Genomic DNA, 288,358 nt, shown 5'->3' with positions numbered 1-288,358 from the left:
GATCGGGCCTAAACTGACAGTCAGATATCCCCTGAGGAGTCCCGAATTGGAGAGAGTGCAGACTAGGCTGAGGGGACAACCCCATGCACGACTTGTTCATCGGGCCTCAAGTCATTATATATTTGTAATATTGGTTATTGTAATTGTCTTTTGTTTTCCTCACACAATGATATTTTTCCACTGATTTTTAGAGAGAGTGGAAGAGAGAGGGAATGACAGAGAGAAATATCGATGTGAGAGAAATACATTGATTGGTTACTTCCTTCACATGCTCCCAACCAGGGCACCGAGGTATGTGCCCTTGACAGGAATCGAACCTGGGACCCTTTGGTCTGCACGCCGATGTGCTACCCTCTGAGCAAACAGGCTAGGGCTTTGTAGTTGTCTTTTAAGTCATATAAGAAAATAGAGGTATTACAAAAAAAAAAAAAAAGCATTAATACTGATTTGTTTTATCCAGTTACCATTGATGGCATTTTTTTATTTCTCCAATTACAAGGCAGAGTTGGACAGAATAAATAAAAACTATAATCCAACCTAAGACTCTATACAAAAAAACTCACTTTAGATGCATATATACAAGTAGTTTGAAAGTAAAAGGAAGAAAAAGATATTCCAAACAAAGCTGGTGTAGCTATACTATTACAAGAACAAAAGCAAATTATATAATAAAACTAGTGGCCCAGTGCACAAATTCATGCACATTGAAAGGGAATTAATTAGAAGAAATATTTTGATATCACTATTTGCCCTTTCTCTATAATAGAAGTGTCAGAGATTAAAGAAAATTAGAAAAATGTATATGAAAGTAATATATAAATTTATTAATAAATAATAACAACTAGTCTGGGTCCTGGGTGCAGGTGATTGGGATTTCTGGCTGTCAGGCCACTGACAGCAAGCTGACCAATGGTCAATTCCACGAGGGATGGGGGTCCCACTGCCCTGCTGTCTGGGTCCTGGGTGCAGGTGAATGGGATTCCTTGCTGTCAGGCCGCTGACAGCAAGCTGACCAATGGCCAATTCCCTGAGGGCTGATTCTGCTGGGGGGCGAGGCCGGCCTGGGCTTGGGATGCCGGAGGTTTGTAGGCCAGCCATGCCCCTGAGCGGGGTGCGGGTCCCCACTGGGGCCATGGCGTTCTGGTCTCTGGACCTCCTGGTGACCAGTTGTTTGGTCATTCCGCATTATGGCATCATGGCCACAGGCCTTTTATTAGTATAGATATCAATTAATAAAAAATATAACAATTGTAAACATATATGCACCCAGTAGAGTCCAAAATATATGAGACAAAAACTGACAGAATTCAAGGAAGAAACAAGCAATTCAACAATAATAGTTGGAGGGTACAATACCCCATATTCACTACTGGATAGAATAGCTAAACAAAATACTAGCAGGAAATTGAAGATGGAAATAAATCTGTAGAGCAGGTAGACATAACAGATATATATGGAACACACCACTCAAAGACAGCAGAATTTAAATTTTTTTCTCATGTACCTATAGAACCTATTATAGGATAGACCATGTGTTAACCGATAAAACCTGACTCAATACATATAAAAATATTGAAATCATATAAAGTACCTTCTCTGACCTCACAGGAATACAACTACAAATCAATAACATAAGAAAATCTGAAAATCATAGAAATATGTGAAAATTAAACATTACACTATTAAACAACAAATGAACTATATAAATCATAAGAGAAATTAGAAAATATTTTAAGATAAATTAAAATAAAAAACAGGCATACTAATACTTATGAGATATTGCAAAAATATTACTTAGAGGAAGATATATACCTGTAAACACCAAGATTAAAAGGAAAAATTATCTCAATAATATAACCTTCCATTTTATGAAACTAGAAAAACAACAGAAAATGAAACTGGAAGCAAATAAACAAACAAACAAAAAAGAAATAATAAATATGAGATTAGGGATAAAGAAAATTGAGAATAGCAAAACACTAGATAGGATTAACAAAAACAAAAGTTAGCTGTTTGAAAAGATCAAAAGATCAACCATATTGACCTGCACTAGGTAGACTGACCAAGAGAAAATAACCAAATTACTGAAATCAGAAATGAAAGTGGAGACATTACTACAGACCTTAGGGAAACAAAAAAAGATTATAAAGAGGATACTATATCTTATTGTATGCCAATACTTAGATAACCTAGATAAAATGAAAAAAATTCCAGAAAGATAAAAATCTATAAAATATAACTCAAGAAAAAATATAAAATATGAATCTACACTAATAAAAGAGGAATATGCAAATTGACCATACCTATGCAATGCCAATCAGGAGTGAGTATTCAAATTAACCCAACAAAGATGGTGGGTCAATTTGCATAGACAGGCGTGGAGTGGCTGGGGGTGGGTGCGTGATGGCACCAAGTGGCTGGCGTCCCAGGGATAGGCATCCTTGGGAGCCAGGCTGCTCTGAGCCTGTAGGCCTGTGCATAGGCCTGGAGTGGCTGGGGTCCCAGAACGACCCCCTGGCCACTCCGGGCTTACATGTACAGCTGCGGAGCAGCTGGGGGCGGGGCGGGAACATCCCCGGGACCCAGGTGCTCTGAGCTGGCGCGCATGCAAGTGGCTAGGGGCAGAGTGGGAAGTCCCCCGCAGGGAGCAAGCAGACAGCAGGGCCCTGCTTGCCTCTGGCCGTGGCAGCGAGGGGCAAGCAGTCCTCTGCAGGGCCCCCACAGAGAGCAGACACCAGGGCCTGTGGTGGCATCAAGCAGGCAGGTCCACAGAGAGCAGAGAACCACAGGGAGCAGGCCTAAGCCATCAGTAGGACATCCCCTGAGGGCTCCCAGATTGGAGAGGGTGCAGGTCAGGCTGAGGGACACCCCCCCCCCCATGTACGAATTTCATGCACCGGGCCCCTAGTACTCCTATAATAAGTAAAGAGATTGAATTGCTAATTTTCATGGGAGTTAAAAGTTTTTATTTCTCTCAGATCTCACCTGCCCAGGCTTCCCCCTTCTCCCAGGTGCTTAGAGGAAGGCAAGGCTCAGATCTTAAGGAACTTTTCCAAAAGCACATGACTTTCTAGTGTTGAAACCAGGATTCTCACCCAGGTCATCTCATTCATGAGCCTTTGCTCTTGGCTAGGCCCATACTCATTTCCAGGGAAATAGTAGGAGAAAGGGCAGTGTCAGCATAATGGCACCTTTCCAAATTCCCTGCTACAGCAGGTGGCCACCCACAAAGTAAATAGAAAGCATTAAACAAAAGCAATCAGAAAGCTGCACCAGGTTTTGATAAGGAATCATGAGTTTCTAAGATGCCAGTTGGAAATTTGGAACTTGGTATCATAGCCTCAACATCTCCATCAGAATGGAGGGGATCACAAATCCTCTTGATAATGCATTCATTCACTCATTCATTCAACAGACATTAATGGAGGACTTACCATGTGCCAAAATATTTTCCAACAAAATAAAACAAAAATATTAATGGAGTTTATATTTCAAATGTTGAGAGACAGAAAATGAGCTAAATAAGTGAAATACATCAGGTCTTACATGGTGATAAGTACCTTGGAGAACAATAAAGCAGGTAAGAAGGAAAACATAGCAATTCAGATATAATAGTTCCTTTCCGCAGTTTGGAGAAATAAGGGTTACTCTTTTTGTTTGATATACCACACTTCTCAGAACTTGAGATAAAACACCCCAACAAAGTAAGTTAATTTTTGTTCTTCCTATCACTTATTTGTTTTATTTTCTTACAAATTATTAACTTTGCAAGGCATGATGTTGCAAGGGCTTGTCTCAGTCTGTACCTCCCTACCCCCATCCTATTGTAGCAGCTGTCTTTTCTATTTTCCCTCTATCTACTGCCCACAAAACAGGCTTGTTCTTTGATGATTGTGAGCTTATGTTAAGAAAAAATCCCTCTGATGTTGCTCCTTTTATTTTCTGCTTATCTCAGTGTCTAGTTTTTTTCCTCAAATAACTGGTCTAATATCACAAGTGTGAATTGGGGAGTCAGAAGAGCCTGAGTTTAATACTTTAGTTTTATAATTTATTGGCTCTGGACACTTTGGCAAATTACTTAATGTCTGAATGGTATTAAATAAATACAATGCTAGGGAAACAATCTCAAGTTGTTATCTAGATTGAGAGGTTGGCAGTATAAATCAATGAAAGTGTCTGAGGACTAGGGAAACAAAATGTCGGTATTTTGCTACACCAACACTTCTGATCATTCCTAGCTCAGTTTTCTAGTTTCCTGTTGGTTCTCTGAACCCTTAATATAATTCTAAAAATTCACTTTTGCTTAAATTTTACTGAGCTGTTTTGTTTTTCCTAACTTTTAAATAACTTCAGTAGAAAGATCATATATAATAAACCAATGATGTACATGGCTACTAGCATCAGAGCATGGGTTTAAACTTTCTGGGCCTCAGTTTCATTATTTGTAGAAAGGAGATAATAAAAATGGCATATACATTATAGTTATTGTGGTAAGTGCCCAATAAACCTTAGGTTTTACTATTATGTAATTGACTAAACTTCCTTAAATTAAATATTCCTACCCTTGGTCCTTCAATACCATGTTATACGGAAGAATCCCCTGTAACATATGCTGTTCCCAGACATGTGATTTTATTGTGTTGATTGGATAAGAGCTGAAGAAATGAAGGCCACTTAAAAGGTTAGCTAAAGAGAAAATAAACAAATGGGACTACATCAAAATAAAAAGCTTTTTTACAGCAAAAGAAACCATCAACAAAACAACAAGAAAGCCCACTGTATGGGAGAACATATTTGCAAATGCTATCACTGATAAAGGTTTAATCTCCAACATCTACAGGCAGCTTATACAACTTAATAAAAGGAAGATAAATGATCCAATAAAAAAAATGGGCAACGGACCTAAATAGAATCTTTTCAAAAGAAGACAGAAGGAAGGCCAAGAGACACATGAAAACATGCTCAAAGTCACTAATTATCCGAGAGATGAAAATCAAAACAACAATGAGGTACCATCTCACACCTGTCAGAATGGCTATCATCAACAAATCAACAAACGACAAGTGTTGGCGAGGATGTGGAGAAAAAGGAACCCTCGTTCACCGCTGGTGGGAATGAAGACTGGTGCAGCCACTGTGGAGAACAGTATGGAGTTTCCTCAAAAAACTGAAAATGAAACTCCCATTTGACCCAGTAATCCCACTCCTAGGAATATATCCTAAGAAACTGGGAACACCAATCAGAAAGGATATATGCACCCCTATATTCATAGCAGCACAATTTACAATAGCTAAGATCTGGAAACAGCCTAGGTGCCCATCAACTGATGACTGGATCAGAAAACTATGGTACATCTACACAATGGAATACTATGCTGCCATAAAAAAGAAGGAATTCTTACCATTTGCAGCAACCTGGATGGAATTAGAGAACATTATGCTGAGTGAAATAAGCCAGTCAATGAAAGAAAAATACCTCATGATCTCACTCATTTATGGATAATAAAGAACATTATAAACTGTTGAACAAAAAGATAGATACAGAGGCAGTAAAGCATCAAACAGTCTGTCAAATTACATCAGGAAGGTTAGGGAGAGGTGGGGGAGATAAGAGATCAACCGAAGGACTTGTATGCATGCATATAAGCATAACCAATGGACGCAAAACTCTGGGGGGTGAGGGCATGTATGGGAGTGGGGTGGGGGGGCAATGGTAATATATGTACACATATAATACCTTAATAAAAAAATAAAGTTAAAAAAAAAGTTTAGCTCAGTTTACATTGTATAGGGCCAGGAACTACTCCTAGGAAATGGTATTTTAAATTGGGTTTCAATAAATTTTTGTCTATCAGTCTGGAATCTTTTGAATGTAATAATGTGGTGTAACTGACCAGGGACAACAAGCTTTACTTTGTATTAATTTAAATAAATTATGTGTGTGTGGTATGAGGGAGGGTTCTCCCTTTGATCTGTTCTTGATAGCTTCTCCTGAAGCATTCTTTCTGCCCACTCTCTCAATATTTTCTTTTCTAGGCAATGGTTATCAATACTTTATCTGTTCTCATTTTACCATTGTTTTATGTAATCAAGTCTTCATCACCTAATCACATATAGTTAAATATTTGACCCAATAGCCCTATGGTTCATAACATTCCCACTGACCTGCCTCAGAGTTCTAAAGCATTTCCACAGTATTATTTAACTAGTGTGTACTTTAAAAACACTGAGGACCTTTAAACTCTCTCCATTAAGCACTTTGATTTTTGCATCTGATAGTAACAAGTTTTGCTCTAGACAGGGTTCAAAGGGCTCTTTCCCTGGTGCTAGGGCAGAACTACTTGAGAAAAATCTCTGCTTTTAATAAAGGTGACCAATTATTAGAGGAAATCTTTTCCTATTGCTTATCCTAATTTATGCTCCCAGAATTTACTAATTCTTTGGGAGCCTGGACTTATTACACCATGGATCATTCTTTCTAGGAATGCAAGACTTTTACTCCTCAAAATACTGTATCTGTAAGGAGAGGATTTGAAAGTCAATTAAATTTTTGACTTGCAGCCATACACACAAAGCATTTAACAGTAGTAGGTAGTGGATATTTTATTAATATTTTTCATTTTCTCAAACCAGGAACATGTGGTACTTTTATAATTATACATTTTTAGAAGTTATAGATCCTTCTAAAGCCATTTTATTAGGAAGATTCCTATATAATAAAAACCTAATATGCTAAGTGTTCCTCTTAAATTATAGCTGAAGGTAGGTAAACCTACAGCTTTAATTAGATTGTGTTAGTTTATGAATAACTCAATTCCAAAACTCTTGCAACACTTTTTTTTTTTCATTTGGGAAAATATTTGGGATTTATTGATGAAATTAATTATTGAATCACACAATTTCCTTTTATTTTTGAGACTCTTCCAGTTTGCAGCATGCCCTGCCAGTCCACAGTGTTGTCTATGATTTGGCTAATTTCTCCTTGTCTTGGCAAAACTTCTCCATCTATGGAAGTCCTACATCTTATTATCCTTTCCCTATATCAGCCATCTGCCCTCATCCATGGAAACTGCCATAGCACTCTGCTCACCAAAGAAGGGCTCATTGCTCTCTGTAATTTAGTACAGATAGTCTTTTTGTGACTTCCTTTGCTAGTTCCACAAAAGCAAAGATTTCCCCATTGTTCTAATATCCCAATGAGAAACAGAAGTTTCATTCTCTTAGAACAGTGGTCGGCAAACTCATTAGTCAACAGAGCCAAATATCAACAGTACAATGATTGAAATTTCTTTTGAGAGCCAAATTTTTTAAACTTAAACTTCTTCTAACGCCACTTCTTCAAAATAGACTTGCCCAGGCCGTGGTATTTTGTGGAAGCACCACACTCAAGGGGCCAAAGAGCTGCATGTGGCTCGCTAGCCGCAGTTTGCCGACCACTGTCTTAGAAAACCCCTCCCAACTTACTCTTTTATCATTTCACCTAAACTGCTCTCATAAAGGTATCCTCTATGTTGCTAAATCCTATTAAATTCTCAATATTCTCACTGACCTATCAATAGCATTTGACACAGTTGATTACACACTCTTTTTGATAAACATTTTACCTTGATTTCCAGGAAGTAATGTTCTCATTTTTTTCCAGCCTTATTGGAAAAAAAAATGCATCTTAACATTGTCACTCCTTGGGGTTCACTCCTTATCCCTCTTTTATATACATAATGACATCCTTGATTAAATTCAGTCTCATGGCTTTAAATATCATCCTTATGCTGAAAAAACCTAACTTTATATTTTTACTTCATCTCTGTCCCAAATATCAGATTTGTACGTCCAATTGCCTCCTTGATATCTCTGAATGTCTTTATACATCTCAACTCAATTTATCTAGAATGGAACTTAATCTTCTACCTAATACTAGGTCTAGCTAGAGACTTCCCCATATTAGGTAATAGAAATTCCATGTTTCAGTTGCACAGGACAAATTTGACCTCTTTTTGTTTTCACAGCCCACATGCAATCCACCAGCAAATTATTTGGTTTTCACTTCAAAATATAATCAGAATTCAATCATTTCTCATCACCTATACTTCTACTACTCTGGTCCAAACAGTTATTTTATCTTCCTGAGAGGTAGGGGAGGCAGGGGGAAGGTCAATGGGGGGGAAAAAGGAGACATATGAACTACTATTTTTAATATTTTAAACAATAAAATAAAATTTTAAAAAAAAGATTACACACCATGATTAAGTGGGATTCAGTTTTGGATTCAAGATTGTTATAATATTTGCAAATCAATAAACTTGATAGACCATATAAACAAAATGAAGAATAAAAATCAGAAAAAAACATTTGAGAAAATCCAGCACCAATTTATGAAAAAAAAACAACAACAACTCTCAGCAAAGAATGAATAGAGGGAACATCACATAATAAAGGCCATATGTGACAAACATACAGCTAACATAATACTCAATATGGGAAAACTAAAGCATGACCCTTAATATATGGAATTAGAAAGGGATGCCTGCTTTTACCACTCTTACTCAACCTAGTATTGGAAGTCTTATAAGACAATAAGACGATACAAATAAGACAATAAGAAGAATTCAAAGGTATATAAATTGGATAGGAAGAAATAAAATTATCATTATTTGCAGAAGACATGATACTGTATATAGTAGAGAATCCTAAAGATACTACCAAAAAATTACTAAAAGTGATTAAAAAAAATCAAAGTAGCAGGATACAAATAATCATCCAGAAATCCATCTAATTTTTATACAGCAATAGTGAACTATCAGAAAGGGAAACAAAGACAACAATGCAATTTACAATTATATCAAAAACAATTAAAATACCTAGGAATTATACCAAGGAGATAAAAGACCTGTACTAAGAAAATTAGAAGACACTGAAGAAAGAAACGGAAGAAGATACAAATAAAGTATATGTATATACTGTGCTTATGGATAAGAAGAATTAACATCATTATAATTTCCATACTACCCAAAGAAATTTATAGATTCAATGCCATTCCTTTAAAAATATCAATGGTGTATTTCATAGAAGTAGAACAAATAATCCAAAAATTTATATGGAACCAAAAAGAGCCTGAATAGCCACAGCAATCTTGGGAAAGTAGAACAAAGTTGGAAAAATCATACTACCTGATATCAAACTATCCTACAAGACCACACTAATCAAAACAGCATGGTGCTAGCATAAAAACAGACATATAGAGCAATGGAACAGAATAGAGAGCCCAGAAAAAAACCTACACCTTTACAGTCAATTAATATTTTACAAAGGAGGCAAAAACCTACAATGAAGTAAAGGCAGTCAATTCAATCAATGGTATTGGGAAAATTAGATAGATACATGCAAAAAAAAGTGGAACTAGACTCACTTCTTACACCATACACAAGAATAACCTCAAAATAGATTAAAATTAAATGTAAGACTCAAAACTATAAAAATCCTATAAAATATAGGAAGTACAATCTTGATATTTCTCATACAAATATTTTTTTCTGATATATCTCCTTGGGAAAGTGACACAGAAGTAAAAATAAGCATATGGGACTACAACAAACTAAAATATCTTTGCACATTAAAGGAAACTATCAACAAAATGAAAAGACCACTCACTGAATAGAAAAACGTACTAAGCAATGACACACCTGATAAGGGGTTAATATCCAAAATTTAGAACTCATACAATTAAACACTAAAAGAGCAAATAATCAAACTAAAACAGTGGGCAAAAGACCTGAATAGATACTTCTCAAAAGTGGGCATACAGATGACCAAAAATTATATGAAAAGGTGATCAATGGCACTAATAATCAGAGAAATGCAAATTAAAACCATAATTAGATATTACCTCACACCTGTGAGAATGGCTATGATCAATGAGTCCACAAATGACAAGTATGTCTGATGAGGATATGGTGGGAAGGGAAATCTCATGCACTGTTGGTTGAAATACAGATTGGTGAAGCCACTATGGAAAACAATATGGAGGTTTCTCAAAAAATGAAAAATGAAACTGCCTATGGCCCCACAAATCCACTTCTGGGTATATATCTGAAGAAACCAAAAACACTAATTCGAAAGAAAATATGCACTCCTACATATTATCCTTCAATGAATTGCAGTGTTATTTAAACTAGCTAAGCTATTGAAGCAACCCAAATAAATGAGTGGATAAAAAAGCCTTGGTTCATATATCATCCTATATAATACTAGTAAAAGGTTAATATGAAAATAGACCAAATGGCAGAACAACTGAACAACCAGTTGCTATAAAGTGTGCTGACCACCAGGGGGCACGTGTGGAATGTGGCAGGTGTTGGCAGCAGGCAGCAGAGCATGGAACATGGTGGGCATTGGCCGCCACAGGATGGTGGAGCAATTGAGCGGGGTTGCCAGACCAAGGCAGGGTGCCTGTTGCTGTCATCAGGGCAAACCTCTGGTGGTGACTGAAAATTCTTTGCACCCATGCACTGCAGTCCCGCCCAGTACTAGCACCTGCTGCTGGTGACAGAGCTGCCACTCGCACCCACTGCCGGAGCTGGTGCTGGCCTCAATCGCTTGGCACTGTTAGTGTGTGTGAGTGTCAGCTACCTGCCCCAATCACCCCTCAGGGCTTCTCCACCTCCCCCTGCTCCTGAGGGGTGATTGGGGCAGCAGCCACTGCTCACACCTGCTGACGGTGCCAGCCCCAATTCCTCTGTGCCATCAGCTGGTGCAAGCGAGGCCAGCGCCATCAGTGCATGGGAGCGGTGATGGCAGGAGTGGGGCTGCCTGCAGACAGGATCGGGGGCCATGGTGGGAGTGCAGAGAATGGGCCAAGACCCGCCACTGTGCCCACCACAGCCTAGCGGCATACAGTTCCTTTCAAGATGCACAAATTCGTTCACTGGGCCCCTAGTCTATACTAATAATAGCCTAGGTGGCCCTCACACCCTCACACGATGCCCTCATGTCATCACAATATGGCCACCCCCATGTCATCACAAGATGGCCACCCCCAAGTCATCACAAGATGGCTGCCACAAGATGGCCACCACAAGATGGCCGGCAGGGGAGGGCAGTTGGGGGCCATAAGGCTGGCAGGGGAGCAGTTAGGCGTCAATCAGGCTGGCAGGGGAACTGTTAGGGGTGATCAGGCTGGCAGGCAGGAGAGTGGTTAGAAGACAGCAGTCTTGGATTGTGAGAGGGATGTCTGACTGCCAGTTTAGATCACAGATTGGAGAGGGTGCAGGTCTGGCTGAGGGACAACCCACCCAGTACATGAATTTCATGCACTGGGCCTCTAGTATATATAGAAAATGGAATTTTACTTGACCATATAAAATACAAAAACTTACCATTTGTAAAAGCATGGATGTACCTAGATTGTGTTATGCTAAGTGAAATAAGGCAGTCAGACGAAGACAAATAGCATATAATTTCATGAATATGTGGAATCTAATAAATAAAATAATCAAACAAACAAAATAGAAACAGACTCATAGATGCAGAAAACAGACAGCTATCAGAGTGTTTGTGGGGCTGTAATGCTTTTTGTTGAAACAGGCACATGGCTTGCTCCCTCACGTCTTTCAAATACTTGCTCAAATATTAACTCTGAGAGATGTACCCTGACTGCCTTATTTAAAATTTCCAGCAATAATCCAGCACTCTCCCCTTTAGCTTTCATTATTATAAAAATAGTATTTCATCTTCTAAAATACTCTTCTTCCTCCCTCCCTCCCTCCCTTCCTCCCTCCCTCCCTCCCTCCCTCCCTCCCTCCCTTCCTCTCTTCTTCCTTCCTTCCTTCCTTCCTTCCTTCCTTCCTTCCTTCCTTCCTTCCTTCCTTCCTTCCATGCTGTTGCAAATGGTAAAACTTCCTTTCCTTTTTTTTATAGCGGTGTAGTATTCCATTGTGTAGATGTACCACTGTTTTTTAATCCATTAATCGACTGATGGGCACTTAGGCTGTTTTCAAATGTTAGCTATTGTAAATTATGCTGCTATGAACATAGGGGTGCATATATCCTTTCTGATTGGTGTTTCTGATTTCCTGGAATATAATCCTAGAAGTGGGATCACTGGGTCAAATGGGAGTTCCATTTTAACTTGTTAAGGAAACTCAATACTGTTTTCTACACTGGCTGTACTAGTCAGCATTCCCACCAGGAGGGTTCCTTTTTCTCCACATCATCACCAGCACTTGTCATTTGTTGATTGGTTGATGATAGTCATTCTGACAGGTGTGAGATGGTACCTCATTGTCATTTTGATTTGCATCTCTTGGCTGATTAATGACTTTGAACATGTTTTCATGTCTCTCGGTTTTCTGTATGTCCTCTTTCAAAAAGTGTCTATTTAGGTCTTTGCCCATTTTTTAATTTTTTTTTAATCTTCCTTTTGTTAAGTTATATGAGTTCCCTGTAAATTTTGGAGATTAAAACCTTTTCGGAGATAGTGTTGGTAAATATGTTCTCCCAGGCAGTGGGCTTTCTTGTTTTGTTGATAGTTTTTTTTGTTTGTTTGTTTGTTTTTGTTTTGTTTTTTGCTTTGCAGAAGCTTTTTATTTTGATGTAGTCTCATTTGTTTATTTTCTCCATAGTTTCCATTGCCCTAGGTGCTGTATCAGTAAAGCTACTGCTACGACATATGGCTGATATTTTGCTGCCTATTGAGTCTTCTAAGATTTTTATGGTTTCCCATCATACATTTAAGTCCTTCAGCCATTTTGATTTTATTTTTGTGTATGGTGTAAGTAGGTGATCTAGTTTCCTTTTTTTTTTTGCATGTATCTGACCAATTTTCCCAGCACCATTTATTGAAGAGACTGTCCTGACTCTATTGTATGCTCTTGCCTCCTACGTGAAATATTAATTGATCATAATGGCTTGGGTATATTTCTGGTTGCCTATTCTGTTCCATTGGTCTACATGTCTGTTCTTGTGCTAATACCAGGCAGTTTTGAGAACTGAGGCTTTGTAGTATAGCTTGATATCTGGTATTGTGATCCCTCCAACTTTGTTCTCCTTTCTCAGGATTGCTGTGGCTATTTGGGCTCTTTTTTTATTCCAGATGAATTTTTGGAGAGTTTGTTCTAGGACTGTGAAATATGTCATTGGTATTTTAATGGGGATTGCATTGTATCTGTAGATTGATTTGAGTAGTATGGACATTTTAATTATGTTGATTCTACCATTCCATGAACATGACATGTTCTTCCATTTGTTTATGTCTTCCTATATCTCTTCTTTCAATGTCCTATAGTTTTCTGAGTACAGTTCTTTTACGTCCTTAGTTAAGTTTATTCCTAGGTATCTTAATTTTTTTGGTGCAATGGTAAATGGGATTGGTTTTGTTTTTTCACTTCTCTTTCTGTGAGTTCATTATTGTTGTATAGAAAGCCATAGATTTCTGGGTGTTAATTTTTAATCATGCTACTTTGCTGCATTCATTTATTAAGTGTAGTAGTTTTTTGATGGAGCTTTTGGTATTTTCTACGTACAATAGCATGTCATCTGTGAATATTGACAGTTTTACTTCTTCTTTTCCCATTTGGATGCCTTTTATTTCTTCTTGTCTGATTGCTATGGCTAGCACTATATCGAACAGGAGTGGTGAAAGTGGGCACCCCTGTCTTGTTCCTGTTCTTAGGGGAAATGAGTTTAGTTTTTGCCTATTTAGTATGATGTTGGCTGTAGGTTTGTCATATAAGGCTTTTATAATGTTGAGGTTTGAGCCCTCTATTCTCACTTTGCTGAGAGTTTTTATCAAGAAAGTGTGTTGGATTTTGTCAAATGCTCTTTGTGCATCAATTGATATGATTATGCGATTTTTGTCTCTCAATTTATTTATGTGATGTATCACATTTATTGATTTGCAGATATTGTACCACTCTTGCATCCCCAGAATAAATCACACTTGGTCATGGTGTATGATCTTTCTAATGTAATGCTGGATCTGATTTGCTAGAATTTTGTTGCCAATTTTAGCATCTATATTTATCAAGGATATTGATCTGTAGTTCTCTTTGTGGTGTCTTTATCTGGTTTAGTAATTAGGGTAATGCTGGATTCATAGAAAGAGCTTAGAAATGTGCCTTCCTCTTGAATTTTTTTGGAATAGTCTAAAGAGGATAGGTTTTAGTTCTTTTTGGAATGTTTGGTAGAAGTGCCTTATAAATCCCTCTGGACCAGGACTTTTTTTTTTTTTTTTTTTTTTGGCCAGAAGATTTTTTATTACTGTTTCTATTTCTTCAGTAGTTATCAGCCTATTTAGGTTTTTTTTAATTCTTCCTGATTGAGTTTTGGAAGGTTGTATTTTTCTAAGAATGTGTCCATTTCATCTAGGTTGTCCAGTTTGTTGGAATAGAGTTGTTCATAGTATTTATTCATAATCCTTTGTTTTTCAGTGGGGTCAGTTGCTACATCACCTTTCCTTTATGATTTTATTTATTTAGGTCCTCTCTTTTTGCTTCTTAGTGAGCCTGGCTAAAAGATTATCAATCTTGTTTATCCTTTCAAAGAACCAGGTCTTGGTTTTATTGATCTTTTGTATTGTGTGTTGTTGTTTTTGTCTCTATGTCATTTATTTCCACCCTGATCTTTATTATTTCCTTTCTTCTGCTTACTCTGAGCTTTTCTTATTGCCCTCTTTCTACCTCTTTGAGATGGAGGTTTAGATAATTTATTACCTTTAATTTCTTGTTGTTGTTTTTTTAGGTTGGTCTGTAGCGTTATGAACTTCCCTCTCAGGACTGCTTTCACTGTGTCCCATTCATTTTGGATTGTTGTATTTCCATTGTCATTTGTTACCAGGATCCTTTTTATTTCTTCTTTGATCTCTTTGGTAACCCAATCATTGTTTAATAGCATGCTATTTAGCCTCCAAGTTTTTTATTTTTTTCTTTGTCTTTATTGTAGTTGATTTCTAATTTTATGCCATTGTGGACCTAGAAGATGCTTGATGTGATTTCTATGTACTTTAATTTGAAGAGATTTTGCCTGTGTCCCATTATGTGGTTTATTTTTTTAAATGTCCCATGTCCACTTGAGAAGAATGTATATTCTGTAGCTTTGAGGTGAAATGTTCTGAAGATGCCAATTAATTCCATCTGATCTAGTGAGTCATTTAGGATTGATGTTTCTTTGCTGATTTTTTGTTGTTGTTGTTTGGAGGGTTTTTGCAGTGGTGTCAATGGGGTATTAAAGTCTGCTACTGTGATGGTATTGCTGTTGATCTCTCCCTTGAAAACTTTCAGAAGTTTTTTTTTTTTATGTATTTGAGTGCTCTTGTATTTGGTGCATTGATGTTTACCAGAGTTATAATCCTCTTGTTGATTTTCTCCCTTTAGTATTATGAAGTGGCCTTCTTTATCTCTTGTTATAGCCTTCACCTTGAGGTCTAATTTGTCAGATGTAAGTATTGCTACCACAGCTTTTATTTTCATCTCCATTCACCTAAAAAAAAATTTTCCATCTCTTCAATATTAGTCAGTGTGAGTCCATTGTTCTGAGGTGGGTCTCTTGTAGATAGCCGATATATGGGCCATGTTTTGTTATCCATTCAGCTATCCTATGTCTTTTGATTGGAACATTTCATCTATTTATGTTTAAGATTATTTCTAGGTACTTGTTTGAAGCCATTTTTATTATTTATGCCTGTGTTCCTTATTCCCTTCCTATTTCTTCTTTCTACAGCATTCCCTTTAGCATTTCTTGCATTGCTGGTTTGGTGGTAATGAACGCCCTTAGTCCTTTTTTTCTGTGAAGCTCCTGATTTCACCCTCAATTTTGATTGGTAGCCCTGCTGGGTACAGTATTCTTGGATTCAGACCCTTGCTTTGCATTACTTTGTATATTTCATTCCATTCCCTTCTGGCCTGATGTGTTTCTGTTGAGAAATCAGTTGATAGTCTAATGGGCGTTCCCTTATAGGTAACTTTCTGTCTCTCTCTGGCAGCCTTTAAGATTCTGTCATTGGTATTTGCCAATTTAATTATGATGTCTCTTGGTGTCTGTCTTTTGGGGTTCATGTTGTTTGTGACTCTGTGAGCTTCTTGGGCTTGTGTGAGTTTTTTCTTCCCCAAATCAGGGAAGTTTTCTGTCATTATTTCTTCAAACAGGTTTTCTATTCTTTGCTCAGTTTCCTCTCCTTCTGGGACACCTATTATGTCGATGTTGTTTTGTTTTGCATTATCCCAAAGCTCCCTTAGGCGCTCCCCCTGCTTTCTAAGTTTGTTTTTTTTTTTTCCAGTTGAAGCTCTGCTTGGGTATTTTTTCCTACCTTGTCTTCTAGCTCACTGATGCGGCCCTCAGCTTCTTCCTATCTACTGTTGATGCTTTCAATTGTGTTCTTTATTGCAGCTATGTCGTTCTTCATTTTTTCTTGGTTCTTATTCATTTCCTCTTGATTCTTACACATGTTGTTGAATTCGTCTTCCATCTTTTTCAGTGGCCTTATGACAGTTGCTCTGCATTCTTTCTCTGACAAATTGCTTGCTTTCATTTCATTGCTTCCTTTTCTGGTGATTCCTCCTTTTCTTTCGTATGGGGTTGTTTCTTTGTCTCCCCATTTTTGCTTATCTCAGGGTGCCTGGTTATGTGGCTCACTCTTTACCACATTGACCAAATGGCATAAAATACAATGCCACATGATATGACACAGAGGGATCAAAACACAAATGTGTTCATGTCACCTATAACCCTAAATAAAGGTGACCATCAGAGAAAGAGAATTAGGGGTGCAAAAAGAGCACAAAAATATTATTGAGAAAAGGAAAAGGTAAAAGAAAAGAGAAAGAAGTAAAGGAAGGTGAAAATTTAAGTATATGGGGGGGAAAACTCCACAAAACCAACATATAAATCAAAAAATGCAAACAACAGACACCCAGAAAAATGGGGGGGGGATGAATCTGAAGAGGCATAGCTTATTTCCAGAAGGTAAGGTAAAGGAATTGAATGAATGGGAGAATGACCATGATTCAATATAGAGGAGATATATTGAATCCTGGTCATTCTCCCATTCATTCAATTCCTTTACCTTACCTTCTGGAAATAAGCTATGCCTCTTCAGAGAGAGAGAGAGAGAGAGAGAGAGAGAGAGAGAGAGAGAGAGAGAGAGAGAGAGAGAGAGAGGTAATACACAAATTTCCTGGGGTGTTGTAGCATCATGACCGCTTTGGAGGAAGCTGCGCATGCAGGTGAGTGGGAGGAGACTGTGTGGGAGGTGAGGCAAGGCACGAATGCCACGGTGGCTTGAGCAGGCCCAGGTCAGAGACAGATAGGGGGCCTGGCAGTGCTGGCTGCAGCGGCTTGAGCAGGCCTGGAGCAGAGACAGATGGGGGGCCTGCCAGCATCAGCCATGTCAGCTTGAGCAGGCCCGAAGCAGAGAGAGGGGAGCCTGCCAGCTGCCACATTCCAGCAGTCCCACCTCTGTGCATGAACTGCAGAGGAAACACCTTTTCTGACCCCTCATTGGCAAAGCTCCTGGTACACCACTTACAGTGTTCTTGGTAACTTGAGTAATAAGAATCCAAGAAGGTGATCTAGGGTTTTTTTCACCTCACTCCTGGAGGATAAAATGAAGGTCCACTGCTGGAGGAGCTAAGAAATGTCATATTCTGCCCTAGCCGTTTTGGCTCAGTGGATAGAGCCTTGGCCTGCAGACTGCAGAGTTCGTGTTCAATTCTGATCAAGGGCATGTACCTAGGTTGCAGGCTCCTCCCTGGCTGGGGCCCAGGTCAGCGCTCATGCAGGAGGCAACCAATCGCAGTGTCCCTCTCACATTGTTGTTTTTCTCTGTCTTTCCCTCTCTCTTCCACACTCTCTAAAAATCAATGGGAAAATATCCTCAGGTGACGATTAAAAAAAAGAAATAAATGTCATATCCTATGAAAAAGACATCTTTAAAATGCCTAAAGAAAGTTGTCATTTTTTCGTGGTGAAGGTACTGGAGTCCGTGTTGATGAAAACACCTTGGCAGCTCCAGTGGCCAGCAGTTGCAGCAGCAGAGGGGTGATGGGGGTGGGGTCTTCCCCTGATCAGCCTGGTGGCCTTCCACAGAGGAAGGCCAGACTGCAGCTTAGGCCTGTGAGAGGGGGCAGGCTAGGCTGAGGTACCCCTCCCTAGTGTACAAATTTTGTTCACTGGGCCTCTAGTCTATAATAATAAAAGCATAATATGCTAATTAGAATGGACATCCTTCCGGACAACCTTCCAGATGAAGCCAGGGCTGTGAGGGAAGCTTGGGGACTGGGTGCCGGAGGGAAGCCTGTGCCGGAAGCTGGGGGAAGTAAGGTCGAGACTCTCCCATGAATTTCATGCATTGGGCCTCTAGTGAGTGTATAAGAAGAAAAGTAAGAAACAAAATACTCAATAAAAAAGAAATAATTAATTAAAAATTATTTAAAAATACATATATATTAAAAATATAAATATATATGTAAGAAAAAAATGTTCCCATTTCTTTAATCTATCTATATATTCATCTATTTTTTAGAAAAGAGAAATGAGTAGAGAGCAGATAGGCCTGAGTTTGGTGAATGGAACTAATTAAGCTATTAGTAGAAGAATAGAGCAAGAGAAGAGAGGAAAAACAAAAGCATAAAATAAAAATAAAACAAACAATCAAAATGCAACAAGAAAAAAAATTGGCTAGAGAAGAAAAAGAGAAGGGTACATGGACTTGGAGCAGAGGAGAAGAAATTAGTTATATGAGTAAGCCAACAGAGACTACTATAAAAGTAATGCATCAATAAAGCAGATAAAGAAGATCAATTTTTAACAACAAGTAAAAAAAAGGAGAGTGAAAAACTAAAGCGGGAACATGAGAATAGAAGCAGGTTGAAAAAGAAGTGAGGAAGAAAAGGTTGGCAAAAAGGAAAAAAAATAGATAAAGTAAAATAATGATAAAGAAACAAACAAAAAAATAGAATGTAGAACATGAATCCAAAATAAATAAAAGGTTAAATCCTATATAATCCCATGTAATAAAGAGGTAATATGCAAATCTACCATCATGCAGTCACACAAGATGGCCATTCCCATGTGGTCACAAGATGGCTGCCACAAGATGGCCGGCAGGGGAGAGCAGTTAGGGGCAACCAGGCCAGCATGGGAGGGCAGTTGGGGGTGACTGGGCCTGCAGGGGAGGGAGGGCAGTTGGGGGGGACCAGGCCTGTAGGGGAGGGCAGTTAGGGGCAACCAGGTTGGCAGGGGAGGGCGGTTGGGGGTGATCAGGCCAGGAGGGGAGGGATGGCAGTTGGGGGGGACCAGGTTGGCAGGGGAGGGCAGTTAAAGGTGACCATGTTGGCAGGGGAGGGCAGTTGGGGGTGACCAGGTTGGCAGGGGAGGGCAGTTAAAGGTGACCATGTTGGCAGGGGAGGGCAGTTGGGGGTGACCAGGCCGTCAGGGAAGGGCAGTTGGGGGCTACCAGGCCTTCAGGGGAGGGCAGTTGTGGGCAACCAGGCCTGCAGGGGAGGGCAGTTGGGGGTGACCAGGCCTGCAGGAAAAGGCAGTTGGGGGCGACCAGGCCTGCAGGGGAGGTAGGGCAGTTGGGGGGGACCAGTTGGGCAGTTAAGGATGACCGAACTGGCAGAGGAGGGCAGTTGGGGGCAACCAGGCCTGCAGGTGATAGGATTTGGAGGGGAACAGGCCTGCAAGGGAGGGCAGTTGGGGGCGACCAGGCCTGCAGGGGAGGGCAGTTGGGGGAACCAGGCAAGCATGGGAGGGCAGTTGGGGGCCATCAGGCCAGCAGGGGAGGGAAGTTTGGGGCAACCAGGATTGTGAGAGGGATGTCCGACTGTGGGTTCAGGCCCAAACCGGCAGTCAGACAACCCCCAAAGAGTCCCAGATTGAAGAGGGTGCACGCTGGCCTGAGGCGCCCCCTCCACAGTGCATGAATTTTGTTCACTGGGCTTCTAGTAATAATAATAATAAATAACAGTAATAAATAATAAAAATAATAAAAAGAAAATAAAGAAAAAAATTTAATTTCTTAAGTAAAATATAAAATAAAAAAGTGAAATATTGAAGTGTTGTTCACTTCAGCTGACTTTTAATGTCCCATGGGGGCTGGTTTAAGACCCTCTCTCTACTGCTCTGTCTGTCATGTCTTAGTTTCCTGTTAGGAAGTCAGCACCATGTTGAAGTTTCCACCTCTCTTCCGTGTCAGACTCCACAACCTTCGTTTCAAGCAGGCGGGATCAATCTGCCACTTTGTTTTTCTGCCTGCTTTCAGTTGTTTTTACACAAGCATCTATTTCTGACACGGCTTCTAGGTGGTGGTATTGCTGTATTAGTTTCCTGGACCAAATGTCCCCTCAACGCATTCCCTGAGGGCTCCCTGGGGGTATTCAGAATCTTTGATTTCCTGCCAAGCTCAAGGCTGGGTGCCCCTGTGCTACTAGGAGGAGCCCAGTATTCAAGAGAAAAATGGCTGTTCAGGGTTGGAGGGAATGGACTGTTCCTGGTTGCCTCTCCCTGTTTTGCTCCCGAGCTTCCACAAAATCACCTTCTCCTGCACTGCAGTCTTGGTGAGTGTTTGTAATTGAAAGATCCTATGTATTGGGTTTAGTGAGTAAAAGCAAGGAAATTATAAAGACAGAGCAACCACACCATTGCGTGTCTCCCTGCCCCCTTGCCCCCGCACTGTGGGGACAGTGACAGTGCAGAATTTCAGCTTGCCTTTCTGGGTGCAGCCTCCCACAGCTGTGGACTAAGATCTAGAGTCCCTGGCTTCCAGCAGCCCTGTGGACCCCCTTCCACAGTCAAGTGTTATGTGTGTCCTTAAGGGACACGGACTTGGTGCAGCACAGTTTCCTTCCAACCCTCTAGTCCCCATTGAGCACATCTCTCTCCAGCCCAGTTCCCCGATCCTGCCATTCTCCAGGTGTCCCACATCCTTTATGGCCACAGATTATTTCACCAGCTGTGTTTAATTCGCCAATTCCAGGTGGATGTTATTTGATTCAGCTGTTTCTTCTGTCTGCTCTGTGAGAAGGCCCAGGATACCTCTACCTATTCGGCTGCCATGTTGTCTCCTCCTGGACAAACTTTTTAGGAGCCCGTGGCTGAAGAGGCTGGAGTCTTAGTGTTTGTGGGTTCACAGCCATGGCAGCAGGTCCCTGGCTGGTGTGGCTATAGGGTCCCAAGTGGTGTCCGAGGTCTCCCCGGGTGGAGGTGAGGCTGAGTTCCCAGTCACAGCTGCTCTCCCCTTCAAGATGGCTCTCTCTCTCTCTCTCTCTCTCTCTCTCTTTCTTTTTTCCTTCCTTCCTTCCTTCCTTCCTTCCTTCCTTCCTTCCTTCCTTCCTTCCTTTCTTTCTTTTTCCTTCCTTCCTTTCTTCCTTTGTATTGCTTTGTATTGTGATATCAAGGATCATGGGAGATAATTGAATGCATTAGGAAAAGTATAAAGTACTTCTTCCTTAGTATCCCTGGTCTCTACACACTACACATTAGCAGCACTCACCACACTTATTTATGAAAATGAAAATTGTTTCCAGAGGGTATTAAATATCCTTTGGGGTGCAAAATCTCCCCCAGTTATGAACCTCTACTCAAGACAATAGGTTTAAGGAACTAATAATTTAGCTCAGAAAGGGTGCAGAGAACAAATATAAATGCATGTATCTATACATCCTTCATTGAAAAGGACATCCTAGTATGCTGAAAATAAATTGCATAAAGGTCCCCAAAGTTTTCTGTTTGACAAAACGCTTAGAACATAAAGTAAACCATGATATTCTACTTATAATGAGCTCACAAACCCTCACCAAGATATGTGTGCATACACATATACACAGTGTTTGACGACTCTGATAATTTTTTTCTTATTTTGTTGTTCAGTTTCCTAGGGAAAAATACTTTCTACTAATAATTCACCTCTTATGAAATTGTAAAGAATTGTTTATATTTTTGAGAGATGTAGCATACTCCTAAGCATTTAGCCCACGTTTTCATGAATCCTTTCACTCCTCAGGAATAGTAAGAACTAAACAGATTTCTCTATTTAAAAAAGACAATAAGATATTGGAAAAATAATCAATAGAGTTATCACTTTAGAATATGAAACATGTAATAAAATTGTATTAAATATGGTATAGCCTTAAGGCATTTATTTCTTTCTAGTCTCCTGGTGTGTAAAGTTACATAAGTCAGCAATCAGAGATTTATAGTGGCATGACAAATGAAAGCAGGTAACTGAAATTTTAAATAAAAATACATGTTATAATTCTGAAATTATTGTACTTTCTACAATACTGCAATTGCTTTAAATAATTTGCTACAACGTGAAATAATAAAACTGAATGCCAGCTCTGTATCTCACTCCTAGACCTTCTAAATGACTTCATCCAGTCCTTCAACATTGCAGCTTCTAAATAATCACTTTGAGCAAGGGAGTGTAATTTTGGGACAAAAATAGACCTGAATTTTTGTCATTATTCTTGGAGGACTTCAAGAACATTAGTATATTTATTTTCACAAAATAACTGATCTCATGCCTCATATTTCTCATAATTGTGCCTATACCTCCACCTAGTGGCTAGTGTGGTTCATAAGAAAAGCAAGTTTAAGAGTCGTTTTCCTCCTAAATCTAGTAGGATTATAGATATTTTTGTTGTTGTTGTTGTTGTTGTTAATTCTCACCTAAGGATATTTTTTCCATTGATTTTTAGAGAGAGTGGAAGGGAGGGGGAGAGACAGAGAAAGAGAGGAACATCGTTGTGAAAGAGTCACATTGATTGATTGCCTCCTGCATGTGCCCTGACCTGACCGGGACCACGGATTGAGCCTGCAACTCTTTAGTCTGCAGGCCGAAGTTCTAACCACTGAACTTGGGCAATAGACAACATTTATATATTTTTATTTTATTACAACACTCACTTATAATAAAGTGCAGCAGAATTAAAATCTACATATGAAAGAGTTGTAGTTTCATCTAGTCTCAAGGAAAAATCATATTCCCCTTAACAGGTATTGCATTAGAGGCCTAAGCTCAAGTGTTCAAGTGAGGGGACTCTTTATCTCTCATGTACTTCCTGATTATACTCAAAAAGCAGCAATTAGAACAAGGTAGAAGAGTCAAGGGAAAAAGGACAGCTAGTAATAAGATAAAGTAGTTTTGTAGTGAGGTGGAGGATGGTGACATCCAGACATGCCATGAAGAGTTTATTAAAATATATATTTTTGAGGAAATAAGTTTTTAAAATATAATAATAGTACTGTATTTGTTTAAATAATTTAAAATTATTTCAATAATCTTTCATTATTTAAATAATACATGCACATTACAAATATTTTAGGAAATTATGTAGAATAAATAGAATAATATATAGTCTTTATGAAGATTATTACTTTTAACATTTTGATGTGTGTGTGTGGTATTTTTCTATGCACAAAATCTAGAGAACAAATAGTTTTTCCATCTCAAACTAAAACAGCAGTCAAAATTAAATTGAAGATTAATTTCAATTACAATTAAGGAACACACATCCATTATTAATTTGGTTAATTTTTATAATTGAAAATATAATATTGTAAGCATGACTAAAAATTCTGAGTACAAAAATATAGAAAATGAAAAACATATTTTACCTACTCAAATACTATTTTTCTTTTCTCAGAGGCAATATTTATTAATGTTAAAAGTTATTATGTGATATAACAGTATAAATAATTCTCAATTATACTATGTACATTTTTTAAAATATATTTTATTGATTTTTTTATAGAGAGGAAGGGAGAGGGATAGAGAGTTAGAAACATCGATGAGAGAGAAACATCGATCAGCTGCCTCCTGCACACCCCCTTACTGTGGATGTGCCTGCAACCAAGGTACATTCCCCCGACCGGAATCAAACCTGGGACCCTTCAGTCTGCAGGCTGACGCTCTATCCACTGAGCAACACCGGTTTGAGCACTATGTACATTTTTGCACCTTACATTATTCCTTTACTGAATCTGTGATTTTTTTTTATATCATCCCACATAGATATGCTTTATTTTTTGATGGAATATTTCCTACTGTATGGATTTACCATACTTTTAAAATCAATAGCTTACTGATGGAAATTCAATGATTTCTCCCTAGTCCAGTGCTTTAATACCACCAATCCTGCAACAAACGCCCTTGTGCACATACCTATATATGTGTGAGTACATCTGTGGTATATATTTCTAGAAGTAAAATGGCTGAATCAAAGGACATGTGTATGCTGAGAGCTATAGTCGATTTGTCTTGCAAAGAGATTACAATGATAGCACATACATGAGGCATAATATTAAAATATTTAACCTCTGCCAATATAACAGATAGAAAATGATATCTTTATTATCATTCTTATTTATTTCATTATGAGTGGGCCAAACATTTTAATAAGTTTATACACTATTCTTCTTTTTAAATTTATTTTATATTTTTATTGTCTAAAGTTTTACATATGTCTTGTTTTTCCCCAATTGACCCCCCCTCCCTAACCATTTCGATCCCAGGAATGCTACCACCGCCCCAGTGTCTGTGTCCATTGGTTATGCTAATATGCATGCATACAAATCCTTTGGTTGCTCTCTAACACCCTCTACCCTATCATTTGTCTCTGGATCTATTCTTGTTCATCAAATTATGTTGATCATTATATCCCACATATGAGTAATATCATGTGATATTTATCTTTCTCTGACTGGCTTATTTCGATTAATATAATGCTCTCCAGTTCCATCCATGCTGTTGCAAATGGTATAAGTTCCTTCTTTTTTATAGCAGCATAGTATTCCATTGTGTAGATATACCACAGTTTTTTAATCCACTCATTTACTGATGGGCATTTAGGCTATTTCCAAATCTTAGATATTGTAAATTGTGCTGCTATGAACATAGGGGTGCATATATCTTTTCTGATTAGTGTTTCTGGTTTCTTTGGATATAGTCCTAGAAATTGGATTACTGGGTCAAATAGGAGTTTCATTTTTAACTTTTTGAGGAAACTCAATACTGTCTTCCACAGTGGCTGCATCAGCCTGCATTTCCAACAGCAGTGCAGGAGGGTTCCGTTTTCCCCACATCCTCTCCAGCACTTGTCATTTGTTGATGATAGCCATTCTGACAGGTATGAGATGGTATCTCATTGTTGTTTTGATTTGCATCTCTTGGACAATTAGTGACTTTGAGCATGTTTTCATATGTCTCTGGACCTTCTGTATGTCCTCTTTTGAAAATATTCTATTTAGAACCTTTGCCCATTTTTTGATTGGATCATTTATCTTCCTTTTGTTAAGTTGTATGAATTCTTTGTAAATTTTGGAGATTAAACCCTTATCAGAAATATCATTGGCATTATGTTCTCCCATGCAGTGGGCTTTCTTGTTGTTCTGTTGTTTTCTTTTGCTGTGCAAAAACTTTTTATTTTGATGTAGTCCCATTTGTTTATTTTATCCTTAGTGTTCATTGCCCTAGGATCTGTGTCTGTAAAGCTATTGCTACGACATACGTCTGCTATTTTGCTGCTCATTGAGTACTAGAGGCCAGGTGCACGAAATTTGTGCACTGGGGAGGGTGTCCCTCAGCCCAGCTTGCACCCTCTCTAATATGGGACCCCTCGGGGGATGTCCAACTGCAGGTTTAGGCCTGATCCCTGTGGAATCGAGCCTAAACCTGCAGTTGGACATCCCTCTCACAATCCGGGACCACTGGCTCCTAACCACTCACCTACCTGCCTGATTGCCCCCTAAATGCTCCCTTGCTGGCCTGATTGCCCCCTAACTGGTCCTCTGCGGGCCTGATTGCCCCCAAATACCCTCCCCTGCTGGCCTGATCACCTCCAAGGCTTTTATTAGTATAGATATGACCCTGCACAGAAAATTTTACTAACCCTGCTTTACAATAAGGGCTTGACGATTGAATCATTAGGACCAGACACCAAGATTTCCTTTCTTTGAATAGTGGATGGAATACTTATCTTGTCTTTAAGTTGCCTGGAAATTAAAATGAGATAATGACTTAGAAAAGTATAAAAGCACCATATAAATACAACTGTCTTTTTAATGAAGTGGTAAAATGAAAAACACTTTTTATTCTCCCCTTCCTTCCTTTACAGCTTTTATTTAAACTTTGACATTTACAAAAATTTCACTCCAATTTTCATTTCTTTACATTCAACATTATTTTGTATTGGTTTCAGGTTTTATATTAGTTACAGAATAGTGGTTAGACAATCATATACTTTACGAAGGGTTCCCCGATATTTCTAGTACCCACCTGGCATCATACCATCATTACAACACTATTGACTATATTCCCTATTTAAGTGACAATGGGTTTACAGGTTCCTTTCAGTCTTTCTTTTGTGTTGCTCGTCCTTCCTTTTCTTTCTCACTTCTTCCCTCATTTTCTTTATATAGTATCTCAATTGGCCATCAAAGCTCAGTGAAGGCACTGGGACACGCTTAATCCATTTTACAGACCAGGAAACTGAGGCCAATTCCAGTTGGCTGTGGCACTTGACTCAGCACACAGGAAGCCCTCAGAGCCATGCTCTTTGTGCTTCCTAAGGGGCAGCGGCCCAGCAAACAGAACAAACCTTCCAGTCAGGCTTCCGAGCCTCTTTCTCAAGCACCTCTTCATTGCGGATGCTCCACATTCTTTCCTCTCCCCCCATTCTTTACTGTCCCCCCTTCTCCGAAGGCTTCCCACTCACTGCCTAGGCATGCTCTGCCATGGGGCAGGGTGTCACGAGATTGCTTTTGTGTCAAGGCAGGAGCAGGAGTCACTGCCTCTGAAGTGTGAAGGCCACCTGAGCATGGCCGGTTAGCACTGGGAGCTTCTCTGAATCACATCAGTCAGTCCAGTACCCTGCAGTGCAGCACCCCTCCACTGAGGTGGCACCACCCCTCAACCCCTGCCTCAGGGGTGAGGGTCCTTGACCCTCTGCCAGGAGTCCTTCCATGCCCCTTGATCCCTGGCTGGGCCCACCCACGTCTTGGGGGCACTGCAGAACCTCTGTCTCTCTGCAGATGAGGCAGATCCCTGCCCTAGGTCTCCGCAAAGCTATGAATCTGTGGCCAGAGGCCTGGTCTGGGTCTCAGCAACCACATGCCTGCAATGTTCCCAGGGACCCAGGGAGCGGCTGGGCGAGTCCCGCCTCCCCTCCCCGGGGTGCCGATCTCCCCAGGGACATCCGGGAGCCGCTGGGCGGGGCGGCCATGCCCCCTGGTTGCCAATCTCCCCAGGGACCCCCAGGAGAGGCTGTGTGGGCCAGGCCATGCCCCCCCAGGTTGCCAATCTCCCCAGGGTCCCCAGGGAGCGGCTGGGTGGCCCGGGCATGCCCCCCGTTTTGCCGATCTCCCCAGGGAACCCCAGGAGAGGCTGGATGGGCCCAGCCACGCCCCCCCAGGTTGACGATCTCTCCAGGGACCCGGGATCGGCTGGGCGGGCCCGACCATGCCCCCCCTGGTTGCTGATCTTCCCAGGGACATCCGGGAGCGGCTGGATGGGCCCAGCCACGCCCCCTGTGTTGCTGATCTCCCCAGGGACACCCGGGAGCCGCTGGGTGGGGCAGCCATGCCCCCCCCCGGGTTGCTGATCTCCCCAGGGACCCCCAGGAGAGGCTGAGCGGGCCTGGCCACGCCCCCCCCCAGGTTGCCAATCTCCCCAGGACCCCGGGGAGCAGCTGGGCAGCCCGGCCATGCCCCCCCAGGTTGACGATATCCCCAGGGACCCAGGAGCAGCTGGATGGGCCCGGCCATGCCCTCCCAGGTTGCCATTCTCCCCAGGGACCCCCAGGAGAGGCTGGATGGGCCTGGCCACGCCCACCCAGGTTGCCGATGTCCCCAGGGACCTCGGGGAGCAGCTGGTCGGCCCGGCCATGCCCCCCATTTTGCTGATCTCCCCAGGGACCCCGGGAGAGGCTGGGCAGGGCGGCCACGCCCCCCAGGTTGCCGATCTCCCCAGGGACCCCCGGGAATGGCTGGGCAACCAGGCCTCGCCTCCCCAGGGCTGCGATCTTCCCAGCGACCCCCAGAGCTAAGAGGACTGGGCGCTGCCATCTTGATCTTCTCAAAGGCCGGATAGGCCACCCGGAGTCCTGCACCCAGCCTCCTGCAGGCCCCATCGTGGGCGTAGCGAAGGTGTGGTCAATTTGCATGTTTCTCTATTATAAGTTAGGATGGTAGAATTTTTATGGTTTCCCATCTTACATTTAAGTCCTTTAGCCATTTTGAGTTTGTTTTTCTGTATGGTGTAAGTTGATGATCTAGTTTCATTTTTTTGCATGTATCTGACCAAATTTCCCAGCACCATTATTTGAAGAGACAGTCTTAACTCCATTGTATGCTCTTGCCTCCTTTGTCAAATATTAATTGATCATAATGGCTTGGGTTGATTTTTGGGTTCTCTGTTCTGTTCCATTGGTCTATATATTTGTTCTTGTGCCAGTAACATGCAGTTTTGAGAACTGTGGCTTGGTAATATAGCTTGATATCTGGTATTGTGATCTCTCCAACTTTGTTCTTCTTTCTCAGGATTGCTGTGGCTATTCGGGGTCTTTTATTATTCCAGATGAATGTTTGGAGAGTTTGTTCTACATCTTTGAAATATGTCATTGGTAGTTTAATGGGGACTGCATTGAATCTGTATATTGTTTTGAGTAGTATGGACATTTTAATGATGTTAGTTCTACCAATCCATGAACATGATATGTTCTTCCATCTGTTTATGTCTTCCTCTATCCCTTTTTTCAATGTCCTGTAGTTTTCTGAGTACAGTTCTTTTACGCCCTTAGTTTAGTTTATTCCTAGGTATTTTAATTTTTTTGGTGCAATGGTAAATGGGATTGTTTTTTTCACTTCTCTTTCTGTGAGGTCATTATAGGTGTATAAAAAGGCCATAGATTTCTGGGTGTTAATTTTGTATCCTTCAACCTTGCTGAATTCATTTATTAAGTGTAGTAGTTTTTTGATGGAGGCTTTGGGGTTTTCTATGTGTAGTATCATGTCATCTGTGAATAAGGACAGCTTTATTTCTTCTTTTCCAATTTGGATGCCTTTTATTTATTTCTTCTTTTCTGATCGCTATGGTTAGTACTTCCAGTAGTATATCGAACAGGAGTGGTGAAAGTGGGCATCCCTGTCTTGTTCCTCTTCTTAGGGGAAATGAGTTTAATTTTTGCTCATTGAGTATGATTTTGGCTGTAGGTTTGTCATATAAAGCTTTTTATTTATTTATTTATTTATTTTTTAAAATATTTTTATTGAGGTATTATATGTGTACATATCTTACCATTACCCCCCCCACCCCACACCCACACATGCCCTCCCCCCCAGAGTTTTGCGTCCATTGTTTATGCTTATATGCATGCATACAAGTCCTTCGTTTGATTTCATAACTCCCCCACCTCTCCCTAACTTTCCCCTGTAATTTGAAAGTCTGTTTGATGCTTTACTGTCTCTGTATCTATCTTTTTCTTCACCACTTTATAATGTTCTTTACTATCCCTAAATGGGTGAGATCATGTGGTATTTTTCTTTCATTGACTGGCTTATTTCACTTAGCATTATGTTCTCCAATTCCATCCAGGTTGCTGCAAATGATGAGAATTCCTTCTTTTTTATGGCAGCATAGTATTCCATTGTGTATATGTACCACAGTTTTCTGATCCAGTCATCTGCTGATGGGCACCTAGGCTGTTTCCAGATCTTAGCTATTGTAAATTGTGCTGCTATGAACATAGTGGTGCATATATCCTTTCTGATTGGTGTTTCTAGTTTCTTCGGATATATTCCCAGGAGTGGGATTACTGGGTCAAATGGGAGTTCCATTTTCAGTTTTTTGAGGAAACTCCATACTGTTCTCCACAGTGGCTGCACCAGTCTGCATTCGCACCAGCAGTGCACGCGGGTTCCTTTTTCTCCGCATCCTCGCCAACACTTGTCGTTTGTTGATTTGTTGATGATAGCCATTCTGACAGGTGTGAGATGGTACCGCATTGTTGTTTTGATTTGCATCTCTCGGATAATAAGTGACTTTGAACATGTTTTCATGTGTCTCTTGGCCTTTCTTCTGTCTTCTTTTGAAAATATTCTGTTTAGGTCTGTTGCCCATTTTTTTATTGGATCATTTATCTTCCTCTTATTAAGTTGCATAAGCTGCCTGTAGATGTTGGATATTAAACCTTTATCAGTGATAGCATTTGCAAATATGTTTTCCCATGCAGTGGGCTTTCTTGTTGTTTTGTTGATGGTTTCTTTTGCTGTAAAAAAGCTTTTTATTTTGATGTAGTCCCATTTGTTAATTTTCTCTTTAGCTTCCATTGCCCTAGGGGCAGTGTCAGTGAAGAAGTTCTTTTGGCATATGTCTGAGATTTTGTTGCCTGTGGATTCCTCTAGTATTTTTATGGTTTCCCATCTTATGTTTAAGTCCTGTATCCATTTTGAGTTTATTTTTGTGTATGGTGTAAGTTGGTGATCTAGTTTCATTTTTTTGCATGTATCTGTCCAGTTTTCCCAACACCATTTATTGAAGAGACTGTCTTGACTCCATTGTATGTTCATGCCTCCTTTGTCAAATATTAATTGAGCATAGTGGTTTGGGTCGATATATGGGTTCTCTATTCTGTTCCATTGATCAATATGTCTGTTCTTGTGCCAGTACCAGGCTGTTTTGAGAACAGTGGCTTTGTAATACAGCTTGAAATCTGGTATTGAGATCCCACCTACTTTATTCTTCTTTCTCAGGATTGCTGTGGCTATTCGGGGTCTTTTTTTATTCCAGATGAATTTTTGGAGAGTTCTTTCTAAGTCTGTGAAATATGCTGTTGGTATTTTGATGGGGAGTGCATTGAATCTGTAGATTGCTTTGGGTAGTATGGACATTTTAATGATGTTGATTCTACCAATCCATGAACATGGTATGTTCTTCCATCTGTTTACGTCTTCCTCTATCTCTTTTTTCAGTGTCCTGTAGTTTTCTGCGTATAGGTCTTTTACCTCCTTAGTTAGGTTTATTCCTAGGTATCTTAATTTTTTTGGTGCGATGGTAAATGGGATTGTTTTTTTAGTCTCTCTTTCTGTAAGTTCATTATTGGTGTATAGAAAAGTCATAGATTTCTTGACGTTAATTTTGTATCCCGCTACATTGCCGAATTCATTTATTAAGTCTATTAGTTTTTTATGGAATCTTTTGGGTTTTTTATGTACAATATCATGTCATCTGCAAATAAGGACAGCTTCACTTCTTCTTTTCCAATTTGGATGCCTCTTATTTCTTCTTCTTGCCTAATTGCGATAGCTAATACTTCCAGTACTATGTCAAACAGGAGTGGTGAGAGTGGGCATCCCTGTCTTGTTCCTGTTCTTAGAGGAAATGGTTTTAGTTTTTGCCCATTGAGTATGATGTTTGCTGTGGGTTTATCATATATAGCTTTTATTATGTTGAGGTATGAGCCTTCTATTCCCACCTTGTTGAGAGTTTTTATCAAGAAAGGGTGTTGGATTTTGTCAAATGCTTTTTCTGCATCTATTGATATGACTATGTGATTTTTATCTCTCAGTTTGTTTATGTGATGTATCACGTTTATTGATTTGCGGATATTGTACCACCCTTGCATTCCTGAGATAAATCCTACTTGGTCATGGTGTATGATCTTTCTGATGTACTGCTGGAGCCGATTTGCTAGAATTTTGTTGAGGATATTGGCATCTATGTTCATGAGGGATATTGGCCTGTAATTCTCTTTCATTGAGTTGTCTTTATCTGGTTTTGGTATTAGGGTGATGCTGGCTTCATAGAAGGAGCCTGGAAGTGTTCCTTCCTCTTGAATTTTTTGGAATTGTCTGAGGAGGATAGGTTTTAGTTCTTCCTTGAAAGTTTGATAAAACTCTCCTGTGAAGCCATCTGGCCCCGGGCTTTTGTTTGCCAGAAGCTTTTTGATGACTGCTTCAATTTCTTCCATAGTTACTGGCATGTTGAGCTGTTTAGATTCTTCCTGATTGAGTTTTGGAAGGTTGTATTTTTCTAGGAATATGTCAATTTCCTCTACATTGTCCAGTTTGTTGGAATAGAGTTGTTCGTAGTGTTTTGTAACAATCCTTTGTATTTCGTCGGGGTCTGTTGTTATTTTACTTCGTTCATTTCTGATTTTGCTTATTTGGGTCCTCTCTCTTTGCTTCTTGGTGAGCCTGGCTAGAGGTTCATCAATCTTGTTTATCCTTTCAAAGAACCAGCTCTTGGTTTTGTTGATCTTTTGTATTGTTTCTTTGGTCTCTATGTCGTTTATCTCCGCTTCGATCTTTATTAATTCTTTCCTTCTGCTTACATTGGGCTTATCTTGTTGCTCTCTCTCTAACTCTTTGAGTTGTTGGGTTAGGTAATTTATTACCATTGTTTCTTGTTTTTTGCAGTAGGCTTGTAGAGCTATGAACTTCCCTCTCAGGACTGCTTTCACTGTGTCCCATAGATTTTGGATTGTTGTGTTTTCATTGTCGTTTGTTGCCATGATGTTTTTTATTTCTTCCTTGATGTCTTTGGTAACCCAGTCATGGTTTAATAGCATGCTGTTTAGTCTCCAAGTGTTTGATTTCTTTGGGTTGTTTTTATTGTAGTTGATTTCCAGTTTTATGCCACTGTGATCTGAGAAGATACTTGATATGATTTCTATCTTCTTGAATTTGGAGAGACTTTGCCTATGTCCTAACATATGGTCTATCCTTGAAAATGACCCATGTACACTTGAGAAGAATGTATATTCTGTGACTTTGGGGTGAAATGTTCTGAAGATGTTGATTAATTCCTTCTGTTCTAGTGAGTCATTTAGGATTGATGTTTCTTTGCTGATTTTTTGTTTAGAGGATTTGTCCAATGGTGATAGTGGGGTATTGAAGTCTCCTACTATGATTGTATTGCAGTCGATCTCTCCTTTGATATCTTCCAGGAGTTTTTTAATGTATCTTGGTGCTCCTGTATTGGGTGCATATATGTTGACTAGAGTTATTTCTTCTTGTTGGATTTCTCCCTTTAGTATTATGAAGTGGCCTTCATTATCTCTTGTTATGTCCTTCACTTTGAGATCTAATTTTTCAGATATAAGTATTGCTACCCCAACTTTTTTTTCATTTCCATTCGCCTGGAAAACCTTTTTCCATCCCTTTACTCTCAGTCTGTATGCATCCTTTTTTTTGAGGTGGGTTTCCTGTAGACAGCAGATATCTGGGTTTTGTTTTCTTATCCAGTCTGTTACCCTGTGTCTTTTGATTGGGGCATTCAATCCATTTACACTTAAAGTTATTATTGATAGGTACTTATTTGACGCCATTTTTATTCTATACCCCTGTGTACCTTCTTTGCTTCCTATTTCTTTCTTTCTTTTTTTTTTTTTTTTTACAGCAGAACCTTTAGCATTTCTTTCATTGCTGGTTTGGTGGTGATAAACTCCCTTAGTCCTTTTTTGTCTGTGAAGCTCCTGATTTCACCTTCAATTTTGATTGATAGCCTTGCTGGGTACAGTATTCTTGGATTTAGACCCTTCCTTTGCATGACTTGGTATATTTCATTCCATTCCTTTCTGGCCTGATGAGTTTCTGTTGAGAAATCAGTTGCTATTCTGATGGGGATTCCTTTGTATGTAACTGTCTGTCTCTCTCTGGCCGCTTTTAAGATTCTTACTTTGTCGTTGGTGTTTGCCAACTTAATTATAATGTGCCTTGGCGTCGGTCTTTTGGGGTTCATTTTGCTTGGAACTCTGTGAGCTTCTTGGATTTGTGTGGGTTTTTTCTTCTCTATATCAGGGAAGTTTTCTGTTATTATTTCTTCAAACAGGTTTTCTATTCCTTGCTCAGTTTCCTTTCCTTCTGGCACCCCTATTATCCTAATGTTGTTTTGTTTTGTATTGTCCCGAAGTTCCCTTAGGCTCTCCTCCATCTTTCTAATTTTTGTTTCTAGAAGCTGTTGTAATTGGGTATTTTTTTCCATCTTGTCTTCTAGCTCACTTATGCGGTCCTCTGCTTCGTCTAGTCTACTCTTGATGCTTTCTATTGAGTTCTTTACAGCAGCGATGTCATTTTTAATTTCTTCTTGGTTCTTCTTCATTTCTTCTTGGTTCTTACTCATATTGTCGAATTTGTCTTCCATCCTTTTCAGCCACTTTATGACCATTTCTCTGAATTCTTTCTCTGATAGGTTGTTTGCCTCTAAATTGTTTACTTCCTTTTCTGGTGATGCCTGCTTCTCTTTCCTGTGGGGGTTATTTCTTTGTCTCCTCATGGTCTGTCTTCTCCGGATGTCTGGTTATATAGACTTCTCTCTCTGGCGTTGATTTAAAGGTATAAAATACAACACAACCAGGCACAACAGACAAGGCACTGAACAGAATTGTATTCACGATATTAATAACCTCCAATAAAGGTAACCACCAGAGAAAGACAAATTAGGGTATAGGAGTGGAAGAGGAGAGTAAAAAGAAAGAACAACAACAACAAAAAAACAAAGAGTGTGAATCTGAACTTGGGAAAAGAGCAGAAAGAAAGAAAAGAAAACGAAAAAAAAAGAAAAGAAAAAAAAAGGAAGAGAGACAAGAAAGATACTAAGAGAGAAAAGGGGAACAAACTATATATATGGGGAGTAAACTCCACTAGAACAACCACTATTCCCAGCAAATTCCAGCAACACGAGCCTGGAGATTAATACAAACTGCAACACCAGCTAATATCAAGTGAGGCAAGGGAAAACAAAAGTAAAAAAACAAACAAAAACAAAGCAAACAAAAGAACCAACCAAACCAACAAAAAGAATAATCAAAACAATCTCATAAAAAAGCATAAAAATTCAATCTAATCAACATTCAAGCAAACAACAACAAAAGGCCAGAGAGAAAAACAATTTTTTAAGGTAGCGTAGAGAGAGGTTTGTATGGATTTGGAGCAGGGGTTTGGGAATTAGATATATAAGTAGGGTGAAGTTTTAGCAGAGAGTAAACTGAAAAAGTAGTGAAAATCTAAAGCCAGAAAGGGTTAAGATAAACTGGGGACCAAAAGGGTAAAGGTTAGGAGGAGAGTGATGGCATAATGTTAGCTTTGAGATATGGTAAAACAATTGTATGGGAAAGATGCAAATCGAATGTAGGACACTAATCCAAAAATAAAAGAAAGAGAAAATCAAATGACATTAAAAAAAAAGTAAAATAATAGTAATAATAATGCTGATTGAAAATAAAAATGTAATAATTAAAAAGGTGAAAATCGAGTGAGGAAAAAGAAAAAAATTACTTTCTTAAGTAAAAGATGCAAAAAATGAAAATAAAAAATATGAGAATAAAAAATTTAAAAAATTGAAAAAAGAATTGAAAATTAAAAAATAGGAAGACTAAAATGTGCAGTAGCGGCTGTCATTCACTTCCTCTATTATTCTGTTTGGTACGCCTTTTTCCCAGTCTGGGCGGTATTTCAGTTCAGCTTCATTCCAGGGCTCCTCAGTGTTGGAAGCCAGTCCTGCTTTTTAAGCCAGCCGTATCTTAATTTCTCGTATTTATTTTTGATTACACCAGAGATAATTAGCGTTTCAGCCCCTGGGTGGCAGTGTTTCTGAATTGACTTCCGGGCCTCTCTAGCTCTTTTTTTTTTTTTTCCCCTCTATGGCACTCACTACCGGTTTGTGGAGGTGTGTGCCTCAGAGCTTGTGGAGGTGTGCGCCTCAGAGCTGCCTCTCTGATGGTCACACCCAGCCCTGGTCCCCAGGTTCCGAAAAAACAACTTCCCCCTGCAGACTTGCAGGGCCCCTCCACCTGGGTTTTTCTATGTATTGGGCTCAGCAGTCAGAGTCTGAAAGAGCCCAAGTGTGCGGACCGTGGGTCTGTGCGCCAGACTGAGGATCCTGCACTCCTTTGAAAATTCTTAGTCTGACCCTCCTCATCAGATTAAAATGTGTTGCTTTCACGAGGTCACTTCTGTTAGCAGCTCAGAAGACCCCCCTCCACATTCACGGATCACGGCAGTTCCAACTGCCGCTGATTTTTCTAGGCACAGACCTCCCGGTTCCTGCTGGTCCTGCGGCTGCCGCGCTTCCCTCACCCAGCGCTTCCCTCACCCACCGCGGGGATTAGAAACCGCACCTTATTTCAGGCGAAATCTGACCTTTCCATGGTGCAGTGAAGAGTTCCTTTGAATCTGAATGTTTGCGCTGATAGGGGACCGGTGGTCTGGTGATCGCAGCAGTTCAGTGTTTGCAGTTGTCGCGGAAAGTCAGGTTTCCAATAAAATCCTCCTTTCCTTGCAAGATGGCGAGGCGCCAGGCGAGCCCGCAGCTCTGGGAGGGGACCCAGCCCCCGTGGGTGCTGCAGGGTCAGGGGAACACTGCCCAGCACTCTCCCGCCTTTTCCCGGAGTCCAGCTGTCCCTTGTCTTGCCCACATACACTCCCTCTGCGAGCCTCTGCCTCTCCTACGCTCCGCCCCAGGAACAGACTCCAAACCCAACTCTATTCCGTTGCCATTTTTTTTCCCCAAGTTCCATATAAAGCTTTTATTATGTTGAGATATGATCCCTCTATTCCCACTTTGCTGAGAGTTTTTATCAAGAAACGGTGTTGGATTTTGTCAAATGCTTTTTCTGCATCGATTGATATGATTATGTGATTTTTGTCTCTCAATTTGTTTATGTGATGTATCACATTTATTGATTTATGGATATTGTACCATCCTTGCATTTGGGAATAAATCTCACTTGGTTATGGTGTATGATCTTCCTAATGTAATGCTGAATCTGATTTACTAGAATTTTCTAGCGTATTTTAGCATCTATGTTCATCAAGGATGTAGTTCTCTTTTTTGTGGTATATTTATCTGGTTTTGGGATTAGGGTAATGCTAGCTTCATATAAAGAGTTTGGAAGTGTGCCTTCCTTTTAAATTATTTGGAATAATCTGAGGAGTATAAGTTTTATTTCTTCTTTGAATGCTTGGTAGAACTCCCCAGTAAAGCCATCCAGACCAGGGCTTTGTTTGCTAGAAAAATTTTGTTCACTGCTTCAATTTCTTCAGTACTTATTGGCCTATTCAGTTTTTTTGATTCTTCTTGATTGAGTTTTGGGAGCTTGTATTTTTCTACGAATATCTTCACTTCATCTACGTTGTCCATTTTGTTGGAATAGAGTTGTTCATAGTATTTTTTTCATAATCGTTTTTATTTCTGTGGGATAGGTTGTTACTTCACCTCTTTCATTTCTGATTTTATTTTGGGTCATCTCTCTTTGCTTCTTGGTGAGCCTGGTTAGAGGTTCATCAATCTTGTTTATCCTTTCAAAGAACCAGCTCTTGGTTTTGTTGATCTTTTGTATTGTTTTTTTGGTCTCTATGTGGTATATCTCTGCTCTGATCTTTATTATTTACTTTCTTCTTATGCTGGGCATTTCTTGTTGGTCTCTTTCTAACTCTAAGTTGTAGGGTTAGATAATTTATTACCATTGTTTCTTGTTTTTTGAGATAGGCCTGTAGAGCTATGAACTTCCCTCTGAAGACTGCTTTCACTGTGTCCCATAGATTTTGAATTGTTGTGTTTTCATTGTTATTTGTTGCCATGATGCTTTTTATTTCTCCTTTGATCTCTTTGGTAACCTAATTATTATTTAATAGCATGCTATTTAGCCTCCAGGTGTTTGACTTTTTTTATTGTTTTTAACTGTACTTTATTTCTAGTTTTATGCCATTGTGATCTGAGAAGATGCTTGATATGATTTCTATTTTCTTGAATTTGAAGAGACTTTGCCTGTGACCCAATATGTGGGTTATCTTTGAAAATGACCCATGTGCACTTGAGAAGAATGTATATTCTGTGACTTTGGGGTGGAATGTTCTGAAGTTGTCAATTAAATCCATGTGATCTAGTGAGTCATTTAGGATTGATGTTTCTTTGCTGATTTTTTGTTTGAGGATTTGTCCAGTGGTGTTAGTGGGGTATTAAAGTCCCCTACTATGACTGTATTGCTGTCAATCTCTCCCTTCATATCTTGCAGAAGTATTTTTATGTATTTGGGTGCTCCTGTTTTGGGTGAATATATGTTTACCAGAGTTTAATCTTCTTGTTGAGTTGCTCCCTTTTGTATTATGAAATGGCCTTCCTTATCTCTTGTTATGGCCTTCACTTTGAGGTCTCATTTGTCAGGTATAAGTATTGCTACCTCAGTTTTTTTATTAATTTCCATTTGCCTGAAAACCTTTTTCCATACCTTTACCATCAGTCTGTGTGAGTCCTTTTTTCTGAGGAGGGTTTCCTGTAGGCAGCAGATATATGGGTCATGTTTTCTTATCTACTCAGCTACCTTATATCTTTTGATTGGGACATTTAATCCATTTGCATATAAAGTTATTATTGATAGGTACTTGTTTGTCGCCATTTTTTATTCTTTATGTCTGTGTTCCTTCTTCCCTTCCTATTTCTTCTTTTTACAGCAGACTCCTTTAGCATTTCTTGCATTGCTGGTTTGGTGGTAATAAATGCCTTTAGTCCTTTTTTGTCTGTGAAGCTCCTGATTTCATCCTCAATTTTGATTGGTAGCCTTGCTGGGTACAGTATTCTTGGATTCAGACCCTTGCTTTGCATCACTTTGTGTATTTCATTCCATTTCCTTCTGGCTTACTGTGTTTCTATTGAGAAATCAGTTGATAATCTGATGGGAGATACTTTGTAGGTAACTTTCTGTCTCTCTCTGGCAGCCTTTACGATTCTTACTTTGTTGTTGGTGTTTGCAAATTTAATTATAATGTGTCCTGGTGACGATCTTTTGGGGTTCATCTTGTTTGGGACTCTGTGAGCTTCTTGGACATGTATGAGTTTTTTCTTCCCGATATCAGGGAAGTTTTTTGTAATTATTTCTTCAAACAGGTTTTCTATTCCTAGCTCAGTTTCCTCTCCTTCTGACACCCCTATTATGTGGATATTGTTTCATTTTGTGTTGTCCCAAAGTTCCCTTGTGCTCTCCTCCAGTTTTTTAAATGTTTTTTTCTAGATGCTTTTCTGCTTGGGTATTTTTTCCTACCTTGTCTTCTAGCTCACTGATATGGTCTTCCGCTTCTTCCTGTCTGCTCTTGATGCTTTCTATTGAGTTCTTTATTGCAGTGATGTCATTTTTCATTTCTTCTTGGTTCTTCTTCATTTCCTCTTGGTTCTTACACATATTGTTGAATTTGTCTTCCATCCTTTTCAGTGACCTTATAACCATTGCTCTGAATTCTTTCTCTGTCATATTGCTTGCCTCCATTTCATTTACTTCTTTTTCTGATGATTCTTCCTTTTCTTTCATATGAGGGCTATTTCTTTGTCTTCCATGATTGCACCTCTCATGGTTTCTGGTTATGTAGCTCTCTCTTGCATTGACTTAAAAGCACAAAATACAACACAACAAGACACAACGCACAAGGTCCCATACACAAATATATTCACAATACTAATACCCCCAATTAAAGGTGACACCAGAGAACAGAAAATTAGGGAATATAAAAGAGTTCAAAAATGATATTGAGAAAAGAAAAAATGTAAGAGAGGAAAGAAAGAGAAGAAAAAAGAAAGGGAAAATATATGTATATGGGGAGAAAATTCCAATAAAACAATAATTAATCCAAATAATGTAAACAACAAACACCCAGAGATGAATGTAAACTACAAACAACAACTAATCCAAAAAAATGCACACAACAAACCTCCAAACAGCAAACACCCAGATGAATCTGAGGAAGCAGAACTTATTTCCTGAAGGTAAGGCCATGGAATTGAATGAATGGGGAAATAACCACAATTCAGTATATAGGAGGTAGAAAGAAAATGAGTGTATAAGAAGAAAAGTAAAAAACAAAATACAAAAAAAAGAAAATATATATGTATATTAATATATATAAAATTTCCCTCCTTCTTTAATCTATCTATCTATGTATTCATTTACTATTGGAAAAGGAGAATAGAGAGTAGATAGGCTTGAATTGATGATTGGAATTAGTTAAGCTATTAGTAGAAGAAGAGAACAAGCAAGGGGAAGAAAAAGAGAAGCAAAAAAAAGGAAAGAAGTAAAAAACAAAAAACAAACCAACAAAAACTAACCAACAATCAAACAAAGAACAACAAGACAGACAGAAAGAAAAAGGCAGAAAAAAATTTGTATAGTGAAGAAAGAGAAGAGAGAAGTATGTATGGGCTTATAGCAGGAGAGAGGAAATTAGATATATGAGTACGATCAAATTTTAACAGGGAGTAAAAACAAAGGATAGAGAAAAACTAAAGCGGGAACAGGGTAAGAGAAACAGGACAAAAAGGAGGAAAACTGAGTAAAAGAGTGTTGGCATAAAGGAAAAATTGAGATAGAGTAAAATAATGTTAAAGGGAAAATAAAAATAGAATGTAGGACACTAATCACAAAATAAAATAATATAAAGAAGAAATAACATAAAATAAATCTTTAAAAAGGGTAAAATAATGGTATTAATAAGAATAGTTAAAAATAAAAATATAATAGTAAAGGTAAAATCAAGTGAGAGAAAAAAATTAGTTTCTTAACTATGTTGTAAGTTGGTTATCTAGTTTCAATTTTTTGCATGTATCTGTCCAATTTTCCCAATACCATTTATTGAAGACACTGTCTTGATTCCATTGTATGCTCTTGCCTCTTTTGTCAAATATTAATTGAGCTTAATGATTTGGATTGATTTCTGTGTTCTGTGTTCTGTCCCATTGGTCTATTTCTGTTCTTGTGCTAGTACCAGGCAGTTTTGTGAACAGTGGCTTTGTATTATGGCTTGATATCTGATATTGTGATCCCTCTAACATTGTTCTTCTTTCTCAGAATTGCTGCAGCTATTTGGGGTCTTTTTTATTCCATATGAATTTCTGGAGAGTATGTTCTAGGTCTGTGAAATATGCCATTGGCTCTCAGCAATGTGGGAATAGAAAGATCATGCCTCAACTAATAAAAGAAAAGTGGGAATAAAGGGATCATACCTCAACATAATAAAGCCTTATATGACAATCCCACAGCCAACATCATACTCAATGGGCAAAAACTAAAATCATTTTCCCTAAGAACAGGAACAATACAGAGATGCCCACTTTCACCTTTCCTGTTCGACGTAGTACTGGAAGAACTAGCCATTTAGATCAGACAAGAAGAAGAAATAAAAGGCATCCAAATTTGAAAAGAATGAACCGCATCCAGCAAGGGCAGGGGTGAACCTGAGGAGGGGCGGTGAAGGATTAAAGAAAACAGACAAGAGAATATAGTTGGGGCCAGGTAGATCACTGCGACTGGATGAGGAAATAGTGACACAGCCTGTAAGCTGAGTCTTTATTTTATAGTCAGATCACACAAAGCAAAATGAGGGAGTGGTCAAGATGTTTACAATGTTCTTGTGAGTTTCAAATCTATTTAATTACATGCACCTGAGAACTCTATCAAGCTTTGTTTTGGCAGCACTTGCTGCACATTCTGCAGCCCACATCCCTCAGCTACCTAGGACTACAAGGTCATACTATAAAGTCAAGCTTACAACCATAGCCTTTGGCTATAATTGTGCTGGGAGGGCTTTGCCCTCCGAGTTGGGACTTGTATGTGGCTTTGCCACAAGGGGACTGTGACCTTTCATCAGTCCGAAGCTTGAACCTGTCCCAATGCTGTAGATGCTCACCACAAAGGAAGTAAAAGTGTCCTTATTCACAGATGACATGATATTGCACATAGAAAACTCCAAAGACTCCATCAAAAAACTACTAGACTTAATAAATGAATTCAGCAATGTAGCAGGATACAAAATTAACACCCAGAAGTCTATGACTTTTCTATATACCAATAATGAACTCACATAAATTGAAACTAAAAAAAAAAAAAATCCCATTTACAATTGCTGCAAAATATTAACATATCTAAGAATAAATTTACCCAAGGAGATAAAGGACCTATACTCAGAAAACATCAGGACACTGAAAAAAGAGATATAGGAAGACTTGAACAAATGGAAGAATAGACCATGTTCATGGATTGGTAGAATCAACATTATCAAAATGTCAATACTATCCAAAGCAACCTATAAATTCAATGCAATCCCCATTAAAATACCAATGGCATACTTTAAACGCCTAGAACAAACTCACCAAAAATTCATCTGGAATTAAAAAAAGACCCCCAATAGCTTCAGCAATCTTGAGAAAGAATAACAATGTTGGAGAGAACACAATATGAGATATCAAGCTATACTACAAAGACACTGTTCTCAAAACTGCCTGGTACTAGCACATGAAGAGACATATACACCAATGGTACAGAACAGAAAACCCATAAATCAACCCAAATCATTAAGCTCAATTAGTATTTGACAAAGGAGGCAAGAGCATAAAATGGAATCAAGACAGTGTCTTCAATAAATGGTATTGGGAAAATTGGACTGATACATGCAAAAAACTGAAACTAGACCAACAACTTACACCATACACAAAAATAAAGTCAAAATGCATAAAGGACTTAAACATAAGACCGGAAACCATAAATATCTTAGAAGAATTCGTAGGCAGCAAAATATCAGCCATATGTCGTAGTAATATATTTACTGATACAGCTCCTAAGGCAAGGGAAACTAGTGAGAAAAGAAACAAATAGGACTACATCAAAATAAAAAGCTTCTACACAGCAAAAGAACCAATCAACAAAACAACAAGAGAGGAGAGAAAGATGGCAACCGGCAAGAAGGTAGGGAGGGAGAGTGTGTGAGAGAGTGAGGGAGCAATAGAGGAGTGTGTGGACGTTTGGGGGTGTGTGTGTGAGTGAAATAGGGACAGTTAGACCCTGCAGGTCTTCCAAGGGGCTGCCAATCTGGGCAGTCTTAGATGGCAAAACCCTGCTGCCGCTGCAAACACTCCAGGGGTGACACCGGCGGCACAGAGACCATGCCATCTTGAAGAACAGAACTGCTTGAGACTAGGATCCTAGCCTTGCCACCACCCAGTGTAGTCTCAGTAGCAAACCAGGACCCTACAGCCACTCTGGTAAAAGACCTGTGATCACAGCTGCAGACCCAGGGACACAAAGACTCCAGGCACCCCGGCTGCAGATTTCTGTGAGTCACAAAGCCAATCCCCTCCCTCACCACCCCTGCAGCAGCAGCATAGGAACTACCAGACCCTGGCCACACAATAAGGCTCTTTGTTGGTCCAGAAAGAAACTCACTACAGACTGATTCATTTGCCTGTCAGCATAACTATTATTGCTCATCTCACATTCAGTTCTTATAAGTATATCTCTAGGGACACATGATCTCGCTCATCTAGGGGAAATGATGAACAACATAGACTGATGAACAAGAACAGAACCAGAAACAAGGAGGCATCGATCAGACTAGCGGGCCTCAGAGGGCGGATAGGGGAGGTTGGGGGGAGGGGGGAGAGATCAACCAAAGGACTTGTGTGCATGCATATGAGCCTATCCAATGGTTAAGTTCAACAGGGGGTTGGGGCATCCGTGGGGAGGGGTGTGGTATGGGAATGGGGGGATGAGGACAAATATGTGACACCTTAATCAATAAAGAAATTTAAAAAAAAAAGGCTCTCTGCATGCACACAGCAGCTGCAGCTCTACCTGACTTTGAGCCTTGGTGTTGGACACAGGAAGTTTGCTTCCCGTGACCAGGCTCCTCGTCCAGGCAGGGAGACTCTGCTGAATTTGAGCCTAGATCAGTGATGGGCAACCTTTTGAGCTTGGTGTGTCAAACTTCGCCAGAAAACTGAATATAACTTGGGTAGTGTGTCACTTTGAGGAAAAAACATTATTTTGCAAATGTTTCATCCTCAGGAGCAGCAAATGTTTCATCCTCGGCATGCGGCTGCCTCAGCGACCGCGTGTCATCAGAAATGGCTACGCATGTCAGTGCTGACACGCGTGTCATAGGTTTACCATCACTGGCCTAGATGCACATCCTTGGGGAGATTGTTTTCTGCAACCAGATCCCGCTCCCATGCAGGGCAGGGATACAGCGCTAAATTTGAGCCTGGACGTGGGAACTCGGGGAATTTATCTCCCACGACTAGACTCTGTGCCCAGGCAGGGAGGCAGTGCTGAATTTGAGCCTAGGTGCACATTCTTGGGGATATTGTTTTCTGTGACCAGATCCTGCTCCCACACTCTGGTAGACATCGCTGAATTTGAGTCTGGGGGTGAGAACTTGGAGAGTTTGTTTCCCACAAATAGACCTGGCACCCTATCAGAGAGGCTGCACTGAATTATAACCTGGACGTGAGAACTTGGGGAGTTTGTTTCCCTTGCCCAGGCTCTGCACCCAGGAAGGGAAGCTGTGCTGAATTTGAGCCTAGGTATGCGACCTTGGGAAGATTGTTTTCCGTGACCAAATCCCACACCCACGTGGAGAGACAGTGCTGAATTTGAGGTTGGGGGCGCAAAACCAGGGAGTTTGTTTCCCACTACCAGACCCTGTGCCCACACAGGGGGGCAGTGCTGAATTTGAGCCTGGGTGCATGGACACAGGGAGTTTGTTTTCCAGAGTGCACACCCGCCGACCAGACCCCACAGCCACACTGAGTGGCAGTGCCAACTGACTTTGATTCAGTTAAGCGCACACAGAAGACAGTTTTCTGCAGGGCAGGAGTGGACCTCCTGCAGACACAGTGCGACTGTGCAACCCGGTCTCCCAAGCAGATTGGGGACCCTGAATCTCCATGCAAGAGGCAGCAATGAGCACCAGTGACTAGACTCTGTTTCTCATTGCGTGCGCCTGGGATCCCTGATTCCCAGTACATTCACACTAAGAGCTAGCGACTCCAATTCTTGGCTCATGCACACACAGGGACCCTGATTCTCAGTGTGAGATAGCACCAAGCAACAGAGACTCTGATACTTGATTCTCAGCATCGACACAGGGAGCCTCTGACTCCTGACACACTCTAGGGGACTTTGTTTTTTGGCACATGCCAGTGGGTTCTCTGTTTCAAGGTGGCACAGGCAGGGTCACTGATTCTAGGTGTGCAAACGAGGCCACAGTAAGCGCCTGTGACTCTGACCCGGGGAGAGCGTGGTTCCCACCAACCCACAGCAGCCACATGTCTTTGTGTCAGAGCTCTTCAGTGACATTTGGGGGGGGTGTGCAAAATTCCCACTGCACATGGTCCAGGCCCCCACAACTCGACATTTGAACCTTCTGGTGATAGAATGGGGAGACAACGAACAATCCCGAGGAAAGAAAAGGAGGAATCCCCAAGAAAGGAAATAAGTGAAACAGAAGCATGCAACATGACAGAAAAAGAATTCGGAGTAATGGTCATACAGTTCATACACCGGAAGGACGAGAAAATCAACAACTTATGCAAAAATTAGGAAGAAATGAAAAATGATATAGCTACAATAAAAAACACTACGGAAGGCTGCAGCAGTAGACTATGAGAAGCAGAGGACTGAATTAGTGAGTTAGAAGATAAAGCACAGAAACAAGCCTAATCTGAACAGCAACTAAAAAAGCAGGAGGAGAGCCTAAGGGAGCTTTGGGGCAATGCAAAACAAAATAACATATGTATAATAGGGCTGCCAGAAGGACAAGAAGAGCAGCAAGGATTAGAAAATTTATTTGAAGAAATAATGACAGAAAACTTCCCTGATATGGGGAAGCGAAAAGTTATACAAGTACAGAGAGTCCCAGGCAAGATGAATCCCAAAAGACCCACACCAAGACATGCCATAATTACAATGGCAAATGTAAATGACAAATAGAGAATCTTAAAGGCTGCAAGAGAGAGACAGAGAGTTACCTACAAAGGATCCCCCATCGGATTATCAAATGATTTCTCAACACAAACACATCAAGCTAGAAGGGAATGGAAGGAGATATACAAAGTGATGCAAAGCAAGGGACTGAATCCAAGAATACACTATTCAGCAAGACTAACAATCAAAATTGAAGGGGAAATCAGGAGCTTCACAGACAAAAAAAAAAAAAAAAAAGGCGAAGGGCGTTCATCACTATCAAGCCAACAATGCAAAAAATCCTAAAAGGAATGCTGTAAAAAGAAGAAATAAAAAGGTAAGAGGGAACACAGCCTCAAAAAATAAAAATGGCTACAAACAAGCACCTTTCAATAATAACTTTAAATGTAAATGGACTAAATGCTCCAATCAAAAGACATCAAGTGGCTGAATGGATAAAAAAACATGACCCATATATATGCTGTCTACAAGAGACCCACCTCAGAACAAGGGACTCACACTGACTGAAAGTGAAGGGATGGAAAAATATCTTTCAGGCAAATGGAAATGAAAAAAAAAGCTGAGGTAGCAACACTTATATCTGACAAAATAGACCTCAAAGTGAAGGCCATAAGAAGAGATAAAGAAGGCCGCTTCATAAAATTAAAGGGATCAATACAACAAAAGGATATAACCCTGATAAACATATATGCACCCAATGCAGGAGCACCCAAATACATTAAAAAAAATGCTGGAAGATATCAAGGGAGAGATCGACAACAATACAATCATAGTAGGGGACTTTAATACACCACTGATATCACTGGATAAATCCTATAGACAAAAAATCAGCAAAGAAACAGCAATCCTAAAGGACTCACTAGAACAGATGGAATTAATTGACATCTTCAGAACATTTCACCCCAAAGCCACTAAATATACATTCTTCTCAAGTGCACATGGGAAATTTTCAAAAATAGACCACATATTTGGTCACAAGCAAAGTCTCCTAAAATTCAAGAAGATTGAAATCATACAAAGCATCTTCTCAGACCACAATGGCATAATAATGGAAATAAAATATAATAAAAATAATCCAAAACACTCAAACACTTGGAAGCTGAATAGTATGATATTAAATATTGATTTGGTTACCAATGAGATCAAATAAGAAATTAAAAACATCCTGGAAAATAATGACAATAAAACACAACAATCCAAAACCTATGTGATATAATTAAAGCAGTCCTGAAAAGGAAGTTTATAGCTCTACAGGCCTACCTAAAAAAAAAAAAAACAACAAGAAAAAATGGTAGTAAATCATTTAACTCTACAACTCAAAGAATTAGAAAGAGAGCAACAAGAAAGGCCCAGAGTGAGCAGAAGGAAGGAGATAATAAAGATTAGAGCAGAAATAAATGACATAGAGACCAAAAAAAAAAAAAAATACAAAAGATCAATGAAACCAAGAGCTGGTTCTTTTTTTTTTTTAATTTTTTACAGAGAGGAAGGGAGAGGGATAGAGAGTTAGAAACATCGATGAGAGAGAAACATCGATCAGCTGCCTCCTGCACACCCCCAACCGGGGATGTGCCTGTAACCAAGGTACATGCCCTTGACCAGAGTTGAACCTGGGACCCTTCAGTCCACAGACCCACGCTCTATCCACTGAGTCAAACTGGTTTCGGCCAAGAGCTGGTTCTTTGAAAGGATAAACAAGATTGATGAACCTCTAACCAGACTCCCCAAGAAGCAAAGAGGACCCAAATAAACAAAATCAGAAATGATAGAGGCGAAATAACAACAGACCCCACAGAAATACAAAAGATTGTTTAAAAATACTATGAACAACTCTATTCCAACAAACTGGACAACCTGGAGGAAATGGACGTATTCCGAGAAAAATACAACCTTCCAAAACTCAATCAGGAAAACTCTAAAAATCTCAATAGGCCAACAACTATGGAAAAAATTGAAGCAGTCATCAAAAAGCTTCCAGCAAACAAAAGCCCCGGGCCAGATGGCTTCACAGGAGAGTTATACCAAATATTCAAGGAAGAACTAAAACCTATCCTCCTCAGACTGTTCCAAAAATTTCAAGAGGAAGGAACACTTCCAAGCTCATTCAATGAAGCCAGCATCACCCTAATACCAACACCAGATAAAGACAACACAATGAAAGAGAATTATAGGCCAATATCTCTCATGAACATAGATGCTAAAATCCTCAACAAAATTCTAGCAAATCGGCTCCAGCAGTACATCAGAAAGATCATACACCATGACAAAGCAGGATTTATCCCAGGGATGCAAGGATGGTACAATGTCCACAAATCAATAAATGTGGTACATCACATAAACAAATTGAGGGAGAAAAATCACATAGATCAATTGATGCACAAAAAGCATTTGACAAAATCCAATACCCTTTCTTGACAAAAACTCTCAACAAGGTGGGAATAGAAGGATCATACCTCAACATCATAAAAGCCATATATGATAAACCCACATCCAATATCACACTCAATGGACAAAAACTAAAACCATTTCCCCTAAGAACAGGAACAAGACAAGGATGCCCACTCTCACTACTCCTGTTTTCCATAGTACTGGAAGTACTAGCCATTACTATCAGACAAGAAGAAGAAATAAAAGGCATCCAAATTGGAAAAGCAGAAGGAAACTCTCCTTAATCACAGATGACATGATACTGTACATAGAAAACCCTAGACTCCATCAAAATTATTAGACTTAATGAATGAATTTGGCAAGGTAGCAGGATACAAAATTAACGTCAAGAAATATATGGCATTTCTATACACCAATAGTGAACTTACAGAGAGACTAAAAAAGCAATCCCATTTACCATTGCACCAAAAAAAATTAAGATATCTAGTAATAACCTTAACTAAGAAGGTAAAAGACCTATACACGGAAGACTACAGGAGATAGAGGAAGACATAAACAGATGGAAGAACATACCATGTTCATGGATTGGTAGAATCAACATCATCAAAATTTCCATACTACCCAAAGCCGTCTATAGATTCAATGCACCCCCCCATTAAAATACCAATGGCATATTTCACAGACCTAGAAAGAACTCTCCAAAAATTCTTCTGGAATAAAAAAAGACCCCAAATAGCTGCAGCAATCCTGATAAAGAAGAAAAAATTAGGTGGGATCTCAATACCAGATATTAAGCTCTATTACAAAGCCACTGTTCTCAAAAATGCCTGGTATTGGCACAAGAACAGACATATAGATCAATGGAATAGAATAGAGAACCCAGAAATAAACCCAAACCACTATGCCCAATGAATATTCATCAAAGGAGGCATGGACATACACTGTAGTCAAGACAGTCTCTTCAATGAATGGTGTGGAGAAAATTGGACAGATACATGCAAAAAAATGAAACTAGACCACCAACTTACACCATACACAAAAATAAATTCAAAATGGATAAAGGACTTAAACAATAAGATGAGAAACCATAAAAATACTAGAGGAATCCACAGGCAGCAAAATCTCAGACATATGCCGAAGGAACTTATTCACTGATACTGCTCCTAGGGCAATGGAAGCTAAAGAGAAAATAAACAAATGGGACTACATCAAAATAAAAAGCTTTTGCACATCAAAAGAAACCATCAACAAAACAACCAGAAAACCCATTACATGGGAGAACATATTTGCCAATGTCATCACCGATAAGGGTTTAATCCCCAACATTTACAGTAAACTCATACAACTTACTCAAAGGAAGATAAACAATGCAATCAAAAAATGGGCAAAGGACTTAAATAGAAACTTTTCGAAAGAAGACAGAAGGAAGGCCAATAAACATATGAAATCATGCTCAATGTCACTAATTATCTGAGAGATGCAAATCAAAACGACAATGTGGTACCATCTTACACCTGTCAGAATGGCTATTATCAACAAATCAATAAATGACAGGTGTTGGCAAGTATGCAGAGAAAAAGGAACCCTAGTGCACTGCTGGTGGGAATGCAGATTGGTATAGCCATTGTGGAAAACAGTTTGAAGTTTCCTCAAAAAACTAAAAATGGAACTCCCTTTTGACCCAGTGATCCCACTTCTAGGAATATATCCCAAGAAGCTAGAAACATCAATCAGAAAGGATATATGCACCCCTATGTTCATAGCAGCTCAATTTATCATAGCTAAGATTTGGAAACAGCCTAAGTGCCCATCAGCAGATGAGTGGATTAGAAAACTGTGGTACATCTACACAATGGAATACTATGCTTCTATGAAAAAAGAATTAACTCTTACCATTTGCAACATCATGGATGGACCTGAGAGCATTATGCTAAGAAAAATAAGCCAGTTAGAGAAAGATAAATATCTCATGATCTCACTCATTTGTGCAATATGATGAATAACATAAACTGATGAACAAAAATAGATCCAGAGTCATAGAAACATTGAATAGACCATCCAACCTCAGAGGGAAGGCCAGGGAAGGGGGTAAGAAATCAACCAATGGACTTGTATGTATGTATGCATATAAGCATAACCCATGGACACAGACTATATGGGGTTAAGGGTATGCACTGAGGGGGAGGGTTTGGGAACTACCAGGGAGTGGTCAAAGGATGGAAAAGGAAACATACGTACTACTATTTGTAATACTTTAAACAATAAAAGAAAATAAAAAAAGAAATATGCCATTGGTATTTTAATGGGGATTGCATTTAATCTATAAGTTGCTTTGGGTAGTATGGACATTTTAATGATGTTGATTCTACCAATCCATGAACATGGTATATTCTTCCATTTGTTTATGTGGTCCTCTATCTCTTTTTTCAATGTCCTATAGTTTTCTGAGTACCGGTCTTTTTTTGCAATGGTAAATTGGATTGTATTTTTAGTTTTTCTTTCTGTGAGTTAATTATTGGTGTATAAAAAAGCCATAGATTTCTGGGTGTTAATTTTGTATCTTGCAACATTGCCAAATTCATTTATTAAGTCTAGTATTTTTTGATGCAGTCTTTAGGGTTTTCTATGTACAGTATCATTTCATCTGCAAATAATGACACTTTTACTTCTTTTTTTCCCTATTTGGATTTCTTTTATTTCTTCTTATTGTCTGATTGCTGTGGCTAGTACTTCCAGTACTATATCAAACAGCAGTGGTGAAAGTGGGCATCCTTGTCCTGTTCCTATTCTTAGGGGAAATGATTTTCGTTTTTGCCCATTGAGGATAATGTTGGATGTAGCTTTGTCATATAAGGCTTTTGTTATGTTGAGGTATGATCCCTCTATTCGCACTTTGAATAAAGCTGTTTTTAAAAATTGAATACATTATGAAAACAGCAGGTTATATGAATCTGGATCTCAGGGAAGTGGTTCAGATTGGAGATAATTATTTGTGTCTTGCCAGTGTATAGATGGCATTAAAATACATGAGAATAGATGTTATAAAGTAGAAAAAAATTATAGATGGAAGAGATATAAGATACTAGAAATGAGCCCTGAGGTATTATAACATTTAGAGATGAGAGACGAGAACAAACCAGAAGAGGAGACATTAAGAAATGAGAGCAATTAGCATGGTTATATGTTTTCCTACAGACACAATCAATTACGGTAATGATGTAGGAGACAAATCAGGAGAAACTGGTGTCCCAGAAGCCAAGAGAAGAAATTGTTTCAAGCAAGAGGGAGTTATCAATTTTGCCAAACATTGCTGGTATGTTAAGTAAAAGAGGAATGGAAAGAATTGGCATTGACTGTTCTGACTGGTTCAGTGATCGAATGTTGACCTATGAATAAGGAGGCCACAGTTCAATTCCTAGTTAGGGCACATGTGTGGGTTGTGGGCTCGGTCCAAAATGGGGGGTGCAAGAGGCAGCCAATAAATGATTCTCTCTCATCATTGATGTTTCTATATCTATCTCCCTCTCCCTTTCTGAAATAATAATAATAAAAAAAAGAATTGGCATTGGATTTGATAATGTAAACATCATTGATGACCCTTAAGAGCTCTTAGCTATTTCCCTGGAATGGTGAGGATGAAAGTTCAATTGGAGTTAATATAAACCTGATTTGGGGAAGATAAATTGCAGAGACTTAACATGATACATGGGTAGATAAGATGGTGAAAACTAATGACTTTTTATTTTCTCAGTGAAGTAAGAATGTATGTCTTTAGGTGAGAATGAGAATGAGAGAGGATATTTTAGAGCAGCGGTTTTCAACCTGTGGGTCACGACCCCTTTGGGGGTCGAACGACCCTTTCCCAGGGTCACCTAAGACCATTGGAAAACACAGATATTTACATTACGATTCATAACAGTAGCAAAATTACAGTTATGAAGTAGCAACGAAAATAATTTTATGGTTGGGAGTCACCACAACATGAGGAACTGTATTAAAGGGTTGCGGCATTAGGAAGGTTGAGAACCACTGTTTTAGAGGATTAAGGACAGAGAGAAAATATGAATGTATCATTTCTAAATGTGAATGGGAAGAGTGAGTGGGCTAGGGAAATGTAGTATTAGTTATGGGTGGCTTTCAGTCATGAATTAAAAAATTTGGCCAGTTAGTATAGTTGTGTATTTCCTATAGCTACTCTGCTGTGGTGCGGAGGAGACAAATAGTTGAATTCAAGGAAATTTGTGATTCTGCAAACCTAAGGAAAGAAAATGGAGTTAAGGGTCCATGCAAAGGATTGATTATGTTAATACCATAGGAAATCTTAGCTGAGTAAGTGATTGAGAAGTTCTTTGGAGAAGTTCTTTGGGTGAGGGCAGTAAAGAGGTGTTAGGTTGAATGGATTGTGGCTCCATAGGAGGTAAACTAATTTTTGTAGTCCAGTGAGAGAGGAAGTCACTTCAAAATGAAGTGGTCTGAGAGTGGGACAATTGAAACCACGTTTATGAAAGAAGTATATTTATCACCATGGCTGGATAGCTTAATTGTCTAGAACATCGTCCTGATGCGCCAAGGTTGTGGGTTCAATCTCTGGTCAGGGCACATACAGGAATCAACCAATGAATGCATAAATAAGTGGAACAAAAAATCTCTCTCTCTCTCTCTCTCTCTCTCTCTCTCTCTCTCTCTCTCTCTCTCTCAACAAAAAAGAAGTATAGTTACTGATAATAATATGGTCTAGACTCATCTAGGAGAGGGGTGGTTGAGATAATGTGGTCAAGTTTATTTAGATAGGAATTCATGGATTGAAGTAGGAAGGATATTGACAGAATCGTGTAAGTAGTTATGAACTTTACCAATAATTAGAAATAGGTTTGGAGGAAATGACAGCCAACCAGTGCTAAAATGTTTAAGTAATAATCAGGTATGATATGGTGGGTCTATACATGACTGCAATCAGGATGGGAAATGGGTAGTACAATTTGATAGCAAGGAATTCAAAGGTGAGGGCTATCGAGGAGAATTGAGGGACAACTATCTAAAAGAGACAGTTGTTTGGAAGCTACAACACAGCATAAAGGAAAAGATGAGGGTACTGGGGAAGGGGATGTAGAGAGGGTAATGAGAGATGATTAGGAATGTCTGGACTTCTACTTCATAGCAACAATGATGTCTTGTTTCCAAATTTTCATTTGCTTCACTACATTAAGTTGAATTGCTTTATATGTACATGACACGATTACTAATTGTGGTTTTAATTTGTTCTCACTGAATTTCCTCTCCCCATGTTTATAGAGGGTTCATTTTTCTTGGGCAGATAAAGAGGTTATACATATATTGAAACTTAAAGCAAAAACTGTCTTAAAATCTCTTGCTGGATTTTTTAAGCCCAAACTCTTTTACAAAATTATGTTAGGTCATTCTCATAAAGGGAAGGGAAAGATGTAATTACATTTTACATGGAATGAGGTGGGGACAGAAGTACAAGAACTTAGTGGGAAAGGGAAAGATTAACCAGGGATAAGAAAGGATATGAGGAACTGTGGTTTCTAAAGCAACAGGGACCCATGCCCACCCAGCACCTAGGGAGGTAGTGTGATCACAGTGGATATGAACCTAGTTATCTAGGCTCCTTGCTTTGACAGAAATTTCCATGGCCACACATGACACAGAAGTCTTAGTCACTGCAAGAAACTAAGTGATCAATAAGTGTATCAGTGTTGACTAGTGTTGATTATTGGAGTAGCCCTGGATTTTTTGATTCCCCCAGACCTTTGTATAATCCTAATGGATGAATGAGGAAAGTCCAGATAGTGATTACGATTAAATTTCCTCCCAGATTGTTGGGATAAGAAATGCAGTCCAAATAATCATTTCTGGTATTGGTTTGGTTTTTGCACATTCAGGTTTGTGAAGTACAATTCATTAATGCTTTTGGGACTATCAAATAAAGAATCTATTTTCCAGCCTGACATATAATATTAATTTTATTTGTAGGAAGGTTTTCATTTTTTTGTAGTCCATTTATCTTTGAACTTTATTATATTAATTTCTGACTATCTCAACTTGAGACTCAACTTCATGGTGTTGCATGCATGCTTTTAGATTTTTGGAAAGATGTTCCCAATTAGCATGCATTTTAATAGCTACCTGTTCACCCGCAAGTCATACACACTCATCTTCTAAAAAGTACTTTTAGGGAATTCCTGGAATTAGATATATCTGTTTATGGGAACATAATTTAAAATTTTGAACCAAAAAGTACATGTTGAAAGCTTTGATGACCACTACATATGGCTCAGGGTGCTATAACACAGTTAATCTTGTGGAAAAAAAATCACATTTAAACCAAATGTTTGTACAAAACAGCCAGTTGAATGGCTTGTTTTATCCCGTTTTTATGTTGTTAAACAATCTTTGTCATTACTCATGATCCTTGAGTAATTACTAAAGGGTCATAGTGGTCCCTTATGTGTTGCTTTTAAAGGTAAACAAAGTGTAAAAATATACTATTTTAATTTTATTTTGACATATCTTTTGTTTAATTTCAGTTGTGTAGGGTAAGATCACTTCAAACTACCCCAAACAGCTCATCTTTTAGTTACCAGAACACAGATGGTACTTTGATGAATTTAATGGATTTTTAAATTTTAATTTTAAGCTCCTTTAATAAAATAGTGATAAATACAATCAAGGTTAAAAAGGCCTAATTCTCCCTTTCACCTCATGTTTTTCTTGAGTCTTTGCTGTATGTTAAGCACCAAATGAAGCACTTTGACGTATGGGGTAGCAAAGCTATCAAAAAAAGCGAATCTCGAATCTGATTTTTTATTCATCCATATAGAATCAATTTTACTCCATTAGAAACTTTTTAAAAATTAATTGACATAGTTGTGATCAACACAAGACATGACACGTAGTACTGTTTTCTGAAGCATCTCTGGCCTTTAATTCATTAGCTGCCTCCATTCATTTTTTTAAATTAAAGAGTAGCCATATTCAGTGGCTTTATTACCTCCAAGAACCGAGAATCCTCAAGGGTTAAAGTCCCTACAAATAAATAAAGTGCTATTATGTTGGAAATCACAGTGTTGGGATAAGACTCAGTTAATAGACTTGCATTACTGGAGTCTTCAAATGCACTATTCCCTTTAAGAGTGGTAAAGTTACTAATAGTGACTTCTACTCATGACCTACCCTATCCCCATGTTTTGGTAAAGAATCCCTAAGACAATGTTCTTTATGGACCTTGGAGCATCACTCTGCCCATTTTAATATCAATCTGTGATATTTTTGTTCCTTGGCTCATAACATTGTCTCTTAAAATAGCTAAAGTCTCTGAGACTTATATATCCAGTTGATTGTAATGGGGCACTTTGGATTTAGTCTCTAAAAGCCCAGGCAAGCTTGTCATGTCTGAATAAACCAACTTCTGAATGCCTGGCCACACTTAACAAATTGGGACCACACCCAGCTAGCCCTACTGGGAAAGCTTGATGAACATCTCTCCAGAATGTTCCAAAACAATAAATATTCATGGCACCATGTCTTACTAGTAAATGCTTCTGGGACCTGCTGAGAGAAGTACTATGCTTTTCTGGCCCTAATTAAAGGGTTCAGCTTCTTTGACAACCTGCCAGGATTACTCCACCTCCTATTTTCCATCATCAGCCTACATTAAACTCTTTCTTAAATGCTAAGAAACTATAAATCTTTACTCCTCTCTTTGGATAAGGTTACCCTTTCAATAAGGTTCCTCCTCTTCTCCACAGGAATTCAGGACACTAGGGTGGGATGGAAAGGAAGTCAGCATTAAAACATGCATGGGTTTAACCCACATCCTGTGAATCTGTGTGTCTATGTAAAGTTCAACACATTTAGAAGAAAATTGATCAGTTTCTAATTCCACCACTATATCCAGAAAGATTTTAGCCAGATTAATAATATACCACTAGTTGGCCAAAGTTATTAATGGAACAATAGGCAGAACCCCTAACACCTTTTAATCAGTGTGCTATTATACATTTTAAATAAATTAATATTCCTTAAATGCGTCCTAATTCAGAGGCATTGAGATAAGTATATTTCAAATAATGACATCAATCAATAATTCAAATTTTTTTTATTTTTAGATGTTGAACAATGGTTCATTGAAGACTTTCTGATGAAACAATTAGCAGTCTCAAAGATTATTTCAATAATTTTTAAAGTTAGAGTACAGACTGAATACAAATCAATTTAAATAAGAACATTTTTGAAAAAGAATAGAAGAATACCTAAAAGTTCCCATTGAATTCATGTGGTATTATTCCTGGTTTTATGGGTACTATCTTAATTAAATAAGACCTGGTAGAAAACAATTAGTGATTAATTTATATAGAAACTGGTAGCACTAAAAATGTTAAAATTTATGCATTCTAATGGTTTGGGTGTGTACATACATATGTAATTTCTGCTTTGCCTATTTTACTATCTTAATCATTATCCTTACTGTTTCCTCTGAGGATCTTACCTTTCTTCAACATACTTAATCAGAGCTTTTCTAGATAATCCTTTTCGCACATCATTTCTAGTTTTCAAATATTTCCAATGATGCCTTTTATTTTAATAAAAGGGTTTTGATGAAAAATTAAAATACACTGAAATAAAACTTTCTCTGTCCCAATACTACTCACAACCTACCACAACATTCATGCTTCAAAACACAGGGTAGGGAATTGGCTTATCAAGTATCCCCCACCACATTTCTGTGATAGGCCAGGACTTCCAGGTGCTGCTGCTAGAAGATAAGGTGTTGATATAATTTCTTCTATTACAGTGCACTGACTATGACATTTCATTGTCCCTTCACTTACTTGTTTTAGCTGGCATACGATATAAAAATTCCAGATGAATTAACATATAAATCAAAAATATTCATTACCTCTGAACCACTTTAAATATGTTCAGTCTTATTTGGCTATCCAACATTTCAATGTTTCTTCTTTATATATGATCACCTTGCTTTCTTCACTAATACCTTATCCTTTAAAGCTCAGTTACCCATTTTGCAATCTCTCCAGCTTGTTTACTTTGGGACATTTCTGTATATGTAGCTCACTATTGTCTATGTGTATTAGAATAACAACCACAGAATACAATGGGAGTTGACATCCTAAAATAGTTTACCCTCTTAATTCCTTAAAATATGATTTTAACATAAAACTTATTTTTGAAACTTAACTTTGAGTAAATATTTTGAAGAAAAATTAATTTCTAAAAGACTTGATTCTACATACTACTTAAATGAGAACATTTTCTGAAATTCAAACATAGCAAGCTCCATTTCTCAGTGATGAGGTACTTGCACAAAGTTCCCCATGGCCTTTTAGATGTACAAATTTATGATAATGAAGACTACTTCTAAGGAAATAATTTGACATGAAAGTTTTTTTTTTCTTTTTAAACTACTGCATTTAAAAAGTTAGTTTAATTGTAAATACTCAAGAATAAACCAGTTTTAGGATCACATTATTGTATCACAGTAACATAAATGTGAATCACATTTGTTTTTTTAATTTATGCATTCAGGTTCTCCAAAATTCTCACTATTGAGCTACTAAACTCTTGATATAAGTTGTTAGGAAAATACAAATCATCATTCCTGGTACTACGGTCCTAAGGAAATAACATGCTATCATGAAATCACATGTAGTCAGCTGCTTTTGTATTTTTGGTTAACAAGGTAGTTTAAAAATTATGATCCCACTAACACTGTCTTCAGATTTTAGAAGCAGGCTAGAGGAATTATACTGAGGTAAACTTTGTGGTAGTTCAGTTGCCTCTCTATTGCCCCAGAACTAACCATGGTATTGAGGATGGATATACAGAAATTTTGCTTTTACCCAGGTAGCAGTTACCATAGGTGACCAAAAATCACCTATTTATGGCATCTATAACATATATGGATGATAAACTAGCATGATTTTCAGCACTCTAAATTTCTTTGAGTTTGGGTATCTGATCAAAGTTTTATTTTTTCAAAACATTTTCATTTTTTACCTAAAACATTAAGTCCCTACATGTGGATTCATCAATTTAGATAAATTTCCAATTTTACAGAAATATAAATATAACAAAGACAAATTTTAGCGGCTAAAATTTTTGTTATATTTTTTAATAACCGAAGGAAAATTTTTATATAGTTTAATCTGGGGTTGGGAAAATATTTAATATCTGTTGGCCAGATAAGAATTTTGATAAATCAACCAATTGATCTTGGGGTCAGAATTTGACACCTACATTAAAGCACTAAAAAATAAACTAATTCTACAGTACATGTGTATAGGAGCTCAGTCCTGTATCCAGGCATGCAGGTGTATTATTTGGTGGTTTTTAAAAGCTATTGCACATCGTTGGGGGTTCTGAGGAAAATAAAGCATCTGAGGTTTTCATCCTTTCTTCTTATCAGGAGAAAAACAGCTTAACATGCAGTGAAAAAAACACAACTGCTTTCTTACTGTGAGTTTAACTACCATGGGACAATGAGAAAATGGGTGGTTTTTCCCCCCTTTATCACTGTAGTTTTCTCCAGGGATATAGATTGTTCAACCTTAGTCTGGTTTATAGCATAGTCCTTGTTATTTTCATTTCATAATCTAACCTTTAGTTCTTTATATGACTTTGCAAATTCCAATAAGGTTCATTTCTACTCTTACTTTTTTCTGAAAAAGCTCATTCAATGCCAATTCTTTTGAAAACTACTTGAAATCTAACTCATTACAGGTTTCTTTACTCCATGTTATAAAATCTGAATATATATACTGTCCAAACTGTCCAAAGAATAATGCTTGAATTCACAGTAACAAAAGTTACAAAGTTTGTGCAAAAGATATTGTACACCGTTGGAGTACATAGAGCTTGCTATAGTTAATTTTATATATAAAGCTGCATTTCTCATTAGAACTATTATGTGCTACATTAAAAGTAAAGTTTGTGATTTAACATTTTACTAATAATAAAACTGAATGCTAATTTAATCTCAGAAATTTTAAGATGCAAATTGCATATTTATGATGTTTGTAAATGTTATAATCAATCATCGTAATCTTTTAAACACCATAATTGCTTTGGAGCTCTTCAAGTTTTCCAAGGGTCATAAAGTAAACCCGGCTGTGGCGATTGTGCAAAGTAGAGGTAAAGAATAGCTTTAAAAAGAAAGAAAAACACCATCAGTAATTGTTTAGTACATTGTAACCTGATATTTCTTAGACACAACTCTAATTTCAATTTATCTGCATCAATCACTTAAAATATTATGCTATACTGCTTTTCAGAATAGTTTTCTCAAATTAAAGACTAAGAATTTTAAAATAGAATGTAGTCTACATATATATTAAAAAACAACCTTTTACCATCCTATATAATAAAAGCCTAATATGCTAAGTGTCCAGTCATCTGTTCAACCAATCAAAGTGTAATATGCTAATGCTATGCTAAGGCTGCTTAACCGCTCACTATGACATGCACTGACCACCAGGGGGCAGACACTCCGACCAATAGGTTAGCTTGCTGCTGGGGTTTGGCAGATCGAGACTGAGCGAGACAGGCCAGACAAGCCCTGGAGCCCTCCAGTGGTCCCTCCCTGGCTGGCCAACCTCCTGCATCCTTGACCAGCCCCATCATGCACAGGTTGGGTCCCTCAACTTGGCCTGCATCCTCTTGCAATCCGGGCTGAGGGACCCTACCCTCTGAGTGCATGAATTTTGTGCACCAGGCCTCCAGTATTCTACAAAATGGCACTATGTTTAAACACAATTAGTTTTTGTGTAGGTGACAATTATCTGGTAAAGTTTTTCATTCATTTTGGTTAACAATTCTTTGCTTAAAAAAATCAACTTTTATTGTTGACTTTCCTTTTTTAAATATAAGGAAATGATTAAATTATTTTGATATTGTTCACCATTGTTGCTGGTTTTATGAAATTTTCTACTTGGTGCAATTTTAATTTTCTCTGTCATGGAATGCACTGACATCAATAGATTGATATTATGAGCTAAACTGATTGGCTTAGAGAGAAACATATACCATGAATAAACATAATTAGAAAGGAGATGAAGAAACTAAGGCCCAGAAAGATAACTCAAACTTCAAGGTTCTTACACCTAGTCAGGCAGCAAAGCCAGTATTGCATCTTAAGTCTATCTGACTTCAAACACCAGTTCTTGCCATTATATTACTATATATTGAAAACTAGTACCTTTTCTCGAAGCACATTGCTTTACCTGGGCTGTTCTGATATTAAGTGGAATCTTCTGTAATCTCTTCTAAATGTGATTGTTTCCTAGTCCTATTAGGATTATTTTTTTCTCATTATTATTTCTCATAATATAAGGACTATAATGATTTTATTCAATGCATTTTCCACCTAAACTGTCTGATTGGTTTGATAAAATTGATTACATTATACTAATAGTCAAATTTCAATTTTATTTTTCTTTCTTGTAAAATGGACAAAATAATAGCCAATCTTGAAGATTAAATGTAGCTTTAAAAGTAGTAATTTCTTTAGTTAATTTTCATTGCTTTCTTTATTTTTTCTTTAACTGGAGGATATATTACCTTGTCACCTCGGGTACACAGAAATCTCAGCTTCTTAATTGACCTGCGCTTCAGTTCACTTTCTAGAAGCCTTGATTGCAAAGAGCGAACTTCAATGGCCTTTTGACCCCATCCTGTGGTTCGCTGTGTACATTCATAAGCTACAATAAAAAATAAAAAAAATATAAAAACACAAAATATTTCTAACAGAGATAGAAAATTATAATCACAGCCACTATTTGATTATTAAGGAGCTGATTATTACAGTTTAGGTAAACACTTTATTTCCTCTTTCTACACTCAGTCATTTGGCCATTATGCTGCTTAGCAATGGTGTTTAAACCAGCTATTTATTGTTAGCATAGTGATTAATGCTGAATAACTAGATCTCAATTAATTTTGCTACTCATATTCTCTAATATTACAGAAAAAAGCTAAGGATTAATTCTACCCTGTTGATAGAAAGTCAAATCTACCCACAACCATTCTTCTTTTTACAATCTAGTTGAGGTACAGTCCATAGGATTTGTAATTGTGTTCAAGTAACATACATGGAAAACTGACAAACTTTTCAAAATTAAAACTGTTAAAAATGACCTGCTCAAATAATGACTTTAGCAACTCTAATTTAGTTCAATGAATTACTATGTTATAAAGAGAACTAAAGCTAATTTTGATACTGTTTATTCTTTTTCTTTCTTAGGAAATTTTAATAAAATTTAAATTTTTATAACCTGTTTTATTTTACTTGGTGACAATAAAGCTTATGACAATTGCTTTAAAGTAGAAAACCTAATTATGTAATAGCCATACAGTCAGCTGGTGCTGTAAGGTATTTTTGACACAGGGGGGCAGTGTTATTGTCAAATGTTTAACTTTTAAGTTGATATTCTTTATGTACGTTATGGGGAGGCAAATTTCCCTAAATAAATATAATCCTGCACTTAAAACATCAAAATTTTAAGTCAAGTTAAAATAGTTTAAAAAACACTAAAACAAGATTCCTTCATTTTCATATTAACATGACTAAAATTAGAATTCAATTCATTTTTTTTCTATTATAAAGTCAATAAAATCTGAGTTGATATAATGATAACATAATTAAATTTTTCCTTTATCTGGCCGCATAAGTTCTAGGATAAGAATGGACCTGGAGAGTATTATGCAAAGTGAAGTGAGCCAGTCAGAGAAAGACAAATACCATATGATTTCACTTATATGTGGATTCTAATGAACAAAATAAACTGGTGAACAAAATAGAAACAGAATCATGGTTTTCAGAAGGGAGGGTGTTGGGCGGGGGGGAGACTGAGTAAAAAATGGTGAAAGGATTAAACAAACTACCCCAAACCTCATTGAGAGACAACAGTATGGTCATTACCAGAGAGAAATCGGGTTGGGGAAGTAAGAGAGAGAAAATGGGGAGAAATGGCAATGGAAAGAAACATGACATGGGAGGTGAACAAAGAATATACAGATAATGTATTATAGAATTGTATACCTTAAAACTATATAATTTTAGTAACCAATGTAACTCCAATAGATTCAATAAAAGAATAAACATTGAATAAATAAATGAATAAATAAATAAACCAAAATTTTACTGGCCTATACATAAGTATGTAAAAATGCATAAAAAGATTCATGAAAAATTATTAAACTTTTATGAAACTGACTTCTCATAGGCAGTGTGAGCCATTTTGAATCTCTCAAATAAAACTGAGCAAGAATTTATTATTTCTTGCTTCCTTTTATATTACATTTCCAAATATTTATGCACATGAAATTGGCATAATCTTCTAATTAAATTGCAACCATATTTTATTGAGACAATGGTCTCCTGAAAGGAGATTTCACAAGCCCAATTTCAGACTAGAATTAAAATCACTCCAGATATAAGAAAAGTTATGGGAATACATAGCTTGAGTGATGGGAACAAGTATTAGTTTTTTTGTATATTCAGATTTGAATTTTTTCACCTATGTGAATACGTCATTAAAATTGAATTTTTGTCAACAACCATAGAGAGCAAAAATTTCTAAACTTAATGCACAGCTTACTTGCTGAGTCAAGTACACAGTTCATATGGCATTACATGATTTCCGACTTAATTTTGAAACACACTAATCTGCCACTTAACCTAGCTACTGAGCTAGCCTGCTTATGAGGTGGGATCTAATGATTTGGGTTGGAATGGTTAGTGATATTTGCTGTGATTGTTAAGCTTCTATATGTATTTGAATATCGAGAGAAATGATCTTATTATTTAACACATTTAGTATATCTCAAGAAAATGTAAAATTCAGATTGGGGAAATCTGAATCTAGGTTAGCTTTAAATAACAAAGCAGTTGTTTTTAGATAGAAAAAGAAATGATTTATTTCTTTAATATCAGTATTATACTGTAGTCTTCAGTATACCCTCAAAATGCCCTTAATATACAAACCAAAATATCATATTCTTATAGTGCTATAATTTATTTTACATATAAAGAGATGATTTTCAAATTCTAACAACTAAAGTATCTTTTTTGTTTTAGGTCAGAAGCTGTCCTAAGGACAAGAGCTGTACCAGATGACTTTTTAAGAACCCTTTGATTCTTATGATTGCCTAATGGCATATATACTAGAGGTTTGTTCCGTTCCACATTTGAATGGAATTTTCTTATTTCAGTTTCTGATTATCAAATTGAACAAAAAGTGCCAGTGTAATGGTTAGATAAAGATTCATTATTTTCAGTTTCCTTTGCCCTGGGTCTATTAATTATATTGTAAGCATTTACCTTCCATCACTTAAAATGGCTTTAAACCCTCTGTGGGTTCTTACCTGTTTGAAGCAATTGGAGGAGATTTTCAGGACAATCATTAACAATATGTATGAAAAATAAAGGATTTTGCAGACACCATGCAAAGTGCTATCATCCCATAATGAAAATAAATGTGAATTAAAAAGCAGTTCTTTTAAATTGGTCTTTATAGCCACATGAGGATCACATTTAGCCCTTTAATAGAGATTTCAGAAGCTTCTGGCTTCTCTATTGACAAACTACCTTTCTCTATTTTTTTTCTCTTTTTTTTTCTCTCTCACCCTCTCCCCTTCTTCATTTGCTTCTTTAAACTCCTTCCCGTTCCAGGAACATTTATCCTCCATCAGACCATTCTATTCTCTCTAATATTTCCACTGTTCATATACATTGTTTCCTATCTAGAATCACCTCTGTAGTCTCAGAGACATATACACAAATCTCAAATTATTCAGATTTCTCAGATCTGCAGTCCTGTATTGGTCAGTAAGAAAAAATATGCTGGCCTGATGAAGATTAAAAGGCACTTTTCTTTACTTTGCCATCTGGGTGGTACCTAATAGGCATTCCAATAAGTCATATTTATCTCTTTGTAAATGAAGGATGATGAAATCTTAGTGACAACCAATATGTCACATATTCAGTGTGTATTTAATTCTTCATGAGACTATTACTCAATAAACAGAACACTATTGACTATATGAAATAGAAACATTTTGCTCTTCTTTTATGACTATTTGTCAGTATTCTCAGAAAAAGGTAAACCCCAAAGTAAATGTGATAGGATGAAACATTTTCAACATCTGTGTAAAATCTGCAAGCAAAGGGAGTTAAAATACAATTATACATCATTGCGGAAATAAATTCCTTTCTTATTTTACTTATAATATTATTGCAAATGAACAATTAAGCCAAAATCAGTATCTCTGTGATAGGTTGTGGATTTATTAAGCATATAACAAACACATCACCTCACTAAGGGAACAACTATGCAGTATCCTAAATTAACTCTATATGCTTTGAAAAAAATGTGATATATCAGAAAATGGAAGCTTCTATGACATTATGTGAAAGAGGAAAATTTTTATACCTACCTACTGAAGATGGTATATCTTTCCACACTTCAAGGATCTTCTTAAAGAATTGTTCATTTGCTTCCATAGAAAGGGCTTCAGCATTGAAGGTGAGCATCATGCCAATTCCCAAAGAATCAGGTAAAATGATGATATTCTGTGGTATAATGATTTCCAGGGGCTGGAATTATGTTTCATAAGGATTTATATGTCCAAAAATTTGATCACTACTACTTTAATTGATACAGATTGGTTGAGCAATAAAGATTAAAAGGGGGCTCAAAGTGCAGGGAGGAAGACAAATTTTTATCTCAATATTAAACAGCATGTTATCCAACACTTAAAAAGAACCTTCCTTATGTCATAAAGTCATCTCTATTTAATATTATTCTTTATATTTAAGAGAAATCTTTGTTTGAAAAAAGCAGAGATTTATTTCCAACATACAGAAATTCAGTGAAATTTCACAAAGTATTATGAATAATGATAGAATCATTATTACTTGTTATGAAGTTGGATTTCAGGACATTAATGAATACTTTAGTAATTAATGCATAAATCAAGTAAAATACACAACAACTGATTATACACCAACTCATTCAAATCAGAAAAAAATAACTTAAAAATAGCTTGAACTTATAATATTTATAAGGGGCAGTTTTATAATATTCTTCACTGCTTGAAATATGTCATCCTCCCTTCACAAAAATGTAGGATTTATTTTCCAATTAATAAAATATTAAAATACCTTCAATACATAAATTCAGAGATGTATTAAGTGACAATATCAAATGATCAGAAATATCTAAGATTTTCTAAATTTCATGATGCGTAAAACAATGTGACAAAATTTATTTAAACTACAGACATTGTTATGTTGATAGTATTTTCCTGAGAAATGAACAATTACATTCCTCTATCATTTCTCCATATTAGTAAAATTAAAGAAAGAAAGCTCAGAAATTATACTTGCCAAACCCAGTGTGCTCAGGCCAAGTGCTTGAGGCCATGTCTCAGCAACAACAATCCTTAAAACCAAAATGGGGACCCAGAGTCGAAAAGCAATTTTTATGCGTTCCCTGGGCACTAGCATGAGCAATTGAATCAGAAAATAGATGAAGGAAGAGAGAAAAAGAAATTGCAAGAAAGAACTTTTCCTCAAGAAAATTTGTTTAGAATAAAGGTGGACTGCTGTAAATCCAGACAGCCTGAGAGGTAGTTCTCTTGCTTCTCAGACAGTTCTTAAAGTAACCACATATTCTATATTCTTGTAGCATTATAGCATTTGTAATCTAGCACTCTTGAAAAAATATTATTTTTAGTACATGCTGTTTCAGAAAACACTCTCCCCAACCTTATATTAGCGACCTTTCTCATTTAGTGGGCCAAGACACTAGGGTGCTTAGCTAAAAATACTATTTTTGAATATACTTGAGATATCCTAATTAGGTCAGAAAAGTGTTGGGTTTTTTTTTAAACTCATCTTCTCTCCTTGCTTCTACAATAATTACCTGATTGCTTTCAAAAGCAAATAATTATCCTTGCTTAATAGTCAAGTGGAACTTGGGTTTAATCTCCTTGAACTCTGAAATACTGTAAGTGTAAACTTGGACAAGTGCTTCAATGTTCAATACCGTACTAGCTTCAAAATAAGACTATCTGACACGACATTTAAAAATAAGATGCAGCCGGGACCGGTTTGGCTCAGTGGATAGAGCGTCGACCTGCGGACTCAAGGGTCCCAGGTTCGATTCCAGTCAAGGGCATGTACCTTGGTTGTGGGCACATCCCCAGTGGGGGTGTGCAGGAGGCAGCTGATCGGTGTTTCTCTCTCATCAATGTTTCTAGCTCTCTATCCCTCTCCCTTCCTCTCTGTAAAAAAAATCAATAAAATATATTTTAAAATAATAAATAAAAATAAGATGTAGGAAGCTATGGGAGATACCCCAACCGAAGAGTACTGTAATATTTAAATAAAAATGAACTTGCACTTGCATTGATATTTAAGTGGCTTTAGCATGGCTTGGTTCAGTATTTTCCATATTATAAACAGGGTGATTTCTACATAATCATAGATGACTACTGAGTGATCAGTTAATTATATTGTTCATATGACCAAACTTTAAAAAATGTCTCTACTAATGATCTATGTGATTTTTTAGAGATGTATGAAATAATCCTGAATGTTATGCAAAATATCAGATTACTACAGTGATTTAAAAGTACAGAAAGTATTCTCTTGGACTTTTGTGTAATGTTAAATTGCTAAAATTTTACTTGTTGAAAAACTGGGGAATTAAGAAAAGGTGAAGCAGATTTGTTGGTTCAGCCCTTCCTTTTTCAATAGGACAAATATCATTGCTATCAACAAATTTGAGACACAACATAATTATATTTTGTATAGCATGCTTGTGGAGGGGTATTATGTTATGTTTCAGATTTTTATATAAATAATGTATATAGTGTTTTTACAACTCCCCATTTCTTTGATGTGTCATATTTTTATTATTTACAATTATTTGAGAGTTGAGGTGAATTAGCTTTTTAAATGCTGAATACTTTGATCAGAAATTTTAACTATAATTGATGCTACAAGAGAAGTTTTTATGATAATTTTTATATATCACAGTTAAAGTACTACAATCTGAATAAAGAAGGGTGATATACATAATACTGTTGCAATACTGGTGGTGTATTTTTTAGAGACTCTTTTAATGCATTATTGGTTGCAGAAAGACTGAAGTAAGGAATGCAAACTCATATACCTGTTAGTGCCAGTTATTATAAATACATAAAAATAAATGGATAGAGAATGTATAGCATTTATTCCATCTAAAAGGAGGCAGGCACAAATAATTTCCAATAGATAATAATTAGATAGTAATGTGGGTTTAATGTAGTCAGATCTTTTGGTTTATCAATAGAAGTCCAAATTTTTAAGTGTAAACTCTGTTCATTTAAAAAAAAACAACATAAAACATTGTGCTAGACAAACACTATTTGTCTACAGAACAGATTTAGTTGACTGGACTAAGAAACCATCAGTGATTTTTGTTTATACATTACTACTTCCTGGCACTCTATACTTACTTTTGAGGTCTCAATTCCAGTATAGATATTGATAATCATATTTTTATTTCTTTAAGAGTTTGACAGTTGTGAAAAACTCAAATTGTGATAAAAATACTTTTCAAGGATCTTACGTTATTTGGCAGGGTCACATCAGACGTAACCTCAGATTCTGCATCAATGATGTGATATCCATTTGCTGAGCTGAAGAAAATCTTCAGTCTTTTTTCAGAACCAATAGCCAGGTCAACTGTAACTGGCTTATGACCAAGTGTTGGAAATACCTGTAGATACAAAAGCAAATATGGCCAAAAGGCCAAAAATGACACTCTAAGGCAAAAATTCCCCTGCCCTTTGCTTAACAGGTTTATAAAACCCAGGTGATTGTTAAAAAAATCACATAATGTATTTAGAGACCTATGTATTGTAACTTTTATTAGATCTGGTATTACAATCAGAACATAATTATATTTAATCTTAAATATTGAGTTTCCCTTTGAAGGTCAAGTCTTTAATAAACGTAAGAGACTTGTAGGACTCTGCACTCTGTTTGCTGTCTTTAAATTCCTTGCCTTGAGCTTCAGCAAATGAAGGAGCTCATCTGGTCTCTTAAAATGGTTCGCTGGATCAGCTGCCTGCATTTTTGCCAGAATTCATATACAGGCTTCATAGGACATGTAGTCTCCTTTGGAGTCTGCTGATTGATCAATGCATACTTGGTAGGGAATGAAAAAGGCCAGACATGTTAACCTACCATAAACTGGATGTACTCTAGGCTCCTATGGCTGCTAGTTCAATGAAACAAAAAGCCAAACCGGATTTATCACCAAATTCAGGTCACAGTGGAGGACTGGGCACCACTGGATTGAGGTTGAAGCATTGGAATGAGGACTTGAACTAGGAACTGTGTATTATGCTAGACAGACTGTTGGTACTTATCTTCTTTGCTTCCCAGCTCCATACCAGGCATCTCTGACCAATCAGTAGACACCCAAGAACAAACCCACATCCAAATACTGACAGCCAAACCAAAGCCCAGTTTAGGGAGATCAGATCAGGGATGTGACTTTGGAAGGGCAGGCCCAGACTGTCTGTATAGTATTCTATATTACTTATAAAAGAATATATTTATTTTGCAAATAGACATTGAGGGGCAGTCATAAAAATTAGCTTATCTTTATTGTATACATGTGATTTGTGATAAGTTTTGTCCTACAAATTATATCATGTGAAGCGATCCTGACCTAATATACAAAAGTATTTCATAAATACCTGGATGAGGTCTATCATGATGTAAAAAAATTGTAGATGGACCAACTTGCTCAAAAATATCTGGAACATTTGCTAAATATATAGATTTCCAGACCCCACTTTAGACCTACTAATTGGCCTGGGGTTGTGTCTGAGATCTAAACTTTTAGCAAATGCGCCAGACAATTCTGATATACATCCTAGATTAAGACTTTATATAATACTGCTAATTTATTCATCAGTCCTCAATACTATAGACTAAGTATAAAATAATCCTATTTAAGTAGAATTCTGGAGCATTATAAAAAGACATTATAGATAAAAGGAGTCCCCAGTTTATAAAATTGGATAAAAACTCAAAAGAACTGGTGGCCCAGAAAGAAACTCACTACAGACAGATTCATTTGCCTGTCACCATAACCATTATTGCTTGTCTCATTTTCGGTTCTTATAAGTGTATTTCTAATAGCACATGATCTCACTCATCTAGGGGAAATAATGAACAACATAGACTGATGAACAAGAACAGACCCAGAAACAAAGAGGCATGGATCAGACTGTCGGGCCTCAGAGGGAGGGTAGGGAAGGGTGGGGGTAAAGGGGGAGATCAACCAAAGGACTTGTGTGCAAGCATATGAGCCTAACCAGCAGTTAAGGACAACAGGGGGGTAGGGGCATGTGTGGGAAGGGGTGTGGGATGGGAATGGGGGGGATGAGGACAAATATGTGATACCTTAATCAATAAAGAAATTAAAAAAAACTCATCTGCAACCTAATTGCTTGGGATGTGAAATGGTTACCTTAAGAGGGCATGAGTGGGGGCGTTAGGGGGCAATGGGGAGGTAAGGACACATATGTAATACCTTAATCAATATAAATAAATAAAGAAAGAAGAAAAAGAGCCTGATCAATAGAAGTTCAGTTAAATCATATAAAAATAGAAATAGTACTGGTAATCAAAATAAGCCTAAGCACCATTCATTGCAATAGTTCTAGAGAGAAATGTATTTGGAGTTTCAGCCTGGAAGGCATATAGACCCACCTTTCTCTTCCCATCCCTATCTATTGTAGCCCTGGTAATTAAAGTAAAGGCTTTCTCTTCCTTCATCCCTCTACCATTGGATTCCACCCTCTAATATTGCCAAGCCTTGTCTTCTTCTCCATTTGCTCTCCACCCTACACTAAAATTGGACAGGGACTTTCTCCATTTCAAGTCATTGGGATGGCATACAAAGCCTGTGTTGGGGCTCTAGAAGAGAAGGTCTTTATGTGACTACAGGAAATTGGGAGTGAGGAGATGGTGGTGAGGTCCTCTAATGGGAGGTATCAGGGATTTCCCTCCACTTTGCTTTGGTGCCTGTGAATTGTCTAAAAATGGTTAAATGATAATGATTGACATAGTATATCCAAATTAAAATAACTAGAAGAATGGTATATATTTCTGCTACTATATTCTAAAATATATTTTTCTATTTATAATTTTTCAAAAGAAAAACATTATCAAAAGAAAAGGTGACCACTCACTTTAATAGCAGTGCTTTCATCAAAGGACTTCGGTGCCCATGCATAAAGGTGAATTGATGATTTCAAAGCAATTGCAATATATGTTGTTTCTTCATCTTGGACTACAATGATAAAATACAAAGAAGTAACAATGCCACAGAGTTAACAAGAACACTCAAGTAAGTATTTATATTTGTTATTGAAAATCACAATGTAAGATCACAGATCATATATTTTTAGAAAAGTTATCTGGTTACAATTTGTTGCTCCCCCCACCAAGGCAACAAAATCATTGTGTAATTTAATGGAGTGTAAGCATTAGCCTTCAAAAGCACTCTAAATTGTACACTGCAAACTACAGAACAGTGTTCAAAGAAATTAAAGAAGCCCTAAATAAATGGGAAGACTTCTTTTGTTTATGCATGGGTAGACTTAATGTTGTTAAGAGAGCAATACTCCCCAAAGTGATCTACATATTAAATGCAATCTCTCTTGAAATCCTAATGATTTTTTATGCAGAAATGCTAATGCTGGTTCTAAAATTCACATGGAATTGAAAGAGGCCCACATAGCCAAAACAATCTTGATAAAGAAAAAAAAAGTTTGGGAACTCATACTTCCCAATTTCAAACTTACTACAAGCTACACTAATTAAAACAGCATAGTAATGGCATAAAGATAGGCAAATAGATCAATGGAGAATTATTTGGAATCTACAAATAAATCAATACACCTTTGGCCAACGATGTCAAGACCATTCAATTAGGAAAGAATAGACTTTTCAATAAATGCTACTGGGAGAATTGAATATCCACATACAAAAGAGTGGGGTTAAAGTATCTTTAAAGTTGTTCACATGGAAAATAATACAATTACTAATAAATAATAATAGAAGAATAAACTCTGTATACTCACAACTGTAAACCTACTTTTGCCTCACACTTGCTATAGAATGCATGCTAAAAGGTGAGCAACACAGAAAAGGACTTTAAAAAGAATAAAAATGAATCATAATGAATGGCAGTGTTCTCAAATGGAATGCTAAAATTTTGAATACAGGAAACAAAATAGATTTTTCTGAATTGAAATATGTGGAATAAGTGATTAAACAGCAACACCCCCCCAAAAAAAAACACGCACACACACAAAAAAAACCCCAACAGGGGTTTATAAAACCCTGGTGTGGACCAACAGGATGAATGAACCTTGAAAATATAAGTGACAGAAGCCTCTCACAAAAAAACCATATAATGTATGATTGCATTTAAATAAGTTGTCCAGAATAGACAAATTTATAGCAAAATAAAGAAGATAAGTGGTTAATGTGAACCCTGAGAAAGAAGATACCTACCAAGAAAGGCTCCTAGTGGCTAACTTGGCTCAAATTTAAAAGCAGAGTCTAGTAGCTGTTTCTAAATAAGAGTATTCTGCACAAAGTGCACTTCAGGAAGAAGCCTACAATGAACTGCCTAACTGCAGTGTGTTCCTGACAGCTGAGCCAGCCCTTATAAAGAAATTTATGGAATTTGTATTTCATTCAATAGAACTGAGGCTTTCTCCATCCAATTGGAGTTGCACAGCTATATCCATATTAGCATTTTCACCAACCAATCAGAGTGGGCCAATTGACCAATCAGGATATTGCCTTTGGGCCCCAAATGATAGGATTTTAAGTGCTAATTTGCATGTGGATGGACAAATCTTGGACCAGGTGTGGGGACTTCTGTCTATATAAGTCAGCCCTCCTTTCCTTTGGATAGCGCACTTTCACTTTTCATTGAAGGTTAAAGACCACATTTCCCTAGATGGAGCTGAAACACCTAAGACCAGGTGGAGCAGATCAAAGTATATCTGTCTAGCCTGAGAGGGAACTAGCCCCAGGGCTGTCCCTCCCAGGGCTGTATTGCTCAATGCCTCTCCCCAAGGCCTCCTTACAGCCATGCTGTTTCACAGCCATTGTGCTTCATAATTGAGCTGTAATACAATTGAGCTGTTCCACAGCTGTGCTAGCCATAACTTATCACAATTGGCTGTATGCACTGAATAAAGTTTCCTTTTTCACTGCATCCCAAAATGGGAATGCCTGTTGGCATTTAACTGGAGCCAAGGACCATCAGGCAACATTACCTAGGATTGTGAGGAGAATAATGTGAATATAAGACTAATTGAATGTGGAGAGGCTGCTAATGGCTATGGGGTTTTATTTGGGGTGGACAATGAAAATTAGATTACAGTGATGGTTATTACACAACTCTATAAGTATACTAAAATTGTATACTTTTAAATAGGTATACTTTATGGTATGTGAATTATTTCAATAGCTTTTTAAAGAGAATAAATATAGGAAAAATATGCTTGTTCTCAGCTAGACCTTTTGGCTCTTGTAGGATATGTTGTCCTACCTGTTAGATTTATACTTTGTGCTCTTACTTGGCAGTGATATTACTTCTGTCCTCTCTAGCCAGACTTCGTCTGAGACCAATATATAATATAGGGTCTCTCTCTCTCTCTCTCTCTCTCTCTCTCTCTCTCTCTCTCTCACACACACACACACACACACACACACACACACACACACACACATTCTTTTTCTTTTGCACTGTTCCCAAGATGGTCAAAGAAGTATGATTAATAACCCCCAACAAGCAAAAGAAATCTACTGCTCCATCTGTCAGCAGGGCAAATGTTTTTGTTTTTTTATAAGAACTGGGTTGGGTTGGAATGGGATCAGCCAGAAAAACTAGACTTAGCTAGTCCTTCTGCATACCAAGAGCCCAAATTTGCAAGATGGTTGGTTAACTCTCTCTCTCTTTTAAAAAAATATTTTTATTGATTTCAGAGAGGAAGAAAGAGGGAGAGAGAGATAAAAACATCAATGATGAGAGAGAATCATCGATCTGCTGCCTCCTGCATGCCCCACATTGGGGATCAAGCCCACAACTTGGGTATGTGCCCTAATCTGGAATCAAACCTCAACCTTCTGGTTCACAGATTGGCACTCAACCACTGAGCCATGCCAGTTGGGAAACTCTCTCTTATTGAACTAAAATACTTACAAGTTGGTATTAAGCAGTTCAATGTAAACTTCTGGGTTAATATTGGGGATGTCATTCACCTCTGGTTACAAAATTTACATAATATACTCTGAAGAAAAGTAGTGATACATAAAACTAGAAGAGCCTGGTTAGTGTAGCTCAGTGGTTGAGCACTGACCCATAAATCAGGAGGTCACACTTTGATTCTGGTCAGGGCACATGCCTGGGTTATGGGCTCAATCCCTAGTCAGGGACATGCAGGAGGCAGCTGATCAGTGATTCTCTATTATCATTGATGCTCCTATTCCTCCCTCCCTTTCCCTTTCTCTCTCTGAAATAAATAAATAAAAAAAACATTAAAAAAGATAAAACTAGAAGAAAGTAATGTATTTATTTAATGCCCAATTCAGGTACTCGTTTCTCTGTTCAATGATGTATATGATATATATACACATATATGTAAATCTATTCTGGGAAAACCTCTTTATATGTGGAGCAGAAATGGTTAGTCAGGATAGAAATATTCTGATGCAACTCATACTAGGTGATCCCACCTTTCTCTTATTTATGTCACTAGTTCTGCCTAAAGGGGAATTAGTGAAGAGGAAAGAAGGAAATTAAGGCTGAGAGTGGAGGAAATTTGCTTTAGAAACAACAAAATGAGATAACATTACTTCCCAGTTGTTGACAGATTGAGAGTAGGATTCTGAGACCCTGGAGTTGTTATTCCATTCACAGTGAATGATTTTGAAGAGGCAGGGATATGAAAACATTCTAATCAGACAGGAAATATTTCACAATCATATTCATGAATCTCAACAGTAGGAGAAAGAACCAGCAGACCATAAGAGACTTTTTCTTTTGACTTACTGTAAATTTTTCCTCATCAGTGTTAAAAGGGATTTGCTAATCTATACTAATAAAAGCATAGGTGGCCCTCACATGTGATGTCATCACAAGATGGCCACCACAAGATGGCTGCCACAAGATGGCCACCACAAGATGGCCACCACAAAGATGGCCACCAGAAGAAGGCCGCCACAAGAGGGCTGCCACAAAGATGGCCACCACAAGATGGCCGTGCACACAGTGGAGGCGGGGCCCGGAGGAGGAGGCAGGTGGCGGCAGGGGAGGGTGGTTATGGGTGATCAGGCCAGCAGTGGAGGGCAGTTGGGGGTGATCAGGCTGGCAGGGGAGGGCAGTTGGGGGCAATCAAGCCAGTAGGGGAGCAGTTAGGAGGCGAACAGGCTGGCCGGCAGAAGCAGTTAGGGACAATCAGGCAGGCAAGCAGTTAGGAGCCAGTGGTCCCAGATTGTGAGAGGGATGTCCGACTGAAAATTTAGGCCCCGTCCCGGAAGTTGGACACCCCCCTAAGGGTCCCAGATTGGAGAGGGTGCAGGCCGGGCTGAGGGACACCCCCCTCCCATGCTCAAATTTCATTAACCAGGCCTTTAGTTAAAAATAAAAGGAATTATTATGTGATTCTATTTTATTGCTATTTAGAGGATAGTGTCATATAAATAATCTTATGTGTTATTGAAGAAACACTAAAGCATTATATAGTTGAAGTTATACAGAAACAGGAAAATAATAGTTTATATGGAGTAATTAGAATGACTGAGAAGGGAAGAAAGGTGAGAAAGTAAACCAAATTTAACTTCAATAGCTATTTCAGTCAATTTATATTTTTTCAATAACAGCCATAATTGTGGCATAAAAATTCTGGAAAATGTGGCAATGAAATGCACTCATTTTTGTATATGAAATTGAAACTTTGCCCTTTCTCTGCCTTTCATAACAATGTACTTCACCAAGTAAAGGGAATAAAATTTTGTATACCTATAGTAAATATGAAATGGGACTTACGAACACTGAAGTGTTCACAGCCTGTCAACTTATCAATAGCTTTGCAGGCTTCCTCTGTCTTTAGCATTTCCACTTGTCTTCTTTTACTTTCTGGATCATCATTCAAAATCTTGTTCCTCAGCCAGGTCAGATGATACACCCGAAGTCTGTTTTTATGGCCTGACAGATTAAAGTACAATGCAGTGTTTCAATCTATTTTCTTAATATACTAAAAGAATAAAAAAGTAAAGGCATTTTGCCTTTGTAACCAAATGTTTTCATTAAGGTAAAAAGCACTTTTAAAAAACTACACTGCATCAGTCTTCCCTTCGGAGTTTGTAAATGTGATAGCGATGTTTCTCACTTCCAAAAGATAGTGAAAGTGTCTACCAGCTACCTATGTGCCTGTCTGAAGTGAATGTAAAATATTTCTTTGAGGCAGGTTAAGCCTGCCACTGTGCAGGCAACAGAATTACCATCCATTAATTTGTATCTTGGCTTTCATCTAAGTCATGATCCTTCTAGGATTCAAAGATGGAGAAACTGTCCCTGGTGTTGGGTATGAATGAGAGGGATGCCTAATGTATTCACTGTTAGACATTCAGGGACAGTGGGATGGATCGCTCTGTGCTCTTTAATTTTGGCATACTTACAAAATAGTTGAATGGTTTTATTATTTTTTTCTCAACCCAATTTATTTTTAATATTAATTTTCTAATTATAAATCCCATCAACATTTTATAATTCCTTCAGGAAAACTTGGCCATTAAAATTTCATGTTTCTTTTTAGTGACTTTATATTCATTTTAGAGTTTATGATTAAAAGATTTCTAGGCCTAATAATATCATTCTTATTTATGAGGTAAATCTTAAATATAGCTTTATGTGATACTTTAAAAAGCAGTGTTAGAATTCAGACATCCATTTCTATTGCCATTCTATTCTTAAATGGTAAAATAAATGTGTTCTCTAAACTACTAGGCATATTTTTACACTGATGTTCTCTATACTATCTGAGGCAAAAATAATCCACATTTGAAAAAATCTTAAGCATTAAAAATGGCACATTTAGGTTAGAGAAAGCCGAATAAAAAGTAAAGCCCTGTGTTATCCAGCCACCCAAGTATTTTCAAATGTTGTTAAATGTTGCTTTTATGTACATCAAGCAGTTATAAATGGATGACTGTATAACATGATAAAAATTGTGAAGTTTTAGCATCTATATAGGATTTTTTCTCTTACTAAAACTTGAAGCAAAGTTAATAATATTTAAGACTATAGATAAACATTAATCAATGTACAATATAGCTATTAGGTATAGACTGGGAGTATATAAATATATCTAAATGATTGTATTTAGCATCATTTTATTCTATACTCAAACCATTTTTAAATTTTTTCTGTCCTTTTGACTTTGGCCTATAGTCAATTTTAATGCTAACATTACTAACATCCATATACTTGGTCTCTCATATTGAAAGGTTCAAGCTCAGACTGACCAAAGCTAAGAAATTCAACTACTATATGGAAAGAGTGGAGAGGTCTTAGAGCAGTGGTTCTCAACCTTTCTAATGCCGCGACCCTTTAATACAGTTCCTCATGTTGTGATGACATCCAACCATAAAATTATTTTCGTTGCTACTTCATAACTGTAATTTTGCTACTGTTATGAATCATAATGTAAATATCTGTGTTTTCTGATGGTCTTAGGTAACCCTACTAGCGGTTCTCAACCTGTGGGTCTTAGGCTCTACAGCAGCGGTTGGGGGTCATCACATCATGATTATTAAAAGGTCGCAGCATTAGAAAGGTTGAGAACCACTGCCTTAGAGAATCCAGTCTTGTTACTAACCCTATCCATAGGCTTTTATGATAAGTTTGTGTCAGGGACAACACAGTATCATTTTTTATCTAATTATTTACTTCATTCTTTGTTTCTTCAAATACATCACAAGGAAGATATATAGTGGATGTTAGTATGGTCATGTGTGCATGGGTGGGTGAAATTGTGAGTTGTAAAGTAGTCTGTGGATACTCAGAAAAGACCTGAGTGCTGGCCAGATGACTCAGTTGGTTAGAGCGTCATCCTGGCATACACCAAAAGTTTGCGGGTTCAATCCTTGGTCAGGGCGAGTAAATGAGACAACTGATCGATGTGTCTCTCTCACATTGATGCCTCTCTCTTTCTCCCTCTCTCTTTTTCTCTCTCTCCCCCTCTTGCTCTAAAATAATTAATAAAACACATGCTTTTCTTATAATTGACCTAGGTTAGGTGTATTGCAATCAAATACACAGATACCAAAGGAAAGTCAGAAGTTAGTTTAATTTATAAATAGGTTAAAAAAATACTAGTTGGAAAGTCTGGTGTCCCAAATAAATGTGATATTTAAAGTGCTTTCCTATGAACACCTTCTCCTGAGAAATTCTTTAGCCCAGTTTGAAACCTAATTAATCTATATAATTACTCAGCTAATTTTAGTTCTTAAACAAACCCGAGATAGTAATCAGCAAATTGAGTGGCTCTACAACTTGAATCTGACGAAATGGTCTTCGTTTTATAAGTTTTGTAATATCTGCCTTTCCACTTCTGTCCATAAGATACAGATTAGATCTGGTTCCCAACAGCAAATTCACTCCTGTTTATATATAAAAAGAAAAGTTCTATATTAGCTCAGATTACATTTTTATAAATAACTTTATATTAGTACTAGAGGCCCGTTGCATGATATTCGTGCAAGAATAGGCTTTCCTTCCTCTGGCTTCACACCCAGCCGCCTGGGACCCGGCAAGTCCCCGCTCCCGGCCTGCCCTGGAGCCAGCATGTCCTGGCTCCTGGCCTTCCCGGGAGACAGCAAGTCCTCGCTTCTGTCTGGAGCACCGCTCCTGTAGTTCCCTCTGCCACCCCCCCTCCCCCTTATAGCAGGCGTCCTGCCCCTCCTGGCTGCTCCGTGCCTGTATATGCAAATTAGCCTGCCATCTTTGTTGGGTTAATTTGCATACTCACTCTGATTGGCTGTGGGCATAGCAGAGGTACGGTCAATTTACATGTTTGTCTATTATTAGGTAAGATTTTTGTTATGCCAATGTTCTGATTTATATAAAGGTGGCATATCATTTTAGGCTAATGTTAGCCTTATTCTGTGTAAAAATGGAATTTCTACCAACAGAACAAATTTCATTGAAATGCATACAAATATGGAAGATAACACCCTTTAGCAATATTGTATTGGCTGGTGTCTAGTGTTCCATATTACAAATAAATCTTTATGTATATCTCAGAACCCTTAGTTGTGTCCCAAACTTTATAAAAGTCAATCAACCCCTTGGTAAGTTACCATTAAATATTGAAGATGTCTAGCACCTACAGGCATCAATTCAGTTGATTTCTCATTTCTAACTATATCTATGGGTTTTAATGTTTTTAAAATAATTATATGTAAACTGAATTAAAATGGAATGATTCTGTGTTCATACATATATTAAAATATTTACATTGGCAAAAGTCTATTAAATTAATCCCTACTTTTATGTATTTAAATTTTGACACTCTTTGTCTGCTGGTTCTGGTCACTCAAAAAACAATAACAAACAAACAAACAAAAAAAATATAAGCACTGTTTTAATAGACCAGAATGACAGAACTGAAATAGAAGATTAAACTAAAGTTAGAATGTATTTCAAACCACTGTGGGAGTTTTCCTCCATATCCTAAGACACAGGGGAAAATCAGCAAGGTAATATAGGAAAGAGTACTTCAATATGAAATAATGAAAATTAATTACTAGGCATAAACTGGGCAGTCACCTGACTGAAGTGATAATGAAGTAAACTTGGTTTTCTTGTAATCTGATACATTACATTAGCAAAACTTTGAGGATGTTAGGTTTTTCCCTAAGTTGTTCAATCCATATAACTATAATGTCCACTACATTGCTCTATTTTTAATATAAAGTTCTGTCCCATGTTCAATCTTACATGAAGTAAAATCTATGAAATTGCAAATTGGAGGTTGGCATTTACTTTTGATTTCTCCCCTTCTTCTGTTCATTTATCGTTTCATTTATGCTACAAACTGGCTTAAGTTAAAATACTGTCTCCGCACTACTAATGTGGTTATAATTCACTCTTCTGGAATAAAGGACTGAAAAAGTCTTTCAAAGACATAGAAGTAACTTTCTCAAAAAAATCCTCAAGATCATTTTAAAACAAGAACTTGCAGAAATATTTCTTGTAATATCTCATTAATTATATGCTTCACATCCTCTTACATTAAAACATACTAAGCTCAAAAATTAAAAAAAATCATAACCTAATTCAATTTTATATTTTAACTCAGTTAATTCAGGTTAAAAAGAAAAATAAAATAAAAAAGGTAGGGAGCACCAATTCAAACATCAAACTACATTCAGTGAAGATAAATCAGCAAAAAGGAGCAAATTAATTATATAAATATATTTTTAATTTCTTGGTAATGATTTGGTAATAGAAAATAAATGTTTTATACCTATGATTTTTTCACCACTTTATTACATAGATAAAATATAATCTTCAAAAGAGCAACAGCTTATTTTAAAGAAACCAAACTCACCCCACAAAGAACCACAGCAGATCTCAGAAGTGAATTCCTTTTCATACATGTGGATTAGTGGTTTTTTACATGCAGGAGAGACATATAGTGGGTTAACATTGACTTCAGAGGTTTTCTTAGGTGATTTCTCAGGTACTTCCACTAATCCAGTATATACTATCAAGAAGTAAGGAGAAGATATTGAGAGAAATTACTAATGTTTACACGATATGTGCTTGCGTGTTTCTACAAATGAGACACAGCTTAGATAAGTTCCTTTTCTTCAATGGTGTTTTATTTTTTTAATGTAGGTATAATTTCTGTAACTCCTAAACCATCAGATAGTAAAATCAGATAACACATTTCTGAATACAAATGTATTTCAAGTTACTGTGCTTAGATTGCAAAAAAATTACAAATGAGGGACTCAATTTCTCAATTGTAGTTCAAATTTAGGTGCCATATAGACTCGGAGAAGAGTAGATTTTTAAAACTTATATCCATCTGGCTTAATGTCAACTGAATGTCAGAAAGATTTAATTCTTTTCAGATCATGAATCAGTGGTCGAACACTATATTTAATATGTGAAAAGATAGCAGTGTTTGGAGACTAAACACACTTACAGATGGAATTGGAACACTCAGTATTTGCAGTACTCCCAGAAATGTTGAAAGGAGATGAGTGACTGGCAGAAAAACCTGATTCTGTTGATGCTTCTGATATGTCTATACTGTTATTCTTATCATCAAGTGTTGAGGCAATGGCATTTGAGGTCCTACTTCTGCAAACTGATTCCTAAAAGATGAAAAATTAATTTTGATTTTATTAGGAGCTTAACAGTGAGAGAAATACAATATTCCTGGGGTCATTTGAAAAATAGAATGCAAAATTTGTTAATGTCTATAATTCTGCACCTATATAAAATGCACATTTGCCAGATGAACCCAACAATTTCATCTGAAAGAGAGACATAACTTATGTTGAGATAATTTATATCACAGGAGAAAATCAAGGAGCTTGAAGTCTCTAACTGTAAAATTTGGAAACATAACATTTGTGGAATTTTTATTAAGTGCTATGTACTCTTCCAGACATCTTATTTAGACACTAGAGGCCTAGCGCAGTCCGGGGAGCAGGCCCAGGTCAGCAGCCAGACATTCTTAGTGCTGCCGCGGAGGCTGAAGAGGCTCCCGCTTCTGCCACTGTGCTTGCCAGCCATGAGTCCAGCTCAGGGTTTCTGGCTGAGCAGCACTCACCCTGTGGGAGCTCCTGCATTGAGCATCTGCCTCCTGGTGTTCAGTGCGCATCATAGCGACAGGTTGTTCAGCCTTAGCCGTCAGTCGGACATCCTCTGAGGGCTCCCGAACTGCGAGAGGACGCAGGCTGGGCTGAGGGACCCCCCCACAAGTGCACAATGTTCGTGCAACAGGCCTCTAGTTCATATATATGTGTAGCTATCTGAGTATTTTTAAACCTATTTATAAAGTCAGCAAACCTTTTGTAAATGACAAATCATCATGTGAAAATAGTTAGTTACTTAGGTGTTAATTGTATGTGTGAACAGTTCCTTAGAAAACTAAAATAGAACCCAGCAATACCACAATAACAATTACACAACTAGCAAGTCCATTTCTAGGTATATAGTCCAAAAAATTGAAAACAGAGACTCCAACAACAGATATTTGCATACCAATTTTTACAGCAGCATTATTCATGATAGCAAGCAGCCTAAAACAACCCACATGTCTGTGTACAAATGAATGGATAAACAAAATGCAATGTATTCATACCATGAGATATTAAGCCTTAAAATTAAAAAAAAAATTGACATATGCTAAAACATGGATGAACCTTGAAAATATTATGCTAAGTGAAATAACCTAGACAGAAAAGAACACATATTGTATATTTCTGCTTAATAAGGTACCTAGACAAAAAAAGAATAGAGGTTACTAGGTTTGTGGAAGAGGGATAATAGAGTTAATTGTTTAATTTTTAGGGATGTTAAAAAAGTGCTTAAAATGACTAGTAGTGATGGTTGTACAACATTGTGAATGTACTTAATTTTACTGAATTATATACTTAAAATAGTTAAAATTGAAAAACTTGTTATGCATATTTTACCAAAATAAAAACTTCCTAGAAAAAAGTATGTGTTAAAACAAGCATGTGATCTGAGTAATAAAGGCAAATAAAGAAGGTATTTTTGTCTCTGAAAATAAATAGGAATCATGCAAATTAGAAAAATCAAAGATCCACCTACAGCTATAATTAAAAATGTTTAAGGCTTTGGTCTGAAGTTTAAAATATACATGGAATGGCTGAAAATGTGACATATCACATGAAGAAACACATTCACAAGGAGAGTAATTCACTTTCCTTTTCAAATGGTGAATTACCTCTTGTTGATGTTCAAAGTCCTGGGATGTTGGTCTCTCCAAACCTGGATCATCTCTCTCTGAGCAACTTTCTCTTTCATTGAGTTCAAAGACTTCACTCTCTTCATTTTTTTCACGGACTCTCCTACCTCCATTACCCTCCATGCCTCTTCTCCAGCTTCCTATATTGGCTTTATCGTCTTCGTGATCTCCCATAGCTGTATTGTTCCCACTGGCTGTATATCTTAAATGGCTTCTACTGGCTCTCTGGCTTCCATAGCTGCTGCAGGTACCTTCTCCTCCATTATCGTCATCTCTACCATTTTGCTTCCAGTTTCCACCTCTGCCATAGCTTGACCTGATAACAAGATCCAATTAATGATTGGGGGAAAGCAACCCAACAAAAACATGTCTGAAAGTTAGCAAATTAAACAGAATTAGAATGTGTTGCATACATATGTATTATCTCTAGGCACATTTTTGCTCTATGTGAATATTGGTAATATATAGAGAAGAAATATGTCCCTATGTCCTTTCAATCTTATACAGTATTCTGAATTAACCCCATAGCCACCATTAGTTCCCTAGCTGCATTTGGATGGCAGATGGAAGTTAACTTTAATCCTTTATTAAGAGCATATGTTAGGGTGGTAGTAAGAATATGTATTTTTTTAAAATAATAGACTATTTTATGCATTAGCAAATTCACAGCTACATGAATGAGCAAACCCAGACTCTTGACTCAATCACAACATATTTGAATAATTTTTCTTGCAATATATCTAATTTATGCTAATGTGAACATGTGCCTTGTTTTTCTAACATGTGTATCAATTGCTTTGCTATAGAATCCCATTCTATAGCACCAGGAAGGGAAGTAATATAGATTTCATTAAGCTAAGATAGTAATTTAATTAGCTGCTAAGAAAACCAAGCTTAACAAAATGTCTCAATGATCTTTTGCATAACAGGCATCATTAACATGTACCTATTATAACTCTGAAAGCAAATTTATTTGGCACTTGAATTCCTGGTAGAATTTTAGTTAGCAAAAAAGAAAAAAAATGTCTCTTCTGTCATATATATCCTCCAATAAAATTAAAATTGAACCAAAACAAGATATAGATTTCAATATTATAAAGAAAATAATTCTCCCACTGTTAATTATTTTTATACAAATGTAAAAACATATTATAGTAACTAATTTTCTTTGAGATATGTTTGAATACAAGCCATGAGCATATATAAATAAGAACACAATGGCTATTCAGAGCAGGAGCAAGGAACTAAATACATACAGAAAATAATTGGTGGCATGCCAAAAATACTATTTCATTAAATATCATCACTTTAGGCAGCTATTTATAAATATATAAAATTTAACAAATACTGAATTTAGTTATAGCAGTTTTCAGAATTCCAAGAACGATGCCATGTTAGTAAGTTGCAGCCCGAAAATATCAAGTGAAAGTCAAATTTTTATACCTTTTAAAGCAGATTTAGATATTTTGTTTGAAAATACCAGGGCTTTACCTTATAGCTTTAAAGTAATACAATATTAATTTGTCATCCCCATTTCTCATACTTATTGCAGTTTCACAGGGTAGGATGTTTCAGTAATATTAATGTTAACAGATGACTTGAGGTGGTGAATACACAATACAGTGTACTGTACAGATTATGTGTTGTGGAATTTTGCACCAGAAACCTGTATAATTTTTGTTAACCAGTATCACCCCAATAAATTCAATAAAAAGGAAGTGAACATAAAAAATAAACAAATGAGGTTTTTGTTTATAAAAATTAAAGAATTTAACAAATATTTGAATATTAATGAAATATAGTATAAAATGAAAATTAAGTGTTTTCATTGAATAATTATAATATATTATTAAAAATCAACATTTACCAATATGCAAGTGCAATTCCTTCACCCACTTAGCAATAAATTTTGCAAGTAAACCGAAGATGCAAATAGTTTTGAAATTATAAAAAACAGATAATGTAAGTAATCCAGAAAAAAAACAACCTTGGCCAACTAGGAGCATCATCATGATTATTGTCTTTGTCATTAACAGCTTCATCATTGCCATCATCATCCTGATCTTCACCAACACCATTAGCCTGACCAACATGGTTATCCAAGGCATCATTGCCATTGTCATGCTCATAAGTATCTTCATACACATCATTAGAATCATTATCATCACCATCAGTATCAGTACCAGCATCATAGAGTTCAACATAATCACCATCTTCTTCAGGTGGCTGAATGAAAGGTGCAGGAGTTAACCAATCATTCCGGAAGATTTCAGAGAGTGCATTATAGCCTACCCATTCATTTGTCAAATAAACGGGGGGTGATATTTTTCCTACTTTAAATCCATCTGGAACCTGTGTGCACAAGAAAGATTAATGTAGTTTCTAGTATCCTTACATTTGCATCTATATTGAAACATTTCCAAGCTGACAATATTTTAAAAATATATTTTCAATTGAAATGAAGATGTTTACTCAGTAGATAAAACCAACATTTTTCTAATGATGAGATGACAAAACCCAAACCTCAAGCTGTGATCATTAATAAACTTTCTGGATGACACAAGAAAAAAATTTACTCACTTTTTAAATTTCCCTTACTTGTATTCTGAAAATAGACATTAGGTTTTGGTACTAGAGAGTAAAACAGATGATTTGATGCACTATAGAAGATAGAGTAACTTTTTCCTTTTGTTTTATTCCCTGACATTGGGATTAATACATACCTCTTAAAATTGATATGTTAATTTCCAAGCTCTAGATTTATACAACATAAGCTGTCTTAAAATAACTCAACCACTTTTAAGCATATTAATATAAATCCACATTTAAGTATGTGATGTATCATATAAGCAACCTTTGAATAAGCTACAAATGAGTGTGTGTGTGTGTGTGTGTGTGTGTGTGTGTGTGTGTGTGTATGGTAGGATAGGAGTAATTACAAAAGTAAAATGGAATGATCTAAAAGCACACTACACAAATAATTGGAATACTTTTTATTTATGCAAATGGAGGGAATTTTATTTTTCTTTATTTTTTTATACATTGCCTGATCATCCAAGAAATGATAAGACAAAAATTGAGCAGCTAGCCTCTACTCCTTAATTGGAGATTAGCTTCTAAAAATAGTTCTTTTAATAATCTACTCTTGAATATGGTCTGACATAAGAATCCTAATATATAGAAACCCAGGGTCTGTAACGTCGAAAACTACTGAAGGCTTGACCGACTGGAAGTCAGTCCTGCGAGGTGACCCAGGACTGACTGCCAAGGGGGCTGAAGATCAGGCCTGAAGAAAGGCCTAAAGAGAGAGGCAGGGTCTGATCTGCAGCCTCCATGGCAGCTGTTGATCAGCCATTGCCTCTCTCTTTCTCTCTAGGCTTCACCAGCAGCCGCACCTCTGCTTCTCTTCGGGCCTCCGCAGGGGCTGCTGATAAGCCCTGCCTCTCTGGTCAGGCCTGGAGATAGGCCTGGAGACGCTGACTGGCATAGAAACTGACTAATCAGAACCAAATCTGGGTGAACTGTGAGGAGCCAATGGCTGCCTAGGAGGTGGAGCTTTTGATGCTGGCTGGTATAGAAACTGACCAATCAGAACCACATTGGCCAGCAGGGGAGGGCAATTGGGGGCGAGATCAGGCCTACAGGGGAGGGCAGTTAGGGGCAATCAGGCAGGCAAGGGAGGGCAGTTGGGGGCATGATCAGGCCGGCAGCGGGGGCTGTTGGGGGCGAGATCAGGCCAGCAGGGGAGGGCAATTGGGGGCAAACAGACCGGCAGGGGAGAGCAGTTTGGGGCGAGATCAGGCTGGCAAGGGAGTGGTTAGGGGGCGATCAGGCAAGCAGGCAGGCGAGCAGTTAGGAGCCAGTGGTTCCAGATTGTGAGAGGGATGTCCAACTGTGGGATTGGGCCTAAACCGGCAGTCGGACATCCTCCAAGGGGTCCCCAATTGGAGATGGTGCAGGCTGGGCTGAGGGAACCCCCCCTCCATGCACGAATTTCATGCACTGGGCCACTAGTGTGAAAAGAAAATATTTTTATCTTTATTTTGAAGTATTACAGCTGTCCCCTGTTCTTCCCCCCATTGCCCTCCTCCATCTGGTTCCCTCCCTACCTCAGTCCTTTTCTGCACTATTGTTGTGACCATGGGCAATGCATATCCTCTCTAATAAAATGGTAATATGCAAATTAACCATCACTCTGCTACATAAGCCACGCCCACCAGCCAAGCCATGCCCACCAGCCAATCAGGGCGAGTATGCAAATTAACCCCATCCAAAATGGCTACAGCCACAGAGAGCAAGGTTTCCCAGGTAACAGAGCAAGCCAAGCTTTCCGATAGCCATTGCAGGCCTAAGCCTCCATTCAAGCTACAAAGTTTCAATTATAGAAGGTAAACAAATTCAAACAAATGGCGGCAGAATGGAGCTTGAGAGAGCAAGCCAGGGTTGTTGGCGGCAACAGGGGAAGCAAAGCTTTCTGCACACCCTGGCCGGGCTCACCCACTTAAGGCTACAAAGTTTCAATTGTAGAAGGTGAATTAACTGCCACAGAAATGGCTGCCGCCCCGGAGGGAGCAGCAGGCTTGGCTCCGCTCCAGGCTACAAAGTTTCAATTGTAGAAGGAAAATAAATTCCAGATACCAGGGCCTCCACTTGGGTTGCCAGGGGGCGTGGCCAGCCTGCAAACCACCACAGGCCCCTCACTCAGGCCACCCCACACCCCAAGGGAACCCCACCCTGATCCGGGACACCCTTCAGGGCAAACCAGCTGGCCCCCACCCCTGTACCAGGCCTCTATCCTATCTAATAAAAGAGTAATATGCTGATTGACCATCACTCCAACACACAATATGTCTGCCCCCATGTGGTCAAAGATCCTGCCCCCATGTGGACACAAGATGGCCACTACAAGATGGCCAGCAGGAGAGGGCAGTTGGGAGGCACCCGGCCTGCAAGGGAGGGCAGTTGGAGGTGATCAACCCTGCAGGAGAGGGCAGTAAGGGGTGACCAGGCTGGCAGAGGAGGGAAGTTGGGGGCAAACAGGCTGGCAGGGGAACAGTTAAGCATCAACCAGGCTGGCAGCGGAGTGGTTAGGGGGTGATCAGGCTGGCAGGAAGAAGCAGTTAGGGGCAATCAGGAAGGCAGGCAGGCAAGCAGTTGGGAGCCAGCAGTCCTGGATTGTGAGAGGGATGTCCGACTGCCCATTTAGGGATCCGACTGCCCACCGGGATCGGGCCTAAACGGGCAGTCGGACATCCCTCGAGGGGTCACATATTGGAGAGGGTACAGGCTGGGCTGAGGGACAATCCCCTGCCGTGCATGAATTTCGTGCACCGGGCTTCTAGTATGCATATAAGTTTTTTGGTTAATCTCTTCCCATCCCCCTTCTATCTGAGATCTTTCAGTCTGTTCCATGCTTCCATATCTATTGTACTATTTTGTTTGTCGGTTTATTTTATTCATTAGATTCCACATATAAGTGAAATCATGTGACATTTGTCTTCCTTTGACTGGTTTATTTCACTTAGCATAATACTCTTCAGGTTCCTCCATGCTATCTCAAAAGATAAGAGATCTTTCTTTTTAATAGCTGCATAGTATTCCATTGTGTGACGGTACCATGACTATTTTATACACTTATGTACTTATAGGCACTTAGGCTGTTTCCAGATCTTAGCTACTGTAAGTAATGCTGCTATGAACATAGGGGTGCATATATATTCTTTCTGATTGGTGTTTCAGGATTCTTAGGATATATTCCCAGAAGTGGCATCACTGAGTAAAAGGCAGTTCCATTTTTAATTTTGTTAGGTAACTCCATATTGCTTTCCATAGTGGCTGCACCAGTTTGCATTCCCATCAACAGTACACTAGAAGGATTCTCTTTTCTCCACATCCTCACCAGCACTTGTTGTTTGTTGATCAATTAAATGTTCTTCCATTTCAAGTTTAATTTCTAGATTTCATCTTGTGCACACTCACATATCAATAGAAGTCTTTGAAAGATTAACTTAAGAACTAAACACTTTAACCTTTCCCTCAAGTAAAGATAAAAATAAGTCAAATGAAATTTAAAATGAAGAAGAACAAACATAAATATATTATGAGTTAAGATGGAAACCTACATGGATATCAACCAGCAACTTCTGATCAATTGTAGAATAAGGAGGTGATGACTGAGACCTTCTCCTAGTCACTGGACTCTCTTCCTTGGAAGAGTCTGTGGAATGTCAAAAGGGTATTAATAACAGTGGTGATCATAGCAATTGCCTTCATTTTTACGGTGTACCAGTTCTATCTCTTAGTATTTTTCAAGTAACTTTTCATTCAGGAAATATCACCCGATAAATTCTTATGGGACCAGGATTCTTTGTTCTGTTTTAAGTGACAGAGACAGACTCAAGGTTTGTACTGCCTGTATAACTACATGGCTATTCTTTATTTCCTGTTTATTTAATTTATTGGGGTGACACTGGTTAACAAAATTATATAGCTACATGGCTATTCTGTTTTCAATATTAAGGCTACACTAGCTAAGCATTTCTATCTTTGTAAGAAGGTACACAGTAAGACTGGTAGACAGATAGTTCTATTAAGAGAAAGAATATATTAAAAACAGGAAGAGCTGGGTGGTATCACTAGCCTACCATAATAACCAGTGCAAAAAGAGCCCAACAGTATATTAGAAGATGATAGATTAGACAAAACTCTCAAGAAGAGAGTCGACTACAATCATTATCATGCCATTTCCACTAAAGGATATAGCCTTAAGTATTTCTATATAGGTGAGAAGTGAACAACTGAAAAAAGAAAAAACTTAGCCCTTTTTATAAAGCTGGGAACCTTTCTATAGTGGTGCTGTGCAATAGAACTTGCTTTATCAATAGTAATGTTCTGTATCTGTACTGTCCTATACAGTAGTCATTAGGCACACATGACTATTGGGCATTTGAAATATGGACAGTGTGCCTGTGGGGTTGACTTTTAAATATAATTTTCTTTTCATTTTGGTTTTAATTTTAACAGCCACATGTAGTTAGTTTCTATCACAATGCACAGCTCAAATTTAGTGTAAATATTTCTATTTAAAATGCAAATTTATCTGGATTGGAAGTCTGGATTTTTGAGATGAAGATTTGTGGTGTAGTAATTAACACCTGTGATTTAAATCCAGTGGGAGTATGGGTAAGTGTATTTTTTGTTTTGTTTTGTTTTTTAATGAATTTATTTATTTTAAATTACAGTTTACTTTCAATATTATTTTGTATTGGTTTCAGGTGTATGACCTAGTGGTTACAAAGTGTTCCCCTTAATATTTCCAGTACCCACCTGGCACCACATAGTTACTGCAATATTATTGACCATATTTTCTTTTTTTTTTAATTTCTTTATTGATTAAGGTGTCACATATTTGTCCTCATCCCCCCATTCCCATCCCACCCCTCTCCCCACGCATGCCCCAATCCACTGTTGAACTTAACCGTTGGATAGGCTTATATGCATGCATACAGGTCCTTTGGTTGAACTCTCCCCCTCCCCCCACCCTCCCCCTACCCTCCCCTATCCTCCCTCTGAGGCCCGATAGTCCGATCGATGCCTCCTTGCTTCTGGTTCTGTTCTTGTTCCTCAGTCTATGTTGTTCATCATTTCCCCTAGATGAGCGAGATCATATGTCACTAGATATATACTAATAAGAACTGAATGTGAGACGAGCAATAATAGTTATGCTGACAGGCAAATGAATCAATCTGTAGCGAGCTTCCCCTGGACCAACAGTTCTTTTGAGACCCAATTTCAATGTCCAGTAGTTCCTTATGTGTACATGTCAGCACTGACCCCTCAGCTCTGGATGGTGGAAAAATGGTGGTAATGGAGGTCCGACTCCAACTGGTTTGGTCTCGGCCGAACCCAGGGGCACGGCGTCACCCGGACTAAGGGGCACTTGGCCTCACCCATACCCAAGGGGCGCGTGGTCTCACCCGGGCCTGGGACCCAGCCTCACCCGGATGGATCCAGGGGCGCACGGCCTCACCCGGACCCAGGATCTGGCTTCACCCATACCCAGGGACGATTGGCCTCTCCCAGACCCAGGGGCACGTGGCCTCACCCGGGCTTAGTTGCACAAGGCCTCACCTGGATCCAGGGACACATGGTCTCTCCCGGACCTAGGGACGCTTGGCCTCTCCCAGACCCAGGGCCACTTGGGTTCACCCGGGCCTAGGTGCACGAGGCCTCATCTGGATCCAGGGACACATGGTCGCACCCGGACCCAGGGACGCTTGGCCTCTCCCAGACCCAGGGGCACGTGGCCTCACCCGGGCCTAGGTGCACGAGGCCTCACCTGGATCCAGGGACACATGGTCTCACCCGGACCCAGGGACGCTTGGCCTCTTCCAGACCCAAGGGCACATGGCCTCACCCGGGCCTAGGTGCACGAGGCCTCATCCGGATCCAGGGACACATGATCTCACCTGGACCCAGGGACGCTTGGCCTCTCCCAGACCCAGGGGCACATGTCCTCACCCGGGCCTAGGTGCACGAGGCCTCATCCGGCTCCAGGGACACATGGTCGCACCCGGACCCAGGGACGCTTGGCCTCTCCCAGACCCAGGGCCACTTGGGCTCACCCGGGCCTAGGTGCATGCGGCCTCACCCGGATCCAGGGACACATGGTCTCACCCGGACCCAGGGACGCTTGGCCTCTCAGACCCAAGGGCACGTGACCTCACCCAGGCCTAGGTGCACGAGGTCTCACCCGGATCCAGGGACACATGGTCTCGCCTGGACCCAGGGGTGTGTGGGCTCTCCCAGACCCAGGGGCGCTTGGCCTCGCCCGGGCACGGGATCCAGCGTCATCCGGGTCCAGGGGCACATGGCCTCACCCGGACCCGGAGTCCGGCCTCACCTGGACCCAGGGGCATGTGGCCTCACCTAGACCCAGGGACGTGAGGCCTCACTTATACCCAGAGGCGTGTGACCACACCCGAGCCCAGAGGCGTGCAACCCCGCCCGCACCCGGGTCTCAGCGGAGCCCCGTCTTCCCGATCCCAATTCCTGCCGGTCAATCCCCCCTCAGCAATTCCCCTGGCCATCCTTCCAGAGCTCCAGTATGGCTGCTGCAGAACTCGTCGGGCGGCGGCTCGGCGAAGCTCCGGTGCGCCCGGTGCAGGGTGGTGGGCCGGTCTGGCATCGCTGCGTCGGCCCTTGGGTCTGCATCGGTGGCCAGTCGCCGAGCATGCGCACCTGGCCGCTTCCGGGGCGTTGAGATTCTTGACGGACTCGGAGGTCAGCAAGCGCGGAGTCTCCCACCCCATGTCTCATAGGGGCTCGTCTGTCCGTGCTTGGCTGCCAGTGGAGCCGTCCCCTCAGCCGGAGACCGCCGGGGGAACTGCGCCGAGCACGTTCTAGGCCGCTGTTGTATCGCCTGAGCCATAGTTCTTTTGTGTCGCCTGAGCTGTAGTTCTTAAAGTGTGGTCTTTGGGTCACCGGCATCAGCATCATCCCACATACCCCTCTTTTATTCTAGTTGTAGAGCATCTACTCAGCCAGCCCTATGGTGGTCTTGGATGGTGTCTGCTCTGCTCTCTTGTTGTAGTCTCAAAGTTGTTGTGGTAGGCAACAATCAGGCTTCCGCCCTATGCCTCCATCTTGGTCCTCCTTTGTATAGTTAAGTCTTGATTGTTGTTGGTGTCACTGGGGGGGCTCTCTTTGTCTATAAAGGAAGAGTTGCTGTGCAGGAGACACGTTTATGGGCCGGGTCTTGGTGCAGCAAAGCTTTGGCGCTCACTGAATATTCCTGTTGAATGTGTCCCTTATGCACGTGGTTGAAATCTGGTGTCATCTCCCACAGACCACTAGATGCCCTCGTTTCTGGGTCTCCAATGGGGTTTAGATCAGCTACTGCCTTAGGCACTCAGCAAGGATTACAGCAAAAACTGTAGTTTCTTCCTCCTGTCTGAGTGGCCCTGGAGCAGTCCGACTAGACCAGCAGTTCATCTGGTCCGCTGCCAGAGGGCAGGCCACCCACATGCATAAGCCGTTGCTTGGGGCGCAGGTGTGCCTGCAAGACTTGCGGGGCAGGTCTTCAAAACGTGCGGGGCGGGTCCCAGGGTGGGGCGGGGTCTCAGGGCGCCAACAGGCCATGGTGCGGCGAGCCGCGATGGCTGTGAGTCTGGTCCTTCTGCCTTCCACGTATCTAAGTCCCCTCGTTCCGCACTCCAGCGCAGCAAACACTGATTGCAGGGCGCACCTCCGCAAGAGTCCCGCCTCTCCCCACAGGCATCTGGGTCTCCCGCGGTTCGCCAGAAGATGGATTTCAGGGTGATGGAGAGCTAATCTCCCCTAGGTTTGGAACAAAAGCCCCTTTCCCCCGCCACCAGCCAGACCCACGCGCCTCCACACCTCATCCCCTCCGATTTCGCTGGGTGCGAGGCAACAGAACAGCCTTTAACCTCCGCTGCCATCTTTTTCAAACTTCCCAATTTGTACTTCTTAATCCCTTCATTTCAGTCAACTCTACTGAAGTCTAGCGCCGCCGGGAGGTGCACAGAAAGGGCGCCCGGGCCTCCGTCCGGTGCGCGGTGCGCGCGTCCCGCGGAACCAGGCGCGCGAGGGCCGCACGGCGGGGACGGGCGCTGGGCGGCCGCCGAGCTCCAGGCACCGCCATCGCCGCGTTCCGGGCGTCGCCCTCCCAATTTGTACTTCTTAATCCCTTGAATTCAGTCAACTCTACTGAAGTCTAGCGCCGCCGGGAGGTGCACGGAGAGGGCGCCCGGGCCTCCATCTGGTGTGCGGGGCGCGGCCCGCGGCACCAGGCGCGCGGGGGCTGCGCGGCGGGGACGGGTGCTGGGAGGCCGCGGGGCTCCGGGCGCCGCCGCTGCGGCAGCGTCCCCAGCGTCCTGGGCCGGGTGGCCTGCGGGGGCGGCGGAGTTGCGAAAGTGAGTGAGTTTCCCAGGGTTTTGCCCGGAATGGGGTTCAGTGCAATCGGAGCCGGCGCTCAGCGCACTCCAGAGCCTTTATCTCCTTCCTGCCAGTGAACGCTGGCCAGGTCATCAGCCACCCCTTCCTCTCCGGTTCCATCCTCCCCGCAGGCGCGTGTGCTCGTGTCTCCGCCCGTTTCTCCATACCTCAGGCTTTTAAGGCTTCCCCGACTGTCCCCGTGGCCTTCTCCTTCCCCCAAGCTGTGGGCATTTCAGTCCACCAACTTTCCTGTGGTTCTGGACGATGTCCGTTCTGACCTCTAGTTGTATTTTTGAAATTGTTGTGCCCGGCTGCAGGTTAGGTGTTTAACCTATGGCGCCATCTTGGTTCCTCTCTCGGTAAGTGTATTTTGAAAAAGCTTCACTAAGGGGACACTCAGGTCCCTGTTTATTGTTTGTGTGCACTTGATTTTAAAGATAAATAGTACTATACCACTTTCATTTGCAGCATTGGTGTATATAGCCAAAGTATTAGCACTACAACTACAGGAAACATGTAATTGCATACACTGGTATCTTTTGAGAATATTATGCTGAACACACCCTACAATTTGTGTCTCCATCTTCTGATAGAGTTGTGTATTTGCAGTTTCTTATCTTTCTGCAGGAAACCATTTTCTCTCAAGTCTCTTGATGTGTTATTAGGCTAAATAGGGATATTAGGCAAGTGTTTGAGATTTTGAGGCAAATTTAAATTACGTGCTCTCCTTTCCTACATGTTAAAGTATGCTATCCCATGGGAACTTAAAATGTTCTATATAGCACACACAATAAAATAATAGAATTTTAGAGCTGAAAAGAACTTTAGCTATTATCTACACAGTTGCTATCCATTATTTTCTCCCACTAATCAGGGTTCAGACTGCTTTTGGGCTTAATGCAGGATTTCCTTATTTCAAAATAGGTGGTAGGAATAAACACACACAACTACTTCATCTAATATTTCCATATACTAAAGATAGCCTATAAAATTAAGCTTATTGTAGAGGCCTCTCCCAAGTACCTTTCCCATATATTTCACATATATTATAGAAACTAAAGTAGACACATTCCATCTCCCTAGACACATCCATAGCTACTACTCAACTGAAAGAAGAAACTTTTGAAAAATCAATTTTCATTTCTAATATGTCACCATCAAACACCCAACTGCCAAATCCAATGGCCTCCTGGTCTTAATCCTACTTGGACTCCATGACACTTTCAATTAATTTTTTGTTGAAATAATTTCTTGACTTCTGCAATATAAATTGGGAATCATTAGCTGTGTTTTTACAGTTTCTGTTTTGAATCACCTGATGTTGCTAGGCAATTTTGAGGATTTTGCAAACTCCTTTGTCTGGTGTCAATGGGCTTCTGAACTTGTTCCAAAAGAGACCACTGAGGAACACTAATGAAAAGACAGAAAAGTATGTGTCATGTCCTAATACGTACAACTCAATTTTAGGGCCAACAACAAGTTTTATTTAAGTATAAGTGCATATACCAAACTGGGAAGAAGGAGAGCTTAAGTAATATTTTCCAATTTCCACTTTCCCCCCAACATGCTATTTTTATCTTTAACAAAGAAACATTTTAGAAAATATAAAAAAAGTGTTCCCATATAGTCATGTGTTTCTTCCACATATAATATTTACTTTTAAAAATTCCTATAAAGTTTCTTTAAGCAAGTATTCAGACATTAATAAAGTAATACAGCAATAAACATAACTTTATAGTGTACAGTATGTGAGGATTTCAACTTGATAAAAAAGCTAATATATGCATATTTTAATGTAAAATATTCCACTATTATCATCCTGATTTAAAATGCTTTAAATCCACAATTTTTAATGTCCATTTCCAGATATATATATATATATATATATATATATATATATATATATGGACACAGATAGAACACTTAAATTTTTACTATTCAAATTCAGAGAGTATTTAGAAAGATTTTTGGAATGACTGCTGCTAAATTTTATAGTTGCTTTGGAATTTCTGCATAGGAAGGACTATAGTTATTAATTTAAGATTGAGACAGACAAGTTTTTCTATAAACCAAAATTTCAGGGAAGACTCAAGTTTCATTTAAGTCAATTTTATAAATTTAACCATACTTAAAGTTAATATATTTGTTATTCATAATTTCAAAAATTATTTTGTCACATGATCAACCAATTCTCGTTTAACAGAAATAACAATTATATATACAGTATATTATATATATATAACATTTCATTAAAGTCATGCTCCATGATACTAAAAACAGATACACAAAACTAAAGTGGTTTCTTCCCCTCTTTGTGGCCATAAGGATCATGACAATCCATTCATTGAATACAGAGAAAGAGAATGTTCCCAATCTAAGTTTCAAATTTTCCAAGATTTCTACACATAAAATCTAAGGACATAAATATATGGACTTTTAAAGTATAATATAGTAGGAATATAATACTATATACTATCAACTCTATGCCATCTGGACATTCTGTCCAGTATCTTCAATATAGTCAGTGCTCAATATTTACTGGATGACTGAGTGAATGAATATAGGCTAAGTTGTACCCATAAATTGGGGTTGAAGGGGGTATGATTTTCAAGGAAAATTTTCATTTAAATGTAGTTCCAAATATAACACATTGCACACAACATCTAAAATATAAAACATGAACTTTGAAAATTAATGAAATTTCACCAATATTACAGAGATAAGAATTACAGTGACTGATATAAACTATCACTGATATAATGTTGAGTTTTAGATTTGATTTTCCCAATAGGTCATTTCAGGCTTGCACATTCTGTGTCATTAGCTTCTGAGGTTAGGAATTATTTATGTGTACAGGTATGTTTTATCATGTAGTACATAATAAAACTAGAGGCCCGGTGCACAAAATTCATGCACTGGGGGTGTGTGTCCCTCAGCCCAGCCTGAATCCTCTCCAATCTGGGACCTCTCAAGGGATGTCCTACTGGGATTGGGCCTAAATGGGCAGTCGGACATCCCTCTCACAATCCAGGACTGCTGGCTCCCAACTGCTCACCTGCCTGCCTTCCTGATTGCCCCTAACCACTTCTGCCTGCCAGCCTGATCACCCCCTAACCACCCCCCTGCCAGCCTGATTGATGCCTAACTGCTCCCCTGCCAGCCTGTTTGCCCCTAACTGCCCTCCCCTGCAGGCCTGGTCCCCACTAACTGCTCTCCCCTGCAGTCCTGGCTCCCCCCCAACTGCCCTTCCCTGCAGGCCCGGTTGCCCCCAACTTCCCTCCTCTGCCAGCCTGGTCACCCCTTACTGCCCTCTCCTGCAGGCTTGATCGCCCCCAACTGCCCTCCCTTGCAGGCCTGGTCCCTCCCAACTTCCATCCCCTGCTGGCCATCTTGTGGCAGCCATCTGTGTCCACATGGGAGCAGCCATTTTGTGTGCACATGGGGGCAGCCATTTTGTGTGTTGGAGTGATGGTCAATTTGCATATCACTCTTTTATTAGATAGGATAGAGGCCTGGTGTATGGGTGGGGGCCAGCTGGTTTTTCCTGAAGGGTGTCCCAGATCAGGGTGGGGTTCCCTTGGGGTGTGGGGCAGCCTGGGCAAGGGGCCTGTGGTGGTTTGCAGGCAGGCCATGCCCCCTGGCGACCCAAGCAGAGGCCCTGGTATCTGGGGATTATTTATCTTCTATAATTGAAACTTTGTAGCCTTGAGCAGAGGCCAAGGCAGGCCAGGGCTGTGCAAGCTTGGCTTCCTCCATCACTGAGAGCAATTCAAGCCTCCTGCTCTCTCCAGCTCCATGGCTGCCGCCATTTTTATTGGGATTTATTTATCTTCTATAATTGAAACTTAGTAGCCTTGAGAGGAGTCCAGGGTTGGCCAGAGTGTGTGGGAAGCTTGGCTTCCTCCATTGCTGGGGAAACCCAAGCTTCCTGCTTGCTCTATGGCCACAGCCATCTTGGTTGGATTAATTTGCATACTTGCTTCTGATTGGCTGGTGGGCTTGGCTTGTGGGTGTAGCAGAGGTATGGTCAATTTGCATATTACTATTTTATTAGATAGGATTTGTAATTGAAGTATATGATACAAATGAAATTATACTTGTTTTTATTGTAAATTACCAATTGAAAGCTGTCAAAGATTTCATTGTTGTTACTTTTATTAAATTGGGGATCTTACCAGCTAACTATCAAACTAAATGACAGTGAGACTGCATACATCCAAATGTGAAATATCTAGTTAATGGATCATTGAAATTAAGTTTTTAAATATGGGCTATTGATGATGATGTTGTTATTGATATTTTAGTTTTAACTTAACACAGACCTTAGTGTCAAATAGATAAGCTTTAATTATCCATGTGATAGTAAATAGTGAGTAAATATATCAGAGACACATACCTTGAAGAGAACATGAAATGGTGTGCATGATCCCGGTTATAAGGCACAGAAGTACATCTTTCTTGGACCTTAAAGACACAATGCAATACTTTGATAGAATTCTCCATCAAAAATACTTTTGAGTTTAATTTATGGCAAAATACCCTTCTTCATAGAGATATTTTGTTAAAAATCCAACTTATAAAATCCAATTTTTATAAATAGATTGTATTTTCATAATCCAGTGATGGGCAACCTTTTGAGCTTGGTGTGTCAAACTTCGCCAAAAAGCTGAGCATAACTCGGGTAGTGAGTCACTTTGAGGAAAAAACATTATTTCATGATATTTACAGTTTAAATAACATAAATGTATAATTGTTATATATAATTGTATTTAATAAACCAAAAACTAAATATTTAGTGCTGACACGCATGTCAGAGGTTCGCCATCACTGTCATAATCTATACTAATAAAGAGCTAATATGCTAATGAATGGGATGCCCTAATGGGTAATGACCAGGTCATTAGCCTAATAGCTAGGGCGTTGCTCCGGAGACAGGGCGGAAGCAGGGAGGTGCAGAGAGAAGGTAGGACCAGCCCGAGGCGACTGGAGGGACTGAGCGTGGGGCTTGAAGCATCCAGAGAAGGCCAGAGGGTTTGGGGGCTGGGCCAGGCACACTGGAGCTCTGTGTGGACAGGTTCGGGTGTCAAGGCAGGGCTGCAGGTTGGTGGGCGGCACTGTGCAATATCGCGGGCTGAGCTCCTAGTTACTTATAACATTAGAACTGCTTAACCATAATTTCTGATGATAGCTCTGCATTTAATATAATAACAGACTCTGGAGATCATATAACCAAACACCCTGATTTTGTTATTGAGAAATCTGTAGCCCAAAGAGGGAAAATGACTTTTTAAAGAATTTTACATCAACTCAAATAATATCTATTATCAGAATCTAAGTCTTCTAATGGATAATGTAATGTTCTTTCTATGTTTTCATATTAGTTTTTATGTTAAACTCTCACTCAGAATTTAAGTTCAAAGTTCTCACTCACTCACCCTTTTACACCAAACTTAGATTTTCAAAAGGTGTCACACATATGCACACTCACACACACACACACACACACACACACACAAACATCATTAAAATCTGAGTCAAAACTGTCCCATTTTTTAAAAAGTGTTTTTCAATTTATGGTTTTACTGAAATGACAGTATTCCAAATACTTTCTTCAATTCTAAATAAATTCATTTGAATTGTATTACTTAAACATTCATCCAATACAGCAAAACACTCAGAAAAAAAGAAGCATATGTAATATGCCAGATTCCATCAGTGGGGCATATTTACTTTCTACCAACATTGGTAGATAGGCCATGGAGTGCTGCCTTGCCTCATTTTTTATTCGTTCACCATTTTACATTCTCACCAACAAGATATAAAGTTTATAGTTAGTTCACCTTCTCACCAACACTTGCTATTTTTGTCTTTATAGCCATCTTAGTGGGTGTTAGATAGTACCTTGTAGTAATTATTGTGGTTTTGAGTTGCATTTCCTTAATGATAAATGTTTCTGAACATCTTTTTATGTATTTACTAGAGTCCCGGTGCATGAAATTCATGCACTGGGGTGGGGTGTCCCTCAGTGCAGCCTGCACCCTCTCCAATCAGGGACCCCTCTGGGGATGTCCAACTACTGGCACCAGACATCCCTCTCACAATCCAGGATTTCTGGCTCCCAACCGCTCATCTGACTGCCTGCCTGATTGCCCCCTAACCACTCCCTGACAGCCTGATTGATGCTTAACTGGTCCCCTGCTGGCCTGGTAACCCCCAACTGCCCTCCACTTCTGGCCTGGTCACCCCAAATACCCCTCCCCTGCCAGCCCAGTTGCCCCTAACTGCCCTCCCCTGCAGGCCTAACTGCCCTCCCCTGCAGGCCTGGTCCCCAACTGCCCTCCCCTGCAGGCCTGGTCCCCCCAACTGCCCTTTCCTGTAGGCCTAGTTGCCTCTAATTGCCATCCCCTGCAGGCTTGGTCCCCCGCCAACTTCCTTCCCCTGCATGCCTGGTCCCCCCCAACTGCCCTCCCCAGAAGGCTTGGTCTCCCCCAACTTCTCTCGCTTGCTGGCACAATTGCCCACAACTACCATCCCCTTCTGGCCATCTTATGGTGGCCATCTTTGACCACATGAGGGTGGCCATCTTGTACAAGGGCATGAGTGTCAATTTGCATATTACCTCTTTATTATATAGGATTGGCTATTTGGGTATTTTTGGAGAAATGTTTGCCAAAATAGTTGCCTTAATAATGAGATTTTTGCCACATCATAAGACTTACTCTAAGACCGTTGCTTCAGAATGCCATATTTACTAGCTATTTAGGGTATAATCTGTACTGTGTAAATCAGAAAATTCTGAGGTTTCCAAGGTTTATAGGGAACTATGGTGATGCCTCTTGCATTTTGTTTGGTCTGCAAGTGTGTGATCAAGAAATTCAAATTGCATTAGGGAACTATTTCTCTACTTTTTCCTTATTTCTCATTAGTGTTCATGTTCCTTGAATGTAATTGACATTAACATTTTGGATTTATTTTTTAAAGATTCTTTCATCTAATACCAACTTCAAATTGAATAGAATTCTTTATAAAAGTTAATTGATTTAACTTTATTTGAACCCTTTAACAAATGGAGCTTGGTACTGCCAAATCAGGGCTATAGAAGTAAACCACACAAGTATTTTTATATATTTTTTTTATTGTTGACACTATTACAGATGTCTCCCATTTTCCACCCCTTTACTCCACACTGCCAAGCCCTACCCACTGCCCAGGTCTTCAGCACCCTATTATCCGTGTCCATGGGCTATGTATATCTTATATAATAAAAAGCTAATATGCAAATAGACTGAATGGCGGAACAACTGAACAACCAATTGAACAACCAGTCACTATGACGTGCTCTGACCACCAGGGGGCATGTGCGGAACATGGCAGGTGTGGGCAGCAGGTGGCAGAGCACAGAACATGGCCAGTATTCAGTGCAGTGGGATGGTGGAGCAGGTGAGCAGAGGTGCCAGACCAAGGCGGGGTGCAGGTCGCTGTCATTAAGGTGAGCCTCTAGTGGTTATGGAAAATTCTTTGCTCCCATGTTCCACCTGGCACTTGTACCTTCAGCCAGTGCCAGCCCCACTCGCACCTGCTGCTGGCACTGGAGCTGCTGCTCACACCGGCTTCCAGCCCCTGGCACCCGGCATCAGTCCTGATTGCTCAGCACTGTCAGCCAGTGCAAACAGCAGCTGCCAGCCCCGATTACCCCTCAGAGCTTTCCACCTCCCCCTGCTCCTGAGGGGTAATCGGGCCAGCAGCTGCCTCTCGCACCCACTGATGGCGATGGCCCTGCTCGCAGCCGCTGCCGGCACTGGAGCCACAGCTCGCACTCACTGTGGTTGCCGGCCCCACTTGCACCCACAGCCGGCACCTGAGCCACCACTCACACTGGCTGCCAGTGCCTGCCGCCAGTCCAGATTGCTCAGCACCATCAGTGGGTTCGAGCGGAGGCTGCCAGCCCTGATTGCCCTTGAGGGCTTCTCCACCTCCCCCTGCTCCTGAGGGGCAATCAGGGCAGAAGTCAATGCTCGCAACCACCAATGGAACTGGCCCCACTTACACCTGCTGCTGGTGCCGGCCCCAATTGCACCGAGCCGTCAGCATCAGTGGGTGCATCAGGGCCAGCACTGTCAGCGCATGGGAGCCGTAGTGGAAATGGTGCTGCCGGTAGACAAGGAACCGGGGACCACAGTGGGAGGAACTGGGCAGGGGCATGGAGGATGGGCCAAGACCCACCCCTGTGCCCACAGCAGCCTCACGGCCCACAGTTCCTTTCAAGGTGCACAAATTCATGTACTGGGCCTCTAGTAAGTATTATAAGTTCTTTGGTTTATCTCTCTTTGTTCCCCCACCCATATATCAAGGTATGTCAGTTTGTTCCATGCCTCCATGCTTCAGGTCTTATTTTGTTGGTCATTTCATTTTGTTCATTAGATTCCACATATAAGTGAGATCATGTGATATTTATTTGTCCTCCTCAGATTGGCTTATTTCATTTAGTATTATAATCTCCAGGTTAAGCCATGCTGTCCTAAAAGGTAATAAATCCCTGTTTTTTAATGATGCATAGTGTTCCATTGTGTAACTGTCCTAAAGTGTTTTTTTTTTTTATCTATTCATCTACTAATGGGCATTTGGGCTGTTTTGAAATCTTAGCTATTGTAAATAATGCTGCTATGAACATGGGGGTGCATATATTGTTTCTGCTTGGTGTTTTGGGGTTTTAGGATATATTCCCAGAAGTGGGATTGCTGGGTCAAATGGCAGTTTCAGTTTTCAATTTTTGAGGAGACTCCATACTGTTTTCCATAGTGGCTGCACCAGTCTGCATTCCCACCAGCCATGTACTAGTGTGCCCTTTTCTCCACATCCTCACCAGCACTTGTTCTTTGTTAATTTATTGATGATAGCCATTCTGATAGGTGTGAGATGGTACCACATTGTGGTTTTTATTTGCATTTCTCTGATTAGTGACTTTGAGCATTTTTCCATATGTCTTGGCCATTTGTATAACCTCTTTGGATAAGTGTCTATTCAGGTCCCCAGCCCATTTTTTAATTGGATTTTTTTTGTCTTCCTTTTGCTGAGTTGCATGAGTACTCTGTATGTTTTGGAGATTAACTCCTTACCAGATATATCATTGGCAAATATGTTCTCCCTTACAGTGGGCTCCCTTTTCATTTTTAAGGTGGTTTCTTTTGTGGTGCAGAAATTTTTATTTTGATGTAGTCCCATTTATTTTTTTTTCCTTTGTTTATCTTGCCCAAGGAGATGTATTGGCAAATATTCTGCTATGTGAGATTTTTACTGCCTATGTTTTCTTCTAGGGTTTTTATGGTTTCATGGCTTAAATTTAAGTCTTTTATCCATTTTGAGTTTATTTTTATGTATGGTGTAAGTTGGTGGTCTAGTTTAATCTTTTTGCATGTATCTGTCCAATTTTCCCCAGACCATTTGTTGAAAAGACTGTCTTTACTCCATTGTATGTTCTTGTTTCCTTTGTCAAATATGAATTGACCATAATGGTGTGGGTCAATTTCTGGGGTCTCTGTTCTGTTCCATTGATCTATAAGCTTGTTCTTGTGCCAGTACCAGGCTGTTTTGATTACAATTGTTTCATAGTATACTTTGATATCCAATATTGTGATACCTCCAACTTTGTTCTTCTTTCTCAAGATTGCTGCAGCTATTCAGGATCTTTTATGATTCCATATAAATTTATGGATTATTTGTTCTAGTTCTGTGAAGTATGCCATTGGTAATTTAATAGGGATTGCATTGAGTCTATAGATTGTTTTGGGTAGTATGGACATTTTAATGATGTTAGTTCTTTCAATCCATGAACATGATATATGCTTCCATTTGTTTGTATCATCCTTTATTTCTTTTTTCAATGTGCTTTAGTTTTCCAAGTACAGGTCTTCTACCTCCTTGGCTAAGTTTATTCTTAGGTATCTTTTTGTTGTTGCAATGATAAATGGGATTGTCTGTTTAGTTTCTCTTTCTGAGAATTCATTGTTGGTGTATAAAAGTGCATTCAATTTCAGAATGTTGATTTTGTGTCCTGCCAAATTGCTGAATTAATATATTAAGCAAAATAAATATTAATAAAAAAGGGTGCTCGATTTTGTTGAATGCTTTTTCTGCATCTATTGATATGATCATGTGATTTTTATCTTTCATTTTGTTTATATGATGCATCACATTTATTTATTTGTGAATATTGTACCAGTCTTGCATCCCCAGAATAAATCTTACTTGATCATGGTGTATGGTCTTTTTAATATATTGCTGGATCCTATTTGCTAATATTTTGTTGAGGATTTTAGCATCTGTGTTCATCAGGGATATTGGCCTGTAATTTTCTTCCTTTTTAGTGTCTTTATTTAATTTAGTTTCTATCACTGGGTTTATACTAAAAATAGTTTTTAGCTGCTCCCCCCAAAACAGGTCATTTTGATATTCAACAAGGCAGTCAGACTAGATTCTTTAGAAAGGAAAATTCAAGTGTTACAATGCAAAAAAAATCTTGCATTTTCATTCTGATAAAAATCATTCTATAGTTTCTAGAAACTGTCCTAAATTTACTAAACTATTTTTTTCTCTGTGTACTAACTTACCAAGTTTGTCTTTTCACTACCACAGACAGAGAAATAGGAAATTTAAAAAATGTCAATTGTTCACATGTTTTGCTAATGAGTTTTTCCAAATACAACCACATATCTGGCAGTATGCAGAATAAGCATCTGACTAACTTTTTCCACATTCAATTCTGATAGCTGGCATCATATTGACCCAGGATAGGCCTCTTGATTCATGAATCTGATTTCAGAGAGTTTATTGACACTAATAAACCAGAGGCCAAAATTACGTAGAAGAGATAAAGGCCAAAAATAATAAAGGCTAATGTTTAATATGAATTGGCTATATTTGATCTAGAAAAAGGGGAGAAGATAATGATTAGTAGGAATAGTATATACTAAGACAAACCAATCAGACACAGATCATTATATTTCTTTCCCTGTGTGTCATGTTATAGGTAATAATTATTATCTGAGAGTAAGAGTAAAATCAGCATTTTATAAGGTAGAGAGGGAGATATATTGCTGCTTGTAACTAAATAGTACAATCCAGCTTATGTTTCTTCTGCCTGTGTTTAGTTAATATTTATAAAACAATACTCACTTCAGAGGACTCTTAGTATCAGAAAAAACATCCATATTTAAAAAGGATAATTGTCCATGACAAATGTAATAGTAGACTATTATGAAGCATTATGAATGAATAAATGTATTAATCTAGGGCCCTTGTGGTGATTAAGAACAACAATGAAACTTATGGCCCACTATCAGTAAGGCAAGAATTTTCGAGTTTTCACCCATCCACCTAATGATCCTTAGTAACCAAGAAATTTATAGATGGCTAGCTGTTAGAAATGTTGGCTATGTTTATACGATTTTGTCTGCACACGAATTTAAATTGCAACTTGAGCCTCAGCAATACCATGTGCTATACAGCTATTAATATAGCTGTGAAAACAAAAGCCAACCTGGACACCAGGACTTAATTATTCCCCAAAGCAGGGGTCCTCAAACTTTTTAAACAGGGGGCCAGTTCACTGTCCCTCAGACCTTTGGAGGGCCGGACTATAGTTTAAAAAAAAACTATGAACAAATTCCTATGCACACTGCACATATCTTATTTTGAAGTAAAAAAACAAAACGGCAAAAACACCCCCATGTGGCCTGCGGGCCGTAGTTTGAGGATGCCTGCCACAAAGTGTAAGAAAATAAACCACAAATTACATGAACTACACCTTGTCACAAGCTACAACCCAGAACAGAGATGACCAAGGAAAAAGATATGTATAGCTGGGTGAGAAGGGTGAAGGGATTAAGCCAAGGAAAAAATGGAAGACTCATGGACACAGACAACAGTATGGTGATTACCACTGGAAAGAGGGGTGGAGGAGATAGATGAAGGAGGCAGTAAAGAAAGGATAAATGGTGATAAAAGGAGATTTAACTTGGGGTAGTGAACACACAATATAATATGCAGATGATGTATTGTGGGATTGTATACCTAAAACAATATTAACCAATGTTGCCCTAATAAATTCATTGAAAAAGAAAACAAAGAAAAATTAAATTATTTTATATTTAAAAAAGAGATCCTGAGACTGAAGACTTTAAGAACCACTGTTTTAGGCACTTATTCATGGCAATTATTAATGTTATAACCTGAACTATCAAATTTTATAGGCAGTATTTTTACTTAAAAGAATGACTGACAAGACAAACTATGATTATTCAACTTGAGTATGTAGCAGGCATTTTATTTAAAAATAGCGGCCTGGTGCACAAAATTTGTGCAAGGAGGGGTTCCCCTCAGCCCAGCTTGCACCCTCTCCAATCCAGGACCCCTTGGGGGATGTCCTGGACCACTGGCTTCGAACTGCTCACCTGCCTGCCTGCCTGATTGCCCCTAACTGCCCCCACCGCTGGCCTGGTCTCCCCTTACTGCACCCCCCTGCCGGTCTGATCGCCCCCAACTGACCCCCCTGCTGGCCTTCTCACCCCTCACTGCCCCCCCCCCTGCTGGCCTGGGCACTCACCCCAACTGCCTCCCCTGTGTGCCTGGTCACCCCCAACTGCCTCCCCTATGGGCCTGGTCACCCCATGCAGCCTGCTGTTCAGTCATTTGGTCACCCCTCACTAAAACCCCTGCCAGCCTGGTTGCCCCAAGCAGCCTGCTGCTCGGTCATTTGGTTGCCCCTCACTAACCCCCCTGCCGGCCTAGTCACCCCATGCAGCCTGTTTGGTCGTCCATTCGGTTGCGATGGTTGCTTAGGCATACACACACACACACACACACACACACACACATACACTGAGTTGCCAGATTACACACACATACACTGAGTGGCCAGATTATTATGATCTCTGAATGCATAATAATCTGGCCACTCAGTATATATATATATATATATATATATATATATATATATATATATATATAATAGACAAATATGCAAATTGACTGCACCTTCGCTACACCTAAGCCACGCCCATCAGCCAAGCCACGCCCGCCAGCCCATCAGGACGATTATGCAAATTACCCCAACAAAGATGGTGGCTAATTTGCATATCAAGACAGCGTCGAAAGAAGCCAAGAGCTGCAGAAGGGAGTAAAGCTTCGAAGAAGCAAGCAAGCCGGGGGGGGGGGGCGCGAGGGGGGAGGGGAGGAGAAGGGAGGAGCAAAGTTAGGGCCGGGGGCGAAGGGAAATGCAGGTGGGCTGGCGGAGAAGGCGGGGTGGGCGACAAGGGAGGAATGGAGGCAGGGTAGAGTGCAGCAGGAAATCCTATTGCAGGATTTTTCCTGCAATGGGAATGCTAGTATGTATATATATATATATATATATATATATATATATATATATATATATATTTTAGAGGTCTGGTGCATGAATTTGTGCATGGGTGGGGTCCGGCCAGCCTAGCCAGGGGGAGGGGACATGGGTGGTTGGCCAGCCTACCTGCTGGTCGAAATCCTGGTCGAGGGGACAATTTGCATATTAGCCTTTTATTATATAGGATATACACTGAGTGTCCAGATTATTATGCATTCAAAGATCATAATAATCTGGCCACTCAGTGTGTGTGTGTGTGTGTATATGAAATAAGCCTGTTGACTCAGGAAAAACAACTAATGTTATTTGTTAGCAATGATAACATTGAGCATTCAATGAAAACTAAAAATGTAAACTAGTATCTGTTGCCAAGCATTTTACAGCTTATCAACACTCAATAATATTTATGATGAAAGTGATGGTGATACTAATAAGTGCTATGTTTTGATGCTGTATAATCTTACCTAATAAAAGAGAAACATGCAAATTAACCATCATTCTGCTACACTCACAGGCAATCAGAGTGAGTATGCAAATTAACCCAACAAAGATGGAGGTTAATTTGCATATGCAAGTGTGGAGTGGCCGGGAGGGGCGTGACGCCTGCTATGAGGGGAAGGGGGGTGGCAGAGGGAACTACTAGAGCCGTGCTCTGGACAGAAGCAAGGACTTGCTGGCTCCCGCAGACTTGCTGGCTCTGGGCGGGCTGGGAGCAGGGACTTGCCAGCTCCGGGGCAGCTGAGAGTGAAGCCCGGGGAAGGAAGGCCTATTCTTGCATGAATATCGTGCAACGGGCCTCTAGTAAAATATAATGTGCAAACATTTGGGAAGATCTATATAAATAGTGAACCAATATTTTCCAACTGAACAATACATAAACTTACAAAATCTTGCATGAATAAAATATCTATTCATAGTACATAAGAGATCAATAGATTTTAATGTTACCAAATATACAAAACTTAATTAATGTGGTTTTAAATTCCACTTTTCCAATGTTTGTGTATTATCAAAGAATATACAATTATATGAAAAAGCTATAAAAATTTTCCCCTTCAAACTACCTTTATGTGAGAAATCAGATTTTATTCACATACTTTGACCTAAACAACATATTTTTCAATAAAAATTATTTTATTTTTATTTTTAAATATATTAATAAATATTTTAATTTTTGTTTTAATTTCTAATACATTAAATACTGAATATCACAAATCACATACACAAAAGTTTTTAGGGGTCTGCAATTTTTTAAGAGTATAAAAAGATCATGCCCTAACTGGTTTGGCTCAGTGGATAGAGCGTCGGCCTGTGGACTGAAAGGTCCCAGGTTTGATTCTGGTCACGGGCATGTACCTTGGTTGCAGGCACATCTCCAGTAGGAGGTGTGCAAGAGGCAGATGATCGATGTTTCTCTCTCATCGATGTTTCTAACTCTCTATCCCTCTCCCTTCCTCTCTGTAAAATATCAATAAAATATAAAAAAAAAAGAGTATAAAAAGATCCTGAGTCCAAAACATTTAAGAACCACAGTTGTAGACACTTATTAATGCCATATCAACTAATATTGAGAAATTTACCTCATTTCCTTTAGGATTTGGTACGTATGGCTGCAATGGTTCTATTTGGGCTTCAGCTTGAATTGAATGAACTACTTCATCATTGTCTGATGATTCATTTTCTTTGTCCTTTTGAAATAAAAGGAAAATAATTATTTTAATTGCTGTTAAAATGAAAATTATAGGAACAACTCCATCATCCTGATTCATAATATAAATTAATCATTTGCCAATATTAAAATTGATTTAAACCAGTAGCTTATACTAGTTTTTGGCTCTGTGTCTCTTTCAGAATCTAAGGAATGCTACAGCTTATCCATAGAAAATGGTATATAGACACGCATGTCTCTAGATATTTTCAGGAGGACCATTGACCACTTTTAGCTCATCTATTAGATCCAGGTTAAGAATCTGTGGATTTGCAAAGATATATGCATATTTATCTTCATTGCACCATTATTCACAGTGGCCAAGACATGGAGACAACCAAAGTGGCCTTTGAAAGATGATTGGATAAAGAAGATGAGGTACATACACTGAGTGGCCATATTATTATGATCTCTGAACGCATAATAATCTGGCCACTCAGTATATATATATTAGAGGCCTGGTGCATGAATTTATGCATGGGTGGGGTCCGGCCAGTCTTGCCATGGGAAGGGATCATGGCGGTTGGCCAGCCTGCCTGCTGGTCAAACTCCTGGTCAAGGGGACAATTTGCATATTAGTCTTTTATTATATAGGATATACACTGAGTGGCCAGATTATGATGCTTTCAGAGATCATAATAATCTGGCTACTCAGTATATATACAATGGAATACTATTCAGTCATAAGAAAAGATGAAATATTGCCATTTGTTACAAGATGGATGGGCCTTGATAATATTATGTTAAGCAAAGTAAGTCAGTAAAAAAAAGTTAAGAATCATATGATTTCACTCATATGTGAGATATAAAATTGACACGCATAGACACAGACAAAAGTATGGTGGTTACCAGAGGGAAAGTTGTTGGGGGCTAGTAAAGGGTAAAGGGAGCTAGATATATGGTAATGGAAGATGATTCAACTGTGCACTGGTGGTGAGCACACAATGCAATATATCAATCATGTATCATAGAAATGTATACTTGAAATCTATATGATCCTATTAACCAATGTCACCTCAATAAATTAAAAAATAATCTCTGGTTTAAAGCTTAAGTCATAACCCCAAACTGTCATGTTTCTATGCATTTATAGGTATAAGGTGTGGTCTTCTTGTGCAATAGAAGTTCTGAAATACAGCAGTGCAAATATTTTTCCTTAATTCAGCCCTGGGAGTTTACAAAAGTTTCGGTTTCCCCATTTAAGCCAGTCAATATTATTTCTTCCATTCAAATAGAGTAATAAAAATGTGTTTTCTTTGATTCTGGTGAGTTGAAGCCCTTACATGTGTCTCTGAGTGCTAATACATTTTCAGGTATTTCAAAAGACCTATGACTTTGACTACAGTATCAATAATGTACACATAAAGATAGGAATGCCCATACAAGATCATAGGGTCATGAGTTTAGTAACTGTTACCTATTAATTTTTTCTTTAATTTTTAGAGTGGTTTCTCCCATATATATTTAAAACATTATATTACAATAAATATGTGCATGGTACTAATACTAAGAGTTTTGCAAGGATGCATAAAAGCTTTTTTTCACAAATGCGAAACCCATTAGATTCAGTTGTTACTAGGGCTCACTGAGAATAGTCATGAGCATTTTATTTATTTTTGTTCGTTTGTTTTAAATTTATCTTTATTGTTGAAAGTATTACAGATGCCCCCTTCCCCCCAACCCCTATTGACCCCTTCTAGCCCACTTCCACCCCGTGCCCCAGGCCTTCATCACACTATTGTCTGTGTCCATGGCTTATGCATATGTGCATATAAATTCATTAGTTAATCTATTCCCACCCCCTTCCCTCTGAGATTCAACAGTCTGTTCCATGCTTCTATGTCTCTGGATCTATTTAGTTCATCAGTTTATTTTGTTCTTTAGATTACACATATGAATGAGATCATGTGATACTTGTCTTTAACTGGTCATTAGCATTTTAAATGCCCCAATTTCAGGACAAATACCACCATTCTGAACTCATATCTTCTCTTTACTATCTGGTTTCTTTTTCTCCCTATCTCCCATTTTGGGGGGATTAGATATCCATTTCCCCTTTTGGGTCTTTCTTCTCTTGCTGCTTTTAATTTTTTTCATGTTAAATATGTCAGGGAAATAACATTTGTTAAATTGGCTCATGGGCACAAAGCAAAAGACTCCCTTAACCAGACATTCAGACAATGTTCATTTTTAATTACTACATTAATTATTATTAGATTAAATGGGTGTTGATACCAGGGTTTAATTTAGGAACCTCACAATGATTTCTTTTATGTAAATACCTGCTTTGAAGTATTAGAAAACAAATGATCTCCTAATCTTGTTGACCTCATTAATTTGCTTAGGAAGCTCACAAACCCTTCATTGTCAAATCAGATTTGTCATATTTAATTCATCAACTCTGGCCAAATTATATCCACTTATATTAGACAATTTTGAAAGAACAAAGTTTTTTGACTATTCCAAAATAAGGTAAAGAGATTAAGATAATGTGTCCCACATTTTGAAAGAGTGCAGAGACAAATTTGTAATGTGTCATATTCGATGCAGCCACTTTATTAATTAATGATGTAAAATTGGTGGAAAATTAGGGAGATAAGTCATACATATGGTAACTGTATGCAAAATGCTTTAGAAACTGATTTTCCTTCTCATTTTAAGCTTGACTTAAACACCCTGAAGTACAAAAAATAGTGCAATTCACTTAAATGGTACAGTTAATCACTCCATGGAAAGAAAAAGCAAATAAACTAACTTAGACGTTAGAGGAATGGAAAAAAAAAGTTAGAGTAATGAAACCAAATTTGTGGTTTTTTTTTAATTTGTTTTTTATTTTTAATACATTATATTGGAAAGCTTTTTAAAAATTTTTATTGAATTTACTGGGGTGATATTGGTTAATAAAAGTTATATAATTATTGCAAAGTTTGAACTTTGAAAATAATTTTAAAGATCCAATTAATGCATAACCCATAGACACAGACAACAGTGTGGTGTTGGCCAGATGGAAGAAGGGATGAGGGCTGGGTGGAGGTGGGCAAGGGGTAGGGGGGATGGGGACATCTGTAATAGTGCCAACAATAAAAATAAAGTTAAAAAATATCCAACTAGTAATTTTAAATATGCATACATATGATATCTCTTTATTGGTTAAGGGAATAATAGGTAGTAAACTAATAATTAAAGTTATATTTCCACAGGGATATTAAGCAATTATCTGGATCATTCAAGCAAATTTTTCTTTCTCAAATTAAGTGAAAATTATCTGGATCATTTATTTGAAGCACAAACTATTTAGCTAATCTTCTCTGGGACACAGGTATATTTATTTCATTTGGTTTTACAGAGGGAAAACATAAGTGAGCTAGCATATTTTCTCTGCATATTTCACTAAGTAAAAATATTAAAATCTCTTACACTTGCAATTTGTCTCAATTCTTCCTCATGTTGATTAAAGATATCTTCCCATCTGCGCTGGCGCCTTCGCCTATGGGCTTCTAAATCTGAGAGCTCAAGCTCTTCAGGTCTCTGTGATAACTTTGCCCGGAACTTCTTTGGTGATAATCTTTTTGCTAGTGCTTGCCTTAGACTAGAAACTTTTGATTTTTTCTTTTTCTGTGCCTGTTCTGGTTGAGAGTAAAACATGTTTGATGACAGGTTTTCCATCAGGATTTGCAGTGGACCAAGTGGCTTTGAGTTATGTGAGTTTGGTGCTCTAAGTAAGTTTCTTGATAGTCCCTCTATCAGTGCTTGAATTGAGCCAACGGCCTGTGGGGGCTCTAGTGCCCAGGCCTGTTCCTGATGTGACTCTTTGGTTTGTCCCTCTACTGGAATGAGCACCTGAGTATCCAAATGTAGTGGAAACAGCACATGGTGGTTCTGTGACAGTAGAGGCAAGAACACTTGGGCATGCACATGTAATGACTCTAGTTCCTCTGCCTCAATCTCTGCCTGTGTAGGCTCAGCAGCCTGTTCCTGTACCTCTGGCTGTTCAGGTACCTGATTCTGCTCCAGCTGCTGTTCAGGTATCTGGTTCCGCCATGGCTGTTGTCCAGGGGCTTGAAATTGCCTTTGTTGTTGTTCAGGTACCTGATTTTGCCCCTGAAATTCCTCTGGTACCCGGTCCAGATCCTGTGGTTCTTCTGATGCTTGGGGCTGAGCCTGAGCTTTCTGGTCTTTGGGTACCTGGGCCTGTAGCTGTAGAGACTTAGGTACCTTAACCTGAGCCTGTAGTGGCATGAGCATCCATGCTGCCCTCCGTAGTCGTGGAGGTGCTTTAATCTGCATCTGTAGGGGCCTAGATGTTTTAGCCTTAATCTGAGCCTGTAGTGGCATGAACACCTGAGCCGCCCCTTGTAGTCTCTGAGATGGCTGGGCTTGCCCCTGAAGAGATCTAGGTGCATTGTTCTGAGCCTGTAGTGGCTTGAACACCCTGGCTGCTCCCTGTGGATGCTGAAGTGCCTGGACCTGTGGCTCTTCTCGATCAGGTAACCACCTTGGCTGAGAGGGTTCTCCATGCAGGACTCTAAGTGGTCTGCATCTACTGCTGGTTGGCAGTCTCAGAAGTTCATGGGTACAACAATGTCCTCTAGAAATAAACATACAAACGTTTGCCATACAATTAGAATTGTCAGTGGAGAGAAGCCATTCAGGGGAAATGCTTTTATTTTAAAAGATAAATATTTTCCGAACCAAAGATAGTTTTAATAAATCTTTCTTGAATCATTCCTGTAATGTCTAAATTATCATTTGTATTACTAAATATACTTGATCATTCTATTGTCATATATTAAGGAATCTTTCAATAGTAATCAAACATTTTTTTCAACATTTTCACATAAATATCTCTTGAAAATATAGATTTGTGTGTTTTTTTGGTATGAGAAAAGATTAAGTTTTTCTGAGTCAAATAAAACAGTATGGAAATCAACTGTCTTAAGTGAATTGCTAACATCAAATCCCATATGTAACTTGTATAACATACCTGAATTTTCTTGTGGTATACTGGTCCTTAATAGCTTCTTCTCTTTCAAAGATCAGAGGTATTCCTTTTTATTAAAGAAAAAATAATGCATAACAATCAGCAGAAATTAATGTAATCCAGCTTATCCAACTTTCACCCTTTATTTCTCAGGATGTTGAGTGAATTTAAAAGGACAACAAGAAGGTAACCCTTCAAATCACATCTGGTTGGTGATTAGCCAATATCCAGGTTCTTGGGTCCACTTTTATACTACAGTGCAGCTGTTCCATATAGACTAATTTCTCTGGTAATAAGAAAGAAAATTTAGCAATCTGCTACAATTCTAAAGAGAAAAAATTGAGAAAGACAAAGGAAGAAAAAACCAAGAGAAACTCTAGATGGTTGGTGAACATGGCTTATAGGTGTGTGCTCTAGATTTAAGGACTTTGTAACTTGGACCCATACCTATCTTTGGTCCTTTCAAAGAGGATTGAAAATGAGGATAAAGATCTTAGGTCCTTTCAAGGAGAATGTTAAAAATATAAATTCTGGGTTTCATACTTAATGCATTGAAAAGTTCAGCTTTTTTCCTGTCAGCTGTGCTGACCTGAAATACAGACCCAAACAAATACGTTTGTTTTTTTAAAGCTATGTTGAAGTGTTTAGGGCAACTATATTTACACTGAGTGGCCAGATTATTATGATCTCTGAACACATAATAATCTGGCCACTCAGTGTATTTGTATCTCAAATGGGTACCAAAAGTATTCTAGACTTTTGCTGGAGATCAACCACCTATTTTCCCTGAGCTTTCTATCAGCCAGTGCAAAGGGGAAAACTGATCAGGTGCACGGTTTATAGTATCTTTGATATCAAATAAATGAGGTACTCAAGAGAAGTACACTGAGTGGCCAGATTATTATGTGTTCAGAGATCATAATAATCTGGCCACTCAGTGTATATCTTCCATATAATCTTCATGTGAATGTGACTTTTCCTGTAGTTAACAATACAGAAAACTTGCTATGGAATTTAGCAAATCAAGTAGATGTATGGTCTTCATGCACCCATTTGATACTGGCTGGATTTTGTGATGCTCATCCAATGAATTCTCCACCATGGCTAAATAAATTAACTCTTGCTACTTCTCGCTCCAAAATAGCATATAGTTATACTAGAAGACCAGTGCACGAATTCGTGCACCAGTAGGGTCCCTTGGCCAGGCCTGTGGGATCAGGCTGAAACCAGCTCTCCGATATTCACCAAGGGGTTCCAGATTGCAAGAGGGCACAGGCCAGGCCGAGGGATACCACCAGTTCACAATCAGGACCAGGGAGGGACATGGGAGGTTGGCCACCCAGGGAGGGACCACAGGAGGGCTCCAGGGCATGTCCAGCTCAGTCCCGATCTGCTGAACCCCAGCAGCAAGCTAACCTACCAGTTGGAGCATCTGCCCCCTGGTGGTCAGTGCACATCATAGCAACTGGTTGACCAGTTTACTGTCTGTCCCCTGGTGGTCAGTGCATGTCATAGCGAGTGGTTGAGCAGCATTAGCATATTACGCTTTGATTGGTTGAACAGACAACTGGCTTATTAGGCTTTTATTATATAGGATAGATGAAAGAAGTTACACTGAAATAAATTCTGAAGCTAATTTGAAAATGCGTGCTATATTTTTTCAGGTTCCCCCTTTCCCACTCTATAACCACTCTCAACTTTGTCTATGGTGCCTCAAATTAAGTCTAGAATTTCCCATACAATCTATAAGATAGAACTTCCTAAGTCGTTTCCTCTGGATTTGATAATAATCCATCCTGCCATTTTTAGTATTAATATATAGAAGCTTATTTTTATTTGTACAAATAGTTCCTTTAATTATATTTTATAGTTGGATATTAGAACATAAAACAAACTTTGTATGGTGCACAGACTTCAAAATTAAAAGTCAATAAATGGTTAATTACAAAGCCATTTATCTCATTGAAGTTAATTAAAATGTCAGCCAAAGAATCCAAGTATTATATAGCTTTTTTATTTACTTTATTTCTTTAGTTAGGAGTTAAAAAAATAAAATTGGCACATCCCAAAATTCTTCTTGAGGCTTTCGAGGTCTGTAAATATGAACACTTGCCAGTTGTAACAGCCGGAGATAATGAATTAAGTACACATGGCACATTAGTAGAAAAACTAAGTACTGAGGGCCTCAGAATTGTTACTTTCAACCTAATTTTAAAAAAAGAGATTTTTCCTGGAAAAAAAAGAATAAGTTCCACTTTCATCTAAATAGTTATTCCAGTGAAATGAAAGTTCATATATTCTACCTTTTTTCTGTCTCTTTTTAATGATTCCAGTAAGATGTTTCTTTAGTGACTCAACAACATGCCCTTCATGTTTTATATTCCGAACAAATGGATGATGAAGCATATTTGCAGAAGTGGGACGAAATAGGAAATTTTTTATCATGCATTTTTCCATGAAATTGTGGAACTTGCGGGACCTAAAAGACATGAGTCAAAGAGATAAAAGGACATTCTCAGGCCTGCCACACCCATCCACATGCCCACCCACATGCCACTATGAAGTTCATATTTGTGGAAATAGTTGCCTATCACTATAATTGTCTTTTTAATTGCTAAATATCCTGCAGCTTGACAATATACATTATACAGTAATGCCATTCAAACCTCAGAAGAGATCAGTTATTGGGATTTTCTACCCAAATAATAGTAGAAACTTCAGTGAATTCAGAAGTGTGTACATGGTAGAAAGTCAAGTAGTAGAACAGCAATTAAGTGGTTAATGTAATAAATGTAGACCATGAGACTAGATTTGTCAGCCCACAGCAGTCACATGTTGAAATCTGAATGCTTCACTTGACTATATGGAAATACAGAGGTTTAGATATAATGATCCACCAAAACAAGTGTTATTGAGGCTAACTTTATAAAATGACCCATGAAATCAGATGTGCCCATAAAGCCTGTATCTGTGGGAATGGTTAAATTGAATCACAATCAAGAATGTTAGTGATCAAATCACAGTCATCACTTCTACGAGGGCAAGCAATACTAATAAGCAAGAATGTCAAGTACTAGATCAATAAGCTTCATTGAAAAGGATTTTGAAGTTTAGTTGGCTTGTAGCACCCTGGGACAACAAGTCTTCTTTTCTATGTCTGTGGGTGTTTAGCTTAATGAATGGGCCAAGCAACTGGGCTATATATCATAATCACTGACTGCCTATCTAAGCACAGTGAGAAATGTTACAAATGATTTCCATAGGTACATCCCATTACTGGAGAAACAATGGAATATGCCATTAATGTCAGTACTATAATGTCATCATAATATATTCTGGATGGTATTACTTATTTCTAGTTGGTTAGCTACTTTTTAAAGAAAACTAGTCATTTAGACACCACACTTAAGGTACTGAATTTTAAGAAATATTGTTGAACAAAGATGTTGAAGCAGGACTGACCAAATGAATTAACACTTCTTTGCTAAATAAAAAATACCAAGTTAATGTGTTTGGTAAATTAGGTCATTCATTTTTACCATCCACTGGATTTGACTTTGGGAGCAGATTCCCGCAAAATTACAAACAGGGCTTCCAAGGGCTGAAGGTTACACAGCGCTGCAAAGGAAAATAGATAAGTTTAGAATGAATGACTGAGAAAAAAGAATGAAGTTAGAGGTGTCATGCTACCTGACTTCAAATTATACTAAAGAGCTATGACAATCAAAATAGCATGATATTGGGAGAGAACAGACACACAGATCAATGGAATAGAATAGAGATCCAGATATAAAACCACATGCATATGAACAGATAATTTTTGACAAAGGAGCCGGAAATGCACATTGGAGTAAAGATAGTCTCTTCAATAAGTGGTACAGGGAAAACTGGAAAGCCACATGCAATTGAATGAGACTGGATTACAGTTTGTCCCATGTACAAAAATTAACTCAAAATGGATCAAAGACCTAAATATATAAGACCCAAAACAATAAGATATATAGAAGAAAATATGGGTACCAAACTTATGGACCTGAGTCATAGAGAACATTTTATGAAGTTGAACCTAAAGGTAGGGGAAATAAAGGCAAAAATAAATGAATGGGACTATATAAAACTAAAAAGCTTCTGCACAGCAAATGAAACTGACAACAAAAAAGAGGCAGTCAACCAAATGGGAGATGATATTTGTGAACAATAGCTCCTTCAACAAAAGTTTAATTTCCAAAATATATAAAGAACTCATAAAACTCAAGACAAAACAACCAATTTAATCCAAAGGTGGGCAGAGGACCTGAAAATATAGCTCTCCCAAGAAGAAATACCAACAGCCAATAGATATATGAAAAGATGTTCAACCTCACTGGCCATTAGGGAAATGCAAATCAAAACTACAGTGAGATACCCCCTTATAGCTGTTAGAGTGGCCATTATCAATAAGACAAGCACTAACGAGTGTTGGAGAGGTTATGGAAAAGGGGGAACCTTCATTCACTGCTGGTGGGAATGTAGACTGGTATAACCACTATGGAAAGCAGTCTGGCAATTCCTCAAAAAATTAAGAATAGAGCTATCATATGACCCAGCAATCCCACTCCTGGATATAGCAGGTATATCCAAAAAACTCAAAATCATGTATTCACAAAGATATATGCACCACTATGTTCATTGCAGGATTATTCACAGGATGGAGACATGGAAACAACCTAAGTGTCCTGCTAGAGAGGATTGGATAAAGAAGATGTGGTACATATACACAGTGGAGTTCTATGCAGTTATAATATAGGATGACATACTGCCATTTGCAACATGGATGGACCTTGAGAACATTATGCTAAATAAAATAAGTCAGTCAGAAAAGCTAAGAACCATATTATTTCACTCATATGTGGGATATAAAACTGAAACTCATGAATACAAACAGCAGTGGGCAGTTGCCAGAGGGAAGGGGGTGGGGAGGACTGGGTCCTAATATAAGGTGACAGGAGAAGATTTGACTTCGTGTGATAAAGATCTTATAACATAGGAACCCACACCTGAAACCCATATGTTCATGTTGACCAATGTCACCCTAATCAATTAATAAATAAAATAAAAATAGAATGAATAAGAAAGGTAACTACAGAGCACACTCCTCATTCAAGAAGGAATTCTAAGCATATGAAGTACACGAAAAGCTCACTTTAACACAAATAGTCCTTTATATAAGATCCTAAAGATTCATTATTGCCAGTTGTGACAAATAAATAAATTACACTAGATAATATGTTTGAAATATGTTATTGATAACATATCTTTAGAAGGAAACACAAAGTGGAGGAGACAAAGCACTCTTTTGTGTTTGTGTACTGCAGCTATCTATAGTTATAAAATTGGAATATGTAATTATAAACTGAAAAAGTCAATCAGACTAGTAGTTAAGCAAAATAATGTATAAAGATGATTTATTAGTCTAAAAAGATGAGAAGAATCTGTTTTGGAAGTTGACAAACCTACGAAAAGAGGTAGATTCAGTGTTATCAACTGTTAAGAACACACTTTCTAGAGTAAGATGGCCTGGGTTCAATTTATAGCTCAGCCTTTGTGATCTTGGGAAAATTACTTAACCTATCTTTGCCTCATTTTTTTTCCATTGGAAAAACAGGAAATATGTCAAGAATTCCTTCAGGGAGTTGCTGTTAGGATTAAATGGTCACCTACAAGTATAAGTGTCTAGCATAGATTATGCACTTAATAAATATAAGCTATTGATATTATCATAAATATTTTAACTATCTGGCAATTTGAGTCTGTGCCAAATTATTGGACTTTCATTCCCTTTTTCAGACACACAACCCTACAAAGAAAAGCCTATTCCAATATGTGCTATACAAATTCATTACCTCATTGGTTTGAGAATTCTGCACTTTCCTATAAGTGTTTAAATATATGTTTCACTTCACTTATTTCCTCTTATGTTTTGATTAAAGAAAGCTGGCAATGTAAAAAATTCCCAAAGGAGAACCACAGTGTAAATTTCACCTAACACTTCAAGTGTGTCATTAATGTTAGGATAATTTGATATTAATGCCACTTTAAAGTCATCCTTCCTCTTCCAAAATACATCTCCAGAAAAATTACAATGTCAAACTGGTCTCTCATAACAGTAGAAAAAAAGCCTGCTACAGAAATTTCATTAGAGTGATATAAAGGCAATTGTTCAAAGGTCATGCTTTGTTTCAATTACATGGGTATAAATTAATAGAAAGTGCAGATTTCTAATTGAGGGCAGAATGAGCTCCAAGCTCAAAAGATCAGGGTCATATTTGACTGTCTTCATTACTTTACTATGTCCAATCAGTCATCAGATTCTATCCCTTAAACACATTGCAAATGAGTTTGTACAATGTCATGCAGTTGTCATTTATTAACAGCTGAGCATCATTCAGTCAACTAACAATATCTTTAGGAGTCAAGAGTTATGGCATAGACTTGGTAGGTTTTCATTAAGGGAAAGGAGAAGTCCACAAAGGAATAGAGCATAGGGTGGTTTTTAAAAAAAGCTATAATACAGAAATTGTGGAAGTTTCCTATTTGGTCTAATTTTAGGAATACTAATCAATAATAAATACCTCTTCACACCATATAATTTAACAGTGCCTACATTTCACCATTACAAGAACATTCCTTTGAAATAGCAAACCTCCTTTAAAAATACACCTATTGATGGGTTGGAAACATTTAACTGGGAGCAATTTGAATTGATTTGATAATGTGGTTTATTCCCACAATATGTTGAGATCTGAAGAAAACTTTTGAATACTTAAGAAATTGGTATCTTAATGGGACAATATTAAATTTGAGTCACGAGACAATAATGTAAACATTGATCTGTGTGTAAAGAGGGGACACTACAAGAAAGAGAAGTAGGACTGTAAACAAACATGGATGACAATATTAAAAATAATCTCTACAACACCAAGGGGAATACTACTATAGAGAAAGGTATAATTTAGATTAAGGTAAATTGGCTGGTGTAGATCCTTGACAAGGAAGGAGAGTTGCAATAAACTGTCAACCTGATTCTACCTCTTCACTAGACAACAATTTAATTTTCAAATAATAGCAAAGAAACTACTGCATCTATTCAATATTGGCCTATGATATTCTGATGTTTGAACAACTATTAGCAATATTCTGGCCTTGGTTTGAAGGTCTTCACATCTTCACATTGCTTGAATTCCTACCCAGAACTCAAGGACTTAAGAAGCTCTGGGTGAACTGTAGTCCTATCTTCTCTCCTCTGAGAGACCCTGTAGCACCCTTTCAATAAGAGGTTATTCTCCCTCTCTATTTACTTCTCTGGGAGAGACTCACCAAAGAAAGAAAGGAATTTTGTTATCTAGACCTCAGAGACAATTATCACAGAATTGTTGTTTCAGGAGGTCATTCTCTCTGAGATGATAACTATAACCTGAATGATTTCTGTTGTTAAATCTATGAAGATAATTTCCATACAAAGTTATTACTTCAAGCAATACAGAAGGCTGTTGAAAAACAATTTTTTAGCATTGTGGCTATTCCAAGTTATTCATGACCAAAAGTCACAGCATTCTAATTACTTATACAGGAATGCTGATCCTATTTCTTTTAAAAAAATCTTTATCGTTGAAAGTATTACATATGTCCCCCTTTTTTCTCCCATTGAGCCCTTATAGGCCACCCCCAGCCCCAGGCCTCCACCACCCTATTTTTTGTGTCCATTGAGATTTAAAATATTTTCTCATTGAGAGTTAAGAATATTTTGGTCCTCATTTGTCTTTTACAAGAAGTTTGCCATTTGTATACTCTGTGCAAAACTTCTTCTCTACACTCCTTCTGTAAGTTTGCTCATTACCCCTTTTTCTGCTATAATTTTATACTTTAGAATAAAAAATTAAATACAAAAGGTGAATTAAAAAGTACAAATCTATAAAACGCAGAAAGCTAGATTTTAAAAAAGATAGTGGTGAGGAACACTCAGAAACAATAGAAAAAAATATACTACTTGATTCAGTCATCAATCCTAACCAAATACATGCATCAATACTCATATGAAATATCATATTGTGGAGAGAGAGAGAGAGAGAGAGAGAGAGAGAGAGAGAGAGAGAGAGATAGAGAGAATCTAAGCATGTTTCTTTCACAGAAAAATAATTGAGTGATGATGAACAATAATATGTATTTTCCCAATCTCATTTCAATTTTATATATGTAGCATATATCGTTTTTTCCATAATTTATTTTTTACTCACCCAACATAGATACTGAAGCATCCATTTTATATAAAAACTGCTGTTTGAAATTTTAACCCTGATATTTGGCTTCTGTAAATGCTTGCTTGCTTAAATAATAAGGAAAATAAGAGCACTCCCACTTCAGAGAGGCCATTAAACTTTCCCAGGATGAAATTATCAGTGCTGGCACCAGGCCAGGCCTTTGGTTGAGGTCTCAACGCCCCAGCACATAAGGGCTCTTGAAGAACTTGCAAAGGGGGCCAGAAACACCCCATATTTAGGAGACAAAGAAGGTAAAAACATATAAATAGGGAAAATTCCTCCATGTTGGGGCCCAGAATTTGAGAGACATTTTCCTCTGGACCCACGTTTAATAAATGTAACTCCATCTCTCTAAGTATTGCTTGGTTCTTCTCTGGTTTTCTGTAACATTAATGGTTCCCTGACCGAGAAACAACTGTGCTTGGCCTTTTGGCCTCTGGTGAATGGGCCAGTTTTGGGGCCCGGGGGAGTCGGATAGGCCTCCGGGAGGTGCCACTCTGCTGATTTAGCAGAATTGAACCAGGGGATGCGGGGCGCTCCTGGACCTCAGCCCAGGACCCGGCCGGCATCTGGAGAGAGTGGACGGACACTTCTGGACTGTCAACAGAATCAGTAAGGTAGGGGCCCAGTCAGTCAGGCCCACTCAGAGTGAGTGGAAGGGGGAGCTTGATCACCTCCCCGGAAGTCAAGGACTTCCTCAGGCAAATTAATCAGGAAGCAGGTGGACTGTTTAAACTCTGGGTAAATATCTGGTAGAAGTATATCTTTCTATTGTTTAATTTGTTTAAAGATAGTGCAGACCCACTGTGATGGAATGCAAAAGTCTCTAGCAGCTGCAAGATTTATTTTTCTCAGAGTCTTTTCCTCTCTGACAGAGAGGGAATCAGCCCACTTAGCTAATAAAAATTTCTCTAAATTTTGAAGTCCTAAGGTTAATTTAAAAGTAACAAAGAACTTTTATTTATAGCTTTCTTATCTCTTTTGGTGGTCGGAAACTTCCAGGGGCAGGGCTTACAGCTCCGCAGGGTGGAGAGATTTACAGGCCCTGTCCCTGCCTGTGACATCATAGTCCAACATGAGCCACCTGTGGCGGAACTAAGGCTGAAGTTATTATTAACTGTCTATGGATCCTGTTAACCCTGGTTGTGTGTCTTGTGCGGTCTGTTGTCTTCGTGGTTGTGTGTTTTGTTTGACTTGCTGTTTTCAGTTATTTATTAGGATCCTCACAGAGGACATAACCTGGTCTTTCCCTTCCTCTCTCATCCTGATTCTAATAGCATCTGTAACTGGATTAAAGATCTTTTTTTTCCCAGAGGCCCTCCAGGCTTTCAGTCCACAAGAAATCTCCCTACACAACCTTATCCTCATCCGCTATCTTTCCAGGCCGACTAAGAGTCATTTCCTCCAGAAGGGAGGATTACTACAGTGGTAGTCTGTAGTTTTCTCCGAAACTCCCACTGTTTCTATTTCTCCCCTGTGTAGGAATTGTCTTCCTCTGACTCACAATCGGAAAGGGAGACAAGCACCTGGACTGGGGGACGGGATGGGGTGGGTGGGGGGGTGGGGTGGTTGGAGAAATCAAGAGTGGTAAAAGAGGAGGATTTAAGATCCTCTAGGGGCTTAAAGTAAAACTCTATGAGGGAAAACAATGGTTACAGAAAGGAAAAGTATCCTTAAATGTAAAAAGCCTAAATATACAGGATCTCACCATTTGCCTTGTTTCAGGACAGAGTAAATGGTTAATGCAGAAAAGGGGGGTGTGTGTGTCGGCAGTTAATGATGAAGCAGGAAGAGATAGGTTTTTGTCGATTTTTACTGGCTGCAAACCGATCTGCTGGCATAGTGGTCTGGTCCAGGTGTCTTATCAGAACTTCACTAGATTCAAGGTCGCAAATTTTCTGCAAGCATAATTAATCTTCTCTGCCCTGGTCTATTCTTTTTTAACCCTTCCAATACTAAATTAGACCAATACAATATACTTGAAATTACATAAGGAAAAATATAAGTTTTTACTAGATACCTGCTCTTAGTTTTATCACTGAAGGTCTAGTTATATTTTCTTGAAAAAGTACATTTAAAATGTGTTCATAAATATTAATCTAAAAATGCTGACTGTTCACTTTTGATAATCATTCAAGGATTGAGGTTTCTAAGAATAAAGAATTCTAATTCATTAAAAAAAAAAAACCACTAAACTCCCAGGAGCCAAGCGGAGGAGAAACGGAGCTGAAGTCCGCAGCTGCCCTGGTGATTTAAAACTGGTTTCTAGGTAGACTCAGCCCCTGAGAGTCAGGTGAAAGAAGGGGGTGAGGGGGAGCTGGATGCCCGAGCTGACTGCAGTGACCCTGGAAGAAGACGCAGCAGTGAGAAAAGTGGGGGACAGCAGATGTTTACCTAACACTAGAGCTGCCTCGTTGCTGCCTAGTGAGTAATGAACATTTTACAACAAGCAATACAAGAATTAGGCCTTTGGCTTGCTGGCTGCAGCAGTTAAACCAGAAGCCAGTGACTGCTACTAGCCTTCCTGCAGCCCCAGGAATAGAGCAGCGAGCCCAGGGTCTGTGAAAGCAGCAGATAGAGCTAGTGAAAGCTCCCTGTTTGCAAATGTACTGAAAGGGTTCAGTACCTGTTGCTGCTGGGAGAGGAGGGGCTGAGATCCCCTTCCAGTGCACTCTCTTGGGAGAGGCCTGGTCGCTGCTCTGCCACAAAGGGGACTGGAAGGAAGACAAGGGGCCTAATACCCAAGCCACTGCCACAGAAGCACTTTGCAGTATGCAAAGCTGTTTCTAACTGCAACTCTGGCTGTTTTGGACTGGCAGCTTAAAGTCAAAGGGCAAAGGAAAGGTGCTCTCCCTGGACCAGGGAGCCTTCAGGACTTTGAGATTCTCTAAGAGAGGAGGAGTCTGACTGAGGGATGGCAGAGACCCTGTTGGGTTGGAAGGATCTAAGGCCACATGTTAAACTTGTAGATTATGGCTTTCTAGGCAGATGTCCAAGCCCAGTTATGTAGGGGTTAAGCTGCCTGTTTACAGCAAAACAACTTTCTCCCATGCCAGAATAAATTTTAGGGAAATTTGACAGGCTGTGTTTGTGGCTAGAAAGAAGAACTGGCCACCATTCACAGCTCTGACAGTGGCCTGCAGAAAACTGTATAATAGACTTAGATGATGCCTGCGTCTTCATGGACATGACTCCAGAAAGACAAGAACAATTTTGCTTTGTGTGGGAAGGTCAAGAATAGACTTTAGTCACCTCCCTAAGATATTTGTATAGCCCTACCATGTGTCATGTTTAGTAGCAGAAGATTTAGCTGTTAGAAGTGGCCGCAGTGCCAATGTTACTGTCTTTCAGGCCTGTGTGACCATGCCCATGTCAGGGGTGGCACAAACCTCAACTTTAGGAAACTGGAGGAGGCCTGTTTGGAACAGAGGGAAGTAGTGAAGTGGTGAGTACTAGCTCCCTGCTACAGGAATTACAGACCCCGTGAGGTCCTGTGACATGTGAGACTACAAGTCAAGTAGGGGGAACCTTACTACAAGGACAGCTGTAATTGTCTACTTGAATATAGACACATTTTGAATTTCTTCTTGCCATTTTAAGACAGTTACGTTACTCTGAAGAATCCATAGAAAGGACTGACAAGGAAATCAGAAGGTCTTAAAGCAGGTCAGTATATTTTTCTCCTTATACAATTCCTTTGAAATTTAGCAATGCTTAATAAATCATGGCAATACATTTCTTTACATAAATTCAATAAGACTGGTTTCTAATAGTGGTTTTAATAACTGAAAACTTTGACTGGAGTGTCACGTTTTAAAGAGCCCTGTCTGAACTCTGAAGACTTGAAGCCAATAAGAGTGCCAAGGAAAAGCCTGGTATCCTGCTTGGGAGCCCTGAAAATGGCTGGCGCTGGAGCATCAGGCCCATGCCCTACCATCACTGGCAGTTGGTCAGAGTAGAAGGGGAGCAATAAGGACGCCTCTGTGTCCCTGCAGAACCCCCACGCACTCTAGGCAGTGACAAATAGGAGGGCTACTGAGATGGGTCTTAAAACCTAGGGCGTGGGCCCAGGCGCAGTCGCTGCAGGTGAGGGATTCACCTAACTCAGCAAATACTGCAGGCAGGCTGGATGGCAGCTGGATGGCTTGGCTTCCTGGCCCTATGGGGCACACTAAGATTCAATCATGAAATTCTGGCAAAGGTAGTTAGTTACCATTCTTATTGTGTTTATGCAAACAATCAGGCCAAATTAAATACAATAGATAAATCGGTCTTGATTTGGCTCTTTTGATAAACATAGAGATAATTTTGAGGAGAAAAATTATATTTCAATAGAGGTTATTAAAATTGAAATGTTTTCTTTCCCTTCCACAGGACCATTTGTTACAGTTTGTCTCTGCCAGGTCACAAGCCCACCTCCTTCTGTGCCCAGGCTTCATCATCCCTCTGACAAACAGCAAGGATCTCTTGGCTCTGAGAGAAAACTCTGTCCCTCCTCAGCAAAAGCAGCTACTGAAGAAATTCAACGTCCATTTCCCCTAAAAGAATTCAGAGCCAGGATCCTTGAGGTAATATATTAGGCAGTTAGACAGACATGAGCGGAGCAAGGACGATGGGCCAACTAGCGCTACTAGATGTAACTAAGTCTTTCCACCTCTACATATGTGAGACAAGGGGCATAGGCAAAGAGATACTCACCCAAAGTCTCAGCTCCTAGAAAAGGCTGGTAGTCTATTTGTCCAAAAGACTTGACCCCTTTGCATTTGGGTGACCTACTTGCATCCAGGCTGTAGCAGCCACAGCTATGCTTATCGAAAAAGCAAATAAGTTAACCCTAGGGCAGGAACTAATCCTAACTGCCCCACATGAGGTTGAGGCTTTACTCTGGAACACACTGGAGTGTTGGATGTCAAACACTCAAGTCACCCAGTTTCAGGCTCTCTGGTGGACAAAAGAAAAATCAGTAACAATTTATACTGATAGCAGGTATGCATTTCCAATGGCTCACGTACATAGTGCTATTTACAAGGTAAGGGGACTCCACAGAAGCAAGAGGGAATTGGGCCACAGAGGAAGCAGCCCGGAAGGCTGCCCTAAAACCAGTGGGGCCTCTACAGATTCTAGTGACTCTTCCATATCCTGACCTACCCAATCTAGAAAAACTGAAATCCATAACCAATCTTTACTCAAGTTCTTACAGGCTTTACAGTCTACCCAGGAAGCAATCCAGAAGCACGTCCAAGATGCTCTGCCTGTACCAACTTCTGATCAGGTTCATCCCTTCCACCCTGGTGACTCTGTTTGGGTAAAGAAATTTGCCACCCAAAGACTGACTCTTACCTGGAAAGGACCACCTCCACGGCAGTCAAGGTCGACGGAATCCTAATGTGGCTTCATCACACCCAGCTTGAGACAGCCGAGGCAAAATTGAGAGTCCAGGACTCTTCGGACTATTCCTGGCCCTCATTCCGGGGCCTTATCTTATAAGCAGGCCCACTAACTTTATTAGGCAGAAAATTAAGATTATAGTCCTCAGGCGTAAATATAACTCCCTCCCTGACAATGACTAAGAGTCAATGATTTGACTCATGTACATAAAGCCAGTGGGGAATGAAGCATCCATCTTAAATAAAAACTTCTGTTTGAAATTTTAACCCTGATATTTGGTTTCTGTGAATGCTTGCTTGCTTAAATAATAAGGAAAATAAGACTACTCCCACTTCAGAGAGGCCATTAAACCTTCCCCGGACAAAATTATCAGTGCTGGCATCAGACCAGGCCTTTGGTTGAGGTCTCAATGCCCCAGTACATAGGGGCTCTTTAAGAACTTGCAAAGGGGGCCAGAAACACCCCATATTTAGGAGACAAAGAAGGTAAAAACATATAAATAGGGAAAATTCCTTCATGTTGGGGCCCAGAATTTGAGAGACATTTTCCTCTGGACCCATGCATAATAAATGTAACTCCTTCTCTCTAAGTATTGCTTGGTTCTTCTCCGGTTTTCTGTAACAATACTTTGTAGTTTTTTGGACACTAGAGGAAAGGCATCAGAAATCTGATCTCCACATTTATCCCAGTTTTAATCCAAGACCCCACTGTGATATTCCGAGGGACACTAGCAATTCTTAAAAATCTTATTAAGACTATTGCACCTCCTTGAACTTGCTCCCATTGGCCTTGAAATACATTAATAAGATAGTCCAAACTTATAAAGCTTGGTGTGTGGACATTGTGCAGAGAGAGCATGCAGGAACATAGGAATCTATAGGATCTGCTTGGAGAGTCAGAAGCAAAGCAATCCAGTCCCCCCACCCCACCTCTGAAACATACTCCAGGCATTTCTCTCACATCTCATCCAACTATACCAGGAATGTATTTATCATTTACATTTTTGTGTTTAGGTAATTAGGACAGCAAATATGCTCTGCTTATGGGGCCATACATTAGATGGCTGTCAATAATGTATACTTTAATTTACATGCCATTTTCACTTTCCTACCAGAAAGCAGTGTCCTGAAACAGGATGCTGATAGGTCATTTAAATGATGGGAAGAAAGGGAAACAAAAGGAAATGGAACCTTCTGAGATCTTATGGGTAACTGAATGGCTAAAAGAAGGTACCAAAGGTAAGCTGGACTGACTACAAAGTGGGAGGGGGAGCTTACTTTCCAAAATTGTGGAGTATTGGCTCAATTTCAACCAACCACAGGAAGATTTTCACAATTGTCACTGTCTGAAGTAATAATAGTGTGTGACTGTAATTGTTCTGGAACCTAAATATTCCATCAGTTAATATTTATTGAAATGCCCTTATTTCAGGTGGGTGAGGACTGCCAAGACCAAATGCTATTGAGGCTAAATTGAAAGAATACTCATCAGCCTAAAATGAGATACATAAAAGAGAAAAGAAAAATCTCTTTTTATAGACATATCTGGCTATTTTGACTAAACATTCAGTAATCACTGAAAAGGCTACCATTTATAGTTTGGCATATAATGTGGCACCTTTGTGGCCAGTATAAGCTGACTGGTATATACTCAAAGTGGCAGATTTGAACAATATGTTTTCCTAACTTTTAACAAATATCAACTATTTTTACTCACGAGGAGCCCCTTCAGCCATTTCAATAGCAGTGATTCCCACGGACCACACATCACTCTGCAAAGGAAAAGATGACCCCAAAAAGTCAGTTAAAAATAAGAAACTTACAGTATTTAGAATCTCAAAATACTCTTTGACTGGGGGAGTGGTAGTGGTGGTGTCAATGCCAGAGCCATTTTATGGATTTTCTATAGACTATTGTTACAGAGAGACATTATCTGAGCTTGTGACCAGCTAATATTGTTCTACACAACAGTTGATATTGGATGGGCATAAGTATAAGAAGAACTATGATGGATATGTTGCTAGTTTTACTTTAACTGAAATACCAAAAGAAATTTGTTGTAAAGAAATCCTATCACATAAATCTACTTACTAAATGTGCAATCTTAGGTAAACTATTTAACTCTCTGTGTCTCAATTTTATAAAATTACTACATATATTAATAAACTTATATATATGGGTATACTAGTTTAAGAAGTTCCTTGAATATAGTAAGTTGAGTATGGAATTATAATTCTAAGAAATTATCTTACCTAATAATAGACAAACATGTAAATTGACCGTACCTTCGATAAGCCCACAGCCAATCAGAGTGGCTATGCAAATTAACCCAACTAATATGGAGGCTAATTTGCATAAGTAGGTGCCCAAGGCCTTCATCCGGGAACCGGGAACATCCTCAGCACCCAAAGTGAGAGGGAGCCAGCAATCAGAGCCAGCAGGAGATAGTGATCGGAGCGAGAGGGAGCCAGCCATAGGAGGGAGAAGGATCCAGCCATCAGAGCGAGAGGGAGCCAGCCATCAGAGCGAGAGGGAGCCAGCGATCGGAGAGAGAGGGAGCCAGCGATCAGAGCCAGCGGGAGCCAGCAATTGGAGGGAGAGGGAGCCAGCCATAGGAGGGAGAGGGAGCTAGTGATCAGAGTGAGAGGGAGCCATTGATTGGAGGAAGCTGGAGGGCCCCATAGGCTTTAGGCCTGGGCAGGGGCAGAGCCATCGATTAGAGGGTGCTGGAGGGCACCTGCCCAGGCTCGAGGCTTTAGGCCCCAGCAGGGGCAGAGCCGGAGTTTGATGTGAACTGAGTTTCTAATCCACTTGATATATGTACCTTTTCTGATTGCTCATTGGCTAAGCTTCCTGTATGCCACTGGTAATATTCTTAGTAACTTGGGCAATAAGAATCCAAAAAGGTGATCTAGGGTTTTTCCACTACATTCCTGGAGAAAAAAAAAAAATGAAGGTCCGCTGCTGGAGGGCTAAGAAATGTCATATCCTGCCTTAGCTGGATTGGCTCAGTGAATAATGCATTGGCCTGCAGACAGCAGGGTCTGGGTTCAATTCTGATCAAGGGCATGTACCTAGGTTGCATGCTCCTCCCTGGCCAGGGCCCAGGTCAGGGCTCATGCAGGATGCAACCAATCAAAGTTTTCCTTTCACTTTGATGTTTCTCTCTATCTCTCCCTTTATCTTCCACATTCTCTAAAAATCAATGGAAACATATCCTCAGGTGAGGATTAAAAAAAGAAATAAAGAAATGTCATATGCTATGAAAGACACATCTTGAAAATGCCTAAAGAAAGTTGTCATTTTTTCATGATGAAGGGACTGGAGTTCATGTTGATGAAAACACCTTGGTGGTTGCGGTGGCTGGCAGTGGCTGCAGCAGCGGGGTGATGGGGTTGGTGCTTTCCCCTGATCAGCCCAGTTGCCTCCATAAAGGGAGCAGACCTACGCTGAAGTAGGACATCCCCTGAGGGCTCCCAGTATGTGAGAGGGGGCAGGCTGGGCTGAGGGACACCCCCAACCCCACCCGTGCACGAATTTCGTGCACTGGGCCCCTAGTATTCAATAATTTTCTAGAAAATTATCCTTAATGCTATTAATTGTATTTTGTTTTTCTAATGAGGAAATGGCATAGGGGCTAGAAGTACTTTGTGTGGCTACACTAATAAAGTTAATTAAATTATTAGAGCATCAGTTTATAGATCTCTTAGCTTCAAAAGGTTGTTGTGATGGTCTAAGTTTAAGCTTTCTTTAAGTTATATGGGGCTAAAAATTAAAAATAAATAATTAATGTTGTGAAAAATCCTTGGAAGATTGCAAACAGTTGTACAACTATAAAACATTATTTTTACAGTAAGCCACTTAAAGAACAGTATGTTTCCATAGTCTCCATAGCTACTAATAGCACTGGATTATACACTAAGATTTCAATAGATCTGCTTGCTGATCAAGCAGAGGGCATTTAAGGGAAAGGGAAAAGAGATGAACCTTGAATTAATCAACTGCAAGTATCTAGTCCTAGGCTCCACACAAAATGAAACCACAGTGAATTATTTGGATGACTTATTATGTGAGGAGTGAGTGTAGTTTTTCCAGTCTATAGCAAATGGAGAGTTTTTCTACACCAGCTCTTTGAAATGTGTACATATATGTATATTGTCCCAATTGCAGTTTCAGTGAAAATTTTAATAACATGAATTATTATTCAATTTATCTATTCTACTGATTTTTTTGTGATTTGGAGGTGAACCGTGCCAAAGATTTTCTCTATTACCCTGAACAATGAAATTATTTTTTTTCTTTTTGGAGCTTAATTACTGCAGGGATTAATAATTGACTTTACATTTATTCATTTTTAAGTTTAAAAAGCCCTCTGTCCCTGAAAGTTAAATTTCCATATAAAGCCACACAATATTTTACCAGGAAGTTGCAAGCAGGAAGAACTAGACATTCTTCCTCAAATATGGAGAACTCCCAATGGTCTAATTTGTCTAGATTCTTAGAAAATGTCACTTTGCTGCATACAATCAAACCACATATAGGAATAGTGGCTAGTATTTCCTATTAGAGTTTAGTGTGAAAGGAGGATCTACCTGCTTTTTAATCTTTCATTTTATCATTTAAAATAAACTTTAGTCAAAATCCCTTTCCAAATTTGTATACTCACTATTTGCATCCTCACACTTACTCTGTAATCATAGGAGCGTCTAGGGTCCTCATCACAGTCAATCACTTCAGGTGCCATCCAGTATGGTGTCCCAATGAAGCTATTCCTCCTACCATTAGTTCTGCTCACCTGGGCACTCACTCCAAAATCCACTGAAAAATCCAGCATATGTCAAAATAATTGATCAGTAACAAAAAACTCAATAAGTTATTGCTTTAACTTAAAAAGAAAATACAAAAGCCACAATGGATAACAGATTTTTATCCCAGCTCAGAAAATTTTACCATGAAGTTTATTCCAGGGATACTGGGAAATAGGATTTTTATGCTATTTATATTGGAAAGAGACTCAGCAGTGCTATTATAAATCTACAGTAGGTTTGGCTGAATGTTTGCCATGAGTATTAAAAATAAATTTCCATCAGTACACCCTAAACCTCTGAAGTGATAACATATGTAGTGTTTGGACCTGTCACCAAGCTGGAGGAAGACCAGCACTATTAGCAACATATAAGTAATCTAAAACCTAGTAGTATTTTACTAGGAGGCCTCATTCACGACATTAGATATTTCCTATCACACTGATAAAGAAAAATGAGTTTTCTGCTACTTTAAGTTATTCTGCTAATTTAAGTTATTCTACAGATCTTCTGAATCAGATGAAAATATTTACTGTAGTAAATATAGCTTAGCTTAGACTATGAAAGTTCAGTCTTCTATTCACCTGTGGGATACATTATATGAAAATATTTAGTATGGTATCCTCAGAAACAGACAGAAAAAAAGGCTAGAGTAGACTGGGGTATTTAGTCAAGAACAAATAATTCAGGGATAAAAAAATGAAGTAGATTTTCTAATTTAGAATAGTTTCCAGGAATCAAGAGGATGGAGAAAACATGGAATGAAAAGTAGTTTGGAAAAAATTAGAAAAATAAAAAAAAATTTAAAAAGTAAGCATTTAAGACAGTCTTTAAGGATCTAATAAGAACAACAATAAAAAGTACATGATATGTTAAATTCATCATGCACAATCTCATTATCTAGATTATTTTGGAGAATAAGTTAAAGCAGAGCTCAGCACTTAACTATCCATGAGGGCCAACTTTAAGGGCCAAGAAATATCTGTGAAAGCTTTAGCTGATATAATACATTCAGGGAATAAAATAAAAGGAGAAAAGAAGAGAAGAAAGAGTGACCAATGGAATAAAAGGGGGAAAAAGAAAAGCTGAAAATAAAAGTAAAGATCAGACTTTAACAGTGGTATAATTAAACTTTTCTGTAATGATTTAGTTACCAGAATATGAGGATTATTGATGAGTTGCAATTGTAATACAATCACTTTCCAGTCTCTGTCTTTTCTGGGACTACATTTGGCAGTCATTGGTTTTGTCCTCCTTAGAAAATGTCCCTTGAGACCCCGCCCCATCCAATTTGCAGCCCCACCCAAGCTGTTTACAGCAGCTTCTCCATATGAATGGTCTGTCCTGGCTTAGGCTTCAGACTTTGGGTGCAGGCTGGGCTAAGGAACACCTCCCCCTCCTCCTTCCGTGCACTGGGCCACTAGTAAAGAATAATTTACAGGAATTCAACAGTAAAGTAGAGGATTCTGAGAAATAAATCAATTATTTTGTATATGAGGAAGCAAACAAAAAACAAACAAACAAACAAACAAAAAAAACATAAAACACCCAATCAGAAGAGCAAAAAGAAAAAAGAATCCCCAAATATGAAGATAGAATGGAGCCTCTGGGACAGCTTCAAGTGTACCAACATTCACATTATGGGGGTACCAGAAGGAGAAGAGAGAGAGAGAAAAATATTGAAAACTTATTTGAAGAAAAAATAATGGCAGACAGAGGTTGGGCAGAGACCCTCACCCCCCCCCAACATTGCAGGGGCCTGAACCCTAGCCCCTTCTGAGGGAGGTCTCCTGCCCCTATGGCTGCTTCATGCTTCCCATGCACAGCTCAGATCAGGACCCAGGTGACCGGCAGAAACTTGGCCGACAGCAGCTGCCCTCTCACTCCAACAAGAATTGTTTGACTTGTCTTGTACCCATGGTGTGGGGAAGTGGGTTTATGATATCTAAATCCAGCCTACCACCAGGAATGCTCAGGACCTACTCAAGAAGGCAAATAATCCTTTCCACTAATATTTACAGGGTAAAATAAGATTATTGTTAGAATAATAAATTTGACAGTAAAATAGTAGTAAAGTTTTCAGGCAAATTTAAATTGGCTAGTTGAAACAAGTGAATATTCTAGAAAAATTAATTGTACTGGACAAAAAGGTGTCCCTAAAGTGTTAACTAAAATTTTTATTGGTACTTCATCTCATGATAAAATTGCGCACCATGTAATGAACCTAAAACAGTAATATTATAGTGCAAAAAATTAAAATTTAAGCGCCATCAAGACTACATTATAAAATTTTCAAAAGCCTCCTAATATTTAAATCAAGAAAGGGGGTATAGTAGAAGAATATCATGTAAGGAAAAATATCCTGCAAGTAAATTACATCTAGAAAATTAATACTTTAGAAAATTAATTGTAAGTCTAAAAGCAAGACACCCATGAAAAACACACAAGGTGTCAAAACAAGCCAGAGGAAAATCATTAGGGCAAAAAATGAAATAGGATCCCAAGTCAAATTTATAGAAAATATTCCTTTATTAACTTTTGGTCGAGAATATGTTTGTATATTTTCAGAAAACAACTCCGAGACCATGTGGATTCCAGCAACAGAGAGGAATCGACAGGACTACTCCAGCCATCAAGACAGAAGAGAAGCAGTCCAGAGACTGAAGTCGCTGACATGGCCTTCCCATACTAGCAGGTAGCAGCTGTGCATCACTGCAGGTTTCCCAGGACCAAACCAGAGAGAGTCGGACCTCCATTACCACCATTTGTCCACCATCCAGAACTGAAATGTCATTTCTGACATGTACACATAAGGAACTGTTTGACATTGAAATTGGGTCTCAAAAGAACTGTTGGCCCAGAAAGAAACTCACTACAGACTGATTCATGTGCCTGTCAGCATAACCATTATTGCTTTTCTCATTTTCGGTTCTTATAAGTGTATTTCTAATAGCACATGATCTCACTCATCTAGGGGAAAATAATGAACAACATAGACTGATGAACAAGAACAGACCCAGAAACAAGGAGGCATGGATCAGACTGCCGGGCCTCAGAGGGAGGGTAGGGAAGGGTGGGGGTAAAGGGGAGAGATCAACCAAAGGACTTGTGTGCATGCATATGAGCCTAACCAGTGGTTAAGGACAACAGGGGGGTGGGGGCATGCATGGGGAGGGGTGTGGGATGGGAATGGGGGGATGAGGACAAATATGTGATACCTTAATCAATAAAGAAATTAAAAATAATAATAATTAAAATAAATAATGACAAAAAATTTCCCCTACCTGTTGAAAAAAATAGACTTGTAAGTTCAGGAAGCCCAGAGAGTCCCAGACAATAGGGATCCAAAGAGGCCCACACCAAGACACATCAAAATTAAAATGACATGGGTTAAAGAAAAAAAGAGAATCTTAAAAGCAGCAAGAGAAAAGCAGTTAATTACCTACAAGGGAGCACCCAGATGACTGTCATCTGATTTCTCAACAGAAACTTTGCAGTACAAAAGAGAGTGGCAGGAAATATTCAAAGTGATGAACAGTAAGGACCTATAATCAAGATTACCTAGCCAAGCTATAATTTAGAATTGAGGGTCAGATAAAGAGCTTCATAAATAAGAAAAAGCTAAAGGAGCTCATCACCACCAAATAAATATTACATAAAATATTGAAGGGTATTATTTAAGAAGAAGAATGAATAAAAAATAGGAATAATCAAATGGCAACAAATACATATCAACATTTGAATCTAAAAATCAAAATAAACAAACAAGAAACAATGAACAAAATAAACTGGTGAGTTTCTTTCTGGGCCAACAGTTCTTTTGAGACCCAATTTCAATGTCAAACAGTTCCTTATGTGTACATGTCAGCACTGACATTTCAGTTCTGAATGGTGGACAAAAAGTGGTAATGCAGGTCCGACTCTCTCTGGTTTGGTCCTGGGCAACCTGCAGTGATGCACAGCTGCTAACTGCTAGTATGGGAAGGCCATGTCAGCGTCTTCCGTCTCTGGACTGCTTCTCTTCTGTCTTGATGGCTGGAGTAGTCCTGTCGATTCCTCTCTGTTGCTGGAATCCACATGGTCTCGGAGTTGTTTTCTGAAAATATACAAACATATTCTCGACCAAAAGTTAATAAAGGAATATTTTCTATAAATTTGACTTGGGATCCTATTTCATTTTTTGCCCTAATGATTTTCCTCTGACTTGTTTTGACACCTTGTGTGTTTTTCATGGGTATCTTGCTTTTAGACTTACAATTAATTTTCTAAAGTATTAATTTTCTAGATGTAATTTACTTGCAGGATATTTTTCCTTACATGATATTCTTCTACTATCCCCTCCTTTTTTGATTTAAATGTTAGGAGGCTTTTGAAAATTTTATAATGTAGTCTTGATGGCTTTTAAATTTTAATTTTTTGCACTATAATATTACTGTTTTAGGTTCATTACATGGTGCGCAATTTTATCATGAGATGAAGTACCAATAAAAATTGTAGTTAACACTTTAGGGACACCTTTTGGTTCAGTACAATTAATATTTCTAGAATATTCGCTTGTTTCAATTAGCCAATTTAAATTTGCCTGAAAACTTGACTACTATTTTACTGTCAAATTTATTACTCTAACAACAATCTTATTTTACCCTGTAAATACTCACTACAGACTGATTCATTTGCCTGTCACCATAACCATTATTGCTTGTCTCATTTTCGGTTCTTATAAGTATATTTCTAATAGCACATGATCTCACTCATCTAGGGGAAATAATGAACAACATAGACTTATGAACAAGAACTGACCCAGAAACAAGGAGGCATGGATCAGACTGTCGGGCCTCAGAAGGAGGGTAGGGGAGGGTGGGGGTAAAGGGGAGAGATCCACCAAAGGACTTGTGTGCATGCATATGAGCCTAACCAGCAGTTAAGGACAACAGGGGGTGGGGGCATGTGTGGGAGGGGTGTGGGATGGGAATGGAGGGATGAGGACAAATATGTGATACCTTAATCAATAAATAAATTTAAAAAAATGAATAAAACAGAAAAAAAAAGAAAAAAAGAAACTGGTGAATAAAATAGAATCAGAGACATGGAAGTGTGGTACAGACTGATGAATCTCAGAAGGAAGAGGGAAGAGAGGGTAGGGAGAGATTAACCAAAGATCTTACCTATAGACATAGACAGAGGGGTGGTGAAGGGGTGAGGCAGGAACCAGATGGAGGGGGACAGTGGGAGGGAATAATTATCTCAACAATAAATATTTTTTAAAATAAAATGTTCCTTAAAAATATGCTGGAATCCTGGCCAGTTACTCAGTGGTTAGAACGTCCACCTGCAGTTTGAAGGGTCTTAGGTTTGATTCCTGGCCCAGGGCATATATCTTGTTTGCAGGTTCAATCTCTTCCCCTGGTCAGGGCATTTGTGTGGGAGGCAACCAGTTGATGCATCTCTCTCACATCTCTCTCTCTCTCTCTCTCTCTCTCTCTCTCTCTCTCTCTCTCTCTCTCTCCCCCCCACCCTTTCACTCTCTCTAAAAATCAATGGAAAAAATATGCTTTGGTGAGGATTACAAATTATGTTGGAATATGATAAATCTAAAATCACATGTATAAGGGTCATGTATGAAATGAATCCAAATTAATTCTAATTCAATGTTTCAAGGTCTCTCCCTCAGAGTAAATGAGCTTTAGTGCACAGGATTTGTGACAGATTTTTTCACTTACTGGTATTTACAATCCTCTATGTTGTAAATGGTAGGGTTGGTCAGCAACCTGATCCAAATATATGAGAGTTCTGCCACATGTAAACATAATATGTAGCCTTCTGACAGACTATCAATCTTTTACATTTGAATTTGAGATTCACATTCCCTTCATGTATTTAACACAGTATCTAAAAATTGTGTTTCTAGTTTTGTAGCTTTTAGACATAAAAGACATAATATATTTTCTTAAAATTATTTTTCGGTTATTTTAAGAACAATTCCCTCATGATTCTTCTACAAATATTTAGTGAAAAACATTCTCAGTAAATGAACAAAATCTCTACTCTGGTTGTTCAGCAAAAAAATTGGGGACTATCTTAAGGTCATGCTGGAAACAAGGTATGCAAGAAATGATACAATTAAAAAATAATACAGGATCTGATACCAGTGATTTATGTTCTATATAAATGATGTTATCTTCCATTATACAATATTGACATTATTCACATGGTGATACTTAAAATCAAACAAAAATAATTATTTTAAACTTTAGAAGATGTAATATATTGTTCCTTATGTGCCTGTAAGACAAACTGTGTGGTTATTTTCAAATAAATCATGCCTTTCTGAGCCCTGGAATAGAAAGTCAGGGACTTTTTGGTCTTTTGATTTCTAATTCTGAATTTGATTTAGATATTACTGGAGCATCCTTTCTAATTGATATACATTTTTAAAATATTTGTGCTTAAGTAATTTAAAAAAAATCATTGATATTCTTTGGAAACTATGGCTCTGTAATGTGGAAGAAATGTTTTATTGCTTGATCCCTGTCCATGGCACAGAAACTTGCAAATGGTACATACTCAATTCAATTGTTGAAATAAATATAACAGCTAGGTCTAATAGAGGGTAAAGCAATGACCAAAATGTAAATCTCCCATTATAATTTAAATTTGTTTTATCTACACTGAGTGGCCAGATTATTATGATCTCTGAACGCATAATAATCTGGCCACTCAGTGTATTTGTATCTCAAATGGGTACCAAAAGTATTCTAGACTTTTGCTGGAGATCAACCACCTATTTGCCCTGAGCTTTCTATCAGCCAGTGCAAAGGGGAAAACTGATCAGGTGCACGATTTATAGCATCTTTGATATCAAATAAATGAGGTACTCAAGAGAAGTATACTGAGTGGTCAGATTATTATGCGTTCAGAGATCATAATAATCTGGCCACTCAGTGTATATGTCAGAGAAGCAGTTAGGTGCATCTTTGTTTTACCCCACCTCCCTTCCAAACAAATTTTCAAATTTCGACTGGTTTTGCAGGCAGGAAAGACATAGCCTAAACAAGTAAATGATATTGTTAGGAACATGACAGGACACACAATTATTTTAAAGGACTTTTCTCCATTAAGGTATTTTGGGCTTCATTTAAGGTATTGTAATAATAAACTTACCTAGCTTTACTTCAGCATTATGAGTCAATAGCACATTCTGACCTTTGATGTCCCGATGAATTACACGGTGTGCATGAAGATGAGCTAAGCCCTGCATATAATATATTTATTTTTAAAAAGCCACATCAGTATATATATTTTCTTTTTTTTCATATAATGTTCTTAATATCTTTGGAAAAACTTTTGTGAATAAAAATGGCCCAGATTTGCATTTTTTCAGACACAATTATTTCATTAGACTGGAATTACTATAACCAGTTCCCAGAAATGCTATTTTTTGCTATTAGGAAAGGAAAATAAATCAGGACACCCAAGAAAGAAAAAGAACATCAAAAAGTAATATCTGTGTATACACTTTTCCATTTACCTTCTTTTCTAGCCTCCATATTTCAAACAAACCATAAGAGTGAAGGCCTGGACATCTTATAATTGTAGTTCAGACATTGTTTTGCTCTATTACTACTATTTGTTTAGTCAAAAATATTTTCTAGTCAACCTTGTAGGCTGAGAATTTGGAAGGATGTGAAAATTCATTTTAAAGCATTTACAATTTGTATTGGCTTACCATGCTGGCTCCCGTGAAATTAACCCTTGACCTGGCTAACACATGACCTGGCTTCAGTGATATTATTCCAGATACTAACTGGGGATTAATAACAGAAGTAACAGTAAAAACATCTACTACTTATTGAGTTCTTATTCTTTGCCAAGCACTGTGCTGAGTGCTTTACATGAAATAAATTATTAAATTCTCATAGCAACCCTCTGAGGAAGGTGCTAATATTACCCCATGTTATAGATGAGAAAGGTGAGATTTGAAGAAATTAAGTAACTGACTCAAGGACACACAGCTAATACATATGACCCAGAATTTAAACTCAATCTATCATTTGCATTCTTAACTATTTACACTATTACAAGTAATGAGAGGAAGAACATTTTAACTTTGTGTCAGTGATGCTATATAATATTTTCTTGGGTGTTCCCTAAGCCACAAAAAAAAATTTGAGTTTGGTAGATCAAGATTGCCATTCTCATCCAATTTGGTATTCAAAATAAAGTTTTAAGAATAGGGCTTTATTAAAAGAGGATATCTGTCTGCAAAATGATTTGGGGACATTTTATAAAACACTGCCTTCTACCTCACCTTTACCTTAATCTCTAATGACAGTTCTATGCTTTAAAATAACTCTAAAATCATAATAACATAACAAATATTCCATGTGGTTACGACCATGATCCATTGAGCACAATAGCTTAAATTTGACATAGCTATTAAAGGTCATGATTTGGAAGAACTTGCTTACAAATCTTGTGGTCTACCTTAAAGTTTAAGGACATCACCTGAAAATCTGCTTTCTCTAAACCCTTTAGGTCTTTTTTGGTATCCTGATTCAGAGGTCATGCTTATAATTCTTAAATCAACCTATAGGAACAGTTATAAGGTACATTGTATATATTACTTCCAGGTATTTTCAAGGCCAGTAGACAGTAATTATATAAAGACGCACCTGAAGTATTTCTCGGCAGATATAAGCAATCCAATATTCTTTCAAACTCTGATTTCTGGTCATTCTAACTACATCAGTAACTGAGCCTGCTGCACATAATTCCATCACCATCTGCAGTGAAGCCGGCAAAGTATCAAGAATTAGAAAGTAATTATCTGAAAATATCTGGAGAGTTTTAGTCCATATGACTTGCATTTATGTATAATGGTTAGAGATTAAGACACTGCAAAGATAGGGTCAATTGTCTGGTGGAAGACTCCAATGGCTGGTGGAATTATAAAGAGTTGAAAAAATGTGCCAAAGCTTTTTTTATCTACTCATCTACTGATGGGCACTTGGGTTGCTTCCAAATCTTGGCTATTGTAAATAACGCTGCAATGAACACAGTGGTGCATATATTGTTTCAGATCTCTTCACATACATTCCCAGAAGTGGAATCACTGGATCATAAGGCAGTTCCATTTTTAATTTTTTGAAGTAACTCCATACTGCTTTCCACAATGGCTACACCAATCTGCATTCCCTCCAACAGTTCACGGGTGTTCTCTTTTCTATACATCCTTGCTAACACTTTTTTTTATTTGTTTGTTTTGCTGTTGTTGAATTAGTGATGATAACCATTCTGACAGGTATGAGGTGAAATCTCATTGTGATTTTAATTTGAATTTCTCGAATGATTAGTGACATTGGGCATCTTTTGATATGCCTATTAGCCATCTCTATGTGCTCTTTGGAGAAGTGTCTATTTAGGACCTTTACCCATTTTTAATTGGATTTTTGGATTTTTGGTCTTGAGTTGTATAAGTTCTTTATCAGTAGATGAGTGGATTAAAAAAATCTGTGGTACATTTACACAGTGGAATACTACTTAGCCATAAAAAGAAGGAAAGCTTACCTTTTATGACAGCATGAATGGACCTGGAGAGTATTATACTAAGTGAAATAAGCCAGTCAAGGAAGACAATTACCATATGATTTCACTTATATGTGGAATTAAATGAAAAAATAAACTAACAAATGAAATAAAAACAGACTCATAGATACAGAGAATAGACTGATAGCTGTCAGAGAGGAGGGCTTTGTGGGGCTGAGTAAAAATGGTGAAAGGACTAAGCAAAGAAAAAAAAAAACTCATAGACACAGACAACAGTATGGTGGTTACCAGAGGGAGAAGGGGCTGGGGGGGGGGGTAGAAGAGGGTATAAGGGGGATAAATGATGATGGAAATAGTCTTGACTTGGGGTGGTGAACACACAACACAATATACAGATGCTGTGTTATAGAATTGTACACCTGAAACCTATATAGTTTTATTAGCCAGTGTCACTCCAGTAAATTCAATAAAAAATTTTTAAAAAACTGTTGGAAAGCCTGGTGAGGGCACATGCCTGGGTTGTGGGCTTGATCCCCAGTAAGGGGCGCACAGGAGGCAGCCAATCAATTATTCTCTCTCATCATTGATGTTTCTATCTCTCTCTCCCTCTTCCTTCCTCTCTGAAATCAATAAAAATATTTTTAAAATATAAATATCTAGGAAAGAAGGGAAGACAGGTACCATACCAGGTGTATTTAATCAGGAGGTAGGATTTGAGCTAAGCCTTAAAGGAGAGGTAGTGTTTGGAGATACTCCAAAGGAAGAATATTTAATTTATTGAAAACAGAAAGAGTACATGCCTTTAGAAAGAAATTTGTATAGGGAACAAACCTGAGTGATAGTTTGAATGAAACAAAAACTGTTTTGGTTGTGTGGTATCTCATCTTATGAAAATGTGCATCCTCAAGCGTGACCTGGTATTATAGAATAAGATCAAGGTAATTAATACATACCCAAAGTTGGTGCCTCTGGCCAGCAGGGCTCAGCTTGAAAAATGCACCATAGAAGGACACAATGTTTTTGTGGAAAGAGTACTTCTTCAAAAGGTTGAGTTCAGTCCTGAGATCCTCTTCCTCATCCTGCAGAATAAGAATAGAGAGTAAATTCCTAAGCTACCCCATTCAATGACTGTGAAACTCTAAACTACAGTAAATCAAAAGAGAATCCTATGGCAACCCATTATACCATAAATAAATTTATAGTAAAATTTTATCTAGAATTGTCAGAGAATGGAGATCTTTGGTGAACTGGGCATTTTGGAGAAAATAAAGTTTAATTAAAGATGCTTCCATTCAATGGTTCTCAAAATGAGATCCTGGAACCAGCATCAGCAGCCACTATATAAAGCTTTAACTGAAGTGAATAATTACAGAGTTGTTTGTAACAGTTTTATTGAGCTGCTAGAGGCCTGGTGCATGAGATTCATGCATGGGGGGTGGGGGGGTCCCCTCACCCCGGCCTGCACCCTCTTGCAATCTGGGACCCCTCAGGGGATGTCCCACTGATGGTTTAGGCCTGATCCCACAGAATCGGCCTAAACTGGCAGTCAGACATCCCTCTCACAATCCGGGACCACTGGCTCCTAATTGCTCACCTGCCTGCCTGCCTGCCTGATTGCCCCTAACCCCTCTGCCTGTCTGCCTGATCACCCCTAACCTCTCACCCGCCTGCCTGATCACCCCTAATTGCTTGCCTGCCTGCTGATCGCCCTAACCTCCTCTGCCTGCCTGCCTGATTGCCCCTAACCCCTCTGCCTGTCTGCCTGATCACCGCTAACCTCTCACCCGCCTGCCTGATTACCCCTAATTGCTTGCCTGCCTGCTAATCGCCCTAACCTCCTCTGCCTGCCTGCCTGATCGCCCCTAACCACCTCTGCCTCGGCCCCCGCTGCAGTGGCTTCATCTGGAAGGACATCCGGAAGGTCGTTTGGCTGTCCAGTCTAATTAGCATATTATGCTTTTATTATGATAATTTATATACCATACAACTCATTCATTTAAAGTATAATATTCAATGGTTTTCAGTTTTTAACGGAATTATGCAACCATTAACACAATCAATTTAGAATATTTTTATTACTCCCAAAAGGAAACCCCACACCAGTTAGCTATCACCCCTAAATTCTGCCACACACACATCTCAGCTTAAGCAACTACTATATAATTTCTATCTCTGAAGATTTATCTATCTTGAACACTTTACATAAATGACAATCATAAAATATGTGGGCTTCTGTGACTAGCTTTTTTCCAAGATTTATCCATGTTATAAGCATATATCAGTATTTCACACATTTTATTTTACTATTCATTAAATAATGGACATCTAGGTTTTTCCACCCATAGGCTAATATGAATAATGCTAATATGAGCATTCATATTGAGTTTTTGTATGGATATATGTTTTCATTTCTCTTTGGTATATACCTAGGAGTGAAATTGTTAGGTCAAATGCTAGCTCTATGTTTAACATTTTGGTGAAATGTCAAACTGCCACAGTGTCTGTGGCATTTTACATTTCCAACAACAATGATTCCAATTTATCCATCTCCTCACAAATATTCATTATTTCTGTTTTATTATTATAAACATCCTAGTGGGTATAAAGTAGTATTTAATTATAGTTCTGATTTGCAAATCCCTGACAACCAATGACATTAAGAATTTTTTCATGTGTTTCTTGGCCATTTGTATATGATCTTCAGAGGAATGTCGAATCAAAAAATGTTGCCTCTGTTTTTTAATTGGGTTACTTGTCTTTTTTATTATTGAAGTATAAGATTATTTATATATTCTAAATACAAGTATTTTATCCCATTCTGTAGATTACCTTTCCACTTTTTTGATAGTGTACTTTGAGGCACAAATTTTTTTTTTATGAAGTCCAATCTATTGATTTCTTGTTTTGTTGCTTGTATGTTTGATGCCAAATCTAAAGATCCATTGCCAAATCTAAGGTCATGAAGATTTACCTCAATGTTATCTTATAAGCATTTTATCGTTTTAGCTCTCTAAACATTTAGGCCTTTGATCTATTTTGACTCAATCTATATATATAAAAGGCTAAGCAACCATCTGACTGTCTGACTAGTAGCTATGACGCAAAATGACCACCAGGGAGCCAACACTCTGACCAGTAGCTAAGATGTGCATTGACCACCAGGGGGCAGACACTCAATGCAGGAGGAGCAGAGCTGTGGTGACTTAGAATCTGCGATTCTCGGGTGATGCACTGGGAACCTGAGAGGAGGGAGCCCAATTCCAGGGTGGGTCACCCGAGAACTGCCCTCTTGCAATCTGAGACCCCTTGGGGGATTCTGGAGAGCTGGCTTCAGTCCAATCTCCACATGCCAGGCCGAGGGACCCCACCTGCCAGAGGGACCCAGTTCACTCCACAGATGCCCTTTGAGCCGTGGTGCCGCCCCACGTGCGACCAGCCAGGGAGGGGCCATGGGAGGTTGGCTTCAGGGCCTGTCTGGCCCATCTCACCCAGTCCTACCATGCCGGCCACCTTTTAATTAATTTCCTTTCAATGTGCCCGAATCCGTGCACCAGGGCACTAGTTTTGATATAAAGTAGGGCTCAAAATTCATTCATTTACATGTGGATATCCTGTTGTCTCAGCATTATTTGTTGGAAAGACTATCCTGTCTGCCTGAATTGTCATTGCACCCTTATCAAAAATAAGTTTACCTTACCTATATAGAAATAGTTCCATTCTATTGGTTTACATGTACATCTATCCTTATGCCTATACAACACAGCCATGATTAGTTTGTGTGATTAGTTTGTGATTCATTGCATTTTAAAGGTACTGGTTTGATCTGTGGTGATATGTTTTAAAATATATACTTCAAGTCAATTATTTTCTTAATCATTCATTCCAGTGGTACATATCTGTACCTTTCCTCCTACCAATGGTAACAGTTGGATACATATTTCTCCATACATTTTATATACTATCACAGTAGTTAAAGATGACAGAGATAAATAGGTAGAGATACAATTTAAATATACACTGAGTGGCCAGATTATTATGATCTCTGAACGCATAATAATCTGGCCACTCAGTGTACTTCTCTTGAGTACCTCATTTATTTGATATCAAAGATACTATGAATCGTGCACCTAATCAGTTTTCCCCTTTGCACTGGCTGATAGAAAGCTCAGCAAACGTCTAGAATACTTTTGGTACCCATTTGAGATACAAATACACTGAGTGGCCAGATTATTATGTGTTCAGAGATCATAATAATCTGGCCACTCAGTATATTATATATACATATATACATATATATTAACTAAAGAGCATTTCTGTATATCAATAAATATAAATGCACTTCCATTTTATGGATGCATAGAACTGCATAAAATGGAGATATGTGTCTGCCATTCAGGGGGCAGGTCAGGGATAGATATGTTGTTTTTGAGGATTGTCTATATAGTGATAATTGATGCCATCTTTTGGGATGAACCACCAAGGTAGAGTACATAATTTCTAAGAGATATTTCTAGCAGAAGGCATTATGATGTCATCAGAAAAAGGCATCTACATTGGGCATTAGGACACATCAACTTCAGCACTGATAGATAAGAATTGGATATTAACTTAATCTTCCCAAGGTTCAATTTATCCTCAGAAATATCATGGAAGATGTTAGCCATTACCTATCTTTATTGGATGTTAGTAGAACCCAATGAGACAATATATTTAAAATTCTTTAAATCTTTGAAAGAAGAATGCTATAAATGCAAGATTTTATGACATAGCATCTTTGTTACTTGACCTTATTTGAATTAGAGTGTTATCAAAATATACAGCTCTCTCCACTTTTTACCATAATCTGCAAACATGAGCAAATTTCATTTCCAGCAAATTTGTTATAGTGGAGTGAAATAGGAAGCAAATGTGTTTCCCTAATATTCAAGTATGTCTCCTTATACCATGACAAACCAGTAGTTTCCTAACTCTTTTATAACTTTGATTAGCCAGTCTAAAAAAGCTTTTAACTTCTTAATAATTTGAAATCATCACACTTTTGTGTAAACATGTGTAATGCACTAGAGAAAAATATTTTAAATTATTAACTTAAGGAAGTACTTAAATTTTTGGGAATTTTCAATGAACATATCATTGATTTACGCATTTAGGTATCATAGTCCTAACTTAAAGGAACTTACAAACAGGAAAATAAGATTCCCATACGTGAATGATATAACCATTAATGAATACAAAATAGAGCATAATGAAGTTGAGGGTAATATGAAATGATTCAGGAAGTCATTCTGCACATGACAAATGGATCATCACTGGGTCCTTTGAATCTTTATTAACTAATTTTCATTTGGTTATAATTTTAAAAGCTCTCTTACTATATGTATAAAAGTTCAATTTTATATGAGCTCTTCAGGAATACTCTTATTGTACAAAGTGAAATATATTAATAGTATGTAAAGTAAGGAAGACTTTTAAATTAATGATAGAGTTAAGTTCCTCTTCTGAAATCCAGTGAAAAAGGATATCATTGACTTATTTGAGGCAATGAATTAGAAAAGGGCCAATTGGCATGAAAAGCAATTAAAGGTTAATCTCTAACTATCTTTACTTCTCTCCAGAATTTCCTTCAATTACCCTGACTTGTTGTTTTGGGTTAGGGGAAAAATACATCTTACCTTTTCCCTAAAATGAACAGGTAACTGAATATTCAGTCAGTTATTTTTCCTTCCTTCTTAACTTATTCTCTAAGACCAAGTAGAAAAAATGAGCAATTAGTTTTTTTATTTAGCTAAATTGTGGCTCTGGCTTAAAATAGTTATGAAATAAATATAAGGCAAAACTAGGTTTTTAGCCAAGTATTCATAATATATTTTGAAAAAAAAAAGTGTGAAATGGCTGGCAACAGCAGAACATTCTTTAGCATTTCTCTTTGATTTTCCAGTGGATTTATCAATAAACATTAAACTACTAGAGAACAAATCTAGGCACCTATTTGTCTTTAAGAGAAGCAGGTGGAGCCTGATTTATCCAGTTGGAACTCTTTGTATTAATTGTATTACAAAGGCATGAACAAATAAAACAATCAACTTGTACCATGAGAATTCTATGGAAGTTCAAGCTCCAGTCTCATCTCATCCTCTAATAAGATCCTTTCTATTTCCCTTTACCTTTTTCTACAAAGCTAAAAGTTGATTTTGTGGCTTTCATTCTTGTTATGTAATACCCTTAAAATTTCTGCTTCCTCTCTGATGTGGCTCTCCTTTGAAATGATAAAAATATCTGCTATCACAGAGAAATAAACCACAGGAAGTAGCAATTCTCTATGTACATGGGCACTCTAGTTCTTAGTAAGGGACCAGGGTTCTGCTAAAATGAATAAACATTAGTAAACAGTGCAATAAATAGGAATGAGATGAAGGTGCTAGGATAAAAGAATGAAGAGCAGGTTAAAGAGAAGCAAGGGCCAGACTGAGTCATTTGACTTGTTTGGTAATTTGATATCAAGGAGCTTCCTTTCTATCTGGGTTACAAAGCCTATGTCCCTAAGCAAGAATAAGATAATGGCTGGGATCTAGGTAGCTCTGTAGTTGCATTTGATCCTACTTTTTAACCCTGTTTATAGGTAGGCCAAATATTCTGGTGCCATTTTATCTATGAGGAACTAGAGGCCTAGACAGGTAAGACCACTTTTCTCAAGTAGTTCTTGGCTATTTAATGGTAGATTTTATATTTAAACTCATTCATGAATTCCACATTTTTGCTATTTCCATAAAACCCTGACTGAAAGAGATGGATGTGTGTACAAGTCACAAATTTCTTATCCCAAATGATTCAAGATGACTTAGAGATGCTAACTGGCTGATCAGCTATTAATTATTTTTCTTACTAAAATATATAATGAGAGAATTCAAAGTTCCCAATTAAAATATTTTTAAGAGTGGGTTTCCCACATAAATGTACATTCCCCAAAATCAATAAACCATGATCAGATATGTTTGGAAAGCATTAGTTTGTTTGCCATTCTCTAACACAGAGTTGAGCTTGTGAGAAACACATCAGTACCTTATAACCATGAGGCCAAGTGGGTAATTTAAAACTCACACCTATCCCAGTAATATGATGCCATAGCATATCCTGGCTTAGAGCCAACTTATCCCAGAGTGGCCTGAAAATCCAGATATTTTTCAAGAAGAGGCAGTGCAAGAATGCCAAAAACTTCCTTTGTAATTTCACCCAATTCTAAAATAAAAATATTTTTCCCCATAGTACGAATACTAGAGAGGGTTTGAAGAAGATATTTAAAACGTTTATTAACACAAATGTTTGATAAATCCAGAATGGTCAATTAGATTTTTCATACCTTACATTTTACAGCTTCTTCATCTATCAAAGCATGTTATTATTCAGTACTACTTATTTCATTTGGATATGCTTTGTCTCCTGAGATACATTATAAATAAAACAGGAGCTCACTACTTTCTAGAAGAATCATGAAGCTGTTTATCAATATCATTCTACTATAACTAAAAACATTTTCTAAATGTGACTATGCTAATGAAAAGGTTTTTTTAATGTGCCCAAGAGCATATTTATTAAGACACAAAAGGTTGAAAGTATTTGAATACCAGAGAGTTGACTTCAGGGGAGAAATGTGAGAAAAAAAGATATATTGATGAGAACAAGGATTCTGATTTTGGCCCACAGAATACTTTGATAGATCACCAACATCTAAATCACCAATGTCTATTGGATGCCGAAACCGGTTTGGCTCAGTGGATAGAGCGTCAGCCTGCGGACTCAAGGGTCCCAGGTTCGATTCCGGTCAAGGGCATGTACCTTGGTTGCGGGCACATCCCCAGTAGGGGGTGTGCAAGAGGCAGCTGATCGATGTTTCTCTCTCATCAATGTTTCTAACTCTCTATCCCTCTCTCTTCCTCTCTGTAAAAAGTCAATAAAATATATTTTTAAAAAATCACCAATGTCTATTGGAAAAATTTTTCTTTGCATGGTCTTAGGCCAAGCGTCCCTGGATCCGGGTGAGACCATGTGTCCCTGGATCCGGGTGAGGCCTCATGCACCTAGGTCCAGGTGAGGCCACGTGCCCCTGGGTCTGAGAGAGGCCACGCACCCCTGGGTCCGGGTGAGACCATGTGTCCCTGGATCTGGGTGAGGCCTCGTACACCTAGGCCCGGGTGAGGCCACGTGCCCCTGGGTCTGGGGGAGGCCAAGCGTCCCTGGGTCTGGGTGAGACCATGTGTCCCTGGATCCGGGTGAGGCCTAGTGCACCTAGGCCCGGGTGAGGCCACGTGCCCCTGGGGCTGGGAGAGGCCAAGCGTCCCTGGGTCCGGGTGAGACCATGTGTCCCTGGATCTTGGTGAGGCCTCATGCACCTAGGTCCAGGTGAGGCCATGTGCCCCTGTGTCTGAGAGAGGCCACGCACCCCTGGGTCCGGGCGAGACCATGTGTCCCTGGATCCGGGTGAGGCCTCGTACACCTAGGCCCAGGTGAGGCCACGTGCTCCTGGGTCTGGGAGAGGCCAAGCGTCCCTGGGTCCGGGTGAGACCATGTGTCCCTGGATCCGGGTGAGGCCTCGTGCACCTATGCCTGGGTGAGGCCACGTGCCCCTGGGTCTTGGGGAGGCCAAGCGTCCCTGGGTCCGGGTGAGACCATGTGTCCCTGGATCCGGGTGAGGCCTCGTGCACCTAGGTCCAGGTGAGGCCACGTGCCCCTGGGTGTGAGAGAGGCCACGCACACCTGGGTCCGGGCGAGACCATGTGTCCCTGGATCCGGGTGAGGCCTCGTGCACCTACGCCCGGGTGAGGCCACGTGCCCCTGGGTCTGGGAGAGGCCAAGCGTCCCTGGGTCCGGGCGAGACCATGTGTCCCTGGATCCTGGTGAGGCCTCGTGCACCTACGCCCGGGTGAGGCCACGTGCCCCTGGGCTTGGGAGAGGCCAAGCGTCCCTGGGTCCGGGCGAGACCATGTGTCCCTGGATCCGGGTGAGGCCTTGTGCACCTAGGCCCGGGTGAGGCCACGTGCCCCTGGGGCTGGGAGAGGCCAAGCGTCCCTGGGTCTGGGTGAGACCATGTGTCCCTGGATCTGGGTGAGGCCTCGTGCACCTAGGCCCGGGTGAGGCCACGTGCCCCTGGGTCTGGGAGAGGCCAAGCGTCCCTGGGTCCGGGCGAGACCATGTGTCCCTGGATCCGGGTGAGGCCTCGTGCACCTACGCCCGGGTGAGGCCACGTGCCCCTGGGTCTGGGAGAGGCCAAGCGTCCCTGGGTCCGGGTGAGACCATGTGTCCCTGGATCCAGGTGAGGCCTCGTGCACCTACGCCCGGGTGAGGCCACGTGCCCCTGGGTCTGGGAGAGGCCAAGGGTCCCTGGGTCCGGGCGAGACCATGTGTCCCTGGATCCGGGTGAGGCCTCGTGCACCTAGGCCCGGGTGAGGCCACGCGCCCCTGGGGCTGGGAGAGGCCAAGCATCTCTCGGTCCGAGTGAGACCATGTGTCCCTAGATCCGGGTGAGGCCACGTGCCCCTTAGTCTGGGTGAAGCCGTGCCCCTGGGTTCACTGAGACCAAACCAGTGGGAGTCGGACCTCCGTTACCACCATTTGTCCACCATCCAGAGCGGAGGGGTCAGTGCTGACATGTACAGATAAGGAACTGGTGGACATTGAAATTGGGTCTCAAAAGAACTGTTGGTCCAGAAAGAAACTCACTACAGACTGATCCATCTGCCTGTCAACATAACTATTATTGCTCGTCTCACATTCAGTTCTCATAAGTATATATCTAGTGACATATGATCTCGCTCATCTAGGGGAAATGATGAACAACATAGAATGAGGAACAAGAACAGAACCAGAAGCAAGGAGGCATCGATGGGACTATCGGGCCTCAGAGGGAGGATAGGGGAGGGTGGGGAGAGGGGGAGAGTTCAACCAAAGGACTTGTGTGCATGCATATGAGCCTATCCAACGGTTAAGTTCAACAGGGGGTTGGGGCATGCGTGGGGGGTGGGGGGTGGGAATGGGGGGATGAGGACAAATATGTGACACCTTAATCAATAAAGAAATTAAAAAAAATACATAGAGACTGTTTTTGAAGGCCGTTAAAAAGCTTTAAGTAGAAAGCACCTTCACAGTCCTTCATGTATTTAAGTACTGTGCCAGATTTCTGAAGACTTTTAAGCTTGGCAGCTTGTTGTTGTTCTGTCTGCTATTGTTCTTACAATAAAAAAAGGTAGTCCTTATTTGGCTCATATATATTGCAATGTTTCTTAGAATCATAATGGGGGAAAAGCCTGTCCAAAATACCATGTAGAAGGTGTGACAAAGGACCTTGCTAAGGCCAATTTTAGGCAAAATTTGCTCTTTGTCCCATCATCTCCTTGGTTGCTACTCAGCTGGAGTGTTACATACTTTACTAGAGGCCCAGTGCACAAATTCGTGCACCAGTGGGGTCCCTCGGCCTGGCCTGAGGGATCGGGCCAAAACCGGCTCTCCAACATCCCCCGAGGAATCCAAGATTGTGAGAGGGCACAGGCCAGACTGAAGGATCCCACGAGTGCACAATCAGGGCCAGGGAGGGACGTGGGAAGTTGGCCAGCTGGGAGGGAGCACGGAAGGGCTCCAGGGTGTGTCCGGCCCATCTCGCTCAGTCCCAATTGGCTGGACCTCAGCAGCAAGCTAACCTACTGGTTGGAGTGTCTGCCCCCTGGTGGTCAGTGCACGTCATAGCGAGCGGTTGAGTGGCCTTACCATATCATTAGCATATTACGCTTTGATTGGTTGAATGGACGACCAGAGGACCAGACACTTAGCATATTAGGCTTTTATTATATAGGATGGGTTTACTCTTCTGCAGTTAACACTTACTTGTGCAAGTAAGCATTTATTCTAGGCCCTGCTTTCTGACCGATGCTAGTGTTCAAATATGATGATTGACTCTGTGAATATGTGAAAAGGTATAAATATGTTGTCACTTGCACTCAAGAACATTTTAGTGGTGGTCTTCTAAAGATAATACAACACAAAGGGATTAGTTTAAAGTTGAAAAATAAGGGAAGACTACTTGAGGGCTAATGAGGACTTTTAGTACTCACACTGTATCTCCACCCGACAGACTTTTGATATTTATTCACTCTCACTCGCCTTCCTATTTCAGGTAAAGGAGTCTGCAAAACCAGGAAGAAAATGCTGTTAGAACCACTGGTACACACTGAAAATGATTTACTCTTTAGTACTTTGTGCTCTTTTAGCACTAAATAGAAAAGTAACATAATATCATTTCTCTCTCATATTTTGCTAATAGTTTTAACTAAAACATTGTACTCTTATATATGCAGAAACTTAGCATCAAATTCATAATAACAGATGTAACTGCTAAAAAATTGAAAAAATTATAATTTGATGTTAACAACGTGATATTTCCCCTTAAAAACAATGTAATTGACACTATATATGGGCTGAATGTGATTTTTAAATATTTCAAAAGTTAGAGCATCTAAAAATTATATTAAATGTGGGTCAAGGTCTCTCAAGTGAAAATAAGGAAATAAGTACTTTAGGGAGTCTCACTCAGATAGTACTAGATTGACCATTGGAAAGTCAGGTTTGTAGGTCAAAATAAATCCACAAAACATTAGCATCCCTTGAAATTCACATTGGTTTGCAACATTTGACACTTACTGGCAAAACAAAAAAAAGCATGCAACTCTTTAAATAGCTTTAGCAATTCACTCCCTGCACAAATTATGAAAGAACCGTTTATGGCATAGACAACAGTTCAGTGACTATGTATAGTTTTCAAAAATACTATTTGAGCATTTTCCTTTAGGGTATAGTAAAGTGAAAATTCTTTGACTTTTGCTATGTTCGTGCTAATATTATCTTGAGAAAGTAAGGCACTCATGCTAAAGAAAGAGGACAGAAATCAGTGCTTAGCAAATTCTCTGACAATATGTTATAAACTGTGGCTCAACTTTATGAATGTTAACAGGAACAGTGCAAATTAAACTCTTTGTCTTGCTCATCTGTCAGAAAATATAAGAAAAATGTGTATCTCAGACAAGTTCTTTACTTCTACCTGTCATTGAGAATCTAATGGCCTCAATTCTCAAAAAGAATAGTTGGAGGGAAAATAATATGATGGAACAAGAAGGATTAACACAATATTAGAAGAAATCTCCTCTTTGATATCCTTGGAAACAGATAATCAACTAGAAATAGATATAAAAACAGATAATGTCTTAATTCTTATAAAATCCCAAAATAAATGCCTTTGACCTGTAAATATAATAAATTAATAATGAAGATAATATACTAATGGGTAGAAAACATTGAATGATAAATATAATAAATCCAGGTTAACATAATTATAATTACACAAATGATTTTAAAAAACCAATATTTTCTGAACTGTTTATCCTTAGACCATAGTCCATTAAGGGAATAAAATATAGATAGGATATAATATTACCTTACGAGCATTCATCACTTTAACAGCTGTAAATGCACCAGTTTTTTCATGGAGTCCCTGAAACATAGCATAGTAATAAACATTAAATGCTGGCTATAGAATCAAGCAGTTGAACAGCAAAGTGAAAATATTACAATAAAATAAAGCCAAACACTATAGCTTATCTAAAATACTCTATGGAGAGTAAATATAAGGTATAATAAAGAGAACAAAAAGATTAAATTATGAACATTTTATTTTTTAAAATATTTTTATTGATGTCAGAGAGGAAGGGAGAGGGAGAGAGAGATAGAAACATCAATGATAAGAGAATCATTGATTGGCTATGTCAGAGAGGAAGGGAGAGGGAGAGAGAGATAGAAACATCAATGATAAGAGAATCATTGATTGGCTGCCTCCTGCATGCTTCCCACTGGGGATCGAGCCCTGATCAGAAATTAAACGGTGACCTCCTGGTTCATAGGTTGATGCTCAACCACTGAGCCATTCCGGCCAGGCAACGAACATTTTAAAGAAATACAAAGTATTTCACTCAAAAAATCAAGCAAGTTTATGGAGTAGTTTTGTTTTTCTTTTTATTGCTGTATTGTTGACATACAATATTATATTCATTTCAGGTGTACAAAATAGTGATATGACATTTATATACCTTGTGAAGTGATCACCATGATAAGTATTCCACTGTGTTTGTGTCAACACATAAAGTTCTTACAATATTATTGATTATATTCCCTATATTGTATATTATATCCCTATGGCTTCTTTCCTTCATAAGAGGGAGTTTTTATCTCTTAATCTGCTTCATCTTTTTTTACCCGATCCTACAAGCCCCCTCTATTGTGACAGCCATCAGTTCATTCTCTGTATCTATGAGTCTGTTCTTATTTTTTGTGTGTGTTGTTATTTTAGATTCCAAATATAAGTGAAATCATTTGATATTAAGTCTTTCCCTGTCTGACTTACTTCACTAGCATAATACCCTCTGGGTCAATCCATATAGTTGAAAAGGGCAAGATTTCATTCTTTCTCATGGCTGAGTAATATTTTATTATTGAACACTTAGGTTAATTCCATATCTTGGATAATGTAAATAATACTGCCATAGACAGACATGCATGTATCTTTTCTAATCAGTATTTCATGTTTTCTTCAAATAAATACCCAGAAGTGGAATTCCTGGATTGTACAGTAGTTTACTTCAAAGAGTTTACTTGATTATTTCATTCTTTCTACTTACCTTGAACTTTATTTGTAATTTTTTGAGGAATCTCCATACTGTTTTCTGTAGTGACTGCATCAATGAATAAACCCATCAACAGTGTACAACGGTTCTTTTTTCTCCACATTCTCACCAACACTTGTTACTTGATGCCTTTTTTATAACAGCCATACTGACAGGTGTGAGGTGATATCTAATTGTCATGAAGATTAGTGATGCTGAGCATCTTTTCATGTATCTATTGGTCATCTCTTTGTCTTCTTTGGAAAAATATCTATTCATGTACTCCACCCATTTTTGTTTTTGAGGTTTTTAAAAAGATTTTTATATATAATAGAGGCCCTGTGCACAAAATTTGTGCATAGGGGGGAAAGGGGGCAGGTCCATCAGGTAGGCCTGCACCCTTTCCAATCGGGGACCCCACAGGGGATGTCCGATTGCTGATTTGGGCCTGAGTGGTATTGGACCTAAACCGGCAGTTGGACATCCCTCTCACAATCCAGGAATGCTGGCTCCTAAACACTCACCTGCCTGCCTGCCTGATCACCCATAACATCTCTGCCTGCCTGCCTGGTTGCCCTTAATTGCTCTTCCCTGCTGGCCTGGTTGCCCTTAACCACTTTTGCCTTGCCCCCACCATCCTGGCTTTGTCCAGAGGTACATCCGGTCTAATTAGCATATTAACCTCTTATTAGTACAGATGGTTACTGAGCACTGCATTCTGGGGAACATGGGGAAATGGCCTTGAGGAACAAAAATAGAGGCAGAGAAAGGAGGAACCAAGATGGCAGCAAAGTTAAACAACTAAACTGCCACCTCGCACAACAATTTCAAAAATACAACTAAAAAACAAAATGCCTACCGCCCAGAACCACCACGGGAAAGCTGGCTGAGTCGTAGATTTACATCTAAGAAGAGAAGGGAGCGCAAACACTGGAGGGCTGAGGTACGGAGGCACGTGCGAACCGGGCTGGCGGCGGGCGACTGGGCTGGCGGCTTTTCTTCAAACCGAAGGGAGACAAACTCCCAATCACTCTGAACTCCAGTTTCTGGGGACACGCGGGGACCCAGACACCTATGGGCAGAAGCTGGACTCTCGGCCATTAGGTCAGAGAGTGAGAGTGACTTTTCTGCAGAGGTGCGCCCAGCAATCAGGGTTTGCTGCGCTGGAGCGCAAGACACCGTGACTTGGAAATGCGGAAAGGCAGAGATGGCTGAAGGCAGCCATGGCCTTTGGCCAAGCCCCAGCCTAGTGATGCCCTGAGACCCCACCCCACCCTAAGACCCTGCCCCGCACATTCTACAAACATGCCCAGGCTCCACACAGTGGCTTTTACATATAAATGGCCTGTTCTGTGGCAGCTCAACCAAATTAACTGCAGCTCCAGTCAGACTGCTCCAAAACCGCCCAAGCAAAGCGGAAAAAACTGTTGCTCTTGCTGTAGCTCCTGCTGGGAGGCCTCAGACCTGCACGCCATTGGAGATCCAGACACTAGGGTATATAGTGGTCGGTGTGGATGACACCAGATTTCAACCACTCTCACAAGGGACACATTCAAGAGGCAGACTCAGTGAGCACCAAAGCCCTACTGTGTCTCCAGCACAGCAATTCTTCTGTTATAGACACAGCAGGTCCTCACAGCCAATTGGCCTGGAGGTCAATTCCTCCCAGCGTACCAACAGCAATGAAGGCTTTTTAACTACACCAAGACTTTCCACTCAGCCCACAAAGGGGTGTACCAAGAGCGACCACCTAGAGTGATTGGGGAAGCTGAGCTACCAGCCCCTATAGGTCACTGACCACACAAAGCCACTCCATCAACACAGGGAGGCAGCCAAAATGTGGAGAGAGTGAAGTATGTCACGAGTAGGAGAGATGGACGAAAGCAAACTAATGGATGACACAGTGTTCAGAACCACATTTATAAGGTTACTCAAGAATCTTCTAAAAACCGCAGAGAAACTTGAAGAGACCTTCAAGGACCTTAATGAGAATACCAAAAAAAATGGAAAAGGACCAGTCAGAAATTATGCATACACTGTCTGAAATAAAGAATATACAGACACTCAACTGTAGACCACCGTACCCAAAGAGTCAAACCAAAGATCTGGAATATGAGGAAGAAAAAAACACCCAACCAGAGAGGTGGAAAGAAAGAAGAATCCAAAAGTGTGAGGATAGCGTAAGGAGTGGACAAAGCCACAGTGGGGGAAGGGGGGCGAGGCAGAGGCGGTTAGGGGCGATCAGGCCAGCAAGGGAGGGAAGTTGAGGTCCATCAGGCCAGCAGTGGAAGGTAGTTGGGGGCCATTAGGCCAGCAGGGGAGGGCAGTTGGGGACCATCAGGCCAGCAGAGGAGCGGTTAGGTGGTAATCAGGCAGGCAAGCAGTTAGGAGCCAGTGGTCCCAGATTGTGAGAGGGATGTCCAACTGGCAGTTGGGATGCCCTTGCAGGCCCGGGATCTGGATCCATCCCACTGACGTTCTTGCAGGTTGTACGGAGCTACCTGGCAGCCACTTGTATATTGTTTCTTCCTTGAGGAGCTTCTAGGGAGGGGAAGTCGTCTGTCTGTGCCTGGCCTGTGATTGGACCTGCAGGACTACTGAGGGAGTGAGTGGCTGGTGGGCCACTGGGAGGGGAGGGTCAGCTGAATTGTGGTCCCACTGTAGGAGTGCAATGACCACCACAGGGCAGCTCCTGCATTGAGCCTTTACTGGAAATATTTTTTTCTTTCATATTTTTCTTATTTCTAGTTTTGGCCTTTTCTTTTCCATTTAAAAACAAAGTCCCTTTAATATTATGTTGTGTGTGTATAGTGTGTTTTTTGTCATTTTGGTTTAGTGGTGGTGAAATCCTTTAGCTTTTGCTTGTCTAGGAAACTATCTCTCCTTCAATTCTGAATAACTTTGTTGAGTAGAGTATCCTGGGTGGTAGGTTTTTTTTTTCCCTTTAACCACTTTGAATATATTGTGCCACTACCTTCTGGCCTGCAAAGTTTCTACTGAAAAACAGCTTATAGTTTTATGGGGGTCTCTTTAGGTAATTAGTTGTTTTTATCTTCCTGCTTTTAAGATTCTTTATCTTTAACTTTTGACATTTTATTTTATTTTAATATATTTCTATTGATTTTAGAGAGAGGGCGAGGGAGAGAGGGATAGAAACTTCAATGATTAGAGAGAATCATGGATGGTCGTCCTCCTGCATGCCCCACACTAGGGATAGAGCCCACAACCAGGGCATGTGCCCCAACAAGGAATTGAACCTCAACCTCCTGGTTCATAGGTCAACACTCAACCACTGAACCACACCAGCCAGGCAACTTTTGACATTTTAATTAATAGGTTTCGTGGTGTGGATCTCTGCATCGTCTTATTTCTGACTCTATGATTCCTAGACTTTTATGTCTGTTCCCTTCATTTTTCAGCAATTATTTCTTTAAATATTTTTTTCTCTTTTTCCGCTTCTTCTCCTTCTGGAAACCCTAAAATGCAAATGTTAGTATACTTGATGTTTTCCCAGAGGTCCCTTAAACTGTTATGATTTTTAAAAATTCTTTTTGCTGTTCCAATTAGGTTATTTCTACTACTTTGTCTTCCAGATCACTTATCTGCTCATATGTATCATCTAATCTAGTATTGATTCTTTCTAGTGTGTTTTTAAAGTTCAGTTATTGTATCAATTATTTCTCATTTTTGAAATATATTTCATAAATCTCTGTAGAAGTTACTACTGTGTTGGGCCATTTTTCTCCCAAATTTAGTGAGTGTCTTTATGACCATTACATTGAAATCTATCTGGTACTCTGTTTATCTCCACTTCATTTTTTTCTGGGTTTTTATCTTGTGCTTTCACTGGAAACATATTTCTTTGACTGCTGTAGCTACACTGGTGGGCAAGTCTGGTCTCCTGCCAACCTGTCTGGGAGGGCAAGCTATGACTTTTGTGGGCATACTGTAAATGGGGCTAGTCTTGGTTCTGCTGCCTGTGAGGCTTTGCCTGGAGTATTGTAGGCATGCTGGTGTGTGTGGGCTAGAAAGGCAGAGCACAAGATGCTTGGAGGTGTGCCAGTGCAGGCTGAACCCTCTTTCCAGGTGTGGTAGTGCAGAATCTGCATCAGCTATGGAGGGCTTAATTGGTGATGTCAGTCCTCAGCAGAAATTAGCAATTAGAGAGTGTCAGAAACAGTGCCAGCAAGTGCTGAACCACCTAGGGTAGAATAGTTTTAAAAAAAGAAAAGAAGAAAATGGCACTCACCAGCAAATTTGTCCCTGTAAATAGTTCCATCAGATTCCTCCCCTTCTAAACTTAGTTAATGTATCTTCTGTACATAGTCATAGTCAATGTTTCTCCATGAAGGATTCAGACACTTTTCAAACTGCTGCCTCTTCACTGGGATTCAGACTGAGTGGTTTTGTGTACTCCTTTAAGATTGGAGTTTCAGTTTCCTAAACACTTTTGGCTCTCTTGGAGATAAGCCCTGTTGGATTTCAAATCAGATGTTATGTGGGCTCCTCTTCCCAATTCAGGTACCACAGACTGGGGATCTCAATACGAGGTTCAGACCTCTAGTTCCTAAGAAGGGATTTCCATGGTTGCGCTGACCATTGCACTTGTGGATTGCTGTCCTGGGGGTTTGGTCTTGACTAGACCAAATCTCTGTCCCTCCTACCCTTCTCAATGTGGCTTTTTTTTCTATCCTTAGTTGTAGAAAATATATTCTGTTAATCTTCATGTCATTCTCAGAAATAGTTGTTCTATATGTAGTTGTAGTGTTTATGTGTCTGTGAAAAGAATTGAGCTCAGGATCTTCCTACTCCACCATACTGACCCCAGTCCTACTTTTTCTTTTTATGTTTGTATTAAAGAGTGGACAGAATTGACCATTTTAAGGCACTGTTTTTTTTTATATTTAGTTTAGATTTATATGGCACCAAAGCATCTAGATGAAAAGCAAAAATTTCAGATTGGAGATTGGGACAAAGGAGATATTTTTAGTGAGCACTTTTTAATCTGATTATGAGCAGACGCATCTTTCTACTAGATTGCTCTTCATATACTAAACAGGTTTTTCCATAATGATCACATGTAAGAGTGATACATAATTAATTTAATGACAGCTAATCCATTTTGTATGCCCTCAATAATATGAAACATATATTTATGAAAGGACAAAGTTCTGAAAGATTGTTTCTCATTGAAAACTTCATAAGTTTTAAGAACTTAGTCTTATCTTAAATTCAATTACAAGTTATGCTGGAAGCCAGTTCCAGCATGTCATAATTGCAAGAGTTTCATCAAAAGGTTGATGGAACTTGGGGACTCAACAAGGGCTGAGTCACATATGTTATCACCTGCTGGAATGACTAAAGGCATTTCCCCCAAACCTGAAAAGGTTGATTGTTTGCTGCCAGATAGCTCAGAGCATCTTAATCTTCATGTTATTGCCTCCTACTGGCCAAACACCTGAATAGCCGTGAGAAGGAGAACTTAGCTCCTTTAGCTAAAGCTCCTCTGACCCCCAATGCCTTTCAAAATTATCTTTCGTCTCTGGACTCCTACTTAATCTATGCACAGCCTTTCTCCAGATTGCTGAACCCTTCTTAATGCTGGAACAAGAACCCCGGCAAAGTTACAGATTTATAATATTAAAAAATGAATATAGAGGTGTGTAATTAGAGTTCTTATTTTGTGGCTGATTATTTTTAATGTATTTCAAGCTGTAGTCATAGAAAAAAAGTAAGTTTGAAGTTGATATGAGTAAGCTTTCATGTTAAAACAAATCCTAATATGATCGTTCTCTAGTAGATTTCTTTCTTGGACTCTACTGGATTAGATGGTATCTCTTCAAAATTCAGTTACTCCTATAAATTCACAACATGAGCTTGAAAACAGGGAATTTGCAGAGGTAATTGAGTTAAATGAGGTCACACTGGATAACAGTGATTAATGACTGGTGTCTTTATAAGAGAAAGGGGTGGATATGTGGACACAGAGACACAGACACTGACACTCATACAAAGGAAATATGGTCATGTGAAGACACAAAGAAATTAGAGCATGGACCTATAATCCAAGGGATGCCATGGATTATTGGAAACCACTAGAAGCTAAGGAGAGGGAGGGAAGGATTCATCCCTAAAGCATTCAAAGGGAGAATGGCCTTGCACACTTCTAAATTCAAGAAATATTAACTAGACCACCAACTTACACCATACACAAAAATAAACTCAAAATGGATAAAGGACTTAAACTTAAGATGGGAAACCATAAATATCTTAGAAGAATCCATAGGCAGTGAAATAGCAGACATATATCTTAGCAATATCTTTACCAATACAGCTCCTAGGACAATGGAAACTAAGGAGAAAATAAACAAATGGGACTATATCAAAATAAAAAGTTTCTGTACAGCAAAAGAAATAATAAACAAAACAACTAGAGAGCCCACTGCATGGGAGAACATATTTGCCAATGTTATCTCTGATAAGGGTTTAATCTCCAAAATTTATAGGGAACTCATAAAACTTAACAAAAGAAGATAATTCAATTAAAAAAAATTGACAAAGGACCTAAAGAGACACTTTTGGAAGGGGACATATAGAAGGCCAAGAGACATATGAAAACATGGTCAAACTTACTAATCATCTGAGAGATGCAAATCAAATCGACAATGATATTCCATCTCACACCAGTCAGAATGGCCATCATTAACAAATAAACAAATGACAAGTGCTGGAAAGGATGTGGAGAAAAAGGAACCCTCTTGCACTGCTGGTGGGAATGCAGACTGGTGCACCCACTGTGGAAAACAGTATGGAGTTTCCTCAAAAAATTAAAAAGGGAACTTCCATTTGACCCAGTAATCCCACTTCTAGGAATATATCCCAAGAAAACAGAAACACCAGTCAGAAAGGATATATGCACCCTATGTTCATAGCAGCACAATTTATAAGAGCTAAGATTTGGAAACAGCCTAAGTGCCCATCAGCAGATGAATGGATTAAAAACATGTGGTACATCTACACAATGGAATACTACACTGCTGTAAAAAGGAAAGAACTCTTATCATTTCCAACAGAATGGATGGAACTGGAGAGCATTATGCTAAGTGAAATAAGCCAGTCAGAGAAAGATAAATATCACATGATCTCACTCATTTGTGGAATATAATGAACAACATAAACTGATAAACAAAAAAAGAACCAGTGACATAGAAACATGGAACAGACTATTCAAGCTCTGAGGGAAGATGGGGGGTGAGGGGGTAAGAGATCAACCAAAGAACTTTTATGAATGCATATGAGCATAATCAATAGACACAGACAGGAGGAGGATGACGGCATGTGCTGGGGGTTGGGTGGGAGCAGCTGGGGAGAGGTCAATGGGAGAAAGGAGACTCATGTAATACTTTAAACAATAAAGAATTTAAATTAAAAAATAAGAAATATGAACATAGAGTTTTCTATTGTTATAAGCCATCTAATTTGTGGATTTGTTATCACAGCTGTAGGAATCTACAATAGGGGAATTCAAAGCAAAGCACTATCACTACTCACAGCTCTCATGTGAAAGACAATAACACTTTTTTACTTATAGAATGACCAAATAAGGGTTGTGTTTCTGGACAGTACTGTTAATATCTTAGGTAACCTGTCAAGTGAGTAAATATGGATATGATCAAGGTTCCTCGATTTCAGGAAAATGATCCTTAACTATATTGCTTGTTTGTTGTCTGAACTATTTTATAAAGCATAAGCTTTGAAGTATGGATACTATATTTACATGGTACCTACAAGTTTTCTCATCAATATAAAGCCAACTGATTATAGAAGTTCAAAAGTTACACACACACACACACACACACACACACACACACACACACACTACCATTGTCACCAATGCTATATGCTACATATGAGTGTCAACATTTCTCCATTTTCCCCCACTGATAAAACTAATAGGATTTAATCCCATGCATTTAAGGTTACTTCAATCCTATTGAGCAAGCCACTGTTTTTAAATGAGGCGATTGTCAGAAATGGACACACATTAGTCAGATAACCAAATGTCTTTTTAAAGTTTCAGTAATTGCCATAGAACAACAACAACAACAACAAAAACAGCTCAGTTCTACCCTCATTATCTGTGATTTATCCTCTCACTTGAAACCTGGACAAAATAATTTTGTCAGATAAGGTATCCTAATATGAGGTTTGATAAACAATCTCCTGTATCTGTAGAGAAAATAAACCCCAGATCTTGGAACCATGTACTGAGTTAATATACCTAACCATTATGCAAGCTTTCATAGAAGTCTAGTATATACATATAATAGATAATTGTAAAATTGCTGCTTGCTAAACTACTCTTTCAGAGAGTTCCCTCTGAATCTTGAGTTTGTAATATTTAATTTTGAAATAATTTTAGACTTAGAGAATGGTTTCAAAGCTACTACAGAGTAACTGACCATGGTACAATTGTCAAAACTAAGAACCTAACATTGGTCCAATACTCTTACAATATTCTTACAAGAAATCAAAGGAAGGCTGAGACTTGCAATGGTTGCAATGAAAGAATTAGGAAAAAAATCACTAAGAGCAAAGATGTGTCATTAGAGACCAAGGCTAAGATAATTTATATATTTACATTCCCCATTACTATGTACAGATGTGAAAATTGGAAAGTGAAGAAGGCTAAGAGGGAAAAATATGATTCATTTGAAACACAGTGCTGGAGAAAAGCTCTATGGCCACCTAGACCACCAAAAAGAAAAAACTAGGCATGCTAAAACAAAATAAAATTTCAATGGAGGCAAAAAAGACAAAACTGAAGTTGTTCTACATCAGACACATCATTAGAAGGCAGAATTATTTGGAATCCTATCTAATAAAAGAGTAATATGCAAATTTACCATCATTCTGCTATACCCATAAGCCACGCCCACCAGCCAATCAGGAGCAAATATGCAAATAAACCCAACCAAGATGGCTACAGCCACAGAGAGCAGGAGGGAGGCTTGGGTTTCACAGACAATGGAGGAAGCCAAGCTTTCTGCCTGGCCTTGCTGGCCTAGGTCTACACTCAAGGCTACAAAGTTTCAATTATATAAGGTAAACAGATCCAAATAGAAGTGGCAGCAGCCATGGAGCTGGAAAGAGCAGGAGGCTAGGGTTGCCTCCAGCAATGGAGGAAGCCAAGCTTTCCGCACACCCTGGCCTGCCCAGGTCTCCGCTTAAGGCTACAAAGTTTCAATTATAGAAGATACATAAACCCCAACAGAAATGGCTGCTGCCATGGAGCAAGCAGAAGGCTTGGCTCTGCTCTAGGCTACAAAGTTTCAATTGTAGAAGATAAATAAACTCCAGATACCAGGGTCTCTGCTTGGGTTGTCAGGAGGTGTGGCTGGCCTGCAAACCACCAGAGGCCCCTCACACAGGCCACCCCTCACCCCAAGGGAACCCCCACCCTGATCCGGGACACCCTTCAGGGCAAACCAGCTGGCCCCCACCCATGCACCAGGCCTCTATCCTATCTAATAAAAGAGTAATATGCAGATTGACCATCACTCCGACACACAAGATCAAGATAGTTGCCTCCATGTGGTCAAAGATCCTGTCCCCATGTGGACACAAGATGGCCGCCACAAGATGGCCAGCAGGGTAGGGTAGTTGGGAGGGACCAGGCCGGCAGAGGAGGGAAGTTGGGGGTGACCGGCATGCAGGGAAGGGCAGTTGGGGGGAACCCAGGCCTGCAGAGGAGAGCAGTTGATGGGGACCAGGCCTGCAGGGGAGGGCAGTTAGGGGTCACCAGGCCTGCAGAGGAGGGAAGTTGGGGGTGACCGGCATGCAAGGAAGGGCAGTTGGGGGGGACCCAGGCCTGCAGAGGAGAGCAGTTGAGGGGGACCAGGCCTGCAGGGGAGGGCAGTTAGGGGTCACCAGGCCTGCAGAGGAGGGAAGTTGGGGGTGACTGGGCCTGCAGGGAAGGGCAGTTGGGGGGGACCCAGGCCTGCAGTGGAGAGCAGTTGGGGGGACCAGGCATGCAGGGGAGGGCAGTTAGTGGTGACCAGACCTGCAGGGGACAGCAGTTAGGGGCAAATAGGCTGGCAGGGGAGCAGTTAGGCATCAATCAGGCTGGCAGGGAAGTGGTTAGGGGGTGATCAGGCTGGCAGGCAGAAGCAGTTAGGGGCAATCAGGAAGGCAGGCAGGCGAGCAGTTGGGAGCCAGCAGTCCTGGATTGTGAGAGGGATGTCTGACTGCTCGTTTAGGCCCGATCCCACTGTCCTAAATGGGCAGTCGGACATCCCTCGAGGGGTCCCAGTTTGGAGAGGGTGCAGGCTGGGCTGAGGGACAAACCCCCCGCCCCCCCCGTGCATGAATATTGTGCACCGGGCCTCTAGTAGATAATAATGCTGGAAAAAATGCAGCATGAAAATAGGAAAATCAAATTTGAGAGTGATTAACTCCATAAAATAAGTCATATTTATGAGTCTATAGAAGCTGACTTATGTGGAGATTGTGTATATTTCTCATTTATAGATTCACTAGGAGTCGGAGCCCATTCAGTGGCATGTAACACACATACACACACACAATACTCTTAACCTTTTGTACTCGGATGTCGAGTGTGACTCGACACGGTTAGCATCGGTAGCAGCTCTTTTTATACTCTTTGAATGTATCAATAATTTGAAATATAAAAAAATCTAAATAAATAAGTTTGTATGAAAAGAAACTCCAGTTTTTTATTCTACTGCTACGCTTTGTAAAATCTGGGGTATTTAAAAAATTAAATCCCAAGTAGAATAAAGGAATCGAGAAAAAAGCTAGTGAGTGCAAAGGGTTAACTATATTGTAGTATTTATTTGGATTTCTCCAGTTTTTCTACTAATGTCCTTTTTCTAGGACCCAAACTTGGATGCCACATTCGTTTTAGCTGTCATGTCTCCTGAGGCTCTTCCAATCTGACAAGTTCCTCAGTCTTATTTCCTGTGTTTTTTTTTCATGACCTTGACACTTTTCAAGAGTACTGGTCAAGTATTTTGCAGAATGTCCCTCACTTGGGGTTTGTCAGAAATTTTACCAAGAATAGACTGAGATTATGGTTTTTGTAAAAGAACATCACAGATGTGAAGTTCTGTTCTCATCACATCATGTCAGGGATACATGATATGACGATCATGACCGATCAGTGGTGATAATTATACTTGGTCACTTGATTTAAGTGATGTCTGCTAGGTTTTTTCACAGTAAATTTATTATTTTTCATTTTCATACTCTATTCATTAGAAGGGACTTTCATTGCATTTGAAAAGGGATAACAATTTTTGAGCATTTATCTAGCAAACTTTAGTCATCTTGAGATAAACTGATTGCTCATTGGTGCCATCTTGTGGCTCACTGACTTTATAGAAGCTGTTGTTTTTTTGTTTGTTTGTTTTGTTTTTATCTCCTTAGCTTAAGGACATATTGTCAAAAAACAGATTGTCTCACAAATGAGATCTTAACCAGGACCAGCAAATTCAATTTCTAGAATGTGTCTTTTGTTAATTACAATGTATATTATGTAACAAATTAGTTCAAAAAGCCATTTGTTGGAAACATACATAAAGAATGCTAAGACAGTAGTTTGGTTTTGTATTCTAGAGTGAGTGTTAAATATCCTCCTATTTACCACTGACCTTAGTGAATATTACACATGAAAATCACAAGGAAATCCTTAAAATATTAATGTGGGAGATTTTGTATGTTTTTATATCATTAATTATACTAATATATAGGAGCTACTAGCTGCACTGGATTAACAATGTTCCCTTAAACAGACTTGGTGTGCAAAGAATGACCTTTTAATTATCAAGCATCACAGAGCACGGAGAATAAAATTTTACAAGCTTTCATTCATATTAAAAGACAAGAAATTCTGCTTAAATATTTTGTATAAATTCATAGGCCTTCTCATATTTTAGTAATAGAAGGTGATATCTAGTAACAATGCTTTGTAGCTATTCTTGACTCTAGGCTCAAGCCTATGGATATTTGGAATCAAATAATCTATATCTGCCCCTCAGGCAATTATTTGTCTTGTCATCAAGCTCATTCAAATTATTTAACGTCAGTTATTAATAGATGCAACTTATATGATACTAGAAGCCCAGTGCACAAAAATTTGTGCACTCGGGGGTGAGGGGGAGGGTGTCGTCTCACAGTCCAGGACCCCTCAGGGGAGGTCCACTTGCCAGCTTAGGCCCGCTCCCCGGGGAATCAGGCCTAAGCTGGCAGTCAGACATCCTTCTGGCAGCCCAGGAGACTATGGGGAGTGGGCCTAAGCCGCAGTTGGACATCCTTAGCATTGGCGAGGAGGTGGTAGAGGATCCCACCACTGCTGCTGCGCTCACAGTTGTCAGCCCAGCTTGTGGCTAAGTGGAGCTCCCCCAGTGGGAGCACACTGACCACCAGGGGGCAGCTCCTGCATTGAGTGTCTGCCCCCTCGTGGTCAGTGTGTGTCATAAAGACCGGTAGTTCCTGTGACCAGTAGCTCCTGGTCGTTCTGCCTTTAGGGTCAATTTGCATATTACTCTTTTATTATATAGGATAACTTTTGGGGCAACAAAAGGTAAACTACTCCAAAAATCCATCCCTCCACCTCAAAAACTGCTACAAATTATAAAAATCATTCATTATGTCCTCAATTTTACTAAAGTCATGAAGCTCCCTGATTATTCAAATGTTAGCTCTGAGAAAGACACATTTAGTTATTGTTTGCCATTAACACTTTAGCATGAGTTAGATGATCAGATTAGATAACTGCAAGAATAGCAATAAATAGTAAAGTGTTCATGGAAGCAGAGGTGGAGGAAGGAAAGGGCTAGAGTCTGAGGAGTTCTAGGAGAGGTCATTCCTCAGCCATAATGAAGGTAGCAGGAGCCTGAAATGGAAAGCAAGGTAAAGGTAAGTGAGAAGGTTTTCTCAATGTATGAAGGGAATAAACAAGGTAGGGGAGGGAATGGAGAGGTGAAAAAAGTGCCAAGTCAAAATTCTATTGGAGAAATTTACAATTTTTAAGATGTATACATCTGAAAAACTGGAAAGAAAATCAAATGCAAAGACTAGTTAACAACATAAATTATTGGGTTCCAAACACCGTCTAAGTACAATTTAAAGGTTTTTAAAGAATAAATATATGATACCATCTGAGAGTTGTAAAAAATTTCCCTGGCTAATTTATGCTCTCACAACTATATTCTCATATTGTAAGACTATGGTAATTGGGAGAAATGTGTGTTCTTTTTCCAGGACCATTTGAAATTACTCAGGAGAGAACATAAATTCCTCATTGTGTTGATTTCAATTTGGCAAGGATTTGTGTTCTTAATGAATTAATTTAGATAATCAAATAAGCAGTATTATTTAGCCTGCTTTCTCTAGGAAAAACAATTTATTACTGTGCTGTTACTGTTGAATGGCTCCAAGCTGAATATTACCATCTTGAATTTATACTATAAATAGAAAATATGGCATATCTCTGAATTTAGGATACTTGTAACATATTTTAAAAATTGTAAAAAGGTGTATGGGCCTGCTTTAAACAAAAAAAACAATGCAGGGAAATCTTGAATATATATATACAGTCATAAAATAACTCTCTTGTTTATGAATGAACTTGTACTAGTTTTCACTAAATACCAAACTCCTCCAATTTATTTTGGAAAGTCAAATACCACATTTTAGATTACTTCCATTTTGCGGGGTTGGGGGGGACAGTATCTCAAATGTAAGAAAGCAATGTCAACTTGTACATTGAGGATCCAGAATAAAACTATAGGTTACCCAGTAATTACAGATGAAAATTATAAATTGTCAGTATCTGGGTCACTTGGGACATAGCCTTGCTGACTTCCAGCTGACCAACCAGTCTAACATACTTCCTTTTTGCACACAGCATCTCATGATTTCCAATTTTGATTTAAAGGTCTGTTCTCTGCCTTTGGACCTGCTCAAATGGAGATAAATAGCTATTTCAGTTGTTCATTATAATGTCTGTTAGCAAATCTAGGAGACAGATGTGGATGTGGAAGGGAGAGTAAGGAGAGGAGTAATGGTAGAGCAGGGAACAGGTGATGGCCCTAAGTGGACTCAGTCTTCTCAAATCCTTTATAAGTAAATAATCACATTTACAATGATAAGCAAAGTACATTAGGTAAATTAATTACAGACAGAAAATTATAATGGAAAAATACATTAAAGCAATAAAGTTTAGTTATCAAACACAAGATTATATCAAGGATTTAGCCATTCCATCATTAGGTATATATAGTGCCTAGCACAATGGGTGGTATCTAAGACCTTTTAATGAATAATAGTTGGGTGAATAATGAATAGAGTAACTGGGAAGGCTTCCCAGAAGTGGTAGACTATCAATAGGATAATGGAAATGGCATAGAATTTAAACAGATTCTGAAGTGCAGGGTGGATCCAGTGTACACCATGAGCAAAGGCTATGAGATAATGCTGAGTATGAAAGCATAGCTACTAAAGAAGAGAAAAAATTGGGAGTGGCCACAAAGAAGAGAGATGAAAAGAGAATGCAAGAGTGTACGTGTTTGTATCAGAAATATCAGGGTAAAAATGTTTTAAGTAGACTCTTGTTTAAAAGAAGACAGAAGTGATCATTGATAAATTAGCCGTAAAAGAGAATGCAAGAGTGTACGTGTTTGTATCAGAAATATCAGGGTGAAAATGTTTTAAGTAGACTCTTGTTTAAAAGAAGACAGAAGTGATCATTGATAAATTAGCCATGAGTAGCTTAATTCTTTATGACTGATTTTTGTTCGTTAATGGTCTCAGGCAAAGCTCAGGGTAGTTAAGGCACTGAAAACCTAGCACTGAATTGCAGTAATGATCAATTTCTTGGGGATTACACATTTTAAACCATAACAAATGATTTAAAATAGCAGTTGTGACAGCTGTGTTGGAAAAATCCATCATTCTGTGGCAGTTATTACCATGTTTTCACCAGAAAGAATACAAGACAGTTGTTGACTGCCTTGTAATTTTGATTAGGTTAAAAACTGATTTTTAATTATGCAGTTAAGGAAACTGTTGTGGAAAGACTGTGGATTATTCAGCAGTTTCTACATAGTCCTTAAGTTATTTGCTTTGCCATCTGTTGGCAAAGCTAAACCACATAATTCCCAGGGCATTATTTCTTCATTTTCAATTGTATTTTGTGGTGACAGGAGGCCACAAGGCACATACTATACACATGTCTATTTGGAAACCTTGTTTTTCATTAACAGTTTTGTTCTTCTACTCATTCATTTGGGTTCCAGCTTTCTCCTCACAAACAAACAAATGCTACTTCAAGGTCACCAAGATTGCAGCCACAGACAGCACTCAGGAGTACTTTGGGCTATGCTGTTGGGGGATGAGACAGTATAGCTAGCAGTATAGTTTTTGTCAGTATTGTGTCTATGCAGAAAAACAAGGACATGGTGATGGAGAAGACTTTAAAGTTTAGAAAGTCTATATTTCTGACTCTAAGCAGGGCCTTTTCTGAACCTGAACCAGTGCTTGAGATGGGAAGTAATAATTGTTTGGTTCTTATTTAGAAGTATTTTAATTGCTTCCCTTTTTAGTCTTCATCACCAACAACAAATTCAACAACACCAAAGGGATAAATGGATTTAGAGCAGTGAGGATTTAGAGGTGTGGCTGAGAAGGGAGAGTACCTAGCACTGACTAGTAGTAGTGGTGGGTGGGTAGAGTTGGGGGCAACATGTCAATCAGTCACCCTCCACATTACACTTCTATCAGTCAGGAAACTTTACTTATTTCTAAAGATTGCCAAAGAAAGAGGTGCAACCTGTTTGAGAAGGTCCTTAAAAGAACTCTACAGACTTCAAGATTATTCAGAAACATGTTTTATATAACTCCCACAAAGTACAGTAAAGTGCTAAGCCCCAAATCTTTGTATTTGATTGAGGGGTAATAGTCATTTGGCTGCCAAAGGGTATTAAAGAGGTTTTCTGATTTGATATATGCATAAGAATATCATCATCACAAAGATTTTTGGTCAATTTATTTCAACTAAAAAAATAAGTTCACTCATTACTCCCACCCCCCAACTCTCATATCTGATAATCACTAATCTATCTCTATGAGCTCATATCTATCTATCTATCTATCTATCTATCTATCTATCTATCTATCCATCCATCCATCCACATATTCCACATATAAGAGAGATCATATGATATTTGTCTTTGTTTGACATATTTCACTTAGCATAATGCTATTCAGGTCCACTAATGTTGCAAATGGCAAGATTTTATTCTTTTTTATGGCTGAGTAATATTCCATGAGGGTGCACATACCCCTTCAAATTAGTGGTTTCATTTTCTTTAGGTGAATACCAAGAAGTTGAATTGCTGGATCATAGGGTATTTTTTATTTTTAACTTTTAAAAGAACATCCATACTGTTCTCCATGGTGGCTGCACCAATTTACATTCCCACCAACACTGCAGGTTTTCCCTTTTATCAACATCCTCACCAACACTTGCTACTTCTAGTTTTTCTGATAATAGCTACTACAACAGGTATGAGGTGATATCTCATTGTGGTTTTAATTTGTATTTCCCTGCTGATTAATGATATGGAATATATTTTCATATGCATGTTGCCCATATGGGTGCCTTCTTTGTAAAATTGAGTATTCAGATCTCCTCATTTTTAATCAGATTTTTTTACTATTGAGTTCTTTTTATATATTATATATTATCCCTTATCAAATACATTATTTCAAATATTTTTGCATTCAGTAGGTTACATTTCTACTTTGGTTTCTTTTGCTGTTCAAAAGCTTTTTATTTTGACATATTCCCACTTTTTATTTATGATTTTGTTGCCTTTATTTTTTGGTATCAGATTCAAAATTTTATCACTAAGGCTACTGCCAAAGAGTTTACCTTATATATTTTTTCTAGGAGTTTTAATACTTTAGGTCTTACACTAGGGTCTTTAATCCATTTTGAGTTAATTTTTGTGTATGATGTAAGATAACAGTCCAGTTTCACTCTTTTGCATGCAGCTGTCCAATTTTTCCAATACTAATTATTAAAGGTATTGTCCTTTTTTCATTGTATATCCTTGGCTCATTTGTTGTACATTAATTTGCCATATATGCATGGGTTTATTCCTTGGCTTTCTATTCTTTAAATTGATCTATGTGTGTTTAAATTACTACAGCTTTGTAATATAGTTTAAAATCAGGGAGTATAGTGCTCCCTGCTTTGTTTTTCTTCCTCAAGATTGCTTTGGATATTTGGGTTCTTTTACAGTTCCATACAAAATTTAGAACTATTTGTTTTATTTCTGTGAAAAATGCCATTGGAATTTTGATAGGGATTGCACAGAATGTGTATAATGATTTTAGTAGTATAGACATTTTAGCAATATTAGTTCTTCTATGAGCATCAAGTATCTCCATTTATCTGTGTCTTCTTCGAATTCTTTCTTTAGTACCTTGTAGTTTTGAGTGCATAGGTTTTTCATCTCTTGGTTAAATTTATTTGTAGGTATTTTATTATTTTTGATGCAATTATAAATGGGATTAATTTCCTCATTTCTTTTTCTGATAGTTCAATGTTAGTGTACAGATATGCAAAATATATTAATATATTTTGTAAGTTTACTAAAATATTTTAGTACTTCTAACAGTCTTTTTATGGTGTCTTTAGAGTTTTCTACATATAGTTTCATGTCATCTGCAAATACTAACAGTTTACTTCTTCCTTTCCAATCTGAATGCCTTTCATTTCTTTTTATTGCCTAATTGCTCTGGCTAGGACTTCCAATGCGATGTTGAATAAAAGTGGTGAGAATTGGCATTCTAGTCTTGTTCCAGATCTAAGAGAAAAAGCTTTCAGCTTTTCGCAATTAAGTATGATAACTGTGGACTTGTTACATGTGGCCTTATTATGTCACAGTATGTTCTGTCTACCCCCACTTTGCTTAAATTTTCAAAGAATCATAAATGAATGTTGAATTTTGTCAGATGCTTTTTCTGCATGTAATGAGATGATCATATGGTCTTTATCCTTCATTTTGTTACTGTGGTGTATCACATTGACTAATTTGTGGATATTGAACCATCCTTGCATTGTAACAAACATTGCATATATTTTACTTGATCATGGTTAATGACACTTTATTTTTTAAAAAATATGTTTTTATTGATTTTTAAAGAGAGAGGAAGAAAGAGGATGGAGAGAGAGAGAGAGAGAGAGAGAGAGAGAGAGAGAGAGAGAGAGAGAGAGAGAGAGAGAGAGATCAGACATCAATGTGTGAGAGAAACATCAATTGGTTGCCTCCTGTACTCACCCCAACTGAGACCAAACACACAACCTGGGCATGTGCCCTGAAAGTTACTTTTTGGAACACAGGATAATACTCAACCAACTGAGCCACATTGGCCAGGGCAATGACCCTTTTAATGTTTTCTTGAATTTGGTTTACTAATATTTTCTTGAGGAAGTTTGTATCTATGTTGATCAGAGATATTGGCCTATAAGTTTCTGTTCCTGTGGTATCATCATCTGGTTTTGGTGTCAGGGTAATAATGTTAGCCTCATAATATGATTTTATAAGTTCTCTCCTCTTCTTTATTCTAGAGAACTTTGAGAAGTATTGGTATTACTTTTTCTTTAAATATTTGGAGGAACTCATCAGTGAAGCTATCTCGTCCTGGACATTTGTTTATTTTTAAATATATCCTATATAATAAAAGCCTAATATGTTAAGTGTCTGGTCATCTAGCCAGCCGTTCAACCAATCAAAGCATAATGTGCTAATGATATGCTAAGGCCACTCAACCGCTTGCTATGACATGCACTGACCACCAGGGGGCAGATGCTCCAACCAGTAGGTTAGCTTGCTGCTAGGGTCTGAGTGATTGGGACTGAGCGAGATGGGCTAGACACATCCTGGAGCCCTCCCGCAGTCCCTCTCCTGCTGGCCAACTCTCATGATATATTTATAGAGATAGGACACTTCTTCATAGTGACCTAAAAGTCACAACTGTGCCATGAACAATGTTTATATTAATAAAGTCCAGAAGCAATCTCTTTGTTACTATTGTGGAAGGAAACATAGCCATTGTTCCCTTCCCCCATGGTTCAACATTTGCCCTGAAAGATGTAGCAGCTTGTTCACAGAATTCTTCAATCCTAAAGTGTCAAGGTTAAAACAATATACATTCAATCCCAGAAGTATCTGCTCCTGTTTATTCTGAATTCATTCTAAAAGTAGAAATTTATACCTAAAATAATTTTCCAACTTTTTCAAAATATATTTTTATTGATTTCAGAGAGGAATGGAGAGGGAGAGATAGAAACATCAATGATGAGAGAGAACCATTGACTGGCTGCCTCCTGCACTCCCCCCACTGGGGATCAAGCCCACAACCTGGGCATGTACCCTTGACCAGAATTGAACCTTGGACCCTTCAGTTCACAGGCCAACACTTTATCCACTGAGCCAAACTGGCTAGGGTGACAATAGCTAACTCTTATCCATGCTTCTGCTAACCCATGACTACTACTCCAAAGGTTCTTCCCCAAATTCCTGTTGTTTATAATCTCTATAAGTACATGAGATGTTGAGAGCTTAAATTCCCTCCCTTCTTTTTTTCTTTAGCAAACCCCAAGTTACCCAAAACCTGGCTAAATGGAGTCAAATAATATTTACTGAAATAAAAATTTTGTAGTTAAAAGTATTGAGCCACCACCATAATCCAACAGAATAATGTTTTTCCTCATTCATATATCTGGGACACTCATGGTCCTACTTATTAGAACTGTGAAAGGAGTAAGAAGAGGGCCTTCGTGGTTTCAGTGGCTTTGTAGTTTAGAAACTGCCCTGTAATTTGATGCAATTACATGTGCTTCTATGACAGCTTCAACTCAGTTTATTACCCTTGCTATTACTCCTGCAGGGAAAAGTAGGTCAAAATAAGTAGTAACATCATTTGCAAATGGAGCTACTTTCTATTACACTACAGCATTCAAACAGTGAATTGCACAAAATGGGCAATAAAGTTCAATGTTATTGCCTGAATGATACATACAACATTTGCTGGAAGTAAATGAATAGCTACTAGTAGGCAACAAGGGAAGACCTTAATGCACTGCTATGCAACAAGCATACCCCCTTCTATAAGAGGACAAAAGTACAAAGAAAGCCATTGAGGGTTGTTTCTACAAGTGGGTGTCATCATAAAACATTCAGGGCTGTTCCTAAATTCAAGTTTAAAGTTGTGGTCTATAATTGTGCTCATGCTCAGGAAACTGTTTAGTAATTCTGTGAGACTAGGGCACACAGTGTGTCAAATACTCTGAAAATACCTCCAACCAGCTCTATCTATAAGACTAGAGGCCCGTTGCAAGAAGAGATTCATGCAATAGGCCTTCCTTCCCTTGGCTTCCAGCACCGGTTTTCCTCCAGCACCCAGGACCCAGGCCTTCGCTCCAGCCAGAGTCTGCTTTCCTTGTCTTTGCTGCAGACTCCAGCTGGAGTCTGCCATCTTCGTCTTCGCTGCAGACTCCACTCAGAGTCTGCTGTCTCCACTGCAGACTCCGGAGTCTGCAGTCTTGTCTTTGCTGTGGCACTCTGCTCCTGTAGATCCCTTCGCCCCCCGCTCTCCCTCTCATAGCAGGTGTCCTGCACTACCTGGCCACTCTGCGCCTGGAGCAGCTGGGTGGCTGCCATCTTTGGCCTTCTAATTTGCATACTCACTCTGATTGGCTGTGGGAATAGCGGAGGTATGGTCAATTTACATGTTTGTCTATTATTAGGTAAAATATAGTGAAATAATGATCAAGTTAAAAATGAAAATTTAGTTAGTTCTCCATGTGTGAAGCTTCCCCACAATTGTATTTTTTTCCCTATGAAAGATCATACACTACAACAATAAAAGGAAACTCAGCTACCAGAAGCCACTTTTGTAAATGGAATTTTTCCTTCTCAGTTTCCCATTTTTCTCCCATTGTCACAGATAGTATACATTTTTTTCTTTAAGGCTTGTCAGGGCTTGAACATGGAGTAGTGGGGGAGGGTATGGGCAAGGCAAAGAATCAAACCCTCTATAAACAAACAGGTTTCAACACACAACAGGTTGCAATGTCACAGTGTTTTAACACAGATTGCTTTCTTGATGCAGTGCATGAATCAGTTAACGCTCATGCAAAATACATTACATCTGGTCAGACAGATGTAAGCTGCAGTGTTTACAGTGCTAGCAAACAGCACAACTTTTTGAAAGAAAAGCACTGAGACAGATAGGTGGTGGGTAAGGAGAATGACTCAACCAAAAGAAGCAGCTATGCCTCAAAATCTACCCAATCAAAACAGGATTCTCAACTGTCTCAGTTGTATCCACAGAAGTACAAACACAACAGCCCTTAGCCATCAAGTTAATATAGAGAGGTAGTTGATGCTTTAAAGCAGTGGTTCTCAACCTTTCTAATGCCGCGACCCTTTAATACAGTTCCTCATGTTGTGGTGACCCCCAACCATAACATTATTTTCGTGCTACTTCATAACTGTAATTTTGCTACTGCTAATGAATCGTAATGTAAATATCTGTGTTTTCCGATGGTCTTAGGTGACCCTGCTAGGTTGAGAACCGCTAGCAGGGTCGCCTAAGACCATCGGAAAACACAGATATTTATATTATGATTCATTAGCAGTAGCAAAATTACAGTTATGAAGAAGCAATGAAAATAATTTTATGGTTGGGGGTCACCACAACTTGTGGAACTGTATTAAAGGGTCGTGGCATTAGAAAGGTTGAGAACCATTGCTTTAAAGGGAAAAAATAATTATAAATGGAATTTTCTCCATAATCTACATCAGTGATTAGCAGTTCTCAAAGCTTCCTTAGAAGCACCTAATTTTGACTGGAATGAAAACTAAGACTTTTGAAAATGTCAGAAATAGGAAAGAAAGGAGGAAAAATGGAAAAGAAAGGAATAGTGGGGAGAGTGAGAGAAGAGACAAGGACTAGAAAAGATTGAGAAAATAGATAAGAAGAAAAAATGGCTTCTACTGAAGATATGAAAAAAAAAACCAGCTCTCAGGGTGTAGTCAATATTTTAAAGCATAGATGATTGCAAAAGTAAAGGGCATCTTTTGCCAATATCATGTGATAACTTCCCACTAACTACCTGGAGTTCTCATTTTCATCCCTAAATTGACTTAGTTACTTCTCCTTGAATTGACCTCGAATTGACATTTGTGGGCAGTTCCATGCCCTAGATGTTTACTCCCATAAGTCCCCACTTTGTGTCCTCATTCCTTTAGGATTCTGCTCCAGACTTTTCAAAATTTAAGCATTAGCTAATTTTCTGTTACTGATGTACTGGGAAGGTCTTGTGTAATGACCTCCCAGGGCACCAAGGTACTTAAATGTGCATTTTAACTGGTGCTGACTCTTATGGAGGACCTTTTTAACTCTCAGGAATTAACTAAGTGGTGGGAATTTCAGCACATTTTGGCTACTATTGTGATGTATTTGCCAATAACAGGCTATTTACATCAAGCCTACAGAAATGAAATCTGAAGTGTGAAATCAATTAACAGGCTGAAAGTTAACCACCTCAGTGCATCCCTCACTGTTTTGAGGCAGACAAAGGTAGGTGGGGGAAAAGGATAGTCAAATATAATCATGTGGAGAATCCTGAGCTGAAAACTGTAACGTGATAAGAGGAGAATGATGCCAGTGCACAGGAAAATAAAATCCAAGTACAGAAAGATCTTGAGGCTATCCAAAATAGGAAAGTCATGGAAACAAGTCAAATCTAGCAAGGAAATATGGACAACTAAGGTAATAATAAGGCTGAAAATAATAAGGCTAGAAACATACATTTATGCCAAATATTTGGTTATTTCAATAAAATCTATGTCTCTATGGGTAGAGTGTTAGTAGTGAGCAGTGAGTGTAGCAATGACTATTTCCAGATTTGGAGGAAAGGAAAAAAAAAGATTTAATGGATCATGGACTCATACAGAAATCAACTTTGCCTTCTTCATTATTTTGAAGGTTTTTAAAAAAGATTGTTGCCTCTTTTTTTTGCTCTATTTTCTATCATTAGTCCCCTAGATTAGTAGCATAGCCACAATTAAGAGCAAGGCTACCTTTCCATTCTAGTGATCTTTTCACTTCTTCACACAACCTTTCACATTTAAGAATTATTGATTGAGCCCAGCCAGTATTGCCCAGTGGTTGAATGTCGGCCCATGAACCAGGAGGTCATGTTTTGATTCCTGGTCAGGGCATGTGTCTGGGTTGTGGGCTCTATCCGCAGAAGGGGTTATTCGGGGGGCAGTTGATGAATGATTCTCTCTCATCATTGATGTTTCTACCTCTCTCTCTTTCTCCCTTCTTCTCTCTTAAATAAAAATATATTTTAAAAAAAAGAATTATTGATTGAATCCCACTCATATGACAGACATCAGGCAAGACATTATAAAAATCAGTTTCTATCAAAAAACTTTTAATGTGGTAATAAAAATAAACAAATTACCACAATGCAGGAGAAAATGTGACAATTTTCATAAGAAGGGGGAAAATTAAAAGTTACTAAGCCCTTGAAAATATGAGAAGTATTGAACTTATTTCATAACTACAGATCAGAATTCCCCCATATTAGTTAGATTATATGTATTTGACTGTTTTCAAAGTCTCAGTATATATTTGAATTCATAAGTAACAGTTACATTTTTAGGTCATAGTTTCTATATGGTCACATATTGGTTGCAATACTACAAATTACTATTAAAATAATAAGCTTCAGGTGGGACCCATAATTAAATCCAATAGAGAGAACTGCTAATATTTGGAAGATATAAGGAAAGCAGCAGGTATAACAGGATGATTGATTTTTTTAATGTTTTAATTTCTATGTATAATGGAAGAAAGACTTTAATGTATAAAGATCTGAGTATTCAGGTACAAATGCACTGTTGAAATATTACCTTAACCAGTTAAGTATTTCTCTCACAATGCTTGGACTTATTAAAGAATCTAAATGTTTGATGAGCTTTATTATCAATGTGGGCTTATATAAATCAGAGACTGGAGTCCATATATTAATGCAGAATTAAGCCACTAACTTTAGGGGGCCTATCTATCACCTTAGAAAGTTCAGCTTGGATAATCATCAGACCTTTCAAAAACCACATATCCATAGCTGGATTAGGATCAGAATATGGAGTCCAGAAAAGACACTTCACCTATGCCTGACTTGGACAAGAGAGCATCTATAAGATGTAGATTTGAGAGTCACTTTGCCTTTTAAAAAAAATTAAAAATTACATTATTTTTCATTAATTTGGCAGAATTTCAATAAGGCCAGTATGAACTGCTTGAAATTGTAATAGGCAACTTTAAAAGATCTAATGTTTGGATAAGAATGATTTTTCAATGAATTTATCAATACTATAATACTTTTTCACTATTTTCTATTGCATACAATCCAACAAAAATTAAGTGAATACTTGTTTGCAAAGCACTGTGCTAGGAAGTATGACAGAAAATTAAGTGCTGCCAAAAGACTTGAAAAAAATTGTTAACCTAAATAATTAAATAATCTTCTTATGATTGTCTAATATATTAATTTGCATAACACTTTTTTCAAATCAACCAACAAGCATTTAGGAATTATTATGCTACGGATTTGCTACTTTTATTTGATATGCATGAGAGGTTCAAAAAGCTCTTTTCCCATTTAATCTAAAGTATTATTGGATTGGAAAAATACATGATTAAGTAAATATGTTTGAGTATATATTAAATATTCATTTCTCTGTGAATTGTTTATACATGCATGTATTCAATTTCTAAATACAGAGAATTTCTGACATAATTTTGTTATTGCTTTCTTTGGTCAGAGAGTACATTCTGCAAGATATGGATTAATTTACTATTTAAGATTTTCTTTATAGCACAGCTTATAATTGATTTTTCAAAATGTCTCTTATGTGCTGGGAAAGAGTGTTTATTCTATAATATTTGATTGCATAATTCTGCATATTTCTAAAAAATAAGCTTGTTGATAGATTGTTTAAATTTGTATTGATTTTCAGAGAGAGGAAGGGGGAGGGATAGAGAGGAAGAAAGAGAGAGATAGCAACATAAATCTGTTGTTCCACTTATTATTGCATTCATTGGTTTCTTCTTGTATGTTCCCTGACCCAAGAGCTAACCCTCAGACTTAGGGTTTTGGGATGATGCACTGCTAATTGATTTTTTATTAATTTTTTAAAACTTGATCTGTAAAACTCTGAGACAGGTGTCAAATTCTTCCATTGTGATTATAGATAGAGCAATATGTCCTTGTAATTCTGTCACTCACTTTTAGGGTGTTTTTATGTGCATGTGCATAGAAGTTCCAAGTAAAAAATTCACTTTGCACTTCATAACACAAATTAAAAGCTATCATGAAAAACCCGCTGACTTTTACTGCTTACTTTGTTTCAAGTGCCTGACAAGTTTTTGAGAGCTATGACACTTAGAGTAATCCCCAGGCCAAGCAGTGTTCCTTGGCCCAAACTTTGAAAACATAGAAGCATTGAACAGACTGGAATCTCAGAGGGAAGGTGGGGGAGGGTATGTGGGTGGGAAGAGATCAACCAAAGAAATTGTATGCATAACCCATGGACACAGACAATAGGGTGGTGAAGGCCTGGGGTGAGGGGGCAGGGCACACAGAAGAGGTCAATGAGGGAAAAAGGGTGACATATGTAGTATTTTCAACAATAAAGATGTAATTAGAAAAAGAACTGATAACATAAAAAAAAAATTGCCTGGAAATGGTTTTTCACTAAATTGACCACTAAATGGCTGTGTTGGCAAAATATACATGAGGAAAAGATTATCTTTCCATAGCAATGTCTGCACGCTGTCAGACCGACGGTATCTTTTTCCTTAATAAGTCTCAACATATATAGAAATACCAGTAGAGCTAGAGGGCTGCAAAGAAAGGTTGCAATTATGGTTTATTTTTTTCTGTATTCTAATTTTATTTATTAATGCACAAAATCTTATTCCTTAAAGGACCAAATTACAATATTTATTTAAACAATAGCTCAACAGTCTTCACCATTTGTGTGGGTTTAAATGTTAGTTGCACTCATTAACAGTTGCTAAAATATATCGCAGGGTTTCTATTTCAGTAAGGAAATTATTTAAAAAGAAAAGATCCTACTAGCTCGCTAAGCCTACATCTTCGATTTCACAAAACTAAAGCATTCCAGTTTCAAGGGTCTTCACTGATGATGTGGTCATGAGTCAGTCAGTGAAATGACTAAGAACTTGCTCTTATTCATCATACACTATACATTTATTTAATTGTGAACTCTGAGAAGTCAAAATATTCCAATATCTTTATGGGGCATTACTTGAAAGAGTATGAGCTCCGGGGCCTCCTTAAGGAAGACACTGTACCTGTAAAAATTAAGCCTTCCTTCCACTAACTCTCCTCCCATTCTCCTCAACCTACCACTACACACATGGACTTAAAGAGATAGTGAAGTTGTTTTATACTTGTCTTGGTTAAATGGAACGCTGGCAGTATGTTTTATCAGTAATCAAGGGTTACAACAAGTATTTAAATGAAGGGGAGATTCACAGTTTAAAATAAAAGTCAAACACAATCTTAAAGGGAAAAACATTCTTCCAAGAATAGCCTGAAGAGGAGATGTGTAGTTTGGAGGAGTAGACCCAACCACTTTGACAGGGTTACAGTTGGACTGCTGATGGGATCATTAGCTGTAGACTGCCTTGTGGCCCACACTGGGGGAGAGATGAGGGAGGAAGGTAGGAAGGAAGGAGGAGAGAGAGAGAGAGAGAGAGAGAGAGAGAGAGAGAGAGAGAGAGAGAGAGAGAGAGAGAGAGAATAGAAGAAGAAGAAGAAGTAGAAGAAGAAGAAGAGAAGAAGGAGGAGGAGGAGGAGGAGGAGGAGGAGGAGGAGGAGGAGGAGATGATAGAAGGTTTGGGGGAGGGAAAACTAACTCTCCTCAGAGAGTGGGCAAAGTGTGCAGCCAAAGAAATTCATTTCACTGGTCCATTTTGCCTAGCATCTCTGAATATTACTAGTCTCTTAGCAAAATTCAGACACCCTAAATGACCTAGTTTTATTCTCCTAAATTTACCCTGGCCTGAACAGATAGCCAAATGGAAACTAGTTTTTCTACCCTGGCAAGTTAACTACCAAATTAAATCAATAAGATTATTCAGGTATTGAGAACCATATGTATGTGTGTATGTGCACATGTGTGCTTAATAGTTATACTATATTCATTAAACTTTGGACAGCTTGATAAGTATTTGCCACCAGCTAAAATAAGTATTGATTCCTATAAAAGTCTGATTTATCTACTTGTTATACTTTATGGTTTCAGAATTTTTTCCAATAATACTTATTTTATTCCTTTTAATTTTAAAGGGTTTAGAAATTTTCGTTCAAAGAATAGGGGAAGTGTGAGTAAATTTGCAGAATTGCTCAGTCATAACCGGACATTGCCCCATAGATATTTTAAGATCTCCTCCATGTTTACTAGGTAACTAGATGTACTACACAGAATTATATACTGAAGATCTGTTTTGTGCCTATGTCCCATTTAGATTTTTGAAATTGAGCAACACCAAGTGCTATGGGATCCTTTCTACATCCTTTGTAACTCTATGTTCTGCCTCTTCAGATGTATAAGTTAAATGAAGCATACCCCTACAGTATACATTCCAAATAAAGTTACAGAAAAAAAGTTTAAATCTAATATTATTTTTACTTTAGAATGAGAGAAAGGGAGAGGGAGAAAGAGAGGGAGAAACATCAATATGAAAGAAAAATATGGGTCAGTTGCCTCCTGCACAGGACCTCACCAGGGATTGAACCTGCAACCTCGGTATGTTTCCTGACCAGAATCAGACCCACAATCTTTTGGTGCATGGGACGATGCTCCAACCAGCTGAGCCACACTGGCTAGGGCTCTAATATTTATGTTTCCAAAAAAATTAAAATTTTGTATTGTTACATATGACACTGAATGACCATGCATAAAGGAAAACTTGAAAGATGGTCCTCTTGAAAGAGTGACTCAATTTGGTTAAATAAATTGTTCTCTTGAGTAGATGACCTAACTGACTGTAATGACAAAAGATTTTGAGAAACGCGTTTGCCTAAGCTTTGCTTATATAGTTTTCAGATGTGACCTCACATGGTGAGAAAAAAAAACAGTTTGAGAAATGTCAATCTGAGAAATGAAAGTCTGCTAGATATAACTCTGAGATTGTTAGGCTCCATCTTTCATCTGAAAAAGTACAAAAAGTTCAGACACTTCTAGAGAGATTCTCCTTAAGCCAATTTGAACATTATTATCATTTAAAGAGAAAATATTATTTTACAAAGAATAACAGAAATGATTGAAGTGATGGTAAATTAATCTTCCTAGGAAAGTTTAGATATAGTAGTTAAGCTGAGAGAGAAGGTTCAATGGTAACCTGAAAGACTGTTTTGTAATATAAGAAGGTCATGAATGGCATTGTGACTACAGGAACTGAAAAATGGGTAATAGGTTTTAATTAAAGTAGGGAAGATTCTCTCTAAATATTAGCAATAATTATTTGATGATTAGAATGGTAACATAGGGGAATCAGTTACTTTTCACATAGACTTTTAAAAACTCCGTGTGTGTGTGTGTGTGTGTGTGTGTGTGTTTGGGGGGGGGTTGGGGCACGGGGAGGTGTATGTGTGTGTGTATAACCTGAAAGTTCAGCCAGCCTACATAAAGGGTGTTAGAACAAAACTCTATTCCCTGGTAGTAATATATTCAATTTACACCTTCCTTCTTAACTTTTGTAACGTCAGCACCCTTAGAATCCGCTCTAGTGTTTCATAGTGACTTTCCCTCTAGTCCTTGCCTTTCAAGAAATGCAATCGATATGATACAAAAGACTGAGCTAAGGTTTCACAAAAATTATATAGCTTAACTATTATTCCTTGTCTACCATTTATGCAATATTGGTTTCATTTGCCTGTGGCCTATCTTGCGGGATAAATGGAATATAATCTCTCCTGCTATGTTTTAACCTTTTAATGACTAAAATCCTAATCTCAAACTAGCTATTCATCATTTGGAAGATTTAAGGACAGTTAAATTATGAACTTACTAGGGACTCTGAAGTCCCTCTGACACAAATGTATTGCCCACTGGAAACAAGTTTAATTAACTTACTGAGATGCATTAAGTCACAATAAGCACAAGACCCTCCACCTTGGTTTTAACATCTGCCACTAATTGTATTCGTCATAAATGTTGACTTAGGAGAGTTAAAGCCACAAACACACCCATTTTAAAAACAACATTTTCTCTGTATAGTTTGTATATCAAATCATCCATGTCATAGTACTAAAGTATTCTGTCACCTATTGCTATTATTTGAAACAAATCTCTAGATAATCTCAGCCAAAGGAAAATTAGGAGAAAAGCAATTGAGAGAATAGAGAATGTATTTCTTCATTTTTTTTATTGTTGAAAGAATTAGATGTGTCCATTTTTTTCCCCTCACTGACCCCTTCTACTCCGTCCCCGCCCCACACCCCAGGCATTCACCACACTATTGTGCTTGTCTATTGGTTATGCATATATGCATACAAGTTATTTGGTTGATTCCTTTCCACCTACCTCTGCATTCCCTCCGAGATTCCATAGTCTATTCCATGCTTCTGTGTCTCTGGATCTATTTTGATCATCAGTTTATTTTGTTCTTAAGATTCCACACATGAATGAGATCATGTGATACTTGTCTTTCTCTGACAGGGTTATTTCACTTAGCATAATACTCTCCAGGTCCCTCTATGCTGTCTCAAAGGATAAGAGGTCTTTCTTAACTACTGCTGCATAGTATTCCATGGTGTAAATGTACCACAGCTTTTTATCTATTCATCTATTGATGGGCACCTGGACTGTTTCCAGATCTTAGCTATTGTAAAAAGCGCTGCTATGAGCACAGAGGTGCATATGTTCTTTCTGACCAGTGTTCTGGGTCTCTTAGGATATATTTCTAGAAGTGGGATCACTGGGTCAAATGGCAGTTCCATATTTAATTTTTGAGGAAACTCCATACTGTTTTCCATAATGGCTGCACTAGTCTGCATTCCCACTAGCAGTGTACAGGTATGACGTGATATCTCATTGTCATTTTAATTTGGATATCTCTGATGATCAGTGACTTTGAGCATTTTTTTCATATGCCTCTTGGAAATCTATATGTCCACTTTGGAGAAGTGTCTATTTAGGTCATTTGCCCATTTTTTATTGGATTGTTTGTCTTCCTTCTGATAAGTTGTATGAGTTCTATATATATTTTGGATATTAACCCTTTATCAGATGTATCATTGCCAAATATGTTCTCCCATATGGTGGGCTCATTTTTCATTTTGTTGATAGTTTCTTTTGCTGTGCAGAAGCTTTTTATTTTGATGTAGACCCATTGGTTTATTTTCTCCTTAGTTTCCTATGCCATAGGAGATGTATGCACAAACATATGGCTAAGAAAGATGTCTGAAATTTTGCTGCCAATGGATTCTTCTAAGATTTTTATGGTTTCACAACTTAGATTTAATTCTGTTAACCATTTTGAGTTTGTTCTTGTGTATGAAATAAGTTGGTGGTCTACTAGTAGTTGTACTGTTTGCATGTATCTGTCCATTTTTCCCAGCACTATTTATTGAAGAGACTGTCTTGACTCCATTGTATGTCCTTGCCTACTCTGTGAAACATTAATTGAGCATAATGGCTTTGGGTCGATTTTTGGGTACACTATTCTGTTCCATTGATCTATGTGCCTGTTCTTGTGTCAGCACCAGGCTGTTTTGATTGGCGAGACTTTGTAGTATAACTTGGTATCTGGTATTGTGATCCCTCCAACTTTGTTCTTCTTTCTCAATATTGCTATGGTTATTTGGGTTGTTGTTGTTGTTGTTGTTGTTACTACTAGAGGCCCGGTGCACGAAATTCATGCATGGGGGGGCAAGGGGTATCCCTCAGCCCAGCGTGCACCCTCTCCAATCTGGGACCCCTCGAGAGATGTCTGACTGCTCATTTAGGCCCGATCCCAGTAGAATCGGGCCTAAACGGGCAGTTAGACATCCCTCTCACAATCCAGGACTGCTGGCTCCCAACTGCTCGCCTGCCTGCCTTCCTGATTGCCCTTAACCACTTCTTCCTGCCAGCCTGATCACCCCCTAACCACTCCCCTGCCAGGCTGATTGATGCCTAATTTCTCCCCTGCCAGCCTGTTTGCTGCTAACTGCCCTCCCCTGCAGGCCTGGTCACCCCTAACTTCCCTCCCCTGCAGGCCTGGTCCCCCCAACTGCTCTCCCCTGCAGGCCTGGGTCCCCCCCAACTGCCCTTCCCTGCAGGCCTGGTTGCCTCCAACTTCCCTCCTCTGCTGGCCTGGTCATCCCTAACTGCCTTCCTCTGCAGGCTTGATCGCCCCCAACTGCCCTCCCTTGCAGGCCTGGTCCCTCCCAACTGCCCTCCCCTGCTGGCCATCTTGTGTCCACATGGCGGCAGTCATCTTTGACACATGGGGGCAGCCATCTTGTGTGTTGGAGTGATGGTCAATTTGCATATTATTCTTTATTAGATAGGATTAGATAGGATAGAGGCCTGGTCCATGGGTGGGGGCTAGCTGGTTTGCCCTGAAGGGTGTCCTGGATCAGGGTGGGGGTTCCCTTGGGGCATGGAGCCTGTGGTGGTTTGCAGGCTGGTCATGCCCCCTGGTGACCCAAGCGGAGGCCCTGGTATCTGGAATTTATCTTCTACAATTGAAACTTTGTAGCCTGGAGCAGAGCCAAGCCTTCTGCTCGCTCTGTGGTGGCAGCCATTTCTGTTGGAATTTATTTATCTTCTATAATTTAAAACTTTCTAGCCTTAAGCAGAGGCCAAGGCAGGCCAGGGCTCAGAAGCTTGGCTTCTTCCATCTCTGGGGGCAACCCTAGCCTCCTGCTCTATCCAGCTCCATGATTGCCGCCATTTTTGTTGGGATTTATTTATTTTCTATCATTGAAACTTTGTAGCATTGAGTGGAGGCCTGGGCCGGCAAAGGCAGGTGGAAAGCTTGGCTTCCTCCATTGCCGGGGAAATCCAAGCCTCCCTCCTGCTCTCTCTGTGGCCGCAGCCATCTTGGTTGGGTTTTTTGCATATTTGCTCCTGATTGGCTGGTGGGCGTGGCTTGTGGGCATGGCTTATGTGTGTAGCAGAGGTACAATTAATTTGCATATTACTCATTTATTAGATAGGATTATTATTATTTTGGTTCCATATAAATATTTGGAGTATTTGGTCCATATCTTAAAAATATACCTTTGGTATTTTAATGGGAATGCCATTGAATCTATAGATTGCTTTGGGTAGTATGGACATTTAATGGTGTTAATTCTATCAATCCATGAACACAATCTATTCTTCCACTTGTTTAAATCTTCCTCTATCTCTTTTCAATATCCTGTAGTTTTCAGAGTACAGATCTTTTACCTCTTTGGTTAAGTTTATGCTAAGTATTTTAATTTTTTTTTTTTTTTGCAATGGTAAATTGGATTGATTTTTTAGTTTTTCTTTCTCAAATTTCATTATTGATGTATAAAAATAACATTGGTTTCTGGGTGTTAATATTGTTTCCTGCTACAATGCCATTTTTTTTAAATAAAATCTAGTAGTTTTTGGTGGAGTCTTTAGGGTTTCCTATGTATAATATGATGCCATCTGTGAATAATGAAGTTTTACTTCCTCCTTCCCAATTTAGACACCTTTTATGCTTGCTTCTGGTCTGATCACTATGGCTAGCACTTCCAGTACTATGTTGAATAAGAGTAGTGAAAGCAGACATCCCTGTCTTCTTTCTATTCTTAGGGGAAATATTTTAGTTTTTGCACATTGACTATGGTGTTGGACAAAGGCATGTTATATATGGTCTTTATTATGATCCCTCTATTACCACTTGGCTGAGAGTTTTTAGCAAAAATGGGTGTTTGATCTTGTTGAATGCTTTTTCAGCATCTATCGATATGATCATGTAATTTTTGTCTTTCAGTTTGTTTATGTGATGTGTCACACTTATTGGTTTGTGGATATTGTATCAACCTTGCATTGCTGGAATAAATCCTACTTGGTAATGGTGTATGATATTTTTAATTTATTGCTGGATCCAATTTGCTAATATTTGTGAAGATTTTAGCATGTATGTTCATCAGGGATAATGACCTGTAATTCTCTTTCTTTGTAGTGTCTTTATCTGGTTTTGGAATTAGGATAATACTGGCCTCATAAAAAGAGCTTGGAAGTGTTCCTTCCTCTTGGATTTTTTTGGAATAGTTTGAGGAAGGTAGGTATTAGTTCTTCTTTGAATGTTTGGTAAAATTCCCCTGTGAAGCTGTCCAGACCAGGGCTTTTGTTTGCTGGGAGGTTTATTATTATTATTATTACTGCTTCAATTTCATCAGTTATTATTTGCCTATTCAGGTTTTCTGACTCTTCCTGATTCAGCTTTGGGAGATTGTATTTTTCTGTAAAATTTTCCATTTCATCCACATTGTCCAGCTTGTTGCCATATAGTGTATTTTCTAACAATCCTTTGTATTTATGTAGTATCAGTTGTAACTTCACTGCTTTAGTTTCTGATTTTATGTATTTGGGTCCTCTCACTTTGTTTTTTGATTAGTCTGGCTGAAGGTTTTTCAATCTTGTTTATCTTTTCAGAGAACCAACTGTTGGTTTCATTCATCTTTTGTGTTGTTTTTATAGTCTCTATACCATTTATTTCTATTCTAATCTTTATTATAATTTTCTTCCTTTCACTTACTCTGTGTTTTTCATGTTGTTCTCTTTCTAATTCCTTAAGTTGCAGGATTAGTAGTTTATTATTAATTTTTTTTTTTTTTTTTTTTTTTTAGGTAGGCCTGTAGTGTTATGAAGTTCCCCCTCAACTGCTTTTGCTGTGTCCCAGCGATTTTGGGTTGTGTGTTCATTTTCATTTGTTTCCAGAAAATTTTTGATTCCCTTCTTGATCTCATTGGTAACCCATTCATTGTTTAATAACATACTTTTTAGCCTCCAGGTGTCTGAATGTTTTTGAGCGTTTTTACTATAGTTGATTTTTATTTAATCCATTGTGATCTGACAAAATGCTTGATATGATTCCAATCTTCCTGAACTTGTAGAGACTTATTTTGTGTCCTAACATGTGGTTGATCTTTGAAAATGTCCCATGTGCATATGGGAAGAATGCATTTTCTGTAGCTTTGGGGTGAGCTGTTCTATAAACGTCAATTAAATCTATCTGCTCCAGTGTGTCATTTAGAGTCACTGTTCACTGTTACCTTATTGCTTTTTTTTTGGTCTGGAAGATCTATCTAGTGAAGTTAGAGGTGTGTTAAAGTCTCCTACTATGATTTTATTTCCATCCATCTCTCCCTTAAAGTCCTCTAGACATTTAAAAATATATTTAGGTGTTCCTATATTATTTGCATATAGTATGTTTACCAGGGTCATATCATCTTGTTGGATTGCTCTCTTTAGTATTATGTAGTGATATTTATTGTCACTTGTGATGACCTTCATTATGAAGTATATTTTGTCATATATGAGTATTGCTACCCCAGTTATTTTTCGTTTCCATTGCATGGAAAATATTTTCTATCCCTTCACTCTCATCCTGTGTGGATCTTTTGTTCTGAGTTGGGTCTCCTGAAGGTTGCATATATTTGGATCATGATTTCATAGCCATTCAGCTACCCTACATCTTTTGATTGTAGCATTTAATCCATTTACATTTAAGGTTTTTATTGATAGGTACTTATTTATTGCCATTTTAATTTTTATACCCATATTTCTCTCTGTCTATTTCTTATTATTATTACAGCAGTCCCTTTAGCACTTCTTGCAGTGCTGGTTTGGCTGTGATAAACTCCTTGAGCCTTTTTTTGTTTGTTTGTTTAGGAAGCTCTTTATTTTAACATCTATTTTTGAATGATAAGCTTGCTTGATATAGTAATCTTGGTTTCACATCCTTGCTTTTCATTACATTTGGATACTTCATGCCATTCCTATAGAGTTTCTGATGAAAAATCTGGTGAAAGCCTTATGGGAACTCCTTTGTAGGTAACAAATTGCTCTTCTCTTGCTGCCTTTAAGATTCTCTTTGTCTTTAATTTTTGGCCTTTTAATTATAATGAGTCTGTCTGTGGTCCTGTTTGGCTTCTCCTTGCTTGAGACTCTCTGTGCTTTCTAAACTTGAGTGAATTTTTCCTTCACCAGGTTAACGAAGTTTTCTGCCATTATTTCTTCAAATAGGTTCTCTATCCCTTACTCACTTTTCTTCCCCTTAGGCACACCTATTAGGCAAATTTTGTTATGTTTCATATTGTCCCACAGCTCCCTTAAGTTGCCCTCCTGTTTTTTTAATTGTTTTCTCTTTATGGTTCTTTGATTGAGTCATTTCATATATTGTCTTATAATTCACTGATGCAATCCTCCACTTTTTCAAATCTCCTATGTATTCCATCCAATGTGTTTTTTATTAGTGCTATGTCATTCTTTATTTATGAGTGGTCTTTTTCATTGTTACTATACCTTCTCTCATGCTGTTGAGCATCCTTTTCATCATTATTGTGGAATTTGACAAATTTCTTATCTTCATTTCATTTAGCTCTTCTTCTGGAGAATGCTCTTATTCTTTCATTTGGAACTTATTTTTTTGTCTCCCCATTTTGGCTGCCTTTTAAGGTTTGTGTCTATGTATTAGGTACAACTGCTATGGCTTCAAATATCTAGTGCAAGACAATGTCAGATACTGTTTGTGACTGGCACTGAGTACCCCATTTGGAGCTATCAGTAATCCACAGCTTGTGGTTGCCTCTGCTGTTACTGGATGCCTTTGAAAGGACCAAGATGTGCACCAAAGGTACTTTTCTCAGTTCTGGTGCTCTGGGCTGGGGAGCCCATCTTGGGGTTTAGACCCCAGAGTTCTCAGTGGGAAACCCCCACAGCTGTGATATCCCTTTGGGACTTCAGCTTCTGTTTGTTGGAGCCAGCCCAGCCCTATCAGGCCTCCAAACTTCCTACCAGTCTCTATGTGGTCTCCACTCTCTGCCCTTGGTTGCCAGGGTTTTTCCAAATAGTCTTCAGTGGGTTACTCAGGATGTTTGATTCTGGGATTGTGTCAATGCAGCTTCCACTTACCCTCTTGCCATTTTGGAATCAGAGCTTATTCTGGAGGCCAGCTGAGCAAGTTTGGAATCTCTTGGGAAGTATGCCAGGAAGAACAGTCTGAATAGCTCTGCAATGGGTTGAAACTGCTGTTCAACCAGAATAATTTTTTTCTATTTCTCTTCATTTTGGATATGAATGGCGACTTCCTTTTTATTCTTATTTTTAAATACCTAATGATTATATTTAATTTGTATAGGATAATCATTTGGCTCTTTCCCCTTTGTAATTTAAGTGGCTAACCAGTAAGAAATTCTTCTTTCATTTAAGAGATGACAGTCAATATTCAAAACTTGCTATTGAGTAATCAATTTCCTAGTTTTATATCATAATATAAATAATTTACTGTAACAAAGACCCAAGTATAATTATGTTTAAAGTTAGAAAGCAGCAATTTTTGCTTCCTTGATAAAAAAGTTGTTTTAATAACTATTTTACAGCAAGTAAGCACAGTTTGTATAGTTTGTATCTTATCTATCACCGTCTCATATCTATCACTGAAATTCAAATATCTAAATTAAATCCATGAAAGGTATTATACAAACTTTGATAATTATCTGAAAATAAGTTAAATAAGACCTAGCTGGTTTTGCTCAGTAGATAGAGCATCAGACTATGGACTGAAGGGTCCCAGGTTCAATTCTGGACAAGGGCACATGACTCAGGTTGCAGGCTCAATTCCCAGTAGGGGGCATATAGGAGGCAGCCAATCAATGATTCTCTCTCATCACTGATGTTTCTATCTCTCTCTGCATCTCCCTTCTTCTCTGAAATCAATAAAAATCTATTTTAAGAAAAAGAAAATAAATTAAATAAACCATTACATTTATATTTAAGGTAAAATGGTTGTTGAAAAGAGTGGCAAGGCAATTATGGAGAAGTAATCATTCTGTTTTATCAATGCTACTAGGACAAAAAGCAAAAGAATGAAGTTGTACCCCTACTTCATACCAAATACAAAATATTAAATGGACCAGCTACCTAAATGTAAGAGCTATACCTGTAAAACTTCTAGAAGAAAAGATAGGAGTAAATCTTTGCAACACTGTATTTGGTAATGGATTTTTTGAACAGCTAACATTAAACTGTATATGGAGAACCCTAAATATCCCACCCCAAAAATCCCACTAGAACTAAAAAATGAATTCAGTAAAGTAGCAGAATACAAATTAAATATCCAGAAATCAGGAGTATTTTTATGCATCAATAATGAACTATCAGAAAATTAAATAAGAAAAAAAACCCATCCATGATTTCTTCAAAAATAAAATACCTATGAAAAAAATTTAAACAAGGAGGTAAAAGACCTGTACACAGAAAATCATAAGACACTGAAGAAAGAAATTGAAGAAGATGCAAATAAGTGGAAACATATTCTTTGTTCATGGATAGGAAAACTTAACATCATTATAATGTCCATACTATTAAAATAAATCTATAAACTCAACACAATCTCTATCAAGATACCAATGGCATATTTCACAGAACCAGAACAAATAGTCCAAAATTTTATGTGGAACCAAAAAGACCCCAAATATCAACAACAATCATGAGAAAGAAGAACAAAGTTGGAGGAACAAAGTTGTGTGTGTGTGTGTGTGTGTGTGTGTGAGAGAGAGAGAGAGAGAGAGAGAGAGAGAGAGAGAGAGAGAGAGAAGAGTGTTGGTCAGGATGGAAATAAATCAGAACTTTCATATACTGTAAATGAGTTGGTAAAATGATGCAACCCTTTTGAAAAAGTCTTGTGGTTCCTCAGAAGGTTACCAATAGTTACTATATGACCCAACAATTCCATCCCAAGATGTACACACAATAGGACTGAAGACAACTCCATGAAAAAACTTGTACATGTATAATAATATAAACATTATTAATAATAGCAAAAAACTTGGAACAACCCAAATGTATAGCAAAACAGAATAATGAATAAACAAAATGTGTTTTATCCATATAATGGAATATTATTTGGCTATAAGAAATAATGTTGTACTGACTCATACTAAAACATGATGAATCTTGAAAATAGTATGCTTAAGTGAAAGTAGCTATTCACAAAAGGTCACATATTGTATCATTCCATTTATGTGAAATTTCCAGAATACATGAATATTGTGAGACATTTATTGTTGCCAACAGTTGGGAAAAGTGGGGAATAGGAGATAATTACTAATGGGTACAGTGTATCTTTCATCTGTAATAAAAAAATGTTCTAGAATCATATAGTGGTCAAGTTTGCACTAATTTGTGGATACACTAAAAACCACTGAGTTAAATTATACACTTTTAAAGAGTGAATGTTATGTGAATTTTATATCAATACTAGAGGCCCGGTGCACAAAATTCATGCATGGGTGGGGTCCTGCCTGCACACTGCCACTGCGTGGTTCCCCACCTCTCTGCCTCCTCCTTCCTTCACCACCCATACACTGCCACCACATGGTTCCCCACCGCCCTGCCTTCCCACTCCTCCTCCTTCCCTCACCACCTGCAAACTGCCACTGTGTGGTTCATGGACCCCCCCACCTCCAACGCTCCTCCTTGCCTCACCACTTGCATCTGCCATGCCCCCTCCCCCCCCCCCAGTTCCCTGTCCCAGCACAGGGCCCAGCCCCAATCAGGCGATCGGGGCCTGCCAGCTGGGGAGAGGGACTGGGAGGATGGCTGGCAGGCCCCATCAGCAATTGGGGCCTGTGGGCTGGGGGCAGCTCCTAGGTTGAGCGTCTGCCCCCTGGTGGTCAGTGTGTGTCATAGCGACTGGTTGTTCCAATTGTTCCAGTCATTCCGTCATAATGGTCGCTTAGGCTTTTATATATAGAGAAAGCTGTTATTTAAAAATAAAAATAAGTTAAATAATGATTGTGGGAATGGTAAATATAAATTTTCTCTAGCCTTAGCAGAACAATTTAGCATAAGAAATAGCTGAATAATAATTACTAATATATTACAAGGACCCATTACTATTTGGACAGTGAAGCAAGCTTTGAATTTCAGCTATTTACCATTACCTAATTATGTGCCTAGCTATTAAGCAAGTTACTTTACCTCTCTGAAACTAGTTTTCTTCATCTGTAAAATAGGAATGATAATATATTTTTCAGAGGAAATTAAAATAAATAATGTACATGAAAGGAGTACCATAGTACCTGACACACATTAAGCACTCATACATACACACACACACATTAAACACACACACATACACATACACACACACAAACACACACACACACACACTCACACCAGAACAAATTCATTCAATACAAGGTGCTGGTGTTGAACTTCAAAAACAAATTAAGTCAAGGACTTCATCTTCAAGAGGTTCAGGGTCAACTAGGCTATTAAAAATTACCATTAGCCAGTTTTATTATTCTTTCCAAGGTATGTGGCATGGGATCCCCAACTACCCATTTGCTCCCTCAGAAGGTTTCTGCACCCTCCCACCCCCACAGTCCCCCATATGGTTATGAAAACATCAAATCAGATAGTACAAAGAATTCTACTTATGCACATCCCTGTTGAGTGAACACTGTAAAGCTGTTATAGCTCACTGTAGATATATGTAACACATCTTTCAAAAGTATTTTTTGATAGAAGCCTGGCTTCCATTCACTCTGTTGAGGAACACATCCCAATGTATTTCTGATATACCTGCATACTCCTCAGTTGCCACTTTTCTCTAGATTCAAGTCACATTTCACCTTAACCACATTTTCCTTGGTTAAGGGCTCTAAATTGATGCTGGTACTGATTATATACAATTATTTGGCAAGTCATTGACATAATAGTACTCTAATTTATCACTGGAGAGTCTTATATAGTAGGTTCCATTTATAGAAACTCTTTATGGGATGAATACAACTAAGTTCAACCAGAGAATATGGTTTGCCTTAGCTCCTATTATTTCTTGTTCAAAATTATCATTTTATCAAGTTTACTATTTTATGTAGGTCTATTTGTGCTTAAAATGGAAAGCCAGGTCTCCACAACATAATCAGGCTATATTACAGCACATATCAATTTATCTCAATGAATTACTCTTTTATATTCTAATACTGATTTAATCAAAGACACAGGTTTTTCTTATTTCTTCAATTGAAGTATATCTATTTGAGCAAGCAATTAGAAGAAAGCAAGACAATAAAATATTTATAAATAGTACCTATCCATCTTAAAAGCAATCCTTACTCTTTTAAGATGACTATAATTCTCTTACACAAAGACTAACTGTTCACTAATTCACTTATTCTCTTCTCCCACTAGCTCCAAATAAAAACTATTCCCAGAAATTAAAGTAAGTGAAAACAATCCTAAAAACTATAAAACTGATAATAGCCATTTTTTATGCTGACCAAAATGTCTTGGGTCAAGTAGATTCTGATTTCAGTAACTTGATACATTACTTCAACCCAGGTGGCTCCATCTTGACTCAGACATTGCTATATAGGCAAACAGATGTTTCTCAAATATCACATGACATTATCCATTCCACCTGTTTTGTGACAGATGATTTACTTTCTGACACGTAAATCTCCCTAATGTCTCTTTCCACCCTTCCCCCAAGTTAGATCACCTCAACAGAGGATTTCCTGAGTTTAATTAGATTCTAACCCAATCCCTTAAGTTTATATAAGAGACAGAAACAACCCCCAGAAAGGGAAAATAACCTTACTGGTGTCACAGGGAGGAGGGATATAGCCAGTGGTATAGCTGGGCTTGAAATTATGCCTTTGGGGGTCTCAGTCTCAGTGCTTTTTTATGACTATATAGTTTTGTCTATGCAGTATTTTGGATATTTATTCATTCATCTATACACATGTCTTTCAAACCCCTCTTTTTAATAACAAGAAGAAGAAATAAATTCAAGATAGAACACATTTTGGGGAGATTATCCTATCTAATAAAAGAGTAATATGCAAATTGACCACACCTCCGCCACACCCACAAACCACACCCACAAGCCAATCAGGAGCGAGTATGCAAATCAACCCAACCAAGATGGCTGCAGCCACAGAGCGAGCAGGAGGCTTAGGTTTCCCCGGTAATGGAGGAAGCCAAGCTTTCCACACACCCTGGCTAGCCTAGGTCTCCATTCAAGGCTACAAAGTTTCAATTATAGAAGGTAAATAAATCCCAATAAAATGGCAGCAGCCACGGAGCTGGAGAGAGCAGGAGGCTTGAGTTACCCCCAGTGATGGAGGAAGCCAAGCTTTCCGCACAACCTGGCCGGCCTAGGCCTCTGCTCAAGGCTACAAAGTATCAATTATAGAAGATAAATAAATCCCAGATACCAGGGCCTCTGCTTGGGTCGCTGGGGGGTATGGCTGGCCTGCAAACCACCATAGGCCCCTCGCCCAGGCCACCCCGTGCCCCAAGGGAACCCCCACCCTGATCCAGGACACCCTTCAGGGCAAACCAGCTGGCCCCCACTTGTGCACAAGGCCTCTATCCTATCTAATAAAAGAGTAATATGCAAATTGACCATCACTCCAACACACAAGATGGCTGTCCCCATGTGGTCAAAGATGGCTGCCCCCATGTGGACACAAGATGGCCACCACAAGATGGCCAGCAGGGGATAGCAGTTGGGAGGGACCAGGCCTGCAAGGGAGGGCAGTTGGGGCGATCAAGCCTGCAAGGGAGGGAAGTTAGGGGTAACCAGGCTGGCAGAGGAGGGAAGTTAGGGGCTACCAGGCCTGCAGGAAAGGGCAGTTGGGGGGGACCAGGCCTGCAGGGGAGGGCAGTTAGGGGTGACCAGGCCTGCAGGGGAGGGCAGTTAGGGGCAAACAGGCTGGCAAGGGAGCAGTTAGGCATCAACCAGGTTGGCAGGGGAGTGGTTAGGGGGTGATCAAGCTAGCAGGCAGAAGCGGTTAGAGGAAATCAGGAAGGCAGGCAGGCGAACAGTTGGGAGCCAGCAGTCCTGGATTGTGAGAGGGATGTCTGACTGCTCATTTAGGCCCAATCCTATTAGTATCAGGCCTAAACAGGCAGTCAGACATCCCTCAAGGGGTCCCAGATTGGAGAGGGTGCAGGCTGGGCTGAGGGACACGCCCTCATGCACGAATTTCGTGCACTGGGCCTCTAGTCTATTTATATAAAGACCTGGGTGTAACAGGGTCATGACAGAAATTCAACCAACCAGAAGGAAGTCAGTCCTGCAGGGGTTGCCTTAGCAATGGCTGCACCCTCCCCAAGCTGTTTCCTGTGAGGTCAAGGTTTGACAGGAACTGGCCCTGGGAGCATGGAGGCACTGGGTCCTGGGTCGCCTTGGCAAGGGCTGTGCCCTCCACAAGCTGTTTCCAGCAAGGCCTGAGGGAAGAACCCACCCTCAGAGTGCCAGGATCACCCAGCGGCAGTCAGTCTTGGGTTGCCGAGGCAGAGGCCATAGCATGGTAGAACTTTGGGTCTGGCCGAACAGGGGGCGTGGCTGGCCTTCAAACCAGACCCTGACAGGAGGGAGGAGGGAGCCCCATTCCTCACAGAATCCGCTGTTGGATAGCTTGTTGTCAGTGGCCTGCCAGCCACGAACCCCATTCACCTGCACCCTGGGCCCTAACAGGAGAGAGGAGGGAGCCCCATTCCTCATGGAATCGACAGGTGGTCAGCTTGCTGTTAGGGGCCTTCCAGCTAAGAATCCTATTCACCTGCATATCTGTATAAAGTTTTAATATATTATATTAGAGGTCGTGGTGGTACTGTTTTACCCACAGTGTCTACAGGAATTGCTGAAAATTTACTTCTCAGTGGAAGAGCCTTTCATTCCCAATATAAATTACCAATTCCATTAAATAAAACTTCAATTTCTAGACTCAATATAAACAGTGAAGTTGCTAAAACTATTAAAAAGGCTCAACTTCTCATTACTTATGAATGCACCATGGCATCCAGTCATGCTATAAATGCCATAGAGAGATTACTAAGAGAAATTATGAATTTGAATGTTGTATTTGGTGGGAAAGTTCTCCTTCTCGGAGGGGATTTTCGACAATGTCTCAGTATTGTGCCGCATGCTATACGATCGGTCATAGTACAAACGAGTTTAAAGTACTGTACTGTTTGGGGATGTTTCAGAAAGTTGTCTCTTAGAACAAATATGAGATCAGAGGATTCTGCTTATAGTGAATGGTTAGTAAAACTTGGAGATGGCAAACCTGATAGCAGTTTTCATTTAGGAATGGATATTATTGAAATCCCCTGTGAAATAATTTGTAATGGATCTATTATTGAAGCTACCTTTGGAAATAGTATATCTATAGATAATATTAAAAATATATCTAGCCCTAACCAGTTCGGCTCAGTGGATAGAGTGTCCGCCTGTTCACTGAAAAGTCCCAGGTTAGATTCTGGTCAAGGGCATGTACCTTGGTTGCAGGCACATCCCCAGTAGGAGGTGTGCAGGAGGCGACTGGTTGATGTTTCTCTCTCATCGATGTTTCTAACTCTCTATCCCTCTCCCTTCCTCTCTGTAAAAAAAGTCAATAAAATATATCTAAACATGCAATTCTTTGTCCAAAAAATAAGCATGTTGAAAAAATTACATGAAGACATTTTGGATATACTCAATGGAGATTTTCACACATATTTGAGTGATGATTCCATTGATTCAACAGATGATGCTGAAAAGGAAAAATTTCCCATCGAATTTCTTAATAGTATTATTCCTTCAGGAATGCCATGTCATAAATTAAAATTGAAAGTGGGTGTAATCATCATGCTGTTGAGAAATCTTAATAGTAAATAGGGTCTTTGTAATGGTACCAGATTTATTATCAAAAGATTACGACCTAACATTATCGAAGCTGAAGTATTAACAGGATCTGCAGAGGGAGAGGTTGTTCTAATTCCAAGAATTGATTTGTCCCCATCTGACACTGGCCTCCCATTTAAATTAATTCGATGATAGTTTCCCATGATGCCAACATTTGCGATGACTATTAAATTACAAGGACAAACTCTAGACAGAGTAGGAATATTCCTACCTGAACCCGTTTTAACACATGGTCAGTTATACATTGCTTTCTCTTGAGTTCGAAGAGCATGTGACATTAAAGTTAAAGTTCTAAATACTTCATCACAAGGGAAATTAGCCAAGCACTCTGAAAGTGTTTTCACTCTTAATGTGGTGTACAGGGAGATATTAGAATAAGTTTAATCACTTTATCAGTCATTGTTTGCATCACTGTTGTTTTTATATCATGTTTTTGTTGGTTTCATATCATGTTTTTGTTGTTTTTATATAATGCCTCTGTTGTTGTTATATCCTTTTGTTACTGTTTATTTAATAAATTTATATATTATTTTCATATACATTTTACTAATTTTCTTTCATCTCTCACACTTCTATTATAAAGAAAGGGCAAATAGCAATATTAAAATATTTCCTCTAATTAATTCCCTTTTAGTGTACACAAATTTCGTGCACCAGGCCACTAGTTGAAGCATAATTAACATTAGTAAAATTTACCCATTTTTTTATACATTGAGTAGCCAGATTATTATGACCACCCCATCAGTACTTCATTCAGCCACCTTTTGCCTTCAATACTGCGGTGATTCTTCTTGGCATTGACTCCACGAGATGTTGAAAGGTGATGCGAGGAATCTGACACCATGCCTGATGAATAGCACTGTCCAGTTCTGTGAGATTTGATGGTTGTGGAACCAGCTGCCTGATGGCTCTTTGAACTTCGACCCACAAATGCTCAATTGGATTGAGATCTGGTGATTGTGGGGCCACCTAAGCAAGGTAAAGTCTCTGTCATGTCCTTGAAACCACTCCTGCACAATACGATCACCGTGGCATGGCGCATTGTCTTGTTGGAAGAAGCCATCTCCATTGGGATACACCATCAACATGATAGGATGAACTTGATCAGCAATTATACTTAGGTATGTTGTGCTATTCAGACGTTGTTCCACATGAATAAAAGGGCCTAAATCATGCCAGTAAAACATACCCCAAAACATAACACTGCCCCTACCAGCTTGAAGGGTTGTACTCATGCATGTGGGGTGCATGCTTCCATGCTGTTTCCATGAAATTCCCACTCTGCCATCTGCATGATGCAACTGGAAACGTGATTCTTCAGACCACATGACTTTTTTTCAATGCTCTACTGTCCAATCCTTGTGTTCCTCTGTGAATTGGAGACATTTTATCTTGGAAACTGCAGACAGCAAAGGTGTTCAAATAGGCCTTCAGCTTCCATATCCCATATGATGCAGTATATGGCTAATTTGCCTACCAACGTCAGGTGGTCATAATAATCTGGCCACTCAGTGTATATTTCTATAAGGTTTTTTTCCTATGATTTTTTAATTGTTGACATTATTACAGATATTCTCTACTTCCTATCTTTTTCCCTCTCTCCACACAAGCCCTGTCCCACCCCAGTCCCTCCCCATACTATTGTCTGTGTCCCTGGGTTATACATATATGAATATATGTTCTTTTGTTAGTTTCTTCCTGTGCCCATGCAGTCATGTGACCATCATCACAATCAAGATATAGAATAGTCTCATCTCAAAAAAAATCCCTTTGCGGCTATTTATTCTTACTATTTTGACAGTTATTATAATGGAATTAGTGATTAATAGAAAATTATGTTTGATTTAACATTTAATTTAACTGTGTTGTAACCAAAAAAACTTTTTCCCAACTTTTTTTGGGAAGGCTTTCAAAATGCCATAGTCCATTTCTTGTCTGAAGTAGAGAAGTAAAGTCTGGGGGGAGGGAGTATGAAAGGAAGAAAGGAACAACCAGAGAGGTAGGGGAAATAGTAAAGGAATTTTGCTTTGTCATATATTTTGCAGATTCAGTGTTGAAGGTTGATATAGGCAGATTTGTGAAACTCTACTGAATGTGGACCCACCTGCCAGCTTGGATATAGCTTTTTCACTTGTTTTGTTATTTTCTTCATTGTCCTCCAAGTTATTTATGTAACAAAATCCCAGTAAATTAAGTTTCTCTTTAGTTTGGCTTAACCAATAAAAATATGATTGCAACATTAGTTTTTCCTTCTTTTTAAATATATAGTTCTCAACAAATTGAAATAAATGCCATCATCATTTTGGGGGTGATTTTTCTTTTTACTTTTGGCCTCAGATGCCAAGAAATCCAGATCTTAGATTATTGGGTAATTACCTTTATTTTACTCTTAATTGGTTTCTGATATCTCACCTTCATCTTAACATAGCATATTAACATTATAAATTACCTCAAATACTCTGACAAAAGTTGAGGTTGAATTTATTAATTATTTCCATCTTGCTTGCTTGGTAACTGGCTAAAAGGTTTAATGTGGAATGTGAACCTATACCAACAACTGATATCCCCTAATTTAAGAAGAGTATTATTCTAATAAAATATTACAGAGAGATACTATTAGAATCATACTCTTCTTAAATTAGGGGATATCAGTTAAGAAGCAAAAGGTTGTTGGTATAGGTTCACATTCCACATTAAACCTTTTAGCCAGTTACCAAGCAAGCAAGATGGAAATAATTAATAAATTCAACCTCAACTTTTGTCAGAGTATTTGAGGTAATTTATATATATACACACAAATAAAATAGAGAAATATGCTAATTAACCAGGACGCCATAATGGGTCAACCAGACAGTAGGAGGTTGCACACACTGCGTTGGGGGCGGTGTGGCAGAGGCCTCCACGTGCCTGCGCTGGGGGAGGGCCTGGTCAGCAGCCACCAAGGTTGTTTCAAGGGCCAGAGAGGGAGGCACGGCTGGACCCACAGTGTCCGCGGCTGCTGTGGGGCCCGGGGAGCCAGGCAGGGCCAGACCAGTGACTTCAGGGTGGGTGGCACAGCCGCTTGACAGCAGACATCAGGGCCTGCTTGGCCGTAGCCGCGGTGACCTGCGAGCAGGCAAGTGTGGCCCACAGGCAGCACCCAGCAGGGACCGCTTGGCTATTGCTGCAGTGTGGAGAAGGCAGGCCCCGCAGAGAACAGAGAACCATAGGGAGTGGGCCTAAGCTGTCAGTAGGACATCCCCTGAGGGCTTCCAGATTGGAGAGGGTGCAGGTCGGGCTGAGGGACCCCCCCCATGCACTAATTTTGTGCACCGGGCCTCTAGTTAGTATATAAGATCAATAATAATAATGATTACTTATAAAAGAAATGAATCAATCTCAGTTTCTTCAATATATTGGTTGTCTCACCATTAAGCTAAGACAAAGAGACATTAGACTCAAATAACTAATAACAATGATAAAAATAATTTTCAGAGGGGTTTTAATGTACCAGGTTCTGTTCTAAGAGTTGTCACATATATAAAGTCAGTTATTCCTCACTATTACTTTACCAGGTCAGTCATTTTATTATACTCACTGTGCAAATGAGAAAATTGAGAGGTCACATGTCCAAGATCACATAGTTCAATTTAGATACTGCTATATCTAAAAAAAAAATCCAGACCCTTTTATTTCTATAAATTATGCAGAGTTCCCTATTACTCAGGATCTAGTTAGGGACTAGACATTGGTCCTGTGGCATTGGTATCCTTAGCTGGATATATATTTTTTCTACTTTGCTGAAACTGGAATGGCCTATAAGCATAATAAATATTGATTTTTTCTCTACCGCTGTTGCATCCATGAAGATTCTTAAATAATGAGCATACACATTGGCAATATCAATGTGATGCTGCAATATTCAAATGTTGTCCAGTGTTTAACATCTTATATACATGAGCAATAACCCTACGATATAATGGACTAAAATGAGATTTTTCATGGCATTCCAGGAGAATTAGTGTTACTTAATTACAGTTTATATACCATTGATGATAAGTGGCAAAGGTGAAAAATAAACACAGTCCCAGAACTGGGGATTTCTTTAAGTACAAGAATTCTAGTAAGAGTAGTTAGGTATCTAGGCACATCCTCAACAGTTTCCTCATACATTTCTTTGTTTTCAAATTTGTTGTAAACAAACAGCATATATATATATATATATATATATATATATATATTTAGATAAGGTATCAATTTAAGGTTTTGAAATTGTCTAAAAATGTTTCTTTTTAATCAAAGAAAGAATGCTTACAGGAAATGGATTAGTAGAAGCGTCAAAAATGTTGCATCTCAATTTTTCTTTTTGGGTGTGGTTGATAAACATAACTTGAAAAAATGGTAAAAAATTAGGTAAAAATTACTTTCCTGGATCAAATGGCTCACAGGAAAAATATAACTATTTTTGATAGCTATAGTGACTATTCATCAAATGATCTTTCTTTATTAAATTTGTTCTTTAATTGCACATATATTAGACTGATATTAAAAAGTGATGCATGGAAAAAGTGAGGTATGAGTTGATAACTGAACTATATATTTTTATCTTCTACAAAAATATATTATCTACACTGGTTTAATGGATTTCATGTTATCTTCTTTGTGTCATAGTCAGAGCACAATTTAAAAAAATAGTGCCCCCCAAAAAGTGAGGTATGAATATCTACACGTCCCCACTGGCAGTAATTTTCCTTCACTCTCTTGTTTTATAAGTTAGACAAAGATAGGCATTCAGGAATAGTCACATGAGGAAATGATTAATTCTGTATGCTACAAATGCAGACTTGTCTCCCAGCTTCAGGATGTGAGAGGGCTTAGGGAAAATGCTTCCAAAAACTCCATCATGCCAATCTTCTCAATCATAATATTTTCAATACGTCTCTCCCTCCTTCTCTCCTATAATCCTCCACTAGCTCTCTTTATAGTACTTATTACAATAATAGAGGTCCGGTGCACAAAATTCATGCACGGGGGAGGGGGGGAATCCCCTCAGCCCAGACTGCACCCTCTCCAATCCAGGACCCCTTGGGAGATGTCTGACTGCTGGTTTAAGACCAATCCCTCTCACAATCTGGGACCACTGGCTCCTAACTACTCACCTGCCTACCTGCCTGATCACCTCTAACTGTTCCCCTTGCTGGCCTGGTAACCCCCAACTGCCCCCTGCCATCCTGGTCACCCCTTACTGCCCCCCTGCCAGCCTGGTTGCCACCACCTGCCCCCCCCCCCGCCAGCCTATTCGCCCCTAACTTCCCCCCTTCCAGCCTGGTCACCCCCAACTGCCCCTCCTGCTGGCCTGGTCACCCCTCACTTCTCCCCCGCCCCGCCGCCAGTCTGGTTGCCCCTACTGCCCCCCCTGCCGGCCTGGTCACCCCTCAATGCCCCTTACTGCTGGCCTGGTCATCCCCAATGCCCCCCGTATGAGCCTGGTTGCCCCACGCAGCCTGCTGCTCGATCATTTGGTCGCCCCTCACTAACCCCCCTGCTGGCTTGTTACCCTCATGTAGCCTGCTATTTGGTCATTTGGTCGCCCCTCAGTAACCTCCCTGCCAGCCTGTTCCCCCCACCCAGCCTGCGGTTCAGTCATTGGTCACCCCTCACTAACCCCCCTGCCAGCCTGTTCCCCTCACGCAGCCTGATGCTCGGTTGTTTGGTCACCCCTCACTAACCCCCCTGCCAGCCTGTTCCCCTCACGCAGCCTGATGCTCGGTTGTTTGGTCGCCCCTCACTAACCCCCCTGTTGGCCTGTTCCCCTCATGCAGTCTACTGCTCGGTCATTCGGTTGTCCCTCACTAACCCCCCTGCCAGCCTGGTCACCCCATGCAGCCTGTTTGGTCATCTGTTTGGTTGTGATGGTTGCTTAGGCTTTTATATATATAGATGCAATATGCAATGAATTCTTCCCTAATTAAATTATGAAGATACATATTCTCTTTTCCTCCCAATTCTAGTTTTTACTTCTCTTAGGATTCTGTACTTCCATTTTACCAGTTGGAATTGTTTCTACCATTGAATCAAAACTGTTTTTTTTTTTTAACCTTTTGGACTCGGATGTCGAGTGTGACTCGACATGGTTAGCATCGGTAGCAGCTCGAGAAAAAAAACAACAACAAGCGAGTGCAAAGGGTTAACCCTTGTTATTAAATCAGAATGCAGAGATGCCAACTTCAGGCCCTTTACCCTTCTCTTCCTGTCTGTTCATCAGCTTATGTATTATCATATGCACAGTTCATGACTGAATCTGTCAGGAAAACAAACAGTATACTCTCTCCAGGTCATTAGGACAACTCAGTGTTTATGCCTGTTAATTATGATTATATTCCAGAATGTAGATTCTTATGTCCTGAAAGGGGGTAACTAATATTTACTGAGTACTTCTTAAGTACTAGGCTCTGGATTCTGTGAAGTATTTTATCCTTAATGAAGAAAACTGAAGTTCAGTTAGGTTAAGTAATTCGAACAAGTTCACACAGAAAGTATGCAGATGTGCACTGACTTCTAAGGTTAAAACCAAGGTCTGAGTGACTCCAAAGTTCATGTTTTCTGCAATCACTTCCCAAGGCAATCTGGGATTAATTTATTAAAAATACGACTAAATATAGAGAGAGGCTGACAGCTGTCAGGGGGTGGAGAAGAGGCTGGTGTGTGTGTGTGTAGGGGGGGAGATTGAGCAAAAAAGGAAAAGTGAAAAAAATCATGGACACAAGATTGTGGTGATTGCTGGGGATGGGGTGGGGGGTGGACAGGAGTGGAGGAGGGGATGGGGGGGATAAATGGTGATTGATGGAGACTAGTCATGGGGTGCTGAACACACACAATACAGTGTACAGATGATGTGTTGTAGAATTGTGAACCTGAAATCTGTATAATTTTGTGAACCAGTGTCAAACCAATAAATTCAATAAAAAGGAAAAAAATAAAATAAGAACAAATAGAGCTAATATAACTGAAGATTCCCTTGTAAATATTGAAACCCAACCTTAGAGACAACAGAACATTTATCACCTGACATATGCACTTATAATGTTATGTACCAGACCATAATGAACCTGGGTTTAGTCAATTTGGGTGCAGGTTAAAAGAAATAAAGGTAAAGCATACCAGACTATAAAAAGTTTGGTGCTTCCTGTGACTCAAATGATTAAATTTCATCTGAAGTTCATTAACCAAATATAAAATCATATTTCTGTGTTTTGCTGGTGTTAGAATTGTCCCAGTTTCTTACTATGAGCATATCAAATGTAGGTTGTGTTTTGAGGTTATATACTAGTACTTTTAATGAAATAACCAGCATACAATTAATCAAGAGATAATCTAGTCAAACAATTAGTTTGACAAAGTTCTCCCTTCTTATTAAATTGATTGACCAAGTTTACTGGAATAGCTCAATCTCTTTCGTGGCAAAACAATGAAAGTTCTCAAATTATCTGCAAAGTATCTCACTCTGTAAATCCTACCAGGAGTGGTAATTACACAGCTCTCTCCATTACCATCCTCAACTTCTGCTCTTACTGAGAAATCTTGCCCAGGTTTCCAGATGTGAAAGTTCTGTAGAAACAGTTAGTGAATTCTAAGCCATCATCATGGAAATTTTACTGCACAATGCTCTTATAGTGCTCTAACTCATGGCACTAAGCTGCCACCATTAACTTGCTAAGAAAATACTTTGTGAAGACAGCCCCCAAATGCTACTCCACTGTGTTTTAAAATGTAAGTAACAAATTGCTTATGTTTCCAATTCACTAATAGAATACATATGCAGATCAAGGAAAAGTAACTAATTCTATAATCAAAACTGGGGGCTACATATATTTATAAACATTTAGAGGTTTATGGTAATGGAGTATGGGAGTCACGAGATTTGCTTTTATTGATACTCAAAGACATGTTTCATAGTTTATAAGTTTATTTTTATTGTGAAAGAGAGTCTTAAACAACTTCCTCAAATCTATATACTCAAAGAACCTAGTCTGGAGAATAATCTATATAAATACATATACCTGAAATGGGACACGTAATAGGTGCAATAGAGAGGCAAAACAGCACCTTCAAAGATGGCATATAACTAAGGAAAGTACTAATGTAGTGGCTATCCAGTTTGGAGAATGCTTCAGAATTATCTGCTCTGTTAAAACAGATTGCTTACCCTCACAACTGGGGCTCTTGAGCACCTTACCCAGAATTTGAGTATCTGACTCAGTAGTTCTGGGGTGGCAACCAGAAATGTGCACTTCTAACAATTTCCTGAGTAATACTTACGCTCCTGGTCCAGAAGCCAAACTTTGATAACAACTCTACTAAAGGTATTACCGTGTGAAAGTAGAATCTTTGAATCAACCATTCCAAAAAATAGTTATAAAACAAAGACTCAAGCATCATTCCAAGGATGAATACAAGGATGAACTTTACAGGGAAAAAACTGGTAGGCCAGAGGAAGAAAAACAACTAATTTCATTACCTTTTGGATAGATGTGAAATTCACAAGGGTGTAGTAGGTAGGGTATTCAAAAACTTTTTTTTTTTTTTTAATTCCTGCAGCTCACCTTCCTTTGCCACCACTACTATTAAGGTATTGGTGCTTTGAGGAAATTTGAGCATATTCCTGGCAAATACATATTGACTAGATTTAAATTCCACTATATTATCTGCCAAGACTTCAGACTTGGCTTCCTGGTTTCTGGGCTTCCCTTAAGAAAGTAGTTCCGCCGAAACCGGTTTGGCTCTGGATAGAGCGTTGGCCTGCGGACTCAAGGGTCCCGGGTTCGATTCCGGTCAAGCATGTACCTTGGTTGCGGGCACATCCCCAGTAGGGGGTGTGCAGCTGATCGATGTTTCTCTCTCATCGATGTTTCTGCTCTCTATCCCTCTCTCTTCCTCTCTGTAAAAAATCAATAAAATATATTAAAAAAATAAAATAAAAAAGAAAGTAGTTCCCACTCATGCCACGTCAGCTGGCTTACTTAATTAAAAGTATTAGTGCTGCTTTATGGAATAGATGCTAACTTGTGGTGGTAAGAAAGCAAGTTAATGAGCTTTGGCTTGGTTTAATTCTACTGCTTAAGTTTGATATATTCATTCATGCCCTTTTTATATGGCCAAATATACAAAAATAAAAGCATATAACATTTAAGTCTTTACTCCATTCAAAGTTTATTTTTTGTGTATGGTGTAACAAGGTGGTCTAGTTTCATTATTTTGCATGTATTTATTCAATATACCCAACATCATTTATTAAATAGACAATATTTACCCCTTGTATGTTTTTGCATCCTTTGTCAACTATTAATTGAATATAAAGGCATGGGTTTATTTCTGAGCTTTCAATTCTGTTCTTTTGATCTGTTTTGATGCCAGTACCATGCTGTTTTGATTACTATGAACTTGTAATAGAGTTTGATATTGGATAGTGTGACTCCTCCAACTTTTTCTTCTGTCTCATGATTGCTGTTGATATTCGGGGTCTTTTGAGGTTCCATATAAATTTTTGGAATATTTCTTCTAGTTCTGTGAAATACGCCATCAGTATATTGATAGAAATTGCTTTGAATCTGTATATTGCTTTGGGTAATATGGACATTTCAATTGTTAATTCTTTCTATCCATAAGCATAGTATATGTTCCCATTTACTTGCATCTTCTTTAATTTCTATCTTTAGTGTCTTATAATTTTCTGAGTACAGATTTTTTACATCATTGGTTAAACTTATTCCTAGATATGTTTTTTCCCCTTATTGTATATGGGATTGTTTTTTTCTTTTTCTATTTTTAAATCCTACATCCATTCTTTTGCTATTTACTGATTGATTTTAGAGATAAAGGAAGAGAGAGAAAATCATGGATTTGCTGTTCCACTTATCCATATATTCGCTGATTGTTTCTTATATGTGCCCTGACCAGGTATTGAACCCGAAACCTTGGCCTATAGGGATGATGCTCTAATCAGTGGTTGGCAAACTCATTAGTCAACAGAGCCAAATATCAACAGTACAACGATTGAAATTACTTTTGAGAGCCAAATTTTTTAAACTTAAACTTCTTCTAACGCCACTTCTTCAAAATAGACTCGCCGAGGCCATGGTATTTTGTAGAAGAACCACACTCAAGGGGCCAAAGAGCCGCATGTGGCTTGCGATCTACAGTTTGCCGACCACGGCTCTAACTAAATGAGCTACCAGGCCAGGGTGAGATTGTTTTCTTAGTTTCCTTTTATAATAGCTCATCACTGGTGCATAAAAATGAAACTGATTTCCAGATATTTATTATTTATTTATTATTTATTTATTGATTATAGATATTTATTTTGTATCCTGCTACTTTACTTAATTCATTTATCAGTTCTAAAAGTTTTTTGGTGGCATCTTCAGGGTTCTCTCTATATAGTATCATCTCTCTACAAATAATGGTAATTTTACTTCTCTCTTTCTAGTTTGGATGCCTTTTATTTCTTATTCTCTGGTTACTGTGGCTAGGACTTCCAGTACTATGTTGAATAAGAGTGGTGAAAGTGGACATCCCTGTCTTGATCCCAATCTTACGGGAAATGGTTTTAGTTTCTGTCCATTGAGTATGAGGTTGCCTGTGGATTTTTCAAATACGGCCTTTATTATGTTGAGGCATGTTCCCTCTATTCCCACTGTGCTGAGAGTTTTAATATAAATGGATGCTGGATTTTATCAGCATGCTTTTTCTGAATCTAGTGATATGATCATGTGGGAGGAGAGGGAGAGAGAGGAGAGAGAGAGAGAGAGAGAGAGAGAGAGAGAGAGAGAGAGAGAAACAAGGATGTGAGAGACATCCATTGGTTGCCTCCCTCACATGCCCGACCTTGTCTCTGAATGAACTTGCAACCAACTTTTAAGTTGACAGGGAATTGAACCTGCATGAGTCAATACTCAATACTCTACCACGGAGCCCTGAGCCACACCAACAAGGGCAATTTTTTAGTTAACTTTAAAACAGCCAAATATGGATGACCATTTCCCCATTCCCTTCTATCCCACCTTCAATGTGCTTGTATTTTCAGCATATTGAGAGGTTCTGGTAGTATTTTTTCTTTCACCCAAGAATCAATTCCTCTACCCACCAGGAGACTTACTAGGATGCATAACACTGGCTGAGGTTCAGGTGAACAAAAAGAAAATGGCATTTGCTAGAAGATTGAAAATTGTTTCTCCATTGGTCTAAACCAGGCGTCCTCAAACTACGGCCCGTGGGCCACAGGCGGCCTGCCGAGGACATTTATCCAGCCCGCTGGGTGTTATTGCCATTTTGTTTTTTTACTTCAAAATAAGATATGTGCAGTGTGTATAGGAATTTGTTCATAGTTTTTTGTGTTTTTTTTAAACTATAGTCCGGCCCTCCAACGGTCTGAGGAACAGTGAACTGGCCCCCTGTTTAAAATGTTTGAGGACCCCTGGTCTAAACTAACATAATTTTCTGAAGTGACAAATGAACAATTGTTTTGTGTGTGTGTGTGTGTGTGTGTGTGTGTGTGTGTGTGTGTGTGTGTGTTCTCATCACATAATAGGTCAAATCAATCAGCTGTTCAATACTATGTAACCTAAATGGTAGGATTAAGCCCCTCAGGGTTTTAGGCTTTTGTTGCTTTGCATTTAAATGAACCAGGGTCTGTGGAGGGTCATTCTACCTAGGAAATACTTGAGCCTCTAAGATGGAGGGAAACAGTTTCCCTCCAACAAGGGCAATTGGTAACCTCTGGCAAAGTATATTTTGCATTCATTCCCTGACCCCTTTCACTGAATCCCATGTCATCCTTAAGACTCTCTTCTATTACAGAGGTGCTACATCTAGATTTGCTTTCCTTGGGAACAACTCCTCATGGCACAAAACTCACCCTCGCCCTTCTCTCACAGCCATCAAAAATAATTGACCTGCCTTCTGCCTCATCCCTTGAGATTAATTAAGGTGAGGACTAATCTCATCTGGGATAAAGTGTGAATTAGTGGTTTAATATATTACCTAATTTATAATATGCAAGTGAACAGGTAATTTCTGATAAGAAGTCTGAAGGAACGACTAATAATGGGAATTTCAAGGAATATGGCAGGTTTGTCTGTGGGATGTATTTTTGGTGTGGGATATCTTCCCTGCAAATTATACTATATTGAGTCAAATCTCTGCCATCCCAGGGCATATGCTTATTTTTTCCACTTCTTAAAAACGTAATAAACCCTTTCTGAGATTTCTAGTTCACACTTAGGATCTCAAGTTCAGCTAGGCAGTGGTTTCCAATCAGAATCTCTTAGAGTGTGACTTGAGCATTTGCATTTCCAAATGATTCCTCCAGTGGATTCTCATATGCACTCCTGCTTTAGAAACATGACAATACAAAAATAAGGGCATTCTGCTCCATCAGAACACAGCAAGTCTAGGCCTTATACTGTTACTGCTCACAATATAGCTTAAATACATTTCTAAATTTATGTCAAGTTATGGATTATTCTGAAAAGAATATGGCATTGAGATCTGTGAATATCTATTCTTTAATGCATTCTCTCTCCTTCACTGTCTTGAGCCCCCTATTATGAGTGGTTAATTTAAATTGAATAATATCCTTTCTTCATAATGCATTTTAATAGTCATTTCTGATTTTAAAAACATTATAATTTCACTGGTTATAGTTATTACTGTAAACTTGAATTATCACCATTTTTAATATTTACAGAAATGATATATTTTATCTGCAGCTCCCTACGAAGAAGCAGGATACTTAGGGGATAACTACATGAAAATTAGAGTATTAGTTAATGTTAGACAGATATGAGCAGAGTAAGGATGATGGGCCAGGTACAGAAACTCACCAGGGCATAAAGCAAGGGCCAAAGCTGGGAAAATAAGAACCTTGCCCCCAGGGTAACCTATCCTCCCTTAGCATATCACTGGTCATGCAGTTTAGACGCCTGATCTTTCATATCGCTGGTCAGGTGGTTTAGACCTCCCCTGACCTCTTCCTCCTAAAGATAACATTGAGGCCTCAGTTGTATTACAGCTCCAGGACCAGAAAAGCAACAAAACCAGAAGTGATACCATGGCTGCCTCAGGACCAGCTACATTGGTTAATGACCCCCTGCACCAACCAATCAGTAGAGACCATGACCCTGAAAGAGCACACCTGGAAAGCTGATGAATATTCTATTAAGACCCTCTCCTGAGATCTCCCCTAAGATTTCCACCTGCAAGAAAGAGATAAATATGCTCAGGACAAAGGACCCAGTGCACGCTTTCTTTCCAAGGAGCACCCCCATGCCATTCCCTCACAGGCACACATCTCTCAACCTCTAAGGAACTCCATGAGACTTGCAACCAGGGGAAATGGGCAGCGGCAGTTCATCCTGGGCTAATCCCCTGAATCTATCTTTAAAGCCCCCTTTTCTCTGACTTCTCAATGAGCCAAAGCAGCCCAGCCTAGGTTTTCCTGTTGTTTCTTCTATGCCCTTCCTTGTTTTACTGTCCTAAGTATATTTTTGCTGCCATCATGAACCAAATGCCCTTTGGCCCAGTGCTGTGTAGCCCTTCCCTTTGGATGTACTCCCCCCAACCCCTTTTCCTTAAATAAATTTAACTTTTCATTAATCACCATCTGAGATGGCTACTTAGCCTGCCCACATACCACCAACTTTACCCTTTCGGTTAATATCTAGGAAGCCTTGAAAGATTGTTAGCATAGGATAGGATCATGGTATTTCTATAACAAGGTAAGATTTTACACCTTTAGTTACTTGACCTTAAACAAGTCACTTCTCCTCTCAGGACTTCAGTTTTGCCATCTGTAAATAATACAACCTCTAGGGAGTCTTTGCAGCTCTGTCCTGCAGTAGAGTATGATTTTTCCTCAGCTTTCTGTGTAGTGAATATTAAAATAAACTTCATATTAAAGGAAGGCATTCCTCCACAAATTCCCACTTTCAGTGGTAATTATTTTTTATGATGTTTATAGTATTGATGAAAGGCTCGTTTTTGTGTGCATGTTCTCTCATGGGCATAATAATAGCTACACTGCCTGGTGGGTTTTATTGTACCCATTATTTTTGTGAAACTGAAGCTTAGATATGTTAAGTGACCCATCTCCTGGTCACCCACCTCATGGAGTTAAATTCAAATCTGTGTAACACCAAAACACATGCTGCCAGTGGGGCATGGCAGAAGACTAGGCAAACTTGATTGTACAAAGATGGAAGTTTCATACTTTAAACTTGTGTCAAAATAAGTCCTATGTGAACTTTTAGATGACTACTTAGAATCTATTTCATGTACCTAAACTGATACCTTCTTGGTTAACCTCTTATCAAAGAGATTTGCCTTTTAAAAAGTATGTGTCTGCTGGCCTTTTTTATATTTTAAAGAAAAAAGGTTTCTGTCTTGAAACTGTATAGCACAATATTGATAGCATGCCTAACTTATTTCTGTTCTGGTTGGTTCTTAAAACTTATATTGTGCACCAAACAATTTGCTGTTCAAAGATTTTACATATAATTTATTTCTAAAAATAAAAGCTAGCTCTCAGTGAGAAATTTAAAGAAATACTTCTTAAATATTTACTATTCAGAATAGGCACTTCCTAAATACCTAATTAATTTCTCATGTTGCTTCTAATATTTCCCATATGTGACATATAATATGGCTTTGTCAATTTGAAGGGGAAAATAATACATTTTTTTGGGGGGGCTATCTGAATCTGTGTCAGTAACTTGCATTCTGATGCACATTCCTGCTTGCCCATATGCACCATTCTTATCTGTGATGCCCGTCCTGCCTTGCAAAACCTGTTTCCCAGAATACTCCCACTTTACAGAGGCCATAAACCATGAACCATATACAACTCCCTGAGGAGGTTGGCAGCACTGGCGCCAAACAGGCCTCTGGGTGTAATCTCACTTCCCCCATCCCAACTCACGGGCGGGCTGCAAAGTCCACAAAAAGTCCAGAAACCTGATCCAGATTTGGGGAAAAAGAAACTAAGGGTGTACAGGGAAAGCTTCATCCATATTCATCACTCAGGATTTGGAGACTGACTCCCCTGAGTCACGGCACTAGTGCATCTGCAAATAAAGGCTACTTTTCTGAATATCTTCTGAGTGTCCAGATGATTAATTCTCCCGTGCTGTCTGACAGCTTATCTGCAACATTAATTTGGTGCTATAGTTGAGAAAATACCAGTTGCGCTGCCTACTAAGGGCACCGCTGGTAAAGGCGGATGGCCGGTCCATTTGTCCGGGCCCCCCTGAAGATGGGAAAGGTATGCCTCCAGTGATTTACTGAATTCCAGTCCTCATTGGACCTGGATGACTAGGACCCCCACTCACACCCCAGTGGACTCCAAGGAGGACAGAAAAGCCCTTTCTGGAACCAGATGTCTGACCGGTGAGTTTTCCCCCGGGGACCAGTCCGAGTTCAGACCTGTCTTTCAGGACAGAAGAAGTGGCTGATCACCACTTAGGCAAAATATTTGCCTCAGTTCAGGGACTTTCCATGGGTGGAAGTCAAAGCTTGAACTGCCTGGTGTGTGAATGTGAATGTAAGAGTCTGTTGTGAAGCGAAAGTTACTTTGTGTTTGTCCTGTGTCTCTGTTAACTGGAAGGGATTGCATGGTTTAACTGCAAATATGGGAAGTAGTTCCTCCAAATCCACTGCTTTAGAATGCATGTTAAAGAATTTTAAGATAGGTTTTACTGGGGACTAGGGGGCGAAATTAGTTCCCTGGAAGTTAAGAAAGATGTGTGAAATAGACTGGCCATCTTTTGGGGTAGGATGGCCAGCGGAGGGCACATTGGATGTCCTCACAATCAGGAATGTTTAAAGAGTTATAATGGGAGACCCAGGTCATCCCAACCAGTTCCCCTACATTGATCAGTGACTGGAAATAGCTCAGCTCAAGCCACCTTGGATCCGGCTCTGTATGCGTAAGAAGGGACAGAGTAAGGTGTAGTGGTAGGAGAAAAAGAGACAGGCAGGAGAAGAGAAGCAGGCCCCTCAGGAGGAAAATAAGCCTCATATTCTGCAAAACATCCCCCCCAAGGAAGCCCTGCCAGTTTTACTACCTCCATATGTGCCTCAAGCGGCACCCAGTGCTCCTTTGCATGGTCAGGGAAGCTTAGATACACCACCTCCTTCTGTCTCTCACCAACTGGACTCTACAAAGCCAGTTGGATGGTGCTTGCACTCAGTTGATCACGGATCCAGGCCACCACCAGCTTTACAGATGCCTCTTTGGGAGACTCAGGGTCCCCAAGTGCTTGGATAAGATGGGACCTACAAGAGGAGGGATCAGTCTTTTACTACCAGCTTTTTACCATGACCAATCTTCTGAATTGGAAACATCACATTTCAGCTTATTCTGAAAAATCTCAGGCTATGGTAGACCTCCTAGAGTCAATTTTCTAGACCCATAAGCCCACCTGGGTTGACTGAAGCAACTGTTTCTAATGCTCTTTAACACTGAGGAGTGAATGAGAATAGTAACAGAAGCTCAGAAATGACTCCAGACCCAGGCCCGGCAGGGATATTAGACACAGACAGATAGGCCACGGAGGCCCTCCCAGATGAGGAACCAAGATAGGACCCAAACTCAGAAGATGGAAGGACCAGGCTAGAGAGATACCAGCTGGCCTTCCTCCAGGGGCTCAGGGTCGGGGCCAAGAAGCCCACCAATATGGCCAAGACCTCCAAGGTCTTACAGAAACCTGATCAAAGTCCAGCAGCCATCTATGAGAGACTCTGTAAAGCATATCAGATCTACACTCCTTTTGACTCTGAAGCCCCAGAAAATCAAACTATGGTCAATGCAGCCTTTGTAGTTCAGGCTCCACTTGATATAAGGAGAAAGCTGCAGAAGCCCGAAGGATTTGCAGGAAAAAAACTCAACTGAGGTGCTAGAAATAGCAAACAAGGTTTTCATCAACCAAGACAGAGCAGCTAAGGAGGAAGCAGATGAGAGACTGAAAAAGAAAGCAACCTTGATAGTGGTGGTTACTAAGGACTCAAGCTCCCAGATAGATGAGAAAGGGAAACAAGGACCCAGGCCAGGGGGAAGGAGGACAAACCTTAACCAGGATCAGTGTGCCTATTGTAAGGAATGTAGACACTGAAAAAAAATGAATGTCCAAACCACCAGAAAGGGAAGTCAGGCTCGTTCAACCCACCCAGCCACTACCGGCTGGAACTGCCTGAGGCAGGTCTCATCTAGCTGGCGGCAGCCAACTCTGACTAGGACAGACCAGGTTCTTTCCAACTGGGCCCCCATGAGCCCAAGGTCAGAATCAAAATTGAGGGCCAAACTGTGAACTTTATGGTCGATACAGGGGCTGAACACTTGGTAGTCAGTAGGAAGGTAGCTCCTCTCTCAGGAAAGGAGGTCACCATTATCGGAGTTACAGGGGACCAAACCTGTAGACTGTTCTGCTGCCCTCGCTGATGCCAACTTGGCGGCCACCAAGTGATCCATGAATTCCTGTACTTGCCTGATTGTCCAGTGCCTGTTATGGGTAGAGACCTGTTAGCCAAGTTGCAGGTAGAGATCACCTTTGCCCCAGATGGCTCAGCACAGTTACATCTAGGTGAGGAGACCTCTCCAATTATCCTGTCTTTAGCAGTGCCTAGGGAGGAGGAATGGAGACTTTATACCTCCCAGTCAAAGGACTCAGATTTGAGCCTGAATTAGAGGAAGAGTTCCTATTGGTCTGGGCAGAAGGATATCCCCCGGGCCTGGCCAAGGACCATGCTCCAGTACTAATTGACTTGAAGCCTTGGGCACAGCCTGCCAAAATTCACCAATATCCAATTCCAAGGGATGTACACCTAGGAATCTAGGTCCACTTAGACCGGCTGCTTTAGTGGGGACTTCATAAATGGTGTCAATCTCCATGGAACACCCCTCTATTGCCTGTCAAAAAGCCTGGGACTAATGATTATCACCCACTGCAGGACCTGCAGGCTATTGATGAGGCTGTTATAACACTACATTAAGCGCTGCCGAACCCCTACTTTCTTCTGGGACTCATTCCATCAGAGGTGGAATGATTTACATGCCTAGATCTAAAAGATGCCTTTCTCTTCCTTCAGTTGGCACCCTCCAGTCAGCCCCTGTTTGCCTTTGAGTGCAAAGAACCAACTACAGGGCCCAAGGAGCAAGATCACCTGGACCAGACTGCCACAAGGGTTCAAGAACTCCCCGACTCTTTTTAGTAGAGCGCCAGCATCTGATCTGTCCAAATTCCCAGGACAGGACTTGGGGTGCGTCCTACTCCAATATGTAGACGACCTCCTACTGGCTAGCTCCATGCAAGCTCAGTGCTGGGAAGGAATGTGAGCCCTTCTGAGACTCTTAACTGAAACAGGTTACCAGTGTCCAAGAAAAAGGAACAAATCTGTCAGAGAGAGGTAAAGTACCTAGGCTTCCGAATCACCCAAGGGAAATGAACTCAGGACTGAAAGGAATCTGGCAGTATGTGCTATTCCAGTCCCCAGCACCGGGCGGCAGATTCGGGAATTCCTAGGAGCAGTGGGGTTTTGTCACCAAAAGGGGTAAGGACTCAGTGTCAGAAGGAAACCCTTATGCAGACACAGCAGCCAAGCTGGCTGCTAAAGAACAAGTAGAACTGTCACAGATCATGTTGGCCCCTGAATTACCTGAACCTCCGAAATATTAGTACACTTCTCAGGAAGAGTAATGGGCCCAACAAGAAAGGGGTAAGAGGACAAAGGAAGGCTGGTGGACACTCCCAGATCATAGGGCCTATGTCCCAGAACAGTTAGCCCATAAGGTAGTCTGCCAGAAGCATGCACTTACTCGTTTAGGGAAGATTGTCCTAGAGGATTTGTTAAACAGATACTACCTAATTGCCAGTCTTCCCTCCTTATGTGCCTCAGTCTCTCAGCGCTGCCTCCTCTGTGCACAGAACAATGTCAAACAGGGTCCTGTAGGACTGATGTGAGTTCAGCACTGCGGGCAAGGTCCCTTTGATGACTTTACAGAAATAAGGGCCTAGTAGAGGAAATAAATACCTCCCAGTTTTCATCTGCACTTTTTCAGGCTGTGTCAAAGCATATCCTACTTACACAGAGAAGGTAAGAGAAGTCACTAAGGCATTGCTGAAGGATATAAATCCGTGGTATGGAATGCCTCTAACCATAGGATCAGATAATGTCCCCGCCTTTGTAGCCGAAGTGGTACAGCAAGTAGCTAAGGTCTTAGGAATTAAATGGAATTTACATACAGCTTACAGATCCCAGAGCTCAAGGAAAGTAGAGTGCATGAACCAGACTCTCAAGCAGGCTATGGCTAAGCCATGACAAGAGACAACCTTACTCTGGAAAGATATCTTGCCTCTTCTACTCCTGCGGGTACGCTGTGTCCTGAGGGCCAGGGTGGCTTTCTCTCCATTTGAAATTCCATAAGGCAGACCCCCTCCCTTAATTTGGCTGAAGGGAGATTTGTGGGAAATAGGGAACTTAGAAATTCAGAATTAATTACAAGGACTTGGGAAAACCATCTTTGAAGTCCACAGATGGGTTACTGACTGATTGTCCATCTCTTTAGGAATGGCTGTGCACCATGATAAGCCTGAAGACCAGGTTTGGGTAAAGGACTGGAAAAAGGATCCCCTTAAGCCAATTAGGAAGGGACCCTATCCAGTCATACTAACCACCCCCACAGCTCTCAAGGTTGCAGGACTGAACACCTGGATCCACCACTCCCGGGTGAAAGCAGCCCGCCAGCCCAGTGATGCCCAGCCTGAGTGGAAGGTGACCTGTGACCAGAAACAACCCCTGCAGATCACCCTCAAGAAGCCGGTGGACTTGGCTGACCAAACTGTTCCAAGGAATTCAGATAACACCCTGCTGAATTCTTCCTTACACTAATATTTCTTTTTTATCTCCCCCTGAAAGTAATATGCTCTACTATTTCTGGATAATCATTGTTTTTATCTTTCTAATAATTCTTATTTTGTCTTTTTATGAGTGTCGCCAGAACCCTAGATATTTTCTTGAAAGTAAGAGTGTGTTTAAAGTGTGTTGATAAATGTCAATCTAAGAAATGTTGGCTGTTTACATTTTGGTTATCATTGAAAAATTAAGGTTTCTAAGATTGAATAATTCTAATACATTTTAAAGAAAAAAAGAAAGAATATTAGAGTAGAAATACTTACTGAAGGTCTGAGGCATGGTTATGCATTTTTGAAGGGCATAGAAAAAAGGTTTGAAGGGTAATTTGAAAGTGTGAAATTTGTGAAGGTTGTGTAATAAAAAAGGAAAACAGAAATGTTGAAAGAAAGAAGTAATTTCTAAAATTAAATAAACTTACCTAGAACCCATTTTACCTGGCTCACAGATTTGCCACCAGTTAACCCTGTTTTAGGAAATAAGGAAGAGAGACTGTTTCTCCCACCTGCTGTGGTATAGCAGAGAATGCTGATTCAGTCTATCTAAAAGCTATCTAAAAACTACCATAGTGTGGCAAGGAGGTAGTCATCTTGTCCTAGAAAGCTGCTTCTCCATCCTGCTTCTTCTGACAAATGTTTGTTGCTCCTTTCAGAACTCTTTAGCAAAGCTGCTTTGCTGGTAGGGGCCACTGAGTCCAAGTAAGTCTCTCTCTACTGAGGGGCTGAGTAGGGGAAAGGAGAGTTTACTTTTTGACATGCAAAGGAGAGTATTTTGCCTGCTCACCCCCGCCCCCCCCCCCCCCCCCCCGGGGCTAGAGAATGAATCAAGATCACTTTTTTTTTCTTACTCCAAAAGTGGAAGTGCTCTGGTCTGGTGACTTAATTGGTCACTCTCCTGGTTCACTTTGTCTTATATGGTCCAAGCACCTAGTGTGATTGCAATCAGTATCAATCAATGATGGTTTTTGCTTGTTTGCATGCTTATTTTGTGCAAGACCTTATGTTTTTTTTGTTTTGTTCCAAAATCCAGGCTGTCAGTGGCTTCAATCTAGAGTATCAAAGAAAGACCATTTGTATTGTTTTTTTTTAAAAATATATTTTATTTATTTTTTTACAGAGAGGAAGGGAAAGGGATAGAGAAACATCGATCAGCTGCCTCCTGCACACTTCCCACTGGGGATGTGCCTGCAACCAAGGTACATGCCATTGACTGGAATCGAACCTGGGACCCTTGAGTCCGCAGGACAACACTTTATCCACTGAGCCAAACCGGTCAGGGCCATTTGTATTGTTTAGTTGCATGTGGTCCATTTCTTGTGAGAGTTGTAAGTTAAATCATTCATTGTGCCTATGATACTGGGGCTTAAGGATGAATACATAAGACATGACTGATCTACAGTGCAAAATAGAGGCAAATTGTTAGCCGAACTGTTTAAATCCAACCATCATATCATGTTGCTTCTAATCCACTCAGGATGAATCAGAAAATGTATGTTATATTCTTTCCCTTTTGTAAATAATGTTTTCTCAAGGACAACTGATAATCTGCAAAGATAGAATGTGTCTATATATTTTAAGATTTCTAAAAGGGCAGCAATATACTGAAGATTTCCAATTGATGAGGCCTTGTTAATTATGCCCTCTCTGGATTTGTTAAGAGTCCTAGTAGAAAGAGAAATAGACTCTGAAACAATGCCAGTGTCTCCAAGCTCTCTTGGGGATTTCATTTGCTGGACCTTCTACAATCATTAATTCTTTCTAGTACTTCAGGCAACAGTAGTTTCTAAATAAGAAGTGAGGAGGGTCATACACTGTAATGTATAAGTACAAAATAAATCAGTCTTGCATTCTAGTCAATAACAATTCAAGTTACCATTAAATACTTACTATATACTAGACATTAGTCTATAGAATTTATCGTATTTGATCCTTATAGAAATCCCATAAGGTAGATTTTATAAATGTTATTATCATATTGTATGTGAAACTGAGGCATAGAAAAGTTAACTAATTTGTATAAAGTCATACGGTAAGTGTCTAAACCAGGATTGAAACCAGATTTATCTGGCATTCAAAGCCCTCACTTTTAACTATGCTATAAACACACACACACACACACACACACACACACACACACACACACATGGGGATTGGTAAGTACAGCAAGGAAAACACCTATCTTCATGATATAGGTGCATCGGTGATAACTTAGAAGGTGTTTCCATCAAGCCTCCAAGAAGTATTCATGATGAGGTACCGGTTTTTACAACTCTCCCAGTTTCAGTAGCATTATTGTTTTATCCAGCCAATCTCAGAGAGCTTGTTTTTTTGTGTGTGTGTTGTTTTTTTTTTTACAGAGAGCCTTTTTAATGAAGACAGAAACAATTAGAGAATTTTCTGTTCAGTCAATTTGTTGCAGATAAGCTGCCAGGTGGCTCAGGAGAATTAATCAGCTGGGCATTCAGAGGATATTCAGAAAAGTAGCCTTTATTTGTAGATGCACTAGTGCTGTGACTCAGGGGAGTCAGTCTCAAAATCCTGAGCGATGAATATGGATGAAGCTTTCCCTTTATACCCTTTAGTTCCTTTGTCCCCCAAATACAGATCAGGCTTCCAGACCCTTCCAGGACTTTGCAGCCCGCCCATGAGTTGGGATGGGGAAAAGTGAGATTACACCCAGAGGCCTGGGTGTAATATAAGATTTAAATAAGAAAAAAACACGAAATATAGAATTAACCAATAAAATTTAAATGCACAGTGCTACTACAGGGGATATTAAAGAAGCAATGTGTATTATCTAATCCCTGTCCTCATAGTCTTTTTACAATAAAAAAATTTGATTGGGATCAAGTGAAGCTATTTAAGTCCACATCTCATTCTTAAGGTTTTAATGCAAATAGAGGCCAAGTTGCATTCTTAAAAACTCAAATGATTTTTGCTTCTGTATAAACCTGAGACACACTCTCCGGTACTAAACCTATTACTGTAACTTATTGAAACTGAATTGTAATTCTTTACCAAGTGCATAATGATATATAAAATATATGTAAATAGCAAAATAATTCAAAATTCAAAAAAACAAATATTTATAAAATAGTTGAAAATACATTTTGATACCTACTAGTCACTGTAGAGAGGCAGATCCTTTCTTGTTTAAAAAATAATACAAATTCTCCTGATTTGTAGAGAGAAAGGAAGACTTTATAATTCAGATTTAATAAAAACATAGAAATAGTTACTTTGCTATTTCCTTCTTTAAAATATTTATTTTGCATAAATTAACTGACCATATTCTAATTTACTTCTGTAAACCCTCACCCAACCCAACTTACTTATCACTCATGCCACTCTCAGATCCAAAAAGGTGGAAGAAATGGGGAGGGGAGGTTAATCTGGAAAGTTCTGGTCTCATACCAGAGCATGCCATCTGAAGGATTTCAGGGAGGTAGGCTAACAGTGAATTATGCTTCTCTAATCTCCCTCCCTTGAAGTCAAAGCATTAAGATCTACCTGAGAAGTTCCTTCTAAAGAATATTTTGGATTAAATGTAAAATGTCCATTTTAGTAAAGCTATGCATACTAGATGCCAACAAACATTGGTAATTTCCATTAAATAACCAGTCAATAAATCCCATCTGTATATTTTAAAATGTGGGAAGTGGTGGAAGTGGTGGTGGTGAAGAAATCAGTCAAACCAATCTTTACATTGCACTGGCTGGGGTAAATACAGACTCTTCACCCTACAAATATCACCACTCTGTTTTTCCCTTCTCTTAAACTAGTTGGCACATTTCTGTTCATATCTATTTGTTCTGTCCTTAGTTGAGTTGATGGGAGGATGCAACTACCACTTACTCAATATACTATATTACTCAAACATAAAAAGGGATAAATCAAGTATATACATATGGTGTGCCAGACTGATAGAAGTTTTTTTGGCATGGGACAGAAAAGTACCCAACAAACCAAGTACCCAACTCACCTTGAATATATATATATATATATATATATATATATATATATATATATATATATATATAATATATATATCTGTATCTCAAAGGTATCATCTTTCTCAGGGTCACATATCTATATAATAAAGAGCCAGGGTCATAATGACCATTACCATGGAAGGCTCAACCAGACCAGAAGTTAGTGCTGGGTTGCCGTGGTGACCCAGCACTGACTGGGGCCGCTGATGGGGCCCTGACACAGCACTGACTGCCTAGGGGGCTGCATATCAGGCCCAGATAGAGGCCTGCAGAGAGAGGCAGGGTCTGATCCATTGTCTCTGTGGTAGCCATTGATCAGAACTTGCCTCTCTTTCTCTACCAGCCTGGCCAACAGCCTTGCCTCCATTTCTCTTCAGGCCTCCATCAGGGCTGCTGATCAGTCCTGCCTTTCTGATCAGGCCCCGTTGATAGGCCCAGAGATGCTGACTGGCATAGAAACTGGCCAATCAGAACCAAATCTGGGTGAATGTAAGGAGCCAATGGTTGCCTAGGAGGCAGAGCTTTTGACGCTGACTGGCATGGAAACTGACCAATCAGAACCAAATCTGGGTGAACTGTAAGGAGCCAATGGCTGCCTAGGAGGCAGAGCTTTTGACGCTGACTGGCATAGAAACTGACCAATCAGAACCAAATTGGTCGGTAGAGGAGCGCAGTTGAGAGTGAGTTCAGGCTGGCAGGGGAGGGCAGTTAGGGGTGATCAGGCAGGCAGAGGCAGTTAGGGGTGATCAGGCCAGCAGGGGAGAGCAGTTAGGGGCAAGTTCAGGCTGGCAGGGTAGGGCCATTGGGGGCGAGATCATGCTGGCAGGGGAGGGCAGTTGGGGGCTATCAGGCAGGCAGGCAGAGGCAGTTAGGGGCAATCAGGCCAGCAGGGGAGGGCAGTTAGGGGTGATCAGGCAGAAGAGAGGTTAGGGGTGAGCAGGCAGGCAGGCAGGTGAGTGGTTAGGAGCCAGCGGTCCCAGATTGTGAGAGGGGTGTCCAACTGCCGGTTTAGGCCCGATCCCACTAAATTGTCAGTCAGACATCCCCCAAGGGGTCCCTGATTGGAGTGGGTGCAGGCTGGGCTGAAGGAACCACCCCTTCCGTGCATGAATTTTGTGCACCGGGCCTCTAGTACACACACACACACACACACACACACACACACACACACACACACTGAGTGGCCAGATTATTATGCATTCAGAGATCATCATAATCTGGCCACTCAGTATGTATAAAACCTTGAGAAAGATGATACCTAGATACCTACTAAGAAAGGCTCTTGGTTGCTAATTGGGATTAAATTTTTAAAAATTAAAATAAAACAGTGCTTAGCAACCAGTTATGCACAGGGACCTCTCATGTCAACTATGACTCAGGAAAAGCCTGCATTGAACTGTCTGCCTGCTCTGTGTTCCTGACATCTGAGCCAGCCCTTATAAAGGAGTTCCTGGAATTGTATTGCAACCAATAGGAGTGAGGCTTTCCCCATCCAATCAGCTCTGCACAGCTAAATCCTAACTGACCACTCAAGACAGTGACTTTTGAATCAATCAAACTGGGAGAATTTGGAGTCCTCATTTGCATGAGAATTGATCAATCAGGGACCAGAGGCGGGGAATTCTCTCTGTTTAAATCAGCTCCCCTCTGGCTCTGGGAGTGCACTAAGACTATGACTGTATTTCCCTGAGGGGAGCTGAAACACTGATGACTTCTTGCCAAAGCAGATAAATGCAATCCAGTGCAGGAGCAGAGCAGAGCAAACTTGCACAGGGCAGAATGAGGCAGAGTGGATAAAACCGGAGCAGATGGAGAAGACCACAGCAAAGCAGAGCTATCTAGACAGAGGGCTGCTTCACCCTAGGGCAGCCTCACAGCCTTTCTGTTTCACAGCAGTGCTGTTTCATAATTGAGCTGTAACACTATTGAGCTGTTCTCATGGCCCTACTGTGCAGTTTTCAAAGCCATACTATATCACAATTTAACTGTTTGCACTAAATAAAGTTTTCTTCTTCAGTGCACTCCAAATTTGGGACTCCTGTTGGCATCAATTGGTGCCAATGACCATTGCATGACTGCATGTGTGTGTATGTGTGTGGGGATATGAAAAAAATCTACATTTAAAAAACATTTAAGGTTTAACATTTTACCATTTGGAAGCACTTAATTTTTTGAAACTCACTAAAGTTTAAGGTAGTTGAAAAAAAATCGTGGCAAAACTGGGTAGAAGGCTAAGAGAAGCAAGGACATTTGTAGGCTCTTATTTATGTGTTTTTCTTTCTAACAGCTGCCAATCTTCCAAGTCAGGAAATATTTGCACATGTCCTAGACATCTTGCTGAAAGTATGAGACTCTCTTGAAACCATCCTTACACTTGGCTGTGCCAACAACACTACAGCAAACTACAGTACCCTGAGAAAAAATATACTCTTTCAAGCTTCCTTAATGACTCATTCAGCAGAAAGTAATTTTAAAAAGTAAGGCTAATATTTTCATCCTTTGGAAATATTTATCTCTACACAGTTGCACCTTTTTTATAGTCAAGAGTAGAAAGTTACTTAGGTGGTATAATTTTGAAAGGCCAACCTGTTTCTCTAGAATTTACTTATTTGGGTGTCATTAGTCAACCCTTTCCATCAAGGCACATCTGTTTAGTTCCACAACAATATATATATATATATATATATATATATATATATATATATATACACACACACACACATATATATATCTGCTAGTCCCAAAAAATATTACAAAAGTGATTATGATATATTTTCTGGACACACCTAATTTTTCCATAATACCTACTTGTACTAGTAGAATGGCAACATTTATTGTAAAAGAAGAAAATGAGTCTAGGCAATAGAAAACATACTAAGACATCTACATTGAAATGTATTTTCCATTTTTTTATTAAGGTATTATATGTGTACATATCTTACCATTGCCCCCCCCACTTCCATACATGCCCTCACCCCCCAGTGTTTTGCGTCCATTGGTTATGCTTATATGCATGCACACAAGTCCTTCAGTTGATCTCTTATCTCCCCCACCTCTCCCTAACCTTCCTGCTGTAATTTGACAGTCTGTTTGATGATTTACTGCCTCTGTATCTATCATTTTGTTCATCAGTTTATAATGTTCTTTATTATCCACAAATGAGTGAGATCATGTGGTATTTTTCTTTCATTGACTGGCTTATTTCACTTAGCATAATGTTCTCTAATTACAACCAGATTGCTGTAAATGGTAAGAATCCCTTCTTTTTTATGGCAGCATAGTATTCCATTGTGTAGATGTACCATAGTTTTCTGATCCAGACATCTGCTGAGGGGCACCTAGGCTGTTTCCAAATCTTAGCTATTGTAAATTGTGCTGCTATGAACATAGGGGTGCATATATCCTTTCTGATAGGTGTTTCTAGTTTCTTAGGGTATATTCCTAGGAGTGGGATTACTGGGTCAAATGGGAGTTCCATTTTCAGTTTTTTGAGGAAACTCCATACTGTTCTCCAAAGTTGCTGGACCAGTCTGCATTCCCACCAGCAGTGCACGAGGGTTCCTTTTTCTCTGCACCCTCACCAACACTTGTCATTTGTTGGTTTGTTGATGATAGCCATTCTGACAGGTTGAGAGGGTACCGCATTGTCGTTTTGATTTGCATCTCTCAGATAATTAGTGACTTTGAGCATGTTTTCATGTATCTCTTGGCCTTCCTTCTGTCTTCTTTCGAAAAGATTCTATTTAGGTCCTTTGTCCATTTTTTTTTATTGGATCATTTATCTTCCTTTCATTAAATTGTATAAGTTCCCTGTTGATGTTGGAGATTAAACCTTTATCAGTGATAACATTTGCAAATATGTTCTCCCATACAGTGGGCTTTCTTGTGGTTTTGTTGATGGTTTTTTTTGCTGTGCAAAAGTTTTTATTTTGATGTAGTCCATTTGTTTATTTTCTCCTTAGCTTCCATTGCCCTAGGAGCAGTATCAGTGAAGAAGTTCTTTCGGCATATGTCTGAGATTTTGCTGCCTGTGGATTCCTCTAGTATTTTTATGGTTTCCAGTCTTATATTTAAGTCCTGTATCCATTTTGAGTTTATTTTTATGTATGGTGTAAGTTGGTGATCTAGTTTCATTTCTTTGCATGTATCTGTCCAATTTTCCCAACACTATTTATTGAAGAGACTGTCTTGAATCCATTGTATGTTCATGCCTCCTTTGTCAAATATTAATTGAGCATAGTGGTTTGGGTCAATATCTGGATTCTCTATTCTATTCCAATGGTATTTATGTCTGTTCTTGTGCCAATACCAGGCAGTTTTGAGAACAGTGGCTTTGTAATACAGCTTGAAATCTGGTATAGAGATCCCTCCTACTTTATTTTTCTTTCTCAGGATTGCTGTGGCTATTGGGGGTCTTTTTTATTCCAGATAAATTTTTGGAGAGTTCTTTCTAGGTCTGTGAAATATGCAGTTGGTATTTTAATGGGCAGTGCATTGAATCTATAGATTTCTTTGGGTAGTATGGACATTTTAATGATGTTGATTCTGCCAACCCATGAACATGGTATGTTCTTCCATCTGTTTACATCTCGCTCTATCTCTTTTTTCAGTGTCCTGTAGTCTTCTGTGTATAGGACTTTTACCTCCTTAATTAAGTTTATTCCTAGGTATCTTACTTTTTTGGTGCGATGGCAAATGGGATTGCTTTTTTAGTCTCTCTTTCTGTAAGTTCACTGTTGATATATAGAAATGCCATAGATTTCTTGGCAATAATTTTGTATCCTGCTACATTGCCGAATTCATTTATTAAGTCTATTAATTTTTGATGGAGTCTTTTGGGTTTTTTATGTACAATATCATGTCATCTGCAAATAAGGACAGCTTTACTTCTTCTATTCCAATTTGGATGCCTTTTATTTATTCTTCTTTTCTAATTGCAATGACTAATACTTCCAGTACTCTGTTGAACAGGAGTGATGAGGGTGGGCATCCCTGTCTTGTTCCTGTTCTTAGAGGAAATGGTTTTAACTTTTGCCCATTGAGTATGATGTTAGGTGTGGGTTTATCATATATAGCTTTTATTATGTTGAAGTATGGTCCTTCTATTCCCACCTTGTTGAGAGTTTTTATCAAGAAAGGGTGTTGGATTTTGTCAAATGCTTTTTCTGCATCAATTGATATGACTTTGTGATTTTTATCTCTCAATTTGTTTATGTGATGTATCATGTTTATTGATTTGCGGATATTGTACCATCCTTGCATTCATGCTTGGTCATGGTGTATGATCTTTCTGATGTACTTCTGGATCAGATTTGCTAGAATTTTGTTGAGGATTTTGGCATCTATGTTCATGAGGGATATTAGCCTGTAATTCTCTTTCATTGTGTTGTCTTTATCTGGTTTTGGTATTAGGGTGATGCTGGCTTCATAGAAGGAGCTATGAAGTATTCCTTCCTCTTGAATTTTTTGGAATAGTCTGAGGAGGATAGGTTTTAGTTCTTCCTTGAATGTTTGGTAAAAATTCCCCTGTGAAGCCACCCAACCAGGGCTTTTGTTTGTTGGAAGCTTTTTTTAAATATTTTATTGATTTTTTACAGAGAGGAAGGTAGAGGGATAGAGAGCTAGAAACATCGATGAGAGAGAAACATCGATCAGCTGCCTCCTGCACACCCCCCACTGGGGACGTGCCCGCAACCAAGGTATATGCCCTTGACCGGAATCGAACCTGGGACCTTTCAGTCTGCAGGCCGACACTCTATCCACTGAGCCAAACCGGTTTCGGCTGCTGGAATCTTTTAGATGACTGCTTCTATTTCCTCCATAGTTAATGGCCTATTGAGCTGTTTAGATTCTTCCTGATTGAGTTTTGGAAAAATATATTATTCTAGGAATATGTCCATTTCCTCCAGGTCGTCCAGTTTGTTATAATAGACTTGTTCGTAGTATTTTTTAACAATCCTTTGTATTTCAGTGGGGTCTGTTGTTATTTCACCTCTTTCATTTCTGATTTTGTTTATTTGGATCCTCTCTCTTTGCTTCTTGGTGTGCCTGGCAAGAGATTCATCAATCTTATTTATCCTGTCAAAGAACCAGCTCTTGGTTTTGTTGATCTTTTGTATTGTTTCTTTGGTCTCTATGTCGTTTATCTCCACTCTGATCTTTATTATTTCCTTCCTTCTGCTTACACTGGGCCTTTCTTGTTGCTCTCTTTCTAACTCTTTGAGTTGTAGGGTTAGGTAATTTATTACCATTTGTTCTTGTTTTTTGCAGTAGGCTTGTAGAGCTATGAACTTCCCTCTTAAGACTGCTTTCGCTGTGTCACATTGTCATTTGTTTTCATTGTCATTTGTTGCCATGATGTTTTTTATTTCTTCCTTGATCTCTCTGGTAACCCAGTCATTGTTTAATAGCATGCTGTTTAGTCTTCATGTGTTTGATTTCTTTGGATTGTTTTTATTGTAGTTGATTTCCAGTTTTATGCCACAGTGATCTGAGAAGATGCTTGATATGATTTCTATCTTCTTGAATTTGAAGACACTTTGCCTATGTCCCAACATATGGTCTATGTTTGAAAATGACCCATGTGCACTTGAGAAGAATGTATATTCTGTGACTTTGGGGTGAAATGTTCTGAAGATGTCAATTAATTCCATCTGGTCTAGTGAGTCATTTAGGATTGATGTTTCTTTGCTGATTTTTTGTTTAGAGGATTTGTCCAATGGTGATAGTGAGGTATTAAAGTCTCCTACTATGATTGTATTGCTGTCTATCTCTCCCTTGATTTCCTCCAGGAGTTCTTTTATGTATTTGGTTGCTCCTGTATTGTGTGCATATAAGTTTACCAGAGTTATTTCTTCTTGTTGGACTGCTCCCTTTAGTATTATGAAGTGGCCTTCCTTATCTCTTTTTATGTCCTTCACTTTGAGATCTAATTTGTCAGATATAAGTATTGCTACCCCAGATTTTTTCATTTCCATTCACCTGGAAAACCTTTTTCCATCCCTTAACCTTCAGTCTGTGTGCGTCTTTTTTTTCCGAGGTGGGTTTCTTGTAGACAGCAGATATATGGGTCTTGTTTTCTTATCCAATCCGTTACCCTATGTCTTTTGATTGGGGCATTTAATCCATTTACATTTAAAGTTATTATTGATAGGTACTTATTTGTCGCCATTTTTATTCCTTACCCCTGTGTTCCTTCTTCACTTCCTATTTATTTTTACAGCAGACCCTTTAGCATTTCTTGAATTGCTGGTTTGGTGGTAATAAATTCCGTTAGTTCGTTTTTGTCTGTGATGCTCCTGATTTCATCTTCAATTTTGATTGATAGCCTTGCTGGGTACAGTATTCTTGGATTCAGACCTTTCCTTTGCATGGCTTTGTATATTTCATTCCATTCCCTTCTGGCCTGATGAGTTTCTGTTGAGAAATCAGTTGCTAGTCTGATGGGGTTCCTTTGTATGTAACTTTCTGTCTCTCTCTGGCCACTTTTAAGATTCTTACTTTGTTGCTGGTGTTTGCCATTTTAATTATAATGTGCCTTGGCGTCGATCTTATGGGGTTCATTTTGCTTAGGACTCTGTGAGCTTCTTGGATTTGTATGGGTTTTTTCTTCCCTATATCAGGGAAGTTTTCTGTCATTATTTCTTCAAACAGGTTTTGTATACCTAAGTCAGATTCCTCTCCTTCTGGAACCCCTATTATGTGGATTTTGTTTTGTTTTGTGTTGTCCCAAAGTTCCCTTAGACTTTCCTCCTGTTTTTTAATTTTTTTTTCTAGAAGCTGCTCTACTTGGGTATTTTTTCCCACCTTGTCTTCTAGCTCACTGATGCATTCCTCTGCTTCTTCTATTCTACTCTTGATGCTTTCTTTTGAGTTCTTTACAGCAGTGATGTCATTTTTCATTTCTTCTTGGTTCTTCTTCATTTCCTCTTGGTTCTTACTCATATTGTTGAATTTGTCCTCCATTCTTTTCAGCCACCTTATGACCATTTCTCTGAATTCTTTCTCTGACAGGTTGCTGGTTTCTAATTTGTTTACTTCCTTTTCTGGTGATGCCTGCTTTTCTTTCATATGCGGGCTGTTTCTTTGTCTCCCCATGGTCTCTCTTCTCTGGATGTCTGGTTATGTAGTTCTCTCTCTCCTTATCCCAGGAGAAATCTGACTTTTCTGTTGTGGAGTGTAGAGCTCCTCTGAATCTGTGTGTTTGCGCCAATTGGGGACCAGTGTTCTGGGGTTCGCAGCTGTTCGGTGGTTGCCGCAGTTGTTGTTTTTCAGGCTTCCGATAAGATCCACTTTCCCCTTCAAGATGGCGTGGTCTCTGCATCTGAGCCCATAGCTCTGGGAGGGGACCCAGCAGCAGGGGCTGCTGCCTGGTCAGGGGAATCCTGTCCAGCAGTCCCCAACCTTCTCCTGGAGTATAGCTGTCCCTTAACTCGCCAACAAATACTCCCCATGCGACCCTCAGCTGTTCTTTCTTTCTGCTCCAGGACAAGGCTCAGGACCCGTCTGTCTATTCTGCCACCATTTTTCTTCCCCCCATGGATCTAAACGACATTGAAATTTTTGCTTGCAATATATCTTGGATGACTTTGTGCCTACTCTGTGGAGGCACCTTTACTGGGTGCTAGGGAGGTGTAGCCAAGGTGAAAAAGTCCTGGTCCCTGTCCATGAAGAAAGTTGTGAACTAGTTTTAAAGACAATGAATTCTTAGGCATCTAATTCCAAGCCTTGTAACTGGTTTTCTACTGTCATTGCAACACTTTATTTCGTGAAAAGGTGCGAGGAACTTGGATGCTTGCAAAATTCTTGTAGAGGTTAACCACCAGGAAAGCCTTAATCTGTAAGATCTCTTGAAACCTGCATCACCATCTGATGAGACAATACAAGGGAATTTTACTTAAGCAGAGCACCTGGTATCTCCTCATCTCAATGCCAAACCTGCCTCGATCCACCTGCTTAACTCTCTTCCTCTGCCAATATTTAACCTTCCAAGCTATACCCAGTTACCCCTTCATGTAATTTATTCCAGCTTAGACTCTGGGATATCTGTTCTTAGGTAGTGAACAAACAACTGGGGTATCATATATATATATATATATATATATATATATATATATATATATATAAACAATTACATCTATAATTACTTTTTTTCACACATGGTTCTAAAAATCAACTACTAGAAAACACACAAATTATTTTTTTACTTATTACCTTTTCAAATCCCTACCATTCAGAAACCAATCATCCACAAAGGAAATGTTGAGGTTCTGTTTTCTTTTTGAGACACTCTAACTTTCAATGATCCTTTGTTGCCTCCCTCTTCCTTAGGGCTCTCAGTAGGAGCAGTAACTGAGGCAAAATGAGTTTGGCCCTTGATACAAGCCCCTGATCACTAGAAGAGAATAAAGGAGTGACAGCAAGCACTTCTCTACCATTTTATGGTTTCCATGAGTAGGAATTTATTCATGAGCTTCGAGTGCCCATCTGCTTCTCCCTATCTAATTTAGAAATTCTAAGTCCCAGAAAAGTTCTTCAGACTACAGTGTGTCTTTCTTGCCCATCATGAACAAATATGCTAGATCATAAGTGATCTTTGTCACTGATCTCAGCTCATTAGTTTCCTGTAAATTTTTGTACTTGGGAAGATAGTTGTGTTTTTTTACAGGCTGATCTAGTTGAATGCTTTTGGACTCGGCTTGTACATCTTGATCTGAATATAATAGTAAAGAGTACAGACCTAGGTGGCAGGCAATTTTTGTTTGGAATCCTGAATTTGCAAGTTATTAGCTTTGTGCACTTGTTCAGTAACTCAATTTCTTAGATGCTAAGTTTTCTAATTTATGAGATGGGAGGATGGTGATAATGATATCTACTTCATAACACTCTTATGAGACATAAGTAAGATAATTCAAATTAAGCACTGGGCACAATGTAAACCTTCAGTAATATTATCCATTTTTTAAGAACTTGATTTCACTATCCCTAAAGTGACAAATATTTTATTCTGTATCCTCTTTTTATCACCCAATTTATATACTAAATAATTGTATTTAATTGTATTTTTTATCAGAGTTAAGAAATTCTGTTCTCTAAATACTCTCATATTTGACATTCTAGATCATGGTAGTGTTTCTCTTGTTTTATTAATCTTCAAAAGTAATGATCCTCTCTAATAAAATGGTAATATGCAAATTAATCATCACTCTGCTACATAAGCCACGACCACCAGCCAAGCCACGCCCACCTGCCAATCAGGGCGAGTATGCAAATTAACCCCATTCAAGATGGCTACAGCCACAGAGAGCAAGGTTTCCCAGGTAACAGAGAAAGCCAAGCTTTCCATAGCCATTGCAGGCCTAAGCCTCCACTCAAGCTACAAAGTTTCAATTATAGAAGGTAAACAAATTCAAACAAATGGCTGCAGAATGGAGCTTGAGAGAGCAGGCCCAGGTTGCCGGCGGCAACAGGGGAAGCAAAGCTTTCTGCACACCCTGGCCGGGCCCACCCGCTTAAGGCTACAAAGTTTCAATTGTAGAAGGTGAATTAACTGCCACAGAAATGGCTGCCGCCCCGGAGGGAGCATCAGGCTTGGCTCCACTCCAGGCTACAAAGTTTCAATTGTAGAAGGAAAATAAATTCCAGATTCCAGGGCCTCTGCTTGGGTTGCCAGGGGGTGGGCCGGCCTGCAAACCACCACAGGCCCCTCGCTCAGGCCGCCCCACGCCCCAAGGGAACCCCACCCTGATCCAGGACACCCTTCAGGGCAAACCAGCTGGCCCCCACCCGTGCACCAGGGCCTCTATCCTATCTAATAAAAGAGTAATATACAGATTGATCATCACTGCAACACACAATATAGCTGCCCCCATGTGGTCAAAGATCCTGCCCCCATGTGGACACAAGATGGCCACCACAAGATGGCCAGCAGGAGAGGGAAGTTGGGAGGCACCCTGCCTGCAAGGGAGGGCAGTTGAGAAGGACCAGGCCTGCAAGGGAGGGCAGTTGAGAGGGACCAGGCCTGCAAGGGAGGGCAGTTGGAGGTGATCAACCCTGCAGGAGAGGGCAGTTAGGGGTGACCAGGCTGGCAGAGGAGGGAAGTTGGGGGCAAACAGGCTGGCAGGGGAGCAGTTAAGCATCAACCAGGCTGGCAGTGGAGTGGTTAGGGGGTGATCAAGGCTGGCAGGCAGAAGCAGTTAGGGGCAATCAGAAAGGCAGGCAGGCAAGTAGTTGGGAGCCAGCAGTCCTGGATTGTGAGAGGGATGTCCGACTGCCCGTATAGGCCCGATCCCACCAGGATCGGGCCTAAACGGGCAGTCGGACATCCCTCCAGGAGTCCCAGATTGGAGAGGGTACAGGCTGGGCTGAGGGACAACCCCTGCCGCACATGAATTTTGTGCACCGGGCTTCTAGGTTATACATAATGTTGCTGGCAGTGCTTAGAATATAATCAACTTTTTCCCTCAAGGGAACTTGAATAATCCAATTTCCTTCTCCTAGTCATAAAGGGACTCTGCCTATAAATGACATACCTGAAAGGAGCTTTCTTATTTTGCCAACACAAATTACACATAAACAATTTTTATTTCATTATTTTTCCAATTGAAATGACACAATTTATATCTCATTGTTCCTCTCTACATGCTCTGGTAGGGGAGGAATTTGTTATCACCTGGATGTAGCTGAGCATGGAAAAATAACCCTGTTGGTTAAAGGACTACTTATATATTATGATAATTCTTTGATATTTTAGCATAATTTTACTCATAGGCCTCTTTGTCAAAGCCTACCTTCAGTGTAGCCCTAGTGACATAAAATTGTAAAAGCTTAGACTTTTACTTTGGTATCTTCAGGCAGCTACAGTAGCACATTAATTTCTAAATTCAACTTTGGCATCATTGACACAAGTACCATAGGTACATATATAAACACCTATGGTGCACTAGAAAGTTCTAAACTAAGTTAGGAGTCATTCTTATTTCAAGAGTTGGAACTGCCTAAATGTTATTTTTCAAAATGCCTGTTTCATGAAATGCAGCAAGTACCTAGTTTACTAGTTTTAGTGGTCAACTACTAGAGGATCAAGGAAAGCAAGAATTATTGACACTCGAGAGGTAGGAAGATGGCTGCCGACAGGAAGGCAGGCTGCAAGATTGTGTGTGAGTGAGAGAACAAAAGGAAAGGAGAGTGTGTGGACGTATGGGGAGTGTCTATTTGTGAGTGAGAGACAGTTCCACTGCTGCTGAAATATCTCCCAGAACAACTGCCTCTGCTGCAGAGACTGCACCATCTTGAAGGGAAGAGTGGCTGTGATCAGAAGCCTAGCCTTACCTTCACTCAGGAAAAATTGGATACCAGACAGGAGCCTACATCCACAACACCCAGGGACCAGCAGCAAACCCACAAACAATGGGTCTCAAGCAGCACAAATACATGGACCGAGACGGAGCTCTGCACTTTCTCACGGAAAGGTCAGATTTCGCCCAGAGAAAGGTGAGGTCTGCGATCCAGGCTGAAGGGAGAAATGCGCAGCAGGATCTAGAGGTTCAGAGGAAGTCTGTGCCACACAAAATCTGCGGACATTGGGGCCAGCATAGTCCACAAATGTAGAAGGGGGTCCACAGGGCTGCTGACAGAAGGGAACTCTAGAAATCAACCCATAGCTGTGCTGAGCACAATAAGGCAGCCTGAAGCTTTACCAGTAAACCAGGTGCACTGTGCCAGGGGAAAAAGATGTGCACAGAAACATGAGCAGAGTTGTGCACGGTGCCGGGGGGAGAGGGGAAAGTCATGAGTTCGTGCACTTACTCTGGCTCTTTTTTCTCTTTAAAACCTTGCTTTTGATTACTAAGCCAGTACAGGATCACCCAATTAAAAACACTCTCAGAGATTGCAGGGGAAAGTTGTTTTTGTGGAACCTGAGGATCAGAGAGGGGAAAAACGATCAGAAAACTAGCTCTGGAGCAGTCCATACCCCCAAACCAGTATTAAGTGCAGCAGGAAAAACAAATTCTAAATACTGGGTAGAGAGGACTTATAGTCCCAGATGTCAATACAGAAACACTGCCACCCAGGGGCTGAATCACAAACTGACCATTGTGTAAATACAACCACAGGCAGGCTGAGTTACAAAGAAATACTGCCTTCTTGAAAAAAATAAAGATTGTAGCTTACAACACAGAGGAGCTGTGGAACGCAGGGAACTTCAATACTGTCCTGACTACCAGATAGGAAACAGGCGTGCCAAACAGAACAGCAGCGGAAGTGAATGACCTTCACTACTGCACATTTATATATTTTTTTTATATTTTACTTAAGAAACTAATTTTTTTCTTCATTTCTCATTTGATTTTACCTTTTTAATTATTATATTTTTATTTTTAATCAGTGCTACTACTACTATTTTACCATTTTTTAAAGTTTCATTTTATTTTCTCTTCATTTTATTTTATTTTGTGATTAGTATTCTACATTCTATTTTCATTTTTTCCTTTAGCATCATTTTACTCTATCTCAACTTTACCTTTATGCCAACACTCACGTTTCCCCTTTTGTTGTACTCTTTCTCTTACCCTATTCCTGCTTTAGATTTTCCCTATTCCTTCTTCTTACCCCATTAAAAATTTATCCTACTTATAAATATAATTTCCGATCCCTTGCTTCAAGTCTATACACACTTCACTCTTCTCTTTCTTCACTATCCAAATTGTTTCTCTCTTCCCTTTTTTTGTTGTTTTTGTTTTTATTTATTTATTTTTTTGTTTTATTTTGTTTTGTTTTGCCCTTCTTTCTCTCTGTCCTATTGTTGTTGTTAGTTTGATTGTTGATTAGATTGGTTTTTTTGTTTGTGTTTGTTTCTCTCTTTTTCTGCTTCTGTTTTTTCCTCTCCTCTCTTGTTATTAGTTGTTGTTTGTAGATTGCATTCATATCTGGGTGTTTGTTGTTGGCCTACTTTTTTGGATTAATTGTTGTTCTATTGGAGTTTTCTCCCCATTATAAACAGTTTTTCCCCCTTCTTGTTTCTCTTTCTTTTCTCTCTTACTTTTGTTCCTTTTCTCAATATCATTTTTTGACACTTTTTTTATCCCCTAATTCTTTTTTCTCTGGTGGTCACCTTTATTTGGGGTTATTAGTATCTTGAATACATAGGTGTTCAGTGGCCTTGTGCATTGTACCTTGTTGTGTTGTATTTTGTGCCTTTAAACCAACGCAGGAGAGAGAGAACTACATAATCAGACACACAGAGAGGAGAGATCATGGGGAAACAGCCTGCATACGAAAGAAAAAGAGGCATCACCAGAAAAGGAAGTAAACAAAATGGAGGCAAGCAATATGCCAGACAAAGAATTCAGAGAAATGGTCATAAGGTCACTGAAAAGGTTGAAAGACAAATTCAACAATATGTGTAAGAACCAAGAGGAAATGAAGAAGAACCAAGAAGAAATGAAAAATGACATCACTGTAATAAAAAATTCAATAGAAAGCATCAACAGTAGACTTTAAGAAGTGCAGGACTGCATCAGTGAGCTAGAAAACAAGGTAGGAAAAAATACCCAAGCAGAGTAGCATTTAGAAAAAAAACTTAAAAAAAATGAAACAATGTTAATAAATTATCTAACCCTACAACTCAAAGAGTTAGAATAAGAGCAACAAGAAAAGCCCAGCATAAGCAGAAGTAAGGAAATAATAAATATCAGAGCGGCGATAAACAAATAGAGACCAAAGAAAACAATACAAAAGATCAACAATACCAAGAGCTGGTTCTTTGAAAGGATAAACAAAATGAAGAACCTCTAGTCAGGCTCACCAAGAAGCAAAGAGAGAGGACCCAAATAAAAATCAGAAATGAAAGAGGAGAAATAATAACAGACCCCAAAGAAATACAAAGGATTGTTAAAAAATATTATGAACAACTCTATTCCAACAAACTGGACAACCTGGAGGAAATGGACATATTCCTAGAAAAATATAACCTTCCAAAACTCAATCAGGAAGAATCTAAATATCTCAATAGTCCAATAACTATGGAAGAAATTGAAGCAATCATCAAAATCTTCCAGCAAATAAAAGCCCTGGTCTGGGCGACTTTACATGGAAGTTTTACCAAGCATTCAAAGAAGAACTAAAACCTATCCTCCTTAAACTACTCCAAATAATTTAAGAGGAAGTCACAATTCCAAGCTCATTCTATGAATCCAGAATTTCCCTAATCCCAAAACCAGAAAAAGACACCACAAAAAACGAGAACTACAGGCCAATATCATTGATGAACATAGATGCTAAAATCCTCAACAAATTTCTAGCAAATAGGGTTCACCAATACATTAGAAATTTCATACACTATGACCACATGGGATTTATTCCAGGGTTGCAAGGATGGTACAATATCCACAAATCAATAAATGTGATACATAACATAAACAAACTGAGAAACAAAAATCACATAATCATATCAATCGATGCAGAAAAAGCATTTGACTAAATCCAACACTTTTTCTTGATAAAAACTCTCAGCAAAGTGGAAATAGAGGGCTCATACTTCAACATAATAAAAGCCATATAAGACAAACCTACAGCCAACATCATACTCAATGGGCAAATCTAAACTCATTTCCCCTAAGAACAGGAACAAGACAAGAATGCCCACTTTAACTACTCCTGTTTGACATAGTATTAGAAGTACTAGCCATAGCGATCAGACAAGAAGAAGAAATAAAAGGCATCCAAATTGGGAAAGAAGTAAAACTGTCCTTATTTGCAGATGACATGGTACTATACATAAAAAAAACACAAAGACTCCATCAAAAATCTACTAGACCTGATAAATGGATTTGGCAATGTAGCAGGATACAAAATTAACACCAAGAAATCTATAGCCTTTTTATACACCAATAATGAACTCACAGAAAAAGAAACGAAAAAAAAAATCCCATTTACCATTGCACCAAAAAAATTAAGATACCTAGGACTTAACTAAGGACGTAAAAGACCTGTACTCAAAAATGTACAAGACATTGAAAAAAGAGATAGAGGAAGACATAAACAAATGGAAGAACATACCATGTTCATAGATTGGTAGAATCAATGAACTTAACTAAGGACGTAAAAGACCTGTACTCGAAAATGTACAAGACATTGAAAAAAGAGATAGAGGAAGACATAAACAAATAGAAGAACATACCATGTTCATAGATTGGTAGAATCAACATAATTAAAATGTACATACTACTAAAGCAATCTATAGATTCAATGCAACACCTATTAAAATACCAATGGCATATTTCAAAGATCTAGATCAAACTCTCCAAAAATTCATCTGGAACAAAAAAAGATCCCGAATAGCCACAGCTATCCTGAGAAGGAAGAACAAAGTTGGAGGGATCACAATACCAGACATCAAGCTACATTACCAAGCCACTCTTCTCAAAACTGCCTGGTACTGGCACAAGAACAGACATATAGACCAATGGAATAGAATAGAGAACCCAGAAATTGATCCAAGCCATTATACTCAATTAATATTTGACAAAGGAGGCAAGAGCATACAATGCAGTCAAAACAGTCTCTTTAATAAATGGTGCTGGGAAATTTGGTCAGATACATGCAAAAAATAAATAAACTATATCACCAACTTACACCATACACAAAAACAACTTAAAATGGCCGAAGGCCTTGAATGTAAGATGGGAAACCATAGAATTCCTATAAGAATCCATAGGCAGCAAACTTGCAGACATATGTCATAGCAATATCTTTACAGACACAGATCCTAGAGCAAGAAAGACTAAGGAGAAAATAAACAAATAGGACTACATCAAAATAAAAAGCTTCTGCAAAGCAAAAGAAACCATCAACAAAACAACAAGAAAGCCCACTGCATGGGAGAACATACACACACACACACACACACACACACACACACACACACACATATATAGTGAATATATCTATTCTATATATATAAAATCCTAAGTGACTGGCCAACCAGCCTAGCAGCTGACCAGCTGGTAGTTATGATGTGCTCTGACCACCAGAGGGCAGACACTCAATGCAGGAGTGGAAACCAAAGGCGTGGGAACATGGAACAGACTGATGAATCTCATAGGGAAGGGGATTCAGGAAGAGATTAACCAAAGACCTTATATGCATACTAGAGGCCCATGCATGGATTCATGCACTGGTGGTGTCCCTCGGCCTGGCCTATGGGTATCAGGCTGAAACTGGCTCTCCGACATCCCCTGAGGGGTCCCGGATTGTGAGAGGGCACAGGCCAGCCCAAGGGACCACATTGGTGCACGAATCCATGCACTGGACCTCTAGTATGTATATATTTACATTGATGTACATTTATGTACATATATATGCATATGTATATGAAAAATAAAACATTGTTTTCAATATATTGGACAAAGAGTACATTACTGGTTCTAGCACTGCTACCACCATTGTTTAAAATGATTTATAAAAGCTTGTCCTCATAAATTTTCCTAAAACTGATATATTAAAAACAGTTTTATGTGTGTATATGAATGACAAAATCTACCATATTGTAGATTATCAATCTTGACTTTTGTTTAGAAATATAAATTTGTCTCCTCCATAATTTTTTTTCTTTATTGTTGAAAGTATAAAAAACTCTTCGTGTTTTTTTTTTTTTTTTCCCATTGAACCTCTTACCCCTCACCCACCCCGCCCAGGCCTTCACACTATTGTCTGTGTCCATGGGCTATGCATATATGCATATTATAAGTTTCCCAGCTAATCACTCCCCAACAACCCCCACCCTCACCTTCCTTCTGAAATTTGTCAGTCTGTTCTATGCTTCTATGTATATGGATCTATTTTGTTCATCCGTTTATTTTGTTCATTAGATTCCACATATAAGTGAGATCATGTCATATTTGTATTTCTCTGACTGGCTTATTTCCCTTAGCCTAATACTCTCCAGGTCCATGCATGCTGTTGCAAAATGGTAAGAGTTCCTTTTGTATTAGAGCCACATAGTATCCCAATGCGTAAATGTACCACAGCATTTTATCCACTCTTTTGCTGATGGGCATTTGGGCTGTTTCCAGGTCTTAGCTATTGGAAATTGTGCCGCTATGAACATAGGGGTGCATATATCCTTTCTGATTGGTGTTTCTAGTTTCTTGGGATATGTCCCTAGAAGTGGGATCACTGGGTCAAACGGGAGTTCCATTTTTAGTTTTTTGAGGAAACTCCATACTGTTCTACACAGTGGCTGCACCAGTCTGCATTCCCACCAGTGTTCTTCTTTCCCAAGACTGTTGCAGATCTTCAGGGTCTTTTTTGTTCCATATAAATTTTGCAAGCATTCAACAATATCCAACAACATTTTTTTTATTAAAATGCTCAGCAAAGCGGGAGTAGAGGGATCATATCTCCATACGGCCATATATGACAAACCTACAGCCAACATCATACTCAATGGGCAAAAACTAAAGTCAATTCCCCTAACAACAGAAAGAAGACAGGGATGTCCACTTTCACCACTCTTATTCAACATAGTAGTGGAAGTCTCAGCCATAGCAATCAGACAAGAAGAAAAAATAAAAGGCATTCAAATTGGAAAGGAGGAAGTAAAACTGTTATTATTCGAAGATGACATGATAATGTACATAGAAAACCCTAAAGACGCCACCAAAAACTACTATATTTAATAAATGAATTCGGCAATGTAGCAGGATAGAAAATTAACATCCAGAAATAAATGCTATTTTTATACACCAATAATGAACTCTGAGAGAAAGAAACCTAAAAACCAATTCCAATTACCATTGCAACAACAACAACAACAACAACAACAAAATAAGAGACAGGAATAAACTTATCCAAGGAGATAAAAGACTTGTACTCTGAAAACTACAGGACATAGAAAAAAGAGAGAGAGGAAGATATAAGTGAGTGGACAAATATACCATGTTCATGGATTGTTAGAATCAACATTATTAAAATGTCTATACTACCTAAAGAAATCTATATATTCAATGCAATCCCTATTAAAATGCCAATGGCATATTTGACAGATCTAAAATGAACACTCCTCTATACATTTGGATTGGTCTTTTGTGCTCCTAGAACAACTTTATAAAATCAACTGGATTATGTTTCTGAAGATATGAGCTCATGACTTTGCATTATCCCTACACACCAAATCTATATTTTAAATATATATCCATGTATATCTGTGAACTTATTAAATAGACTAGAGTAATTGAGAAAAAAATATTTGAGTTTTAAAATAAAAAGGGTCTCTTGAGAGCACAAATCCCACATATGACTTTTACTTTCACCTTTTTTTCTTATAATGTTAGTGCTTCTTCCTTCATTAAGATTTATTAGGAGACAGAAGTAAATTTTGGTATAGCATAAAAAGAAAAAGACAAGCCTATAACTCAGAGCCTGGGTTATATTCCACAGTTGGAGAGAGGTCATAGAAAAGATGAGAAAATAAATGCATTTTCTTCAAGGCCTTTAAGTCTCAGTACTTTCCACTAATATGGTCCTCCTGAGTCTCAATTTATTTAGCCTATGTTGGTTCATTTTACCCCCTTTGCAAACATGCAATCTCAGTTTTCTTACTGAGGATAAACTTTCCCTAGGAGTCTCAGAAAGTTCATTAGACTTTCTTCTAATAGAAGAAAGTAACTATCGTATTTCCTCCCTCCTTTTGTCTAAGTTCACCCTAACTCTCCCTTTCCTGTAACCCATCAAACATAGAGGCCACAATCATAGGGAAAATAACTTCCTTCCTTATGTCTACAAAACTAAGTCAATAAAATGACCCCCATTTAAAAAAAAGTGTTTTCTGATCATTCTAACTAGCTCTAGTGTCCAACAGAATGCTTGGATCATAGTGGATATTCAATTGATATTAAACACAATTATCAAAGAAAGATTTAAACATTCAAAGCAACATTTTCATTTAATGTTTCCTCTGATAGTGCAGCCTGAGAGATTACTTAAGAAAGATTAATTCTTCCTTTTGAAGTATTTTATCACCAAGGGTTGATGTCATAGGAAAAAAGGGGAACCAAGAGAGACTCTGGGCTTATGGTACTTACACTAGAAAGACACAACAGCCTAATAAGCAGTTGGCCTCAACTCGGCTGTAGCTTCAGTTTCTGCTTCTAAGTCTTACAGTGTATAATGAAATGCACAGTGTTATTCACTTTGCAGATGTTCAAGCAATATTTGTTGGCTGACTTAATTAAGCTATATTTGCAAAATGGCAAAGATGTGAGGAAACTTTCCTACCTAAAAAGAAAGCATTCACAGTGCTAGATGTTTGGTAGGCAAATAAATAGTATAATTTCAGCCTAAAAGGAAAAATACTCAAACCCTATCCAATAGTTCTAGTGGCTAAGAAACCCAAATGTCAGCACTATGTTTCTGAAACTTAAAATATCATAAATTGTATGTCATCAAATTTGAGGACATTATTTTCATGCCTTTCTGTTCCTATTCCCTGCCCCAACTTCAAATCCAGAAAATGTAACTAATAAACCTACATCTCACTTGTCTGATGAGATTTTCAAAGTAAAAACAATGTGTCCAACAGTTATTTAAAAATCAAATTTAAGAAGGAAGAATTAAATGGTGTTTAAATTATTTTCCTTATTCAATGGTGAACTTCCAGAGTGCAAGCAATTCAGAAATTTACTCATGATTGTAATGCCAAATCTTCATACATCTGACTTAATCTGCTGATTACAAAGGACATATGAATACTCTAATATCTCTCAAGAATAGCTGATTACTTCCCTAGCCAGTTTTGCTCAGTGGATAGAGCGTCAGCCTGTGGACTGAAGGGCCCTGGGTTTGATTCCAGTCAAGGGTACATGCCTGGGTTGTGGGCTCGGTCAGACGTGCAGGAGGCAGCCAATCACTTATTCCCTCTCATCATTGATGGTTCTATCTCTCTCTTCCTCTACCTTCCTCTCTAAACTCAATAAAATATATATTTAAAAAAAGAATGGCTACTTACTTATGCCCTGGGTATGCAAAAGCAATAAACTATTTGGGGCAGTTTTTTCCTTCCACCAGCATTAACTGAGTTTCAACTAGGCATCATGCACATGTCACAATGAAGCGGTAGGTAGTCCCAATTGTAGAAGTTTACCCTATTTCAGGTTAATTTTTCCTTTGCTAGAGATAGTTGCCTTGATCCCTTTTCCACTCCTGTTTCTGCCTTCATCATTTACAGATGGCAATGTGGGAACAGGTAATTGAGGTTAGGGGTACAGTCAAAACTTCATTAAGGCCCTAGCTGGTTTGGCTCAGTGGATAGCGTGTTGGCCTGCAGACTGAAGGGTTCTATTACAGTCAAGGACACATGCAGGGGTTACTGGCTCAATTCCCAGTGGGTGAGCATGCAGGAGGCAGCCAATCAATGATTCTCTCTCATCATTGATGTTTCTATATCTCTCTCCCTCTCCTTTCCTCTCTGAAATCAATATATATATATATAAACTTCATTAAGGTAAAAGCAAAGTGATTCATTCATTCTGGAGATTCACTTCGTTGTCTTACCCCACTAGTGTTCTGTTTAACAAAATGGCGTTAGGTACTAATAACATATAATAAAGCATCTTGCATTCCAAATTTACCAGCTACACAGTTATACCATTGCATTGGGTACCATAGAAATTACTGATCTAAATATTAGGCATCACCATCAGATGGTAAAGTAGAAGAAAGAATAGAAATAAAACATGATGGAAATAATTTTATTTGCTGAAATGGGGGTTACTCAAACTAGTAGCCAAAATCAACTTCTATTTGCAAATGATGAAGGGATTATAAGATAGGTATTACTATGCTGATGACATTGAGAACAATAGTTTGCATTTTATTGAGTTCCAGGCACTGTGCTGGGTGTATTATTGAAGACGGAGAGGATACCCTAGATATTATATAGTGTAACACATTCATTTTGTAGTTGAAAAAATGGGCCCAGAAAAGTCAAGTTACATGTATAGTGTTAGTTAGTAGGAGATTCAGGTTGCCACCCACAGTGCCACCCTTAACGGGTCTTGGTTTCTTTCATAATACATTATGAAATAACTGTGGTATCTCTGTGTACATCATTCTTTAGGAAATTAATTTTTAGTAGTACCATTATAAATCAGTTTCAACCTATTATCTTTTCTACTAATATGGCCTCACATGGGCAAATTCTAAAAATTCCTCCAATTCAAATAACAACTCTTAAGTCCTGAGACTAGGAGATAAAGTTGAAAGTGAAAATATATTTTATAACTACCAGGAAAAAAAGAAGAGCAATTAACAAGAAACATGTAGCCTGGAGCTACTACCAGGTGTCAGAAACACAAGATGATCCAGGCTTAGGATGAGGCTGACACCATGGAGTAAAGAGAGGAGAAACAAAAAGGATATTGATGCTGGATCAAGCCTCATATGAAGCCTTTCTCTGATTTTTCAGTAATGTGAGCCAAAGAATTAACATTGTTTCCCAAGCCACAGTAAATCAGATTTCCTCCTTTTTTCGCATCAAAATGCTTCTTACCTGATATTGCATATATTTTGCTTATTATAGTATTCCTGGTACCTACCACAACCTGACATAAAGTAGATCCTCAATAAATATTTCATGAAATAAAAAAAGAACAGTACTTTCTTTTAAAACAAGAGAGAAAAATAAAAACCACTATTTTAAGTGAAGTTTGTACTGGCAGGGGGTGGGAGAGGGTAGAAAGATAAGTATCTAATTAGACGAAAAAGAAGGAAAGGAAAAGGATTTACAATGTGAATTGTCGGACTCAGCCTTCATTTCAATGTGTGCAGACCTCAACAGACAGCTGGAAACTTGCCAGAGAACAAGGACTTGGAAACAATCTGGAAGACACTGGAGAGACTTTAACCAAAAGCAAACACCAGTAGGGGAAGTGGTTAGCAGCACAGCAAAAGCAAAGGACTTTATGAGTCACTCTGACATTAATTTTGAATGGTATCATGCTTCCATTTTGTCATACAGGGTTTGGTACTATCAAATATACATACATATATATGTTCTTTTTTGATTTTTTAAAAACATATGTTTTTATTTATTTCAGAGAGGAAGGGATAGGGAGAGATAGAAACATCAATGATGAGATTGAATCATTGATGGGCTGCTTTCTGCATACCCTAGCCACTGGGGATTGAGCTTGCAATGCTGGCTTGTGCCCAAACCAGGAATTGAACCATGACCTCTCACTTTATAGGTCAACTACACTGGCTGGGCCATATATATGTTCTTGACTTAAATAATATAACACTATAGACAATAGAAATATGGAATAGAAAAATATAAAATAAACACATCCAGTATCTCATTATTTACCATTTTTCATGTGCATGTTTTAATATAACTGTAAACAGTGTGTACATATGATATGGAATACTTAACATCATAAGCACAGTTCTATGTTGCTAGAATCTTCATAAACATTGTTTTTCAGAGAATGATATATTGATTGAGTATACGGCAATTTACTCCATCTTATTTTTTACTATTTAGGATTTTGCTGAATTTGTTCTTTTACAAATAATAGCAACAGTAATAATGATACCGATAGTTACCTTTAAATGATATCTGCAATGTGCAAGGCGTTTTATATGCATTGTTTCTAAATTTTACCAAATATTGTAAGGTAGGTATTATTTAGCTCAGTTTATAAATAAGGAAATTTATACTCAGAAGTTAAGTGACTTGCTCAAGGTCATAGCTAATTAATGGCCAAGTAAGCACTGAATCAGTCTGCCTAGTTCAAACATAGGTCCTTTTTTACCAAAATATACTACCTTTTTGCTAAAATGGATATATTTATGCTTTTTCTATATTTTTGGTGTTTATCATATATTTCCAAAAGTTGAATTATTGGTATAAAGAACATGAACATTTTTAAAGTGTTTTCTCTGTTCTCAAAATTATTTTCCATGAAGGTTATGATGTATAGCCCCACCATCCCAAAACTTTTTACAGAAGGAAATTAATTTGCGATAGAAAAAAAGAGGTCACAACAATGAGTGAGAAAGGAAAATCTATTTAATGTAAATAAAGTGTATGTAATCATCTGTCCTCTGCAAAACAGAGGTGCATACGTTGAAAATATGATTGCAGAAAATGTTCTCTATCCCTGGAACTAAATAGATACATATAAAATTATTAGGAATTATAAATGTGTATAGGACCTATCATATGGTAGATGCTTCATGAAGATCTAATTACAAGGAATTGACATGGACTTCTGGCTCTTACTGTGTATGTGGAAAACTAGAAAGAGTACAACCCCCACCCCAACAACAAAAACCCTGAATAATCTACAAAATCATAATTTTATCCTGAACCTAAAAAGAAGTATCAAAGCAACCAACCAGCCTGAAATCAGAAGAAATACAAGAATCTGCAAGGAGAGATGGGACATGAACACTGGCTCAACTGTAGTTATAAGGGGAAGAAAGGGTGACCACAAAAACTGGTGCAAACAATTCAGTTAAATTTTTATGAACTGCTAAATACCAAGTAAGGGCTGACATGAGAGTACAGTACCCTTGGGAGCCACAGATACAAGAAGAATTTATACACACTTGTAGGTTATTCTCCTTGGATTTATAGAAATGACCTGATGGAGAGCAGAAGCCATTGCAATAGCAAAGCATACAACCATGTCCAATTCCTTTCCCTCCAAGGAATAAAAGCTCTAGGGGAAGAGCAGCAAACCTGTCCCCACTTCCAGGGTGCAGAAAAAGAACTACTAGAGCTGGGGAAAATGTAAAAAAATACAAGTCCTCTACTCTGGGGGAGGGACAGGAATTAGTACTGTGACTAGACCATTGAGAAGAAGGTCACAATAACTAATAAAGCCAAACTCCCATGACCAAGAAGCACAGGAACTGCCTATGACTAAAGCTGAATCAGGAAAACAGGGACCACATCCTTGCCACTAGACTTAGAAGCACTTAGCATGACAGCAATAGCAGTATACCACTAGGGGAAGCACAAGAATATGGAGAGAGAATCTCTGAGGCACAGATGCATAGGGAAGATCTACAACTGAGGATAGATTGGGAATATTGAGAATAGTCATTCAGCAAACAAACCCTCATGTCAAGCACAAGGTAAGAGAGGAATTTGAAGCTGATGGTGAACTGAAGGTAAATATAAAATAAACACATAACCAAAGCAACAACATAACCAAAACATAACTCATGTTATTAGATTGACTCAACCTCTGATATTAATGACCTAATGGAACAAGAGTGACCATTTCAAGACATAAATACTGTTCTACATATAATGTCTGGCATTCAAACAAAAATATCTGATACAATAATCAAGGGAAAAAGCCCATTCTCAACAAAGTAATCAATATAACAAGACTTATAGATAACTTGGATATTCAAAGTACAAACAGAAAATTTAATATAACTATGTTTGATATATGAAAGGCTTTAGTGGAACAGGGATATTCTTTCAAGTAGATATTACTTGAAGGTCTATACTGTGTAACTTAAGATGTATATTGAAAAAATCATTCTGGTGGTAGTTACATGACTGAATGTGTCCAAACTCATAAAACTGTACATTTACAGTAGTAAATTTTACTGAATACAAACTGAAGTAAGTCCTCACTTAATGTTGATGGGTTCTCCAACTTCTGATGAAATGATGTACTATAATGGAAACCAATTTTATAATAGGCTAATTGATATAAGCAATAGTTAAGTTCCTATGGCATCTCATCAAATGACATGGAACAAATGACATTGAACAAAACAACATTATTTGAAGACCTGCTGTATACCACAATAAGCCCCAATTTTTAAAAATTGTCATGCACAACTTACCTTTTTACCCTCTTCATTTTTCTTGTTTTTATGGCATCATGGTTCTGATGATTGATGATGAGAAACCATATTTTTGTGGTATCTAACCTTACCTGTGATTTTTATCTTATATTAATGAGGTTTTTTTTTCTTAAGATATGGCTCTATATCTTCAAATAAAAACAAGAATACACACACACACGCACACACACACACACACACACACACAAAAAAAAAAAAAAAACACCTCAAGATTAAAATGTGTATAGGTATATGGATATTATAACTGTGCCTTAAAGAAGAGGAACTTCCTTACATAAGGTGTAGGTATTTATGCACAATGTGGCAAAATTCACCTATATCACAAAATATTAACTAATCATTTAGTCTGGGATGCAATTGAGGTAACATAAACAATATACAGTATATGTATCCCTGTGACATAACTGCCCATAGTTCACTGGTTCCTTTAATAGGGAAGGACACAATGGTTTGAAAAAAACTTGTGTCAATATTGGCATTCTCTCTGTTCCTAATACTCACCAAGGTTCTTTCTGCTTTTAGGATCATTCCACCATCAGTTTTTTCTACTATTCAACTTCTATGCTATCAGCACTTTTGTGCAAATTTTAAAGACCCCCCCCCCCCCGCCAATCCCAACCGGGGTAGATAAATTTAAAAAAGAAACCCTTTCTGGGAAACTGCAGCCTTAAGGTATAAGACTTGGCAAACATACGACATCCTTGTCTGAACTAGTAGGAAGTCCCTTCTTCTTGACCTATACACCTCTACACAGCCTTAATATGGAGGATCTGTGGTCAGTCTACAGTAAGGATCAGCCTAGGAACAGTAATATGATTTTTGATGGACAGGCTTGGAAAAGAAGAATACTGCATTTGTACAGAAACTTACACAAGATTGATAAACTGTGTATTCCTCATATTAGAGAGTGGGGGAAGGGCATCTGATCAAGGTAATAGGGCCATTAAAGCACCCCCTACTCCAACCCAGTCTCTAACACTGCTCTGCTTCTGCCTAGAATGAATCAACCTGGCTTTTGTTTGGTTATCTCATATTCGTTCTGCTGCTATCAGTTTACCTAGCAATTCCGCAAGGATGCCAATGCTTACCCTTAAATCTAAAATAAGCTCTCCTGTTGGATGCTCTTATATCACTAGGAAATTTCTTATATAAATATATTACAACTGCAATTATACAGTAATTTATTTATGTGCTTACTTATAGATGTGCTTCTCCCACCCACACACACATACTCACATTTAATCACTTACACATTTCTAGACCACATGCCACAGAAGAACAGGCACCAGAGACTATCGCAGTGCCTGGCATATACTTTGTGCTTAACAAATAATTGCTAAATAAATGCAGAGTTTTTCTTGTTAGATTCTTTGGCAAACACTGTCACACACATGTGCACACTCATGTACACTGTATGATACTGAATGTTATGGGTGCTTTCCTTTTTGTAACATTCAGTTGAAAATTTGAATGTGAATAATTAGAATGGTATGGAGGTATAATATAAAACAAGTGATATTTTTATTTGGGTACATCTTATTTTAATTAGTTTCCTTTTCTATTGGTGATTTCATCAATTCTCTGCTAATAATTTTTTACATCTTATGTTTGGTTGGCTGGTTCATTCTAGATTGAAAATCCATTCCTTTTGTAATAGTTGTCCCAGGTGTCACTGAGCTATCTTAATTTGATTTATTTCTTGAAATGAAATGTGTTTTGTATTATTTGACTTGAAGTGAAGGGTTTTGCCTTGCAATCACTGCTGTTATTAGAAAAGTAAGAATGAATATATAGTCTGTTTTCACTTACCAAATAGATTCTGCCGTAAGTACCAAGGCCAATGGTTTTATCCAGTGAAAATATTCCAGTTGGATCCTGAAAACATGTATAACAAAAATTGTCAATCTTTGTGGAAAAATAGGCAAGCATTCAACTATCAAGAATGGTATTTCCAATTTAAGTTGGACCCTTAGAATGGGAAAAACCAAAGTGTCATTCACCAAAAATAAATAAATAAACAAACAAATAAATAGACATGTCACAATCTCCCTGTTATAAGTGTAGTCATTTATAAAAAAGAAACAGTAACTGTATATTAATTATAATTAAACTGTAAAATGCATACCTTTATGTATAGTTGAGGTACATGTCATAATATAATTAGAGAGAATATTAAAATAGAAATGACTTCATTTACTTGCAATTGAAATGCACTTTTAATATCCATTTTTTAGTACTAATCAGATAGGCAGAATAGATTATAGCAATGAGGTGTACATACTGGATATAAAACCTAGATAGCTTATGCATATAATAGTAATTGTTAAGAAAGAATATCATCTCCAAATATGAATCACAAAGCAAGATTATGGCATTAAAAGTTCATCACTTAAAAAAAAAACTAGGCAAAGTTGGTGTTTGCTTTTAAACTAATCTTTGCATATCATTTCATGGCACAAAATCACTGATATTTTCTTTGTCTTAAGCCTAAATATGGAATCATAGAATACAAAATATAACATGTTTATGGGTAAATTCCTAAGGCTTCCATATTCATCCTTGAACATTGTTTCCTTACCTTACAATATGGATATTCCTTTCTCATTCACCACAAAACATTTTTATCACTATTTAAACTTTTGTCTAGAAGCTTATTTTGCTATTTTATCAAAACTCATATGAGGTATAAGTATATGCTAGTTTATACACAAAGTGGTAGCTGTGTTGGCAAATTATTTAAAATTCATGTACCTTATAGAGAGCACCTTTCATAAACACAAACTTCGTTTAACCTTGTTTGAAAACATTTTTATTACTGTGACAAATGTGAGCTAAATAGAAAAACTATTGAGCATATGCACTGTATATACTGAAATTATAGACTCCTTTAAACTGGTGTGATATTTATATAATCTAGCAAAACTATCATAGGAAAATGACACAATTCTGGGATTACTTCAGTCAACAAGTATTCGACTAGATAGAGTCAGGAGACTGGAGTTTAAGCCCTAGCTCTGCCATTAATTAACTATATGACTCTGGGTAAGTTATTTATTTTCTTCAGGACTTACTTTTCACATATAAAATGAAGGTGCTGTGTTAGGTGATTTTCCAGCTCTAGCTCTAAAATCTTATAAGACAAAATTTAAGATTCCAGCATTCTAAAATTCATGTTTCCACTGGATTGATACAACTGTTGTTATAGAAAACAGCAGCCTACTTTCTTAAAATCATCATCAAAATCAATGCCACAATATGCACTGTATCATTAAAAAAATAGTTCAAGGAATATACTCCCAATGAAAATTCAAAGTTTCTTGAAATACTAATTTTGAGGATTCAAGAAAAGTAAATATATATTGCTATAGTGGCCTTGATATTTAGCATATTACTCTTGTTATAACTCACTGAAAATTTTATAGAAAACAGTTAACCAATAGAGAAGTTGCTAGGGTTCGACTTGAAGATTTTATTACTTTAGCATATTTCTTTCAATTATATCAATGAGGGATTTATATTAGAGATGATCAATTATGGAGAAAGAGCATTGGGCCATCTGTCAAACGAATCAAATATGTTAGCTGGTTACTATTGGAAAATCATTCTTTGTTATAGTTAAGGCTGAATTTTAGCTGAACTTTATTTCTGTATCTTTGAAAATATCTTAAACTTATGTAATCTTTTTTTTTTTTTTTTTTACCTCTCAATGACATAAGTACCTTGCTCATAAATTTTGAATTCAGGCATCTAATTACTCAAAAAAAAAAAAAAGGCACCAAGGAAATGGACAGGGACAATAAAATACCTGTGGAATTTTTAGTCTTATTTTATTTATATTCATGTTGTATAGAAAATTTGTCTTGCTCACAAATGACCAAAACATCTTAATTCTCCTCATGCTCACATTTAATAAAAACGTTTTTATTTTTTTCTCTTGTTCTTAAAGGCATCTCAGCATAATGTTCTACTCTATTCTAAGAGTATTTTTCACTAGTTTTATAGAATATTTTTTTATTCTCCATCTTCACACTAGTATTTTTAATATTAAATGACTGTCAAACTGGGGGAAAAGAACTATCTTAATTACCAGGGTAATATTACTTACTTTCTTATATCAAAATTTTCACTTAATTATAGTTAGAAAATAGTTTATTCTGGGCTTCCAAGGAAGGAAGCATTAAAAAGGAACCTCTTTTTTTTATAAGTCACTACTGTGAAATTAAAAAGGTCTACATCAGAGGGGTCTCCATAATTACTTGGTTCTCTCCTCTGCTCTACCACACTAAGATAAAAAAGCAGAAGAGGAAAGATCTTTATTTCTATGACTGCTATATCAATTTGGAGGTTAATTGGTGGTTTGGTATGCTTTGGTGTTCCGTTTGGTGAAAAAAAATAGTAATTAAGAAACTCCAATTTGTAAATTTTTTTTCTCAAAATAAATTACTAAAATATTTTAACCATAAAATATTGGGCAAATACTTTAGACTTTGCTGGATTCTTCTGTTTATGTAATTTATCTGTTACAATTTAAAAGTCCTGGACTGTTTGCACCCTTGACACCTATAATTTAGAAGACTTGTTTCTGTCTTCTGAATTCAAGCAGAGAAGAAAGAAGAAGCACTTTGATGGATAATTTTATTAAGGGCAAGGGTGGGGGTAACAGGAAGGAAAAGAACCACTAGAAGGCAGTGTTTACTGGTTATATAAGAGACTCAGAGACAGAAGCTGATTGACAGAACCAAATAAGGCAGAAATTAAATTAAGAACAAAAGGGAACCATTAAGTGGTCATTATGAGTAACAAGAAATTTCTGATTTAGAGCAGTAATGAAGCAGACCTAGAGAACATATTCCAGTAGTCAGAGAGCTAGAGGAAGGAAAGAGATTGCACAGTACCTAGAATGAATAGCTGAGGCTTTCATTCTTTTGTTTTAAATATGAAACAGCAATTTTGTGAAAAGTCTTTATAGAAAGAGAACCTGAAAATAGCAGATATAACACTGGAAGTGCCAGAGTGAGTTTCAGAGATAGGTGGAGAAATGGGCTTCATAATTCAAGTTGAAAACTTAGAAAAATAATATCTTCTTCTAGACTAGTGTTTCTCAAACTGTGGACTACATAAACTCTCACTACATGAGAATCATGTAGGACATTTTATTTAAAATGCACAGATTCCTTGTCCCTACCATGGAATTATGAAATTGGAATCTCTGAGGATGAGTTTTAAGATCCCCAGATGATTCTTGTGCACTATTCTAATACATTAAGATAAAACCCACTGTTCTAGAAACTGGAAAAGAAGACTGAAAAAATAGATTGAAATACAGTGCCATGCTGGGGTGATGCTCTAGAATATGTAATGAAGGATATCTTGAATGTTTCAATACTTGTGGACAAGAAAGTAAAACTGCCTCAAAACAGGAGGCTAAGGGACTTGGTAAGTCGGAAGGTTCTCATGACTAAGTATGGAAAACAGATTTGTTCTGGGTTGTGGAAGATTGGGAGAGCTGAGATTTATATTTAAATATAAACCTAATGTAATTTAAATACAGTTCTTGGATCATGTGCTATTTCAGATCACCTCTGCCACTACAGTCCTCCATGCCTGTCTAATCCTGACCCCAATATAGATTAGGACTACACATGGCAATATCAAATACCAAGGCCACAGCCATGAGGAATGTCATTACCATACTGGGCACATAAGGCAAAGGCGACTATTATAGTGAAGACATGCCAGATTTGGAGATGAAGAAATAGTTTCCAGTCCCAAAGATTGAGTGACATATGCATTTTAAGAAAAAAAAGAATATATATATATATATATATATATATATATATATATATATATATATAACTTCAAGTATTGCTGGCAGGCAAGGTGGAAAAGATACACACACACACACACAGATATAGATAGATAGATAGATAGATAGATAGATAGATAGATAGATAGATAGATATTAGATATAGATATAGATATAGATAGATGTCTATATACATAGTGTTGAAATTTTTTTCAAAAAGAAAGCACAAACCACAAATCTCTGTACTTTTTTGCTTTGTCATCTATAGGAGATATTTATTCAATAATCAATTAGAAAAAATTACAGCACCCAATAATTAACAGACAAAATATAATTGACTTGTCATTTACTGATTATTATGTTGGCTTTGTATGTCTCTAACTTTAGGGTATCATGCAAAATAAGTTATACAATTCCCTCACCCCTCTCCTGCTTCCTCAGCTTTCACTCTTGCTTACTGTTTTCAGTTTAACAATAATATCTATATAATAACAAAAATACAAAAAAAAAACTCCCACCACTTTTTTTAAATCCCAATTTGCACAGCAGCTTGACCTCTCTTAAGGTTTCGTGTCCTCTGGTTATTTAGCTGGCCAGCCCAACAAAGGACATAACATATAAATCTTATTCTAGACTTATATTTAATTATTATATACTCTGCAATAATTGTTTTATCAATGTGAAACTCTAAGGTCTGAATCACCCCCCATTACATGGTAGTTGCCAAATTAGTATACTTGGTATTGACAAGTGCCAACTTTCTAACCTTCATATATATACTATTGAGGATAATTATTGAAAGGGTTCTCATCATATACAATCTTTTCTTTTTTTGCTCACTTTATCATCTTTACTTTTCATCAAAATGCAAATTTCCAAGGAGCTAAATTAGATGTTACTTGACCTTTTCATTTACTTTTATTCCTTCTTCAGAGACTCAGGAAATAAGTCTAATGAAAAGAAATCCTAAATCACTGAAAAACAATGCCCCAGTGACCAAATTAACAGTGAACTTTTCACATCTCTAAAAATTTGACATACAAGAAATTGTAAAAGGGGTGCTACTTTTCTGCTGGATTTCTTAGGGTTTAGAGCTGGATGTCTGAGGATAGGGAATAATTATGCATAACTTGTTCAGATTATGGAGACCTTCACAATGAGTTATAAAATTACTCCTGTATAATAAAAATTTAGAAATTGTCAGAAGTTAAGAACTTTATGAGGCTTTCATGAAGTGTATAAAATAAGGCCAAGCATCAATGCTTGGTTTTGTGTCTTATCCTTCTCCTACATTAAAAACCAACCTTGCCTTTTTCCCCTCTACACCACCACTAACCCTCAGAAAACTAATATTTCACTGGACTGCAATGTAAAGATTACAGCCTTTCTCCTTATCTCCTCCACTCTCACCAAGTTCTTATGTCCTGGGGCCATGAACTGGTCAGCTAGTCTGAGCCATTCCCTCCTCCCATTTTTTTGTGGCGATACATTTTTTCTTAGTTTTCCTTGGATTTAGAATTCCTTGCTCTATTGTTTCTATGATGTCCTTCCTATTCCACTCTTTAGTCAATTTTAGAATGATATTATTTCAGTTGACCCATGTGTAGTTTCACATATTTATCCTCGTTTGCTTTTTTCCTCTTTCTCCCACCATACACAGAAAATGTTGGAAGAGAGTGATATTCCATTCATTTGTTTAACACCTTTTCTTGGGAACAAATCTAGTCGGAATATGAAAGTTCTATTCAGAAAGGAAACTACCAATTGAAGCCTCCATATTCATTCATGCACTGGGTACATGCAGGATGGAAAAAGATTTAATCTTTTAAAATTCTGTGACTTTATCTTATGAAGCTTCACAAATAACCACAATGCTAATAATTATTTAAAGGCTAATAGTAATTTGCTAAAATGTTATTCATGTGCATCACCTCCTGCTCCACACCATTATAGTGTAAAATTATAGAGCTGAGGTTTGGGGGAATGTCCTATTTTTGAGGGAGACAAGCGTCTGCCACCATCAAGGAGACAATTTTTAAATGCCAAATATGAATAAAATTGAGGCACTGCGTCCTTGAATAGTCCTATAACCTCAAGGTTAATATTTAGCTTTTCTCAAAGCAAGCAGGCCTGAACTACAGTTGCCTGGGGATCATTCCAGCACATGCAAGCTTATTCCCTTTCAGAATCCAGGGGCCCTTCACATTCAAGAGAGGGTGTGGGTGAAATGCCACTCTAAAAAGAGAACCTAAAAAACGAATTTGGGTGGGATCCAGTATCTGCCAGAAACCAGATGCCAATGAAATAAATGGTGCTGCTAAAATAATAAGTCTAGTAATAACGATGGCGATAATAGCTCACCAATCAATTACAACTTTGGAAGAAAGCTGAGCATTCGGAAAAAGGATAATCCACAAATGAAAACCATGAGAAAATCTGGTTAGCTAGTGAGGGCAATACGTTTGTTTTTAAATGCATGCAGAATTCACTTCTTCAAGAGGCGTCGAGTTCTTTGCTCCCACAATACTGAATTGGGAACAGTGCCCTGGCAGAGTAAGATGGTTTTAGAAAGTGCTTTTCGAAAGCAAGAGAAATGAAACTCCAATGCTTTAATTTTTTAGCCCGCTATCACCTACATGTAAAGGTCATTCTGAGAGTGAGCATCTTCGCTGGCAAAACAAGAAGGAAACCACGACAGGGCATCTGGGTGACAGAAAGAAATGCTTTTGTGAAGCCATACTAAGTTGCCCTCTTTGGCCTCTCCTGGAGCGCAGCTTGGACTGGTACAGGAAAGCTGCTAGACAACAAGGGCCACATTTAGAAAACGTCCACGGTTTAGGGTCCATATAACCTCCGCCAATTCTCCCTCCTCCATAATCCCTGGTCCCTTTGCCTTTCCTTGAGTTTGGCGCGGCTCCAGTGTCCAGGGGGCGCCTTTTCCAAAACCTGCTCTCTGGGTCCCCTCCTGCACCAGTGGTCCTGTCAAAATTATAGCCTAGCCTAGGTTTTGGACGTAGGTGCCCTCCCGGATGTTCAGAACCCAAAGAAGAGAGCAATTTGGGGGGCGATGGGTCTCTTCTACTCACCGGCAAGTGGCCCAGATCTGTGACCTCCTTGTCCCTCCAACCCCCAGGTCCCGCCATGGCTTCCAGTGGAACAGGAGTGGGCGACTGAGGAATTTAGGCACACTCTAGGTGTTTGAGGAGGAAGCGGTTAAGGAGTTGAAAGGGGGAGGGGGGAGAGAAGTGAAAGAGTGGGGGGAAAGGAATAGGGGATTTGTGGTGTGGAAGATAAAAGAGAGGAAAGTGGAGGGAAAAGAGCTAGGAATGGAAGGAAGCCTGAGTTTAAGAGGCGGGAAAGCAAGTTTGGCTAAGGTGAGAGAAGAGCCTGAGCTTCCGTCTGTAAGACCAAGAAACTAGAGGAGTGCTCCTCTGGCGAGAGTGCAGTGTCTGCCCCGGCAGAGTGCGCCTCTTTCAGGGTGGGGAGGGGGGCGGTGCAAGGAGGTGCCCCTCCACTCCTCCCGGAGCAGCTCGAAGGGGATTGGTGCAGCGTCAGGTCGCCAGGTGGGCAGCCGCGAGCGCAGGGAGGCGGGCTGCGGGCGGGGGGGGGGGGGGGGGGGGGGGCGGGGGGGGGGATGTACTGCAGAAGGGAGGTGCTGAAGGACTATAACGGTTTGTGAGCCAGCCCCTCAAGGCCTCCCCCGCCCTCCTGCTCCCTCCCAAGTCCACTGCTGCGCCCGCCGCCCCCGCTGCCCCCGCCCCCGCTGGAGAGTGTTCCACAGGAAACTTTGCGAGGCAGCTGCCAGCCCTGGAAAACGGGTCCGATCTGCAAAGCTCCCAATCTGGGCCCCACAGCACTGCCACAGTTCAAACAGCCCGCGCCCCAATCTGCCTAAGAAATGCTTGCAACTTTTCTAGTTGTATATTTCCTCTTTCTGTTCCTCTGACTTTATTGCTCCTTTTATTGCAAAGACTCATCATTAGATAAGGAAATGTTTTGCCACTGGCATAGGGATCAGACCTAGGAGAGACCCTTTACAGGCGGATAGAGAGCACCAAATAAGCTACAGATCGGCTTTTAAAGCCTCTAGCCCAGGGCACTGCGGTGTGAACAGGACCGGTGTGAAATCGCCTTGAGGCGGGCCGCATCTCTTATGGACCCAGTTAGTTGATACCAGCCCCTGGCCACTCAGTCAGAACCGCACCTGTTACAGGTGCTGGAGATTAAGAGAGACTGAGTCTCTGAAGCCCAGGCTAACCGGATCTTAAGTTTGCATTTCCCCGCGCTCACAATGCACACAAAACGTCCCTGCGTCCTTCCTGGTCTCCAGCTTTCTGGCTGGGTTTCATTCATTTGCTCATTTGTTGCAAAAACGTTTCCAGGCGCCCCGGCTGTTCGCCTCCGTTCTCCCACAAAGTGCAGGGGGCCTGAGACAAGGCTTAAATAATCTGATTAAACGCAATTCACCCTTGAGAAGTAAGGCTCCTTTTGAAGGCTTTATGGGAAAAGGAGTCTGTGCATAAAACTAAACAATTTCGAAGCACTTGCACTTGCAAAGAGCATTTTAGAAAAATGTCCTGAAGCTGCCAACTTTCCCTGGAGCTCACAGACCATTCGAACTCCGGAGTAGAAACCTGATGCGGGGGGGTTTGCTTCCTTTTTCTTTCCTTTTTATTAAGAAGTTTCTATCTCCTCTAGGAAGAGTTACCTACATAATTCTTCCCAACGACCCAGAGCTCACCATTTCTGACCCACGCTTCTAACTTTTTCTATATATTGGTGGATTTTTATTATTTCGTATATCTATCACTTCCGAGCTTGACCTCTTTACATTCCTTAAACTCTGAGTCTCACAGAGCTCTGTAATCACCACAGCCTGTCTGAGGAACCAGGTCTCGCTAAATAAAGAAAAATTCCTGTTAATGGGTGCTGAGAAAACCAACTACCACCCCTCGAAAAAAAGAAATTTGGGTGTTCTGAATCAAATTTTTATGTTAATTCAAATATGATGTGAGCCGTACAGAACTTATATTTCCAAGAATTCAAATCTTGACAACTCCACCTCACAAAACCTTGCCCCTTTAAAACACAGTTTAAAATTCCCTAAAAGATTGGTAAAACTTCTGGATCTTGCAAAATGTGAGTCTGAAAATAGCATTTCATAGCTACAGGTGGGAAGGTGAGATAGTTAATAGAAAGTTATGCTTTTATATACACACCTACTTTTTAGGAATTAAGACATCGAATCAAGAAATACAACATTTAAAGGAACTCTGAGACCCTCTTTGCTAAAGGGAAGACATATTAATAAGTTAAGACTTTCTGACAATGCGGTTTGCTGAAGGCAGGATGTGGGGAAATGTCCCAGCCTGGGGATGGCAGAGACTGTTTTAGCCTGTCTAAGGGGACAAGTCCAAACCAGGAAAAAAATCCAGGCTATATCAGTGGGCTCTAGTTGCAAGGCTCTATGGGAGGCTAGCAGCTTCATGACTCCATAGGCCCGCAGGGGTCCTCAAACTTTTTAAACAGGGGGCCAGTTCACTGTCCCTCAGACAGTTGGAGGGCCGGACTATAGTTTAAAAAAAAACTATGAACAAATTTCTATGCACACTGCACATATCTTGTTTTGAAGTAAAAAAACAAAACGGCAAAAACACCTGCATGTGGCCCATGGGCAGTAGTTTGAGGACACCTGCATTTTGCCACAATTAGTTTTGACCAGAATGTGACAGGAAACCTTCACATTTTAAAAGTTATTAGTATATTCAATGAAAATGGAAGCATGGAGGGGCATGGAAATTTTGCTTTGTGAACTTTTATTATGGGGATTTTTGTGGCCCACTTGGAGAAGGTCAGTCCAGCCAGCAGACCAGAAGGCAAATAGATGGCCCCCGAGGGCACTTATTTTCCAACTTAAGGACTTCTTTTCCCTTCACCCCACAACCATCACTTCCCCTCTCCTTTTCCAAAGTTCTATTTTTCTCTCTCTTTCTTTCTTGACCCCAAACTGCATGAAAATAACCCTAGTCCATCCAGAGTCTAGGAATTTATCAGATTGAATTTTACCCAGAAGTAATTTCTATACCAACATTCTATGTCCCCTATTTAATCCATCCCCTTTTCCACCATTCGATTCTGTTATCTTAAGGTCCTGAGTGCTTTGTAACGTTTGTTGGTATTTTTTAATAGCTAAAATTTATTAAGTGCTTGCTATATATTCTGGACTAAGTGTTTTGTATATATTATCTAATTTAATTTAGTCAAAAATTCTTCAAGGTTCTTAACTCCATTTCATAGGCAAGGAAATTGAGGCACAGAGAGATGAAGTACCATTTTTAAAGCATCACAACTAGTTATTGGAGGAGCCTGGCTTCCAACTCAGGCAGTCTGACTCCAGAGCCTACTTGTCAATGACTGTTGAAGAGCTGGTGCATATTTTGAGACTGTGTGAAGAGGAGCCAAATTCAAAAAAGCCTCAGAGTAAGTGAGATCAGATGACATTAGCTAGGCCCCTGAGCTATCCAGTTCCCCTTTCCCCCTTTCAGCATTCAAGCCCTCCCAACAGAAATAACGAGAGCTTTATAAAAATAAATGGAACCCAGTTTTAGCCTAAGAGTAGTCAGTGACCTGCCTAAGCAGAGATTACTAAGTGGATCACCTCATAGGGAAAAATGGATTTTAAGCTTAAGAAAGTTCCAGGGGAACACCCCCCCCCCCCAGCAATTTTCAATGCTTTAAAAATATAATCCATTCCCACTCCTTCCAGAGAGTGTTGTGGCTGAGAAGAAACTTTATTCAGTGAAGACCTGAAGGCGACTGTGTTTTTGAGCAATGGTGCTTAGCAGAACTGAGACATTAAATAGTAGGTGTACTGTAGACATGGGGCCAAGGTTATGAGTTTTATCTCCCAGAGGGCCAGTGTACATCTATCTCTCCACTGTTTGGCCCCTGATAGCACCTCCTTTGTACAGCCAGCCAACCTTTTTGCTAAAACAACTCAAAAATCAGTATTTTTGTCTTTGTATACAAAGAACTGTATATTATTTTTTTCGTATAAATTACTAATCACCATATTATGGAGAAACTATAATGCAAGAGCATGTGTATGTTGTGAAAAATATAGAGTCAAAAGATTCTAGGCTGCTTTTTGTTCTTTTTTTCATTTACGTACTTATGATTGGCAACATGTAGTAGACTCTTTTAAATGAATCTCAAAAAATGATTTATTAAATATTTATTAAGCACTTAAACACACCAAAGATTCTGTCATTTATTCTTTTTCCTCTACCTTGACACCTCATATATAAAAAAGAGTTTCCAAAAAAAAATTAGTTTCATGCAAACTTCTATGAGGACAAGTTTTCTTGTCTACATTACTGGTCCTAGGTGAGAATAGTGAAATAAGGTTATATAGCAATCTCTTGAAAAGATATTTTCACACATTTGCGACTGCAAACATTCCAGTCCAATACCTCCCAGTATATCTGTGAGGGACTAGGACAGCTTATCTCAAAGAGACACAGGAATTCCTTATAGAGGGGGGAACTCACTTTGGGAACCACTGGGCTAAAAGACTGTCTTAAGGCTTTCTTTCTTCTTTATGGAGACATCTTTGCAACTGTAGGATTTCTGCCATAGTCCCCAACACTCTTGCCACCACTCCTTTTGATTTTTTTTTTTATTCACCACTCTTCTGGGGACAAAGCAACAAACCACCTGATGTTTCTCAGGCTAAAGGTCATGAAATATGCCTTTTGACCATAGTTTGCAAAGCTTCTGTCACTTGTTATGGAATGCTCTTAAGCTCAGCATGGATTTGAGCTATGCTTGTTTCTAAAATGGGGCCTGGGAAATCTGATCCTAGCTGAGCATAGGTCTTGTTGATGTTGAAAACTGGAATGCTACTCTATAAAAAGACAATTATTTTATAGAGATAACTGAAACAGGGAAATTAAACCAAAAGACAGATACATTTCTAACTTTGGTAATGGGGCTTCCTTTTTTTCTCAATCTTTTCTTTATTTGGAGGCCATACTATCCTTGTCCTGGAATTCTCAACCTAACAACTGCAGGTTAGCCACCCTCCCTCATCCAGCACAAATACAAACAGGAAAATATTTATTTTGATGCTAATGAATCTTATTCCTCAAGGCTCCTCATGTGCACTTCCAAGGGCCTGGGAGTGGCCATAATTATTCTGTATCAACAATTTTATGTTTCTTTTTTGAAGTGAGCTTCCCAAATTATAAAAGCTTCAGGTCCAACAAAATTTGTATTTGACCTTGAATGCATAATGTATAGAGAATATAATAAAGAAGAGAAAAACCATATGGGCAGGGACAAGAGTGTGGTAATTGCTGGGGGAAGTGGAGTGGGGGTGGAGGAGGAGGGTATGGGGTATAAATGGTCATGAAAGGAAATTTGACTTGGGATGGTGAACACACAACACAGTGTACAGGTGATGTATGGTAGAATTGTGCACCTAAAACCTGTATAATTTTGTTAACCAGTGTCACCTCAATGCATTAAAAAAGGAAAAAGTAGAAGAAATATGTGTGTGGGTGTGTGTGTGTAATCTCCATAATATCACTAAGTCTTGAGAAAATAAGAGTTTTGATTAGCAGTCCACAACCAGAGAGTGCATATTTTGAAAAGAGAGAAAACTCAAAGAAGAAAAAAATAGCACTGAACTTTAAGTAATTATTCATCTATGTAGAAAAGAATACATCAATCTCATAAGCAGGATGGATATCATTTTGATTGAAGACAAAAAGGGGGGGTAGCAGCCGAGATGCACATTGGGAAAGCAGCAACACCAAATCCAAGATGGTGGCCAGCAGGATGCTGATGGAGGAGCTTGAAGAAATCCACAAATGTAGAATGAAAAACTCCCTTAACATTTAGGTTGATGGAGCTAACTTATTGACTTTCCAAGGGCTTATTTTTTCTGACAACCTTCCATATAATAAGGGGTACTTCAGAATAGAAATAAACTTTCCAGCAGAATACTCATCCAAACCACCAAAGATCACATTTAAAACAAAAGATCTATCACCCCAACATCTCTGAAAAGGGACAGGTCTGTCTGCCAGTAATTAGTGCTGAAAACTGGAGACAGCAACAAAAACCAACCAAGTAATTCAGTCTCTCAGCCTGAGCACCCCTTTTGGGTTGACCTAACTGAAGAATACTCTAAGGACCATAAAAAGTCCTGTAGGAATGCTGAAGCGTTTACAAAGAAATATGGGGGAAAGGACCTGTGGACTAAAATCTGCCACAATTGATTCCAGCGAATGTGAGACCCCAAGCAGTGCATTCAGACACGGGCTATCACCTGATGTTGGCTTGTGGCAGTTACTAACTTTCTACAGTTTTCTTAATCAAAAGTGGTCTTAGGTAAACTATAAAGAAATAATTAACAATTTAAGATGTTCTAGTTCTGCTTTCTTTATTTTAAAAATCACTGCTTCAATCTACTCTAAAAGAATGGTGTTTCTTTTCTCGTGCAAACTGATACAAAATCTTCAATTTACATTTAGATTTTAAGGTTTAAAATAAAAGGTTCTGGTTCCCTTCTTCCCCCACCCCCACTCCCACCCCCCTCAACCTCCCCAAAAAGAAAAAAAAAACAGAAGTGATGTTGTTGTGGGAGTATGAGCAATACTTTACTAAATGCAGGTCATAATACTACCACTGGGGGAGGCAGTAATAATGATAGAGAACATATCTTTAATGTATTATATTATTGCATTAGAAAATTTTACAAAATTAATATATATTCATTGTAATAAGTCAAAAAAATTCAAGGGTGAATACAGTAAATGGTAACAACCTCTAACTTCTCCATCCAATCACAAACCACCAATAACACTCCATCCTTCAAGATGTTAACAATTTGATATGTACCCTTCTACACTATTCTCAATGACAATAAACTTTCTAAAACACACACACAGACACACATACACACACACACACATACACATACAAAAGCACGCACGTGCACATGGTTCTCTCTCCTTATCCCTTTGTTCTCTCTCTCTCTCTCTCTCTCTCTCTCTCTCTCTCTCTCTCTCTCTCTCTCTTTTAACAAGAATGAGAGCCTACACTACCTTGCAACTTCACAACATGTATCAATGATCTCTTTCCAGGTGAAATATATAGATATAACTAATTCTAAAATTATTTCCTTAGATTCTTTTGAAAAGAAAAATCAGAATCTGTTAAGTTCTTGAAATTCCATGATGATTATTTAATTTATTAGAAGATGTTGGTCTCTCTCTTCAATGTTTTTTTTAGCTCCCCCTCTCCCTTCCTCTTTCTCTAAAAATATATATAAAACACATTTCAAAAAAGAAGTAAAAAACAGGTTTGTTAAAATTTAGAGAGAAAAATAAATAGAATCCTAAGGATAGAAACTCTCAAAGGAACGTGATACAGATTTTCTGTTTTTAACTCTGTTCTACTTATTTAACAATGATTTAGGTGAAAACATGAAAGACATGCATATAATTTTTGTTGATTAACCCAAATTGGGTAGATTTTTTTAAAATATATAGGTTGACAATATTTTTCCTGGGTATCGTACCCAAGGTTGGAACAAGAAGGGAGTAGAGCTAGGAAAGTGATTTGGACTGAGAGGGTTAGTTCAAAGGAAAGTGTTCCAAGGCCAGAACAGGGTAGAGGAGGAAAATAATAGGTTAGGCATATATTTGGGAGGCAGTGAAACAGATAAGCTGAGATCAAACTAGAGATGTGACTGGAGCTGACAGGAAGCTAGAATGATGAATGATTAGGGGGTTAGGAAAGGGAGGCAGGGGGCAAACTAAATTGGGGCAAAGTAAAAGCACATATTTAAGCCAGTTCTTACTGACTTTTGGCTGCCTTGTTCAAACTGTTGTTTTTGCTTATGGCCCTTTGGCATGGACTATGGCATTAAAGCAGCAGTGCCATTTTGTAGATAATCAGTCTGTGCTAGAGCCTGGAATTATAGGCCTACCCCAACCAGATGACATTTATAGATATAAATGTAAAACTTTGCACCTAAGTTAAAAAAAAAACAACAACACACAAACAATTCCATAAACATAAGAAGAAACTTAACTTTAAAAGAAGGTGAAGGGGTTAGCCAATATATATATATTATATATTAGAGGCCTGGTGCACAAAATTCGTGCACAGGTGAGGTCCCTAGGCCTGGCCATGATCAGGGCTGATAAGGTTCCCTGCCTCCCTGCCTTCCCACCTCCTCCTTCCCTCACTGCCCACGTCCACTGCCACCCACTCCCGGTTCCCTGTTCCAGCCTGGGACTCAGCCCCAATTGGGCGATCGGGACCTGCTGGTTGGGGGGAGGGACTGGGAGGTTGGCCAGCAGTCCCCATCAGTAATTGGGGCCTGTGGCCTGGGGGCAACTCCTGCATTAAGCATCTGTCCCCTGGTGGTCACTGTGCAGTGGTCAGTGTGTGTCATAGTGACAGGTTGTTCCAATCATTCCATCATAAGCATTGCTTAGACTTTTATATATACTAGAGGCGTGTTGCATGATACTAGTGCAAGAATAGGCCTTCCTTCCCCTGGCTTCGCTCCTGGCCACCTGGGAGCTGGAAAGTCCCCACTCTTGGGCAGCCCGGAAGCCGCCAAGTCCTCCTTCTCTTCGACTCTCTAAGAATCAATGGGAAATATTATCAGGTGAGAATTAACAACAAAAAAAATCAATACAAAAAGAATAAAATTCTGGTTTGGAATTTTAGAACATTAAAAGGAAATGCAATTTATAATTTTGCAACTATGAGAAATAAGTATCCTACACATGTGGTAACGAGCCTCCAAGATGGTGCCCAATAATCTCTATCTCCTAGTATTCATAATATCCTTATAAAGTCATTTCCTACATTACATCAGGGTTTTCTGTGTGACCAATACATTATGGCAAAAGTGATGATATGTGACTTCGAGATCAGGGACATAAAAGATATCTGGCTTCTGTCTTGCTCTCCTTCTCAGATCCCTCACTCTGGGGGTGGCCAGCTGCCATGTCATGAAGACACTTAATGAGAAGCCCATGTGGTGAGGAACTGAGTCCTCCTGTCAACAGCCATGTGAGTGAGCCCTCCTGGAAGTAGATCCTCCATCTCCAATTAGGTCTTTGGAGACTGCAGTCTTGCATGAAAACTTGACTGCAACCTGAAGAGAGAACCTGAGTCAGAAGTACCTAGCTTAGCTTCTTCTGGATTCCTGATTCTCAGAAATTGTGTGACATTATCAATGTTTGTTGTTTTAAAGGGCTAAGTTTTGAGGTGATTTGTTATGTAGCAATAGAAAACTAATACAACACATAATTGCTATAAAAATAAAATAAAAGGTGATTTTAATCTAGTATTGCAGTGATATAAGAAAGACCAGTAAAATATATGAACAAAGGACAGTTATTTAATTGCACTCTATTCCAAGACATCTGAAGAGGAGAGATTATTTCAAAGTATTACATTTTAAACACACTAAACAGTTGCCAAACTAAGGAAAGTTGAATAGTGAATAATTTCTAAATCATATAATTTATACGTTTGTGATGTATAGCCTTTTGAAGAGAAGGCTTAGTTGGGGAGACAAAGTAGCTAACTTCATTTATTTTTTATTTTTTTATTTTATTGTTTAAAGTATTACAAATAATAGTACACATATCTCCTTCCTTTTTCCCCCATTGACCTTCCCCCAGCCTCCTCTACCCCCTGGCACATGCCCTCATCCCACCCCCCTCCCAGTGTCTTGTGTCCATTAGTTGTGCTTATACAAGTCCTACGGTTGATCTCTTTCCCCCTCTCCCCAACACTCCCCAGCCTTTATGCTGTAATTTGACAGTCTGTTCGATGCTTCACTGCCTCTGTATCTATCTTTTTATTCATCAGGTTATAATGTTCTTTATTTTCCATAAATGAGTGAGGTTATGTGGTATTTTTCTTTCATTGCCTGGCTTATTTCATTATCTTCATTTATTTTTAATGGGAAGTCATAAAGAAGGATGGGTGAAAGAGGTTTCATAAAGGTAAAACTCATAACAATTAAGGAAGAGCACTCTTATAATTATCACTGCAAAAAAATAGCTGTTGTATAAATGGAAATATTTCAAGTGGAGATGAGATAGTTATCTGCCCTGGTTGTACAAAGAACTCATAGATGTGAAGATAGATTGAAATAAGATAGTTCTAAATCTTTCCAATTCTGAGACCCTTTGCAAATACCATTATTTCTTCCTATATCTTGTGGTCCAACTATTTACCCAGAAAATATGGCTATTCTGTTTCAAACTTAAGGACAAGTCACAACTATGGAATTGCATTTTATATAAAGTAACAGAACAAATGCTATACTTGGTTAAAATGCAAAACTTTTCAATTTAAAAAAATATATTTATTGTTGAGAGTATTAAAGATCCCCCCCAAAAAAAAAAAAACAAAAAAACACCTCCCTTAACCACCAGTGCCTGCCCTACTCCAGGCCTTCACCACCCTATTGTTTGTGTCCATAGATAATGAATATATGCATATGTTTTTGGGTTAATAACTTCTCTACCCCCCTCCCTTCCCTCGGAGATTCATCAGTCTGTTTTATGTTTCCATGCCTTTGGTTCTATTTTATTCATCAGTTTAATTTTTTCATTAGATTCAGTGTTCATTTATTTTGATATTTAGATTCAATTGTTGATATATAAGTATTTATTGCCTCCTCCTCCTCCTCCTTCTCTTCCTCCTCCTCCTTTTTCTTCTGGAATACCCTTCAACATTTCATGTAATACTGTTTTGGTGGTAATGAAATCCATGAAATCCTTTACTTTTTTTTTTTTTTTTTGGTCTGGGAAGCTCTTTATCTCACCCTCAATTCTAAATTTTAGCTTTGCTGGGTAGCATAATCTTGGTTGCAGGTTCTTGCTATTCATCATTTTGAATATTTCTTGCCACTCCCTTCTGGCCTGCAAAGTTTCAAAGTTTGAGGAATCATCTGACAGTCATATGGGTGCTCCCTGGTAGGTAAGTAACTGCTTTTCTCTTGCTGCTTTTAAGATTCTCTCTTTGTCTTTAGCCCTTGGAATTTTAATTATGATGTGTTTTGGTGTAGGCCTCTTTGGTTTCCTCTTGTAGGGACTCTCTGTGCTTCCTGGACTTGTAAGTCTATTTCTTTCACCAGGTAGGGGAGTTTTCTGTCAGTATTTTTTTCAAATAGGTTTTCAGTATCTTGCTCTCTCTCTTCTCCTTCTGGGACACCCATGATGCACATGTTCATATACTTGAAGTTGTCCCAAAGTCTCCTTATACTATCTTCATATTCTTTGTTTCTTTTTTCTTTCTGCTCTTCTGATTGGGTGTTTTTTTTGCTTCTGCATCATTCAAATCATTGATTTGATCCTTTGAATCCCTGTAAATTATTCATTATTTCAGTTAGTGTGCCTTTCATTTCTGACCGGTCCTTTTTCATGTCTTTATGTTCTCACTAATTTCTTTGAAATTCTCACTAAGATTCTTGAAAGTCTCGTTAAGTCCCTTGAATGGTGCCCAATTCCTTGAGATTCCATTAAGATCCTTGAGCATCCTTATAACCATTGTTTTGAACTCTGTATCGAGTAGTTTGCTTACTTTCATTTCATTTATTTCTTTTTCTGAAGATTTATTCTGTTCTTTCATTTGTGTCATGTTTCTTTTTCTCCACATTTTGGCTGCTTTCCTGTTTTTTTTTTTTGTTTTTTTTTTCAGTTTATTAGATAGAGCTGCTATGTCTCCTGGAATTGGTAGAATGGCCTTGTGTAGTAGGTGTTCTGTATGCCCCAGTGGCTCACCCTCCCCAGTCACCTGAGCTGGGTACTCTAGGTGTGCCCCTGTGTAGGTTGTGTAGACAGTCTTGTAGTTGAGCCTTGATTGCTGTTGGTGTCAATGGGAGTAATTGACCCCCAGGCCAATTGGCAGTGAGACCAGCTGTGACTACAGTGGCAGAGATGCTGTGCAGGAGACACCCTTATGGAGCAGGACTTGCTTCAGTGGGGTTTTGAGGAATGGGGCATGCTGAAGGCAGCTGCTGCTTGCTTGAGAGATTTTAAGAAAATCTGAAGCGTGAGCCAGGACAGGCCAAATATAATGAAAAGCTGCTGCAAACAGCTTGGGTGAGGGTGAAAATTGAGTGCGGCAGGATCTTAGGGAATCACCAGAGTGGAGCAAAACAGTGAAAGCCAGTTGATGGAAACTCAGATATAGTTCCTACCAGTCTTCTGTGACAGGAGTGGTCTCAGCATAGGAACAATGACTTCTGCCAGCACTTTTGTCTGGGAAAAAGCTGCCCCTTAGTTCTTACCCCAGTGCCAGATAATCCAGTTCCTCCTCATATGTCCCTGAATCCCCACAAGCTGATGCCTCAGGGCTGGAACTCAGAGGGAGTGAGTCCAAGTCTGTGAGCCAGCCCTTTAAGAGGAACTGCTTGGGATTCCAGCAGCCTCCATGTCACTCAGCCACAATCCCAGTTAGTTTTTACAGCCCAAAGTTATGGAGACTTCTCTTCAGAGCACTGGAACCCTGTGCTGAAGGGTCTGATGTGGGGCTGGGACTGATAGCTCTTCATGGGAGGCCTTTGCAGCCTAGATATACCTCCCAATTAAAAAAACAAAACAAAACAAAACACATGCAGATGTTGGACCAGCCTGTTCTGCACCTTTGCTCCTCCTACCAATCTTGAAGTGCTTTATTCTTGTAAGACTTCCATTTAGCCAGATTTCAGGTGATTGTGAGGGATAGTTGTTCTGTATTTTAGTTGTAATTTGGTGTGGTTGTGGGAGATGGTGAGTACCAGCATTTACATACTCTGCCATCTTGATTCTCTCTAGAATGCAAAGACTTAACTATTTTTATATGTGGGACAAATGCCAAGCAATGCTAGCATTGCCACCACTCCTTTCCTCTCCCTATAACCTCCTCCATATCTTGTGTTACCATGCAGAGTACAGTCTCATTACAATCTGCAGATATCTACTTCCATCTCTTCTGTTTTTCTTGTTGTGGTGTTGAAACATTAAAGAGGACCTTTAAGGTCAGGTAGCGTGTGTGTGTGGTTGGATGGGGTAGTGTGTAACCTCTGGGAATGTGTCTAAATGACTATGCTTTTCATTCACCTATAAGTTATGGAATACATTCAATCAATTAGTCCTTTTCTATGCTTCCAAGGGAAATCTGTGAGAGTGGTGCTTGCCTTACATGAAATATATTCTCATCTAAGGAGGATTCAGAAAACACAATGATGGTATTACTTAAGATTTAAAATTTTATTGTATCTTTTAAAATTATAATAATCATATATACTTGGTGCCACAAGTCAAATCATATAGGGTTGTGTAAAGAAAAATTAATAATTGCCTCTCCATCTCATGCCACTGAGATAATGTTAACAGTCTGGATTTTCTTTCTATAACTTCGTTTTTGCTCATACAAGTCTATGCAAGCATACACAATGATAATATATTTCCTCTATATTTTAGCTAACCAGATAGGATCATATTATTCATATTAATCAGCAACTTGATTTATTTCACTTAATATGTTACAGACATCAACACATATAACTACAACTTACTGTTTTAAGAGCTGTGGGAAAAGACTGATAGGTTGGAACACACACACACACACACACACACACACACCTTAAAAAATTCAATGGACTTGGAAAAATATTTGTAACAAAATGGTAAATTTCACTAATAGATAAGGAGTTCCCACAAATTGATTGAGAAAAAGAAACTCTTTGAAGAAAAAATGAGGGAAAGCTATAAATGGGTAATTCACAACAAATATATAAATAACCAACAAATATGTGAAAACGTGTTCAACTTCATTGTAGTCATGGAAATGTAAATTCAAATCAAGAGCATATTACATATTACATTAAAATTATGAAATAACAAAAGTTCATTGTAAAAACAGGTTAAGAGTAAAACTATATGGAGGTGGATAAAAAGGTACATAATAGACTCACTTCACCCTTGAAGTCTGACTTCTCATTTGTTAACCATATTTACTATTTACCACATAATTCTCCTTACAAACATAAACCAACTCATAACAAAGGCTGTTTTATCTATTTATTTATTCATTTATTTATTTAAACTTTTTTTCTTTATTTTATTTTACTCTTTTCCATTACCATTTATTCCCCCATACCTTCTTCCATCTCAACTCCCGCTTCCCCCTAGCCCCTCAATCACCAAACTGTTGTCAGTGTCCATAAGTTCTTTCTCTTTGTAAGGCTGGGAAAAGAACCCAAGCAGTAAGAGGTGATAGCACATTGTGGTTTCAATTTGTATTTCTCTGATAATAAGTGATGTTGAGCATCTTTTCATTTGTATACTGATCATCTGTATGTCCTCTTTGGAGAAGTGTCTATTGAAGTCCTTTACCCATTTTTCATTGGATTGTTTTTGGCGTTGAGTTTTATAAGTTGTTTAGAAAGTTTGAATATTAACCCTTTATCAGATGTAATGGTGAATATGTTTCCCCATTCAGTGGGATGTCTTTTCATTTTGTTGATGGTTTCCTTTGCTGTGCAAAAAAATTTCAGTATGATGTGGTCCAATTTGTTTATTTTTCTTTTGTCTTCCTTGCTGAGGCAATATATCAGAAAAAATATTGCTACCCAGAAATAACTGAGATTTTACTGCCAATTTCTTCTAGCATTTTTATATTATTGTGTTATTGAGTCTAACATTTTAAGTCTTTAATCCATTTTGAGTTTATTCTTTTTAAAAATATTTTATTGCTTTTTAGAGAAAGAGGAAGGGAGAGGGAGAGAGAAACACCAATGTGAGAGTGAAACATTGATTAGCTGCCTCCAGCACGTACACCACTAGGGATCCAGCCTGCAACCCAGGCATGTGCCACAACTGGGAATCAAACCAGCACCCTTTTCATGCTTGGAATAATGTCCAACCAACTGAACCACACCAGCCAGGGCTTAAGTTTCTTCTTCCTTTTAAACATCTTTATTGTTGAAAGTATTACATATGTCCCCTACTCTCCAATTGACTTCCTCCAGCCTACCCCTGCTCCCAAACCCAGGCCCTATTGTCTGAGTCCATAGGTTATACACATATGCATATAAGTTCTTTGGTTGATCTCATCCCAACCACCCACCCTCCCCAACCTTCCTTCAAAAGTTTGTTCCATGCTTCTATGTCTCTGGATCTACTTTGTTCATCAGTTTATTTTGTTATTAAATTCCACATATGATTGAGATAATGTGATACTTATCTTTTTCTGAATGGCTTATTTCACTTAGCATAGTACTCTCCAGGTCCATCCATGCTGTTACAAATGGTAGGAATTCTTTCTTTTTTATAGCTACACTAGAGGCACGGTGAATGAAATTCGTGCATGATGTGGGGTCCCTCAGCCCTTCCTGCACCCTCTCCAATATGGGACCCCTCAGGGGATGTCCGACTGCTGGTTTATGCCTGATCCCAAAGGCATCGGGCCGGATCGGGCCTAAACCAGTAGTTGGACATTCCTCTCACAATCTGGGACCACTGGCTCCTAACCGCTCACCTGCATGCCTGCCTGATTGCCCCTAATCCCTTTGCCTGCCTGCCTGCCTGATCACGCCTAACCACCTCTGCATACTGACCTGATTGCCCCTAACCACCCTTCCCTGCCTGCCTGATTGCCCTAACCACCCTCCCCTGCTGGCCTGATCGCCCCTAACTGCCATCCCCTGCCTGCCTGCCTGCCCCTAACCGCCTCTGCCTCTGCCCCCACCACCATGTCTTTGCCCGGAAGGAGGATTGGATGACCAGAAGATGTCTGATCGACCTGGTCTAATTAGCATATTACCCTTTTATTAGTATAGATAGTATTCCATTGTGTAAATGTACCATAGCACTCTTCCACTCATCTGCTGATGGACATTTGGGCTGTTTTCATATCTTAGCTATTGTAGATTGCACTGCTATGAACATAGGGGTAGATATATTCTTTCTGATTGGTGTTTCCAATTTTTAGGATATATTCCTACAAATGGGATCACTGGGTCAAATGCAAGTTCTATTTGTAATTTCTTGAGTAAACTTCTTACAGTTTCCACAGTGGCTGCACCAGTCTGCATTCCCACCAGCAATGTACTAGGGTTTTCTCTGCATCCTTGCCAGCACTTGTCATTTGTTGATTTATTGATGATAGCCATTCTGACAGGTGTGAGCTGATACCTCATTGTCATTTTGATTTGCATCTCTCAGATGATTAGTGACTTTGAGCATGTTTTCATATGCCTCTTGGCTTTCTTTGAAGAAGTATCTATTTAGGTCCTTTGTCCATTTTTAAATTGGATTGTTTGTCTTCTTTTTGTTAAGTTGTATGAGTTCCCTATATGTTTTGGAGATTAACACCTTATTGGAAGTATCGTTGGCAAATATGTTCTCCCCTGCAGTGGGCTCTTTTTTTTAATTTTGTTGATGGCTTCTTTTGCTGTGCAGAAGCTTTTTATTTTATATAGTCCCATTTATTTTCTCCTTTGTTTCTATTGTCCTAGGAGATGTATCAGTAAACATGTTGCTATGAGAGATTTCAGAGATTTTGCTCCCTATGGCTTCTTCTAAGATTTTTATTGTTTCATGACTTACATTTAAGTCTTTTATCCATTTTGAGTTTATTCATGTGTATGGTGTAAATTGGTGGTCTAGTTTCATTCTTTTGCATGTCCAATTTTCCCAACACCATTTATTGAAGATGGGACTCCATTCTATGCTCTTGCCTCTTTTGTCAATTATTAATTGAGCATAATGGCTTGAGTCAATTTCTAGGTTCTCTGTTTTGTTCCATCAATCTATATGGCTGTTCTTGGCAAGGACTAGGCTGTTTTGATTACAGTAGCTTTGCAGTATAATTTGAAATCTGGTATTGTGATTCCTCCAACTTTGTTCTTCTTTCTCAATATTTCTGCTGCTATCTGGTGTCTTTCTTGGTTCCAGATGAATTTTTGGAGAGTTTGTTCTAGGTCTATGAAATGTGCCGAGGGTATTTTAATAGGGATTACATTTAATCTATAGGTTGCTTTGGGTACTATGGACATTTTAATGATGTTGATTCTAACAATCCATGAACACAGTATATTCTTTCACTTGTTTATATCTTTCTCTATCTCTTTATTCAATGTCCTGTAGGTTTCTGAGTACAAGTCTTTTTTTAAATCGTTATTGTTCAGATTATTACAGTTGTTCCTCTTTTTTCCCCCTATACCTTCCCTCCACCCAGTTCCCACCCCACCCCATGCCCTTACCCCCACACCCACTGTCCTCATCCATAGGTGTATGTTTTTTGTCCAGTCTCTTCCCCCATCTCCCACAGCCCTTTCCCCTTGAGGATTGTCAGTCCACTCCCTTTCTATACCCCTGATTCTATTATATTCACCAGATTATTCTGTTCATCAGATTTTTTTATTCACTTGATTTTTAGATTCACTTGTTGATAGATATGTATTTGTTGTTCATAATTTTTAACTTTACCTTTTTCTTCTTCTTCCTCTTCTTAAAGAATACCTTTCAGCATTTCCTATAATACTGGTTTGGCGGTGATGAACTCCTTTAGCTTTTTCTTATCTGTGAAGCTCTTTATCTGACCCTCAATTCTGAATGATAGTTTTGCTGGGTAGAGTAATCTGTGTTGTAGGTTCTTGCTATTCATCACTTTGAATATTTCTTGCCACTCACATCTGGCCTGCATAGTTTCTGTTGAGAAATCTGCTGACAGTTGTTTGTATGGGTTCTCCCTTGTAGGTAACTAACTGTTTTTCTCTTGCTGCTTTTAATATTCTCTCTTTGTCTTTTGCTCTTGGCATTTTAATTATGATGTGTCTTGGTGTTGTCCTCTTTGGATTCCTTTTGTTTGGGGTTCTCTGTGTTTCCTGGACTTGTAAGTCTATTTCTTTCACCAGATGGGGGAAGTTTTCTGTCATTATTTCTTCAAATATGTTTTCAATATCTTGCTCTCTCTCTTCTTCTGGCACCCCCATAATTCGGATGTTGGTACACTTGAAGTTGTCTCAGTGGCTCCTTCCACTATCTTCATATTTTTGGATTCTTTTTCCTTTTTGCTTTCCGGTTGGGTATTTTTTGCTTCTTTGTATTTAAAATCTTTGACTTGATTCTTGCAATCTTCTAGTCTGCTGTTGGATCTCTGTATATTATTTTTTATTTCAGTCAGTGTATGATTAATTTCTAGTTGGTCCTTTTTCATATCCTCGAGGGTTTCACTAAGTTTATCGGCCTTTTCTAGAAAAATCTTGAGTAACCTTATAACCGTATAGGTTTTGAACTCTATATCCAGTAGTTTGTTTTTCTTCATTTCTTTCATTTGTGACCTGTTTCTTTGACTCCGCATTTTGGTTGCTTCCCTGAGTTGATATAGTGGCTTTGTGTGCTAGGTGTCCTATAGGGCCCAGTGGCTCAACCTGCCCAGTTACCTGAGGTGGACACTTTTGGTGTACCCTTTTGTGGGCTGTGTGCACAGTCTTGTTGTAGTTAAGCCTTGATTGTTGTTGGTATCACTGGGAGGAATTGACCTCCAGGCCAATTGGCTGTGAGGATCAGCTGTGTCTACGATGGGAGAACTTCTGTGCTGGAGACACGCTTATGGGGCAAGACTTGCTTCAGTGGGGCTTTGGTGCTCACTGAGTCTGCCCCCTCAGTGTGTCCCTTATGGATATGAGGGTTGTAATCTGGATGGTCCTACTCTGACCCCTGGGTACACTGGCTATTGGATCTCCAAGGAGGTGCTAATTTAGCCTCCGCCTGAAGCTTCCCAGCAGCAGCTATGGATAGATCTGCAGATTCCTCTCTTTGGGTTTAGGAGGTGCCCAGATGAGGCTTAGCTGTGAAGCAGTGCAAGTTGCTGTGGGGCTTTGGGCCTTCTTTTGGATGTTCTAGGTCTTTCTGACTCAGCTGCAGTTTGTTAGGTAAGTTTAGTTTTCAAAGGACCAGGCCATTCATATGCAAAAGCCTCTGTGCACAGCTTGGATGGGGCGGAGTCTCAGGGTGGAGCAAACAGCTATGACTTCCCATCAGCCCTGCCCTAAGAGGCCCCTGGTTCTCAGTGTCCCGCGGTAATCGCTGCAAGCACCTCTGAGAGAAAGCCGCCCTCGAGTTCCGCCCACTGCCAGACAGTCCAGTTTCTCCCCGTATGAGTCTGGGTCCCCAGATTCTCACCTGAACTGGAGTTCAGAGAAGTTGGGAGCTTGTGTCTCCCTGCAAATTGAAAAAGCCAGCCACATACTCAGTTGCCAGCCCTCTCTGTGCACGCCTCTGTACCTCTGGACTTTACTTCTGCAGCTCCTCTGAGTCTCAGTGTGCTTTTCCCTTCCCTTCTAGTTGTAGAATTTTCACTTAGCCAGCCATCCTGTGGTTCTGGATGATGCCCGTTTTGTCTTTCAGTTGTAGTTTTGAAGTGGTGGTGCACACCAGCAAGTTCAGGTCTTTACCTATGCTGCCATCTTGGTTTCTCTATCGAGTACATGTCTTTTGCCTCCTTGTTTAAGTTTATTCCTATGTATCTTAATTTTTTTCCTTGCAATGGTAAATGGTATTGTTTTTTAGTTTCTCTTTCTGAGAGTTCATTATTGGTGTATAAAAATGCCATAGATTTATGTGTGTTAATTTTATATACTGCTATGTTTTCCAAATTCATTTTTTAAATCTAGTAGTTTTTTGGTAGAGTCTTTAGGGTTTTCTATGTACAATATCATGTCATCTGTGAATAATGACAGTTTTACTTCTTCTTTTCTAATTTGGATGCCTTTTATTTATTCTTCTTTTCTGATTGCTATGGCTAGGACTTCTAGTACTATGTTAAACAAGTGTGGTAAAAGTGGGCATCCCGGTATTGTTCCTTTTCTTAGAGGAAATGATTTCTCATACATATTTTATTATATTTATACCTAAGTATTTCATGTTTGTGAGTCCTAATGTAAATGATATTGTGTTTTTAAATTTCAAATTCCACTTATTAAATTTCAAATTAACTTTTGTATATTAACCTCATGTTATGCATTCTGTCTATAATTCCTCATTAGTTCTAAGAGTTTTTCTGTTGATCCTTTTGGATTATCTGCTTAGACAATTATGCCATCTGCAAAATAAAGAACAGTTTAATTTCTTTCTTCTCAATCTATATCCTTTTTATTTTCCTGTCTTATTTCATTAACAAGAATTTCCAGTTTGATACTGAAAAAGAGTACTAAGATGGTACATCCTTGCCTCATTCCTGATCTTAGTGTGATGACTTTTTAGATACAATGCTTTTTCTGCATCTATTTATACTTTGATGTGATTTTTATTTTTACCTCCCTCCCTCCCTTAGTTCATATAGGATAATTAGAGTGGACTGAGTTTTGGAAATTTCCCTTCCCCCAGTTCAGTTAAGCTCTGAAGATATCCTGAAAGGTTCAGCTGTGCTTAACTAGATTCACATGAGGGTGGGCCTTGTTAAGAAGAATAGAGAACTCTGGTTTATTTAAAAATGGTTCTTTTTACCCTTCCCCCTGCTGGAAGCACAAGCAGATTTTTTTCTCTAATATTTACTGAACACATATTTAAGATCCTGGAAATAAATGTCACAATCTCATGGGGAACCCATATCACAGAGTCCCTCAGGAGTTTTCAACTCTCAGACTTATCCACCTTAAGCCTCCAACAATTCCTCACTTATACTTCAGTTTTACCTACCCTGGCACTGGATGCCACAGTAGTGTCTACTCATGAGCCTAAGCTTATGTAAGCTACAGTTCTTTGTATGTACCTGTATTTCCAATAATGGAGACAGTGGTTTTCCTTGTGTCTTCCTCTATTTTATGGATCCTAGAAGAGTTATTGATTTTTCAGTCTGCTATCAAAGAGTCAACTGTATTATTATATAAGGCTAGAGGCCAGGTGCATGAAATTCATGCATGGGGGTGTGTGCCCCTTGGCCCAACCTGCACCCTCTCCAATCTGGGACCCCTGAAGTGATGTCTGACTGCCCATTTAGGCCTGATTCAGGTAGGATCAGGCCTAAATGGGCAGTCGGACATCCCTCTCACAATCCAGGACTGCTGGCTCCCAACTTCTTGCCTGCTTGCCTTCCTGATTGCCCCTAACCACTTCTGCCTGCCAGCCTGATCACCCCCTAACTACTCCTCTGCCAGCCTGATTGATGTCTAACTGCTCCCCTGCCATCCTGTTTGCCCCTAACTGCCCTCCCCTGCAGGCCTGCTCACCCCTAACTGCCCTCCCCTGAAGGCCTGGTCACCCCTAACTGCCCTACCCTGCAGGCCTGGGTCCCCCCCAACTGCCATTCCCTGCAGGCCCAGTCAACCCCAACTTCCCTCCTCTGCCGGCCTGGTCACCCCTAACTGCCCTCCCCTGCAGGCTTGATCACCCCCAACTGCCCTCCCTTGCATGCCTGGTCCCTCCCAACTGCCCTCCCCTGCTGGCTATCTTGTTGTGGCCATCTTGTGTCCACATGGGAGCAGCCATCTTTGATCACATTGGGGCAGCCATCTTGTGTGTTGAAGTGATGATCAATTTGCATATTACTCTTATTAGAAATGATATGTATTCTTATAGTACCTGGACAAACTAAGTTGCAGGGAAAGGAAAATTCTCTCCAATTGTATGTCTTTATTTTTCTCTAAGTATATATTTGAAATATTTTCTACAGAAATTCTGATGGAAAAATAGTTATTCCATTTTGTTTTTTTATTTTCAACTTGAATTAAGAGACTTTTAACTTCCTATTCTATTGGCTTTTGTTTTTTTCTGCCAATGTCACTTTCTGTATAAACTATTTTGACTCTTGGCTGTTAGGCATATGAAGGCAGCAATTTTATGAGGAAATGAAGGGTCCTGCTATCCCCCATCATATCTGGGTATCTATAAGTCCTTAGCTAACTCCCTGACTGATTCATCCTTGCTTCAATATCTTGCCCTATGATGAAGAAATATTATCATTGTTATTTCTGTATTTTTAAAACTAGAAACTCATATCATATTTTTTCAGTTAGCTAACCCAAATGATAAGGAAGATATGTACTTGAAAGAAAGATAAGTACTTAGAATATATATATATATATGTTGGTTTGTTTTTTGGAAAAGTAGAGCAAGAAGAATATTGCTCCATTGTTCAGTGTAATTAAGTCTGATCCATGACCTAGAAGCTGTCCACTCATAGTTTCATTCTCCTAGACACTCTTTTTTTTTTTTCTTCTTTCTCTGCAAGTGCCAAAATTGTGTTACTTATATGTGGTGTTGGGGACAGGAGGTGGGAAATGTGTATTATTGGGAGATTTTTCTCTTTCTTGCCTTGGTTAGTATTAAATTTGTAAGTTCTTGACTAATAATACTTTTAACCCTATTATATTATTGTGTTTTTTATAGTGTAGTTTATCAACTTAAAAATGGCCCTGTTTCTTTTCTATTTGTACAATCAATATGTAGGCTTTCATGGTATTAGTTGAAAGATGATAAAATGCCTCCCTTCTTCCCAATGGCTTTTTAGTCAGCATGTACCAGTGTCTGAAATTCCAACCATTGAGCATTCTTTCATCCCTTGGATGAAAACTTTGTTGAAGTCTCCTGCTAAAATGTGTATATACCTGGGGGTTAATAAAGCATCCTGAGCCTGTAATTCCTTAGTCTAAGTGATATTACCAGATTATATCTAGAAGAAAACAGGTTACTAAAGGAATAAGACCTAGGATAAGAAAGAATTGAGGAAGCAAACATCTTGAATATTTCTGGAGATTGGGGAGCAAACTAAGAAGCAAGTTCTCATAATCCAACAATTGTGCCTATTGATCACAATTAAAAGCACACACAAGTGGCCTAACCCTACTTACATGGCAGTATGTTGCATAAACATTGCCTATCTCAATGGTTTCTGCATTGTTGTTGTTATTGTTTATTTGCTCATATTCTAGCTTTATTTAAAATTTTTTTATTGAATGAATTCTATGTGACATATGATATAGTATTAGTTTCAAGTGTACACTGGAATGATTGGACATCACCTTATGATGTGATTACCAGGATAAGTCTAATAAAAATCCTAGTAAACACCAGTCACTACATAAAGTTAATATGATATTATTGACTATTTTTCATATGCTGCACATTACATCCTTATGAATTATATGTTTTCATAACTGGAAGTTTGTATCACTTATTCCGTATTATCTTTTTTACTCATTCTTCTCCTGGAAATCAATACCTTGTTCTCTATATGGGTCTGTGTATGTTTTGTTTTTTCTTATATTCTGCATATAAGTAAAATAATATGGTATTTGTCTTTGTCTGACTTATTTCACTTAACATAATACTCTTTAGGTCCATCCATTTTATTACAAATGACAAGATTTTATTCTCTTTGTATGGTTGAGTAATATCCCATTATACACTGTGTGGCCAGATTATTAGGATCGCTGAATGCATAATAATCTGGCCACTCAGTGTATATCCTATATAATAAAAGGCTAATATGCAAATTGTCCCCTCAACCAGGATTTCGACCAGCAAGCGGGTCAGCCAACAACCCATGTCCCCTCCCCCTGGCCAGGTTGGCTGGACCCCACCCATGCACGAATTCATTCACCAGGCCTCTAATGCACTGGGCCTCTAATATATATACTGAGTGGCCAGATTATTATGCATTCAGAGATCATAATAATCTGGCCACTCAGTGTATATATAATGCTTTATATATAATACTAGAGGCCCGGGACAAAAATTCATGCACAGATGGGGGCCAGCCAGGGGGAAGGGCCACAGGAGGTTGGCCAGCCAGTCCCGCCCCTGCTCGGGCGTGTTGGCTGGCCACAGTGCACATGATAGCGACCGGTTGTTCCAGTTGTTCTGGTCATTCTGATCATTCTGGTCTTTCCAGTCGCTTGGCTTTTATATATAGATATATAACATTAACTATATATAACTATCTATATATGTACATGTACATGTACATGTATATGTATATGTATATGTATATGTATATGTACATGTATATGTATGTGTATGTGTGTGTGTGTGTGTGTGTGTGTATATATATATATATATATATATCTCCTACCTTATAATAGAGAAACATGCAAATTAACCGCACCTCCGCTACGCCCATGATTGGGCCTGCGGGAGGCTGGGGGCGGGACTCCGGGTGGCCTATCCGGCCGTTGAGAAGATCAAGATGGCAGCGCCCAGTCCTCTTAGCTCTGGGGGTCGCTGGGAAGATCGCCACCCTGGGGAAGCGAGGCCTGGCGGCCCAGCCACTCCCGGGGGGTCCGTGGGAAGATCGCTGCCCCAGGGAGGCGAGACCTGGCTGCCCAGCCGCTCCCGGGGGTCCCTGGGAAGATCGGCAACCAAGGGGGGCATGGCTGGGCCCGCCCAGCCGCTCCCGGAGGTCCCTGGGGAGATCGGCACCCCGCGGAGGTGAGGCAGGACTCACTCAGCAGCTCCCGGGGTCCCTGGGAACATTGCAGGCATGTGGTTGCTGAGACCCAGACCAGGCCTCTGGCCACAGATTCATAGCTTTGTGGAGACCTAGGGCAGGGATCTGCCTCATCTGCAGAGAGACAGAGGTTCTTCAGTGCCCCCAAGACGTGGGTGGGCCCAGCCAGGGATCAAGGGGCATGGAAGGACTCCTGGCAGAGGGTCAAGGACCCTCACCCCTGAGGCGGGGGTTAAGGGGTGGTGCCACCTCAGTGGAGGGGTGCTGCACTGCAGGGTACTGGACTGACTGATGTGATTCAGAGAAGCTCCCAGTGCTAACCGGCCACGCTCAGGTGGCCTTCACACTTGAGAGGCAGTGACTCCTGCTCCTGCCTTGACACAAAAGCAATCTCGTGACACCCTGCCCCATGGAAGAGCATGCCTAGGCAGTGAGTGGGAAGCCTTCCACCTGCTTCGGAGAAGGGGGGGCAGTAAAGAATGGGGGGAGAGGAAAGAATGTGGAGCATCTGCAATGAAGAGGTGCTTGAGAAAGAGGCTCAGAAGCCTGACTGGAAGGTTTGTTCTGTTTGCTGGGCCGCTGCCCCTTAGGAAGCGCAAAGAGCATGGCTCTGAGGGCTTCCTGTGTGCTGAGTCAAGTTCCACAGCCAACTGGAATTGGCCTCAGTTTCCTGGTCTGTAAAATCGATGAAGCGTGTCCCAGTGCCTTCACTGAGCTTTGATGGCCAATTGAGATACTATATAAAGAAAATGAGGGAAGAAGTGAGAAAGAAAAGGAAGGACGAGCAACACAAAAGAAAGACTGAAAGGAACCTGTAAACCCATTGTCACTTAAATAGGGAATATAGTCAATAGTGTTGTAATGATGGTATGATGCCAGGTGGGTACTAGAAATATCGGGGAACACTTCGTAAAGTATATGATTGTCTAACCACTATTCTGTAACTAATATAAAACCTAAAACCAATACAAAATAATGTTGAATGTAAAGAAATGAAAATTGGAGTGAAATTTTTATAAATTTCAAAGTTTAAATAAAAGCTGTAAAGGAAGGAAGAGGAGAATAAAAAGTGTTTTTCATTTTACCACTTCATTAAAAAGACAGTTGTCTTTATACGGTGCTTTTATACTTTTCTAAGTCATTATCTCATTTTAATTTCCAGGCAACTTAAAGACAAGATAAGTATTCCATCCACTATTCAAAGAAAGGAAATCTTGGTGTCTGGTCCTAATGATTCAATCGTCAAGCCCTTATTGTAAAGCAGGGTTAGTAAAATTTTCTGTGCAGGATCATATCTATACTAATAAAAGCCTTGGGGGTGATCAGGCCAGCAGTGGAGGGATTTTGGGGGCAATCAGGCCTGCAGAGGAGCAGTTAGGGGGCAATCAGGCCAGCAAGGAAGCAGTTAGGGGGCAATCAGGCAGGTAGGTGAGCGGTTAGGAACCAGTGGTCCCGGATTGTGAGAGGGATGTCCAACTGCAGGTTTAGGCCCGATTCCACAGGGATCGGGCCTAAACCTGCAGTTGGACATCCCCCGAGGGATCCCATATTAGAGAGGGTACAAGCTGGGCTGAGGGACACCCTCCCCAGTGCACGAATTTCGTGCACTGGGCCTCTAGTATATATATATATATATATATATATACACACAAACACACACTAGAGTTCTGATGCCCTCTTGCAATCTGGGACCCCTCGGGGCATATTAGGGAGCAGTTTTGGCCTATTCCCTGCCGGCCAGGCCGAGGGACCACACCATTGCATGAATCCGTGCATGGGGACTCTAGTATGCATATAAGATCTTTGGTTAGTCTCTTCCCAACCTCCCCCCTCCTCCTTTCCCTCTGAGATTCATTAGTCTGTTCCATGTTTCCATGCCTGTGCCTTGAGCATCAGTCCCCTTGTGGTCATTGTGCGCCATAGCTACCGGAAGGTCAGCAGTCGGCTGGTTGGTTGGTCAGCCAGTTGCTTAGGCTTTTATATATATACTAGAGGCCCAGTGCACAAAATTCATGCATGGGGGGGGATTCCCTCAGCCCTGCCTGCACCCTCTCAAATCCAGAACCCCTGAGGGGATAACTGGCATTAGGACATCCCTCTCACAATCCAGGACTACTGGCTCCTAACCGCTCGTCTGCCTGCCTGATTGCTCCTAACCACTCTGTCTGCCAGCCTGATGCCCCTAACTGCTCCCCTGATGGCCTGATTGCCCATAAAACCTCTCTCTTCCAGCTGGCCTGATCACCACATAACTGCTCCCCTGACAGCCTGATTACCCTTAACCCTCTCCCACTGGCCTGATCACCCCTAACTGCCCTCCCCCACCGGCCTGATTGCCTCTAACTGCCCTACCACTGTGGCTTTGTCCAAAAGGACATCTGAAGATAGGGGTGCATATATCTTTTCAAATTCATGTTTTAATTTTTTTTAAATAAATACCCAGATGTGGAATTTCTCGGTCATATGCTGGTTCTCTTAAAATTTTTGAGAAACTTCATACTTTTTCATAAAGGCTGTACCAATTTACAATACCACCAAGACTGCATGAGGATTCCCTTTTCTCTACATCCTTGCATCACTTGTTGTTTGAGACTTTTTTATAATAGCCATTGTAACAGATGTGGTTTTTATTTGCTTTTCCATAATGATTAATGATGTTGAGCATCTTTTGATAAGTATCTTGGCCATATGTATGTGTTGTTATGTCCTCTTCCCATTTTTAAATCAGATTTTTAAAAATATTGAGTTGTATGTGTTCTTTATATTTTGGATATTAATCTCTATATAACTCTTGCTATTTGTTATCATTTGTAAAATTATTCTCTCATTCAGTAGGCTTTTTTATTGTTGATAGTTTACTTTACTGCACTAAAGCTTCTTAATTTGTTGTAGTCCCATTTATGTATTTTTGCTTCTGTTGCCCTTGCCCAAAGAGACACATCCAAAAACTATTACTAAGAATGACATGAAAGAATTCATTGCCTATATTTTCTTCTAGGAGTTTTATAGATTTACATCTTACTAGTCCATTTAAGTCTTTAATCCATTTTGTGTTTATTTTTGTACTAGAGGCCTGGTGCATGAAATTTGTGCATGGGGGAGTAGGGTCCCTTCATCCCAGCCTGCACCCTCTCCAATCTAAGACTCAGGGATCGGGCCTAAACCAGCAGTTGGACATCCCTCCCACAATCCTGGACTGCTGGCTCCTAATCCCTCACCTGCCTTCCTGCCTGGTCACCCCCATCTTCCCCCACCCCTGCTCGCCCTGAACTGCCCCCCCCCCCTTGATGGCCTGGTCGCTCCTCATGCCCCCCCTGCCAACCTGGTTGCCTCACACAGCCTGCTGTTCAGTCATTTGGTCATCCTTCACTAACCCCCCTGCCGGCCTGGTCATCCCACACAGCCTGCTCGTTCAGTCGTTTTGTCATCCCTCACTAACCCCCCTGCCGGCCTAGTCATAGGCAGCCATATTGTGAGGGTGTGATGGTCAATTTGCATATTACCTCTTTATTATATAGGATAGATATATCACTGATTTCTGTATATTAGTTTTGTATTGTACAACTTCACAGAATACATTTATTAGTTATAATAATTTTTGGTTGAGTCTTTAGGGTTTTCTATATATAATGTCATCTGCAAATAGTGAATTGTACTTCTTCCTTTTACCTTCTTTTTCCTTTTCCTACCTTGCAAACGATGTCGGATAGCTTTCTGTCTTTAAACAAAACTCATTTGAATTCTCTTTTGAAGATCATTTAAATCTGTTAAATTACTCTTCTCACCAAATGGTTTCTAACTTTGAATAAAGATTAGTTTAGAACATGATAGGTTAAGATAGTCAGATAAAAACTGATAAAATTTCTATGTTTTAAAAAGCAACCTTTTTGCAATTTTAAAACATTCAAAGAAAATTCAGTGGATTTTGCCTCTCAATCAAGGGAAATTCAATCTGTCTCATATCCTTTTACCTCCCTGAAGTGAAAAGCTACTGGAGATATTTACTATTTCTGCTCTCTGCTCAAAGTTAACATCTTTCCTCCAATTAATAGAATTTATAGTAATCAGGCTCACATTGTAGTTTCTAATTCTTCAACTTTAAGGTCATGGTGGTCTCCTTTACAAGCTTCTTGTGTGGCACTTGTGTTGGAAGTTTTTTGAATACTGCTTCAATTTCCTCCATAATTATTGGCCTATTTAGATTTTTTAATTCTTCCTGGTTGAGTTTTGGAAGGTCGCATTTTTCTAGGAATATGTCCATTTCTTCTAGGTTGACCAGTTTGTTGGAATAGAGTTGCTCATAGTATTTTTTTTTTTAATGATTCTTCATATTTCTGTGAGTTCTGTTATTTTGCTTTTTTTATTTCTGATTTTGTTTATTTGTGTCCTCTATCTTTGCTTCTTGGTGAGCCTGGCTAGAGGTTCATCAATCTTGTTTATCCTTTTAAAGAACCAGCTCTTGGTTTTGTTGATCTTTTGTATTTTTTTTGTCTCTATGTCATTTATTTCCACTCTGATCTTTATTATTTCCTCCCTTCTGCTCACACTGGGCTTTTCTTGTTGTTCTATTTCTAATTCTTCAAGTTGCAGAGGTAGATGGTTTATTACCAGTCTTTCTTTCTTTCTTTCTTTCTTTCTTTCTTTCTTTCTTTCTTTCTTTCTTTCTTTCTTTCTTTCTTTCTTTTTCTTTCTTTCTTTCTTTCTTTCTTTCTTTCTTTCTTTCTTTCTTTCTTTCTCTTTCTTTCTTTCTCTTTTTTTTTTTTTTTGAGGTAGGCCTGTAATGCTATGAAATTCCTTTTCAGGACTTCTTTCACTGTGTCCCATAGATTTTGGATTGTTGTGTTTTAATTGTAATTTGTTTCCAGGATTTTTTAAATTGCTTCTTTGATCGCTTTGGTAACCCAGTCATTTTTTAATAGTATGCTATTCAGCATCCAAGTGTTTGAACTTTTGTGATTGTTTTTATTGTAGCTGATTTCTAATTTTATGCTATTGTGATCTGAGAAGATGCTTGATATTATTACAAGCTTCTTCAATTTGGAGAGACTTTGCCTGTGTCCCAGTATGTGGTTTATCTTTGAAAATGTCCCATATGCTCTTGAGCAGAATGTATATTCTGTAACTTTGGGGTGGAATGTTCTGAAGATGTCAATTAAGTCCATCTCATCTAGTGAGTCATTTAGGATTGCTGTTTCTTTGCTGATTTTTTTTTTTGTCTAGAGGATTTATCCAGTGATGTTAATGGAGTACTAAAATCTCCTACTATGATTGCATTGGTGTCAATCACTCCCTTGATATCTTCCAGAAATGTTTTATTTTAAGTTGGGTGCTCCTGCATTGGGTGCATATACTGTATGTTTACCAGAGTTATATCCTCTTGTTGTATCAATCCCTTTAGAATTATGAAGTGGCCTTCCTTGTCTCTTGTTATGGTCTTCACACCACATAAACATATTGAGAGATAAAAACCATATAATCATATCAATGGATGCAGAAAAAGCATTTGACAAAATCCAACACCTTTTTTGATAAAAACTGTCAGCAAGGTGGAAATAGAAGGATCATATCTCAACATAACAAAAGCTATATATGACAAAACCTACAGCCAACATCATACTCAATGGGCAAAATCTAAAACCATTTCCTCTAAGACCAGGACAAAGACACAGATGCCCACTCAGCACTGCTCTTCCACATAGTAATAGAAGTACGAGCCATGGCAATCAGACAAGAAGAAATAATAAAAGGCATCCAAATTGGAAAATAAAAAATAAAATTGTCATTATTCGCAGATGACATGATACTGTGCACAGAAAACCCTAAATACTCCATAAAAAAAACCCAAAACTACTAGACTTAATAAATGAATTTGGCAATGTTGCAGGACACAAAATTAACACCCAGAAGTCTATGGTTTTTTTATACACCAATAATGAACTCACAGAAAGAGAAACTAAAACAAGAATCCAATTTATCATTGCAACAAAAAAAATAATATGCCTAAGAATAAATTTAACCAAGGAGGTAAAGGACCTGTACTCAGAATATTATAGGACACTGAAAAAAAGGGATAGAAAAAGACATAAACGAATGGAGGAATATACAATGTTCATAGGTTGGTAGAATCAACATCA

At 39.0% G+C, this 288,358-nt stretch overlaps 1 protein-coding gene and 1 pseudogene across 1 annotated transcript; one reads left to right on the top strand and one right to left on the bottom strand.

The window, feature by feature from the left end:
* Nucleotides 1–59,202: 59,202 nt before the first annotated feature.
* NRK (Nik related kinase) lies at nucleotides 59,203–257,884 on the bottom strand. The gene is given in 29 exon segments (XM_008157310.3): nucleotides 59,203–59,298; nucleotides 60,713–60,852; nucleotides 64,589–64,748; nucleotides 67,771–67,920; nucleotides 68,209–68,351; nucleotides 70,408–70,512; nucleotides 75,292–75,450; nucleotides 77,763–77,906; nucleotides 79,859–80,014; nucleotides 80,462–80,633; nucleotides 82,238–82,574; nucleotides 84,246–84,610; nucleotides 88,381–88,475; nucleotides 94,530–94,624; nucleotides 97,611–97,678; nucleotides 108,191–108,298; nucleotides 111,736–112,906; nucleotides 113,303–113,366; nucleotides 115,603–115,778; nucleotides 116,839–116,917; nucleotides 128,701–128,755; nucleotides 131,671–131,801; nucleotides 138,950–139,040; nucleotides 140,461–140,571; nucleotides 142,288–142,413; nucleotides 152,434–152,505; nucleotides 153,810–153,866; nucleotides 250,745–250,810; nucleotides 257,828–257,884. Coding segments are annotated over 29 exon segments (4,749 nt in total).
* Nucleotides 257,885–263,567: 5,683 nt separating this feature from the next.
* Nucleotides 263,568–264,025, top strand: LOC103300441 (ubiquitin-conjugating enzyme E2 L3-like; annotated as a pseudogene).
* Nucleotides 264,026–288,358: the final 24,333 nt, after the last annotated feature.

Source organism: Eptesicus fuscus, chromosome 1, assembly GCF_027574615.1.
Source record: "Eptesicus fuscus isolate TK198812 chromosome 1, DD_ASM_mEF_20220401, whole genome shotgun sequence".
Classification (NCBI taxonomy): Eukaryota; Metazoa; Chordata; class Mammalia; order Chiroptera; family Vespertilionidae; genus Eptesicus; species Eptesicus fuscus.
The sequence above is the reverse complement of the archived record's forward strand: the minus strand, read 5'-3'. Positions and strand labels throughout refer to the sequence as shown.